This window comes from Sander vitreus, chromosome 3 (assembly GCF_031162955.1).
Source record: "Sander vitreus isolate 19-12246 chromosome 3, sanVit1, whole genome shotgun sequence".
In the NCBI taxonomy this organism is placed as follows: Eukaryota; Metazoa; Chordata; class Actinopteri; order Perciformes; family Percidae; genus Sander; species Sander vitreus.
In genome coordinates, this window is record NC_135857.1 from 18,950,252 (window position 1) to 19,204,331 (window position 254,080).

A 254,080-nucleotide genomic window follows, 5' to 3' on the forward strand; every position below is an offset into this window, starting at 1 on the left:
CCAGAGAGGGAGATAAGAAAGGAAACGGAAGACAAGGAGAGAATGATAAAAAGTGGCATCAAGGGACAGAGAGTCTCACTGAACGTAATTAACATGACAGTGTCAGGATGGCAACAGGGCTAACTGCTGCTCCAATAATGAACAAATCAAACAAAACTCAGCTCTCTCTCTCACACACACACACACACACACACACACACACACACACACTTGTGTCTATGTCTCCCATTCTCTATATCTACTGGCACAATGAAGTTACAAATATGATTCTCCTCTCTTATAATTGCACTCCTAACTCAGGCAAGACACATTCCCACTTATACAAAATAATTTCACCATGTTTCTCTCTCCCCAAGACAAGCCACTGTTTCATTTGCAATCCTGTAACGCATGTGTGCCTCTCTTACACATTCAGTCACATACATGCTGTGTCTCTCTGTCACGCTCCCCCTCTGCGTCGCTCTCAGTGCGTAGGCCAAACTGTAGCTGAAAGGAAAAGAAAAGAAAATCCTCATTCCCTAAACAAACATCTCGCACACGCCATTAGGCATTTATATCTCTAGTTCCAGCTAAACTACACACAAGGGCATTACAAAACCTTCCAAATCAACTTTAACACAGACAACATAGGCAGAGACAAACTGCTCTCTCCCTCTCTACCTTGCTTGAATTCAATAAGCTTCATTAGCTGCTGACACACTGTTTTATGTGGTGAGAAAGCATTTAATTTACTGCACATTAAAACAGAGACAATAACAATTACAATTTACCTAAAAGAATCCCTTGTATGCAAACACATTTATTTTCTCTATCTTGTTCTGTATGACGCACAGGCATTTGCGTTTGTAATTAATGATGGGGCAGAGGGCAGCATCTGGAGTTATTGCTTTTTCATCATCTGAGCAGTTGACTGTAAAAACTTTTATATTTTATAATATATATTTTCATATATTATTTATATTATATATATTTTCACAGATTAAATGAGGGAAAATAAAAGGTAAGACAAATCTACATCAGCCATATACTGACCGCAATTATTCGCCACACACAAGACATGCTAATGGTAAATGCAGGCATCTTGAATGGCCTACAATGATAGGTGTGCATTCACCCACATTATCTTAAGAGTGAGCAGGATCTTTTATCACCCTCTTCTCACAGTGATGTGCTAACAGCAGAAAACGTAGGGATTAATGGAGTACCAGCCTAAGAGTTTGACATGCATAACAGCCATCTTTACATAAAGTATGTCTGTGTCTTTCTGTGAACACATAAGACATACCGCCATCTGGTCAAAGAAGAAAACTCAGGGGCATGAATGTTCAACAGAAAACAGAGCAATACATATCGTAGTAGTTTCTTAAATTATTTGCTGGCAACTAAAATGGGTTTTACTGCTTGTTCTATTGTGTACACAATTTAAGGAGACAGCAATATTTTGAGAAGCTTCAGTTATTCAGGAAAGGCTTTTGCTGAGTGGGCATGTGACAATGTGTCTCCATGTGCCTCTTATTCCCGAGGGGACAGGGGTACTATTTTTTGCACCTGAGCCTCAGGAAACAAGGTGTATCAGTATGTTTTAAAACGTTTAAAAGGTTGGGTTTTTTTATCATCACTAACTGCTGCCTTGTTTCTGGAATGATCTAAGTGCCATTAGTTGCTGTTCCTGGTGCTCAGACTATGGACATCACCAAGGCTAGGAGATGCCAACACTCACAATATTCAGATTTGTATCACTTGTGTATCTTACCTGACTGCTACAGCCAAATATATATTTCTCAGTCAGTATGACCATATGGGGCAATAAAGGTCAGGAAGGTGTAAAATACCATCAGAATCTCTAAACCAAATGCAGTATGTGATAGGCCAATACCTACATCACATAGCCAACAATATGTCACTGTAAACTTACTGTTGAGAACTGTTGACTATAGGCTATCTACCTATGGGAACGTAATAGTCTCAATAATGCATGCATGTATAGGCATCGTCGTCCGGGAGTGCTACCTGCAGCGGCACATCAGATAAGGTGTGACACAGCGGCGCCTTCTCTCCCAAACAAGCTCTGACCTTAAATCACTTCATCCTGCAATGTTTTCAACAGAGACTTGCAGTCTACACTGGTATCCTTCTTATTTGTCGGTTTTCAGTGACCTCATTGTACTTTTCATTTTCTATTAGGTATTGTGGTTTTGTTGATGTTCCATAGCGTGCCTATAAACATTCATTGACTTGTGTTATATTATGTATAGCCTTAATTAATCACTGACATACACGTACAGCGTCTGGTCAAACTGCCTCTCTCCAAGGAGAAATACAATCCAGAGACAACAGCAATGACTGGCGCAGCATCCGTCAACCGCAATGGGAGTCCATCATTTGCACCGAATCACACACACACACGATGTTTGTTTTGTTTTTTTTTACAATCGAATGGTGCAAAGCATGACAGAGACACTGTCTGAAATGAGCATGGTCACAGCATGCACAGATGAAAACCGGGTTTCTGATCCCTCTCTGTCTTATTGGCATGACTGTATCTCCTATACATTATTGCAATTGGCTGCTCTTTTTAACTAGGTTACACGCTTACGGGATAGAACCTTGAATACCTTGAAGACCTATGAATACTGCAAGAATAATAGGTAATAGCAAAGTGCGACAAAATCACTCTGAGCAGAATATTGAGTAGGGTAGACAGGATAAGTCTCTGAAGAAATACGGTGGTCTTTCATAGGGTATGTCTTAATAGTAAACATTACCTTATTGAAATATGTCTCTCTGCCGTCTTCGGCACGGTCCGGCTTGATAGGTTTTAAGTTAGTATCACATAGAAAAGATACTGCCGATAATATGTAGTCCAACGTCTGTGCAGCCTCCGAGCGCTCTCCGTTTTCCAGTCACGCACACCTGAGCCTGTCTCCAAACACCTCTCTCCTTCATCCCACCCCTTTTCCTCTCCTCTGCCCCGCCTCTCCTAAGCCCTCTCCCCGCTTGCCATCCGCTCAGCTCTCTTTACCCTCTTATTTCCCCTCATCCATCCCTATCTCCATATTAATGAATTAATCATCCACTTCTCCCCTTTCCCCCTAATTTCATTCTCTCCGATTTGGGTCATTTAGTTTGGCTTTTGAACATTTGTTTTACCTCATCTATCTTACCTTATCCCCGTTTCATCATCTTATGTATTCCTACTGTGGTAAGAAGTAAGGACAAACTAGAAAACCCTTGCTGAAAAGAATAGACAAGCTAGCAGCTGGAATGCAGACTATAAATTAAAAGAGAACGGGATCTGACGACAGGGCTGTTGCGTGTCAACGTTAGCTAGGTTTAACGTTACGTTATTGGCTTGCCTTTAGCTTAGCATATTTCTTATTTTGTTAATTAAGCATGAATCGACGAAGTTTATCTGTAAACGTATTAACGTTATCAGGTTGTAAATTTCAAAAATAATCCAAAGTGGTTACTAAAGGCTACTCTAGCTATAGTTGATACGCACGTTTGGCAACTAGCATCAATTCTTCCGCAGAAACTAGCATAGCTGGACTGGACGAAAGATTCGTCTCTGCAGTGACTAACTTAAGCGACGCACCGAGCAAAAGTCTTGTTTCCCCATCAATTTGTGGTTCCCCTTCCCCCGAACTCCCACTTTAACAACAACAAGTCGTCTTCTGCTATGTTTACTTCAGCCCACTCTCAGCATTACAACAGCTTGACGACGGCTGAAAGGAAGCAATATTTGACTAGGGTACAGAAATAATACACACACAAAAAACACCTGTGCCGGCCTGGTTCGAGCCAATCAGCCAATCAGAGCTGAGTTCCGGTATCTTGTTCTGCATGGCTCGTGTAGCAACGTTTACATTTTATGTGGTTTATTGGCACGTGAACACAGTACACAGGGAGTAGTAGCCTATACTAGGCTATAGGCTAAAGTCGCGCCACTGTGCCAGCAGAGGGAACAATACAACAGACAGATAGGCTATATAGCACAGAAACAGTGATGGTCAAACTATCAATCTGTTTGTGTGACTAGTGTCTTTTTCTATCTCTCTACACGTGTTTTTATTTTATTTTTCATTCATATTTCATTTTCCGTGTGCATCCCTCTTCTCTGGCTGTATTTCTCTATTGGTCCGTCTTCCCTTTGCACTGAACGCCTTTAACAGACTAGATCAGAAAATGGACGTAGCCTAGGCTATGGCTGCGTGGCGCTGTTCATATATGGCCTAATGTAGAATGAAGGTAGACTGTCTGTATCCCTCTTTCTTCTCTCATCAAATAGACATCTGAGGTAACACTGTGGGTTGGGATAACGACGCAGTGGAGGAGATCGATTACATTTGAAGTTTCATAGCGTCACAGGAGTAAAGAGCCATTGACATATAGGCCTACAGCTTCGCCTTTCCACTTAAAAGACCCACAGAGATCAAATCATTAAAGATAACAAATCAATAGGCTACAAATGTAGGCTAATGGAAACATCCTGTTCCCCTGCAGACGCCTACAACCATAACATTGACTGCCAGCAACGACGGTACATTCAGGTTTTGCACGAAAATAAGGCTTGTAGCCTATTTTTAAGGGCATGGCAACTTTTAATTTAATTGTATTTAATTTAAGTTTTATAATAGTTTTAATTTGACATTAATTAATAATTAAACATAATATTATGGGTAGCCTATGATGGAAACATATCTTTAGGCTACCTTCCTTGCGCTTTCCTCAACTCTGGTGAATTTGTTTGGAAATGTCTATGTTGTATGACAGCGAATGGGCTAAACAATATTCCCTTGCAAAATAAAAATAAACGACTTTAGTGATACAGTATCCTATGATTCCACGAACGTTAGGCTACATAGCCTACATCTTGTAGAAGGAATTATAGGAGATTACAAAATATCATATGTCGCTATCAGCTGTCAGTGAGTAGCCTACAAAAGACACATTTTCTCATGGGAATAGAAGTGATTGTTTATAATGGGTTTACTCATATGCCCCCTTGTTATAGTCACTTTGAGATGCATTCCCATGAATGAACTTGACCTGTTTAGGAAAAATAAATGCATTAGAAATTGTCTTTATTTGGTCATGCCTACGTCAATTTCCCTCCACGAATGGAAAACAAGAGAAGTTAGGCTACATACCTTTGCTTGCAGGACAGGTGACTGCTCCTGGAGAAATACAGCATCCCTCACGCTTCCATCAGCGCATCATGCTGTCGGTGGGTAATCTACTTTTTCACTATGGCAACATATGAACACCCCTGTCCTCGCTCACTCTCCGCCGCGCCACGCGCTCCAATGAGGAGGCTCAGTTCGCGTCACAGGTCATCCTCTCTCTCTCTCTCTCTCTCTCTCTCTCTCTCTCTCTCTCTTTCTCTCTCTCTCTCTCTCTCTCTCTCTCTCACCTACCTCCAAGATACCATCTGGAGATACAGTAGCTACTGATAAAGAGTAGTGGAGGAGAAAAGAATGAGAGATCGAGGGAGAGACAGGGAGAAGGGGATATGGGATAGAAGGGTTTTAGAGCTTGGCTATGACAAGGCTTGGATTAATTTGTCAGCCAAATGCATTTGGGATTAGTAGACCATTAAAAGAGCATAGACATACACATGCACACAACTACACAAATTATTACACTGTCTTTCTCACACACACATGCAGGCTGGGCGCAGCTTTAGCTGATGCAGTGATAGCCCAGACCTTATTAACCCTGACCTCTATCGCTCTCTGTGGGCAACAGGCAAACATACTAGTGCATATATACACACATAAACATCTCTCTCTCTCTCCTTGGCCAGACTGTACCTGCCCTTCCTCTTCAGACTGTTTAATCTCTATAGAGACTAAACCTAATGATGCATTCCAGCAGCTGTCTTGAGATCATGAAGTCATATATTCAATCCAACAGCCAACAAAGAGGTAAATATCAGTTAAATCAGGAAAGTTATAAGGTAATTCCATGACATAGTTCCTGATCTTGCAGTACGAGGTGTAGGCTAATGTTTCAGTTTCCCACAAAATGTAAAACTGGTATGTATCATGTATCATCATGCCTTTGGCATTGGTGAATGTAGCTGTATATCACATCACATTTGGTGTTAAAAATGCAGACTTTGATGGATCCAGCGTCTAATAATCCTCTGTTTATATGTCCCACCTTTAAGCCTCAACAAACACTTGTTATAATCTTAGAGGTTAGATCAGACACTCAATCTCTTATCTGAAAAATAGATAGTTGTTACTGGTAAGTTGTTTGAGTATCCCCCACTTAAATGGATCCTTGCACACACATTCTACACACAGACACCAACAACGCATAGAGACTCCGACACACAGAAGGTTTCTGTCTGCCATCGCATCACATTGTGTCCTTGATTTTCTAAATACAGCTGTTTAGGACGAATGAAATGCCAGAATTTTCTGAGGTCATTTCCATGGCAACCATTTAATGCTGTAGTAAAACAGAAAATCAACAAGCAGCCAATGGATCCGCTCTCACATAACTCATCATTTGCACTTGAAACATAATTGATGCGAATTTGGATCAATGAGCAAATTAATATTGAAACGTGACAGAGCAGTGTGTCGAATCATGGAGAATTGGATTGAAATGTATAATATATGAAAATCATCCAGTTACCACACTGTATGTGCGTAATCTGCCACTGTTAAGTAATAAGCAGAGTGTGTGGGCTACAGTGGAGTGCATCACATAGTGACAGGTCCCCTGGTTAGAAGAAAATAAGATTACAGTGACGTAACAAGGACCCCTATGAAAACTCTGTATGTGTTTGTGTATGACTGGTGTGTAGCTAGTGTGCAGCACACACATCTGAACATGTATAGGGTAAAATTCTCATTTTACCACACTCCTCCGCAAATCACAAGCACAACAGAGTCAGTCTCACAGTCAGCAAATCAATTATTCAATGGCATTTCAAAATAACAGTGGTTGCCATAGACACATGGCTGATATACAGGGTTGTCACTTGTCTGTAATATTCCCACTCTAAGTAGGACAAATAGAGAAAAAAAACTACAACTGTGTAATGTCAACGGAGAAACGAGGACGTCAGTTATGAAACATTCCCTCTCATGTAATGTGATTCCTGCTTCATTAAATAAGTGAAGATTGGGGTTCTAATGGCACTTATTTGTTTTAAGTGAACTAAACAATACAATTGTGTGAATCTCCCTCACAAGAAAAGCCCACCGGAACAGATATGGGTTTAGTATGTAATATAACATAAAACTGTGTTTATTTATTACATTTAAAGAAGAAAAATGCAAATTCAATGTACTTTAAAAAAAGAGAGTATGTCCTCAGATCCTCTGGCAGGCTGTTCCAGAGGCTGGGTGCCTACAAACTAAACGCTAAATGTCAATGTTAACTGTCAGCACAGGTTGATAAGCTGTCGTAGTGTCTCAGACTACCAGTACGCCCTGATAATAGGGACAGCACACAAACTAGGGACGCTGCATGTAGAATGTAAATTTCACTTTGCAGAAATGAAATAACAGAATTTGCAAAGTCCCAGTGAAAAAGGAGCCACTCTTAAAACAGAAAATATCTATCTATCTATCTATCTATCTATCTATCTATCTATCTATCTATCTATCTATCTGTCTGTCTGTCTGTCTGTCTGTCTGTCTACCTACCTACCTATCCATCCATCCATCCATCCATCCATCTATCTAGCTATCTATCTATCTATCTATCTATCTATCTATCTATCTATCTATCTATCTATTTATCTATTTATCTATTTATCTATCTATCTTAGGGCTGCAACTTTTATTGTCATTATTGATTAATCTGGTTATTTATATCTCAGTTGATTAATTAATCATTTTGTCAAAAAATGCTCATCACAATATTTCAAGACCCCATGGTGATGGCTGTTGTTTTGTCTAAACAAAAGATATTCAGTTTACTGTCACAGAATTAGTTTTTTGAGAAGCTGGAACCAGTGAAATTGTGCCATGTTTGTTTAATAAATGAAGGAAATGATGATCCTAAATAGTTGCATATAGATTTTCTGTTAATCGACTAATCCAATAATCTATTTTGTAGATCTATCTATTTGTCTCACTCTCTGTCCAGATGCAGATGAGGAGCATAGGGTCACATGTTAGTAGGTCGTACCTTCTGACCATCTCTGATTCTGAGCCACACACACACACACACACACACACACACACACACACACACACACACACACACACACACACACACACAATGTTCTGATTTTCAATCAGACAAATTCAAATGATCAATTATCTCCTTGAGCAACAATGTGCACATCATCTCCCTTTCCAGTAGTAAAAATCACAAAGTTTGGATTTTCATCTGTGCAGAGCGGCAGGGTGTATTTTAATATGTATAAGCTTAAAATAAATCACATAACCATAACAAACACCACCAGCTGGTCAGATCATCAGTGTATTCCCATCTCTCCTGTCTCATTACAAATGAGGAAACTCATACCATGCTGTGACAGGCAGTCACTCTTGTTTTCCTCTGTTTCAGGAAGCAGGTCATGCTGCCCTCTTGTGTCTGGTTGGGACCAAAAAAGAGATTTATAAGAACTCTTTAGGCTACTTGATGTCACGTGGTTGTTGAAATATTCAGGAGTGAACTGCTGTAACTTATTGTTTTAAAGAAGGTGAAATTCTGAGTAGGCCTAAGTTCTAAGAAAAAGCTCTTTCTCTCTCACACACACACACACACACACACACACACACACACTGTCTGCTTCTCTCTCAGAGCAGCCCTGCGGACAAGTTTATCCTGTGATGGTCATTCATGTGCGCTCCACTGCGTTCCTGCAGCGGGATAAGCTGCACCCCGTGCCTGGCTACAGCAGCATGTGACCGGCTTGTGATCCCCAGGTTTGCGCAGATGACTTTCTGCCGACTGTACTCTAGGCTGCAAAACCAGAGGAGGCAAAGCTCTCGTACATGTAACATAGCCTAGCCTGCATTATTGCCACCATGATCAAGTAGCCTTCTGTGCTTACTGTACAAGTAGCCCACAATTTTTGTACTTTAAACACATTTTGCTGTCGATACGTCTAGGCCTACCTGTTAGTATTTTTACATTGTGGCATTAATGCATTTACTTAAGTAAAACTTCCGTACTTTTTGGCCCACTGATTATGACCATTATATTTTAACCATAACGCAATAAACTGATAATAATGTTGCCACAGTTTGCAGAATACCTTGGTAGCATTGAACACGCGCTGTGATCGTCTACTTTGTGTTTGTGTGTGTTTACAGAAACAGATGCACAAAGGAAAGAGTACCCTGCATACTGTAAACAATGGTAGTGGCATCTTGAAGAAGCAGAACAATTGTTGTAATTTCCACCAGGAAAATCTCTTCTCACTTTCTCACATATTACTGGAAAGTCGAAAGTGAAGAGCAGCAACATTCATCATCATAGAAAAATTACCCCCAAAAAAGCAACTGTGTACTTTTTTCTCTTACAGTGCAAAACTATGACATACAATGTTTGTTTGATGGAGCTATCTGCATGACTTTTTGTTTTTATTCTCAATGATGCATCTATCTTTCCATAGTAGAATAAGAGGAGACTTCCACTGCCTATTTTCATTTATGTGGCATAAATGACTTGTGGCATGAGTTTGAAACTCACTTCAGCAGGTGAGGTCATAAATCAGGTCAGTAATGTGAACATAGGCTGTACACACAAGCTACAATCCTCAACGCTGTGGTGCGCTTGTTATAGACCTACCTAAAGCATGTGATTCTGAAAAACTACCTAGTTAGTTAAAATTGATAGGACCAAATGAACAGTCCATTGAATTGTTTTATGATCGCTCTGATCTCTCAGGTAGTTTCCAATGGTACCAAATCAGGTGCTTTTAAGGTTAGTATGGTGTCCCATAAAGGTCCTCTTTTATACACCATATACATAAACAATATGATGCCACTCAAAATGTGAATCTACATTTTGTTGATACTATTTTATTAAAACAAGTATGCTAATCTCAATGTCACTTCAGTGTATCCAGCCTAAGGTCCCTATTTATAATCTTCAGGCTTCTCAAATTGAAATTGTTGAGTGTTTTAAATACTTTGGAATCTGGCTGGATACTAGACTCACTTTTGAGAATTACTTTTGGAACACCTGACAAGCGAACTGAAGGTCAAAATTGGATTTTGTATAGTAACAGATGCTTCTTTTGTTTGCTCTCTGGTCTCACATAAATACAGTTCTTAGAATGTCAGCTTGCAGGTTATTTTTTACATTAGCTGTACATGTTCTAACTGAGCTCAGAAGAACTGGTTTCAAATAACATGCTTCTCACAAATGCAATGAGCTCCAAAAACATTGAAACAAAAATCTCTAATTGCACTTGTTGAATTTAAAACACTCAGGTGGTTGCAGTTCCACTTGTATTGCTTTTCTCAATGCATCTGTGTGTGAATGTTCTGTGTCCATACTTAAACTGAATTTTAAAAAAAATAGATCATGATCTAAATGAGACTACATGTAAATCTAAATGAGACTACATGTAAATAATATGAAATAAACTGACCTTTCATGATGTTAAGTGAAAAGTTGAGTAGTTTACTTTAGAGACACTTGATCAAACACTTACTATAACAGGCACAGTGCTGGTTTGTGTACACAAAACAATATTAGTATTCCAACTCACCAATACCCTGGCCAACAATGGAGACTGGTCAACTACCGTGTTTCACATGGCCTCACATGGATTAATCCAACTGGAAATGTTGTTTTTGTCTTTATTTTCAAATAAATTGAAAGTGTAGCCTGAATGATGGTTTAAGATAGCAGTAATTTAATATGTTTAACTTGTTGCCCAGAGTAATATTACCTTATTTCTGATGCAACACACTAATAAAGCCAAATGGAGCAAAACCACTGAACACCCTGATCAGCCCTTCTTCAACCAGAGGAGAAACTCACCTAGATTTTGCCGTGTGAAAAACCTGCTCTTTAGGTCACTGTAGCACAAGACCTGATTCTAATTAATATACTCTGGAATATCAAATTTCATTTCAAGTTTCTTTTCCATATCTCACTTTTTTTGTTTCAACAGCACATCAACTGCAGACTTGATCATGCACAAATTCCGGGCCAGGGGGGTGGTACACACACACACACATTCTTTTCTGCCTGAGGTATAGTAGAGCAGAGGTTAGCTGGTCTCAAGACAAAATGTAAGAGGAATCAGGAATATTATCCTGAGCATGTGATAGCGTGTGAGTGCATATGCTTGTGTGTGTGTGTGTGTGTGTGTGTGTGTGTGTGTGTGTGTGTGTGTGTGTGTGTGTGTGTGTGTGTGTGTGTGTGTGTGTGTGTGTGTGTGTGTGTGTGTGTGTGTGTGTGTGTGTCTGACTGAGTGTGTGAGATTACAATGAGATCACACACTTTGTAAGAGGACGGCCCCTAAAACAACTCAATGAGTAGGGAGAGAGTTGGAGAGAGAGCTGTGGCTGGGTTTAGGAGAGAGGTGGAAGGAGGTTTGGTGGAGGGTTCGATGGTAGTATAGAGGGGTACCAACAAGTTTCAAAAACCTGCAAGTCTGTAAAGGCATCAGGTTCTGTTGTGTCCATCTTTTCAGCAGGAGTTTACATTCCCACTGAGGTTAAGACTGGAGCTGCTCTGACTTTTCATCATGAGGAGTTTGTATATATCTGTAGTTCTGCTGCAGCTCATTGGGACTTGTTTATGCCAATTTCCTCGCCCATGTGCCAATTCAGAGGGACTACGGACCAAGGAGTGTTGCCCAGTGTGGGATGGTGACGGCTCAGCCTGCGGTGCCCTGTCAGGCCGTGGTTTTTGCACTGAAGTGGAGGTCTCAGAAGAGCCCCATGGGCCCCAGTACCCACACAGTGGGATTGATGACAGAGAGCGCTGGCCTTTAGCTTTCTTCAACAGGACGTGTCGTTGTGCTGGAAATTATGGAGGTTTTAACTGTGGTGAATGCAGGTTTGGTTACTGGGGTTCAAACTGTGCTGAGTACAGGGAGTCATTGCGCAGGAACATCCTGACCATGTCACTTGCTGAGCAACAGAAGTTTATCTCTTATCTCAACTTGGCAAAGAACTCCATCAGCCGTGACTATGTGATCTCCACAGCAACAAGAGCAGAGATGGGTGAAAATGGTGAGAACCCCATGTTCTCTGACATCAACACCTATGACCTGTTTGTCTGGATGCACTACTTTGTGTCCCGGGATGCCTTCTTGGGTGGGCCAGGGAACGTATGGACAGACATCGACTTTGGCCATGAATCTGCAGCATTTCTGCCCTGGCACCGAGTCTACCTGCTTCACTGGGAGAATGAGATCAGGAAGCTGACGGGAGATTTTAACTTTACCATCCCATACTGGGACTGGAGGGATGCCCAGTCCTGTGAGGTGTGCACCGACGCTCTGATGGGCGGACGCAGTCCCCTCAATCCTAACCTCATCAGCCCTGCTTCAGTCTTCTCCTCATGGAAGGTAGAACATTTGTTTGTCTCTCTCTCTGACTCTGAGTGTGTGTGTGTGTGTGTGTGTGTGTGTGTGTGTGTGTGTGTGTGTGTGTGTGTGTGTGTGTGTGTGTGTGTGTGTGTGTGTGTGCATATGCGTGTGAGTGAGTGAGTGAGTGAGTGAGTCCATTAAGAGACTTAACATTCCTTTCCCCAATGAGAAATCTGTCAGAAATCTTGTAGTAGTTTGCATCTTGTCTGAAGGCATAGTCTCTTTAACGAACGCTCACTAAATGTGTGTGTGTGGTGTGTGTGTGTGTGTGTGTGTGTGTGTGTGTGTGTGTGTGTGTGTGTGTGTGTGTGTGTGTGTGTGTGTGTGTGTGTGTGTGTGTGTATGTGTGTGTGTGTAGGTGATCTGTACCCAGCCAGAGGAGTACAACAGCCGAGAGGCATTGTGTAACGGCACCGGGGAGGGACCACTATTACGCAACCCCGGCAACCATGATCCCAACCGTGTGCCGAGACTCCCCACAACAGCTGATGTAGACTTCACTGTGGGCCTCCCCCAGTACGAGACGGGACCCATGGACCGATTCTCCAATATGAGCTTTAGAAACGTCATAGAGGGTAGGAGTGTTAGACACACACACACACACACACACATACACACAGACACACATGTTAGTACTACTGTACTTCCATGCTTAACCATTGAACCTAATCCTTGATCTAATCTGTCTAATCTAGTGAATGAGTGTTGGCTCATTTAGTTCACGCAAGGGTAGAAATACATCATGTGAGTCTGTCTCTGTGCATACATTCAAAGAGAAGCAAGCACAAATACAGACAAACACACTTATCTAACCCTATTAATGTATTAATAGTGAAGCCGTAAGAAATATATGCAAACAGATGCTTAAAACTTGTGTCCTACTAAAACTGATTAATTCAATTTTCATCCCTTGTCTATCCCTCTCTCTTCTATCATGTACACGTTTTCACTTTTTTCCCCACCTGCAGGTTTCGCCAGTCCAATGTCCGGTATGGCAGTGCCAGGCCAGAGCACAATGCACAACGCCTTGCATGTCTTCATGAACGGCTCCATGTCCTCAGTGCAGGGTTCAGCCAACGACCCCATATTCCTGCTGCACCACGCTTTCATTGACAGGTACAATGATGCACACAAACATGTCTACTAATGACACACAGGAAAAGGATCACTTTGCTTCTATTTAATGGGAAAGAGAGAAGGGATAGAGGGGGGAGTAATACATAGAGAAAAAAAGAAAAAAGTAAAACAAGTAAAAAGGAAACAGTTACAGAGTAAGTGGAATAGTGAGACGGGAGGAAAAAAAGGATCAAAAATAGAAATAGTTGATGTAATGGTATCTTGCACATATTCAGGTAGGTTTATGTATAAATGTCACAGTTATAAAGTAAATAAAGACACCATGCTAAAATGCTTTTCTGAATCTTTGGAAGTTTCAAGAAATATTTCATCAGCCCTGAAAGAAAATATTACTGATTGCTTTTAAGGCCTCTTAATGTTTTCATAGGAAGATAGGCAATACATTCTTACCCAAAAACATTATTTTGAATAGCTTTTTTAAAATTTACAAGTCAAAATGTTGCTTCTCTTATGTGTAAAGTCCCTTTTAGGATATTTAAAGATCTCCACCTTTCTTGTTTAATATATTCTCTTACTCTTTTTTATTTCTATATTCCATTGCCTACCTCCTTGATACTATTATATTTATCCATTCCTTTTTCATCTTTATCACATCCATCTTTATCCATCCTTTCCCTCCTCCCTCTTTTTCCTCTTTTATCCTTCACTCCCATTTATCTCTGTGTTCCTTCCTCTCTTCTCCAGTATCTTTGAGCGCTGGCTCAGAACCCACCAGCCTTCCCGGACCAACTACCCACGTGCCAATGCCCCCATTGGCCACAATGATGGACACTACATGGTGCCCTTCCTGCCTCTCTACAGAAACGGAGACTACTTCCTGACTGATAAGGTTCTAGGATTTGAGTATGCCTACCTGTTGGACCCTGGTCAGTACAGAACAACAAAACAAGTCCAGTAAACAAGTGTTTCTGCAATGTTTCCTTCATGTCAAACTGTCTCATCCTGTGTATCTCCACTACAGGCCAGAGGTTTGTTCAGGAGTTCCTGACGCCCTACCTCCAGCAGGCCCAGGAGATCTGGCTGTGGCTCCTGGGAGCCGGGGTCCTCGGGGCGCTGATCGCTGCGGTCATCGCTGCACTGCTTATTGTTTCAAGAAGGAAGTGGAGGCGTAACCAGAGAAGGAAGAGGGTGCTAAGCTACGAAGAGAGACAGCCATTACTGCACAGCAGCTCAGAGGAAGGTTCATCTTCATATCAGACTACTATGTAGCACACACTGATACTGTACATACGCATATGAATGAACTATTAGGAACACTCAAGCAAATGAACATGATGAATCCTGGTACAAGATTTAATTTTTATTGATTTCCCATAATAACTATTTCCATTTTAAAATAGTATCTAGCAGATAGTTGTGTGTGTTGTCTTTGCATTTGAGATATTTACTGCTGAGACTTTGGCACCTCAATACAATGGAGCTGTGGTGTATTTTATTGTGGTGGTAATAGCATTGAAAAATGTCTTTACACAAACATTGTCACGTTTAAAAAAAGGATTTAAATAATTTTTAATTAACTTGGTTTGCAGAGTTTTCAAATGTTTTACGATCACGTTTTAACGTGTATCTGGTGGTGAAAGAAGACGAAGTGGTAGATATCTCAGTCAAAACAAGTTATAGCTCCTTATCACAAGAAGTGAAGGGGAATTCTTTTTTTGGGATTTATAGGCAAACTGACCCTTTAAGTTTTGACACACACACACACAGCCATTTAAGTGTTCATCAGTAAAACGAAACACGTGTCAGCGTTCAAATAAAAAGTAGATTTATACAGTACACTACAGTCAATGACAGCAAAGGTGGTGTGGTTATTCCTTCCTTTGGCAACTCTTGACTTTCCTCACTGACCTAAAACACAGAACATCCTGTTACATAAATATAATTATTATATATATAATAATTTATTATTTCATTGTATGGTACTCTATTTAACTGTGATTCTTCGTTTACAAGACACATACTGTATGTAAATACTGTAAGTTTATTTACAGGCAGAGTCAAATAAATTGATTTGACTCAAGGAAAAGGTTAGCAGGAAAGGAATTATTTTAGATCATTTCATCAAGTCAGACCAGGTCTGCTGTACTGTAGCTGTAGTGATGGCTCAGGTTGTAAAAATCACGTTATTTGCCCCGTCATACTGAATAAATCAGTGTCAGAACAAAGTAAAGTCTTCTACTTCAACACTACCTCTTTCTCTTCATTAGTTAAATTCATCATAGTAACTGAGAACTAAACTGCTTTTCTAGATGTCTGTTAAAACCTACAGAGTAAGTACCCCTCTGTGGGGAATTTGTTTAGGTCAGAATGGCCAAATAAGCCCATTCACATATTTTCCTCATTTTAAACAGTTAACATATTCTGTAAGTGTCTTTGAGAACCAAACTGTTTTACAGAAGTGAAATCACTGACCAAATCTCCAACGCTGGTGCTAAAGGACCACAGTGGTGCTATTGTGATCTTTCACAAGCAAAGAAAATATAGGTGGTATCATGATAACAAAGATGAGTCATGAGTTTTTACATGCTGCATTCAAATCAAATCCAATTTTGTTTTTGATTTTTTTTGTTATCTGTTGGTTATGCAGGGATGCTCACGTCACACATTTGTATATTGAGTAGCAATTGTTAAATGCATGGCTACTTCACATTATCGCTGATGTAGTGTTGTTGTTTTTTTTAGGTTGTCACATCAAGTTCTTATGGCTAATTTGAATAATAAACAACGCAGTTTCACAAGTGTAGAGATTGCTTAGTTAGCAGATTATAAAGCTACAGTAGGTCTAGTTAATGCTACTACAAAGTCGATGTTGTTTGACAAAATATCATTTCTTAAGTATACGCTTGACTATGAATGATATACAGTATGTTTGTGATAATAACGTAAATTGTGCCAGGATCGGAAATGCGGGAAAATGTTCCCGCTTACTTTGTGCAAGTAATCAAGATATAATAAATAGAAAATCTCTTTTATTTCAGACTTTGCCTTGTTATTTAAAAAAAAAAAGAGGACACTCCTGAAAATAGATATACAATTTTAGATATACAATTTTAATTTAAATATATTGAAATTTCAAATGCTAAATAAATGGTTGCTAATCACAATTTGAGAGAACATGGTTGTTTTAGTGACAAGAGTGAGTGAGAAATATCAAGATGATGATTCTTTGCAGAAACCTGTTGTTTCCAGTTTGGGCATATTAGAAATAGTAGCTGACTCTAAAACATAAGAAACTACTGCCGATGTAGTGTCAAGCTTACAAATACATTGTTATCAATTCCACCAGTATACTCATTTCTTTGTATCAGTAAAAAACAACACTTACTTTGTTGAGAAATTGCCAAAGCCCTGCAGAAGTGTTTCACATAACATAAAATAACTTTAAACAATATAAATAAATTGGAAAAACAACTATCTAAGAATACTGGCTTGAGGTGTAGTGTAGGTTTGCTTTGTATAAAGATAGATCTTTGATATACATACACGAACAGTGAACATGTAGTTTAAACAACAAATGAAAACAAACTGAATCAAGTGTCTATTGTAAGTCCGTTTTGGTTCCACTCTTCTCCTCTGATGAAAGCAAATCACTGCAGTCTCACAGACCAATCAAACATTACTGTCTTTGTATTACAAAAGGTACCAGCTCAGACAAAGGAAATGTTTGTTCTCTGAGGTGGGACTCTAAAGCAACATTTCCCTCTCTCACATTAGGTGCCAGCATGAGAAAACAAATTTACTCCACAGAGGGGTGTGTGTCAGGGAAAAGATGAAATCCAGCAACAACTTTAGATCAATCAAAGTGTTATGACTATAACTTATGTTCCCTGAACTAGAGGAATGAGGTACAACATATGTAGTATGGGATATATCACACCCCACATGACCTAGCTTAAGACACCTCTAAATTAGCCTGTTAAGGCAGATGATCTCTGGTGCCTCACATACTGTGTGTTGTACCTCATTCCTCTCCTTCAGGGAACAAAAGTTATAGTCATAACATTTTGTTCTCTTTCAGTCAATTCACTCGGTACAACACATATAGTATGGGACATATATTCAAGGCCCCACAGTGCAGCCTTCGAACCAGAGTAAAACCTTCAGCAGTTCTGTGCATAAAAGACCCAGCAGAAAGGACAGAATGAGCCACCAAAGGGGCTGTCACATCCTAACTGTAAAACCAAACAAGTGTTCAGTGATGACCAACTGGCTGCAGCACAGATATCACTCACAGATACCCCTTTACAGTTTTTCTCAGTCACTTTGGTGCATTTCTTAGATCAAAAGTGCAATTCTTGATACTACCACAAATTCCAAATCATCTAGTCACTTGTGCACATCATTAAAGCAATTTCTTATTCCTTTGAACAAATTGCAATTGCTTTTGTACATATTGCAATTGATAATGTACAAGTGTCAGCTTTTTTCCACATTTTCAATTGCTCATGTCATGTTGATCAAAATATAGTAGATGGTTCTCTGTTGAATAGTCTTACCCCTCAAAACATCTAGGCATTAGTTCCTTGCATAAGCCATTACATGCAAAATTGTTGAACTATTTGTCATAAACTGTCAAGCATAGTTTTACACATTTCTATTAGACCTTTTGTACAAAACATGAATTGATGAATCGTGCAGGTGAAATTGACCCTCACTCATGAATAGTATAGTATAGTATAGTGTTAGTTCAACCAATAATCAACCAGTTGTCTAAATTGCTCAAAGGTGCATCTCATGAACAATCAATTGGCAAGCATATATAGACAGACCACAACACAGAGTTGCAATTTTCCAATAATGGATGGACCAGGAAACGAACAGGGTCAACAGCCAAGAGGAGGAAGAAGAGGAGCAAGGACGCGTGGTGGAAGCCAAAATAGAGGAAGAGGACATAGGCGCATATCTGATGACATAAGGGCCACTATTGTAGACCATGTTGTCAATCATGGCCTTACAATGGCTGAGGCGGGTCTTAGGGTGCAGCCGAATATTGGGAGATCAACTGTGTCCTCAATAGTTCAAACGTTTCGAAGAGAGAACAGGTATGTCCACCAATGTACAGTGCACTGTTACTGTATAGAAGCAGTATACTGTATACTTCCTACAATGCTTCATATTACAGTAGTCCACTTGTATTTCACAGCATACAGAAATATACTCTATACAGATACATACTGCACCTTACATGCACCCACCTGTATGTTTTACAGTAAAATGTGTGTTCGCATAGTTTTTGTCTATGTGAAATTGTGCGATGCATCACTGCATTTTTCCCCCACATAGGACTGCAAGATTACCTCAAACCGGTGGCAGAGGACGCCTTTTCACACCTCGACAGGAGGAGGCTATTTGCACCATGGTTCGAGCAAAAGACTCAGGGAAATACAAAGGACCATTATAGACGACAACGATGTCTTTGAACGGTTAGCATCTCAACCATCGACAGGGTGCTGCATAGAAACCAGATGAGTATGAAACAGCTGTACCGTGTACCATTCCAAAGGAATGAGGACAGAGTTAAGGAGCTACGGTACCAGTATGTACAGGTAAAACATATATCTATGCAACTACTTTACAGCAACATTTTATAGTGATACATAGTACAGTAAGCATAAACTGCACACATTTCCATTGCTGTGGAAGGAACATGGAATATATGTACATTTTATGTCACTATTCCTTACCAAAACAAATTCAACTGTGTGTTCTGGGATATAGCATATAATGGAGTTGGAATCAAGTGAACCCTCTCACAACTTTTTGTATACGTGGATGAGGCTGGCTTCAACCTGACCAAATGCAGAAGGCGGGGTCGGAATATCATCGGTCACAGAGCTACTGTGGATTTGCCAGGCCAACGGGGAGGAAATATCACCATGTGTGCTGCTATTTCGGAGCATGGCGTCCTAACCCATATCCCCCTTATAGGGCCATGCAACACCCAGCATCTACTCAACTTTTTAGAGACTCTCTACAGGGCTCTCATCCCTGATGATGAAAGGGGTCTGTGTAGAGAGGATTTGCTAAATATGTGGTCATTTGTGATAATGTGAGTTTCCATCGATCAAACATCATAAGGCAATGGTTTGTGACCCACCCGAGGATGCTCATAGAATTCCTCCCACCTTAGTCACCATTCCTTAACCCAATTGAGGAGTTATTTTCAGCATGGAGGTGGAAGGTGTACGATCGTCAGCCACATACACCGATGACCCTGTTGGCTGCAATGGATGCAGCATGTGAGGACATCACAGTAGACGCCTGCAGAGGATGGATAAGGCATTCCAAAAGATTCTTTCCACGTTGCATTGCAAGGGAAAATATCCGGTATGATGTAGGTGAGAATATGTGGGCCGACAGACAGGAACGTCTGGATGTGTAGAGACAGCACTAGACTTTTTTTTTTCCTTTGTGCCCCTTGTCTTTTTCTTACTGTAAATTATTTTGTTTTTTTCATAAAGTAGCACTAGTAAAAGCTGTGAAAAACTAAATCTTTCAATCAATAACCCACATACAGTAATACGTAAATAGTACTGTTGAAATTGAAACATGCCATAGAAGTGCAGCATTTTCAATACAGTAACTGTCATCCAAACTGTAGCCTAAGTTTACATCAGGTAATACTGTCAAAGTACACAGTTACATTGACAACATGCCTAAACATTTTGACGACCTTGTTCGTGAACAATGACTCAATGACTTATCATTCTGATGACACTGACATGATCATTGGCATGAATATTTACTTTTGAGAGAAGTACTGAGGATTTTTAGTGACTGACTAGCTTTAGAAACATATCTATTGTATATTGCAGTTTGTACAAATTGTTCTGAGAAATGCACTTATTATTTTGCACGTTAGGGATGATGTGAAAAATGCACCAAAGCGACTGAGAAACTGTAAACAAAGCCCATGATGTTGCCATGCACCTGGTCAAATGTGCCCTCACACTGTGAGGAAACAGAGGACCTCTGCTGCTGTAAGCCAGAGGTCTATCTAATAAGGCCCTTGGCCTTGTCATGCAAAGAGAAGCCGCAGACAACTTATTTTTCACCTGTTTATGCCTGGTGCTCATCCCGAGACACACCGCATGTCAAAGCGAAATCAAAATCAGCGCTCCATAGGCAAACAGGGACCATTAAACTAACTGTTAGCTGGCGAAACAGAGCTAACTGGCTGCAGCCAACAAGCCTATCTCGGCAGCGGTGTTCTTCGCGAGGTGAAGAGTGTAAGAACTGAAGGATGACCATGCTGATGGATGTGTATATATGTGCAGGCGGGGCCTCACATTCATCACCACACGCCATCTGCCTTTAAAGGCGTGAAGAGAGGTGTCTTCAGGTAGGTCATGCAGGGCATGAATGCCCATACTATAAGTGTTGTCAGAGTTAGTTAGTTTAAGTTTTTCTCAGAGGTTGATTGGATCAAGCTTCAGTTGCTTCAATCAGTTGGGGGTAGGGCTGGTCTGTAGAGAGGAACAGGCCTCATGCTGCATGTTGAGGTCTTGTCCTCCTGGGCCTTTTATGACCATGGGCAGGGATGCATATGAAACAATAATATAGTCTGTGAATATTCAAGTTCTTTTAGCCAGTTTCAAATGGCAAATGGCAAAGTTTATTTTTAGTGAGGTTGAAGTGAAGAACCAGCTCGGATGTTTGATCAGCTGAAGGACTCCTTGTTGAATTCAAAGGTTGTTCCAGAGGATCGGGCTGAGTTACACAGTCTATGGAGGGTCCTGGAGATGCCCTTTGGTCCACAGCAGAAAACCCCAACTCTCTTACTGAAACCACAGACAGAGAGAGAGAGAGAGAGAGAGAGAGAGAGAGAGAGAGAGATAATAGATGTTATAACACTGGGTTCATACTCCACCCCTGGACCTTCCCACTCTACTCACTGCTTATTGGTCTTCCCAATCTCATCGAACAGTAACTTCCACTTGGGTCGACCAACCAGCACCCTCGAGGTGAGTGGGCGGTACTTGTCCTCAGATATGCCCTGGAAAATAAGGTAGATAACAAAAACATCTTTTGTCATTTCAGGGCAGTGGAAACAAGCTGTCAACACAACACTGACATACTATCACTTTTTAAGTTGATAAAGTTTTTTAGCAAGTTGAATATGTAAATCAGTAATGGAGGAACATTATCGATTATAGATTTCCTGCCTTTACTGGACTCGCTTACAAACTAAGATTATTAAAGCTAAATGTCTGTGCAGAGGAAGAGCTGGAGCCATCCCAAATCAGGAACATGAAACATAAACTACACTGAGTGTTTCACAGTCAGTAGTAGTTGTGCTTCCTTTGACAGGCCTCTGATTCATGACAGACTAGTTTTACGGCTCCTGGTAAACTTGGTCAGTGTGCAACGGACTCTGGAAAAGTGTAACTCTCCCCGTCGGGGAATTGAACCCCGGTCTCCCGCGTGACAGGCGGGGATACTCACCACTATACTAACGAGGAGCTGCTGTGAGGCAGTCACATGACCAAACAAATAGGAAGCAACACAGGCCTACACTGGAGGAAATATTAGTAGCTATTTACAGTATGATCAAAATATGTCCAAACTGTTTCTAAATTATATCTCTGTGGCCTTGTATTTCTTTTTACAGAAACTGAGACAAGTAAGCATTTCTATCAACATGATGTCTCTAATTCATGGTCTCTAATGGCTGTTTACAGCAAGAACAGATGAAAAGAGTTTGGGTTTAAAACAAGTGGATTACTATAAAAGTGCTCACGCAGAAACAATTTGAGACAATAAATACTGTGTAGTTCAGAGAGAGAACAGACAGCCAACAATCGAAAGACAGTAAACTCAAAAGAAGACTTTGGACTTTAATGTGCTGTAGCTTCTCTTTCTGTCACATACTGCCTTCTAGTGGCTTAGGTTTTTACGACTGACAAATAATGGATCAATGAAGAGATGAATGAGTGAAAGATGAACATAAAAAGCTAGACAGTATGTGTGTGCGCGCGTGCATGCGTGTGTCACACTTACCTGCAGGTTGTCTGCCTGACTGACATACAGTTTCAGATTAAAGTAGTCCGGTCTGTTTTCCTGCCAAAGCTAAATGACAAACACATACATGGAAATGTGTTTTAGTGATGCTGTGATGCCTTTGGTCTAATTCATCAAAGTGATATTTAGGATAAAATGCAACATTTATTCCTTGAAACAGGAGAGGTAAAATTTCAACAGAGGGCATAGAATACAATAAACCTGAAACTGATGACTAGTGTTTATTCAGGTCCCTGACATTTCATTATTAATATATATTGTAAGAAAAAAAGAATTGCCTTAATTCTCCCTAGGGCATGTATTCTGTTTGTTTGTTTGTTTATTTAGGATCCTCATTAGTTCCTGCATTGCAAGTTCTATTCTTCCTGAGGTCCTTACAACTCACTTGAAAATGTGGCAATGCAATAAAAAATACACATGACAACATCATAATAGGGGTGGTACGGTTCATGAAAAAACATCCGAACCGCTCGGTTCGCATGTCTCGGTTCGGAGCGTATGTTCGTCGGCACACTGTTAATATGCACTAACCACTTACTGCCGTAGTTCCCACTTTCGACACCTATGTTAAAACACTTACTGGAAACGACGAGGGGGATGAGCAACATGAACGCAACACATGGCAGCTGATTGGACGAACGCGTCACGTGGTTCTTGCTGCTCCCGAATTTCAAAACAGACTCTAATGGCGTCTCGTTCTGAATACGATCTCGTATTTTACGAAAATAGTTCACCGAAAAGTGTTTCTGAAAACATTTTAAGCGAGAAATAGGCCCTACAGTTGCTGAATCTGTCCGTTTTTTTGATCGACAAAGGTCAGTTTAAAAGATTTTCGTCAGATTTTGAGAGGCGCCGAGCCGACCGCTCCTCAGGTGGAGTGTGGAGTGCTGCAGGTCACGTCACATGCAGAAATGTCAAGTGGGAGAGATGAGGAAGGCTGCCCGGAGTTGGAGGATGCACCAGCGTCGTATATAGTCTGGTGTGTGGGAACATTTTGGATTTCATGTTACCTATGATGACAGCGGGAATAAAACAATAACTAGAACTGCCACTGTATGCATGTATTGTGCAACATGCATTCAATATGCTAATTTTAGCTATATATCATATGCTGAAGTATATTTCTGGAGTGTTAAAGATTAAAAGAAAAATAACAAGAACCGTACAGAACTGAAAACCGTGACCCTAAAACCGTGATACGAACCGAACCGTGGATTTTGTGAACCGTACCACCCCTACATCATAAACAATAAAAAAATTAAAATTATAAGACAAAAACTAAACATACGCTATCATTTCATGACACAACTCATATAAAATAACAAAATACACACAAGGACAGACACATAGGCAGCACCACCAGTGCAGTCATCGGGCATTCCTTACATTTAGGTTGAACACATTGTTAAGACTGTGCACTGCTGAGTGTTTCAGTATGCCTGTAAAGATGTTCCTTGCAAAAAAAACACACAAAAACAAACTCGAAAAGCTTTCTTTGACCCGACTGAGAGCAAACACACACAGAGATGGAAAGCTAGCCCCCTAATAGGTATAATAGCCTGTGGCAAGTTGATTATCTTTGCTGGTAAACTTGCTTAACTTAGTGTAGAAGGAGGTGCATGCACAGACATTTTGAGGGGCAGTGGCTCAGTTCAAAAATGCAAAATAACTACTTAAGTTATTTCAGAAAGTGAATCTTCTGACCCAATCCTAACATTCAAGCAATCAAAAAACACTGGATGTTGGTCAAACAATTACCACGCTGATTATGAACCAAAGTTCAAGTTCATAAGTCAGACATGTTTAATTAGTATAACATGTAGGCTATAGCATGCAAAATTTGTCCTGACCTTGTGATGAACAGCACACAGCAGCTCAGCAAACCAGTAGAAGGACTGGACCTCCCTGCAGACCCACACAAAGTACAACCTCTGCAACCTGAAACCCGTCCAGCCATCACTGGGTGTACAGCAGGGAGGAGGAAAGATAGAAAGAAACATATGAATACTTGTACAAATTGTTCATTTGTTCCGGATGCGATGTTTGTATGTTTTTTCTTTTCATAACTCACAGCAGAGCATGCAGCACGCAGGCGAACGGTGTGACTCCTATTCCACCCGCGACACAAACACTGACGCTGTAGTTAAACACTTCCTCTGATGGACTTCCAAAGGGACCATCCACGTAAAGCCTGAACATACCGTACAGTATGGACAAAAACACAAAAGACAATTAGCCAAGAAACTGGACAAATATACACAAATATATTTATACTTTCCCCTCAGGGTCAAACACACATAAGCAGATAAACATCCTGCATTTGAATTCCCACAGACTGGGTGCAGCTTGTCTGATCCCCCAAACACACACACACACACAAACAAACCCGTCATCTCTACAACAGCTGCTCAAACACTTGTGTCACCGATAACACACACACACACACACACACACACGCACACATGCACCCACACACAAATCACCAAGCATAGTCACACCAGAGCATTTCTCTGCATTGAGAAAGTACACACAAATATGATCAGACAATAATACCCATGAAACTGAGCCCAGAACATGGTTAGTAATGCTACAGCAGCCTTTACACACCCCAACACCCACCACAGGGCCAAGTTAGGCTTTACTGACACGTAATGACAAGCACTGTGGTCAGTAAAAATATCGGTTTGACAGCTTTGAAGTTATCTGAAAGCCAATTTTTTCAATTGTGATGTAGCTTGGCTAGCAGTTTCCCCCTGTTTACAGCCTTTGTGCTAAGCTAGGCTAAACAATTTGTGGACCTAATTCCTAACAGAGATGAAGCTTGTATCAATTTTGCAGATATTGCATATTTTCCAAAATTTCTGACTGTTCTTCTTGCGTGTTGAGTAATATCACCTGCACTCATTTTACCCACCACTTTATTGGTGACATCTGTAAAAACAAACCCATCGTCATCAATTCAAATGATCTTAAAGTGCCGATTTTATAAAAGATAAGATAAGACAGACTTTATTAATCCCACACTGGGGAAATTCCCTTGTTACAGCAGCTCAAAAGAAAAATTCACACACATCAGAATAACACAAATACACATTAAATAGACAGGAAAAAATATACAAAAAGTATAAGAAATAGAAAAAAATAGGATTAGAGTTATATTTACTTATTGATTACCCTGTTATAAAAAACACTAATTTTGAAAGAAATTAAAATGAATTTAGTATCCACTAGTTGCAGTATATCAGTATATGGAAATGAACCCTAACCCTTCTGACCGTAAGTGGGCATTGTTGTACACCTCGGTCAACTTAACAGAGGGAGGGGGGTTGGTGGTTTTGATGGTTTGTTTAGCTCTGGTTTACTGTCACAAAACAAACTCTCTATCTCTGCCTCTCTCTCTCTCAAACACAAAGCAGGAAGAGCACAGGGTCAGAGGTCAGGAGGTCGGAACCACTGACCCCTCTGTCATTCTAAACCTTCATGAGAAATTATGTCAGCCACATCACTCACACACACACACACACACACACACACACACACACACACACACACACACAAAAACGTACTTGGGGTATCTCCTCTGTTGCACCATAGGAAGGATCTCCAAGTCTATCCTTGGTTCAGGAACTAACAGCTGTGTGAACCGCTCTGAGAGGAGAAGAGGAGAGGTTTTGCATTTCACATTATTTCATCCACTGATCTAACTCTCTAAGAATGGACAGTGTAATAAAGATTTTAATGCAAACAGTACTGTATTTCCATATGTGGATATGTCTACACATTCCAAATCAATGCTTTCCAAGGTCCACTAAAACATGTCGTCATGACAGATTAAGGTGTGTGTGGATAAGTACGGTAGCAAGTGGAAATGAGTGTACATGCTCTTGCATATGTCGCAGTCTCTCAAAGGCTACGACTTTCTTTAGAAGTAAGTCCTTTTTGAGTCTGCTGCATAACAATGCAACTTACAGTCAAAGACGTGCAAAAAAATAATAGTTTTTGTCATTTCCGTTTCTGACATACTGTATATACATGTAAAGTGTGTGTGACTTAAACACAGCAAGTTGGGAGGGTCAAAGTCTGTTGACTGTGTGCAGAGGTGTCAAAAGTATTCACATTCATTACTCAAGTAGAAGAATAGATACTAGGGTTTGAAAAGACTTCTGTAGAAGTTCAGTATCAACTCAAGCTTTTTACTCAAGTAAAAGTGTAAAAGTACTGGTTTCAAAACTACTTGAAGTATAAAAGTAAAAGTAATGTAAGGGGGAAAAAATGCCATTAAGGACAAAAGCTTAGCCCCCACAGAGGCCTATAGCTAGTGCACTACCCCACCTCCACAAAAAAAAAGGAAGCACCTTGTTCAATTGTATTTGTCTGTTCAAAAATATAAAACAATAAAAAGTTGATCTTAAAAAAAAAAAAAAGGAGCACAAGGCGACATTAAAGAACGGCTTGTGTTTTGCTAAGGCCACAGGGTCAAAATTAAATGATTTATTAAAAATGTAATAACAATAACTTATAACAATAACTTATTTCAGGCTGAGTCTGTGTTTTTCAGACAACGGAAGCTACAGTCTGGTGTTACAATCCTCTACAGTGAAATACAGACACGTTTACACTGTTTAGGTGTCAGCATTTTAACCATGTTTAATCCAGCTACTAGCTAGCGGTAGGCTAACGTTACCTGCTGCCAACTGTAGTGTTAGCAAAGAATTTCTAATAAGGGAAGAAGTTCCACTCTCTTGTTACTTCCGGCTTCTGAACTGGTTGCAGTTCCACCAGAGTTCCATATAGGAGGCGCTCACAGGCCAGTGCAGAATGAATGGCGGTCTATGGAGCTATACCCCTCAAAATCCACTTTTCTCAGGATATCATTTTTTTGTCTAGTAATTTGAATGTTGCATTCGAAAGGGGAGGCTAAGAAAATACACACTGCTGGGTGTTAGATTTTTTTTAAAGTCGCTTTTTTGTTCTAAAAAGCCTTTTAAAATGTCAATGACGTCATACACATATACGGCCAGAGATACTGCTTTACGGCAAGCTCTTTTTTCTCTCGAGGCATCGACAACACAGCTGACAGGTTAACCTCTCCCCTTATGTAAGTGGCACCTAATAAGGCACCGAAATCCGCGTTGCTATTCGGTCCGGTAGATAACGGTCGTTGGCACTGGTACCGTATTAGCACCAGGTCTGTGCAGGTGCGATGGATCGCGTACAAACCAATAGGGTGTCGGAATGGTATATGTTTATACTTGTCATCCAACCACAATCAAATTCACTCTATCCGGATGGCGCGATTTATCTGGATAGGGTTTTTTTCGTGTGTTTTTTTGAACGATGACAAGCCGGAATGAAAACAAGCCGAACTGAAATAGGAGTGACGAGGCTATTTTTAAAATGTAAGGAGTAGAAAGTACAGATAATTGCGTGAAAATGTAAGGAGTAGAAGTAAAAAGTCTGCTGTAAAACAATTACTCCAGTAAAGTATACAGTCAGGTCCATAAATATTGGGACATCAACACAATTCTAATCTTTTTGGCTCTATACACCACCACAATGGAGTTGAAATGAAACGAACAAGATGTGCTTTAACTGCAGACTTTCAGCTTTAATTTGAGGGTATTTACATCCAAATCAGGTGAACGGTGTAGGAATTACAACAGTTTGTATATGTGCCTCCCACTTTTTAAGGGACCAAAAGTAATGGGACAATTGGCTGCTCAGCTGTTCCATGGCCAGGTGTGTGTTATTCCCTCATTATCCCATTTACAAGGAGCAGATAAAAGGTCCAGAGTTCATTTCAAGTGTGCTATTTGCATTTGGAATCTGTTGCTGTCAACTCTCAATATGAGATCCAAAGAGCTGTCACTATCAGTGAAGCAAGCCATCATTAGGCTGAAAAATCTAAACAAACCCATCAGAGAGATAGCAAAAACATTAGGTGTGGCCAAATCAACTGTTTGGAACATTCTTAAAAAGAAAGAACGCACCGGTGAGCTCAGCAACACCAAAAGACCCGGAAGACCACGGAAAACAACTGTGGTGGATGACCGAAGAATACTTTCCCTGGTGAAGAAAACACCCTTCACAACAGTTGGAACAAGAACACTCTCCAGGAGGTAGGTGTATGTGTGTCAAAGTCAACAATCAAGAGAAGACTTCACCAGAGTGAATACAGGCGGGTTCACTACAAGATGTAAACCATTGGTGAGCCTCAAAAACAGGAAGGCCAGATAAGAGTTTGCTAAACAACATCTAAAAAAGCCTTCACATTTCTGAAACAACATCCTATGGACAGATGAGACAAAGATCAACTTGTACCAGAGTGATGGGAAGAGAAGAGTATGGAGAAGGAAAGGAACTGCTCATGATCCAAAGCATACCACCTCATCAGTGAAGTATGGTGGTGGTAGTGTCATGGCGTGGGCATGTATGGCTGCCAATGGAACTGGTTCTCTTGTATTTATTGATGATGTGACTGCTGACAAAAGCAGCAGGATGAATTCTGAAGTGTTTCGGGCAATATTATCTGCTCATATTCAGCCAAATGCTTCAGAACTCATTGGACGGCGCTTCACAGTGCAGATGGACAATGACCCGAAGCATACTGCGAAAGCAACCAAAGAGTTTTTTAAGGGAAAGAAGTGGAATGTTATGCAATGACCAAGTCAATCACCTGACCTGAATCCGATTGAGCATGCATTTCACTTGCTGAAGACAAAACTGAAGGGAAAATGCCCCAAGAACAAGCAGGAACTGAAGACAGTTGCATTAGAGGCCTGGCAGAGCATCACCAGGGATGAAACCCAGCGTCTGGTGATGTCTATGCATTCCAGACTTCAGGCTGGAATTGAATGCAAAGGATTTGCAACCAAGTATTAAAAAGTGAAAGTTTGATCTGTCCCATTACTTTTGGTCCCTTAAAAAGTGGGAGGCACATATACAAACTGTTGTAATTCCTACACCGTTCACCTGATTTGGATGTAAATACCCTCAAATTAAAGCTGAAAGTCTGCAGTTAAAGCACATCTTGTTCGTTTCATTTCAACTCCATTGTGGTGGTGTATAGAGCCAAAAAGATTAGAATTGTGTCGATGTCCCAATATTTATGGACCTGACTGTAGATACCCAACATTTCTACTTAAGTAAGGTAACAAAGTATTTGAACTTCGTTACTTGACACCTCTGACTGTGTGTGTGTGTGTGTGTGTGTGTGTGTGTGTGTGTGCGTGTGCACTCATGGAAAATGCAGTTTTCCAAAAAGACAATAAAACTGTGGGAACCATGCATACAGTACATAAACAGTGCAGCATTTGGCATGTAGTTTTCCCGATACGCATCCTCCCCAGAGAGAAAAGACAAAATGACTTGCATCCTGTCAACTCCGATAGGGAACAGAAAATGTGTGCATGTGTCTATTTGTCTGTCCTTTTATCTGTGTGTTTCTGCACATGTAACCGTGAATGCGCACTTACCAGTCCAGTCTCCCACGACTCGGAGATGGATGCCAAAAGTTTTTTTGTTCTCTGTAGGACACTGCAGGGAGTTAGAGAGCAGACAGTGAGTTACAAAGACACACACACACACACACACACACACACACACACACACACACACACACAACCCAATGAATGTCCACAGTACATAGCTACAACTCTTTTCATTAAAAAGTCATGTGCATGGACACACACACACACACACACACGCACGCACACAGCCTTCCTGTTGGCAGACGGCATTACTAGCCTCAGGGGTCTGTCTGCTCTCTGTCAGAGTGATTCCCTGTCCTCCTCCTCAAAGCTCCATTAAACACCAGGCATAGACATGCACAATCTGTGTGTGTGTGTGTGTGTGTGTGTGTGTGTGTGTGTGTGTGTGTGTGTGTGTGTGTGTGTGTGTGTGTGTGTGTGTGTGTGTGTGAGATGAGATGAGCCTATTCCTGTATGCTGACTGAACAGAAAGTTGTCTGTTTGTCTTCTGCTTTTGTCTCATACAATCTGGACTAAATCTGAAAACATCAACAATGTGAAACAGAATACTAACGGACGGCCCAGCTGTCATTCAAGTGCCAGCCAGCAGCAGAGGAGGGCGGGATGTTGAGATAGACAAAGAACTGCATGTTCTTTGCCAGGTGGAAGAAAGTTTAAGAAACTGTAAAAACCTGTGTGTGTGTGTGTGTGTGTGTGTGTGTGTGTGTGTGTGTGTGTGTGTGTGTGTGTGTGTGTGTGTGTGTGTGTGTGTGTGTGTGTGTGTGTTTGTATATGACTGTGTGTGTGTGTGTGTGTGTGTGTGTGTGTGTGTGTGTGTGTGTGTGCATTGTGTCATGAGTGAGGAATGTGTTGCACGAAGTCATACCGTTGTGAGCGTGAACGGATGGTTCTCAAAGGAAGAGACACCTGGACAGTTAAGAACAATATACTGAGAAAGAGAGGGAAGAGATGGAGAGACAGCAGGACAACAGAGAGACAGAGAGAGAGAGAGAGAGAGAGAGAGAGAGAGAGGGGGGGGGAGAATTAGAGAGGGAGCATGTGGAGACAAAAAAGTGAGAGGAACAAAGGTGGAAGCACAGAAGAAAGAAATAAAGTTATAGCAGAGGAATTTATATTCTCCTCAAAAACATTATATGATTTATCAAATAGTAAAGTGATAAAATTCAACTGAGATGCAACAAAAAACTAGACATGTCATGTGTTCTCACCTGTCCAGGACGAGCTTTGAAGTTCTTCTTCAACATGCGCAACTCAATGACATCACATGGGTGCCTGATGACTGTCACTATGGTGACAGGGTCGCAGCTCCGGATGTAGCGGTAGAAACGCTCGGCACAGTAAAGACAAAGAGGACCGGACACCCAAAGCCATGTCTACAAATAGACAAAGAGAAACACAGACTTTCTACATCATGTGAACACTTAATTACCCAAAAAGGTAATGGGAACAGTTGTTAAAAGTACAAAAGAACAAGAACAGTTTGATGTGATGTTTGTTGCCTTGTTTCCACAATTTCTTTGGTGAGTACATTGTTACAGTAGCAATAAAACTGTTGATCATAGCTACAAAAATAAACCATAAGTTGTAGCAAACTGTAGTTTTCCTTTAAGGCTGGAACGTGCTTCTCTGTCTACACATATGGGAACGTTTATCTGGCATTATTCTTCCATACTTCTACAGATTTTAGACTTAACATTAATGTTATAAAGTCTTTTTAGAAAGTTGGACCAACCACCCACTTTGTTTGACACGCAGGGCCGCACAACGTGTTGAGAATTGGTTACCCATAACACCTTTCTCTGCACAGACCTGCAGTAAGGTTCGCATATACGTATATATATATAATAAGTGTAAATTTCCATTCACATGGATCATCTCCTCTGAAGTGAAGATGGATTCTTGCTGTTCTTGTACTGAGCAGCTGAAAGTTGAATATGATGGAGTCATGTTACCTAAATATTTCAGTACATCAGCTTCTGTCGACATGCTTCAGCTAGCACATGCAAGATAGTTACCCCTGTTGCTTGCCTTATAATCACACCAGATAAACTAAAACTAAGCGTATATTAGCTATTTTCTATGTGTGCGAATGTTTATACATATTTGAAAACAGATACAAATAGACAATGCATTAGTAGTCTACTTTAATTAGCTAAATCAATTACCTTAGTGTTAAATTTGGATTTTAAATAGATGTAACTGCAATGTAACTTTGCAGCTATTTTGCCACCAATTTATGCCTACTTCTGTAGTTCTTTTTACCAATTGAACACATCTAATTGTCAGAAATTCCTACTTGAAATTACAACAGGAGGCTGACTTAAACATTTTTTCCCACTAGGCTGCTCATTATTACGATCTGTGTGATATTAAAAGAGTGCAGCGTACAGGAAGTGTTGGGAATCTTATGTTGTATCAATTGCTGTCATTCAAGGCTTTCTCATTCTCCTGTCCCTCCGTCTGAATCAAACTCAGCAAAGAGAATATATTCGTGAGAACAAATGAGAACTCTCTCCACTTTCTAACACAGTGTGTGGTGTTTCTGTTTCATTCTATTGGCAGTTACCTGTGGCAGACTAATTGCTCACAACTCCTGTAAACCCTGCAGAGCACAATGAGGTTTAAGGGGGATTTTATGAAACCAGCCCGTTGCTTAACGACCATGTGCAAACACATAATCACACACGCAGGAAGAAACACACAAACGCAGGCCTTGATGTAGAAAGAGGATACCTGCCCCTCCCTTACAGCACTACACCTCTAATAAACGGGACCAACTCCCTCTAACACCTCCCAAATACTTGTAACACACATGTACAACACTTACACACCCTCTGCAAGACAGACACACACTTACAGGTACGAACACTTCCTTCAACATGCACACAAATAAATATGAATGCAAGGATACACGTAATAGACACACTCACACACACACACACACACACACACACACACACACACACACACACACACACAGACAGACCTGGGGGTAGTGGGGCTGGAAATGAGCCTCCTCTCCGCATCTCCTCTCTTCATCCTCACCCTGCTCCAGCTCCTCGCCCTGCTGCTCTATGCTGCTCTGATTGGCTCTGAGGCAGCCAGGAGGGTGGGCCTCTAAGTTGGTCTGATACTTCAGAGCTCCTCTAATGGAAAGGACAAGAATCAAGGTGATGTTAGTTTGGTTATTTTAGAGTAGCATTTAGGATTTCTGAGGTGTGGTTATTGGTAGTGCAATAGGAACATTTTGATCTCCTCTTTACTGCCATATTCGGACCACATCATATAATAAAACCCATGCATTTTTCTTGTATTATCTGCCTAACAAGTCAATATCCTGATATAGTAATAATATAGTGATTTTAATGACACTGCGCATTTAGTCATTCAAAATGTACAAAGGCATGGAGGGCAGGTGTACTGGAAACTTGCCGGTAAAGTTAGTGTGATTGTGTTTGTGTTTTGTGTGTTCAGCCTGTGACCACAAATGTGACCTAACAAGAAATTGCCATCAAGAAAATATTTAAAACAAATATTGCCATTTGACATAGGCATAGAAGTATAGATACAGGCTGTTAGTTAATACAACTCAACCACACTAAATACAACAACACAACAAACTGCAAAAAGAGAACAGGCATGTACAAACAAACCCTGGTTCTACAGTTAAACAGCTGTCAGTGGAGGCATTCCTGCACCCTGATTTCCCATGAAAAACTTCACCTATATTTTGTCAGAACAAGAATTGAAATGTAATTTCATGTTGAATATGTCAATAACATGAAATTATTTGAATGAAGAAAGTCAGTATTGCATGGTTTCTTGAAAAGCAGTCATTTTGTCAGTGAGTCCAAAGTAGCTGATGGAAATTTAGAGCTGTCTCCAGCTGTCAGCGTGAGTCTCCAATATTTGCCGACATTCGCATGTGAAGCAAACTCTTATCTTGTCTTTTGGACTCAGTGGTTGGGATGGAGACAAACTGTACTAACAGTGCAGAACAACTCCCTGACTCATGCAGAGATAAACCCACATACATGCACACAGATTTAGTGTTAAGCGCTGAGACCTACCCGACCATGTGCACCATGAGGATGATGTAGAAGACAATGAAGAGGTTGTGTGTGTACCAGAAGATCTCATAGTTGGACAACCTGAAAAAAAGCAAAAAGAACAACATATAGGATTATTTTCAAAGAAACTCTTACTTCTAAGTCCTACCAAGGATGTTTTAAAAGCCAAAATAGATGTAAATGAGGAATAATTACATTGTAACATATTAGGAAACAAGAAAACGAGCAGGGACAACAAAAGAAGAAAGCGAGGTCCGTTTGTTCAGGACCAGACGTACAGACTCCTAGCTCAGAGCCTGAGTAAGCAGGACATCAGAGGTCAATATTAAAGGGGTCATTACACACAACGATCCCCCCATAAACACTGCAAGCAATGAACATCATCAAACCCTGTATTCATCCTCTTTTACTGCAACTTCTTTCATGCTTGTTTTCTTGAAGCATACCCTGTTTCTGTACAGGGATACCACAAGAACTGAGCAGCATGGTTCATTTTAAATCACAATATATGTGTTCGCCCCTGTTAGGTGGTCATTGCCTCATAATCCAGACGTCAACCTCAGAAAACTGATAGGGTTGTGCAGAACTTAATTGAAACTGACAAATTTTTAAAGACTGGTGCTCAAATAAACAAACCAATAGATTTAGCTGAAAATCATTTTCCAGAACCCAAAGTTCAATACCAAATATAGAAAATGTTATGACTTGTAACCTGTACAACTACATTTGCAATTAAACTGCCTCTGTTCTCAGTAGTGTGCTACAACAATCTTTTTTAGTTTTTGGCCATACAAGAGACTAATATATTCATATAGTATATGTATTGCATTAGAAAAACTAGATAAAAGCAGCAAAAAACAACTTGAGAAGCATTTTTTCTTTTCTCATTATCTCACTGGATCATTGTGACTCATTATGTAGGTACTCTTAAGCCTCCATCTCACCGCTCCAGCCACTTACCCTAACTCTGGTGGTCTGGAAAAGCCTCTTATAGTACAATTACTGAAGAAAGCAAGGGCAGTGCATGAGCACACACACTTCAAGTCTCACACACCTGCATGGGTTACACACAAATACACACACATACGTACATGCGCACATGCAGAGTGGGTGACCCACTATGACCTGAGTAATGACAGAGCGGTGAGTGGAACACTTAGTGAAGATTTGCTCTGAACAGACCTCTGTTAGCATGTCTCCTTATGGTTTCCATCTTGCATTTCTCTCTCACACACAAGATGAACTCAGTAAGAAAGACAAAGGCAAACAAACATGACACAAAGGATACACATAGAGGCAGAGACACATATACATAAGCACCAACACCGTGGTTGTATTACAGTAAGAGAACTGGATGCAAGGCTCCAATGTGGCTCCCATGTACAGTTGCTCACATGTCAAACAAACCAAAAAGGTTTTCTCTTACACATATACAAAGTGATTTTCTAGGCTTTGGGAAACTTTTACAAATGGTGGTTTGGCAGACCTACCGTACGCAGTAGGAGGAGGATGTGAACATCAGGAAGAGGATGAGAACCAACAGGACGCCTGTGACTCCTGGGACTGAAGACAATCAGCCAATTAGAGAGCAAAGGCAAAGTTAAGTTAACATCCCAGGACACATACACGGGAGACACATGTAAGGGGAGATGCCTGCTCACTATGATATTCCCACAATTTTAAAAAGTAAACAATTTACTAATAAGCAAGGAACCAATTTGTTTTCTACAAAGCCGTATTTCCCCATTAAAACAGCAAACACAGGGAAGAGAAAGAGAGGACGAAACACAGCATGACGTCCTCCTCTCTTCTTGGCATAAAGCCACTCTAATCAGCTACACATTTACCACGTTCATTGCTACACAAGTAAAGACATTCCAGCATTCACATGCATACACACACCTCTGGTCTATATACTGTATAAGAAAGAATAGTTCTTACTTGTGGTCAAAATGATCAGTTTGGGGTCCTGTAAAGACAACACAAAAAATACATAATTTCCCAATTTATGCAGCGTAGAGGTGAGGTGCAGGATTAATACTTCTCCTGCTCTCTTTTTCCAACTACTTCCGTCACTTTTCGTGTGTGCACTAAACACCATGAATGAATGCCTTTGAGGAGATTGTCCACAGTGTTTGGACGACATGTTTTGACCTTACGGTCAAGGTAAGATTTGGGGTTAGACATGTCGTTGTGATGGTTATGGTTAGGGTCTATGAAATGCATCAAGATTAGAGCGTCCTCACAAGTATAAAGTATGAATGTTCAAGCATTTGTGTCTCACCTCTCCTCTGAAGCGAGCCAAATTGAGAGCAGGAAAGTCATCTGAGTAGCTCACACTAAAGTTGACGACATTAACCAGGTGTGCAGACACGTGTACAACTACAGAAGAAGAGAAAGTTTGGCACAATGCTGATTTAAAACACATATTTTGTGTGCATAGATACCAGCAGACATACAGAACAGCTCCTTTGCCTTAAACACACATACACACAATTATAGAGGTCAAAATGAACTGCTAGCGGATACTCAAACAAACATCTCTTTGTCTGTTCAGCAAAAAGTCAGCAAAACATTCTCCTGATTCACTGGCACACATACATACACACACACACACACACACACACACACACACACACACACACACACACACACACACCTCCCTGACATCATAGGCTAACCATGCAGCCGTTCAACAGCTGATGGAATTAGAGGGTGTAATCATGAGACACAAGGGTCCTTTTTTCTCACTCACATCCTTTCTCACTCCCACTGCTTCCCACCCGTCTTTCTCCACCCCCCTCTCTCTTTGTCTTCTCTATGTCTCTCTCCCATCCCTGCTGTCTCTCTGTATTATTTGTCATTTGTTGTCTCAGAACTGTGGAACTCCGCTATTAGAACATGAGAACTTTGCCTAAAGGGAAGAAATCTTGGCCTCTGCTGCTTCAATTTTGACCATGCCTTTTTAAGGCGTACCTTTTGATTCCAATTTTATGGAAATAAATACTGAATCCCTTAAGAATGCTATCTGGTGGAGCAGAAATGCAAGTTGTTAAACATTTTTATTCAGAGGTCCCTGCTCAAATGTAAAGTTCTTAGAAACTGTAAAAACCTGCTTGGTATTTGTAGACAAAATGTTTTGTCTCTACAGAACACAGTGAGTGTTACATCCCAACACTCATCAGCCACTGTCAAGATGTAACTACTGAATGAACAGGACCTATGTACAATGAGTGGATCACTGCGAGGAAAATCACACAGGATATGGTTATATGTACGTAGGTGGCGGGTGGTGAGTGCTGAATTAGGTTGTCTTTTTCCTGAGGAAAAGAGAGTCAGGTGTTACTGTACAGATACAAATCCAGGCTTCTTAGAATAAAAAACATGAATGAATAAGAGGAAGAAGCCTGTAAAGCAGAGACCCAGCGGACCCACATCTGCTTAAAACTCCCATGATGTCATGAGAGGAGACTCACAAGAGCAACAACACACACGCACAAACACACACACAACTAGACAGCAAAACCACACATGACTAGCTGGAGGGACATCCCAGCTGGTACACCAGGAATGCTGAGCTGGCCTGGGTCCATTTATCCACACTTCACACACTTCACACACACACACACACACACACACACACACACACACACACACACACACACACACACACACACACACAGTGATACATGAAGAAATATGAGCTGTGGTGGTAAGTGACAGTTTTTACCAGAGAAGATGCAGATGGCTACTCCACATGCCACATGAAAGGTCTTGCTCTTATCCAGCAGTCTGCGAGTCTCTCGGCTCGATACCTGCATGAGTATGTGTATTGTAACACAGACAATAGTATTATCTTAAAATATTTATATATATATATACACCTTTAACACACCTAACTCATTTCAACTTATCCTCTTACCCTTCCTACATTTAGAATGGATCTTTACCAATAATGCACTAAAATGATAACAGTTTTTATGCATTTTTACATAGAAATCCTACAACTTTGCATCTTTCAAAGTGGCATAAACAAATACTCATGGCATTTCCCTCAACTCAATAAACCTTTTCTTCCCATCCCTCTACCTTTCCTACCTCCCTCTTTCCTCACTCCACACTCCTCAGTCTCTTTCTTACCGTGTGTGTTCCTCGGACAAAGGTGAGCAGGGAGCGACACATGGGCAACAGCACCAAGCTGCAGTTCAGGTTCAGCACAGACGCAGAAGCCCTGCTGATGCACAGCCCTAGCTGGGAAAGACAGACACACACACACACACACACACACACACACACACACGTTAGGCAGGTTTCTGAAATGAGCCCTGATGCAGCAGATGTGAAGTAATAAGGGTCTGCCGGATTAAGATACACACTTTTGAGCCGTTTCTATTCAGATCTGGACTATTTAATGTGCGCACAGAGGGCTTGAGGCATGACTACCCTGCTACACAACATCTTTGTCCTTCTCAGTATGGCGCTTGTAATCATTCTCCTTTAGGTTTCTCTCTGCTGAGGCTTTGCTTTTAAATAGAACACTAATTTAGTTTTTTTAGGATGATGAAACATAAAGGACTGCTTTAGTAATTGTTTAAAAGAAAATTTTGAATATCCTTAAAAAAAATCAAAAAACCAAAATAGTTTTATATTTTAAAAAAATAGTTTATTATTACTACTGCTTCCTACACAAGTAACTCTCTAGTTGCACTATTGAATTCAATGAAACTGTCTGACAAATATATGAATGTCTGAATAATTCTGTGTTTTCCTACTCCAATAAACCAGGGTTTTTTAAAGTCTGACACTGCGGGCCTAGCCTAGCTTTTAAATGTGTTGGTTGTTACATTGTAGTTTGTTGCTTTACAAAGAACAGTGGATGTGGGCTGTTTGACATTTGGCTACCGACACTACAACACAGTGATTAAACAACTAATGTCCAATTTGTTGTCTTCAATGTTTATTGGTGTGCAGACTTGTTTTATATTATGAATGACCCTGACGCTTTCCATACTATTACTGCAACCCACAGTGAGTACAGGATCATCGTCATCAAAGCTGAATGTGGACAACAAATATGTGTCCTCCTTAATTCAGTGGTTGTGTTGTGTTTTATGTGAACTTAATTGCTTGAACCTGCAGTATTAGGTATTTTGGCCAGGAAGTGGAAACCAGTTGTGAACATAACATTGAATGTAACATTGATAACATTGTGAACACAACACGGCTTCTGAAATACAAGAATGGAGCACACAAACAGGTCAAAATGAGAATCTACATATAGCAGGTCAAGGTTAACACCAGCGTACTTTAAAGTCTGATACCTTTACCCTTTAAAACTTCCCACGCATATTCACTCAACACAGCTTCCCAAAGAAAAGCAGCTGATGGCAAAACCACAAGCAGGAGATCTGATATCCTGCATTCAATACACCCCCAACAGCCCGATAAACCAAAGCACATGCGCACAAATACACTCACACACACACATTGAACCATACAGGTGAATGAGATAAGTAGCTTTTTTTAAGTTAAATCTGAATTCCCTTCAACAGCATTAAAGCTTTAAAATGCATCCCTATTTTGCATGTGCACACACATGCAGATGCACATGCGTACACACATAAACTTAAGCCCTCTGGCAAGGCATTCAGTCAGAGCCAGCGGCATGCCCACACTTGCCCCTCTCTCCCTGTGCCTCCCACTGTACATGAATAGCTCACACATGCTGCTTATTTTTCCTTTTATTTAATATGACACACACCTTTCTTTCAATTGATTTACATATTATATTTTCTTCACTGACATAATACAAACACAGGTCTTGAACATTGGGGAGCAAATAGCTGGTGAAGAGCAACAGGCAGTGTGCGAGCTTAGAAAGTCTCAGGTGATTGGAGAGGAATGTCAGTGGCATTTGTATTTTGAGATTTTCACCGAAGACAAGGATTCTCTCACACACACATACACACACACACACACACACACACACACACACACACACACACACACACACACACACACACACACACACACACACACACACACAAACAAACACACACACACACAGACAGAGATACCAACATGAACTTGTGACAACAATTACACTGATGCTCACATGAGTCAACAAGCATCAAAACTCCTGATTCTGTGTGCCTAGGCTCATGTCACTATTGGACTGGCCCGTAGAGTCAGCCAACCTGTGAGCATGCACACACGCACGCACGCACGCACACACACACACACACACACACACACACACACACACACACACACACAGAGCTGGCTAATTGCTATCATAGAGTTCAAAGTCAAAACTCATACTCATTAGACCTGCATGTGACAGTCTACCATCTATCACAATACCAGCTACTGTGATATAAACAGAAGAAGCCAGGAGCAGCTTGTTTCTTCAAAAACAGAGATTCATGAACAGAGAGTCTGATGGTTGTCATCTGGGAAGTCACTTAGAAGTGTAACATGACCAATTTTGGGGCCAATTTAGTGACTATTTATTCTCCATGAGTGTCAGATTTTTCTCCTTAAATGTAGCTTTTACAGAAGCTCTTCATTGATTTCCCTCAATCTGTGCACCCTGCACTGGCTACCAGTGGTGGCTCGAATCCAATTCAAGTCAGATTTCTTACACTTACACCGAATCATCTTAATTTTGTGTCCGCACTAATTGGTGTAGTTTCACACAACTTTGCATCTATAAATTGTGGAATGTTGCATTGTGGGATTGTTTGCCGAAAGTAGTCTACATGCAGATACTCAAATGAAATGGCTGAGGTTAAATATAGTAACTATATAGAAAAAAGGGAGTCATTTTAGACAGAGTAGGTCTTTTTCACAGCAAACATTTTGAATTGTGATTAGTAAGAAATGCACAGGTGTTACATTAATAATAATAAGAAGAAGAAGAAGAAGAAGAAGAAGAAGAAGAAGAAGAAGAAGAAAAAGAAGAAAAAAAGAAGAAGAAATTCACATTTTTCACTCTGCTTGGTATTAATGAGGCTTGACAGTGTGACATTGAGCCAGCATGCACAATACCAGGACCCCAAATTCAGCCATTGTTTATTTTATTGTTTACACATGTGCTTTTCCGACTGTGACATGTAAAAGAAATTCTACCATAAAAACTACATCAGCATAATCTAGTACATATAATAAGGGTTTTGGTGGTAGTGGCAGTTATTACGTTTTACTAACACCGTGTGTGGGATTGCAGGTAGCAATTTGAATTACAGACTATAACCTTTAAAAACATTGAGTATTAAGTATTAAGACACACAAGGAAATTAATAAATGCATTGTGCAGATGTGAATGTGTCAGGGCTTACCCCGAGCATCTTGTAGAGGTAGTGATACTGCTGTCCAGTGTAGTACAGAAGGAATGTCTTTAAGAAGAGCCAAGTGTTCACTCCCAGCCACAGCATCTATACACACACACACACACACACACACACACACACACACACAGCACATGGATGTACAGTGTAGTCTTAGCTACAGGATATTCATTATCAGGACATTGTCAACACATAGAATAACATCTCTAATGTTTTCTGCTGGGCTTGAAACATTCAGGATTTACATTTTATCTTATAACACAATATAAACACATGGCATATAAAGGTTGTAGTAGGCTGTGTGGATACAGCACATAAAGTACAATAACCTCACAATAGAGCACTGACAACCTGACTAACAGTGTGTGCCTCTTCAGGATGGAAGTTGGTACAGAACTTCGTGAGCATAACTTGCTTGTCTTGAGAAAAGAAAGGTGTTGCAACAGCTCACGAGCAGGCAAAACAAACATGTCCATGAACAGCCTACGATATGAGTGGAGTCGAACAGATGAATGTAAAGATAAGATGCTAAATCTCTGACAAAAGTTTCCCTACCAGGACCAAGTGCTTTCCTCCCTCGTTGGCGACCCAGCTCCGCACCGACACAACCATGATGCCTTCACTGATTCTGAAGCTGCCTAAACCTTTTTCACCAAAGCCTCGGTGTGGCTGAGAGGTAAAGTATCGTTCTCACTGCAGCTCTGTACCGGGCACTGTCTGTCTGCCTGTGTGCAGCGTCCACAGACCGGCCGGAGTCTGCTCCGTCCCCCCGGCACTCCTCCGTGACGCCGCTGCTGTCTGCTCAGAGCGCAGTTTGACTTTTCATCCCCCACAAGTCTCAGCGTTGAAGAGCGGCCGTCTGAAACTATCTCCTCATAGCTCGCTTCAGTTTGTTTTACGGTAGACCTGAACGTTAAGTTGGCAGCGTCGTTAAAACATCTTGAATAAAAATGACTTTGGGGCGAATAAAGTTAACCGACAAACAGACAGGAGAACAATAAACCTCGTTCCTCATCTGCTCCTCTTCGTCACTAGAGGGCGCCACAGTCTAACAATGAAGTGCAATTATAACCCTCACCTATGAGTTATGACCTCCATAAAAAAGTTCAAGTGGCACGTGCACCCGTTAAAAAGGGGTTGTTGTTACTAACTGCATTATCACTGATTAATTAACATTAATAATGCTTTATATATTTGTTAAAAGGCATTATTAAGAACAACCTTTGGGTTTTTGAGGTTGTAAAAAAATCCCATTGACAGTGAGTGAACACAGTGAGACAGTGAATATATTCAGATACTTTAGGCTCCAAAAGTAGTCACTGTAAAATAGGCTACTCTTTTACAAGTAAAAGTCCTGGATTGACAAAAAATACTTATGTAAAATTATGTAAGTATCATCAGGAAAATGTACTTAAAGTATTAAAAGTAAAAGTACTCAAGTTTTGTGTGCGAAATCTCAATTTGTAAAGTAACTAGTAACTAAAGGTGTCAGATTATTGTAGTGGAGTAAAAAGTACAATATTTATCTCTGAAATCTAGTGGAGTAGAACTATAAAGTGGCATGAAAAGAACAGACTCAAGTAAAGTACAAGTACCTCAAATTTGTACTTAAGTACAGTACTTGAGTAAATACGTTCCACCACTGGCAGCAATGATGATTAAAATCCTTTGATAATGACGTATGCATAACTGCAGATTGGTCTTATTAAAAAGAGAGAGCATTTATTAGATTACCAACAGTTATATCTGCTTTATTACCAAATTAAAAGGGTAAACACCTGCCAACAGGATTTTTACAACCTGCTGACCCCAAATTAATTCTTATAAATGTCTTATAACTAATCCATGGAGCATTACTAAATTATTTATTAACCATAATAAACCCATTAGTTACAACTTACCAACCCTTTGCTGTACTGCTCTTTCTAGTTTTATTTTGAATACATACTGTGTATATATATTTATACTTATATTGTTTATATTCTAATACTTGATTTTCTTAACCTTTTTTATTTTGAGAATGTGTGACATGCACCTACAACACCAAAACAAATTCCTTGTATGTGTAAAAAACGTACTTGGTAATAAAGCTTTTTCTGATTCTGATTCTGATTTATAAAGATTGCCTTATTAGAAAGTGGCCTCAAAGTGGCAAACCCAGCATAATCAATGCTTTAAAGATGATAAGGCTTATTTTTGACATATGTGTTAATCTCTGAACTTTCTTATTATAGGTTATAGATTTGTAGATTAATAATCTGATTTTTTGAGGGAAATGAGCCACATGACTGTAAGTTATAAATACCTCAGAAGTGCACCAAATTCTAGATACCATCTCTGTGGGTTATTGGCGCCATCCTGTGTCTTTAGTAAGAAATGTAATGAGAGAAGATTTCAATTGGACCAGAGATTTTATTAAATAAAGGACATTACAAACAGATGTGTATGCTGGAGAAAGAAATTTAAAAATGAAAAGACAAATAAAGTAAAGTTGTGTCTACATGACCCCTCAGTCCAAATAAGTCATCTGTTACACTATGACATACCAAAAGTATGTGGACACCTGCATCCACAACAGGCCAAACTTAATGCTACCGCAGTTATATTTTACACAATTATATAGCAGTTTATTCTTAGCAATTGACAAAACAATCTCACTTTAAGGGTCCATTTAGTAGCTGTTTTTGATCATGTGAGATTTATCAGCAAATGAATGAAGCTCCAGATCGGCTTTTAAACATGACCTTTGGGATGAGATTGTTTTGTAGTATGGGAAAGGCCATTTCCTGCTTTAATATTACAATGCCATCATGTCCTGAACCAGGTCTATACAGAAATAGTTTTCTGAGTTTTGTTTAGAAAAATTTGACTGGCCTGCACAGAGTCCTGGCCTCAAACCTATCCTACATTTTTGGGGAATGAAGTGGAACGCCAACTGCAGGCCAGGTCATATCAGTCAACAACAGTGGTGAATACTCTTCAGGCTGAAAGGAAGCCCTGCAGCCATGTTCCTAAATCTTGTAGAGAGTTTTCCCTGAAGACTGGAGGCTGGTATAGCGGCATAATAATGGCAATTGTTTTTAAATTCAGCAATCACATAGGGGTGTAATGTTTTGGCCAGGTAGTGTACAAAGATGACAAAATATGGAGGGAAAAAGTCAGCAATATCAGATCATCATCAAAGTACTTGATCGTTACTAGGTTTCTTTCATACTCATCTGGGTTTTTTATTAGAATTTTTGGATCATAAATATTAATGTTCTTCATCAGAGTAAAACTGTAGTTTGGTTTAAACATGTAGCTATAATATTTAAGGCTTTATAATTATTGTAGATATAAAGTGCACTGGGTTTCTTCACTGGTGATACTTGTTGTGACACATTTCCGACACATTTTTTTGTGTTTTAGATGTGTGATGGTTTATTTCTCAATGGAGTAATACTCCACTTTCCTGGAAAAATGCTAAATAATTCAAGCATAAGAGGTCATCGCACTGTGTTATGCCTAAATACACGCATTCCCTTTTCAGTCACACAGCTGGCATACATGTAAACACCACATAATATTAATCTGCTGTTACATTTTATAATTTAATCATCACCCCAAGTCATGGTCATTTGATTGTGTAAAGTAACAAAATCCAGCATTGGTTTCAGGAGAACTTGGGTACCCAAACAACACAGTTCAAATGAAATCAAAACCGACCTCCCCATACCAGCTCAAGGCTGCTGGTTTAATGAAAGATTTATCTCCAGAACAGCATGTTGAGGATAAGGCAGAGCTGTGGTCTGTGTCCTCCCCACATTCCTGAGGGCAGAGAGCCTCCTCCCCGCTTCACGCTCCAGCCCACCGCATGAAAGAGCCGTCCCCCACCCCACACAGCTGTTCACAGGACCGGGAGGGGTCGAGCACGACCGAGGCCTGCATGTCTCATAGTGTGGGAAAATATGTCTGATTATCTAAAGCAATATACACCGGTGCTGTAACTCGAGTTTCGTCCTGAACTGGAACCGAAGTGAGCCAAACTTTAATAAACTGACTCATTCCATAACACAGTTTCTTCTGTAAGATTCCGAAAAACTGTTTATTGTCTGTTTTGTTGGTTGATTAGTTTTGGTGACTGACTTACTTTATATTTTAACTTTATGTTGACTGAAGCTGCAGTAAACCAGCATAGATGAATCAGGAAGCCGGAAGCCCAGTTCTGCCAGAAAAAAAAAAGAGAAAGAAAGATGAAAAGTTCTGCATGATAGAAATAAATATTCATACTAAGTCCATTTTGACTGGTCAGAAGGTTGACTTTCTAAGTCAAATTACTACATTTTAACTCACTTATGATATACTACTTTAAAATGTTGACTCAGTATCTCATACTTTTTACTTTGTAAGTCCAAATAGTTACTTACTGTGAGTATTTCTATTATATCTTGTCTATTCTGTAAGCATTTCTTATCTTGGGCTCCCACAGATACAGTATGTGATGATGAGGCACATTTGTAAAATAAAGGCTTTTCCCGCCTTTATTTGATAGGACAGCTAGGTGAGAAAGGGGAGAGAGAGTGGGAAGACATGCAGGAAATCGTCACAGGTCGGATTCAAACCCTGGATCACTGCGTCGAGGCATAAACCTCTTAGTATGTGTGCGCCTGCTCTACCAATGAACCTACCCGGGCACCACATTTGTTGTTTTTGGATATGAATAAAAGCATCTGCAGCTGGTGTTAATTATATGATTTTCTATCTACCCCAGAGATGGGGACTCGAGTCTGAGACTTGGACTCGAGTCGCACTTAAGTCGCACAAACAGCTGACTTCAGACTTGACTCGGACTCGAGCTTCGAGACTCGTCGGGGGAACGTATGACGAGCTGTATGTCCCCTGCCCTTTGCCATAATGTGCAACGTAACCCATGCGCCTATGTGCGCGCACTCACATATCAAAAAATGCATTGCCGATGACGACACCAAATCCTCCCGGAGTTGTGCCTTTTCTCATTAGTTTTGCTTTCAATAACTTGGTAAACAGAGGCAGTAAGCTAACAGCTACATGCAAAGTGTGTCGCACCAAGATAAATGATGCCGGATCAACAACGTCGGACTTCATCAGGCATCTCAAAACGCAGATAGGTCAGTCACTCACACACTAATGTGAAAGAGACGTTACATTTAGCATATATATCGTCACAGGTAACAAGCTAGTGTAGCACAAAGTGTTGTGCTAATGCTGGGAACAGGCAAATTGTATCTTATAGTTAGTGGTTGCTGAGGCTAAGAAATCCATGGCGCACGGATCCATCTCCCCAGGAACAAACGCTGTGTTGGGGGGGTAAACTCATGTGATGCGTAATTGATCCCATGGATGATTTGTAGGCTATTAAGTGAACAAGGTGTACCCGGTCCACCAAACACTGGGCCGTCTTGACTGTCCTAATTCTCTGAGTCGGGTCTCCCTCGCGCTGGACTCAGTTTCACTGAGCCTACTAACACTTAGAAAATAAATGGCATTACATCACTGAGTTCATACTGCTTATTGTGCGTAATTTGGACTGACACTGAGATGCATGTTGTTCTGTAACTGGTGTGGCGCTGCCACTTTCCTCTTGATTTCCACTTCGACATTAGACATTTTTTTGAGTGAAAGAGACGTTACATTTAGCATATATAATCACAGGTAACAAGCTAACCATCGCAAAGTGTTGTGCTAATGCTGGGAACAGGCAAATTGTATCTTTATAGTTGTATCCATATAATGTGACAGACTTAGGTTAATATTTCACCAGGTGCGAGGTCTAGAGGGATGTGTTAAATAGACCCCATAAAGTTATCCTACAACTGATTTTGATACTGTACTTTCTGGATGGTAGCTACAGGACATGTTTTGAATTCATAAGATTTAACAATACAGTGTTAGGGACAGATCAGATGGCCAGAGACTTGAGACTTGACTTGGACTTGTGGCAAAAGACTTGAGACTTGACTTGAACTTGCCCCTCAAAGACTTGAGACTTGACTTGGACTTGCAAAAAATGAATTGTGAACATCTCTGATCTACCCACCCATATATCTTAGTGCCAGGTAACCAGCTGAACTTCAATAGACTGTTGAGGAAATTTCAATAAACAGATGGGTCACAAATTAGGATACCCAACATAAAGTGTGTTAATAAGGTGTTAGCAAAGCCCGTCTACGGAAAGCCGTTCCATTCCCTATTCAGCCCCATTGTACCGAATTTGGTTGCAGTTCCACCAGAGTTCCACTGGGGGTGATCGCGGTCCAGTGCTAAATGAATGGGACTCTATGGAGCTAGACGGCTAAATTTGTCTCTTTCGCCTGATTGTCGTTGAGAAATCTCAGATTTGATTGTAGTTTTTGCAAGTTCAACATGGATTATAGGTCAAAAGTTGAATGAACGAGTACTTGTGTCCTTTCGATTTCTTACAGGTTGAGTCGTTGTTGCCCATAACACGCTAGCATTCTGCTAATGAATGCTGATTGGTCAGTGAAGGACTGACTACGATCGGAGATCCCGCTTGACGGCATCCGAATCAGAACCAGAATGTCAGAGTGAATATTTTGGCGTGGTCTTTAAAACATTAGCAAACCTCTTTCTAGCACGTGTATTAACAGGGAGAGGCTAACCTGTCAGCTGTGTTGTCGATGCTTCGAGAGAACAAAGGAAGCGACTCAGTGCTTGCCGTAAAGCAGTATCTCTGGCCGTATATGTGTATGACGTCATTGACATTTTAAAAGGCTTTTTAGAACAAAAAAGCCACTTTCAAAAAATCTAACACCCAGCAGTGTGTATTTTCCTGTGTGTTTAGCCTTTCGAATGCAACATTCAAATTACTAGACAAAAAATGATATCCTGAGAAAAGTGGATTTTGAGGGGTATAGCTCCATAGACCTCCATTCATTCTGCACTGGCCTGTGAGCGCCTCCTATATGGAACTCTGGTGGAACTGCAACCAGTTCAGAAGCCGGAAGTAACGAGAGAGTGGAACTTCTTCCCTTATTAGAAATTCTTTGGTGTTAGTGAGCCTCCTGAAAAGCTTCAGTGCTCTTTGGCGTCAAGTCTCTGAAAGTTTCCTGATAGCATAAACATCATTCTTCCAAAAACATACTCCCTAATTTGGTCTTGGTTGGGAGAGAGCATTGTCCAAAATGTTGGTCCAAAATGTCTCATATGTTCTGCTGACTGTGAAGGCCATATGGTATGACCAAAAAGGATTTGGTCACCATGGATCCTGGATCATATGCATTCCTTTTTGATTCTAGCATATAACTGCAAAACAACGTTTTCACATTGAGCTGACTAGAGGTATGATTCAGTGTTGCTCAGTAAAGAGTCATTCCTGACTCCTTGCTGCACTGATTTGTTAAATACAGCTTATTCTTGGTCATAGTCTGGGGTTGAGTAGGAATACTGAGTCAGCACATGAATGACCAAGGTGCACAAGACATATAACTAGCTCCCTCTTTGTATTGCTCTGCAACTTGTCACCCCCTCCCTCCTCCTTCCTCCCTCTCTCTGTCTCACCCTATCTCGCTGTGCTATACCGTCACTGTGCACTACTTAAACAAATTACTCTCTATCTCTGCGAGTGTGCTCTACAGAGTCAGTGGTGTCGGTGCGTGCAGCCTCTGGGACGTAGGCTACGCTTTAAAATGAGAAAGGAGAACAGGCTAATTCGGTGGATCGGGTGGATTGTGGTTGTGACAGCTTTGGTGTTGCTGGGCTTCATCATAGGTAAGACATGATAACACAACACAAAATTAAACAGGACCGTCATGTAATAAAGCCCAAGTGATATCTAGCCTACTATGCTTTGCGTGTTTGTTGTTGATTAAGAGTGTATAAATGGTAAAGGCAGTTGCTGAAATAAAATATAAGGAGATAACATTTTGTAACTCTGATACGCTATCAAATATACTCGCTGTTTAAGTTGAATCTTGAAGGTGGCGATGTGTGCGTGTGTGTCACTACTCTGACACATTTCACATCTGCCTGCTCACAGCACGTTCACACACGCTGTCCATAACCACAACTCCATTTGAAATATATTTTTTAACATAATAGGAAACTTTTGTTATGATTTAAAACAACTGGGCAGTGAGTGACGTGGATTAAATCATACTTTTTTACTTTTTATACTTTTCATCAAATAATACAGTGGTGACACTGTTGTTGAACTGTCTGGTCTGTACTCTGTGTGTGTGTGTGTGTGTGTGTGTGTGTGTGTGTGTGTGTGTGTGTGTGTGTGTGTGTGTGTGTGTGTGTGTGTGTGTTTGTGTGATCACTGTAGGATGGTTTGCAAAGCCCACTACAAACACTACAAAGCAAATTGCTTCTAGCAAGTATCTGAGGGAGTTTCTGGATGAAATGCAGTCTAACCAGATCAGAGAACATCTCAGGTAGGCTAACACACTAGACCTGTCTAGTCCATCCAACCAACCTGTCCTGTAAACCGAGTCCCTCCCTAGGCTGGACTTCCTTCAGGACGACTCACTAAACCAAGTTCTTTTTCCCAATTTGACACGTCACAGTAAGAAAAGCACATGTTCAAATAATCAAATGAGTGATGGTGGGATCCCATGTAGCTGTTTCAGTTTAAGGTAGCTGGTATTGTGCATGCTGGTTCGCTGTTTCACACTGTTATGACTTACTGGGACACGTGAATAGAACAGAGCCATTGTTAATTAGTAACAACTGTTATATGACAAGTCAAAATGTTTGTTGTAAAAAGGCTTTTTAGACTTATGGATCCATGCTGTGTTCATGTGAATTCAAGGTTACAACAACAGCTTTGCATGCACATAAGTCTACTTTTTTATTTTTTTATTTATGTTTTCTAAAAATACATTTTCATTCAAGTGACTGCTAGTCCTGTGACTGACTGTTTACATCCTCTCCACAGGAAATTTACACGACTCCCCCACCTGGCTGGTACAGAGCAGAATCTGAGATATGCAGAGCAGATCAGGAAAGAGTGGCTGGAGTTTGGACTGGACTCAGTGGAGATGGTGCCCTATGATGTCCTGTTGTCCTATCCCAACAAATCACAGCCAAACTACATCTCAATAGTTGATCAGCTTGGCAGTGAGGTACAGTAGGCCTACGTGGACACATCCAGCCAAATGCACTCATACTTTGCCCACATTTAATTTCAATCTTTCTATAAAAGACAAGTCTTGCAAAAACCTCTGTACTCGTTTCTGGTGCAAAATTGTCATTATTGTTAGCTCCCATCTATTATAGCATTAGGATAGCATTGTTCATCACACCCCCAACCGGCAGCGTCAGACACCGCCTACCAAGAGCCTGGGTCTGTCCGAGGTTTCTTCCTAAAAGGGAGTTTTTCCTGTCGCACTTACGCCTTCATGCATGCTTTTGGGGGAATCACTGGAATTGTTGGGTTGAGTGTGGTCTAGACCTACTCTATCTGTAAAGTGTCCTGAGATAATTCCTGTTATGATTTGACACTATAAATAAAATTGAATTGAAAAATTGAATTGAATTGGATAGCAGTCAGAGCCAGTTTATTCTACAGCTACCACTTAAATGATTTACTATTTGCATGCCTTGTGTTCACAGTGAGAACCTAATTTTAATGGACGCTTTAGATAGCCAAACCTTTTGTCATGCTAACACATTTAATACTCCATTCTCCACACCCAACCCCCCGGTGATTACAACTTCGAAGGAATTGTAATTTTCTCAAGCACATGAACAATAACAGTCCAAACCCGGTGACTACTTCTCAGTCTGTTTGGGGAGATAAAACAGTTGCAGCGTGCACGTGAAGATCATACAGATTCTTTAAAAACACAGCCACATATTGCTCCAGGCCTCCTCTCCACTTCCATACAACACTGCAATACAGCTTATTCAAGGTCAAGGTCCTTTTATATGTAGCCTTGTGGAGATGAACCTCTGTATGTGTCTAATGAGCAGAGATAATGATACCTTTACAGAGGCAAACAAGAGAAAACAGACCAGGGTTTACTGTACGGCCATATTGCAGCATGCTGCTATGCATTAAGGTACTTTAACACAATAAGGTTTTACATTTCAGCTAATTCAGTAACACATTTCAGATGACAACAATTCACTGAACTGCACACACATCTAGTCAGTGCAAAACATGACCCCTGTGACTGTAGCAGCATCTTACTGTTGTAGTTGGCTGAGGTGCAGCTAATTCATTTTTAACTATGTTATTAAGCTAGAGCTGCAAGAAATGATTATATATATTATGGTATAATCGGCTGATTATGTTCTCCAGTCATTGATGGATTGTTTGGTTTGTAAAGAAAATATAAAATAGTGAGGAATGCTGTATAAAATAAAATAACCCAGAGCCCACAGTGACACCTTCACGTTGCTTGTTTTGTCCAACCATTGGACAAGATACGACAAAAAATAAAATAAAATAAATAAAACATTTTAATAATTCATTTGACAACTGGAACCATGAAATGTTTGGCATTAATGCATTAAAAATGACTTTCATTTACAAATTATCAAAATATAAATCAGTTAATTGATTATTCAACTAATAAATAAATAGCATTGGTTTAATCTATGATGAAAATCTTAATTTTTAAAGTAGCTAGTAGCCGTCAGATAAATGTAGTGGAATTGAAGTATGCAATAGCATGAAACTATGATACTCAGGTAAATTACAACTAATTTAAATGTGTATAAGTACAGTATTTGAGTAAATGTAGTTTCATTCCACCTCTGCTTATTTCTCAGAGTTGACAGTGGATACGTTAAAGATTTCCAGGCATTTACCACAGAGAATAAAGGGCTGCTTATCTCATCAATATTTCCTCTAATTTAATCTGTGCTCATCTTTCATTCACAGGTTTTTAACACTTCCTTGGCTGAGCCAGTTCCAGCGGGTTATGAAGATGTTTCTAACATTGTGCCTCCATACAGTGCCTTCTCTGCCAAAGGACAACCTGAGGTACACACATCCACACACATACAAACTTATCTTACTGACAAGAAGACTAATGTTTAAGTACCTTTACACTGCACTAGTAAAAGTAAAGTGAACATGGATTTTAAACATTGACCATCCCAATCCTCCAATCTCTGATAATCTAAGATGTCTCCTCTTACTCTCGCTCTCTCTCTCTCTGCAGGGGGATTTGGTGTATGTTAACTATGGTCGAACAGAAGACTTTTTCCAGTTAGAGAGGGAGATGGGCATCAATGTTACTGGGAAGATTGTCATTGTCAGATATGGAAAAATATTCAGAGGCAATAAGGTAGGAAAGTTCTTGGTCATACATAAAACCCTGTTGAATAATTTGGTTACACTTTACTTGAAGGTATCTACATAAGAGTGACATGACACTGTCATGAACGTGTCATAAACATTATAAACAAGTCATAAACGTTTATGACATAACGCTTCTTTTTTTATGATACATTTTTGGTTATTTTTAGATTTTTTACATACAACATACAGAACAAATAAATGCACTCGAACAAGAACCAAAACCCTCTCCCACCCCCCACCCTCTGCAGCCTCGAGGAAAACAAAACAAACCAATATATAAAAAACAAAAACAAAAATCACACCTTGCCTAGTCACTCTTCTATAATGCTTGTGGTGTTGTGGTCATTAGGACTGATACTTGTGCTGCTGTGTTTTTCCATAGGTCTATAGTCGATGACCTGGCTTTGTTAATCCTTGCTGTAGAGAGCTCAAGCATAACTTTGTCCAGGAAGTACGGCAACCACTGTTTTGTACAAAGCGAGTGGGGGGGAAGCCAGCGCTGAGCTATCATTTTCTTGGTTGCGGTTGAGCTGGCTAGCCAAATTTTCTTCTGTCTCCCAAGCAGGTGTAATTTAGAGTCATCATTAACTAACAAAACAATCGGGTCAGTAGATATCCTATCACATCAGATATGTTATTTTATTCCAAAACTCATGCACCTGTTCACACTCCCAGACCATGTGCAGAAAATTCCAGTTTGTTCAGGTTGACAGAACGTGCAATAGGGAGTAGGAATGACTTTAGTGACGTATCTCTTCTGAGGAGTCCAATATGTCCTATGGCATATGTTGAAGTGGATCTGCTGGTGATTTGTGTTCTTGGAACAGTGGGAAATGTTGTCCCAAACTGTCTCCCAATTAATTATGTTCCCCTCAGGGCTCAGCTCTCGCTCCCATTTCTTTACTATTGGGAGTTCTCAGTGAGGCTTTGCTCTATTTCTCTCCATGGGACTGTAGATGAGGGGTCCATCCACACTCTGAGGGCCCGTAGCTGAAAGGCTCTGTGATATACTTTAAGGTTAGGGAGGGCCAGGCCTCCCGTGTTTGTGGTACGTTGCAGGGTAGAGTATTTTGGCCTAGGATGTTTATTATTCCAAATATACTGCCGAATTACAGTATCAAGTCTCTTCCAAAAATGTATTGGTGGGGGTAAGGGGATCATTGTACTTAAGAAATTCACACAAGGAACTATGTTCATTTTAACAACAGCAATCCTGGACTGTAGCGACCAGTTGGCCAGATCCCTTTGAACACTACTTAGTATAGTTTCATAGTTGTCCTGGACAACTCGCTGTAGCGATGCCTGAATGGTGATGCCCAAGTATGTAATTTTGCTTTGGGTTGGTATTGTATCACGACATAACGCTTCTTTTAGTAAGTGTCATTTGTTTTTTTGTCATGACAAGTTATGGTTAGAGTTAGGGTTAGGATTCATATGTCTATACACTGACTGTGTCATGACAGTGTCATGTCACTCTTATGTAGATACCTTCAAGTAAAGTGTTACCAATAATTTCTGTCAGTCACTGAGTATTGTACAAGTAATTAAAAGGATACCTGAGGTTAAATGTGCTGGAAACTTACATCTCAAACACAGCTGAATACAGTTACATGCAGGCATTTTAAAATATCTTCTCACACATCTTTTAATATTTAATGCAATTCGTCAATGTCAAACCAATCGCTGATATTTTGTTATGCACACAGAAAAAAAAGGACAGCAATAAACAACGCTTTGTACACCATCAAAATTACTAACTTCTCTCTGTCTGTCTTGCTCCACCAGGTGAAAAACGCCATGTTAGCCGGAGCAGAGGGAATCATTATGTTCTCAGATCCAGCAGATTACTGGGCAGCTGGAGTCCAGGTAGAGTAGTCTGCAAAATTTTAACCGGAGTATTTTTGTTATAATTTGTGGATTATGGACTGTGTGTGTGTATGTTTTGGATGATAAGCCTTAAAACAAGCCTTCATCGGTGGCAGAGTCTACCAACAACAACTACAAATTCATGATCTGGATCATAATTCGAAACAGTAGCAGATTCTACAAGAATTATTCAGTGATTCAAGAATGTACAGTACATCATCTCTGTTAATATTTGAATCCTGGATACAAATGCAATCTGTGTATTCAAAAATAAATGTATATGTGTGTGTGTGTGTGTGTGTGTGTGTGTGTGTGTGTAGCCCTACCCTGATGGCTGGAACCTACCCGGTGGAGGAGCTCAGAGAGGGAATGTTCTCAACCTGAATGGAGCAGGAGACCCACTCACACCAGGGTACCCCGCGAAAGGTGTGTATCTCTGTGTGCCTATTTATACACTACATGGTTTACAGCCTGTATGAGTGCATACATGTCTGTGAGTTTATGTCACACAGTCTCCTCTCTTACAGAATACACCTACAGATCCAGCCTTGAGGACGCAGTGGGACTTCCCAAGATTCCTGTGCATCCAATTGGCTTCCATGATGCAATTCACCTGCTCAAGTAAAAATATTTCTGTTTTTACTTTTCCATGATCCAATATGCAATCATTCAGAGCAGAGCTATTTGGAAAAAGTCTACCGTCACGCTAGCGACTCTGTGAAGCTGACGTCAACATGCTAACATGCACACAATGATAATATTAACATGCTGATAATTAGGTAGCGTTCACCTCGATTTAGGGTTAGCTGAAGCTGATGGGAATGCCAAAGGTTTAGAAGGTATGCAGTCATTAAGCAAATTATTGGACAAATTAAAAACACTGACCTGATGGTGGCTATAGGTGAAAGGTCAGGGGATTAACAAAGTTATTAAAATGTAACCTGTGGGGGACATAAATGTATTTGCAAAATTTCATGGCAATCTATCCAATAGTTGTTGAGATATTTCAGTCTGGACCAAACTGGTGGACCAACTGAGAGACAGACAGACAGACGCTATCATGGCTAACAACTACTACTTAATTGGAATCTTGAATTTAGAGCATGAAACATTTTATTGAGCTCTCTAAATGAAATTAGCAGCTGATTTGTATTTTAAGAATATGTAAATTATTAAATAACAGTTACAGTTGTTGTTCAACAGGAACATGGGAGGACCGATTCCACCCAACAACTGGAAAGGAGCGCTGAATGTCTCCTACAAGATTGGTCCAGGCTTTACAGATGACTTCAGGAGCCAGTAAGTGCTTACATTAACCTTTTATGTCCAGTGTCACAGTGATCACTTGAGTCCACTTGACCCTGTGATAATGTGATTCTCCCTTCCACCTACTTTCTTCACAATATAACTCTTTCCTCACCAGTTGATGGTCTCTTTTCTCCGGCTTCACTGCTGTCGTCACTCTTTAGTGGCTTTATTAGAGTTTGGATTGCTTCTCCATGTTGTTGCTTTTTGTCTTGCTCAGTTTTAGTGACCCAGTGGCAAGTAGCCAACACTGACATACAATGGAGGCCTTTGTAACCCCTGTGTGTGAGAGACATACATAACACATCCACACACAAACAAGCTGCACAAATTAAGGATGTACAACAGTAATGAGGTCTTTTTATGCTTTTGAACTGTGGTGAGTGTTTTGTGGATTTCTGGAGCAACAGCCAACATAACAACAAATAGAATCCATTTTCACAAAAGAATCGAAAAACAGTTTTCTATTTCCAAATTCTGCTCAGGTTAGTCATTTCTTGTTCAAAGTAACTCTATTGATCTGTTCCCCTGATCCCCTGTGTTTCTTTCTTTGTTGCTATATCTCCTTCTCCCCTGTGTGTGCATCACCCCTTCCTTAATCTGTCTGTCTCAGGAAGGTGCGTATGAACATCCACACTAACAACCAGCTTACCAGAATCTATAATGTCATTGGCAGGATTAGAGGAGCTCTGGAGCCAGGTACGGTACCACAACCCAACCGTCTCTTATCATTCATTAAAGCTTTTCGCAACATTGTACAAACAACCAACAGATGCGAGTAACACTAATTATGCCAGTATGGATAATACTGATATAATCAAAAGGAGAATGAACTAATTTAAATGCCTTTTGGTCAGGAGCTTTAGTGGCTTTACTCTATTTTAAACACTGAGGCTTCGATCAAAACTGTCAAAAATACAGTCTCTTGAGTAAGTGCCTGTTTTTGGGTTAATAAGGTTCTGTGCTAGAATGAACTATTTGGTTGCATTTGTATATTAGAGAAAACAAATACTGTAAACAATACAAATACAAAAACTGTGTAAACTGTGTTATTAAAGAAATTCTCATAATTTGTCTCTCTTTCTATTTTCCTCCCGTCAATGTGTCTTGTTGTTATTGTTGTTGTTGTTGTCTGTGTGAGTGTAGACAGGTATGTGATTCTGGGAGGGCACCGGGATGCCTGGGTGTTTGGAGGAATTGATCCCATGTCTGGTGCTGCAGTGGTCCACGAAACTGTCAGGAGCGCTGGCAGGCTGCTCAGTAAAGGTACATCTCTGCAAGTGTGTGAGTGAATAATGGTGTCAATGGTCAGAGTACCTAGTGAGTGTGTGTGTGTGTGTGTGTGTGTGTGTGTGTGTGTAGGCTGGAGGCCTAGAAGGACTTTAATATTTGCCAGCTGGGATGCAGAGGAGTTTGGATTGCAGGGATCTACAGAATGGGCAGAGGTACTCCTACACCAACCCATATGCCCTCACACACTTACACTTAACACACACGCACACACACACTGACCACGCTTCGCCCTTCTTAACAGGACAATGCCAAGCTGCTGCAGGAGAGAGCTGTGGCCTACATTAATGCCGACTCTGCCATTGAGGGTGAGTGTGTTTGTGTGGACAGCTCAAAATCCCCAATAATTATAGACATGTTGATGTATGTATGTTGATGAGGCTGTATTAGTTTTGGTGTGTGTGTGTGTGTGTGTGTGTGTGTGTGTGTGTGTGTGTGTCTAATTGAATTCCAGGCATGTACACACTGAGGGTTGACTGCACTCCGTCTCTACACACTTTAGTGTACGACATCACCAAGCAGGTGAGCAGACTACATACTCACAAAAGAAATGGTACATCTGAAATTGATTTGAGTGAATACATATTGCCATTCATGCTCACTTTTACTGCATGCTGTATTCCTGTCTTTCTCTCTGCCTCATCTCTTTCTCTTTTTTTTTCTTCTATGTTTGCATGTAGATAGCCAGTCCAGAAGAAGGAGAGGAAGGTGTTTCTCTGTACGATAGTTGGCATAAGAGGGACAACTGGACAAATGACCGCGATGCACCCCGGTAGAATGTTGCTTGTTCTGGTCAGGGTGTACACAAACTAACAACAAAACCCACAATAAAAAACAACAAGATGATTACTACTTCTTCAATGCAACTGTTGGAGAAATGTGAAATGCAGTTTGGATGCACTATGCAAAGATGTATATGTCTCATGTGTCCGTATGGCCATGTGTTGGGTTTAAAACAAGATCGGAATGTAACATTTGTTAGCTAATCATTAAGACGATCAATACATTAATTAAACAAATCACTAAATCAACCTGTCTGTCCTCCTGTAGGATCAATAAGCTCGGGTCAGGCAGTGATTTTGAGGCCTATTTTATCCGTCTAGGAATTGCTGCAGGCAGAACCAGATACACCAAGAACAAGGTAAGACATGCTGCACCTAACATTACTCACTGTTATTATATTTGAATATATTGCTGTATGTGTTTACTTACATTTACTATTGTAAACTTACAGTATAGTGCATGTCCATTTTGTCTTAAATTAAGGGTTGAGTTAAGATTAGATTATAAGTAGAAAGTGAGGAAAGTATCTTTATGGTAAAGGGTTATTGTGAGCCTCCATGGACTCAGTGAAATATCCTCTGTGCTTTCAGATAACAGAGCGGTACAGCAGCTATCCAGTCTATCACAGTGTGTATGAAACCTTTGAAATAGTGGAGAAGTTTTACGACCCCTCCTTCAAGAGGCTTCGGGCAGTGGCTCAGGTGAGAGGCGGGCTCATCTTCCGATTGGCCGATTCCCTGCTCCTCCCTCTCGATGTCAACCAGTATGCAGATTCACTGAGGAAGTATGTGCAGAGCATCGCACAGCTGGCACAGAGACACCCAGAGGAGATGAAGATGTATGAGGTGTCGTTTGGTTAGTTGATTTTGGTCACTGTGTGCTCTGACTATGCTAATTAAATATTAAGTTTAAGTGTAGTTAAAATGTTTGAACGAGTTGGCCAACCCACTGACTTTTACAAGAATCTCCTTGCATTTAATTTATTTTTTCCTATATTTTCAGATTCCTTGTTTTCTGCTGTTGAGAACTTCACCATTGCAGCCAGGGATTTCCATGAGCGCCTGCAGACTCTCAACAGAGAAGAGTAAGTGTCCAAACAAATGCTGAAATGTGTTGGTGTGAATGCTCTAGTTTATGCTTCGAAATGTACACTCAGTGTACTTTTGTACTTTACTTTGATTCCAATAGATTGTACAGGTGTACAAACAGTTCTTCCATTAATTTTTCCGTTATGAAGTTAATAATGTTCAGTTTGTGTTGACAGTGTCAGAAATGTGTAAATTCAATTATATGTTTATCAGTGAAGTCATAGTTAAAAGTGGTGTTGTACTGGATTACATTATATTGAGAGCTGTTACATTTTTTTTTGCCTTTTCGCATTTTAATACATACATAGAATAATACAAACACCTCTGAATACAATTTAGTCCAGTATTTTTTCATTGGTATATTTAATAGGGATACAAATTGCTGTTGCAATGCACCAGAGTTAGCCAGGAGGTTAATTTTATCTGTAGTTCCTGGATAGATGTTACACACGTCTACCTAAAAAAGGATATAAGATTAAAATTACAAAGAACAACACCGGCACTAACTATAACCTCAATTCTAAAACATATAATGTAATTCAGACCTCTATGACAAAATAAAAAAAACTCATAAAAATAGACTTTAAGGCAGAACAGCTGTATTGGATTGTTTGTGCATGTGTAATAATAAAGTGGACACTAAGTCAGGACCAGTCAAGTGTGTGTGCAAGGCATTTCATGTGCATGTGTGTATCAGTCCTCTGCAGGTACGTGTCATGAATGATCAGCTCATGTACTTGGAGAGAGCCTTCATAGACCCCCTGGGCTTACCTGGCAGACCCTTCTACAGGTTAGTCACACACGCACTCTGTAATGGTCAGTAAGATTTAGGTCAGCATCACTGGTTTCATAATTCAGTTAATCCATCAAATATTTTTTTTACAGCAGACATTTAGTAGGAAATAGTAGGAATAGCACATGTGTTACTAATGACATTAATGCTGGCTCTTGTTGAATGCCCATTATCTCTCCCCCACTCTCCCACCCACTTTTAATTTAAGCATAGTTAAGCTCTGTTTGATCAGCAGATATCAGGTCTTGCGATGTAACAAATTGCTCACAGCACTGCACACATACAGGAATCGGCTAGCTATAAGAACAAGGTAGCGATGGAGTTTTTCACACTATCGTCATGGCTGAGCCGGCAAAAAAAGAAGCAGAAAGCTAGGAAAGCATTGTCGGAGGAAACGGCAGACTGACTGAGCGAGGAGTCAGACACAAGTAAACATAGGAGCTGCCAAATATCTATTCCGAAGCTGTAGGGGGAGTTCTATAGAGAAACCTGCGAGCAAAAAGCAAGAAAACAGTGAAGAAATGGAAAACTGCATAGCGCCCCTTTAAAACTGCATGTGCTGCTGGAAATGTGCCCCCATAGTGGAGAATGTGAATTATACTACAGTGTGTCTGTGCTTTGCTGTGATGGTGAGCGCGGGAAAGAGGACCCAAACGCAGGGAGAGGCAGGCAGGCAGGAGATAGTTGGCGTTGAGGATTTATTGTGAACGAAAAACGGCAGTACAGAGACTGGAAAAAACACTGGGAAAAACTCACAAGAACAAAAGAACGCAGGGAAGATTCCAACAAAGACACATGGCTGAGACACACGGACAGGGAACAAGCAGACAGGGCAAAAACACAAACTGACCGGACGAAGACACAAAACAATCTGACAAGAGACAAGGCAGACACAAGGGCTAAATACACTGGGTAATGAGGGGCAAGTGACACAGCAGGTGAAACACATTAGGAGAGACAGGGTAATCAACAAACGCGGGAAAACACAGGACGTAAAACTGGACAAGACAAGACAGAAAACCAGACTATCAAAATAAAACAGGAAACAGAAATATACACAGAGAACAGAATGCACAAAACAGGATAAATACACACAACGGAACAGAAATATACAGAATAAATATACAAAAACAGGAAACATACAGAAATCATAATACAGTCAACAGAAATGTCCACATCCACCACACTTTGCAGCATTACTCTTGCCAAGTTCACATGTTCTCCTACATTAAAGCCAAGTTTACATTCCTTTATTCAACATATGTTGCATATTCCACAATGAAAAAAGGAATGGCACTAAATTCCTTCTGTTGTCGTTATCTGACACATTTTTAGTTGCATTTTTAAACCCTTTTGGTTTCCCTACTTCTCAGTGACATAGTTTCTTTGCTACAGACTTCTCTCACCCTGTATAAATATTTGCTATTATATCATAAGTAGTGATTATTACTAGCTGCAGTGTCCCTAATGGTAACAGACGTTTGACTGTATATCCCCTTCTCTGTTTCAGGCATGTGATTTTTGCTCCCAGCAGCCATAATAAATATGCAGGGGAGTCTTTCCCTGGGATCTATGATGCATTGTTTGACATCGAGAACTCAGCTGATCCAGAGAAGGCCTGGGAGGAAGTCAAGCGCCAAATCAGCATCGCAGCATTTACCGTTCATTCTGCTGCCATGACACTAACACCACCTGCATGAAGCACGCAAGCCGTCTAAAGCTACGTGATTGAGCTATCTATTGACAATTATGTTAAAACACCAGAATGTGAAGAGAGGGAACATGCTACCTGCGACACACACAGAGATGGACAATCCCTGTCATGTTCCAGGAACATCCAGAGCTCAGTAATACAGTGAATCTCTGAGTGCCATTACCAGATTACATCTTATTGATTTGTTATGAAGCTACAGTGAAGTAATAATTTATGTTTTACATTTTTTGTTCTTGTTTTGTAATAATAGTCTCTGTCTGCAAGTGAGCCCAATAAAATCAATCCATCCTTGACAGTTAAACAACGGATATCCTGTCCATGTTGGTCTGACGTCCCTGCTGATATTTTTTAATAAATTACTTTCCTTAAAGGCACAAATTACTTTTGCGCACACCAAGAAAATGTAAATGTAAAACAAAATGTAATGATAAAGCTGCATTAAACCAGATTTCAGCAGATGTGTTAAATCTGTCGTCTGAGCAGCTCTGTCTTGTACTTTCTTATGTTGATTTTTGAATTCCAGGATTAAAACATTAACTATTTACAGGTCACTAAAGAGAGGCAAGGAAAGCCCAGGAATAAGAGAGTTATGTATGACATGCACAAAGCTCACAGGCCATACTTTAAAATGGACTGCATTGCTGTCTGCAACAGTGTTTTTATTTTAATACTACCAGAGGAGGGCGTCAGTCATAACTTTTCAAATTCTACACGTGTCTTTAAATCTCCTCTTAAATTATACTTTTATCTGAGAACTTGGTTTTACTATTACTATAAAGGAAGATGTTCCCTTACCCCGTTAACTGATCTTTGATCTCCCTCAAACACCACACTGAGCACTTAGTTATACGAATATACTGTATGAGTGAGTGTATGTGAGAGTAACATTGCTGTAAGATTGAGCAGGACACAACACACTTCACAAACGGACATTATTGCGCGTGCAACACACAGGAAGTGAGCTAGAGTGAACTTCTCTTGCAGGTGTTGACCATAACAAAAATGTCTGCCCGACATTCTTGCACTTGGATCTAATACTTCCTATCTGACCTGGTTATTTGTCCACCAGAAATGACTTCCTGTAGTGCAGCCCTGCTATGACAGAAAGGAGGTGAAGTCTGATGTGTTCTTCCTGCTGCAGCTCCAGTACTTCATGCTTCGCACACACACACACACACACACACACACACACACACACACACACACACACACACACGTTTGAGGAAGCACATTCAACGCAAGTTCTACAACAAGTAGGGTACACACTAAACACTTCTCTACAGCTATTTAGACAGTGTGTTGTGTGCTCTCATCCCTCATTAAAAACAAGAACTACCAGATGCTGTTTGCAGACTTCCTTGTCTCTCGCTGGTCCAGAGTAAGACTTAAGAGTACAAACTAACCATTCTTACAGGAAAAGCCAATCTTCACCTCATCACCCTGTTCCTCTGTGCAGAAACAGAACCACAGTGTACTTGAATTTTTATCTGTACTCATGCTTCTCTGTAGCACAAATCCATGTGTGTACCTGTGTTGCCAGTATGTTTACTGCCATTTAGGTCAAGATTTTCAAGAGCCTGTCTCAGCGATGACGCCTTTTGTTGCAATCTGACCAGGGGCACCTCACTGCTAAAACGAACACACACACACACACACACACACACACACACACACACACACAGCCCTCATTTTGATAGGAAAGCATAAGACATGAAAGGGGAGAGAGAGGGGGGAATGACATGCAGCAAAGGGCCACAGGTTGGAGTCAACGCCCGCTGCATCGAGGAGTACACCTCTATATACGGGCGCCCACTCTACCAACTGAGCTATCCGGGCGCCCAGTGCTCTCATATTTTATAGGACAGCAATACTGCATGTCGGCTGTACATTTTCTATCTTAAAATGTATCTTAGTTAGGCCTACATGCCTGTGAATGATGTAAATATGACTGATATTAATGAATATTTAAATTGTTGCTAATAATAACCGACAAAAAATACAAAATAAAAATCATTTTGAATGAGATTGGAGCATTCTGCAAAATCATAATTAATAATTTCCACTGCCCAATGGGCAAACAAAGTCAAATGGTCTCAAATTATATTATAATATACCATATATATACACACAGTCAAAGTATTAGTATGCATAAGTAGCCTACTATTACTGACCTGTAGTGTTCGAAGTAATCAGAAAAAGTTGGTAGTTGAAATGATGATGATGTTAAGATGTTTTCATGGAGACTGTGGGGTGTTTGAATACAGTAGTCTTAATTGCAGTTTGTTTTCTTTTATATCATTGAAATCAGATGTACTATACTATACTATAAACTATAGTCCATCACACTGAAGATTTGACTTTACACTAGGTACATGGAAATGGTAGACACTGCTAAATAAAGGGGGTTGCCACCATCTTGTGGCCACTAACAGTAGTGCAGCTTTTGTTTGTCATATCAGTAATATCAGTAAGGCATCTCTATTCTAGGGCTGGAGAAAATCAGATATCACGATATTCTTGACCAAATACCTCAATATAGATATTGCAGCGACCTTTTAGGGTTGACAATTGGTGCTTTAACAAAATATCTTCACACTTAGAGTGAGACTTAGTCTGGTAAGTTCAGAAAAGTACATCACTTTACTGTAATGTAGGCTTTAAAACCAGGAAAAGACAACACTTATGTCATATCACAATATTACGATATCCAAAATCTAAGATGATATCTAGTTTCATAACACGATATCGATAAAATATCGATATATTGCTCAGCCCTACTATATTCTCATTATGTTACACACCAATTCTAGTCTATACTATTCTAGACTGTTTCTTTCATTTTATTTTTGATATTTATTAAAGAGTTTACTGCTTGTTTTTTTAATCCTACAGAATGTAAAGTGTCTTTGAGAACTCTGAAAAGCGCTATGTAAGTATGAGGTATTAAGATTATCAGGTAATTAACATCAGACTACTATTAATATTTGGGATAGCAATGTAGTCTACATGGGTGATCTATGGCGGCCCAATATTCTTTCATGGGGTGCAAAATCTCTGGCGGCACCCCTTATTTTTGACATTCTCACCTCTTCCTTTTTTTGAATGAAGATGCAGGTCTCCAGTTCTACCAGGAAGCCAAAAGCTGGATACGTGCCCTGATGTACTGCCGGGAATAGAAGTCCTTCTGGGTTCAAATCACCAACAGCACAGTACAGGACGCAGTGAACAGTCTCCTGCTAAATGAGACAGGCTTGGAGAATGGGGTGTGGATCGGCCTGGAGCGGTCCATCTTTGGCAGCAACGTCCCCTGGAAGTGGATTTTAGGGAAACTAGACAAAGAAACTGAGTGGAGCATTAGTTCAACCCCTCAAACCACCACTGTGGAAAGATCATCCGCGTTAAAGAATTCAAATAGCTGGACGGCGGCTGCCATGACAAACTACCTTTCATCTGCCAAGCTAAACTGTTGTTTTGTTTGAAGACCATTCTCGCGTAAGATTGTTATAAAGTTCTATCTTTTTATTTTCCGTTCCAGGTTTAAATATAAGGCCTAGCCATAATTATGTCACTACTGGAAACCAAAGTATATCACCTGAAAACGGTTTGTATTTCAGGTTGACAGCAGAAATTTATTTTTCACTGTACGTCTCTTTTATGTCCTGCAGATCCTACATAAAGACTGCATTGGGTTCTGGAAAAAACATAATTCCATTATTTCTTTTGGTATTCATTAAATATTGATGTCTGTGCTATTGATCTTTTGCATTTACTTTTTATTGCACTTGTATTCCCTTTCTAATAACTGACTGATTTGCTTTCCTTCCTTGTAAAACCAACATTGTAAGTAATGTAATGCAGGTTCTTGTCCATTATTATTCATCCAATAAAAGAAAATTAAAACGTACTATCACCCCCATTTCAGTACTATTTTATTCATGTTTAATAATATTGGTGCCAACAACTTAACCACCCAATTAAAATCCAGCATGTGACACGTCTTCAGGTTACAGTTCACAGAGAAAGTTCATTGCTGGAATTCACCCCTTAATCGGTCTTATTACCCTGTGTTAGGTGGTAACATGAAAAGTGAAAAACAAATGCACACACAAATCCTAAATGATCCAGTATCAAAAAAATCTATTGCTTGTCGCAGAAAAGACAGACGGAATTTCTGTTTTGGCCTGTGTGTTGTTATCAACTACCCAGTTTGACAGCCAGGCCGGGTTGCCAGATATACCTGTAAAAACGTAAACCCAGCGTGAACAGGATCAACGGAGATAGATTCTACCTCACCTAAATATTTCAGTTGCGTGACCAGAGACGTAACAAACCCCGGGTAAATATTGAAGATGTATTTGAAAAATGGAAACAGCTTAGAGCCCAAAAGGACGCCGATTTGGCTAATATCCTACTGAACAGGTAAGCATTAGCTTAAGGTTAATGTATCACGACTTCAAGGGACGGGCATTTTATGTCATTTCAACATTTGTGTACTCACATTGAATTATATAGCTAGAGTACCCGAGTTGGTTACTCGCAAAAACAATTGAGACACAGCCAGTAAAGTGATCCCGACTGGTCCTGGCTGCCATGCTAACCCAGTAACTATTTAAAACACATACAGGGGTTATTAACAGATGTGTACCCACTCTGTCGCTCTCTGGGACATGTTTTTCATGCTAATCGAATGTGTTTGTAGCTTGAAAGAAGCTAGCGTGGACCGCTGATTAGCTTACAACGCTAGTATTCGGGGCACAGGGAAAGTAAAAACAAATCACTATTTATACCACTAAAAAGGCTCAAAATATCACCAAACTTCAATGGTAGCATAATGAGGGTCCCTAAATGTTAACCGAAGCATTGAGAACATTGTAAGTGTACAGACAGTTTATTGAACGAAGAGCTGCGGGAGCTCCGTGAAAGGGCTACGAGAGAGAGAGAGCTACCAGTAGTCAATGCCGCAACACAGCCACGTACTTCAGGAAACTGGTGGGGTACCTGCGGACATTGTGAAGCTATGGCCACCGAACAGGAGTGTCTGTGTTGCACGGAGTGGGACCTGTTGCGTCGCGACACCCATGAGGCGCATTGTTTTGTTCAGTCTGAAGATTTCCCCTCTCTGATAAACAGGGCTGTACTTGAAACTTTTTTCCATGTCCCAAAAATAAATTGGAGACGGCGACCCAGACCGGAGGGACCAGATGGACAGTTATCTACTGAGTAAGTACACTAGACAAGTTATGTAGAGTGCGATTATTTCAAATATATTGAGCAAATTGCTTTTGATTTTAGTTTGCATCGCCAGCACTAAGTCATGACTGGTTTTCAAGACGGCGGCGGCATGTAAACATACAACTCTTTATAATGTATCTTTTCAATAAACTGTCTGTACACTTACAAAGTTCTCAATTCTTCGGTTAACATTTAGGGACCCTCATTATGCTACCGTTGAAGTGTGGTGATATTTTGAGCCTTTTTAGTGGTACAAAATAGTGATTTGTTTTTACTTTCCCTGTGCCCTGAATACTAGCGTTGTAAGCTAATCAGCGAATCAGGATTTTTTGAGTTACTATTTTACTATCTTCTTAATTGGTGCCTTTTCAGTTCACTTTTTTATTCAACAAGCAGTATACTGTAAGCAGCAGACAGGCAGAACAGAGTATACTTTAATGCAAGTAAGTCGCAAGTCGTAATATTGTTATATGTTAACGTTATCGCATATTGCATATTTTCCTCATATCGCAGCCTTTGTGCTCAATGTAACACATGACAGGCATAATGTAGTATCGCATAAACTCCACTGTACCGGAATGCATAAAAAAAACAATTTTTGTCTTGTGCACATTACTGACACAGACTCAACTAACGCCTATGGTAAGAAATGTAATGTTATCAAAGCTAAAATAACAAAGATTTAAACAAGTCACTTTGAGTTCTGTTGTGTTTTCAGTGTTTTGAGCATCATACTTTGATCACTCGTGAATTCTATGAAGACATAACAGAGCATCCTCGTCTCTTTTATCCATCATAGCCATATAAAGTGATGCAACCAACTCATCTAACCCCACCTCACTCATCTTCCTGGGTCATTTCTCTAAGGCACTCCTTTAAGTTTTCCACCCGGTCTCTATTTTTTTCTTCAGCAGTCTGTATTGTCTGCTCCAGCAGCCGCTGCACCTCATCCAGTCCACCCACCTTTGGCGCGTTGTGGGGGTAGAGACACCCACGCAGCTGACTTCCATGGCAGTCCGGGTTAAGCAAGCCACATAGCAAGCGCAGGAACATGTCGTAGTGGCCCAGCGGGGAGCCGAGGGTTCGCCCTAGGGCACACTGGACCAGGCCTAGTGCTGATTTGGTCTGATCCTTGAATGTGAAGAGCTTGGGCTTCTGCAACAACGCAGAGTCTAGAACGTTCTTGGACTCTATGCGAAACATCGTGAAGACGTAGAGAGCGGCCATGAACTCCTGGAGGAGAGAAGACATGGGGTGATTTTTAGGATGAATCCTTTGTGGGTATATAGCCTAAGGACACATCTCTGCTAGGTGGACCTCGAGCAGCAGCAGCACGGTTTATTTAGTGTTAATAAAGACCCAGTGACATTTATTTTCTTTCTTTTTTAGTTCTAATCCTGTGTCCCTGTGTTAATTGTTCGGGTATCTCTTGGTATTTCAAAATGTACCGTTTCCTTTTCTTGTTCAAAGGTTAAAATATTTGTTATAACTCATCTTGGTGTATACATCCATTTATCTAATCCAAACCTGATTTGGGACAACTAGCTAACATCATGCAAAACCTCTCTCAATGTTTGAGCTTGTGAGTTAACAACCTTGAAAAAACAAAATGTTAACTGCAAAAAGTTTTGAAATATTGAGACATAGGTAGGTGAGATGAAAAGAGTTTTACCTGTAAGCTGTAGTGCACAAAGCAGAACCTCTTCATCCCATCCGGGGCCGCAGCGGGGAGCTCAGTGCACATGCCGGAATACACCGCCACTTCCTTCAACTTCAGACTGCACTCCTTCACGTCCTCTTCAAAGAACACACTGGTATTCCTCTCCAGCATCTTGAAGGCCATCTTACCCAGCCTCGTCAGCAATTGCTTGTCGTCACTGGACCATTTCTGAGTGGAAAGGGGACATTGAAATGAAAATGATGAAGTTAAAGTTAAGCATGTTAATAAGCTTTTCTTGACAAAATCTCTTTTTGAACAAGCTCCATCTTTGATTTTTTGTTGTTGAATATTATAAACTCCATAAAGACATTCATTTCAAATCAACTGTAAAAGACTGCATCAGGTGGTTCAGGCATTCATTACATGGTATCCCCCAAATCAAATGTTAACTCTTGATTTGTAAATATCTGCTAGTAAAAAATAAATTACAAAATTTCAATTGCATTCTAGTACCAAATAAAAAACGACTAATGGGTAATGAAAAGTTTAAACAGAACATATGTGGCCCCATAGCATTTTATTTACGTACTTAAAAGTGAATGGCCAAAATGAATTAAGTCACTAGGAACTATGACATAACGCAGACAATAAAAGACAACGCATGTTACCAGGTCATTGTCCGGCATATCATAGTAGAACTGCAGCCTGCGATTGGTCTGGACAGTCATAATGTTGACAAAGAACGGCGTCAGCCTGGGGGGGTGCACCCCATAGCCCCGATAACGGAAGCAGCGCTCGAACACTGTGGCCACCATCCAGCATACAAAGGGTTGTCGAGCGAGCATAGAGAGTGTCGGTTGGCGTTTGTAATGTGCCACGATCTGGGCTGCTCGCTCTGCGTTGCAAAAGCGCATGGTCAGGAATTCATCTTTCATCTCATCACTGGAGAAAAGAGGGGGGGGGGGGGAAAGGATAAAAACTGGGCTGAAACAGAGAAGTTAAAAATAATATAACTTATATTCTGCTGCTGAACCATTTCAGCCGTTTTACTATACATAATCAAACATATTTACAGGATGGCATACACGCCAAATAGACACACAATGCTTAAAAACAGCAGCAAATACAATAATAAAATAAGCAACAAAAAAATAAATACTGATGCACACACACACACACACACACACACACACACCTGAAGCCCTGTATTTCTGTGACGACGTCTATGAATTGCGACGGTATCTCTGAGACAGCCGCTCGTCTCCCCAGGATCCAGACGCGGGCACCACGAAGCACAGTACCTCGGATGATATTCACAATCAAGACATCAGGATCTGCCTTGGTGTGATTGTCATTTATCACTGGAGCATTCTGAAGAGAGTAAACAAAAATGGAGAAAAAAAGACAAATATATCAGTTTTCGGTCATCCATTCTGATAAGCCTTTCAATCATGCCTCATAAATGTATATTGTTGGTTATCTTTGGTAATTTTTTTACAGTTACAAATGTGAATGGTTCTCAGGTATATGTGTGCAGATGGGATACCTCCCAGTCCAGAGGAGCTAGGTAACAATCAAGTGAGTCCATTATGATGAGGAATTTGCAGTCCTCTTCCTCCAGGAATTTCATGTCTTTGCAGTCAGGATAAAAATATTCTATCACTTCCATGATGGACATCTTCTCCGAGAGAGGTTTTTTGTTCCGCAGGTACATGAAAGTTCGGAATGAGAGCTTGATGACAAACTGCAGATCCTGAGCAAACATGAACAGGAACATGGTGTCAGTTACAAAAAAAAAAGTTTGTTGATTCACCTTATTGGCGCGCAGTTCTGCCCAATCCAGGCAGAATTTCCCCACAGATACAGACATGCCAATTCCTGGAATCCCAGTGGTCAGCACCGTCCTCACCGGCTTGCCATCTTCCTTCTGTAGTCGGAACAGGTTGTTCACGCCCACAAAGGTGTCGGCACTGGGGACCTGAACAGGAGACGGAGGGTGGGGTAGGAGCTCATGGAAGGGGTCAATTCCTCCATAACCACAGGTGGAAATATTGGGCTGAACGTAGATGTTATCTAGAAGATTCTGCTTTCCGGCTTGAACGATCCCCTCACGGATGACTTGGTGTTTACCGATCAAATACTGTTTCAGGTGAAAGCGGACCAAAGCTGGTGGTGGAGAAACATAAAGAGGAAAGTGAGAACACTTCAGTACACGTGGTTTGGAATCTGGATCTCACATTGTGAGGAATAATCTTTCTGCTACACCACCTCTGTGCCCAAGTTAAGGTAGTCTCTCGTTGCTGCACACATTCTCACCAGAAAAGACATGCCACGATCGACCCTAAATCCGGGATCCTGTTCTTACTTTGTTTTTTTTAAAGTAAAGTAAGGTTTTAAATCACACGGCAGACTTTTTTTTTTTTCTTTTTTTTTTCTCTTTGAAACTGGTATCGAGAAGCATTTAATACTTCATTAATTACACCTTTCCTTCTGGAAAATAATCGTATATTTTGTGTAACTTTAGACCTGTAATACACCCACACAAATTCATAGAAAAAGCACTCTATGCTCGGTTAAATAAGCTTTTTGAAAATAGTATGTGAAGCAAATATAAGTCAAGTCATCAACAGTTATCAAAATGCAGCCTCAACATTCAGATGTTCTTAAAATACCTCAGAAAAAACACATTTTACCAGTATTAGCGCATGTGTTGGGATAGAACCCATTTACTTGCCTCTCCGGCACTTATTCCGTAGTTCGTCTGCCTCTGGTTTCTTGTTGACATTTTGTAGTGTACTTATTGTATGCAACAGGGCACGATCCTGGCCTGCAAAACAGAATTTTAATAAAAAAAACAGTAAGCAAACACTGACAGTATATCAGCCCCTGTGTTCTCCCCAAGGCTGTATCTGTATATTTTCTTACCAAGTGTCTCCAGGATCCTGTCCACAAAATCAAGAAGGTCTCCCTCATTCATCTGTTTCAGGGTTATTTTTGTTTCCCACTGGTAAAACCATGTCTTAAATTTCAATAGGTCTTCCCTGTTGAGGCTTGTCAAAGTATTCTGGATACTCTGCATACAGAGAGAAAGGTATAAAACACAAGTTAACATGTTGCCCTCGCAGATATGATGTAGGCAGCCTTTGGGTCATATTAAGGTGAAACAATTACATTTTCTATCATATATTAACAAATTTGAGAAAATTGGTTAAAAACAACATAAAATTATTTGTCCATCCATCCATTCATCAACTATCCGGGGTCAGGTCGCGGGGGCAGCAGCTCCAGCAGGGGACCCCAGACTTCCCTTTCCCAAGCCACATTAACCAGCTCTGACTGGGGGATCGCGAGGCATTCCCAGGCCAGGTTAGAGATAAAAGGACGTGCCATGTTCGAGGAAAAATGTGTTTTATAGTCTGCCTAACAGAGTTTAAAAAAAAACCCAACCCTGTTTTTTTATTCATGCAGATGACAAAAAATGCACCTGATACAGACTGAATGAATGAATGAGGAAATGAAAGCGCGCTGTGTGTGGGAGGAAAACCTGCTCCCGACCAGGTTAGGTTCACAGGGTCAGTTACCATAGTAACTGACTCTGAGGTTAAGTTACGTCTCTTTCTGAAACGGGCTGGAGTTACCCCCCCCTCTCTCAGGTTTGATTAACCTCCCTTTCTGAAACAGACAACCCAGAGTTTCCCTCATCTCAGGGTTAACCATCTCAGAGTTTTCACTAAACCTGCTTTCTGAAACGGACCCCAGGTCAAACAAAGTCCTGAGACCAAAACAACAACTTCTGTTAAGAAAGGAAAATATCAGGCATTGCAGACCAACTGTGATGCACCAACCTTGAATAAATGGGGCAGGTCCTGCTCTGGGTGTAGTTTGCCTGGCTGGCTGTTCCCATCAATCTCGTCATCTGGTTCAACAGGCTCAGGTGGTTCTGGGGAATCAGCCACCAAAACTTCATCTGGATCCTCTTCATCAACTTCTGAAAAATCCCCCAAATCAGAAGACCTGAGAGACAGGAAGAAAGGTGAGAAAGAGCTCTGCAAATATTGTCCAAGGATCACCGTTTTGTCACATTTTGACTCATGTCAAAAACAAAAATTGCACATATCATATTGGCTAAAGTATAAGACAACACCCATTTTTGATAGAGATCTTTAAAGATATTTGGTAGGATTACAGGAGCTCTGGAGCCAGGTACAGTACCACAACCCATGGGAGTAACACTCATAATGCCAATATGGACAATAATACTGATAAAATCATAATAGAATAAGGAGTTTAAATGCCTTTTGGTCAGAAACTTTAGTGGCTTTACTCTATTTTAAACACTGAGGCTTTCATGTCATGTAAGTGCCTGTTTTTGGTGCAAAGGTTCTGTGCTAGAATGAACTATTTGGTTGCATTTGTACAGTGACACTAATAAGTTTATGAACCCATGCTAAAGTTGACTAAAAAGAGGAATAAAAAAATCATCTTTTGGAAATTGATCTTAATGCCTTAATTAAAAAAAAGAGGAAAAATCCAACCTTTAAGGGCACCAATTTTCTTTTTTTCTCAATGCAAATCAAACCAGCTATTAGGCTAACTGAAATAAAACCATGCCAATCTCTAGGTATGATGAAGGGTATGTGATGATGGGGGGCTATTTTAATTCCAAAGGCCAAGGGAACTTTATCAGGATGCATAGTATCCTGGATCCATGAAATAACTGGCCTTTAAAAATAAAAATCTGCCTGCCTCTATGGGAATTTAACATAGGGGTTTACTTACTTATGCCCCCTGTATTTTAAGGAAGAACATTTATTTATTTATGATACATTATTCATTCACAAAGAAAATTGGCGTCCTTAAAGGTTGGATTTTTCCTCTTTTTTTTTATTAAGGCATTAAGATCAATTTCCAAAAGATGATTTTTTTTATTCCTCTTTTTAGTCAACTTTAGCATGGGTTCATAAACTTATGAGTGCCACTGTATATTAGAGAGAAAAGATACTGTAAACAATACAAATACAAAAACTCTGTAAAATTAGTAAAGAAATTCTCTCTCTTTCTAATTTCCTCCCGTTAATGTGTCTTGTTGTTATTGTTGTTGTTGTTGTTGTCTGTGTGAGTGTAGACAGGTATGTGATTCTGGGAGGGCACCGGGATGCCTGGGTGTTTGGAGGAATTGATCCCATGTCTGGTGCTGCAGTGGTCCACAAAACTGTCAGGAGCGCTGGCAGGCTGCTCAGTAAAGGTCTGACTCTGCAAGTCACCATGGTCAGAGTAATGTGTGTGTGTGTGTATGTGTATGTGTGTGTGTGTATGTGTGTGTGTGTGTGTGTGTGTGTGTGTGTTCCACCTGGTGTCAATGACAATAGCTCCCGGTGGTTTGGTCTGCTGCGTGGTCATGGTGTAGAGGGTCTCTGGAGACTCTGAGCGAATCATCTGCAACCTGGCAAAACATTAGCGACATATCTATAAGCAATTTCTAAGTCCCTAAAAGCAACCTCGCCCTTCGAAATATTACGCAGTGGACTCAGATGTTTGGAGCAATAGAAAGCCAAACATTCTGGCTTCAAGAAATGCGTAAGTGTCTGAACTACCAGCTAACTGAACCAATAAGCATCAGGTGAGGACGGTCCGGACGGCTTCTCAAATGGTTACACCCTTAAACTAAGTTTCATGGAAATTGCCGGCAAGTAGTCTTTCTGTAATCCTGCTAAACAAACCGACAAACAAACCGAACCAAAAATATAACCTCTTTGGCAGAGGTAATTAACTGATACCAAGGGCAGCATAGAAGGTAGGAAACCAAACTTGCGCATAGGAATTTTGTGAAAGGTTTCTACTGCCAGCTAGAGCCTGGAAAGGCACTTAGATTAAACTGGCCAGAGTACAGATCACAGCAACAGTAAATTAGGCAGTTATGTGAAGCCTTACGCCTTCTGTGGTAAAATGGCCAAAACACAGAAACATTGGGATAACGCATAAATATCCAACGAAGACACAGTACCCTGTCGCTTCATGAGTAGTTGATTCAGGTAGTAGCACAGGGAACGTGGGAGGGAAAGCATCTGCAACCTCTTCATCACTTCCCTTCTCATCCTCCATCGCATCACTTTCACTCTTCATTGAACCATAGCTGGAGGGTGGCCTCTCACACTGTTTCTTCTCCTCCTCATCTTCCTCCTCATTCTCCTGTCTAAAGATGCTGAGGGGACGAAAAGGGGGTGTTAGTATGCAAGTGGGTGTGTGCCGACACGGTTATAAATTAGTCCAATGAATGATAAGTAATATTTTACTAGGATACAATACAAGTAGAGCAGGGATGTAATCAAAGTCTGGCCAAGTAACGTTTGTTTGACAAGATGTGAAATATTTGGCCCATAAGTGAGTTGAACTAACTCTTTCCGTAAGTGATTGTGATAAAGCAGTATAACTACTTGAATATCCTTACATAAGTAGTCAATAACCTACTGAGTGAATATAATACAGTGTTAGGTAAATAATCAAACAACTTAAGAGAGCTAAGCATTAAGGAAGTAGCTACAGTAACTTCGCTTGTGTGAAATGTCTTCCTAAAGTGACAGAGGATTAAAGATGGCAGGTGAACTCAATGCTGTGCGACAACACCCACCTTTCAACTTCGGTGTCTGGGTCCATGTTTCTGGTAACAACAGACTCACATACCGCAGCTGTAGAACGGATATAGCTAACTTATGTAAACGAAATCCTACTTATCGCAATCATTTCATATCCAAAAAAAGGAATCCACCGTGCTGACGTTGTTGTAATGTTAATATATAGCTAGGATATCGCTGTCCGCCGTTACGGTTATGCTATCATTAGTACTAAACATAACATGGTGTGTTTATGAATATATAGACGCGTTAGAAATGAATGTTTCCCAGCAAATAATCAAAGCGAACACAATAAACTATAAACTGTAAGGTAATATCAGAGGCCTTCCAGTTTAACTTATTTCCTCTTCGCTTTCTCAGTCAGTTCTAACTTTCGGCTTCTGCCAACAGCAACAGTACTATTTCCGGACAACTTCAGAATAAAAGCATACTCTCAAATATGTAAACATCCATAAGCAGTCGGCACAAGAATGCGCAAATTATATAATACTCATCCTGACGCACACTTTACTCCAACTTCATCAACTTTGTACACGTGTATAAAACACTACATATACTTACAATTAGCTATACTGTATGAAGAAAACATGTTTGAGCCTTTTTTATCAATTGTAAAAAAAACAAAAAATAAATTAAAAAAAAAACACGTTGAACTACTCCCAAATTAGCCTTTACTTTATCCTCATGTTATTTATCTGTAGTTGCGCAAGATAAAATAAAAAACTTCAGGCCCTCAAAGTCAGCCAAATTGTGGTGGCATGACCAGTTTAAATTTAATGCACAAATCAGATATCGTATTACACTAATGTTACCACTGTAGACCCACTACATTTAAAGTTACATCATTCTATCTGGCCAACTCTGTCAGTACATTATTTAGCCTCCACTTGAAATGTACAGAATATCGAATATAAATTATTTACAACAGTCAGTAGTGTTTTCATTCAATAGGTAGGCCTATGACGATGAAATGGATATACTATAAAATTACAAAAACAAAAACTCTAATTATATACATATATATATATATATATATAGTTTTTATTCTGAAGGTTTTGAGGCGCACACCGGAAATCGTAGAACTGACCTCTTTTCATGTGCTGAAAGAGCGTGGGTGTATAATAAAAGAGAAACATACGGCACTTTTCTATAAACCAAGTTTATACAACTGTATGAATTATTGATACATCTAGATTTTTCAATTTATAACATTTAAATCACCAAATAGTTTGTAGTCTTTGGACGGAATTATTTTTGGATTAATTTAATAACACTTTTCACAGCATTTTTCACATCAGCCTTTATCACATGTAGCAAAAATGTCCCTGTTAAAAAGGTTTAACTACTATTTACCTGATGAAGGTCTGAGACCGAAACGTATTTTTCTAAATAAATTATTGCTTACATAATGTGCGGGACTCTTCTCTAAAAGGTTAAACTAAAAAGGAAACAATTAACATTATTCCTCAGAAATTAGTTGTTGAAATTGGTGTTTTGACCATTTTAACCGCTTGACCAGTGGAACCAAGTAATTTATAATCTGAGCTTGTCCGTAAACATTAGGTGAAGCTCTTTCATAATTACCTGGACCATCCATGAGCATTACATTTCACTTAATCTTTTTTTTTTTTTTTTATTATTATTTCACATGATAAATAAACAACTTGATTGAGCTCAACCAGCAGACTTTCCCAGCATCACTTAAATCTTTATTGAGAAAAATCTAATAGAGAAAATAAAAAAAAGGTACAGTAGATTTTAAAAGACAAGAGTGTAAAAACAATAAAAAGACGATAGTAAAAAGAAACTGTGGGGAAAAGAAAGTAAAAACAAATTGTGAGGAAAAGAAAATATCAAGTTGACACGATCATGACTCCAGTTTGGGAATGTGTCGTCACACCTTCATCCTGCTCATCATCTGTGGGAAAAACATTTCAATACAATATGAACATTACATTGAGTAAAAGTTGAAGTCACATGTGGTTAGTGTTTAGTGTAGTGTGCTAGATACATGTGGACACCCCTGTTGATACATGGAATAAACACACCGTGAGTTATTATGGCAAAACCTGAAACCCAACAACCAGCCGGTGTAAAGAAACAACCCACATTAACTAAATTAACTTTAGTATTGACCTTTTAGGAAATCCAGCAAGATGTTCTCCATTTACAGACCCACGCTTCTGAAAACAGTTACTAAGATGTAAAGACTGAACACATTCAAGAAAGTTCTCTTTCACAATAATGTAGTTTTGATTTATTAGTAAGAACACACAATCCGCGTAGGGAGGTTTGTGGTGGTGGTGGATGGGTAAAACACAGGACTTTCACCCAGGAGACTGGGGATCATGTCCCGCGTGTCACGTTTCCTTCGTGTCCCGCGTGTCACATTTCCTAAACTCAACCGTCGCTTTCTTCTTTTGCTAAACCCAAACGGTGCTTCTTTTCCTAAACCCAACCTGTCCGCTGTATACGACGCTCAAAAATGCGTACAGATAACACGCCACTTGGCTTAAGAAAATGGGCATGTATGTTTACGCAAAGTCATGTCATGTTGCTCATATGCCGCCTGCACTCCATTTAAGCCGATTTGCCCACCCTTGCCACTACACAACAAGCAGCATGCTGGCATGGGCAATTTTAGTCTCCACAGGGTACCTTAAAAAATATTATTTAAGTGTGCTCTGTAAAAGCCTGAATGGATTTGTCTGTGTGCGTTTACCTTGCGAGCACTAGCCGTCAGTCCAGGAGACTTTGCAGACCTGCTGGTGGCTTTCTGTCCTTTAGTTGTCACCTGGGGTGACTTGGAGCTGCCAACTCTGCCTGCCCGGACCACAGCAGCACCTGAAGGGACAGATGTCTGAGCGGGCAACTTCTTTACACTTTTGCCGGGGGATTTCCGGGCGGAGCCGCGTAGTTTGTTCAGCCCTTTCTTTAAGTAGTTGCTGTTTTTAGGGGTGTTGTCAATAGTGAACATCATAGACTGCCTCCGATCAGCCTGAGAGAAAAATTAAATAAAGTGAAACTGTTAGAGAGGCATGCAAAACATATGTACGATTGTGTTCCATGACAACATGTCATTGTGTGTGTGTGTGTGTGTGTGTGTGTGTGTGTGTATACTTATTTCACTCACTGGACTGAGGGCTCTGCCCTGAAGCTGAGAGCTGGAAGGTCCACTGATCACGTTCCTGTTCTTGGGAGTGAGTGGACGGGGGAAGCAGCTGGCCCTCATTTTTTTCTGTCAGATGGAGACAAGGAAAGACAAGTAAGTAAAAAGACAAAGAAAAGTTCAATTTCAGGTCATGGTTTATTACATTTATGTAAAGAGTAAGCTTTCAGATTACCAATGAAATAAACCACTATCATTGACCACTATTACTGGAGAATGATGCTAAAAAACATGTGATGATGTCATGCTGTAACAAACATTTTTAACAAGAATCACTCAAATTTGGTATGTAGGGTAGTGGCAAAGACATGAACTATGACAGGATAATTTACAGTTGATTGTCAAAGATGGTAGTAACTGTAAGTATTGCAAAATAGTACATTTAAAAAAAACTTCAAGTAATTACATTATAAATGCTAAATAGGAATTCAAGAAATCTAAGGAAAACATTAAAGTTGGGAAAAAAAAAAAAAGCCTATGAAAACATTTATCAGCTGCTAGTGACAACTATTGATGAGCATACTGATGCAAACCAACCTCAGGCGAAGTTTGATGTACAGACAACGATGATGAAGATCGCTTTGTGCCTTTCGGGCTTCTCAGCTGAGAGGAGCCAACCGTTTTTGATGGCAGCTGGCCTGGCATCAAGGACAGACGATGAGAATGAGTACTGGCAGCAGCACCTGTCTGCCCCACCATGAGGGAGTGCCGATGGGAGGCCAGAGAGTCTTGCATCTGGCCAGGCATCATGGACGCTCGACGTATTGTGTCAGATGGATCACCCATACGGAGTTCTTCGTCAGTGAAAAGGAATGTACTGCCACGGCCAGTCTAGGAGAACAGACAGAGAGAGAGATTTCATTAAACTAGTGGGAAAAGAATGAAGTGCAGAAAAGTGCAACAAATTCTAACACTCAAAACATCTTTTAAGGCCGGAGTCATACGATTTCAGCATTGGGCAAGATTTGGGCAAGACACTAAACCCGATTGTTAGGCCAGCACCTTGTGTGGTACCTTGCTGCCATTGGTGTGCGCGTGTGTGTGTGTGTGTGTGTGTGTGTGGATGGGTGAATAAGAGACAAATTGTTAAGTACTTTGGATAAAACATTAATGCAGTCCATTTGCCATGTTCAAACTACTCACCTAATCAAGCGGTCAACTACTAGTTGGTGCTCTAGTCAACCATATGGTTTTAAGTCAGTATCATCAGATTTTACAGTTGTGATTAATGTGTAAATCACTGTATACATTTTTGGTGTGGTGCAACAACCCCCTGTGCATTATACCTCCATATTTGTCACTGTTTTGACTACTAATTAGGTATCTTTAATGTGTACGTGCGACTCTATGTCTGTCATGTTTAGTGTGCGTGCATGTGTCCCTCTTTACTAACGTCAGACTCCACAGGATAGCTGCTCTTCAGGTGAGGAAGGCAGGCCTTGTTTCTGGCCTGCAGCTCTGCAATCCTCATCCAATCCTCAGGTGCCCCATCTGGCTCATTCTCTTCCCCCGCACATAATGTACTAGTGGCTGAAGGCAACACATGTACAAAAAAAATAAAATAAAAGATAAGCGTTACATATACACCTTATAGTCTCGGTTTTTGACTACTGCAACTGTAATACCCATATGCAATCAATTACCATTAATCAATAACTAATTAGTAGGGCTGCCCCTGGAGATTGGAATCATCAGCCGAGAAGCCCCAAAGTCAAATCTCATTTTTCCTCAATGTCACTATCCATCTATCCATCTTTTTTTTGTATAGCTGCATATTGTACACAGCGAAACAGAACATGTAGAGCTGCAATGATTTGTCAATACAAAAAATAATAAGTTAATCAACAACTGCACAATAATTTTGTAAAAAAAGGCAAACATTTGATGGTTCCTTTACTTTTCGTGGTGGGAATTCTTCGTGGGACTACACAAGACATTTGATGATGTCACCTTGTGTTGTAGGACAATGTGATGACACCTTTTCCCGGTTTTCTAATGTTATAGTCCAAAGGATTAATATATTAATTGAAAAAAAAAGTTGACTGATTAATCAAAAGCTAGTTAGTTGCAGCCCTAGGGCCACGTCTTTGGCATTGAAAAAAAAAAAAAAGAACAAAAAGAAAAAGTACTTTGTTTGCCCAGCTCTGCAGGTTGTTTCCTTTTCTTTCCAGCCTGACCTCTCACTTAATTTCTCACCCTCCAGTACAACCTCCTGAGAGTAAGCCAGGGATCTACTCACTCTGTGAACGGACTGTGCTCCGTCTGTAGCCTGGAAGACTGATGAACTGGTCACTGGCAGTGATTCTGGCAGGTGTGTCAAACAGCCCAATAGACATGGGTTGTGCAGAGTTGGCACTGGAGAGGTTTGGTTGGGAGCGAGCTGAGGCCAGACTGTAGAAAGTGTCATCATGTTCACTGCCGCCTGGGGTTTTCTACAGATCAGAGTTCAACAATCAATTATGGCTACAATAACAATGCAGTGGGAGTGTGTGGCTGTTTGGAAAGGGAAAGTCAAAACATTTGGGTTCAGCCATTTGAATGCATTTTTACACTGCCAGAGTGTAAGAGCCTGAAAGGTGCACACAGAGCTCTATAGTTAAAATGTCTTCTATTATGATAGTTTAAAATTAGCACGTCAATATTAAAGATAACAAGTAGTATTGAACAAATTAGGAATTGAAATAAAGAACCAGCTGAACCCTCAAAATGCACAAATAACCCAATTTCGTCACCATGACTTTTTGAGAAATAGTGAGACAGAAACCATTGTGATTATTAAACTGCACAGTGATTATTCAAATGTAGCATGTGTTATTGTGACCATGCAATACATGCAAGTGAGTTTCCTCCACCTGGGTCATGGTGATGTTAATAACCTGTGTGGTCCTCCGTCGTTTGACTGATGAAGTTGGATTTTTACGGGCTGAATCCAGTTCCATTTTGTGCTCCATACTAGTCCTAGATGATGAAAAAGAAAAAGATCCCAATAGCAGACGTTTAAGAGGAGCTCTGCAACACCCACCACTCTTTCACTCATAGTAAACAGAAAAAAACTCCTAAAAAAGGTGGCTATTTTGAGAAAACACAAAGATTGCCACAGCAGTACTGTATGACATACCTGTTGATCTGTCTGGTATTTATAGGTGTAAAGTATAGGGTTTCCAGGGACTCCGTCTGAAGACCGCACCGTTTTGCTGCCAAGTGCTCTGAACTGCGAACAAGCGGTGTGCTTGATTCATCGGGCCCTGTAAGTTTCCTGCAAAGGTAAACACAAAGTATTATGCGAGATTACAATCAAAATAGTATCCCACTATTCCTCTAATGTAAGATTTTATAGCTTTTCTTAAGTTTGATGTCTTCATTGTGTACTTTGTTGGAGCACGGAAAAAGGCAGGATAAAAGGCCAACTTTCAGGGATGTCTTTAGGACAATGGGAACTTGGTTGGGAAAACAAAGTCAAGTCATTTTTATTTATATAGTCCAAAACCACAAACCAAAACGGGTGAAAAGGAGTTGGTTTGGCTGAAAATCTTGTTTTTCTGAATTCAATATATTATAAGTTTGTAATTGGACCAATTGTGGGTAAAAACCAAAAGACATCTTGAGCAGTTGAAAACCTCAAACTACACTTTTAGAGGCAAATTGGACTTGTAACAGTTCCCTTGCTCACAACAATGTGTAGAATTTTTTGACAGCTGACATACCCAAAGAAGTACAATCAAATGATCAGTAAATCAGCTAAAACATTATCTTTTTTTTTTTTAAATACAAAAATGTAAATGGCAGGGTTTTATAACACTGTACAGACATTTTTTGTCATTTAGTTACATTATGAAATAGCTGCTCATAATGAGATATCGGCAGGCCTAAAAAAAATGGCACACTACATACTGTCTATAAAAGTGTATTACCTTGTGGTGGTCAGAGAGTCTTCCAGAGAGCTATGGTCCAGACTGTCAACACTCATGCTTCTCTTCACCTGTGCTCTTGTGTGAACACTTGAGTATGCACTGCGAACATCCAAGTAACCCGACTCAGTTGCACTTCCTTCATTACTATGAATCTTATTCTGTATCCGCAGGTTACGGTCAGCAAAGGCCAGCTACAAGGTAAACAGATACAGAAATGAGCAGAAAAAATTTGCAATCAACATCCTTGAACTCTAAAATTGTTTAACAGTAATTTAAGAGACAGTGCCTTAGTTCTACTCATGCTTCAAAAATACCAACCTGTGCCTCCAAACTGGCCACCCTGTTCAAAAGTGCCTTCTCATTGGTTTGGGCCTTGTCCAAATCCAGTTTCAGCAGCCTGATTTCCATGGTAGTAGCCTTTACTTCACGCTCTTTAACCTCCAAGGAATGCTTGAGTTCAACCGTCTCCTCTTGGCTTTCCTGGAGAAGCTGTTTCTTGCCATTATAATGATTCACTGCCTTCTCCATCTGTGGCATTTTGATAATAAAACAAATATCTTAGCATGAATCACTTTCACACACCAAACAGATAAGCCAACCAAGTATGCACATGAAACTGTCGAGCGATCAATAAGTAACAAGCAGAAAGGAAATATCAATTAAAAATTACTGTAAAAGTAGTGAAACTGAATGGTGTCATGTTGTGTGGGGATAGTTTGCGGTCACACCAACCTGTGCCTTGTAGTGTTCTGCAGCCTCTGATTTAGCTGAGAGCTGTTGCTGCACCTCAGCCTTTTCTTTCAAGAGTTTCTCTTTCTCCATTCTAATGATTTCCAGCTCCTGCTGTAGCACAGACTCCAATTTATGGGAAACCACATTCTCTTTCTGCTTGGCTTGAGCAAGTCTCTCCTTCTCAAGCACCACGGATTCAAGTTGTTTCTCCAGAGCTTTCTGATTCTTTTCTGCCTGGAGTATCCTGGCCATGAGTACTTCTTTTTCCTGAACAAGAGCCTCCTTTTCGCTTAAAGTGGCAACCTGTACAGCCTCTTTCAGTCTGAGGTCTGCAGCTTGTGTCTCTTTGTAGTGGTTCAGCTCTGCATTTACTGAGACAAGCTGCAGCTGGAAGAGGTCTTTATTTTCTTGCTGTTGTTGAGCAAACATATGTTCCTTGGATTGCATATCCTCCTCAGCCTTCCTCAGTGACGAGCCAAGAGTCTCCACCAGTTTCTTTAAACTTTGGATCTCTTGATGTCGCAGATCTGACTGCTCTGAGCTCTCAGTCTTCAGCAGCATCATCTGTTCCTCTTTAGCTTGGATCTCATCTTTCATCTTCCTCACCTCTTCTACAGAGGCTGACAGTTGCTGCTGCAGCATCTCCTTCTGATGAGCACTCTCCTGCTCCCGTTTGGTGAGCGTGGCTACCTGAGTTTGAACCTCCTCCTCTGCCTTTGTGAGAGAGTCACCCATATTAGCGAGTTGGTTTTTAAGACATTGGATCTCTTGCTGTAGCATTTCAGAATGTTTTGAGCCTTCTTTTTCTATCGTGACCAGCTGTTCCTCTTTAGACTGGATCTGCTCCTTAAGAGCTTTTATCTCCTCTTCAGAGGTTGTCATCATGTTTTGAAATGTATCTTTTGCCTGAGTCAGAAGGTATTCTTTGGCCTGAACCTGCTCTATTGTAGTCTTGAGGGATTCATTCAAACTTTGGACTTGCTCCCTCAGAGTGTGGATCTCTTTCTGTAGCACTTCTGACTCCTTGCAGCTCTCAACCTTTAACAGGTCGACCTCGCCCTCTTTAGTTCGGATATCCTCCCTCAGCAGATTAACCTCCTCCTCAAGAACAGCACTGTGCTTTCCAAGTGCCTCGATCTGCAAAGTGCTCTGCTGCTCCTGCTTGGCCATCAAATCTTCTTTGGCCTGAACCTGGTCCTTAGCGATCTCAAGAGAATTGCTCAAAGTATTTATTTGTTTATTCAGACTTTCAATCTCTTGATGTAGCAATTCAGAGTGTGTAGAGGTCTCAGTCTTTAGCTGAATTAATTGCTCCTCCTTCACCTGAATCTCTGCATTAAGCAGTTTCACCTCATCATGAGATGCTACCATCTGCACTTGGAGTGCCTCCATATCCTGAGTGCTGTGTAGTTGCTGTTCAGCAAACATATGTTCCTTGGATTTCAAATTCTCCTCAGCATTCTTCAGTGAGGAACCAAGACACTCAACCCGTTTCTTTAAATCTTGGATCTCTTGATGTCGCAGATCTGACTGCTCTGAGCTCTCAGTCTTCAGCAGCATCATCTGTTCCTCTTTAGCTTGGATCTCATCTTTCATCTTCCTCACCTCTTCTACAGAGGCTGACAGTTGCTGCTGCAGCATCTCCTTCTGATGAGCACTCTCCTGCTCCCGTTTGGTGAGCGTGGCTACCTGAGTTTGAACCTCCTCCTCTGCCTTTGTGAGAGAGTCACCCATATTAGCGAGTTGGTTTTTAAGACATTGGATCTCTTGCTGTAGCATTTCAGAATGTTTTGAGCCTTCTTTTTCTATCGTGACCAGCTGTTCCTCTTTAGACTGAATCTGCTCCTTGAGAGCTTTTATCTCCTCTTCAGAGGTTGTCATCATGTTTTGAAATGTATCTTTTGCCTGAGAAATCTCCATTTCCTTCCGAGTCAGAAGGTATTCTTTGGCCTGAACCTGCTCTATTGTAGTCTTGAGGGGTTCATTCAAACTTTGGACTTGCTCCCTCAGAGTGTGGATCTCTTTCTGTAGCACTTCTGACTCCTTGCAGCTCTCAACCTTTAACAGGTCGACCTCGCCCTCTTTAGTTCGGATATCCTCCCTCAGCTGACTAACCTCCTCCTCAAGAACAGCACTGTGCTTTCCAAGTGCCTCGATCTGCAAAGTGCTCTGCTGCTCCTGCTTGGCCATCAAATCTTCTTTGGCCTGAACCTGGTCCTTGGCGATCTCAAGAGAATTGCTCAAAGTATTTATTTGTTTATTCAGACTTTCAATCTCTTGATGTAGCAATTCAGAGTGTGTAGAGGTCTCAGTCTTTAGCTGAATTAATTGCTCCTCCTTCACCTGAATCTCTGCATTAAGCAGTTTCACCTCATCATGAGATGCTACCATCTGCACTTGGAGTGCCTCCATATCCTGAGTGCTGTGTAGTTGCTGTTCAGCAAACATATGTTCCTTGGATTGCAAATTCTCCTCAGCATTCTTCAGCGACAAACCAAGACACTCAACCCGTTCCTTTAAACTTTGGATCTCTTGATGTCGCAGATCTGACTGCTCTGAGCTTTCAGTCTTCAGCAGCATCATCTGTTCCTCTTTAGCTTGGATCTCATCTTTCATCTTCCTCACCTCTTCTACAGAGGCTGACAGTTGCTGCTGCAGCATCTCCTTCTGATGAGCACTCTCCTGCTCCCGTTTGGTGAGCGTGGCTACCTGAGTTTGAACCTCCTCCTCTGCCTTTGTGAGAGAGTCACCCATATTAGCGAGTTGGTTTTTAAGACATTGGATCTCTTGCTGTAGCATTTCAGAATGTTTTGAGCCTTCTTTTTCTATCGTGACCAGCTGTTCCTCTTTAGACTGGATCTGCTCCTTAAGAGCTTTTATCTCCTCTTCAGAGGTTGTCGTCATGTTTTGATATTTATCTTTTTCCTGAGTCAGAAGGTATTCTTTGGCCTGAACCTGCTCTATTGTAGTCTTGAGGGATTCATTCAAACTTTGGACTTGCTCCCTCAGAGTGTGGATCTCTTTCTGTAGCACTTCTGACTCCTTGCAGCTCTCAACCTTTAACAGGTCGACCTCGCCCTCTTTAGTTCGGATATCCTCCCTCAGCCGATTAACCTCCTCCTCAAGAACGGCACTGTGCTTTCCAAGTGCCTCGATCTGCAAAGTGCTCTGCTGCTCCTGCTTGGATTTTTCTGCCAACAGATTTTCCTTGAATTTCAAATTCTCCTCAGCATTCTTCAGTGAGGAACAAATACACGCAACCTGTTTCTTTAAATCTTGGATTTCTTGATGTAGTAGTTCCGACTGCTCCAAACTTTGATTTTTCAACATGTTCATCTGTTCCTCTTTAATCCGAATCTCCTCGTTCATGGTCCTTACCCTCTCTTCAGAAGCAGACAGCTGTTGCTGCAGGACCATTGTCTGATGAGAACTTTGCTCCTCCTGCTTTGTAAGCATTCCCTTCTGAGCCTGAACTTGTTCCTCAGCCTGTCTGAGAGAGTCATTAAGATTTTCTAGTTGAGCCTTCAGGCCTGTAATCTCTTGCTCCAGCGATTCAGACTGTCGAGAAGAGTCATTCTTTAGAATAACAAGCTGCTCGTTCTTTTCCTGCATCTCTTTGTTCAACTTCTGAACCTCCTCTTCACAGGTTACAATCTGTTGTTGGAGTACCTCCCTTTGTTGGACATTCTCTTGTTGGGTTTTAGCCAGTAGGTCTTGCTTAAGTTGAATTTCCTGCTCAGCCTGTTTGAGAGACGAGCTAAGCTCTTTCACTTGGACTGATAAGGTCTGGATTTTATTGCGAAAAATGTCTTGCTCATTAGACTTTTCCAGAAGTAATTTGGCAAGCATTTCCTCTTTGGCTTGAATTTCATTTTTGTTGTTTTTGGTTTCATCTGTTAGAATGTCAACTTCTTCTCTGAGACTGATAATTTGTTGGTCTTTATCAGCCAAGAGACAAGTGGCAGCAGATAACTTTGTCTCGAGATCTTTCACATTTTCATCAGTCTGGCGGAGAAGGCGTTCCTTTTCTTTCTTTATTTCCTTTAGATTTTCAATTTCTTGTTCACAAGCATCAATATGCTGTTGTAGTCTGGTGATCTGCTCAGTTTTCTGCTGCGTAACTTGCTCAAGTTGAATCTTGAGCTCCAGGATCTCTTGCTGAAGGACTGCTCTCTGCTCAGTGATCTCCTTTTGTAATTTGTCTAAAATTCCATCCTTAGCTTGAATGATTTCTTCAGTTTGGGACTCCTGTTGCTGCATGAGCTCTTTCTGTTGATTTAATTCTTGTTGATACTCGGCCAGCTGCTGTGTTTTGGCCCGAATCTCCACCTCAGCCTTTTTCAGGGAGCAAGATGTGCTCTCCAGCTCATCCTTCAAACCTTTGATTTCAGTGTCCAACATGTCTCTCTGGAAATGTAAGTGAAGACAATAGTAACCATCTCATCCAAAATAGATTTTAAAAGATTGCGAAAAAGCAGACTTTACATTTGATTAACAACCATTTCTAAATTCAGATTTTTCATATATTAATGGACTTTACCTCCATTACAGGCCCCATATTCTCTCCAACTTCTTCCTTAGCGGCCCTGCTAATTACATCCTCCAGATAGGAAATCTTTCCCTGCAGGATCTGAATTTGTTCAGTCAGTAACTCCTGAGAAAACAAAGAGGAGCATATTACATTGAACCCATTTGCGTAGAACCCGATATGTAATCAGAGGAATGGAAAAGTTTAATGATCGACTTGAATCAACAAGAAACTAATAGGATTGCTTTTTTTCTCCTTCTGAGGGTGTAACTACCTTTTGAGCAGTGGCTTGGTTAAGTTCCGACTGGAGGTGGCCCGTTTTGCTCCTCCAATCCTCCTCAGAAAAAGCTTGGGTCTCTGTCAGCCTGCCAACTTCTGCTTCAAAGATGGCCAGTTGTGAACAAACTGCTCTCATCTGCAAAGCATTAAAAGAATACCTTAACGATCTGTATGAAGTGAAAGATTTAGTTTCAACATTTACGCATGCGACTAGTGCCAACCCCACTGAGACTCGCTTATCCACCAGTATGTTTGCATCACTTAGTTTCAGGAGAAGTCTGCTCATGTTGAATCTTAAGGATGTACAAATTGCACATGACTGTTATTGCCAATCCCCTCATAAGTGAAAAAACAAAGAGATGCAATTTAACATAACTTCGCACGTGTGCCATTACCTGGGATGAAAGAACACCGTTTTCGTCTGAAAGCTCATCCACTTTGCGCTCCATAAGTGTGGAGTTACTCTTGAGGTCTTTATTGTGCTTTAACATCTCATTAAGACGCATTTGTAACCTAAGACAACAACAAAACAGTTAGCAAAGCAGTTTCTTTAACCCTTTTACATTAAATTCTTAACGTTTGGGATGGGTTTTGTTAATAAATACACATTTCTCACATAAATGGGTTATAGCTGTGGCTAGGCTGAAGAAAATAACATTTTGTAATTTATAGGCTACTAGCTCTGCCTGTTTTGTTTCAATTTAAAATGGACAAGGGAATGCTCAGGACAAAATTAGCAGGGGTGGTGTGCCACGGCATGTAGAAGTATATTATTCACAAACTCAAGTTGAACACATATCTTTGATATAAAAAGGTGTTAATAGCGGCGTCATGCATTAATAAATGCAAAGAAATATCTGTCCTGGTACTTACGTGCTGTTCTTGCTCTCAAGCTCACTGATTTGATCCTTGATGAAATTCTCCTGTTCATGTTGCTCTTTTTTCAGCTTATCCAGGCAGTACTGCAACTGGTCGCAATGGGACTCTAAAGAAAACAAAGTAAATATTGACCAGGGTTTTGAAGAAAAGAGACAAAAAGATAAAGAAAAATCAAATAAAAAGTTGTACTTATTAATCTTATCAACTTAACTAACAATGTTTTTATACAAACACTGAAATGTGGTACCTCTCTGTGCAAGGAGTGCAATCTTGCTGGCCAACTCGCTCTCCAACCCATCTCTGTGGTCTCTCTCCCTGATCATCTGTCGTTCCATCTTCCTCAACTGAAATTTTGGCGTGTTCATGATATTCTGCAGAGGAGAGTTGCTGTGGAAATAAAAGAAGACCAGGCACGCTAAAGAATTATAACCAAATCATGAAAACATTCACAGATTTACAAATAACTTATTATTTATGAATGGATACATATAGCATGTATATTAGGCAAAGTTTTAATGTTTTGATGATATGCAACCCTACGATATTGCTTTTCCTCTGAGAGAAACTATGAGCAGCGGCTCTTGGATACTTATAAATCACAGGGCTACATGTTTTGTAGACATAGTAGGCTACTGCCATATTTCAAAATTTTCTGCGTGAGCGTGGCCTACCAATAGCTCAAGCCTGTCCTAAAAGTGTCTGGAAACATGGTACTTCGCTAAAGCTAATTAGCAGCAAGATGCCTCCCTTCTCCATGGATGACTACTACAAACTCCTTCAGAAGACTGCAGTTCTGGAAACCAAAATTCACCAGTTAGAAGTAAACGTGGAAGTGAACGGATCATGTGGGAATGACACCACTTTACCATGGACCCAAAACAATGGACAAAAGTATGCTAACACACGGCTAATTAGCACCAACAAGACTACAAAGAAACAGGAGGGCTGTGGAACGGGTAATAAATCAACAAGTGGTAGTCCTCCCTGGAACACTATTGGTGCAAAGCCTAAGAGTAAATAACTTTCCTGGGAAATGGAAGGACGACTAACGGGCGTGATATGAATTTTGTGATATGAACGGATGGCCTGCATTATCATCCAGGCAGAGCGCCTCTTCAACCCCTGTTCTCAGTAGAACACAGCCGGGGACAGCTGCAAAAGGGGAAATTAGCAACAAGTATGTATCCGAGTATGCAAGTGCATAACAGATTTGCTCCACTGCAGCAGGACCCTGGACCTCCATCTGATGACCTGGATTGCGTCTCATCGTCACACAGCAGGGTAAGGACTGAGAGCAATTTAAAAAGTAAAAAGCTACAGGGAAAGCTAACGACTGGGCCTCAAACGCTGATTGTGGGTGACTCTGCTGTAAAAGATGTAAAAAGCAGTAAAAACACCAAAATACTGTTTTCCCAAAGACATGTTGTCTGACTTGGCCCAAAGAATCCCAGATATCATGGCAGCACACCCAACTGTGAAAAACATACTGCATATAGGGTCACATGATGTTGTAAAGCAACAGTCTGAAGTGCTGAATCGTGACTTTATGGATCCTTTGAACACAGTTAGCTCTCTAAACGCAGAGGTGTTTATCAGTGGCCCTATACCACCAGTCAGAAGAGGGACTGTTGGCACTGAACAAATGGCTTTCATCTGCATGTACCGTCCATTCTCTGCAGTTCATTGACAATTTTAACATCTTCTGGGACCGCAGATGGACTTTTCCTTAACAAGCCAGGAGTAAAGCTGTTCACCTCTAGCCTACTTTACTTTCTGCGCCACACATCTGCTCCCTCGGCCAAGGACACGGTGAATCAAAACAAGAGGAAGAGACAACAAAGTGCGGCAGTGATCCACCACAGCTCCCACCTGAGCAAAGATTTGACCATGGGAGACCAAAGAGCAGAGACGAGAAATCTCAACCCCCCCCCCCTTTCACCCGTCCAACACGCCTCAAACCCCCTTACCAACCCCGACACCTTTGAGGATCCATCGCTCTCCCCACTCACCCTTTCCCCTCTTTCCCCCTGCCACATGTTGGGGTTCACAGACCGGATGGAGCAGTTGGTAGATGCTGGAATCAAGTTTGCCCCACTTCCTTCTCCCATCATTTGCCCCCAGAATCAAACTGACCCTGTTTTGACTCAAACACTGAAAGGAAAACGCCAGGCACCTCTGCCCCCTCAGGGACGGCAGCTAACTCCTTCTCCCCAGACTGATAAGTATGCTTGTGTACAAAATGCAACAAGCTTTAACTGATATGTGCTGGGTCCAGGCTGCACGCCTAGTGGCACTCATGAATCTTTCCAGGAGAAGCCTGGGCCCTGTGTATTAAATTCTTCTTCAATCTATGTTGCGATAGGTAATAGAAAAATAATGGTGAATTGTCAGGTCGTGATGTTAAGTAAAGCTAGTGTTATGCATTACAATAATTATGTCTCGTTTTTTGAACAGGCTGTGGCTGATGAGGAATGGATGCTAAATTTGGTAAGTTTGCAGTTAAGTGCTTCTTTTTATTATTAAGCACAATCTTGATTTTATGTTTTAACTGAAACCTGGTTGGACCATAACAGTGCTGCTGTTCTCATTGAGTCAGCTCCTCCTAACTTCAGTTTTATGAGTGAGAACAGAGTCAATAAGAAAGGCGGTAGAGGCGCCATTTTGTTTAATGACTCATTCCAATGTATTCATATCTTATGGAAACTTTGCTTATTTTGACTATGTGGCTCTTCAGCTAAGGTCCTCCCCTCGAGTTATATTTCCAAATATCTACAGGCCACCTAAATACTGTGCATCCTTCTTTGACGACTTTACTTAACTGCTGTCTACAGGTGCTGGTCATATAATTACAATATCATGAAAAAGTTGATTTATTTCAGTAATTCCATTCAAAAAGTGAAACTTGTATAATGTATACATTCATTCCACACAGACTGATATTTCAAGTGTTTGTCTTTTAATTTTGATGATTAGAACTGACAACTAATGAAAACCCCAAATTCAGTATCTCAGAAAATTAAAATATTACTTCAGACCAATACAAAAAAAAAGGATTTTTAGAAATGTTTGCCAACTGAAAAGTATGAACATGAAAAGTATGAACATGTACAGCACTCAATACTTAGTTGGGGCTCCTTTTGCCTGAATTACTGCAGCAATGCAGCGTGGCATGGAGTCTATCAGTCTGTGGCACTGCTCAGGTGTTATGAGAGCCCAGGTTGTTCTGATAGTGGCCTTCAGCTCTTCTGCATTGTTGGGTCTGGCGTATTGCATCTTCCTCTTCACAATACCCCATAGATTTTCTATAGGGTTAAGGTCAGGCGAGTTTACTGGCCAATTAAGAACAGGGATACCATGGTCCTTAAACCAGGTACAGGTAGCTTTGGCACTGTGTGCAGGTGCCAAGTTCTGTTGGAAAATGAAATCTGCATTTCCATAAAGTTGGTCAGCAGCAGGAAGCATGAAGTGCTCTAAAACTTCCTGGTTGACGGCTGCGTTGACCCTGGACCTCAGAAAACACAGTGGACCAACACCAGCAGATGACATGGCACCCCAAACCATCACCGACTGTGGAAACTTTACACTAGACTTCAAGCAACGTGGATTCTGTGCCTCTCCTCTCTTCCTCGAGACTCTGGGACCTTGATTTCCAAAGGAAATGCAAAATGTACTTTCATCAGAGAACATAACTTTGGACCACTCAGCAGCAGTCCAGTCCTTTTTGCATTTAGCCCAGGCGAGACGCTTCCGACGCGGTGTCTTGTTCAGGAGTGACACAAGGAATGCGAAACCCATGTCTTGCATAGGTCTGTGCGTGGTGGTTCTTGAAGCACTGACTCCAGCTGCAGTCCACTCTTTGTAAATCTCCCCCACATTTTTGAATGGGTTTTGTTTCACAATCCTCTCCAGGGTGCCGTTATCCTTATTGCTTGTACACTTTTTTTTCCACCACATCTTTTCCTTCCCTTTCCCCCTCTATTAATGTGCTTGGACACAAAGCTCTGTGAACAGCCAGCCTCTTTAGCAATGACCTTTTGTGTCTTGCCCTCCTTGTACAAGGTGTCAATGGTCGTCTTTTGAACAGCTGTCAAGTCAGCAGTCTTCCCCATGATTGTGTAGCCTACAGAACTAGACTGAGGGACCATTTAAAGGCCTTTGCAGGTGTTTTGAGTTAATTAGCTGATTAGAGTGTGACACCAGGTGTCTTCAATATTGAACCTTTTCACAATATTCAAATTTTCTGGAGATACTGAATTTGGGGTTTTCATTAGTTGTCAGTTCTAATCATCAAAAGTAAAAGAAATAAACACTTGAAATATATCAGTCTGTGTGGAATGAATGTATACATTATACAAGTATCACTTTTTGAATGGAATTACTGAAATAAATCAACTTTTTCATGATATTGTAATTATATGACCAGCACCTGTATAATCTGTATTAACTTTGACTGTGTAGTTATTGCTGGTGATTTCAACAGTCATGTTGACAACCCCCAGGATAGAGGGACCAAAGAATTGTGTTGTATTTTTGAGAACTATGGACTGACTCAGCATGTGACGGAGCCCACACACAATAAGGGGCACACTCTGGACTTGATTATCTCCAAGGGTCTGAACATTTCCAAGGTTGTGGTGACTGATGCTGCTCTCTCAGATCATTCCTGTGTTTTCTTTAATGGCACTCTCTCTGTGCAAAAGTGTCCAAACAAAGTTAATAAGAAAACAGTATCACTGAAAACATCAGTGAAACATTCATTCAGCTTTTCTCCTCCACACCTGCCCTCTCAGGGGTCTCAGTCACTGAGCTTGTAGACAATTTCAATTGTAAAATTACAAATGTTATTGATGCAATTGCTCCCACTAAAGTCAAAGCTGTCTCTGGTAAGAAAAGATCTCCATGGAGAAATGTCATACTGGTAAGAACATACATTTTTTTTTAAATAAATAAATAAATAAAAAGTGTCGAAAAGCAAAACGCAGGTGGCGAAAAACTAATCTCCAGGTCCATTATAACACCTATAAAGAGAGACTTCGCATTTATAATTTCGAACTAAGGAATGCAAGGCGGTCCTTCTCGGACATTATTGCCAAAAACAATAATAATTCACGTGCTTTGTTTGCTACTGTCAATAGGTTAACAAACCCTCCAGTACCAGTAGCATCTGAACTTTTATCCACCAAGGCCTGCAATGATTTTGCCACCTTCTTCAAAGACAAAATTCAGAAAATTAGACAAACAGTCAGTGCCTCCATCTCAAGTACAGGGTACGTGCTGTCAGTGTTCAGGCAAAACAAATTCCAATATGACACAATTCCATAGGATTAACCATAAAAACCTGGAGGACATTATACAACATCTGAAAACCTCCTGTTGCCTTGATATTCTACCAACGGGCCTTTTCAAAAATGTTTCGAATTGTTTGGCTACAGATCTTCTACAGATTGTAAACACATCTCTTCTCTCAGGTATCTTCCCACAGGCCCTGAAAACTGCAGTCATTAAGCCACTCTTAAAAAAAATCACTAATGAGCAACTATAGGCCAATATCAAACCTTCCATTTAAGTAAAATCATTGAAAAAAACGGTTTCTCAACAACTCAACCTTTTCTTGTCACTAAACAACAGTTTTGATGCCTTACAGTGGGGTTTTCGACCACACCACTGAGACGGCTCTTGTTAAAGTCTTTAATGACATCCACTTAAACGCAGATAGTGGCATAACTACAGTCTTATTACTTGATCTCAGTGCTGCATTTGACACGGTCGACCATGACATTACTAGACCGATTGGAAAACTGGGTTGGCATTTTTCCGTACTAAACTGGTTTGAATCCTACTTAAGGAATAGGGACTACTTTGTGTCTATAGGTAATTATGCATCTGAGCATACAAATATGACGTGTGGAGTTCCCCAAGGCTCCGTTATGGGGCCTCTTCTGTTTAACATCTACATGCTTCCATTGGCTCAGATTATGGAAAAATAACAAAATAAGTTACCATAGTTATGCGGACGACACAAATGTACATAACCTTATCGCCAGGGGACTATAATAAAATACAAAAACTGACTAAGTGCATTGAACAAATTAACGACTGGATATGCCAGAACTTTCTTAAATTAAATGAAAAAACTGAGGTGGTTGTTTTTGGAGCAAAAAAGGAATGATTAGGCCTAAAAGTCAGCGCTCAGCTTCAAACGACAATGTTAAAAACAGACAAAGCCAGAAATCTTGGTGTAGTCATGGACTCAGACCTGAATTTTAACAGCCACACCAGCCTATCATCACCTTAAGAATATATCAAGGGTTAAATGACTTATGTCTCAGCAAGATTTGGAAAAACCTGTCCATGCTTTTATCTTCAGTAGACTTGACCACTGTAACGGTGTCTTTACAGGTCTCCCTTTTATAAAAAAAAAATAAAATAAAAAAAATCAAACAGCTGCAGCTGATTCAGAACGCTGCTGAACGAGTCCTCACTTACACCAAGAAAGTGGATCACATCACTCCAGTTCTGAAGTCTTACACTGGCTTCCACTGCCCCAAAGAATAGATTTCAAAATACTTCTGCTGGTTTATAAATCACTAAACGGTTTAGGGCCAAAATACATTTCTGATCTGCTACTACACTATGAACCACCCAGACCTCTCAGGTCGTCTGGGACAGGTCTGCTTGTTGTCCCCAGAGTCAGAACTAAACAGGGGGAAGCAGCGTTCAGTTTTTATGCTCCACATATCTGGAACAAACTCCCAGAAAACTGCAGGTCTGCCGCAACTCTGTTCTTTCAAATTAAGGCTGAAGACCTCTCTTTTTGATGTTGCCTCTCTTTAAATAATTGTTAATTTTTATACTGCACTGTCAATTTTATTCTCGTCTTTTTTCTAGTGGTATTTTTTAAACAGACATATTTCTGAAAATGTCTCCAAGTGGGTGTGACAGATTTTATGATACAATCTAAAAGGAAAACAGTTTAGGATTTTGCAAAGTTTGCCTGGTCCTGTCTGTCTTTTTTTTTTTTTTTTTTTTTTAACTGCTCTTTAATGTTTTATGTAAAGCACTTTGAATTGCCCTGTTGCTGAAATGTGCTATACAAATAAAGCTGCCTTGCCTTACAAAGTTAAGCCATTTTGTTATGGTGTGAAAACAAAGATCTTAGTTAATGGAAGTTTAGCAAAGCATGGTAGATTAAACTGCTTTTATGTTTATATAAAACCCAACTACAACTTATCATTACAAAGAATACAAACAAAGCTGATTTCACTTATTCTCTCAGGCTGAAAAAAGGTTAAAGGTTTATTTATTTTCATTTCTCAGCACTTGATGAAATGTGTCCTCTACATTTAACCCATCCTAAACATTGAAGCAGTGGGCAACCTCAGCAACCAGAGACCATCTCCACTTATTTTGCCAGTGCCGTTTGGACAGGGGCACTAAGCCAACATACATGTTTTTTGTGGTGGGAAACCAGAGCCATTTTATACCACTAACAAGGCTCAAAATAGCACCACACTTAACGGTAGCATAATGAGGGTCCCTACATGTAAACCGAAGCATTGAGAACTTTGTAAGTGTACAGACAGTTTATTAAAAAGATAGATTATAAAGACAGTAGCGTTCACAGTCGGGCGCCATCTTGGAAACGGTCATGAGCAGTCGAATCAGGAATGCTGCGTTTGAGCTATATTACTGGTTGCATGGCGTTCGCCGTTCTACTGGTCATGACTGTTTTCCAAGATGGCGCCCGCATGTAAACATGAACACTATTGTCTTTATAATCTCTTTTTAATAAACTGTCTGTACACTTACAAAGTTCCCAATGCTTCGGTTTACATGTTGGGACCCTCATTATCAGTCCCTCCAGAAAAACGCGATTATGCGATCTCATAATCAGCCAAAGTCCGCATATTTATGCGGGGGCCGCATTTTTTCAAATACGCCGCACTTTCGCCGCATAAATTGCCGATTTCCGTGCAAAAATATGCGGGGCTTGCATGATTTCATAATCCCCGCATTTTCGTTGCAAAAAAGTCATATCTTAGCAGAAAGTTGAAAAATGTTGCGTTTACTTCACACAAGAGCAGCCATTTTCCCGTTGCCACGGGAACGTTATGAAGTGACGTAATTACGCGACGTGAACATCGAAAAGCTGCAAACCCCGCAATGAAGCCATGATGAAACCAGTTTTTGCAAGTTCCCGCAATTTCATTGCATAAAATTGCATAAATATCCCGCATAGTCCATCGCATTTTTTAAGAAAACGTGCCGCATAATCAAGGACTTTTTCCCCGCAACAATCACAAAAAACTCTGTAGCATAAAGACTGCATTATGCTACTGTTGTGTGGTGCCATTTTGAGCCTTGTTAGGTGGTATAAAAATAGAGATTTATCCTCTTCCCCGAAAGCTAGCGTTAGCAGCTAACCACTGGTTTGACGCATTCGATTAACATGAAAACACATCCCAGAGAACGATCGACTTGGTACATGTTATTAACCCCTAGGTTAATTTTGCGCCGGAATTGTCCTTTAAATAAAAAAGGACTAGTAAAGAGGTTTGATAGATCATTACCCAAACCAAAGTTTGGATTAATGTTGCCTGCAAAATTGCCTTATTCACATTTAATGAATGATAGGCACTTGGTTGGACAAATTTAAATCCACACTGATACCTGACTGAGGAGGAAGCCACAGTTTGCATGTCAACAAATGTGACTCTCTGTCTGCGGTCGAAAACGGGGGACTCGTCATCTGTTAACGAGGAGATAGTCGACACATTGGAGGCAGAGGTGGTTGCTGATCGCTCAAATATTTCACGGCTGACCGATATACCTGAAATTAAATGAGAAATACATTGACAAATTGTACAGCTTGCATGCAAGTCCAAACAAGAAAGCTAGTGTTCTACAGCAGCATTGCATGTGTGACACTTGTCTCAATTAGTATGACATATGAGGAAATGAAAGATTTAACAAATTTGTGACTTACGTCTCCTTGCCAAATAGGCATCGAGTCTTTTGCTCAAAAACACGCAGCCGTCGCTTTCCATAACAAAGGACTCCGTAAGGTGTGCTATCTCTTGCTAACAGATAAAAGTGGGGATATATATAAAAACAGCACATATTTAAAACACATGATGAATGAAATGTGATGTATCTAAGTGGTGAAGACATAACATTTAGTAGCAATTCAGAAAAACGACTTTCTGCTTACCTCCACATGACATTCCAATGAGTTCACAGTGCAGCGCTCATTCATCATGTCGTGGTATATGAGCAACAAAAGCACCTGGTGGTATCAAAAACTGAGTCAGAATGTGCCTTTGCCTATGTTTGTCTTTATTTATTTTTTTCTTTGTCTTATACCTTGGCAATTTCAACTGTTAGGTTGATTTCATGTCTTATGTTGTCCCAAGATACAGAAGTGCCTTTGGTTGCAGTAAATCTGCAATCCCCTAATAAAAAAACATATTGATAGGTTCATTCTCAAAGGACAGCAATATTCAATATGCATGCAAAAGCATGTCTGCCTGTAAAACGTAAAGAGTAACTTTACATAAAATAAAAAGTGATCCTCAGGGTGTGTTCTTTACACCCTGACAACACTGTCTGGTTGGCATGTTTACAGGTGCAACAGGGCACACTTTAGCCCACACCCAACAGTGATGCAGGGTGTGGTCAACTCAAAGGTGGAACAGATTTGAAGAAAACAGTGCACATTTGCTGTCTTAAGCACTGTTTGATGACATTTCATCTACATGCAGTCATGGTAAGCCTTTTGTACCATAAAAACTGTAAGCAGTCACACTTCAACAATATGAGGATGTTTTTGGTAGAAACACTTACTTTCCACAAAGTCTGCAATGAGCTTAAATCGTTCCTCAGTGGAATTAATGAAATGGCAGTTGTGTTCCCTTTTCCTGAGATGAAACAAAGGTGAAACTAGATTAAAAATTGAGGTGTACGCCAAGGAATGAGCATCTGTATACTTTCAAGAACCCGAAGCAATTAAAATGTAGTTCAACACATTGCTCCTACTTACAGCATACAAACAACTTTCAGTAAGACTGTCCCATCTTGTAAATCGTCTATAGTTATTTCTCGGTCCGACAGTTTTAACGTGTTGACCTGCAAAAAGATAGTTTGACAAGTTGGTCAAATAATAACTGCATCCATCTAATAAGCTTTGAATCAACGTATTATTACATTAAATTATGTTGTATTACTATAAACTTACCCAGCAGAGAAGAGCCTTAACACCCACGTTAATCGCCATCTTGGCTGACCATTAACGTGGTAACGCTAAGAATTTTAACCTGGAACTGGAAAAAACAAAAACAATACAGGCGTATCAGCTAACGTGAGCTAGCTAGCACATAACTTAGCTAGTCTTAACAAAGTTAACATTACCGTTACGATAGTGTTAACCCAAACAACATGACTCACCTTACAATACTTTGGCCACTTCTTTCTGTATCGTATTTAACGTTAGTCGTGCTCTGAAAATAGATGAAGCCGCTTCGTGTCTTCGTATCTGCTACGAAATAAACAGTCCCACGTCAAACAAACCAGACAAATTTCAAAAAGGGTTGTTGAAGATTGAACCAGCCAATCCGTTTTCATATATCGACGCATCTGCAAATAGGCCAAGTGGATTGGTTTAAAAGCCGGAAGTCATCTAAACGTTGCGCTCGTTAAAGATTTACGTCAGGCCAGCGTCAGGCACGCTTGGTTTTAATGTGGGCGGGGACAAATAAAGTTAAAATAATTGTTAAACATTACAATTATTTGCTTTGCTTTATGAGTTTTCGCCTCGGCATTGTCAGCATTATTTAGCTAGGTTGCAGCACGTCAAACACGTTTTAAAATGAATGATCATTGCTGAATCCGCCAACCCGGATGGGATGAACTAGCTAGCTAGCTACGTGTACAATTAGCTAAAAGATGTTTCTAGCAAGTGAGAGAAGAAACCACACAAACACACACACACAAACACATTTGTTTTAATTCAGAAATAGTTGTTTATATGAAACCAAATGTTCATATTATACTGGAAATATGTAGGCAAGTGCAATCTGATTGTTACTGCAATTCCCATAATGTACCTGGTTGTTTCCTTGGAAACGCGTTGTTGTCTTTCAGTTAACATAACGTTAGCGCTTATAATCTAGTTAACGTTAGTTCTCTAACATTTCGTCGAAACACGGGTTACTAGCTACATAACCTGGGCTAAATAGCTAGCTAGCTAGCTAGTGGTGCTCTCATAATTTGCTTTAGTTTGTTGGTAAGTATACGGTGTTCTATCATGATATTTGTGATGGATTAACAATTTGAGGTAACGTTAGGTCAGTAACTAAACAATTGGGCCGGTCAGTTTGTGCTTGTGTGTAGCTACGTGGATTGAAATGTATGAGCCGCTGCTGTATAATAATAAGATAGCCATAAAGTGTGTTTGCAAATGTATTCAATTTCAATTCAAGGGGCTTTATTGGAAGTTTCAATAACAATGTTGCAAAGGCATAACACGTTACATATAAGTAAAGCTCTTATTTTTTTGTGTTTGATTCAATTAATGGCGATTGATGATCACTGGGTGAGTTGACTCGCCAGTAATTCACCATGAAGTCTCTGTCCTCCCACAGGTAAGTGAAGGTGCGAATATGTGTGGAGCTCCAGTTGATTTATCGTTTAAACACATAAGCAGTTTGGCAGGTAATCATATTCCTCTCCGGTTTTCCACCGCTCCTTATGGTACTTTACACTATTGTTTTTTACTATTATGACTATGACTATTTCCTGTAATGTTATTACAGCTCGCTTTGTAAATAACTGAACATTTTTCTTAAATGGCTGCACATTACAGTGTACTGCAGAAATGTCATAGGATTAGTACACCTCAGAAATAAATGTTCAGTATATCTATTTATATAGTTATGATAAACTTGCATGTGCAGGCTGTGTTATTCTTCTTTAAAATAAAATTAGAGGCATTTGAGCTACCAAATGAATGTATAACCAACCAGCTCAAGATGATTCCATGTTAAGTTGAATGGACATGTGATGCATGATCTTTTTTAAACTGATCAATACATTTAGATGCCTTTGAAACAATGTGCACCATAAATAAAATGTTATACAAAATCAAACAAATCAACAAGTACTTATTCACCATTTCTTTTATTTGCGGCCTCAGACGCATGGACAGAGGAACACAGCAGCGGTCTGCGGCCTTTAAAGAGAAATTCGGAGAAGAAGTACCTAAGCTGCTCTCTGCGTCTCAATAACAACAACATCAGTGACCTTCATGATCTCCAAAAGACTGTAAGCCACTTCCTGGCTGAGCCATCACAGCTTGCCTGGCTGGACCTTTCCTTCAACAAAATCTCACACATAGATCAGGTAAGCTTCCTCTCTCCATGGCTTGTTCGCATGTTTGCTTGCACAGTGGCTTGGCTGTCTTCTTTCTCTCACAGTACATGCACTATGTGTGCCCATGTTCCAGGTTTTGTGCGAGCTGCGTGACCTGCGTGTGTTGTATCTACACGGCAACAGCATTTATATTCTGTCAGAGGTGGACAGGCTGGGAGTGCTACCACATCTACACACCATTACTCTGCATGGAAATGTCATAGAAACCAACAAGGCTTACAGGTGGAAACTATCTTTCAAATCTACCCCAAACACAATCACAAACACACATCCTGCTTAGCTGTGCAATGTTTGGATGTGAGATACTTTTACTTTGCAGCCATTGTTGTGTGGTTCTTAATAAAAACTGAACGTAAATGTGCAAAGCGACCATAAGCACCCAGCATTAATGCACAACTGCTGGTAGTTTGCTGAGTACAGAACAGAACCAAATGCTGACTAATTCAGCACTTCATATTGTCAGACACTTCAGAGGTGCAGAGTGAGGGTTTACGTACTTACAAGAGTGCAATTACATTGTTTGTGAGTGTGTGTGTGTATCTACTGTATGTGAGATACAAATTATTGGCAAGCATGTAGGTGCATAACATTGTAACAGGTGCTTAAATGCAGATCAAGCTCATGTTACAGTAAATATCCTAGTCTGCGTAGCAACACCTGTTACACACACACACACACACACACACACACACACAGTTAAAGGTCTGTTCCAATGAACTGGTTTCTTATGAATTAATGCAGCTTTTTGATTAAATTGAATCTCAATGTGTAGTATACTGTATGTGTACCACCAGTAAAGTGAATTTAAGGTCTTACACATACAAAATGTATCTAAACTATTTAGTGCACACGCATTCATGTTTTTGTGCATTTAGGAATCGTGTGATTTCTGCTTTGCCTCGGTTAAAGACGATGGACTTCAGTGCTGTGACGCGCCAGGAGCGAGTCATGGCAAAGATTTGGCATCACAGCAACAACCGCAGCAGAAGCAGCAAGGAGAACCTCCAGTGATTGCTTTCTCGTTTCCATCTTGGTGTGTTGAAATCAAAGTTTCACCGAAATGTTCTGATCTCCACATCCACGACTGACAAACCTCTAAAATATTATGTTTCTCTGTATATCTGTGGTGAAATCAGCACTGTTTTAATGTTTCTTTTGTCTATTTCTATCTGCTGAAATGAACAGTTTATTATTGGGTAGTCCAAAGAGAAGTCAACGCTTTATTACTTGATATAAAGTGATAGGGAGGTAAATGTCACTGAACAATCCTGAGATATTAGCTCTGACATTGTGTAGATGCATGTCAATTCTCTGGAATTGTTGCAAACATGGGTGTGGTTTGTGTAATATTTGAATAATATTATGGATTATTCTTCTATTACAGTGGCATACCAGTTATTAATGACTCTGTAGCATTACTGAACTAACCGCTTCCCAGATATAAGCATGTAGATGTTAAGATGTATAAGACACAAGTGATTATGTTGAAAATCTTTAATGAATTAAACCAAAAAAACAAACCAACAAAAAAATCTTAAAACTTTTTGGTACTAGCCTAAAGATATTTCAAACATATTTCAGGTAGTATAACACATTTGAGTAACAAACAAAACAGAAAGAACCCATTGCAAAAAGCTCAAATCAATTGCGTGGTTTAAATAAATCACAGCCTTGCAGATCATCCCTTTAGAGACTCCAGACCAGCTCATCATGCTCCCTGCACACGCATACAGTTGTGCCCTCTCTTCCGAAGAGCAAATAAACATTTAAAAAGACAAATAAATAATCACAAAAAGGTCTTGGATAATTGTATCTGCTGTGGTACATAGATTGTTAGCGTGCTCCCACACTGCTGCAATGGTTAGTTTCTGATTAATATGAATAACTCAATCATAATACAATCTGCAGCAAAAAGCTTTGTTTAAAAGCTAACTAATGCAGGCCTTAAAAGTGTTCTTGTGTTTCATAAAAACATTTGTTATCACCACAAGATCTTAGCCAATCCTGAACAATGAACTCTCTACAAAAAGAGGAACTTCATACAATCCATCATCTGTTTTTATATTCAATCAGAAAATTATGTACAAAGGCGGCATGAATACATGTCTGGCCCTGCACCCTCCACAAACCTACCCCTTTCATCTCTGTAATGCCTCTGCTATTAAATATGTGAAGTTCTGGGATTTGATTTAAACAGTCTGTCTGCTCTTTTTTTAGTGCTAGAAAACTGCAAAGGACACATTACTGTCTGTAAACTTGATAACTTGTGTCCCAGAAAGGTCTACCTGCCCCCCCCCCCCCAACCCACCAGAGGACACTAGCCATGGACAGGTCAATCATGATTTAACCTCAACTGGAATAACAGATTACACACTGGACAACCAATAACCAACCTGTTTCACTGTCAGTTTTTAAACATTATTACAGTGAAATGTCAATGGAATTTCAGTCAAGTTGGTTTACTGGTTCATGTTTAGTAAGTGAGACATGGTTCTTGGTGTGTTTTTTTGGCTCGTTTTGCTAACAGCTTTTCCCGTGGGTAAACAGAACAGAGTTACAGACATATGAAGTGCAAACATTATGCCATGTTGGAAGTTTTTTATCCTGGTAAATGGCTAAAATACTCAACCATTGCACTTGCACTTATGGTACCGAGTACACAGGCTAGGGAAACTAACCAAATAAAGATACTAAGACGGCCCTGAAACCGTTTAAAAAATATAAAGCGACCACCAAGCAGGATGAATGATTATTCCACAGCTGGTTCTGACAAAGTCTGTGATCCACGCATTAAGTACAGAGGAGACCTTCTTGTTGTAAATATGAGAGCACACCCCAAAGGCTATGTACAGTAGACCATCTTTCATTGCCCATGCGGACAATATGTCACAGCCCTACAATTAAGGACAGCCATGGGGGCAATCCTACATCGTCTCTGTCTTTATAGCAGTTAGAGGCATAGCTAAGAAGCACAAGGACCATGATGCTTTAATAAAGGGCGGGCTGGAGGGTGAGGATGCAGAAGTGACACAGAGAGAGCGGGATGGGAGGAACAATATGCGGGCTAGGGTCGCAGAATCAGGGAATGGCAAACTGGACCACCAGTTCCTCTTTAGCATCCACTTTGATTTGAGAAATTGCACTGTAAGCGTAAGCTGCTATCTTGGACACCTGCAAAGAATGAGGAAGACAGAGTTTATGTGGAGATTTGTGTGCAAAATAAATAAAATTCACAATTAACAGTGAGTAAAACAGGAAGACTAGTCTGCTGTGCATGACTACTGAATTTAGTTTTATTAGGTGGACAAAAACGGTAACAACAGATAAGTATCAGATATCTTTAATCAATCTATTTTAAGCCACACATTAATTCACACCCCAACACACTGAAATACCACACAGCTACACATGTTGCATACTGTTTCCAAGTATCTCTGATGTTAAATGTATAGGAAACAACACATGACAAGAAGCAATGTGGGTGCTGGAAACGCATGGCAACATATCTTCCATGTGTGTTAGTGTATGATTACCTGCTGAACATCTGAGTATGGCACCAGGTCACTCGCAAGCACTTGGTGGGGCTGGCTGGTGAGGGAGGGGAGAGCGAGGGCTTTCTTCTGGGGCAGACTGTTGCTCAACACAGCCAACTTTGTACTGAAATAAAACACAAGCTTACTGGGGCTGTTGCTCTATCATTACCTAAACCGCAGTTTAGAGTTAAAGTTTAAAACACAGTTTGTCACCTTGACTGTTAAACCTGATTGCTGTGTCCTGACAACCTGCAGTTTAATCTGCACCTGTATTTTAGACTAAACATAGCTGCTGTGTTTGGTAGAAATCTAGCCACTAGATGTCATTATATTGTGAGGGTTAAGGTAAAGTTTGAGGTAATAGGCCTATGCTGTTGCAATTCATTTTGTTGAATCACTTCCCCCATCACCTTGTCGAGTCGGGTCAGGAATTTCTAAACATTGTTTACAGTTTTATTCTTACCACATTCATCTAAGCCAACCAAACCACAGTCCCAACCAAACAGTACATGCCTTTAGATAAAGCTGGCTCACGATAGTAAGTAAGTAATCTGAACATCTCTTTCCCATAAGCTATACTTTAGTGAGATTCAGTACAACCAGACAGCACTGCAAAGCTCCATACAGTGTACATTACAGTATATACAGCACAAAGGTAAACTCAACATCTTATAAACTAAAAATGTGATCATTATATGGCTCTCAGAACTGAAATACCCATGCTACCTTTATGTGTTATAGGCTACCTACATGTATGATTCAGCAGGTTAATGTCAACCATCTTCAGATACAGACCCACACCCATACACAGAAAACTGCTGAAAAGCAACAGCCTTCGACGACAACTGCTCACCCACATACCTGTATTGCCGAGCTTTGTCCATGTATTCATGCTGCTCCATCATGACAGAGTCAGCTGCCGAGACATCAATAATGTTCCTGACAGAGAGGAAATAATGGCAGGTTTATTAACGGAGCACGTGAATTACTGCTTTTTCATCCCGAAGCACATGCTGAATCTGGCTCGTCTATTGTTATAAAGGAGTGTCTTACTGTGCCGTCTTGGTGAGGATGGATGTAAGGAGGGCCTGTTCATCTGTCCTCGCTGAGGGGACACTGGTAGTGATCCAGTCTGTCCCATTTGGGGGCTTGCTGACGGGGTTTGGGTGGGGGATCAGCGGCTTACGTTCATCAGGGTCCTAGAACAGGTGATAGATAAGGTGTTCAGCTCATGACATTTTAACAAATTATGTCACAGTCAATGCAGCAGAAACACGTGACAAAGAATGTGCCTTTATTCAGCATGACATTAAACAGAAATTAAATTATTAAGTACTCTGTGACCCATTAAAAAAATTTTTTAAACAAAAGACACAATTTACATTTTCAGACTAAAACACAGTAGTTGGGTATATCAGACAGAAAGGTTCGATAAGTATTTCTACTGTACTCTTGTTTCCGTAAACTAAAAATAGCTAGGGTCATAGGACATAAAACACATCAAGACAATAGTGTCCAGAACATCAATCGCTTCTGTTGTTGATGGGCCCTTTTGGAATATTTGGTAATTTACTACTTAGGCTAATTCGGTAATTTACAGATTACTTTAAAACATTATGGTTTCAGGAAATAACATTAATGTAACTAGCTAAGCTAATATGTCCTGCTAATCGTAAAAATTACTGTAAATAAGTTGCCATATATACGGTTTCCTTAGAAACATGTTTCTTTGCCTGAGATCTGTCCAGCTCTTCTTATCTATGGTCGTTTTTCCATCTATGTGCCAACTTCATAGCCTGCCTTGGGTCAGGCCTTTCCCGAAGGCTTTAACTAGCAAGCTAAAGCTACTTCCCAGGTGTCATATAACTTAAACTATTTAAAAAAAAAAAAAAAACGACCACTTCGTAAGCTCGTCACATGTTTAACTCAAATGCATTTCATGTATGAAAACACATCAGTAAATATAATAATATCAGGTTCTTGGTTTCTTAATAAAATTATAATATGAATCGGGACAGTTTAGCCAGCTAGCAGCTAACGTTAACTACCTGCTCTGTGGTCTCGTTCTCGCTGCTGTAACAGCAACCCATTTCAGCGTCCGAGGGGCGAAATTACACAACCCCGGCTTCTTGTTCTCCGTCAGAAACAAGCCGTGTTTTTCTTCTTACAACAAACATAAAACTTTTCTCCTGCTTGGTTTTACTTTAGCTTCATCTAAAGGTAGGAAGCTACTGTCAACAGCAGCTCCTCGGACGAGCTATCACATGACAATATCACTGGTGCAACAACACAACGACCACTTCCGGTATATGAGAAGCAGCTGTGGCCTCCGCAACGTGACGAGGGAATTTTCAAACGTGAGTTATGTAAAAAATAAAAAATAAAAAATAAATAAATAAAAAATAATTGAAAATAATAATAATAACAAATGTTTAGCAGTGGGACAAACATATAAAAATACACACTTAAACTAAATCATACATTACATTTTAAAAAAAACATGCCAATGGTGTTGCTAGTTAGAGATTTTATTTAAAAATAAGAGAGCAAATTTAGTGAAATACAAACATTGCAAATATTTAATCAAGTTAGAGCTGTCTAGATTCATAATAGGCTACCAAAAGCAAAATCAAATAGACAGCAGCTGGAGAAGGGAGCAGGACGAGGCATGTTGGTGCACATGTGGAAGTCTCTGGAAAAAAGATGAAAGGGTTTCTCACAGCCTCTGGCTGAGTATGACAGAGTACCACACACAGTGCTTCTACACAACAACTACATTTTATTTCTAGTAACTAATTTCACAATACTGTCAGTAAATCTTTTCAAAGCTCTTCATCAAAACAGCTTTCAATTCTCACAGCTTTTACAAAAAAAGAGGGGATAAACAATGCCCGTACTTTTGCTGCAGAACTTCTGTTTTGTAACATGGCTTTTATAGGCTACTGTGTAAAATGAAATGAATTAGACCGGATTATAAAAACAAAAGAAATGTATCACATGACCTTGATCTGATCTTAGTCACCGCTTCAACTTCATTTTCAAGCCAATAAAAGAGTATCAAAACAAATTCTAAAAGATGTCATGGACTTGGCATCCTCTGATCCTGATCTGAATCTTCACCAAAACACCTAGGCCTATGTTATTTCCTCGATATTGTACAAACAGCATTAAGAACAAATGTGCAATGTGTGTATTTGAAATTATGTGCGGTAAGAAATACTTTTGAAAACATTAATTTTAAAGTCTAGAATCTGGCTTTAGGCCTACCCATAGCCTAAATCATACAAGGAAAAATGGGCTACTTCAGTGTATCGATTACTTTCTGCTAAGTGTGTCAAACACAGTTTGCAGTTCAGCCTATACAACAATAACGCCAATTGCCAAACTAAAGAAACAGACATGCAATGTGACTGTTAAATGTGGAGGCAGGCACCAGTCTGATGGGGTGGGATGATGACTGGGAGGCGCCTGCCCTCTCATTAACCCCCCGTTTCCTCCACACCTCTTTGTTTACACCTAGGCCTACATGCCGGTCAAGTCCAGGCAGAAGAGCAGCAGCTTTGCAGACTTCACTTTGTTCTTGATGAAACAAAAACAATGTTTGTTTCTGTGCTCAGCTTTATTTTGCTGTTTGGAGTTTCTCGTGCTTTTGACACCGAGGCTCCTGCCCAGCTCGGGCCGCTGTCGCTCGGGTTCAGCTCCTCGGTCCGCTCGGTGTGTAAACCCATCCCGAGCACGCTGTCTCTGTGCCACGGGATCGGCTACAGGCACATGAGGATACCCAACTTGCTCGGCCATGATACACTAAGAGAGGCCCAACAGCAGTCGGCAGCCTGGCTGCCCCTCATCTCCAAGCTGTGCCACCGGGACACCAAGAAGTTCTTGTGCTCGCTGTTTGCTCCGGTGTGTTTGCCGGAGCTCAGCGGGCCGATCAGCCCCTGCAGGAGCCTGTGCGAGGTCGTGCGGGACGGCTGCGTGCCCGTTATGAGCGCGTTCGGGTTCCCCTGGCCGGAGATGTTCAACTGCACCCGGTTCCCGCGCGGGACCGAGCTCTGTATCCCGGCAACCTTAGAGCAGGAGGGGCGAACGGCAGAGGAGGTCAGGCATGAGGAAGTGTTGAAAGGTCAGTGGACGGATCTGTTTCTGTTTGGCAGGTTTTACACAAAACAAACAGCTGATGATGTATCATCACACTACTAAAATAACGTAGGCTAATGCCTACAGGTACTGTTAACTACTTTAAATAAACAACATTGTCACCTCCAAATCATTTTGATATGAGTGACACTCAAGCATCCTATTATTATAGTCCTATGTTACACTATAGAGTCCTATCCCTGCTGCAGTATGCCCTATAGGCTAGGCTCTGCAAGTGCACTAGCCTACACCACAAGCATAATTATCTCTGCAAGCATATTTTTGTACAATGCACTAGAAACAAGAAATGCCCATTAATGTTTGAGTTTATTTGGAAAGTGCCATTATATAATTTGTCCAGTCTTTTAACGTAAAATGTCCCGCTCAGTACAGGGGCATAGCACAGAATTCTGGACAATGTACATTGGCATTCTTTTTGGGCCCCTCCCCGCAACCAGAGCTATTAATTCTAGTAGGCCTATCTTTGTGGGCCCTCCTCATTAGGGCCCTGTAGCCTATCAGTCCCCCTTTACCCCCAGTCGGTCACCCCTGACTACATATCTTGGTTACATTTCTTTAATAACCACATTTTAGGGATACTCATACTACATATCAAACATGTTTGGCTATATAACACATTTCTGTTAAAAGACAAATCTGTTTGTTCATTGGATCTTTTTAACTCTACTATTACTATCAGTGTCTGCCTCAGCAGTTCACAATTAATCGGTCTGTAGTGCAAATCTGTATTTGAAAGTAATTACTTTATTTTTATTGAAAACAGTTCACCTGTTTCCTGCCTCTTTGGTTTGTTTCTTGTGCTGCTGCATCAACTGAAATGTCCCCTCTTGGAGATCAATAACATTTTATTTTATCCAATCTTATCTTGTCAAAGTAGTTTGTGTGCCTCAATCCCAGAGTTTTGACTCAAAGACAATCTGACCACCTTTTATATGTTTTTACATCCCCACTGCTCCCAGTCATCTAATCCGCTCTCTCTTTTCCACCTCCCAGGGAGTGTTATCTGTGATGCCTGTAGCCTGGTTGCTGAAGGCGAAACTGACATCCAGGAAAACTTCTGTCACAGTCCATATGGTGAGAACAAACTGATGTAAGATAATGTAAGCTACAAAATACATCCCTTTTTTCTTTTGAGAATGGAGCAGAACACAGCATAACCCTCTGTATTATGAATCCAATTAAAAACAGGCCACAGAAAAGATGATCTAATCCAAGAGATAGAGAGGTTGTTTTACAATGTGTCTGAAATAGCACCTGTTACCTCGCCATTAGTTCATTGACGTTGGGTTGTTAGGGCCTTTGAATAGCATTCTCTCTGTCTCTGTTTCAGCGTTTAAGATGCGTCTGGGCAGTGTGTCGATGGTGGGAGGGGACCGTCAGTTGGTGCCTACGGCCCGCAGCCGCATCCTGCGGTGGGCAGGGGGAGGTGCAGAGAGGGCAGAAGGGGTTGGAGGCGCAATGGCCCACAGTGCTTTGTGGCTGCAAGAAGGAGGCACATGTACTTGTCCTGGCTTAGACTCTGCAGAGACAAATGAAGACAAGGGGTTAGAGGAGGAGCACATGGATAAGAGACAAGCAAAAGAAGGAGGAAAGGAGGGGAAATGGGCCCAGAGTGGATGGTACCTGGCCCTTGCTCAGGCCGAAGAGGGACAACTGGTGCTGACTCGACTGGTGAGGTGGACTAGAGGGGACAAAGAGCTGAAGAAGTTCATCAGAATGCTCCTTAAATCGTCCTGTCCAGAGCTGTAGACAGGGATTGCAGTCCTGCCCAATGGATGCTGCTCTGTAGTCGTATGCAGTCTGTAACTGTGTGCTGCTAATTGCAACATCATTAAATACTGAACAGCTAACAAATAGTTCCCAAATAACACTGAATAAATCACTTGAGTACCGATTGTTAGATACAACGTCAATTAACCTTAGTTCATAGATATCTGTGAATCTGCATACACTGGTTCCTGATTAACTCTGAAAAAAAGGTGCTAAATCCCATACACTCAATAACCAATAAAAAACTATGTATGTATTTTATTTTGTATCCCATCAAGTAAAGCAGTGCGTCATATTGACTTTTTACCAAATGCATCGTTATATCACTATTACTTTACCATTGAGGTAAAATAGAGCATCATTTTCCTAAACTGACAAAGTGAATGATTATTAGACAGAGAGCTGGTGTTTGTGTACCTTATTGTAATTAACAATTACCCCATTATTCTGGAAATCTCACACAGTCAGTGATGGTAAGGCATTGCTACAAAAGTTACTACTACACATGGCATGCAAAGGTTGATATAATTCCAATTGGGGCAATATTTGTGTATTTTCTTTGTATTTTTCTGTACATTTGTGTATATAGGAGAGCAAAATATAACCCTTTAATCAAAGTCAAAGTGTTTGGTAACAATTGCAGGGTTTCGGCTGATCTCATCACACATTTTCTATTGATACATATTTGGGTTGAAGCAATTGTTATACTTGTAATGATAAATACATGTTTTGTTATACTACCTATCCTATCACAGTGTCGTTTTATACACATTACGCATACACCATAAAAATAATAGACCTGCAAGTTTTTTATTGCCTCATATTTTACTATTTTGTTTCACAGCAGCTTAAGTCTCAGTAGTTTTATGAGTGAAATGTTAGGAAGTCACATCAAAAGAGAAACAATGAAAAGAAAGAAAGGAAATTATAATTTAGATTTAATTTTGGTTTGGTCTTTATGTTTGCATTTTATTACATTCATATGTTCCTAATGTGACTCTACTGTAGGTTTTTACTTTTTAACAACAAACTTTAATAATAAAAAAATGGAATTCATATCATGTTGAGTTACATTTAATGGTTACCCATTAATTAGCTTTTTTGGGTGTGTTTGTTTTTCTTGACCTTTCTATCATGACTCAGTAAATAAAGAAATTTGATTCCACACAGACACACCCACCTGTTGCTATTAACTTGATATATCAAATGTCTCATACTGCCTCTCTCCGTCTCACTGTCTCTGCTCCTATCCACTGTATCACTCCTATTCTAAATATCTAAATATAGAAGCTGTGTGTCTGATCAAAAATTAAAAAAAATGGTGTTTAACAGCTATAGAGTTATGTTACTGTCAACTGTGTTAATTGGAAATAATTACAGCTCATATACATATACTGTCATGCACGTGATACATAAATTATTCACACCTCCAGGTCTCTTACCTTCTCTTACATACACACACACCTCTGTCTTTCTGTGGCTGAAGAGCCACTTTCATCTTTATCATCCGCACTGCTGCTCTGCTTTCGCCAACCTTTTTAGAAAACAGGTGAGTATGTCTGTTTTCATGGCACAGTAAGAGAGACTTTATTTAGATTCAAACATAGTTTGTTATAACATCTGTTTTGTGTGGCTCAGAAAGCCTGCAGTCTACGGTTACCTGATGCAGTAGAAACATCCCGAGAGGCACAGCACTTTCTCTGACATCTACCACAGGACTAAACCATGAAAGATTGTTGTGTAGATCTCATCTTGCATAAACTAATGTGTTTAATCTATTTGAAATTGTGTTAGGAAAAGATTGATTAATAAAATTGTCACTATAGTTTCATTATCATAATGGTCTTATAATAGCCATCTTTAGTAGTCCCAAAAGTACCTTACAATGCTGTATACCTTTTCTTTTCTCTTTGTATTAATTAGAGATCCTTTGTTAGTTGTGATTGATCTTTCAGTAGTTTTGTTGTAATCAATTCATGGATTTAAACATTTACATCCATGCATTATTACAAAAGCACCAGGGTTTGGGAGTAAATACTCAGGATCTTACTGCACTTGAACATCAATATCAGAAGGCAACATGTCAGTGTGATAATGAGCATAAATGTTGTACTTGTACATGCCATTTCAGTCCATGAATGTAAAAACAGAGTAGGGAGACAGAAGCACAAAAGTCCTTCAGTGAATTGCTGGTACAACGCTCATGTAAAGGTTCATTTAAAGGGGCACACAAAGACATGGAATCTACCTCATTCAAACAAAGTATAAATACTGCTTAGTTGACCATCAAGTTGACATGAACAACATAACATGGTTCAACATAACTGAGTATAAGTATCTATTGAATCTACTTTTGTGGGTTTTTCTTTATACAAGCTAGGATGGTGTCGCCTGCTATCGCTCTGGCCTTCATTCCCCTCCTGCTGACAATTATTATCCGGTGCCGCTACTACTTTGTGCTGTTCTATCGGGCGGTCCTGGTCAGGATATGGAAGGACTGTGTTACTGGCCTGAGTCGCGAGGACCGGGCCTACCAGTATGTTCTCACTCATGCCACCCCTGGAGACCCCGACAGCATCCTGGATGCCTTCGATGTCTGGTGCAGCAAGGTGGAGTTCATCAGCAACATTGGGCCAAAAAAAGGTTGAGAAGATAATTTACATTACACAACAATTTATCATCTGTTTACAAGTATGCATTTACATGATGTGTTTGGTGTGTAGGGAAGATCCTGGACCGACTGCTGATGGAGCAGAGCCCTCTGACAGTGCTGGAGCTGGGTGCCCACTGCGGGTACAGCACTGTGCGGATCGCCCGGTCTCTGCCCTTGGGTGCCAGGCTCTACAGCGTCGAGATGGACGCGAGGAATGCTGCTATCGCTGAGAAAATCATCCGCCTGGCAGGTTTTGACGATGACACGGTGAGAGAACAGAAACATGGAAACACTGTATATCCACGATGTACTTTAGGCCTTTTGATAAAATCCCAACTGACCTGCTTACAGGCCATCATTATTAGTTTTTACATAAATATGGGACATTTTTATTTCATGTGTTGAATATGGAAAGTATTATACCTTCGAGACATTCACATGGTATGTTCTCCAGGTGGAGCTCATCGTAAATCCATCTGATGAGGTGATCCCTCTGCTTCGGTCTGACTATGGTTTGGAAAGGCTGGATTTTGTCTTCATGGACCACTGGAAGAAATGCTACCTCCCTGATCTGCAGGTGACTGAAGTCATTAGAAGTATGATGAATATTTACTTTGAGTTTTCAGAAGCCTGTTTCTTTAAAAAAAAAAATACTATGAAGGTACTATGGTAATAAACATGCACCTGAAATTGTATTTAAATAAATAATATATTATAGTTATGATCCTTCTCATTGTTACCTGGTCGACTCCCTCAGTTAAGTGATACCACCTCTGTGTGAGTTGCAGATGCTGGAAGGCTCTGGTCTGCTGGGAAAAGGGTCTATGATCGTGGCTGACAACGTGCTGTTCCCCGGGGCTCCAAAGTTCCTCAGATACATTCGCAAGAGCGGCCTGTATGAGTGGAAGGTCCATCGGGCCACACTAGAGTACAGCAAAGGCATCCGGGATGGGATGGCTGAGCTGGTGTACCAGGGAATCAAGTAGATCATGCAGACTGGGATATCACACACTACTAGTCAGATATAGATTTTTATAGCAGCAAGGGATGAATTGATGATGTTATACCCTGTTAAATAAGTTGTTAAAGATAACTGTAAATTCTTACCTTAAAAAAGAAAGAATACTAAACTAACAAAAAATGTTTATTTGAATATAACTGCCAATTTTGAAAAAAACAAAAGACAAAATTCATTAAGTATGCAAATTAAACCGTGTGATGTCATTTTTGGTTAAATATCCTTTACGTACAAGTTGTATACTGAAGAAATTGTTGGTCGGCCCTTCAGGTGGGAAATGTAACCATTACCTGGAAATATTATATATATATATATTTTTTTTTTTTTTTTTCTCCCAGATATGAAATATTGAATGACATAAAGTGAATTATAGACATCGGCACCATCCAAATCATACATTTAAACACCAAATTCACAAACACCTTTCTCAGTACTGCACTTATCCATTCTACTCCTACTTCCCTTACTACCATGTAACATTTTATGTTCAATGTTAATAAGAAATGAAAATGTAGACCACAGGAAAACATGGTTTCATAAAAAGTATTTAATTTAATACAAAAAAGCAAGACTTTTGTCATTTTAGTACAAATAATCAAAGCCTTGGTAAGCAATCCTTTAAGGAAAACATGACAGTATTTGAATGAACATTGTGTATTCATATTTTAAAGTAATGGCTGCTCTTACCTTTAACATAGTTACAAAAAATATCAAAATGTATTTCAATAACAACTGATGCATTGTCCGAACATAATACTATTTCACTCATAGTATTCATTATTTAAGCTTTTATGAAGTTTTAACTGGTAGTATTATATCTGTAACAAAGGATTAGCAGCATACACAACACTATGAAACAGAATCTTAATATGTAATAAAATATCTGTCAGTCTCCTTTATAGGTAACAAATTATTTAGCTGACTTAACTGTTCGTGCTCAGTCAGCTGAGAAGTGGCACATGACTGAAGATATGACAATGTCAAAGTGTAAATGAGGATCACGTGACCGATGCCTACTACTGCCACTGTGTGTGTGTGCGCGTGCACGCCAGGTAGCAACACTCACAGTGATGTCCAACAACGTCAAGGGCCTTCAAAGGCCAACTGCAGCCTGAAATGAGACACTTTGTGCTGGATATATCCAAACTCCCTCTGAAGGACATCATGATACAAGCTTTGATTCACCTATATTCTTTTCCTGTTTACACAAATATAAAAACATATCTGTGTCACAGACTGAAGGGGCAGCAGTCGTGTTTTAAGTGGGGAGTAAAAATCCAGTGCCAGACAGCTTGATGGAGACTAAAATTGTCTTTTGTCTTAAATCATCCATTGGTCTTGGTCTTGGTCTGGTCCCTCCATGTCCACCTGAAAGAAGGAAACAGTCAGATTAAAGACTTACAATTCTCAGTTTGGGGAGAGGAAGGCAGCTAAAAAGGAAACAACACTTATTGTAATTAAGATTAATATCAGTGTATTTTAACTAGTACCTATTGCCTTCAGTCAAGTTTTTTTTTTTAAAGATTTTTGTTGGGCTTTTCCGCCTTTAATTGACAGGACAGCTTAGGTGAGAAAGGGGAGAGAGAGGGGGAAGACATGCAGGAAATCGTCTCAGGTCGGATTCGAACCCTGGACCACTGCGCCGAGGCATAAACCTCTAAGTATATGTGCGCCTGCTCTACCCACTGAACCAATCCGGGCACCAGTCAAGGTTTTTAAAAGAATTCCTTCAACTTTTTTAAAGTATCAAGCCATATGCAAATCTTACACTCTAGTCGGCCTCAGTCATTTACTGTACTGCTGTATTGACTGCAGGGCAGAACAAATACTTTCTAGAAATCATAAATTAAAGCACCTCATTGATCTCGCCGTCATCGGGTGACTCATTGTAGTCATTCATCTCATCCATGTCCTGCATGTCTTCTTCATCTTCAGAGTCTTCCTCGCTGTCCTCTTCATCCTCATCATCCTCTTCTTCTTCTTCATCATATCCCGCCTGCGCCACAGTAAAGCCAGATGACTTAAATGGAGGGAACCATGTTACCAGTGTATGTTTCATACTGTAGCATGGTGAAACTCAAGAGCAGCATTTTCAGTTAAAATGCATCTGTCGATTATATCTTAATGGCAACACATTACCTCATAAATAGGTTTCCCAATCGGCATCAGGTTGTTGTCTTTCTCAGCAATGCTCTGCAGCTGAGATAGAGACAGAGTGCACATATTAAAATGTGAGCATGAAGAGAGTGAAAAAGAGGCTGTGCTTCAGTAGAGGTGTTTACCCAGGTTTGGTGCTGCTGCTCCTGCTGGTGCAGCTCGGTCTCGTCCACACATGGTCGGTCAAGGTTGAACCACAGGGACTCCGTTATCCGGGGGAAGAGAGAGGGGAACAGCGTGGACATGTCTGTCGCACGGGGACAACAACAAACACGGTGTCAACCAGCAAGCCTGTGTGTAGCCTGGGTTGGGGCATATGTGCCGCTTTTACACACAAAAACAAAGCGTTAAAACCAGTCTATGGTTAAAACCCCTGTCTACCAGTGAGAAACTGAGCCATAAAGTATGTATCGGACAAACACACAACAGGAGCGGTGGAGGGATAACGTTACAGTAAGTTAACGTAACACGTCTTCCAGTTTTATGACATACAAACTCTAAAATATAATTGCAACCCCGCGAATCTTCTAGGTAAAAAATAATGTCGTATAAGCTATGCTATTTTACCCGTATTTAATAGCGAAATTACAAATAGTGTAAGTACCTGCCAATCTCTCGCTCCAGCTTTCAAAATTTTCAAAAACAAATTTAACCGGAAACCGCTGGTGTTCACCTGTCAATATTTCCGGAATCGTCTAGTCTAGTGTCATTTCACAATGGTTCCGCCTGGGTGGCAGCAGTCGAGCCAGAAAAGTGAAGCAAAGAAAGGTAGCCTTCTTTAGTATGTTACCGTTTTTTTTTTTTTTTTTTACAACTGCTTACACACAAAATGTTTACATGTCACACGATTTTTGAAACCTCTCATTCAAAGAGCAAAACTACACACCAAATCTCCAAAACCATAAGCTATTTCTCCGCCTTTCACTCAGTTTTCATGCATAAAACACTTTTGTTTCAAAACAGTATGCACAATTCTCTACCTAAAACACGAAAATCAATCAAAGGTCAGATTTCCTGTTTTGAACAATGGGTGCCAACAATGGACAGAGAACAAGGGGAGTAGGAGGGAGAGGCAGGGGACGACAAGGAGGAAGAGTTGGAACTAGAGGAGGAGGAGGAGAAGGAGGAGGAGGAGGACAAAGAAGAGAAGGAAGGAGAGCCATCTCTGATGAAATTAGCGCCACACTCAGTGATCATGTGATCAATTGTTTTCTTGTATGCTACTGTATAGGCTACAACACTGTGCTACTTTTACAACAGTAATGTTTTGCGAAATAAATATTTTCTGTTTCAACATTGCATTGGTGTTTACAGTGTACTTTTTAACCACTGTCAGCGGATTATTTTCACTGTAGAACATTGTATGGAAATGTAAATTAGCCTATGAAAGACAAATGAGCTTTAGATTTAGAGAAACAGTGTGTACATTGCATATCCAAAAATGTACTACTATGAAAAAAGTGTTTGCCATTTGATGGAAATGCTTCATTTTGAGAGGTGTTCATGGCATTTTGAATGCAGCGTTTCATTTTGAAGGAGATATGAGGCATTTTGCATTTTGTGTGTGCAGTTTTGGGAATTGTGTGTAGAGTCTTTCAAAAAGGAGACAGAAAAACTGTAATATGGATGATAATAATCTGCATAATAGTGATACAAATATTTCCTGATTTATTTTGTTGCATAAATACTGATACACATTTCAATCGATAGTGAGGGACATCTGAGAACCAGAGTAAATGTTATAAGGACATGCTGTCTTTTTTTTTTTTTTTTACCCATCCACGTCAACATGCTTGTAATGTTTAACCAACACAGATGCAGAAGAAATTTATCTTAAATGCTAGTTTATTACATTCCCGGGTCACACTGACACGTGTGTGTGTGTGTGTGTGTGTGTGTGTGTGTGTGTGTGTGTGTGTGTGCGTGCGTGCGTGCGTGTGCGTGTGTGTGTGTGTGTGTGTGAAAAACAACAGGGTAGACCTTGAGATAAGACAAACCTTCCTCACAGTACTAAGATGTAATAAACGCCTCAAATTATTACATACGCTCTTCTCGTTCCTTCTCTCTATCTCAAACACTCACACATACACACTACACATACCAGGCACACATGACGCACTGACATACTGGCACAGACTTTGGACTTTGGAAACATATCATTCACAAGTGTGTTTTCTAAGTTTAGTTTGGTCTTGAGAAGTCGGTAAGAGGTGACTGGAGACACTAATTTGTCAGATCATCCCTTCAGGAAGGAATCATCACAGAATCTAACAAGGTAACATTATTCTGGTCATAATTGCTTGTAAAAAATCTTCTCATTGGTCTCTGAATGAGGTGCCACATTTAGTTGTTACAAAAACATGTATTTAGGTTGTAGGGTGAGGGTTTCAATTTCTTTTTAATGAAGGAAGAATACTTAAACAATTCTTCCTTCTTTTACATTTACAGTGTCTTTAGTTGCTTTCCATTGTTCCATTCCAAACTGAATGAAGAATTGCTAGAGAGGGGAAACAAAAAAATCAGCAGACGGTGTTAACTTTACAGTAACAAGTCTAATGCTGATTTTTTTAAATATAGGCCTAGTTGTTATTTTTTTGTACGTTACATAGCGGTTACTGAGTAATGTATCAGTGTGTATCATGTCATAACATGAATAAAAGATGTTACAGTGGGCTCAGTGGGTACATTTATGTGAAGACTGTCATCAGTTTGAGTTGTTGTTAACTTGAACTTTCTGCCAGATTGTTTGTTCAGTTTTGAGGTGTTGTACTTCAGACTGTATTTGTGTGTACATTTCTACTCATTGTTCCTATACAGAACTTTCCATCCCTGAGCGATACACTTTCTACAACTCTCTGTTAATATATTTGATAAGAAATGTCTCTCAAGGTCTAGGTTGTTTTGTTCAAAGAGGCCTTGTAAGTATGGTAGAGATTGTGGTAAAAAAAACAAAACAGAAAGAAAACATAGATAATCTTAAGAAACTTGTATTTAACCAATTGTCTAAGGATGTTTGAAAGGTGGGGCCAAAAAGGGGGTCTTTAAGCAGCGACCTACTTCAGAAAATAACAATTAGCAAATGAATTGATTAAAAGTAGTGATTTATCTTTTACTCAATAGATAAATATTGTATGTAAACGGTAATGACACATTTCTTAATATGTTAAAATGTTGAAAAAACTGCACAAAATTTGCATTTCCTCCCAAAACACATCACATCCCCCCTCGAACAATACCACACTTGGCGCATTACCCCAGAAACTTGACCATAGACGGAGTCCAAATTGATTGGGATTGGTTGGGGAATTCCTGTTCTAAACCAGGGGCTGACTTAGCTGTTCAGAAGAGAGGTGAGAACCACAACTAGAGTGATTAAATAAAGATATAAAAAATATGATGTGTGTGACCACCTCTGCTGTGTCTGTGTGATTCATCTGTCTCTCTGACTCTGCATGTGAATCGTTAGGGTAACCTTGAACACCTGAGTGTCCCCAGGCCTGTACTACGAAGCGAGATTTGGCGTTAACGAGCTAACCTCAGGTTCAACCCAGGGTTTTCTGTACTACGAGGTGGATCACTTGTGATCGGGTTCAATCGCCGTGGTAACTTGTGCTGAACGCCTAACCTGATCGGGAGCAGGTTATGTTGGAGATCAGAGATCAACTGATGTAAAAGCACCGCCTACTGACCAATCAATGCTCGATTGATAACGGCGTCACTGTTCTTAGAAGATCAGGTGGAGCTCAGTGCGCGGAGAGAGAGAGAGAGGTGCACTCATAAAAGTTAAAACATTTAGAGACCGACAACCCCGTTAACATTAACACTAACCCTAACCCTGATGGGTATCTTTATGAAATATAGCCTATTGATTTTCAGCGCAGAGAATTACGTAGCCTATAGGCTATTTGTCGGCTTCTTGAGCCGTGTGTTGCCAATGCGCACATCGGTTTGAATTATGTTTTTATATTTTTTATTTGCTCCCAAACGGCACCCCATATCCCACTGTCAGGGTTACAACTGAAATAATAACCTAAAGCAACGACAGTTTATGGAATGCAAGATCTTGGTCCTGACTGATGGGGAAGTGATATCGATAAGCCTTGTGATTTATGCATTTACAGCGTCGGCTTTTTTTTGCCAGCTTTCCTTCCTGTTTTAGGAAGCAGCGACTGTATTTCGTTTTGCCTGCAAACCCGTGTCTGTGTTCTTCATATTGATGTAGAATTATAGTTTGCTCTTCTTATGTAAAATATGTGGCTCGGGTAGATGTTTGCGATTGGTCACGATGTGCAAACACCGCCTCTTTGATGTGAACGCGCGCGTCTCTAGATTGGAAAACCCTGGGTTGATTGAACTAGTTGATAACCACCGTCGTGACACAGGTTATGCGGGACCGTGGATGTTAGGGCATGTTGATCTTGATTCGTAGTAGCCTACAGGCCTTGGTTATTTAAGCCAGCTCCGTCCTCTCCATGTCTGCCGGTTGCTGCTGTTCCAGCGTTCCCTGTGTCTCCTTTGTTTTGGTTATGTTGTTTTAGTTTATCTTTATGTGTTGTTTTCACTTTATATATATATACACACACACACACACACACACACACACACACACACACACACACACACACACACACACACGTTTGTTTCACTATCTTTGTGGGGACCCGTCACTGACATAATGCATTCCCTAGCCCCTTACCCTAACCTTAACCATCACAACTAAATGCCTAACCTTAACCCTTACCCTCACTCTAACCATAACCTAATTCTAACCCTAACCCTAAAACCAAGTCTTAACCCTCAAACTGCCCTTTAACCTTGTGGGGTCCAGCATTTTGGGCCCCACAAGGCTGTGCAGACCACACAAGTATACTGTATTCCCCGGTTTTTGGACCCCACGAATATAGTAAAAGAAGCACAGACACACACACACACACACACACACACACACACACACACACACACACACACACACACACACACACACACACACACACACATGGAGAGGTGCCAGTTCACCTCCAGGGCGCCTGTTCAGCAGTCGCAGCCCACTCACTCTGACATCTCTCCATTAGTGCATGTAAAAGGACCTGTGTGTGTGTGTATTTCAGGCCTGTGTGTAATAACAACAGAGTGTAAATTGTAATTTCCCCATTGGGGATCAATAAAGAGTATAAATAATGTCACTGATGCACACTTAGATCACTGACTATACTGGCAACCACACCCCACACCTTGATAATCATCTCAAATGTTTTCAATCAGTAGGCCAATTTTTACCAAAAAACCCAGAGACCTGCTGGTCAGGTGTGTGTGTGTGTGTGTGTGTGTGTGTGTGTGTGTGTGTGTGTGTGTGTGTGTGTGTGTGTTATTCAGATTAGAGGTTACAGGACATGCCTGTAAAACTGTAAAACTTTTGACTGGTACTGTATGTTGGCTGTCATCCCATTATTTTTCCTACCCATTGATGTACAGTATATTAATCTCTCCCTGCTGCAGAGCCATGTGGGTTGTCCTGGCCTTGCTGCTAGCCCTCTCCAGTGGCGCTCTGTCATTAGACAAACTCAACATGTGTATGGACGCCAAACACCACAAAGTAGAACCTGGCCCTGAGGGAGAGCTTTACCTTCAGGTGATGAACACAAATGTCCCACTAATGTCCCACTAATGTCCCCAGCCATCAAACATAAAACAAATAAATAGTGACCCCTCTTTCCTTTTTCTCTTTTCAGTGTAGTCCCTGGCGTGACAATGCATGTTGTACTGCCAACACCAGCACAGAAGCCCACAACGATAACTCCTACTTGTACAACTTCAACTGGAATCACTGTGGTATCCTGAGCCAGCAGTGCAAGAAACATTTCACCCAGGACACTTGCTTCTATGAGTGCTCACCACACCTGGGACCCTGGATACAAAAAGTGTGTATTGAGCTCTCAGTCTCTCTTGTATGTGTGTACTGGGAACACTAGATGGCAGCAAAAGAAGTTGAAAGGATTGAAAGGGCTTGTCAGGGCAGTTAAATCTACATACAGTATGTTGCCAATATTCTATGTAATCGTAGTATTACATTCTTTAAAGAGAGACTTTGTAATGTGCCCTAGTTTAGTTTGTGGACACCTTTTTATAACTCACCTGACCATTTGTTTTTTATTCCCCCAAGTACTTCTTAAGATCATGGCATTGCAACTGTGAGGGCAAGGATGAACTAAGAATTTCATTCTAGAAATATATCACCTGTGTTCTTATATTATGGATCATATACACTAATCAATTATATTTGTGTAGGTGGATCAGACCTGGCGTAAGGAGCGCATCTTGGATGTGCCTCTGTGTAAGGAGGACTGCCACCATTGGTGGGAAGACTGCAAGAATGATTACACCTGCAAGACTGACTGGCACAAGGGATGGGACTGGAGCTCAGGTGAGTACACACACACACACACACACACACACACACACACACACACACACACACACACACACACACACACACACACACACACACACACACACACACAGATCAGTGAAGCACAGACTTGCTTACAGTGTAACCACAGAAAAAAAATTCACACCTTTGCATGCACATTTACATTTTCTCTCTCTCTCTCCCTCCCTCCCCAGGGGTTAACAAATGCCCTGTAAGTAGCAAGTGCAGAAAGTGGACCGAAATTTACCCCACACCCAAGTCAATGTGTGAACAAATCTGGTCCAATTCCTACCTTTATACCACCTACTCAAAGACCTCAGGCCGCTGCATGCAGCTCTGGTTCAGTGGGACAAACCCCAACAGGAAGGTAGCTGAGTACTACCTTAGCAAAGCACAGCAACACCCAAGCTTTGCCTTGACAACGCTACTTCTCATGGCTTTTGCATCTTTCTCTGTAATGATGTACTAAAATGATATCCTTGACCTATATCCTCTCAGAAGTACCAATTAAACTGCTTTCAAAAGCTCTCCTGTCTCTGTTGCTTTCTTGTGTCCTTTTAGGTCAATGAGCCTCCTAACTGATTGTAAGAAGACGTCTTTGGTTTGCATCTGAGTGAACAGGCCCCCTAGTAACAATGATTATACAAGGAATTTATAGTAGTATATCTTAGGGATTTTAATGTCCGTGGATTCCAGTAAAGCTATGCATTTGATTTTTTCTCAAGTATGTGTAACTTTCAATTTAATGTAGTGTCTGAAAGACCGAGGTCATTGTTGCTTCCATAAAATTCAGTGTATACACACAAAAAAAACAAGATTGTTGTTTCACGACCAAAATGGGTAAGTAGTCAAAATCAAGGCAGCACAGCAGTTTTGTGTATAAAAGTAATGGAAAAAGTATGGTAGATCTGAAATTCTGTGTGGATAAAGAAAATAAACGTGTGTCTGGACGAGGTATGAAGGGACATGCCACATAATGTGTTACTGCACAAGTTTAGGAGGATATTTCTGTGAGTGCAAACTATGGATGAGTTTAATAACCTCTTCATAACCTCAACGACTTGTGAGGAAATAGTAAAAATGACCAAGGATCTGCATTGAGGGGAAAATATTTCTCTACACTGGGCCCCAGTGATCACACCGTCACATGAGCACTCTGGGCCAGCTGGTGGTTAGTGGGCTCCACTGCTTGGTAATTATGGAGTTCCAGTCCCTTGAGTGTGTGTGTGTGTGTGTGTGTGTGTCTGTGTGTGTGTTTGTGTGTGAGGGGCTTGAGTTTACATATGTGTGCGTCAGTGCCACGTCTGAATGTGCTCTATCAGGTCTCTGAATAAGTCTTGTGATTGGTTAGCTGGTATGTGTACAATATGTGACCAGAGAGGACCTTGGCTGATCAAAGATAAGTCTGAGAAATATATTTAGCAACTTTTGTGCACATTTATAGGCAAGGTCTGAGATAATTAATCTTGTAAATTTATAAAGACATAACAGATGAATTCAACTTTATATTGAATATGGTCTTACTTTCTGACAGTGATCAGACTAGCAAAGTGCTTCTCTATTTCTAAGGCTGATAAAAACATCCTTCCTGATGATAACACTGTATAATTTAACATTGCAAGGTCAGCTGTGAACCGCAGGCCAGTCTTTCCTGTCTCTTTTCTCTGCACAAACTGTATGCGTAAAGCTCCTATAAGAGAGGTGTGGCCTTGCATGGGGCTCATTTCTCATCTCATTGCAGAAGTTTGTTAAATGCTGGAGCCAAAATTGATCCAATGATTTTATTCAAACATGAGCATAACAATGCTCCAATGTTTACATGACCAGAACATACTGAAATAATAATAATAAATAAAATAATAACAACAATCACCATCAATTTGTCATAATCCCTTCAAATTACATAGTTTACATCACCTTACACATTTTCCCGCTTTGAAGAACTGCAGACACGTAAAGATGCTGACTGCAAGTGTCACTCATATAACAAGAGTAATAGACACTACACATTACATGAACAGCAAAATGATGTTGAGCTAGGGTTGTGTGATTTGGTCATGGAAGGTGGTACTTAATATTATATAGTTTTATAGCTTTCTATATCTTGGATGATGGACGTTAGCTGATGTGAGGTATCCATGCTAGTTTGCTTTTTTTTTGCTTTTAGATACTTACACAATATTTAGCGCATATAAAATATTTTAATATGTCAGATATCAGGTTAGGAACAATACTTAACTTCTATGTGACATAATATGCCGACTCGCGGGCCTTTGCTGCATGTTATCCCACTCTCTCTGCAACTTTCCTGTCTTCAGCTGTCCTATCCAATAAATGCCCAAAAAAAAATAACCTTTAAAAGTCATGCTACCATTTTGACTTTAGAATACTTTGCTTATAGCTGAGTCTAAGAATGTAAAGCTGAGCCTGAAAAGCTGACTCTGAGATGTCCACACAAAATTGTGAGGCCCCAGTAAAGTGGCCACTGTTGGGGAAAAGCATATACTGTAGATAGGTAACAACACTGCCTGTTTTCTGGCCTGACCCTGAGACACAACTTTGCTAAAGTTGTCTATCCAACTATTCATTTTTTGAGTTTGTAATGAGCACTACAGCCTCACCGTGCACTTAGCATGCATACACTTTAACTTGTGTTAATTATGATAACATGCAAAAGAAACAAAATGTGCAAAATATTTAGTTTTAAGATGAATTGCTATTAAAGTAGTTTTATTACGATGTGACATCTTGCAACACACTTTTACAATCCCTGTATGCAGACATATTGTTTAGCCACATACTTTTTCTCTTTTACAGTCAACTCCCACACAAGCAGACACACACAGGCATACACAGTGTGATGCCATGGTCAGAAATAGAATTGGGATTGCTGCTGTCCCTGTGGCTATTAATAAGCAACTTTTCTGAGGTCACACACACACACACACACACACACACACACACACACACACACACACACACATGCACACCACCCTAGCCAACTCTCACCCTCTCTCCTCGCTTTAACTCTAACTCTCTCTTGCTGTGTGTGTGTGTGTGTGTGTGTGTGTATTTTCAGAGTTGGAAGAAGTAGGCCCTACTTGCATCCTTTACTTAAGTAAAACTAGCAATACCACTTTGCACTCAGTTACAAGTAAAAGTCCTGCATTTATTTTTTGCGATCAACTTTTTATTAGCACCTTCAGACATACAAAACAAATTCCACAATGTGTGACAGGCAATGTCAGATGGCGCACATAACAGAGAAACTCAAATTGAACAAGAACAAAAACCGTCTCCCACCCCACCCTCTGTGGTCTCGAGGAAAACTAAACAAAACAAACAAACAGAAACCATACCTTGCCTAATTACTCTCCTCTAGTTCTTGTGGGGCTGAAGTCATTAAGTCTGATATTTGTGTTGCTGCGCTTTTCCATAGGCTGATAGTTGATGATTTGGCTTTGGTAATCCTTGCTGTAGAGAGCTCAAGCATAACTATGTCCAGAAAATATACCAACCACTGTTTTATACAAAGCGAGTGAGGAGGGAGCCAGCCCCGAGCTATCATTTTCTTGGTTGCAATTGAGCCGGCTAGCCAAATTTGCCTCTGTTTCCCAAGTAGGTGTAGTTTAGAGTCGTCATTAAGTAACAAAACAATTGGGTCAGTAGGAATTAGATATCCTATGACATCAGATATTGTTGATGTTGTTTTATTCCAAAACTTGTGCACCTGTTCGTTTCCGTTTGTTCAGGTTGGCAGAACATACAATAGGGAGTGGGAATGACTTTAGAGACGTATCTCTTCTGAAGAGTCCAATATGTCCTATAACATATGTTGAAGTGGATATACTGGTGATTTGGGTTCTTGGAACAGTGGAAAATGTTGTCCCAAACTGTCTCCCAATTAATTGCGTTCCCCTCAGGGCTCAGCTCTCGCTCCCATGTCCCCACTATTGGGAGTTCTCCTATGATACTAGATAGATACTTGCATCAATTTAGCATAAATCTTGGACACTAATCCTCTCACAGGAAAATCAACAAACCATTTAATGACTGGGTGCACCTCAAGACTGTTTCCCCATGGCACTCCATAACATGTTAGGGCTGATCTTAAGCGAAGATAAAAGTAGAAGGATGTCCTTGGGACCTCAAAGCTAGCTCTCAGGTCTTCAAAACTCAACATACCTTTCTCATTGAATAGCTGGTCTAAAGTATAAATACCTCTGTCACTCCACTGCTTACAAGCAAAGGGTTTGTTACCAGACATTAAGTGTGCATTGTGCCATAATGGGGTATTCAAATGCCACTTATTGGTGTAGCGTAGTTGCTCCTCTACCTGTTTAAAGTTGGTCAATGTGTTGGTGATAATAGGGCCAAAAGTCCTGCATTTATAAAGTAGGCTACCTAAGTATTATGAGAAAAATGTACTTAAAGTACTAAGTAATGTCCCCTTTCAGAGTGTTATACAATATAATATATAATCATATATAATATAATATAATAATATGATCATATTATTGGATTATTATAGATGCATTAATGTGTATGAAGCATTTTAATGTTGTAGGTGGTGAAGGTGCCTCTATTTTTAAACCTCCTTACCCTTATCACTAGGGACATTTGTGTCCTCTCAGGACATCGAGGGGATGCACAATGGTTAAATTATTTACTACTGGGTAATTAAATCTATAACAATGCATTATATTTTATTTGTTGATCATATCTTTGTAAAATCTAAATCTGCAAAGCAACTAGTAGGCTAGGCCAAACTAAAGCTGGCAGATAAATGTAGTGGAGTAAAAGTATAAAGCTGCATAAAAGTACCTTATAACTGCACAGTAGACACTTTTCACCACTGACCCTCTTCTTTATTAGTCAATTCCTTTACTTCTATTTCTCTCCATCCCTCCTTTCAATTCAGTCCAATTTATTTATGGTGTCAAATCACAACAGAAATTATCTTATGATACTTTACAGATAGAGTAAGATAACATAAGATAGACATTATTACTCCCATACTGGGGAAATTCCTGTGCTACAGCAGCTCAAAAGAAAAAAAGAAAAGAAAAAATGTACACACATCAGAATAACACAAATACACATTAAATAGACATAGAGGGAAAATATACAGAAAGTATTATAAGAAATAGAAAAAATAGAATTAGTTATAATAATAATAATAATAATAATAATAATAACACAAACATATAGAGTCTATAAGAGACCCGACAATAGTAGTTACACATACTATCTTCTCACACAGTATAATATCATAAAATGACAATAACCCGACAATTCCCCCAAGATCATCCATGTGGTGCATTTCCTCCTCTCTTTCTCTATTTATCCATCCCAGTCTCTTTATCCCTTCATCCCTCCTTTCCAGGGAGCTCTGTCAAGCTGGCTGAAGATACACAACAGGAAACAAACTGTGGGTGACTTTGCCTATGAAATAAAGTGTCTCAAAGTAATTTCCTCAACAAGATGTTTTATTTTGAAGATTCTAACAGGAAGTGTTTTTATTGACAATATTTCGTTGTGACGCGTGTCGTCCCCGCTGTTGCTCCCCAGTCTCCAGTGTGGCTGTGGATTGATTTACATACCCTGATTTCCGTGGGACTGGGAAGCGAAAGAGGATTCTTTCAGGAACGGAGGAATCAACCACAAATAGCGTAATTTAACAAATTTACAATTTGTAGCCCCTTCGTCGGTTGTCTCACGCCTTCTAACCTCCGTCGGAATAAAGTTTATGCTACTTTCTCTGCGCTTCTCTCACTGGATTATTTTTCTAGTCTGGAGGAAGGCTGGGAGGTTCTCGGAGAAGTCTGGAAGCAGTTTGAGTTGAACCCGGTTTGAAGGGCTGTGGCCATGGCCGGGGGTGGTGGTGGTGGTGGTGTTTGTCCGTTGGGGCCCGCACCGCCGATGTGGTATCACCGAGACCTGAGTCGAGCGGCGGCCGAGGAGCAGCTAGCCCGGGCCGGGAGAGACGGCAGCTTCCTGGTGCGGGACAGTGAGAGTGTCAACGGGGCTTACGCTTTGTGTGTACTGTAAGTAACTTAGTCTTAGAAAAGAGAAGCTTGTATGAACTGTTAACTTGTGTGTGCGGCTTCGTTTGGCTTCGTTTACAAGGAAAAGTTAGCAGCTTTGCCAACGTTTTAGTTAAAGTGGTATTTTAAGGTAGTATTTCAGCTAGCACATGTCTTATATATTGGGTTTTGTGTTAGAGTCACTGCCTAGCTACACAAGCTTTTCTAAGTTGTACACAAACTTTCCTGCATCGTTTGATCAAATTGTAACGTTAGTTGACGCCTGCGTTAGCCAGTGTTTAACAAGGTTTCAGCCAAACACATTTGTTTACTTTCTCCTGGAAGTCAGTGAGTGGCAGAGAGAGACTGTCTGTCTGCCCAGCAGTGAAACTCCAGCATGGCACACAACTTTAGGGCTGTCCCTGTCTGTCTTGTGTCTGATGTGGTTGCCTGCAGCGTCGTTTTTACAGGGCGCTGAAACTGAATGGTGGTGGAGGCAACTACAGGGCTTCATCAGTGGTAAAGCCTTGCTGGTGTTTTAATTTAAGGTTTCATATAAGATCAGTGCAGTGGTGAAGCAGCTGGCTTAGCTGAGTAGTTACACAAACTATCTTCTCACACAGTATAATATCATAACATGACAATAACCTGTATGTCAGGGCTTCAGAGTTTAGGGCCTGGCATAGTCTTTACTAAACGAAGTGATGAAACACCCACCCTCATTTACACAAGGGAGATTTTGCCACCAATCACCCCCATGTTAAGCAAGCAACATAAACAACTTCACCACCTACTGACTTGAGTAAAAGAACATGTATCCATACTGTACCCCAGAGCAGATGATCAAGCTTCAATACACAGACCACCAATGCCGCTAGCATTGTGTACACTCGACAATGACTCAGGCAAGACCCAGGAAAAGGGATGTTAAACTTACAAATGACCACAATGACTAACAAGCCCCCCAGCTCCCACACAAAGGTAAACAGATGCAGGAAATAAGGCCTATGCCATGTGACATGGTACTCTGACATTGACTCGACCTACATCCCCTATCTGATAGTTTACCCCATGCTGAGTTACCTGTTTAAAGGCTTTGTGTTAAGACCAGGGTGGGAAATACATTTTTTATAATGTGAACATCTACCAGCTGCTGACAAATAATGTTTAAATTCACCAGACTCAATAGTAATTCATTATTTTGTTAGACAGGCTTGTTCTCATGTTAATGGATAAAATAAGCCTGCAACCTATTTTGGCTCCTGGCTTAATAAAATAAATACTGGAGACAAAAATGAACACTAATTCATGCACTAATTCAGTAGGTCACTCTATGACCAACAACATTCCTCACATCCATGCATCATCCGTTTCCCGATATATTACCGCCTTCACCTCTCCCTTCCTCTCCCCTTTCACCTTTCACATCATGGACTTTGTTTAATCTCAGAAAGTTTCCTTAATGATAACTTAAGTTTGTTATAGAGACCGGCTTTAGTCAAACTTTGCTGACAAACAATGTTACTTCTTTTTACCAAGGCGTTTTGCCGCCACATAAAGTTATTAAAAAAGTAACCGTAGCATAACATGGCAAAAGTATTGCCCCATCTAAATACCCAGTCACAGATCATGTAGACCAGTGTTGTTCGATCAATATGACAGAAACAAGCTGTCTGTCTTTATAAATGATATCTTTGAGAACAGGAATGAATCAGTATTTCGCAACAACCCCTGAAGATGTAGAAGAAAAGATGCAAGCATTTGAATATTATTCTTGTCAACTTGTGCTAATATTACTGAGTAAAAAAAGGAAGTTAAATCTGAATCAGATGTGTTAAAAATTCCTCACTGCTGAATGGCACACATATTTTAGTCGTGCCCTTAGTTTGTAGGGCTGGGACGATTTGATTCTTTTATGATCCATGGGTGCCCATTCTATTGCAATTTTCATTTATTGCGATTCTAGAAGTATTGCGATTCGATAGTATTTAGTATTGCGATTTTCTTTTCCCTCTTTAAGAAAAACAAAAGTTTATTAATACACTTTTAGAGACAATATATCTACATCAACGATTTCTCTTTTTTTTTTTTCCGAAAAAGAATGCACATCACATGTCAGTCAATCAGTCTGACACTTATTTCATTTGTAAAGCAGTACATAACATGTATTTTCTGCATTTTCTGCTTTCTGTTTTGCTGGAAACAGATATGATGTAGTTTCCGTCAGCGGTACCGTATAAACAGAAAATATTTAGGTGAATCGTTGGTAATATTGATCCTTCTTTTAAAAAGAATCGATTTAAAAAATATATATATATATATATATATATATATTAGTTTGGCATACTGGATGCTCAGGGCTGATGTCTATACCAGGTACTCTAGTCTACTAAAACAAACAAAGTCATACTAGCTGGTTTTAATTCACCATAGCTGATCCTGTAGACATGTATTAGTAAATACATATGTCATATTTTTTAAGAGATACAATATCTTCCTCAAGCTGAAATAATCATTGTATTGTAACCTCTTGTAAGGTTTTAGGCACTTTTCTACAATTCTGTGAAACTTGCTCATTTTAACTGCTTTTAAACAGGTGACCTCTTTTAGGTCCCTGCACAAGAAACATGTACATGACTAAATGTTTCTTTTTACCTGAACATTGCTACTAGACATGGCTTTTGTTAAGCTTTCCCTCGTGACTTACCTACACAGACATGTGTACTTCCTTTTTGAGAGATTTGGAGAGATCAGTGTGTTTAGGAAGTGTTTCCACTCTGCTGTTGTCTGAGAATAGACTGGTGGAAAGAGTGTTTGTGCTTGTGACTTTACAGAAGCTACTCCTGGGCCAGTTTGTCTTTCGGCCTTTGCCTTTCACTTCCTTAGTTTACATTTCATTTAGCAGAATTTGAGTTTTTGTGTGTCTGCATGCAGACTTTTTTTTAGGAAGTGACCACTTTGACCTGCTTACTGAGTGTGTTTAGTATTTGTGTGCAAGGAGGGTTTGGTATTTATGTGCTACAGATGATGCAGACAAAGTAAGCCTATCTTATATGTGTGTAGTTAGCTCAGTTGGTAGAGCAGGCGCACATGTATATAGTTTTACTTCTCGGCGCAGCGGGCGCGGGTTCGACTCTGACCTGCGGCCCTTTGCTGCACGTCATTCCCCCCTTTCTCTCCCCTTTCAAGTCTAAGCTGTCCTATACAAATAAAGGCCTAAAATGCCCAACAAAATAACTAAATAAATATTGAAATATTTGAAAAAACAGCTTTCTAGCTAAGGAATTTCTCTAATGTTTCCAGCTGCAGTGCCACATTTTTAGATTCCGACAAGAGAGATGCCGACCATCAGGTGAGGCCATATGTTTAATTTAATCATGTGTGTATGCATCACTGTGACAGTTTTTTTTCGTGTCTGGAAGATGTTTTTTATTCTTAGTGCAGCGCGTCTAAACATGTCAGGATCTCTGTGTTTCTATATGTGTTTGAAACCTAGATGTTTCTGAGAAAACATTCCTCACCAGAAAGGCGTGTGACTATGTGTACATATTATTGCCTTGTGGAGTTAGTGGGTTTGGGAATTTTTTAAATGTATACTTTTTCTTTAAATAGCCAGTTTCCAGGTTTGTGTATATATTTATAGCATTTTGTATAGCTAACAGTCCTTCATTGCATTGTTTTGTGATCACATATTAAATGTGGTGAAGATTTGCGATATTGTAGAAATGTGTTGTGATACAGATGTGAAGTCTCTCTCCTTTGTGATTGATTTAATATAAATAAGGGTCATCTTATTTTCAGCCAGTCAGTGGAGTGTGTTGATACAGTTTACAGTGCGGAGACTAAACTGACCTGCTGCACTTGAGGTTGAGGTTGGATGAGGAGGTGGCACTCTAAGCCAAGCCAACAGGACAGAGGGAGTCAGTGGGGCAGTCATTACAAGACAGACTGTTGTTGAACACACACACACACGAACACACACACACACACACACACACACACACACACACACACACACACACACTGTATGCTTTGGGTCCCATAGATTTCTCAGTCTCCCTCCCCCTGTTATAACTTTGCTGCTACTGAAACAATAGTATTTACTCCACAGACCTGCAGAGAATCTCATCAGCTGCCAACAGGAAGACAAACACACACACACACACACACACACACACACACACACTACTGTACACTGCAGTGACTCCTGCGTATGGAATCTGTGCTACGAGACCTAAAATGCATTGTGTGTATAATATGACAGGATTAAATGTGGATATGGTTTCAGAGGCCACACAGACAAAATGAACAGTTCATCCCACTGACTGTGTTTACTGCTTGGCCTTGAAAGGCAGGAGCAAATATTTATCAACTTTATACTGTTTAGTGTGACCAACTGCTGAAGTCGTGACATATGAAGCTATTATTGGCAACAATCTGATAAATGAGCTGTATATAAATCAATTTAACATGGGAACTTATGTTCTCAGTGTCCTGGTGGTGGTTTATCTGGCTAAGTCCCATATTATTTAACTCTGACAATGTTGGTTCAGATCTTGGTTGCATGTCTTCCCCCCTCTTCTCTGTGTGCTGTCAGATAAAAGCAAGAATACCTAAAAAACACAAAAATGAATGTATTTATTGCTATCCGAGCCACTACAGCAGGAATTGGTGATAAGCAGCCTGTAAAAACATAATTGCCCTCAGTAAGGAAATAGTCCAAAGGTTACAACACAGTGAGAGCAACTCGAAAAATGTGTCATAATTTATTTCCAGAAATAGTTTTAAATTGCCAGCCTGACACTCCCCAAAAATGTTGATTTGATTTTCTAATGCTGCCAACCCATTGTGCTACTGATGATATTGAGAACTCATCTAATCGTCAGACCCATGTTGAGCCCTGGTTGGTATGTGAAACCAGGTTTGATGATCTGTGTTGACCCATTAAGACAGAAACAAATGCAGGTTTATTCCATGTCGCTATGTCCTTCTAAGAAGGGTATGAATAACGTCACTAATTAAATAAGCTAACTTAAATGTGACACTTATGCTCAAGTCTAACAAAAACTGGCTTCGCTTCTTATAAAGTTACTTCAGTACTATATTTTAATCCAGTCCATGCTGTAGTTGTGTGTTTACTGTTTAGCTGTGGGACACTGACCTGGAAAGACCGGAAAAGCAGCTGAGGGGTCAGGGCAGGATGAATGCCCAACATGGATGTATCCCTCCCTCAGTTTATAAAGTGTATACACACATACTGTAAATAATAAACACAGTGTGAGCAGCACTAAAAGCATTACTTATGTGTTAGGCGTAAGCTGCTGGGCTTACACCCACACATCTAAACAGACGAACAACCATAACACACGCATACAGTATACACACCAACAGACATAAGCCACAACATTTGCTTGGCAAATTGAACATTTTGTGTCCGGTCCACTGAGCAGACATAAAGTGCGGACATGAAAATCATTCAACTCCAGCTTGTGGCTGCAGGCGTGTAGTCACGGCTGTGCAGTCACAATGTCAGAGCGTTGATCTGCAATTTGTTGAGCAAAAAAAAAGCTTGTGGTTCAATCATAAGTGCAATTCAGACTCTGAAGTTTGATACATAGTTGTTGACTGAAAGAAACAGCACAAATTATGTGAGCGATTGAAGAAAAGACTAGATCATTTTCTTTTAATCTGTATCCTATCTCACAATTTTTAGTTTTTTTGTTCTTTAGTTTACAGTACTATCACTGTTACTTTACAATGTATAAACACTAGCTTCAACTCTGTTAGCTCTCTACTGTATCATGCTACTGTAAGGATAAAGCCCGCTCACAACTGTGACAGACAGCAACAGGTTGAAGCTCTCTACAGCGTTTAAACCCCCCCTCGCTCTCATACATGCACACGCCCCTATCCACTGAGGTTAGGTACAAGAGAATAGTAGTAGTAGTAGTAGTGTGCATGTCTGCCTTGAAATGGTGTTTTTTGTTGAATCAAACAATAGTAGTATAATAGTTTTTCACTCCATTTGCTCCAACTTTCTGACCGTCCTCTCTTCCTCTTTGGTGTTTCTTTCTCCGTAGGTTTCAGAAGCATGTCCACACATACAGAATCCTCCCAGATGAGGACGGATTTCTGGCTGTACAGGTAGAGAGAACACACACACACACACACACACACACACACACACACACACTCCGCTGAGGTCAAGTGTGTGTGTGCACCAAAAATGTATTTGCTTCAGTAGCAGCTGGCAGGCAGAGATGCTTTTGTTGGCTCTAAGCTCTCTCTCTCTCTCACACACACACACACACGCACACTAACAGCAGCCTCTTTGTGCGTTGTGCCCAACAGCTGTGAAGTCCCCACCATCCACACACGCGCTCTCTCTCTCTCTCTCACACACACACACACACACACACACACACACACACACACACACACACACACACACACACACACACAACATGGTGCTTTAGACTATCTGTGTGGCCACATAACAGACATCTGCAATGTTTACCAAAACAGTTCTTCCTGGTTTAAATTATATTTAGACCACTGGGTCATATTTGCTTACACAACATTACATGTGGAACAATAGGGGCCACCAGGGATTTTAATAACATGACTACTTCTAGCTGAAGTGTTTGGGTGTTATTGTTATGTGCATAACTTTCCCTCTCTCCCTCTTTCCCTCTCTCCCTGTCTCCTTGAATATCCTCCTGCCTCTTCCTTTCAGACATCTCAGGGCGTGCAGCCTAAGCGGTTTAAGACATTACCAGAGTTGGTGCTGTTGTATCTGCAGCCCAGCCAGGGTCTGGTCACCACCCTGCTCTATGCTGTGGACAGAGAGGAAATGGCTGTCAGCGATGACAGGGACTATTCAGGTATCCCCAGAGCCCATACAAGCACACTTGCACACTCTGTGATTGGCTTCCTTTTGTCACATGTTAACGCTCCTGATCTGTGATTGGTAGATGGGGAGGATGAGAAGCCACCCCTCCCCCCTCGCTCTGCCTCCACTTCCACCCCCCCTGGAGCAGACACACCCACAGACAGGTACAAAGTCTCCGAGGACTTTCTTTATTGTGTCCAGTTGACAATAATAATACTATGTGTAAGAGCCATTTTCATTTGTTTTGGGTGTAGGACTAGGGTTGCACAATATCGATTATGAATATTGCGATATGGACGTCAGAGTACGGGCTTATCTAGCTACCGACTTATGTAAGCTACCGACCGTTACCTTGAAACCATCCAGAAAATAGACGGTACCGTAGGGTAATTTAACGTCACCGCTCATTTTACACACAGTTTAACAACAAAACAAAACACTGAGTGAACATTACTAGCTACATTTTTCATGTTGGTTTTGAGCGGTATACACCCCCACTAACCTGGAAAACTGTTTTAAATCAGTAACGTTACTACAGCGTGTCGGAGGAATACACACAGACTCCTGCAGCGGCGAGTCAGAGGCAGAGGGGCCGTCACAGTAGCGTGGCTAACGTTAGCTTGTTGTCTCATCTGGGGTCTGATTAAATTGGGGTCTGGGACAGTAAATTCATCACAATGCTATTTTCCAATAAACTGTAGCTGTCACGTTTCACGGGTGTGAGGGCGGATTTCACGTCTCGGCTTTCGTCGCTGTTAATCACTTATGGAGTGAAGTAGTACTCGCCCTGTTGTTTATTTGGTTTCCATAACTTCGCGAGTGATGACGTCCTGTCACTGTTCCAGTTGCTCTGCTCACCATAGGGGGGGGAGAGAGAGCGGATGACAGTTGGTTGAGTTCAGTAGAGCAGACGGCGCTACGAGTTTATGACTTTTCATAAACCGCTGAAGGAGCGGTGGTGCGCGGTGTACATAGCGGAAACCCTGTTGTGCGTCTGCCCTATTTCTGATGCCGTGGCGCTGGAAATTTTACCGTGGCGGTCCGCCACTATGCTATCAACATAGAGGAAACACTGACATAAGGTTTATTTCAACTGACTGTCATATTGGACTGGCACAACATGAATGAATAAGTAAATAAATAACGACCATGTCTACAGAACAGGATATGTTTTACTGGTTGTACAGTATAAAATATATAAAGAGAACAGGACACAACTTTTCTTTCTCTTCTCTGATTCGTTCCGTTTAGTTGTCTCTATCTATTTCTTCACTTACACTGTCACTCTGTTGAAATATGCACACACGTCACATGGTACGATCCATAGGGTTTGTCACGTAGTGGCCCCTTGCGCTGACGTGCACCAAAGAATTTCTAATAAGGGAAAAAATTCCACTCTCTCGTTACTTCCGGCTTCTGAACTGGTTGCAGTTCCACCAGAGTTCCATATAGGAGGCGCTCACAGGCCAGTGCAGAATGAATGGAGGTCTATGGAGCTATACCCCTCAAAATCCACTTTTCTCAGGATATCATTTTTTGTCTAGTAATTTGAATGTTGCATTCGAAAGGCTATACACACAGGAAAATACACACTGCTGGGTGTTAGATTTTTTGAAAGTGGCTTTTTTGTTCTAAAAAGCCTTTTAAAATGTCAATGACGTCATACACATATACGGCCAGAGATGCTGCTTTACGGCAAGCACTTGATTCGCTTCCTTTGTTCTCTCGAAGCATCGACAACACAGCTGACAGTTAGCCTCTCCTGTTAATACACGTGCTAGAAAGGAGTTTGCTAATGTTTAAAGACCACGCCAATATTCACTCTGACATTCTGGTCTGATTCGGATGCCGTCAGCGGGATCTCGATCGTCGTCAGTCCTTCACTGACCAATCAGCATTCATTAGCAGAATGCTAGCGTGTTATGGGCAACAACGACTCAGCCTGTAAGAAATCGAAAGGACACAAGTACTCGTTCATTCAACTTTTGACCTGCAATCATGTTGACTTCCAGCTACAATCAAATCTGAGATTTCTCAACGACAATCAGGCGAAAGACAGAATTGCCGTCTAGCTCCATGAGTCCCATTCATTTAGCACTGGACGTCACCTTTGATGGAACTCTGGTGGAACTGCAACCAAATTCGGTACAATGGGGCTGAATAGGGAATGGAACGGCTTTCCGTAGACGGGCTTTGCGTGCACTAACATGTTCAAGTGGCACGGTAACTGGCCAATGAAACATGATCATTATAGTGTTTCAAACGGGCTCTAAATCAAACACAACTAAGCCACACAGCCAACGGAGGGGACGCAGCGCTCCACAAAATAAAATAAAAATTGCATACTTATTGCGAACACTTTCGATATATTGCGATAACGATATTGAGTCGATATATCTTGCACCCCTCGATATAATATTGCGCAACGTGATATTGCGATAACGATATTGAGTCGATATAGTCCCTATGTAGGACACAAATTGTCCACTGGTGTCACTAGTGTGCTTTTGAGTGATATCTATTTAGGTAGGAACCTTTCAATAGTTAACAGGGTTACGCTACACACCGCAACGCTCATGTGGATGTGTAAATGTTTGTAGATGGAGCGCTTAATGGACACATGGATTCTTGCACGTTCATTTGAAGAACATTGTGATCAATAAATGTCCATCAAAACGCAACAATGACTATTGGAGTCTAGTGTGTGAGTGTCTAGGCTACGGAGCGGTGTAAGGTAGAATAGAGTGCGTCAGCTAGTTTACTAACCATAGACTGTTTGTTTGTTTCAAGTCCGTATAGCAGCCCTTCAGTGGCTTTAAGTTTTTAGGCTTAGCCATTATACTATGTAAGCGCTGAGAAGCAAATCACAAACTACTCGCAGGGATTCTTAACCAACGTGTTAACCATGTAGTACTCACACACAACCATCTTTTAAAAACGCACACACACAACCGCAAAACACACACAGAGGAAGGATGTTGCTTCGCTGTTAAAGCAATTATTTCAGCTCTGCTCACAAAAATAGTATCAGAAGTATCAGTGATTATATGAACAAACAAGCACATTTACAGAACACACTGTTCCCCCCCCATTCACTTTCACTGTTTTCTGCCACATGGCATGCACACATCCTGCAGTAAATATGGTTACATATTAATATCAAACTTAACAAACACTCTCACACACATGTTCATTAGCAAACAAACACACACACACACACACACACACACACACACACACACACACACACACACATATATTAATAATCTCCACTCTGCCTGTGTGCTCACATGGGTCAGAGATTATGCACGGCTGTGATTGTGTGTGTGTGTGTGTGTGTGTGTGTGTGTGTGTGTGTGTGTGTGTGTGTGTGTGTGTGTGTGTGTGTGTGTGTGTGTGTGTGTGTGTGTGTGTGTGTGTTGCTCAGATCTGTGTATATTAATGAACAAAGATTACCGCCTTCCCTCAGACTATTGTGAAGTTAGTTAGGTGGCTGAATTCATCATTCTAATATTTCTGGATGCAACTAACTAACTACAGGTAGAATTTTCCCAAAGAGATGAAATAAGTACCAAAAATATATGTGTTGCAGTAAACATTATCACAGTTTGAACTGTAGATGAAATCAGTGAAGCTACATCCTGTTTTCTGTCACAGCGGTCCTCATCAGTTGTCATGGAAATGAAGCGTAAAATCGGCCATGGAAATCAGCTGTGATACTTTCCACATATGATTAATTAAATGATCCTAAATGAGTGCAAAATACATCATGGTCGGAAACAGTAAAGGCATAAGACATCATCTTTTCATTTACACTCAACACTTTTAACAGTCTGCTGGTTTACAGACTTTGCATGTTAAAGATAAGGCTTGGTACAGGAACATGTACTTAAAGTTTTACTTGCAGAGGTTACACCAAAAGGAGGTTTTATTTAGCCTTACTAAAAGTTAAATGAGAAAATAAATCTCACAGGAGGTATTGTACAGTATTTCTGTAAAACCAAAAAGGGAACTGTGTGTGTGTGTGTGTGTGTGTGTGTGTGTGTGTGTGTGTGTGTGTGTGTGTGCGCGCGTGCGTGTGCGTGCGTGCGTGTCTGGCAGGTTAGACATAAGTCAGCTCTCTATCTTAGAGGAAGTAGAGGTTGCAATTTATCTGCAATATTGATACTCACTGTTTTAAGTATCAGTGATTTTTTAGTAGTAGTTTAGCTGAACATTTAAAGATATATGACAGTAATAGAATAAAAGTAGCATAAAAGTAATAGAAACACAGCAGGCAAATTATGTGCATGTGGTGAAGATGGTTATACATACTCATTGGACTTTATTTTAATTTGTTTTAGTGCTCCAGCAGCTAATGGTCTGAGCACAATCTCCCATGAGTACCTGAAAGGCAGCTATGCTCTGGACCTAGAGGCAGTCAAACAGGGAGCCTGCGCCCTGCCTCACCTCAACAAGACACTAGTGGCCTCTTGTAAACGCCTTAATGGGTAAGAAGGACACACCAGCACATCTCTAGACACACATATTCCATATTGGTCACAATGGCACATGTTACACATTAAAACATACAAACAAAAATATAAACACAAAATAAACTTGATGAAGAAATGTAACAAATATAACTGAATCACGTGATTATTAGTCCTGTGTAATTCATTGTGCAACCCCAAGATGCACAGATATAATAAATGTAGTAAGTTGTGGATCTCTCTCTCTCTGTTTCCCCAAATAGCGAGGTAGATAAGGTTCTGTCTGGTCTGGAGATCCTGTCTAAAGTCTTTGATCAGCAGAGTGCTTTCATGGTCTCCAAGATGATCCAACAGGTACGCATCTTTGTCTCTTCGTATGTTTATGTGTCTAAGTTAGAATGGAAGCAAGGGGAGGCGTTCCGAGAAAATATACATTTTTTCACAGATGATGGAATATGTTACATAATGTCCTTAAGACAATACTTTTGTTTAAGCCTGGCTAACTAGTAAAGCTTGTACACAGAGCAGCCAGTCAGAATAGGCGACAGAGAGGCAAGTTCATGAAAAATGGCTATTTATTTGCTTTAACACATAGTGGGACCTATACATACTTATGTCCCATTCTTCTTTTCAAACCACACATGGGTTATAAATGTTATTGTTTTTTATCCATCAGTCGGTAAATCATGGTGGAGACCAAGAGTTGGAGAACCTTGTGACCAAGCTGGCAATTCTCAAAGACCTGCTGTCCTCCATAGAGAAGAAGGTACACACACACACACACACACACACACACTCACACACATTTTTGGACAGAGCAAACTTTGTTTAAAAAGTATTTGCATAATGTGTAATACTAAGAAAGTCAAATCAGAAGGTGTGCCATGTAGGTCATAACTGGAAAGTAATTAAAGCTCATCATGCCCAACAAGATTCTAGCACAGTGTACCTCACCAATTACCCTTTTTGCTTTTATCCCTGATTTGGAAGTTCAGTTTGACCTGCTCTGCCATGTTAATAAGTGACACTATTTTTACTCTGACTTCATTTGTAAGAAGAGGCTTTAGCTGCCTGGGAAGGAAATGGCCTCAATGCAATCAGTCTGCATGTCTTAACTCATGTGATGTCACTGGCTCCACCTTCCCTGCTCCTGTTAGATCACATTTAGGAAATGGGGAAACTGTTTGAAACCAACACTGAAGCTGAAAACAATACTGTGTGTGTGTCTGTGTGTCCTCATTTCTTTTTCCCTCTTTAATTTTTTTCTTGTTCTTTCTTTCTTTTAATTGTGGTTGCTCTTCCCTCTCTCTTTGTCACCTCAGGCTCTGAAAGCTCTCCAGGACATGAGTTTGTCCTCGCCATGCTCCCTTCCTCCTCTCTCCATGCGTCACAGCAAAGCCATCCCTGTGCAGGCCTTCGAGGTGCAGCTACACACACACACACACACACACACACACACACACACACACACACACACACACACACACACACACACACACACACACACACACACACACACACACACACACACACACACACACACACACTCACACTCACACTCATAAAGACACACTCTGCAGGGTGATATGAGTTCCATATTAAGGCAGTTGTGTTGATGATATCATCTGTTCCTAGCTTTGGACCTTTATTGGAAGTGCCAAAAGCTGAAACTGAAACTATTTTTTTACACCCTTTAATTAATCAGGGAAGGGTAATGTGAGAAATACCTGTAATTGTAGCAGTTATTTAAGTGAACCCATACTTATTTAAGACACTCAATGATCTCAAAGCCAAATTGCCCCTATGGGACATTTAAGCTTGACTCCACTCTATTGTCAATTTAGGTACGCACGTTTTAAATCAAAATCTTAAATCTTTCATATTGCCTGTTTTATAACAGGAAAAGGAAGCACGGCAAAAGATTATTTTATTATGTGTTGATTTAGTCTGGAGGCAAACCTGACATCTGTTGTAGAATGCTGAAATGCCTGCATATTTTATTAATGAAATGCTACTATCAAGAGATGTTGGTTTTGTTTCACAGAGGACAGACTGAGCCTGAATTACAGTAAAACAGTGTGTGAGGTCATATATTCCTCAACACACTGCCAGAACTTCGTCAGCAGAACTGATGTGAGCCAACAGAAATGTTTGTAATGCACTTCCTGTGGCATCCACAGTGGCTTTGGTATTTGTCACTTTTGGTTTCATACTCCCACTCACAATGATTATGCATGTAAATGTGCATAACTAAAATGTTGTCTATTGCGCATAAGATTATAGTTGTTTTATTTTGAAAGTATGCCAACAACATAACTTATAGACTTAAAGAGAAAAACACAGGAAAAGTCAGAATAATATGAAAGATTCATAGTAGGGGTGAAGAGGTAAAATGAAATAACTGGATAATTACCATTAGGAATAGGTGGGGAAAAGGGGGAGACAGAGAAGAAAGAAGAGGTGAATATTTTAAAATACTAGCTGTCAGCCAAGTGTGCATCCTCTGTTGTGACCGCCTTCCAACAGCTTCCTGTTGCACAGGAACAGGTGTTGTTATGATGTGGAGATAGGTTTAAGACGTGGCACCTGATTCGCCACTAACACACAAACCCCATCACTCTCGCTATGACTCAAAATCAGAAAACATTTCTGTCTATATGTGTACGTATGTATGTATATGTGAGTAGTATGTGATGAACAGAACAGAAAAAGAACAGAAATTTGCAAACCGTTTACGAAAACTACAATTGAGAGACTCAGGATATTGTGTGTGATCATCAAAATTCCTTTTAGTTTTTAGTTCTCCAATCGTGCTATATAGATTTAACACTGTTAATGCCATAGAAGCAGCAAGCTTGTTTTGTATGTGATAACAGTAGAGGGACAGAGTGCAGACGAGTCCACTACTTTCATTTTGGAGACCCCTGGTGGTGTGAGGATTTGCTATGATTTGAAAGTTCTGTGCACACATCCACTTTTATAAATGCACTACAAGCACCTCTAGTTTCTGTGAGTTTGTGTGTGTTTTAATCCTCCTCCCCTGATACACTTCAGGTAAAGCTGGATGTTTACCTGGCAGAGCTGACAAAGATAGGAAAGAGCCAGAAGTACACTCTGTCGGTGGACGTGGAGGGAGGACGACTGGTAGTGATGAAGAAGGTGAAGGACAGCCAAGAGGACTGGACCACCTTCACACATGACAAAAGTGAGAATTACACTCCATTTAAAATGACCCCTGTATGTTCTGAAACTGTGAGATGAGTAATCAGTGTTTCCCCCAGGAAATGAGTCAGCAGAAATCTGTTTAACAGAGTAAGTTAGCCAGATCAATTTAGTTTGTAGACAGCCTAAACAATAGCCACATTCATTAAATGCGTGGGAAATCCTCGACTCGCACCTCTACTCTTTTACCTGATAGATAATGTTTTATGTCATAAAGTATATTCATTAGTTTATGATGGTATTGGAGGTGGTCTGTATTTTGATCGCGGTGGCCATCCTCTGCTACAAAACACTGTGGGAAACCCTGAGTAATGTGTCGGTTTTAGCTGCATCCCACCATGGAAACTGTTTAAATGTCTCTAGACTCCAGGGCAAGAGATGAAGTGTATTTTTATATCCAAGCCAGTAATAACATAATATTCTTGTTGGTATCTGTCAACACGGTCTCACGGCAGTTCGTGTAATTGTCACGTTATTTTTAATCTATTGATTCGTGTACAACAACACGTTTATCTCGTTTGAGTTAAAGACATGAAACAATATATGAGGATTTAATGGCTTTTCATCGTTCTCCTTCCTTCAATTTAACCAACTTTAACCCGCTCAATCTATTGCTTGACCTTGTTTTTTTCCCGGCATTTCTCTCTCTCTCTCTCTCTCTCTCTCTCTCTCTCTCTCTCTCTCTCTCTCTCTCTCTCTCTCTCTCTTCCTCTTTCTCTCTCTCCCTTCCTATCTCTGACCTTCTGTCTCCCGTCTGTCTGTCTGTCTCAGTCCGTCAGCTGATCAAGTCTCAGCGGGTGCAGAATAAACTGGGCATTGTTTTTGAGAAGGAGAAGGACAAGAGCCAGAGGAAAGACTTCATCTTTGCTAGTGCCAAGGTCTGCATACACACTCAAACATTGCCTCAATCATACACTTGTAGATGTAAAGCAAAGTCATTTACAGTTACTCAACCATTCACACTTACAGACACATTCATATTCAAACTGACAAGGAAATACTCTCACATATCTCTTTTATTTGTATATTCATAATCAGATGAAGGACACTAACATATCCAAGATTTGTGGCAGGGACCCACACACAAATCTCATCTATGAATTCAGCTTCCACTGACACCCGTGCTGTAATGTGATTCTCAACTCTGCATTGCTATTAGAAATTTCTCTTTTAATGAAGAAAACATGATGGAAAATACCAAAGAGTTGTCTGCCCACAGTGCTGTAAAAGAGAGAGCTGTTAAGTAATAAACTCATATACATTTCAAATGCTTAAAGGTTTAATGGAAGCCCACAGATTGTTAGTCAGCTTGTAAGTGTTGCTACTTAAAAACAAGGTGCCTTTTTGAGGCAACTTCCACTCACAGGTGTGTGTGTGTGTGTGTGTGCGTGCGTACGTGCGTGCGTGCGTGCGTGTTTCAGAAGCGGGAGGCATTTTGCCAGCTGCTGCAGCTGATGAAGAACAAACATTCCAACCAAGACGAGCCAGACATGATTTCCATCTTCATAGGCAGCTGGAATATGGGTTAGACACACACACACACTATTTGTGTGTTCAGATTAATTTTTACAACATAACATAAACATATATAAATAGCACACACTGACTTAGGTATATATGTTCATATGTTGCATTAAAAACAAAAACACATTATGCATTTCCAGAACATGACGTTAGTATTTTTGAAGAGAATGTAACATTTTGGTCCGTGTCGGTAGGCTCAGTGCCTGCGCCAAAGTCTCAGGCCTCATGGGTGTTGTGTCGTGGCCTCGGGAAAACTCTAGATGAGATGACGGTCACCATCCCTCATGACCTTTATGTGTTTGGAAGCCAAGAAAACTCTGTGTGTGATCGCGAGTGGGTGGAGTCACTACGTGCCATGTTGAAAGAACAGACCGAACTGGATTATAAACCGGTGAGAAAACTAAGATCACATTCTTTGATTAAAGTAGTGTTATTTGTGCCTGCTCACACCTGACTAATTTAAGTCATGAGGGGGGTTTGAAGAAAAAGTGGAGATGTTACGTTTAAGAAGGTTGAGGCAAAACTGAAACTGAAAGAAACAATGCCTATAGGTTCATCACTGTCTGTTGTTTGTTGTCATTGGTTGTAGATCGCAGTGCAAACTCTGTGGAACATAAAAATTGCTGTGTTAGTGAAACCTGAACACGAGAACCGGATCAGCCACGTGGGAATGTCCAGTGTCAAGACCGGCATCGCCAACACACTGGGTAACAACAGAACTCAGTGTTCAGATTTCATTTTTCCTCCACATGCTTTACTTCATGGTCAAAATCTAGAGGAAAATATGAACAATGGAATAACCGCACAATTAAACACTGACTTTTCTGTTAACAAAGGGGAAATTAAAGGGGTCATTATGGATTTTATTACTGCAACTCTTGTGGTCACATGAAAGAAATCTGACTTGAATTAGGAAGAAAACTTCTGGTATCTGTATGTTTAAAATGCCATGACATTCATTTAAACTCTGTAAACTTTAAAAGTAAGAGAATGAAACTAGATTTTTCTTTTATCCCAAACTAAATATTTTCATAGCAGTGTGCCTTGACATTTTAGTGCGATTCATTTTCACAACTGGATCAAAATTATTCAATGTTCTTGGTTTTTATTTTCAATAAAGTAATACTTCTTATACTGTCAATTACTTGTTAATCATATATTTAGTTTGTAAGTTACTTTTGACGTTTGTTTTAGGCAACAAAGGAGCTGTGGGTGTGTCCTTTATGTTCAACGGGACATCTTTCGGCTTTGTGAACTGTCACTTGACATCAGGGAATGAGAAGATTGCCAGGTACCTACCACAGTTCAACACGCACATTATTTATGGCTTTATGGCTTGTACCTTCTAACCCTTTGTGGTGGATATACTGTTACCGTACCTGTGACACATATGACCTTTGACACCTACAGGAGGAACCAAAACTACCTAGATATCCTCCGCCTGCTGTCACTAGGAGACAAACAACTGAGCTCTTTCGACATCTCGCTGCGCTTCACACACCTCTTCTGGCTGGGAGACCTCAACTACAGACTGGACATGGACATACAGGTGAAGCAGAACACAAACACAGGCGCACATGCACAGAATGATGAAATGCAGCAGATCTGGGTGACACCTCATTTTGTGGTGCTGTCTCTTCTGTGTCTGTGTGCAGGAGATTTTGAACTACATTAACAGGAAGGAGTTTGATCCCCTGCTGAAGGTGGACCAGCTCAACCTGGAGAGGGAGAAGAACAAAGTATTTCTACGCTTTGGTTCGTATGCCTGCGTTTCTCCCAGACTTCTGTCTTACAGTACTGTTTACCTCCTCTCTCTGTGCGTAATGGAATATATATCGGTTTTACGTCTTATGAGATTAACTTTAAATGCAGCGTGCTGACTGGGAAACATTGCTCTCTGTATCACTGTATCACACATACTGTAAATGTGTCAACACAAGCAGCAATCAGCAGTCTGTGATGAATATGTATGTTCATGTTTTAATACAGCCAATCAGTCAGCTCTTGCAAAAAGCAGAGTAACGGAGAGAGGCTTTCTTTTGTCTCGGCAATCGTCCATTCGTTTTAGAATTATAATAACATCTTAAATCCTACACGTTGCGCCTTTCCACTCACCTGCTATGAGTTCTAAAAAGTGAATGTGTGTCTGCTTGCTTGCAGCGGAGGAAGAGATCTCATTCCCACCCACCTACCGTTATGAACGTGGCTCAAGGGACACATATGTCTGGCAGAAGCAGAAGGCCACAGGGGTATGTTTACTAAGGGCGTTTTCACACCTATAGTTTGTTTACTTTGGTCCGAATCAGTTGATGAGTTTGTAAACTTGGAGCGGTTTCCCCTTGGTTCAGTTTCGTTTCACACCTGGAAAAATCCAAGCGTACCGAAATGTGTCATTACAAATCACGCAGGAATGTTCACCCCCCTTATTGGTCAGAATAGGGGGATATGGGGGAGTGGTGGCCTAGAGGTTAAAGAAGCGAGCTTGTGACCGGGAGGACCGACAGGATAAAATCTGGGTGGGGAAAGTGAAAGAACAGTGCTTGTCCCTCCCTCATTACCACCACTGAGGTGCCCTTGAGCAAGGCTCTTAACCCCAACCGCTCCAGTGGAGCTGCTCAGTGGCCAGCAGATCAGACTGTGGTTGTACTGGGCAGCTTCCGGGTGTGAATGTGTAACTGTGTGAATGCAAATGAGAATTTGTTCTCAATCGACTTACCTGGATAAATAAAGGTTGAATAAAAATAAATACAGGAAGAAGGTCTTGTGTTCTGGACTAGTGAATATTTCTTGCATCTCCATGGTAAAACCAGATCATTTCATTTAAATCGGACATTGTCACCGAGACTTCGCTCTGCTGTGCCGCTGTCTGTCTCCAACTTTAGCGCAGGCTGGTTTCACCATGGAAATGCGAGTGGCGACGAGCTTGACCGCAGTCTGTTTCTGTGAGAGAAACACTGCAAGCTGCTACCGTTGCATGTTCTGCCAAGGATACTCTATAGTTCTAAACCGTCTCTGTTTCTGCCGCATCGGAGATTGCAAAAGCACACCTGACTACAGGAGTTGTTTAGCTCAGAGTTGCGGAGCACACAGTTGGTGCGGTTTGAGGTCGGACCAAGTTCTCACCACAAACGAACCGCTCCAGATTTCAATCAAAAGCGTACCGAGACCACCTCATCAGGAAGTTCTCAGCTTGTTTGGTCCTCTCTTGGTACGCATTTGAGTGCGATTGCTGCATTCTCACCTGCCCAAACGAACCGCAACAAGGGGGAAAAGGAACTCCTAGTGCAATTCAACCGAACTAAATGAGGCGGGTGTGAAAGCCCCCTAACACAAAACAACATCACAGATATACTTCCTTCCAGCCATTTCTGTCAACTGATAACTCTGCTGTGTCTTCCGCTTTTCTGTCGGTCCCAGATGAGGACTAATGTTCCGTCCTGGTGTGACAGGATCCTGTGGAAGTCATACCCAGAAACACACATTGTCTGCAACTCCTATGGTGAGACCATCAGCAGAAAATCACCCAACACACATTTGTTGGAATTCAGTGTAACAGAGGCTCTTTTTAGCAATTATAGCAACTGGGTAAAGTGGGTCATTTCACCCAAACATCATAAACCTCTATATATGGATTTTACAGCAATTAATATGATATATCAACAAGGAGACTTAAGTATATGCTCTTTTGATTGCCAGGCTGTACAGATGATATCGTGACCAGTGATCATTCCCCTGTGTTTGGTACCTTCGAGGTGGGGGTGACCTCCCAGTTTGTCTCCAAGAAAGGTACGAGTGGATATAGTTAAATTCTTCCGAAAATACTTCCTCTAATTTCCTCTTCCTGTCGATTGCTCCCCCTCCTGGTCTGACTATGTCACTCTTTTTTTCCCGGTTCTTAATCTTTTAAGGCAGCGGATAGAGTACATGATTTGGCAATAATGGCTGATTTTCAAAATAGAGCGGACTTTGTGCATGTTTTAGAAACTTGCAATGATGGTTTGTTTGTTTGTTTTTTCAGCTCAAATCTGTTCTGTATCTGTTTGTAGTCTGTTAAATGACTCGAAGCCGAATAGAAAGCAGAAATAGGACAGTGAGAAAATGATACAGCACCCTGTTACTTATTCTCTTTGTTCAAGTAGCATCACAGCTAATGTTTTAAAGTTAATGTACTGTAACTGAATACCAGTTATTAAGTGCAAAATGATTCATCTCTTCACATTCACGATCTGGGATATTTTTTTTGGCTCAATTTTTCTGCGTTTTTCTCTCATTAAGCAAAATTTCACATTTACAAGTAAATGTCTACGTTGATTCCTGTCCCTTGTATATGCTATTATGCTTCACCTACTCAGATCTTCCTTGTCTACCCCACCCACACACACACACACACACACACACACACACACACACACACACCCCACCCTATCCCTCCTGGCCACCTGTTTCTGTGCTGTGTAGGTCTGCCAAAGTCTTCAGAGCAGGCCTACATTGAGTTTGAGAGCATTGAAGCCATAGTGAAGACAGCGAGCAGAACCAAGTTCTTCATCGAATTCTACTCCACTTGTCTGGAAGGTGAGAAGAACTCATTCACACGTACAGACCTCCAGCAGGAGATACAGCACATACAGGGTTTCTGTAAGACCGAGTGGATGTAGTAAAAAATGTATATGTTTCTTCTCTTGGTATCTTGCTCCCTCCCTCCCTCCCTATCTCAGGCAGTCAGTAAACCTTTAAACTCAAATCCATTTTTGACCTGTGCTGCATCCCCGCCTCCTGCCCACCATGCACTTTTGAATGAAACGCAATAGAAACATCTACCTTCTCTCCTTCCCACCTCTCCTCCCCACCGTGTTCCCTTTGTCCTCTCTCCCATCCACTCTGCCCTGCATTTCTCTCTCTCTCTCTGTCTCTCATCTGCAGAGTTTAAGAAGAGTTATGAGAACGACAGTCAGAGCAGTGACAACGTCAACTTCCTGCGCGTGGGCTGGTCCAACAAGCAGCTAACGACGCTCAAACCTCTTCTCTCAGAGATTGAGTACCTGCAGGACCAACATCTGCTGCTGACTGTGAAATCACTGGATGGATACGAGTCCTACGGTATAAAGAGAGTGTTTGTGGCTGTGGAATTCTTTGATGTTGTTTTAGTCTGTCAAGCAAGCAATGTGTGTGTGTGTGTGTGTGTGTGTTGTTCCCTGCTAGGAGAGTGTGTGTTGGCTCTGAAGTCTATGATTGGCAGCACAGCACAGCAGTTCCACACCTACCTGTCCCACCGTGGCGAGGAAACAGGAAATATCAGGGGGTCCATGAGGGTCAGAGTCCCCTCCGAAAGGATGGGAACCAGGGAGAGACTCTACGGTAATGCTCTGTATCTGTAACTGTGTGGTGATAGTCTGGTGTGCTGTGCAGACCCACAGGGAACTTGAACTTTAAGAGAGTTAAACAGACATCAATTAAAAGTAAAGATGTTCCGATACCAGTATCGGTATCGGCTCCGATACTGCCTAAAACGCTGGTATCGGTTTCGGGAAGTACTGGAGTTTATGCACCGATCCGATACCACGTAAGAAAGCCCTAAAGAAAAAAATACGTTAAAGTAGTTTATTTATGTTCTTTTTCCGTTATAACTGACTGTCAAACTGGATAATAGAAGAACGTTCTGTGGCATTCATGTTTCACAAAGAGTTTAACCTGAGCCAGACTGACAACAAAGATATAAATCATATCACATCCATACAGGGATAGTATACAGTTCTTAAAACATAATAAAATATATGACACACTAGTATCGGATAGGTACTCGGTATCGGCCGATACGCAAATTCAGGTATCGGAATCAGGAAGCAAAAAATGGTATCGGACCATCTCTAATTAAAAGGAATCAGCATTTCTAGCCAGAGAGGAGAGAAGATGTAAATGACGCAGTTGAGACAAAAGAAAGGACTTTTAAGCTTCAAGAATTTGTAGTCGTAATTCTCCAAATGATGCAGTTTGATGTTTGACTTGTGTTAAATTCTACAGCTATTTTAAATTGTATTTCAGAGTGGATCAGTGTGGACAAGGATGAGACGGGTGGACCTAAAGGGAAATCCACTTTGGTATCCAGAGTGGGACATGAATACGTCAAGTCAGTACACTCTACTCTTTTAATTTTGCACTTAATGTAGTTTTATAGTAAAAAGCTGAATGTTTTATTAAAATTTGCACACATCCTTCAGAGGAGATTATTCTACACACCACCTTTTTTGTTCTGTAATGTAGATATTTACATTTGATGTCCTCATAATCAAAGATAAAATGGGAAAAAAAATGCCATTGTTGACCAATTTAGAGATTGATGTTTTGCTTGAGTAGCATTTAACAGTAGTATTTTTTTTTTTTTAAACAGTTATTCCTTTTCTTTCTCCTTTATACAGTTTAATACACAGACATACCATCAGCATGTTGTATTTAAAAAATAATCATAATATTGTAATGAAAAAACTATTCATATCATGTTGGGCATTTGCCTGATGAAGAATGGTTGAAATGTTAACCTTTTGGGAGCTTTAATCTAGGTACTCTACACTTTTACCTTTTGTTGAATCTGATATCTTGCACCTTTCACCAGGGATGTGCACACAAACACCTTTCTGAATCCTCTGTTTTGTCCCACGTGCTGATGTTGTTGTTATGATGCAGGCCATCTGTGGTTCGTAAACAGCTTGGAGAGCTGGGAAAAGTCAGTGAGGAGGGAGAAAGGAGCAGCAAAGAGGAAACTGCTGCAAGGTACTGACACATTTATGTAGTTTATACCCACTGACCAGCAAATACACAAATTGAAGTAAACTACACAAAAGATACAACCTTGGACAATTTTTTGTTTTGGAAAGATCAACAAAGCATTTTTTCTAACCCTAACAAAAAGTGAAAACCATGAAACATAAAAAGTTAAGCCAGCAAGCCCTGTGTGTGTGTGTGTGTGTGTGTGTGTGTGTGTGTGTGTGTGTGTGTGTGTGTGTGTGTGTGTGTGTGTGTGTGTGTGTGTGTGTGTGTGTGTGTGTGTGTGTGTGTGTGTTGTGAAGGCCTAAACAAGATGTACCAGACGGTGATCCATCTATCTGCAAGAACAGCTACAATAATCCTGCCTACTACATCCTGGAGGGCGTTCCCAACCAGTCGGCAGCTGCTCTTTCGCCAGAGCTACTCCCATCTCCTACCTCCGCAAACCCCCAGCTAGCTAAAGCCCCTCCTCCCTCAGCTGGAGCTCGAACCAAACCCCCCTTTGTGGCCTCAGGGCCCTCTCACCCACGCAGACCCATGGCGGGGCACCCGGTCCGCGCTATTAGCGAGGAGGGCTCCTCAGAGGACGATGGAGGCGCCTGTGGAACAGGAGCGCAGGGGGTTGGTGTGGGAACGACAGTTGGAAGCACACTGAATCGACCCCCTCCTGACTTCCCCCCTCCTCCTCTCCCTAAGGGAGCCCTGGAGATGGTTGCAGAGGCCCCGTTCTCCAAACCTCGCCCTCTTTACCCAGACCTAGCCGAGGTCAGGATCCCAGCAGCCAGTCCTGCTGCCCCGCTGGCCCTCGGAGAGGGTTTTAGACGAGGAGGAGGAGTCGGACCAGGGGCATTGGACGACCAGTCGTGTTCTGTGCTCCAGATGGCAAAGACACTGAGTGAGAGTGAGTTTCCTGGGCAGCCTCCACGCGCTCCGTCTGCGCCGCCACCTGTTAGAGGGCAGCCGATGGGTTTAGGTCTGGACCCCTGCCGCACCTTCCCACCCAGAAATGCCATCACAGAGAGTATCGCAGAGGACATGCCTGAGGAGGTGAGCAGTTCATTTAAATTCTCATTCAGTGGCTCTTTCAAGGTTTTTTCTTTTACATATAATGCAATTATTAATGGTTTGGCAGGTGCAACGAGTGTAGCTGTGACTTGTTTGGGTTGTTATGGGTAGTGTCTCCATCCCAGTTTGTGTAGTATAGTTTTCTCACAAACCCAGAAGCTCTCTTCAACTAGGCTGTTACCCAGCTACGTAGCGATTTCATAGCATTTTACGTATGTTCATACAGTCATCTGTACGATTTCACCAAACCATCTTGATCCCTTTTCATCAAGGTTTTAGCGCTTCCTTTTTGGTGTGAAGAAAAATAGAGCCCATCCCAAGATGGCACTTTGTATCTTTGTCTAGTGACATTGTTGGCGTGCGTTCTGTGGGAGGTGTGACAAGCTGCGATGCTCCTTCATCCGTTTTTAGCTGATTCTGTGTTTCGTTTCCCCTGCACAGGCACTTTGGGGAAGCAGTAGCTCGTCTTTGTCTGTTGGGGAATCCTCAGTGGGGGAGTGGTTGCAGAGGCTGGGGCTGGAGAGGTATGAGCAGGGTCTTCTACACAACGGCTGGGACGACCTGGAGTTCCTCAGGTGCATACACTCACACTCAGAAATGTTGACAGTCACGCTCTAGTGGTGGGATTAATAATACATCTCTACTGTTAATATTTTGAGTAAACCATTACTGTTAATGAATAATTAATTAGTAAGGCTTGTTTTTCCAGTGACATCACTGAGGAGGACCTGGAGGAGGCGGGAGTGCTCGACCCCGCCCACAAGCGAATCCTGCTGGAGAGCCTCAGGCAGCAGCAGCAGCAGCAGCAGAAATAAACTGTTTCAAACTGGTCTATGACTGGTCCAAACCGGCCTGGTACCAGAACCGGGTCCCAAGAGGCCAGATTTCAGCTGAACTGAACTGAGCTGAGCTGGAATGTGCCAATTAATGCCAGACTGTGCCTTCTGAGAGAAATTGCACTCTATTTGTACTTTAAAAAAAACCTTGTAGAACCACCATGGTTTTTCACATGTAATGTATGTGCGTTGTCGTTGTCGTAGAGGTGGCCTTATTTAATGAGAATCATGTCAGTCCTTTAAGCGTCACTACATAACCCTCGGCTTGAAACCTAGTGAGAAGATGCAGGATGAGATAATATTATTCTGGACAGATAGAATTGAAGATATAGAGCAGCAGATGCCTTGATGTTGTACCATCACTTCTGACATGTAGCTTCAAGCTAGCGTTAAAGCTTGTTTGTCTTGCTTTGTCCTGAGAAACTTTAACTGAGGAGTGACTGAAGACTCTGCAGCTATGGGGAATGCAGACTTTCAAGTATAAAAAAAGGGTAATGTCAGCCCACAGCTCGGGCACAGGAACATCCTCGCTTCTGTGACGGAGGCAGACAGGAAGTGGTGACAGGAGAGGAGCTAGCCCTGACTCATGTCAGACTGAAGCCAGCTCCACTTGCATTTTCTCAAATTTGTACTTTTGTGATGATGTTTGTGCCACTGTTGTTTAAATGGTGACATTTATTGTCTGTGTCTCTGCATGTGTTTGTTTTTATGTTCTATTTTTTTATGATAAAGGGAATATGGAGCAAACCAACCAAACTGGTCCTGTTGGAGCTAAGAATGCATATTTCATAACATAGCATAAAAGGACTGTGTTAGCCATCAGCACCCCCCTGGTGTGTGATTTGTTCAATCAACACTCAACACTTACATTTCAGCTTTTCTTTTTAGTAGATTATGTTATAAGAAGTTGAGACATTTTTTTTTCTTCAAAAATCTGTAAGTGTCCTTAAACATTGACAAATGACCCATGCAGCATACAGATTCTGTATTTGGTTAATTGGCCAAAAAAAATCAAGTAGATAAGGTTATACAATCACAAGTATACATGAGGTGATGAATGCCGTACCAAAGGAAAATATTTCTCTGGTTTTACCCAGCACATTTCTCATGTTCCCGATTTCATTGTCTCTGAGGACATTTCATTTCAATTTACAGAAAACAGCAAATCTTATTTTAGTATTATATATGACCCAGGTTTGATGGGCTTTATGTCACATCTTTCACTCATTTCATTTTAAATTGTGTAAATTGAGTGTTCAGGGAATTGGTTAACATAGCCAAATAGATTTACTAATGATTATTATACATGAGATTTACTAAGCCATTTTATTGTCATTTGTAAATTTTGTCAAAAAAAACATTTTCCGTATAATACAGTCCAGATTTTTTTTTTTTTTTTTTTAAGACATATTTTGTACAGGTGGTAGAAGATGTCTCCTCTAATGATACACTAAAAACACAAAAGTCATGTTTCTGCAGGGCACAGATGGTTTGAGGGCTGTTGTTGATCCCTGATGTAACCAGCAGGTGGTGCTGCTACTTCAAAAACCTCATCAGTAGATGCTGACTGGAAACTGGGAAAATAAGACACAACCAAGTCATGTTCAGTGAAAGGATTTGGTTTGTTTATATATTGTTCTTGAATAGTTAAATATCAGAGAGTTAACTTACCTGCGAGTGTTGAAAATGCCTTCATTTGTTCTTAATTTAATTCCTGCCGTCTCTTCTGCCCGTGAGACTAAGCCAAACCGATAAACCAGTTTATAATTGTTTTAGGAGAGGCTGACGTGGCCTCAAAAGTAGAACTCTGTACTCTCAATTAATGTGTTTTTGCATAATTGGGACTAAATATGCAATGGTAGCAGTTTCATTCATGTCTGTTTCACCTGCTAATTTTGCTTGTGACCCAAAACACATCCTTGAATTCTGTTTCCCGCATACAACCTTTGACTTAGCAACTTGCCTGTTATGTGTCGTACACTTTGTCTAATTTTCTAACAGCTAAACAACCTGTGTGTGTGTGTGTGTGTGTGTGTGTGTGTGTGTATGTAAAAGAGATGTGCCATTGTTGTTTTCTCTGACACACTAAATGTTACCTTGTTCCTTTATGTAGTCACCTCTTTTGGTTATGTTAAGTTAATGTAAGTTGTTTGCCCATGTCATTTTTTTTTTTTCAATTAAAATCTAATATCTTTCCTTATTTACTCATTCTCTTCTTTTTGTTGTGGTCTGCAGGGAAAGCTGAGAGGATTAAATAGTTATGGTCCGTGAGCTCTAGACCTGCCTCACTAAAGAAAAGGGAAAAAGTGTACGGTAAAATAAAAATAAGTGACAGTCATTTCAGTTTTTATTGAACCATAATTTCAGGAGCACGTACCTCTAGTGTTCATGAAAACAGCTTTGTTAGTTTCTGAGGTCTGCACATAACACACAACACTCTGATCACTCTGTTACACACAAGAAACCAGATCATTAAACGCATCACGTAGTGCTTCCATAATGTAGATTTATTAGAATATTCAGAGTAGTGCTATAACTTCTCATTCACTAGAGCTTCTGTCGATTCATAGTTTTCATGGACGTGTTGGTCTGTGAGACACAGGTGCTCCGCAATGAAATAAATCTGTAAAGCAACATGAAATTAATAAACAAAAGGCTACCTAATATTTATATTACTAATTACGGAATTTACAGTCACAAAATTTCATGGAACAGTCCAAAGAAATGTGTGGGTTTCCTCACTGACATAATAAAGAATATTAATAAATACACTTTTTTTGTTTGTTTTTTTTTCCTTTTCGAGTAGAGTAAACCAAGTCAGTTCTTGTTACAGTGATTTGCTACAAAATGAAATAGAGATGTTACACAAGCAACTTCGCAAGCAAAAAAAAGATAGAGATCAACAGAAACTAAATGATGGTATTAATGGACACACAGTATAAAACTCCAGTAACTGTCTCCATCTCTCTATATTGCCAACATTTGACCAGCTTGCGTTGCAACTCTCAGAAAGATGGTCCCATATTTCTTCGGCTGTGGGAGAGTTAATGAAAACAACTGATGAAAGATTCAGAGTGGGTGATGAGTTGTTGGTCTGTTAGAGTTCATACCACAGACTGAAGCAACAAACTCATTTGTTCCCATCAGTCCAGCGGGAGAATCATAAAAAAAACTCTTCAGTCAGTGATGAAAGTGAGAAACCAGTTGTAGTACTGTACGATGATACCCACAGTACAAGTCTGTTATAATTAGATTGACACAGTTGTAGGTCACACTCTGCCTTGTGTAGAGCTACATCTTTTCACCTCTCTCTACCCAAAGAACAGACCAGGAAACTGCAGGAGCCTCAAGATCTCTGTCCCTCTTTCCCTTGCTGAATTTTAACAAAGTACCCACTGTTTGAAAGAGAAAGGCATATTGGGACAGAGAGAGTGAAGGGATAGGACCTAAAAGCCTGGGGGGGTGTCACATTGAGGATGAGAATGTGGGAGTCAGGACTTGATACAGTAAAGAAGGAAAAAGGGATGAACTGGGGAGGTGTCTGGTCTTGGCCCGGCTGCTCTAATTGGATTTTGGGGTGCTCTGCTCTGCTCTGCAAAGAGGTTTAGGGGGGACTCTGTTCCTTTCTGGTGAGAGTATGTGTGTCAGGGGAGCTTAGAAGAAGTTGTGCTTGAGGGTAAAAGTTTGTTTTGTTTCCACAGCAGAGACTTGAGCGTGATGTTTAGATTTCTGCTTTAAACTTGTACCTGATCGCCATGCTCATCAGAGCTGCCGCTATGGCTGGCCAAGAGTCTGCAATGCAGCGAGTGTGGGAATGTGAGTTTATAAGAGGCAAGAAAGACTGAAAAGACAAAGTGAAAAAGACTGTGTATGCGTGTGTTTATCAGTCAAAGCAGTTCTGATTGGGCGACACACAATCATCCTTTTGACGCTCTGAAGTTCAAGGGCCTGTACATGAAGAGTGTCGCATCAATAAATAGAGTGTGTCTTAGTTTTATCTGAGGAAATCTGATTTCTTGTCAATCTGTATGAACACATCTGAGAGTGAAAGTGAAGAGTCATTGCAGGAAGAAGACTGACCATGTCCAGAGTTTTGCAGGTGCAGTTGCATATTTTTTTTAGGGTGAGAGATGGTGTCCAAACCTTTGACTTTATTATCTTTGAATCAGTTTGACACAGGATACTTTTTTTTTAGAGAAGAACCGAAGGCCTCACTGAACTACAGCAGACTACACCAGTGAATTCAGTGTTATAATGGGTATGTCTGACTCTCAACAAAAGCTGGAAATTCCTCACTGTTCCAGTAGACAGCATAATGTTTGTCTCTCATTTCCTCTTCCTCTGTGCTTCAGAACAGGTTCGTCTTGATGGTGGGGTTGGGTTTTCTGTGGAAGGAGGACAGGACTCCAGCAAAGGGCCCGGTCATACTGTCCGCCGGCTGCCAGGCCTTCAGAATCTCCTGAGTCTGGGTAGCAGGTTGGGCAACGGCTGGGTTGGACGGCCCCAGACTGGACCAGCTGGGCGGCTTCAGCCCCTGGAGAACCGGAGAGCTGGAGGTGTTAACGTAGCCGCTGTTTACAGGAGCCGGGCTGGGGCTCAGGCTGGCGGGGCTGCCCAAGTTTCCATTGGCCGAGCCCGGCAGGGAGGCCGTGCTGTCAGGTGTAGGGCTGCAGGTGGATTCTTTGGACTCATCATCATCGGATGAAGATCTCAGCTCTCCGCCCTTCTTCCCTCCAGAGCTGCTGCTGGAGCTGCTGCCCGTGGTGCCACCAGAGCTGTTGGCTTTGGCGTTGGCCGCACGCTCCTGCTTGCGAAACTTTGCACGTCTGTTCTGAAACCACACCTGTTAACGCAGACAGAGGTAACATTAATAGATAGATAGATAGATAGATAGATAGATAGATAGATAGATAGATAGATAGATAGATAGATAACATGAACATGTCAGACAGAAGTAAATTCTAAGTAAAAGGTTTTCCTTTGCTGAAGTTGTGTATAATGTGTTCTACCTGAAACTTTCTTCAGGTATAAGAAAGCAGAAGAACAAACGCCTGTTCCTCTCACCTGTACCCTCGCCTCGGTCAGGTCTATCTTCAGCGCCAGCTCCTCTCGGGTGTAGATGTCCGGATAGTGTGTCTCGGCGAAGACCCGCTCCAGCTCCTTCAGCTGGGAGCTGGTGAAGGTGGTCCTGATGCGCCGCTGCTTCCTCTTCTCGTTCAGGCCGGAGGGGTCCGAGAAAAACTTGTAAGGGACTGTGAGGGGAAATTTTATATCCGATTAGTGGTCGAAAAACAACATTTGAAAAGGTCTGACCGGCACTTTAATATCGCAGAGGCCGTGGATCACAGTAACGCGGAATGGCCCTGCGTAAATGAAACAGGACCCGTCTTAACTCGTTTAACGGCTTTATGAAGAAATCTTTCATAATCAACTGTTTTCGTCAGTCAACTACCTACTGTATGTGTAGGCCTACGGTAGCCTAGTTAGTGGTTGAAGGCGGATTAGTTTATTGATAATAATTTATTGCATTTTGTTCATTAGAATCATTAGAATAGGCGGAAGGCCAAATTTATAACAAAACGCTAAAAAGGAAATATCGGCTTCACGAAGCTGGTTCATTCATACGTTTTACATTTTTATTCTATTTAGCCTAAACAGGTATTTTTGTTTTATAATGTCAACTGGGAGTTTTGTGCCTTTTACATTGAAGAAGAAGAATTTAGCCCGATTTAGCCTCAAATTAGTTAGGCCTGTAGGCGTTTTATTTAGGCTATCGAATTTATAAAATACAATAAAAAAATACCATTTTTGATTCAGCTGCATGAACAGAATGTCACTTTGCAACTACAATTTATTTTGGAGTTAGGTCTCGGCTTAATGTCACAACCGGTCACAACACATAAAGCGAGCATTTCAGTTTCTAAGCCTGTCCAAAAAAAAAAATGGATATTGGGTTTAAATCGTAAATGTAATTTAAATTTAAGAATTTGACACAATTATGGTTGGGAAATGAATAATTGCACAGCACATTATGGGCCAACAGGTGTGCGTGTCATTCGTCAAGGTTGATTTCGATTTTATTTAGACGATTTATTATTATTATTATTATTATTATTAGGCCTAGCAAAGTCTTCTGATTTTTTGTAGATTGACGCGTGCATATAGGCTATACTGTCAAAATTAGTATAGATAATTAGTATAGTTTTATCTTTAAAAATCTCTGCGCTTTTTAAAGTCATCATTAAAAAATTTAATACCATTAACATGTGAATTATAACATTGCTTTAGCATGCAGCTGTCTCTCTCTCCATAAATTCATGTTTTGCAGTGCAAGAATGAAGTCTATATTGAGATAAAAATCCATTTAAACCATTTAGGCCTTAAACTGTATGGTTAGTTCATCAATAAAGAAAAAATGACAGTTGACAATTAGATGTCGTCCCCCCCCCTGTTTTTTTATGTGATAGAAGCAGTTCGTCGCCGTTCAAGCCAGAGAAAACGATAAGGACGACAAAATGTAGCCTACTGCTTCTATTCTTTTCTCGCTTGATAATTATAAGCCTAATGAGCATCATCCCATAACCTTTCTCTATATCCCTGCAGACCTTCAGACCTGTAGGCCTACCTGAGGAGTAAGGTGTGGGCTGGTGCTCTCGCAGGGCTCCCAGGGTGCAGCTGGCCGTGCTGAGCGGAGTGCAGCCTGGGTTGGAGAAGGGTCCGCTCCGGATCGGGTTGTACTGGAAGGAGCTGGCCTGGCTGCAAGAGCTGAAGTCCGCGTAAGCCGACGCTTCCATGGCCGCCATGCAGGAGTCATAGGAGTTCAGATAGGAGTAATCCATCTTATACATGGAGATGAGCCGGTGCAAACACCGGTCTGCAAACTAAAAACGACGAGGGGAACTCTGAGCAGAGAGGTTTGGGTGTGTCTCTAGCCGCCTTTTATTTTAGCAGATAGAGTGATATTGTTCAAACCAGTTGGAGTTGGTCTGTCTCTCCAGTATCTCTCCAGTAGCCTATCTCTTGGTTCGTCTCTTCAAAACTCCTGTCAGCTTTGTGGTGTAGGCCTATATCTCACTGTCACAGGGCTGTTGTTCGTGTTTCTTGGTAAATAATCCAGATGTTTTCGCTTTTCTCTCTACAGCTCTTCACTCTCCTGTTTTCACTTTCTCCTGCTCCTGCTTTTCTCTCTGCGGTTTTCCTCCCTGGACTGCAGTTCGCTCTGCTCTCGCGCTCCGTTTGACAGCGCGCTGCTGCTCGCGCAGTGTTTATAATAAACTTGGCAGAGCGCGAGACAATAGCGAGGCGGTGGTCTAGTTTCCATGACAATGCCACCAGTGAGTGAGCGTGGACACGGACGGCCCCCCTCCCACCACTGCTCGCTGCACCGCCCACGCGCTCCAGAGCATCGCGAGCTCGCAGGTGTCAGCAGAGTTTAATCCTCAGTCTAAAAACCAACGGCTTCTTCATTTAAAACAACATAAAAACGTTATAATGTGTAATAATGTTATAATGCTTGCTTTATCGGACGTTTCCAATTCTGGTGAGTCAAGTCGTTTCCAATTCTGGTGAGTCTGAAGTTATATCAGCGATATGACCAAAAGCAAGCCTCAATCTCTTTCAATTGCCATTTATTTTACATCTAAAGCTAAAAACTGCGTTTATAATGCGTTTAATCAGCTCACAAACCCTCCATGTCTAAATAAGGACCATTTTCAGCCAAGACAGGCACTTCTGTGCTTATCGTCTCCCCCTACGTTAGGCCTATTTCCCCTCTTTTTCTACAATAGCCTAGTGAAAAGATAAATGTTATTCCTTTTGAAAAGCCATCCTGGAAGAAGGCTGCACTAAATGGGACTTTTGGGGTTTGAACTCCAGAATATGAATGTAGGCTATAGCCTACTGTTTGGTCTATGTCTATAAGCCTGTAGAGATTTAAAACAATGAATATAAAGGAGCAATATTCGCTCGGTTTGGCACTGTAATTTGCCCGATGGGCCTTTTGGACGCATCCTCAAGAAAACACACTTAGAAAATATATAGCCTACTTTCGCTGTTCTGGGATAGTCTGATTATTTTATAGGCCTACAATTAGTTTATGCTGAAACAGTAGGCTATAATTAATAGCCTATATTAACATGTGACTAAAATGCATCATATGAGCAGGTGCAGTTTGAGCCCCAAATAATGCTCCGTAGCCGGTCAATATAGTTTTACTGCCCCTCAAACGGCTCGTGGAAACAACTGCAGCTCAGCCACAGAAGTCTTTATGTGGGGGAAAATGTCCAGATGTGACGGTGATTGGTGAGATTAAAAGCTTGATTTGATTCCGATCACTTTTACGGAAATGTCACCAGAGTGAGCGTCGCTTTGATGTATAGGACTAGAGAGGGAATTGGCTGCGGAGACAACTGAGCAACCACGACAGGCTAACCATAAACGCATTGACGCTTCATAAATTGGTTTAAGTTTATTGTTCGGTGTCATACAATGTGATAAGTCATATCCCACACGGCCCCCATATCTCTCTCTCTCTCTCTCTCTCTCTCTCTCTCACACACACACACACACACACACACACACACACACACACACACACACACACACACACACACACAAACAGAAGCTTGAAACCTGTAGTCGCGCGCTCCATGCAGTTTCCAAATCTGGTGCTATTTAAAAAACATGACGGCTGCATTTCAGGCTCTGTTCAGGAAATTAACAGGCGTTTTATTAGTGGATACACTTCACAAATATAACCCACAAACAAAAATTCCGTTTCACGAGAAATTAATTAGGTTTGGCTTGTGTACGAGCGCTCAGTTGTGCGCACTCGTATCTCTGCTTGACCAGTGACTGCATGATGATGCTCCTTAATGTCATTAACCCACCAAACGCGCGCGCATGCGTGCATTTGCCGCGCTGTGCACTTCAACCACAAATAAGTATAAATAATAAGATTTGTTAAAGGGTTTATTGTGTGGTTGGTGAGAGCTGGTGGATGTTTGGGGCGGGGCGGCACGCGGTGCTCCTGTTGATACAGTTGTTCGTCTTTTGCTGATGTTGGCTTGCAGTTCTGGTTGAACATCACTCATGTCTGTCGCTGTGCCCGAGTCTCACGAAGGCCAGACACAAGAGCTCTCTGAGCACCCTTACTGGAATAGTATGCCTAGGTCTACGGTGTTGGGCTATATCAAAATATCGATGTTTTAGACCCAGAACTGGGCTAATGGGCTTATAGGCTACTGTAAGTAAGTAGCCTAAGTAGGTTATAGGTCTCGGTAAATTGACTATGCTACCGCAGACTCGACTCATAAGACACCATGCCGTTGGATTAGCGTAGTGAAAAAAAAGGGTTCTCATAAGCTACTGCAACGCCAACATAGCCCATTGTTCTGTGTGATTCCTGATCCATATAGCCTATTTTTAAAGCCACATAAAATAAATATAGCCTAGGCTACATTTTATAAGCCTGGTGGTTTTTTTGTCTCGCACATTAACCAGTCAGCTCCCAGGCCAACGCCGTCTGTTGTGTGTCCTCGTCCCGTCTGGTGGGTTCAGAGGTGAGTTTACCGAGAAACTTAAACTGTTTCAAAAGTTAAACTCTCCAGGCCGTTTCTGCCTCTCAAAAAAAAGAGCAGCCAGGAGCGACCCTAGCTCTCCCGCTTTTAAGAATATAAACTTTAATCCCTTCAAAGAGGGGACCGGTCTCTTCCAGGCCACTAATCCGCCCTATAGTGCTCCAGCGCAGGGGGAGACTTCTCCTCTGCGGAGGCTTTAACTTTGGACTTTTACATTCATGGGCGATTTGACGGAAACAGTAACGGGGATCTTTGGCATTCATGACGTCTGAGTCAACAGAGGGGGACACAATGGTCCCCTAGAGGCTCCTGAGGGCCCCTGAGAGAGGAACCCCGACTATAGGGATTATAGGCCCATGGAGGACTGGGTTATTAGGGGGAAATCTTATGGACACACTTAACATAGGCTGTCCGTTTCTAATCGGAGTTATGATTGATTTAACATCAAAGGATCAATTCACTTTAAATCAACGACACAGTGTGTCGTTGATTTAAAAGCGAGAGCAACATTATTACATGTTAAAACATTAGGTTGTAATGGCTATAAGCGATTAAAACCATTAAGCAATTAACCACAAGTTCCTATATGGGAATAATGAAGGAAAACATATAGCCTACTGTAAACCCAGATTTAGTAATTATACTTCTTATTCTTTCATGTTTTGTTAAAAACCATATTCATTACTAAATCAATTAGATGTTCGTAATAATCTTCTTAAGTATGCAGTGCACAGATCATATTAAGCCGAGATAACTAAGGACGTTATGGTTCTGTAGGGGAGAGGCGGGGTCACTTAAAGTATTTTTTAATAATGTTATGTTAATGTTTTGGGTGTGAATTTATGTTATCTGGGTTTTAGTTATGTATGGCTGATTTAGTGTTCATGTATATGTACATTTATTGTTGCACCACGACCGAGACCCGGGTGGGGACTGATGGCGTCTGGGCAGTGATATGTTCAGTGGCTCAATTACAGATTGGAAATCAGTAACTCTGGCTCCCGAGTGAAACTTTCCACACAGTATCTAATATTGGAAAGTTACATTGTTTGTGTATAGTGTTCTCATCTGTTTTATTGGAATACATTTATTGAATACATAATTCTTAAAGTCGTACTCACATAAAGGAAAATAAAAATATTTATATAAACAAATAATTTCTCTAGTAATGATGTGTAGCCTAATGTTTTATATTTGTTGTGTTTCTTGGAATTTTTAAAGCTATAGTGCGTAGTTTCTGCCTCCCCCATGAGACATTCTAAGTAATGACAACAAAATGGTCAGCGTGTACACATGATACACGCCTTCCGTGATCGCGCACCACCCCCACCCGTCCTCCACTAGTTGCTAGTAGCCAAGGAGGACACGGAGGATCAAAAAACATGATGGACTCTTCAGAAGAGGTAATTATCTTCACTCGATTTTCTGCGCGCAAGAGTCGCCTGACCACACCAGTTTCTGAACATAGCCATACTGAGAAATAGAGAGAGAGTTGTGTGGAGCTGATAGTCTTAATTAGCTTTGTATCAACTCATTTGGCAATGGCTTGGATGTTCATTAATATAAAAAAGTTCTGCATGCTTATTTTAAACAACAAAATAATTTGTTTACTAATGATTTTTAGTAATGACTACTAATGTACACTTGATTTGTGTACTGCATCAACTTACTGCTCTGTGTTAATACAACTTGACCTGGTAAGTTTCACCTTAGACGGTTTAAGGCAACGGGTTTCCCTGCAAATTTCTAGTAAAGTCAACTAATTCGGGATAACAAGGCCTACCACAGCATGAAGAATACTTCAAAATATAAGTATAATTACTTAGTCGTTATATAATCGGAAGATCTGTGTTTTGTCGTTATATTTTCCCTTGATTAATGAATTTAATTTCTCTGTTTCAACGTCAATCTTCCTTATTTAATTTTCTGATGAATCATAAATAACTATGCCTATTAACCAGGGTGTAAAGCCTGACCTAAACATTTTTCTGCGCTGTGATCGTAAAATGTAGCCTATTATTCCGAAAAAAATACAAATAAATAAAAACAGCAGTAGGCCTTATATTAATCGTCCTGTATGTCCTAGGGCATATTAAACACGAAAGGGGCGTGATCTGTAGAGAAATCCTAATTAAATTTCTAACATTTGTTCCCCCTCTGCTCCCATCTTTTCTGCCACTGTAATTGTTAATGATGGTCTTCAACCCCAAAGACACCGACTGGAGATCTGAGGGGCTGGAGGCAGATTGGCTTTAACGACGCAAGCAGTAGGATAACTTGTGTTTGTCAGAGTGGTGTGGGTGTAGAGACTGGCCTCTATGATTGATGTCTGATGGCCCTGATGGAGAGATGAAGAGGTGTATGGATAGAGACAGGGCATAAGAGATGAGTGAAAGATGGGACAGCGGCGACACTGGTTTAAAGAAAAGCCACGCGGGAGGCCCCAGCCCGGTATCTGTCCAGTGACACGCGGTGGTGGTCTGAAAACCAAGTGAAGCTGTCAGTCACAGAGAGAGCCTGCCAGCTCCATCCATCATGAAAGCTCAAAGAAGAACATGTCCCGTATGCCGAAAGCCGTTGTCCTGCTTTAGACCGAGGCAGCTATTGATCCTCATCTGGATAAGGCCTACTCTTTGTCGAGCTTTGTAAAACTTGCAGTTAAATGCGCACATTAGCTACTGTTAATAGGCTATATATTTATATTGTATTAAGAGTTAATTTAAGTCAGTGCCACTGCTCGATCATGTAGAAATAGAGTCAAACTGATTTTACATTGCAAGATGTGAGCATAATGGTTGCTGTACAGCTGCTGCAATAAAATGCAACCAGGGGGACAAAAAAGAAAGAACTGGGCACATAGACCTCATGTTGAAAATTTAAATAGATATTTTTTAATTTATTTAATGTAGAATATCCTGTTAACTATTTTTGATGATATGACCCTGATAACTTAATTATTAACAATTGTAATAGGTCAAATTGATTTAATAGGCCAATTGAAATGATTTGCCTATAGCCCAGGTTTCATACATTCTTGAATTTAGCTGTTGTGCAAATTGAATTATTCGCTGAATTATTAGACCTATAGCCAACCATGATAGATAGGATGTGGATAGCATGAACAGTGAAGTGTGTTTTCCTTGCACTGTATCACGTTATAAATGAGTCCCCTAATGCTAATTTAATTGCCACCTGTGCGTAGTTTGCGCACAAGCAAAATACTCTCTCACTCTCTCTCTCTCTCTCTCTCTCTCTCTCTCTCTCTCTCTCTCTCTCTCTCTCTCTAACACACACACACACACACACACACACGGTTTCATCGTCGTTATAACAGATAGTCTTGATATTTGTAAAAACTTTGTAAAGACTAACCATATTATTTAATTAATAGGACCCATAGCCTACTTCTTTTTCATTTGCTACAACTTCATCCAAGGCAAGTGTTATCTACACAGCCGAGCAGCCAGCTTTCCGCCTGCAGTGTCACTAAAATGTGTCGTGTCATCGCCCCTCTTAAGATCCTCGTCCCTCGGCGGTGAATTTGATTGCGCATAAAATATAATCAAAAATCACAGATCCTGCCGTTAACATCGGCCTGCGTCTTTAAGGCAGCGAAGGTTGGCGGTGCATTTGATTTGCCCGGTGATGGATGAGAGACGGTGCAGGAGGGAGGAGGGTGGTGGGACAGGGGCCGGGGGTCCCGTCGGTGCGCCTGTCCCCGCATTTCAATCCACAATTACCGGAATGTACCGTGACGCTTCGGCTCAAGACGACGGCGTGCATCTAACCGGGTTAGAGCAACAGCACCCAGTGTAGTAACATTCAACTCTTCACTCAGGTAGTGTTGATACGTGGGGCCGTAGTCTATATTACAGGAGGAAATAAAATAAAACATTGATATAAATTTAAGCTACAAATATATATTTTTTAAATCCCTTAATAAAATGATTTTTCAGTCGAGGCTATTTTGACCTTTATGTGGTCAGCTGTGATCTATGCCAAAGTGCATCACCTAAGAGAAGTTAAAGGCGTTAATGTAATGCATAATGATAATGAAATAGCACAGAGGCAAACATCCCCAAATCATCAGAACATATAGATTAAAATTGCACTTGTATGCTTATAGGACATGTACAATCTCATCATATTGCACCAATTTGTCATGTTTAAAATATTATCATTGGGACGTGCCTGCTAGAGAAACCACTGGGCTCACTGAAGAGCATCATATTGGATCTAATGACGTCAATGAAGTTTAGTCAAAAATCCACAAATGTTATCAGATTGGATACATATTATCAGATTGGATTAAAAACTTGAAGTACGACACAGTCCAATATGACCAAAATAATTGTCCAGCACAAAGGTTCATCGAGCTGAAATTTCGTCAATTGCCCAAAAATGTGGCCATTAATTTTAACCCATCAAATTACACTCACGCTAATTTAAGTCCACTCTAATATCAATTCAACATACATTTATCAGCCGGAATATGACGCAGACCAGCTGCGGTTATTCACATGCTGCGTACATCTCTCCACTGCGGCACCAGACCTGTATTATCCTAATGGATAACGGCATGTTACTTAAAAAAGAAGCTTTTTAGGATAAAAACCAGGTCCCGGGAGACCACAGTACACACACACACACGCACACCACAGCTGGAGCAGCGAGGGATGGCCGCGCGCAGGAGAGCTTCTCCAAACACGCTAATTAGATCTCGAGCTCTGGCCCCGCGCTCTGAAAGCAGCCCAGCGGCGGGGTTCGCGGAGCTGTGGAAAGTTAATTGAATTAAATTCCCTCTAAACTAATTAGGCTGCAATCTGCCACGCGAGCTGTCCCTGAGCAAGGTTCGAATTAGGCGGAATGGATTCTTTCCTTTTCTTTAAAAGAAAGGAAGGCAGACTGGCGTGTTTTTGGTGGGGTCCTTTATTTGTCTTTTATGCTAATTCTCCCAGGGGACTGTCACGTGATTGCCTTGCGGTAACCGGACTGCATCCGGTCGGTGTGTGCCACCCTTGTCCACAGGTCCATCCCCGAACCACAACAAAGACACCATGCTGTAAGCCCATACGTTAACACAAGAGCCAAGAGTATCATTTGAGCAAACATGTAAAACCTAAATAAAAAGGTTTGATAAAGGTGCTGCTTTACTGCTGCATGAACGAGAAGCATCTTTAAAGCTGAGATGTCCGAGGTAATGGAAGTGAAATCGATCGCTTTCCTGGGGGAGCACAATGAGAACGAGAGGGAGGGAGATATGAGCGGAGTGCGGAGGGACACGGATGAAAATCCCCCGTTAAGAGCAGGGACAGATATGATAATTGGAGAGCCTCTAGTAGTCGTTCATCATTCACCACCTCCACCTGGCTGCTGCAGCTCTCTGAGCCCACCACTGCACAGCAGCTGTACTGAAATGTAACACACCTAAACTTCATTACCCATCAGAACAGAGATGAGTATTCATAAGCAGTAGAGCACATTCACTCAGCATTGTCCATTTGTGCAGTGTGCATGTAACACACCAAACTGGAAACCATATCACAACAGTTAGACTGAATAAACAGTACCGTCTTAAATCTGGACGGACTGATGTAAAAAGAGCTGTTTGACTCTGAAGAGTTACTCAATAAACCCTCTACTTCTGACCAACTGGACAAAGTGTGCAACTGCTGCAGGGCCCCTGACCCCCCAGAGGGAGTAAAATGTTTGTTTGTTTTATTATTATTTTGGGCATTTTTGGGTATGCATTTACTAGTCACCAGTCACTATACTGACAGTATAGAGATGAGAGGGAGATGGGGAATGACATGCAGTCCGGACAAAGAAGCAGGGACGTTGTGGTTCACGGTCAGCACCTTGAACCCCGGGCCGAGGCCTAGCAGGGTGCCAAATGTTTTTTTGTATTTTGGTTAATTAAAGTTTGTGTGTAGAATTTGCACCACTAAAGTGCAAAATGAACTAAGGCCATATCTCATTACTTAATCTTGTGGCTGTTTGGGCCCTGGTATTTGAGAAAGCAAAGAAATTCATAGTAAGGTAACAAAAAAATACTGGTCTTCAATTTAATACAGATGTTTTTGTACTGACAAGTGTCTAATTTCTCTCATCTTTCTGGTTTCCCATTTCCCTCATCCTCCCATGTTTGACCTTTTACCTTTACTCGCTCACTGTTTTGTTTTGCTTCTCTCTTGCCTTGAGCTCTCCTCCATTTGTATAAGCAGCAGAAGGTGGAGGAGACACACCAGGACACAGAGGGACAGCAGAAGAAGAGGGAAGGACTGAGAGAAAAAGGTGGAGGAGAGTGGGAAGCTGAGCATGGGGTGGAGGGAAAATGGGTGGAGGGGAGTGAGCAAAATGTAGCGAGATAGAGTGAGAGGGAGGTTAGGACGATGGAGGGCCAGGTTTCTGTTTCTCCATAATCTAATCAGAGAAATGGCAGCAGTCAGAAATAGCCTGACGGACAGACTAAGAGCCTCTTCTCTCTTGCCTCCTCCTCTTATTCTTGTCTTCCTCCTCAGGGAGGGTAAATGGATACACACATGTGCAGACACACACGCCAGCTTGACTTCCTAAAACCATAAAGTGTAGATGTGTTTGAGGGTTATAAGCGATTGGAAAAAAGCCTTGAGGTATCATAGCAAAACCTGATCTACTGTCCAGATGCAGCCACTTCAAGAGTCCCACTTGTGAAATTGTCTGCTGTACTGTTGCTCTTTTGACCATCTCCACAACATGAAGATAACATTTTTTAAGTAGGCCTATATGACAATTTGTTTACGGTGCAAACTATAATCATACAACCACAGAGTAAGCTTAGATTCATAAGTTGTTGGTAGACAAATAAAAGAAATCTGTACTTCCTTTCCCTTCTTTTCAGTTCCCTGGAAGTACAACAAATGATCATACAACCTTCTGAGGACCAAACAGTGGGCGTTATGAATGCACAAAATATAATGCACTGTTCTGCTGAGGTACGCTGATGACGTGGGTCTAGGTAAAAGCCACCATCCTTTTATTGATTTCCATTATTTAAACTATACCAATCATAAAGGAGATGGATAATTAATGAAGCAGGATTTCAGTTTATTTAATTTTTTTTTTTAGCTTTGAGACAATTGAGATGTTACTAAAAAAAGTGTTATTGGAAGAAAAATGGGGCTGCAATTAATGATTATTTTCATTATTTTTAAGTTGCGGGAACCCAAAATGACATCTTCAAATACAAACACAAAGATATTTAATTTACAATTATATAAAAACAGAGTAAAGAAGCTGGAAAATTGACGATTAATCGATCATTGAAATAGTTGGCAATGAATTTTGCCCAATCATGTCAGCCCTACAGAAAATGACTCTGGTGTTATGCTGTAAATCAACAGGGAATGACAGCTGTGATTCTGTAGATGTGAGTAAAACAAGCTACACGTGTTTGTTGTTGGGGGGTCCAGGAGGAGCACAGAAAGAGTGAATGTGTCTTTTTTTCTGCATGCTAATTCCTCCCTATAGGAAAAGCATTCCTGCAGGGTGTGTGTGTGATGTCTTCTACATTTCTGTAGCATTAACCGCGCTGCATTCCCTCCCAGCGTCCGACACAGACCCCCACACACAGCAGAATTCCAAGGAAATTCCTCTGTCATGTTGTTTCACAAGGTGGACAAGCTTTATTGTTGCAGAATTCCCACCCAGGCACTAGTCTCACACACACACACACACACACACACACACACACACACACACACACACACACACCCATCCATCCATCAATCAGGAGTGTCAGTGCAACACAAACAGAACAAAAAACAGAGGAATTCCCGTTTTGTTGTGATAACTTTATTTACACGGTGGAGGTTGGGATACAAGAATGAAAAATGTCGCTCGATTACATTTGGCGCCTTGTCAACATGCTGTTGAAACATTTATGAAACAACACTTTGAATATTATTTCTTTATGACTCTAAATTTCTCTTAATATCAGATAGACTTGCCTGCGCAGACACACACTGTACAGCGCCAGAGCACGCTGTCGTGACAAACGAGACTTCTTTACATCAACATGCATCAACAGAAACAATTCACAAGGCAGTTATATTACCCATCATTCAAATGGGCTGCTTTACATTTCTGCTTAGTATTTCTCCACAAACCCATTCTTTGCTAAAATAAAATTAATAAGCAGATTGTGTTTACAAACATTTATCAGTGAAGCTCTGCTGGTGAGTAAAATGTACATTAAAGTGAACAACAATCTGAGGCAATGCCAAACTATCTTTGGTCATTAATACTTTCCTTTTCTTTACAGCGACCGGACAAACTCAAAGTGGATGTTATTTATCCAACTTTGGAAAAAACTGCCCGTCATCCTACCAGTGTCAGATGCTCATTGCCATTAACTTATATTTTTATATCTTTAAAAAATATTATTTATTTTGGCTGTTTTCAGTGATCTACACTACAAAGTGGACATTAAATGATCACTATGTCACAGCTACCTTGATGCAAAGCTTTTGTTTTGACTAATGAGATGGCTTCAATCCACTGATGAGATGTTTGATGTTCATGAAGCTGCACATGCATGCTGAAGCCTCTCTGCTACGTTTACAACGTACAACATATTTACTTTTATTTATTGGTTTTATATCTTATGAGTCTGTGTGCACAGCTCTTGCTATCAGCACCCAGCTGATATGAAAGTCTGTAACAAGTAACAAACTTTAATGGTCAAGTAAGTTGACTTAATATCCTGCTTACAGCACACATTGTTTGCAGATATTGTACTGCAATATTGCGGAAAAGTTGGCATGTAATTACTGCATGTGTGCACTGAAACAGAGAGGCAGTGATGCGTTCATCAGAGGTACTTTTATTGGTAACATCCATCAGGAAGCATCTATCCTGCTGACACTATGATGATGATGATGATAATGATGATGAGGATATGTGTGTGTGGGAAAGTGTACATGTGTGCATAAATATCTGGATATATCCTCTGCGTTTCTTTGTTAGTGTTCAGGGCTGAGCGGTGGACGTATGTCCAGTGTTCTGGATTTGCTGTCCTCTCCTACCACCTCAAGGCGCAGACTGGCCGTGCTCCGCTCCTCCAGGTCCTCTGGTTGGACGGACAGACGCAGGGTGCAGCCTTTGGGCAGCAGCTCCTGCTCGTATGCTGCCGCTAACTGGTTGACGACCCGCCGCTCAACCTGAGGAATCGGGGACGAGGTTAGTGGTGAAGCAGAGTTTAGAAAATTGTATTTAAATCAGTATCCTGACTGGTTTGCTTAGTGTGATGTCTCCTATTTGTGAGTTTTCCTATTTTGCATTTTGACATTTGAACTTTGTCATTGTTCTCAGCTGATAGGAGGCTCTTCTTTGATTGATTCAGCTGATCGTTTAGTCTATAAAATGTCAGAAAAAAAGTGAAAAATTACCATCACACTTTCTTAAAGCTCAAGGTGAGGGCCAGCAAGTTACATAACATTTTACTTACCAATGTCATTGCTAAGATCGAGGGATGTGCTCTGCCAATCACACACATGATCAGACAGGCTTTACACTAAACTATAGTTTGAGCACATTATCTTAACCGCTTATCTGGACGTGAAAATCAACGCAAACATTAAATTAATTAAACAAACTACAATATGCATCTGTAAACGTCACTCCCTGCTTGCTCTACTGGTCTGCTGCAAAGCTCGTCTAGCAGGGTTGCTGTGTCCCCAGATCTCAGTAATGAAACTGGTGAGTAAAATGTCACAACAGATAAGAATGATACTACAAAACAAGAATAATAAGAGATTTCCCTGTAGACCCATTAAGGCCTTGACAAGAGATAATATAATGTAATGCCTTTTAAGACTTTCAAACAACCTGGTTTGGCTGGTCTGTGTATTACAGTTACCTGCATACCTCATGTTTGATTGAGCGTGCTCCGTAATGCATGTTATACCCTCCCGCCAACAGTTCCAGAACCGGGCGCTCCCACTGAAGAGTGATGTCATGGCGCTGCTTCGCCTAATGACATGGAACAGAAGAGGTTAATTGGGTGTGCCGATGTTTAAAAAAAACAAACTGTGAGGCCTTCAGTAGATATCATAAACAGTCAAATCAGATAGAGAGGATGGTGAATGCTGGAGAAGGAGACAAATGCAGAGGCAGAGAGGAAATACTGTCGAGCAGCATGTCTGCCGGTGCTAATCAACAGGCCCTTAATGCATTTTAATCAAACACCAGTCAATACTAGCGATCAGAACTGCTCATTTGCTACTGATGTTAACACTCCATTCAATAAATACGATGCCATGTTTTACTCCAGAGATATAAACGCTAATATTATGACATCACAAATACCATATTAAAAGGCAATAATGATAGCACTCAACATTTAATGTATTTAATAAAAGTGAGTGACAAACAAATGGCTCATGAGGATTCTGTAATTATGAGATTTCTGCTGTGAGCACCGCTGCCACACACAGACAGAGACAAGTAACTACGAGTCTTAAAACACTGAAGATAGAAGGAAACACTAAGAAATAGAAGCAAAAGATTCACTCACACACACACACACACACACACACACACACACACACACACACACACACACACACACACACACACACAAACATTTAAAAGACAAATGCACAGAGTGAGACTTGAGTCAGGTTCCTATCAGTTGCCTGCAGGCTGGCAGGACACCAGCTGTAATATTAATAATTAAATATTGATGAAGGCTCCACATGTTAAACACTGTAATCACATTATAGTGAGTAGTAGTGGCACGTAATATTGATCTGTGTGTGTTCCTGCACAGCTCAGCGGCTGCAGGACAAAGTGGGTAGGGCTTTCCAGCCCCACTGAAGGACACCCATGTTATAAATGTAGGGTGCTGGGGCGCCTGGCTAGCTCACCTGGTAGAGCGCGTGCCCATATACAGAGGCTCAGTCCTCGACGCAGCGGGCAAGGGTTTGATTCCGACCTGCGGCCCTTTGCTGCATGTCATTCCCCCTCTCTCTCCCCTTTCATGTCTAAGCTGTCCTGTCACAAATAAAGGCCTAAAATGCCAAAAAAAATGAAAATAAACGTAGGGTGCCGTGAAGACGCACAGTGTTACATACCTTCTTAGCCCAGAAGTGGAGCTCTTTGCTGACCAGCTGGAGCAGCTCTGAGTGACAGAACGGCAGGAAGTATACAATTTCATTGATCCGACCCAGAAACTCGTCCCTCCGGTAATGAGCCTGGGGAGGAACCGAAAAATTAACAACCAAAGCATCTCGCTGCTACAGTACACTACTGTAGAGAAGCAGATAGTTCAACTGCAACATTTCTCTGTCAATACACCGAAACAAGGTGCGTTTAATCTGTGTGCATTTGTGAGACTGAGTTACCTTCAGGATTGGTCGAATCACAGATTCTTTAAACTGTCGGGAGATTTTGATGTCATCGCTTTTCTGAACATCCTCTGGGGAACAACATCAACATTCAGTTCACGTTTGATTTCATTCACCTGACCTTTTGGTTACCTGATGGCTCTACATCTTTACAGTGGTGCAGCAAATCACTACAGTTTGTGTGAATGTGTTTGCAATTTCTCAAATGTTGATTCCAAATAAAATAAAAACTATATAAATGATTCTTTAAGACACTGTGATAATTCCAGACTACAAATTTAGACGATCTGACAAACAAAATGATTTCACCACACTTCACATCATTTCATCATGCTGATTTTAAACCACAGCAACTGATGAAAATGAAAAGTAATGTCAAAATGGGTTTTAATACAAACGTGGGGACTAATAAAATCTCGATGTACAATTCATTTTGCAGCTGTAGCGTATGATGTACGAAACAAATGCAAGTCAGTGTGATGTCTGCTGTGCCTCATCGTATTTGTGTCTGCACTTTTACATACATACAGTATGTGTTAGTGTGTTTCGCTCACCCAGGTTGTCGGCCAGCTTTCTGCGGCTTATCGCCTCAGCTTCCTCACGAAGCTGCAGTGCATGCTGGGCGATTTCATCACTTGCAATGTTAGATGTCATGATAAAGATGGCGTCTTTACATTCGATGGTCTTCCCCTTACCGTCTGTGAGGCGACCCTGAGAGAAGGAACAGCGGCAACGACAGGGTTCATCACATTAAAGTTCCGTTTGCAAATGTTTTATCGAACAGAAACACAGGATGAATGTAACTTCACGAAGGTATAATATCTGCACTTATCTCTGTGTGTTTGTGTACACACCTCATCAAAGAGCTGCAGCATGATAGTAAGAACATCGGGGTGGGCCTTGTCTACTTCGTCAAACAGGACAACAGCGTTGGGACACGCCTTCAACAGCTTTGTCAGCTGACCCCCTTCCTCGTGTCCCACGTATCCCGGCGGGGAGCCAATGAACTTTGCCACCTGTAAGACGAGGGAGAGAGGGTGCACAAAATAAGATTAACAATGTAACACAAAAAAGTATTTTGCCAGGATAACACTTAACCTATAATGCCGAAATCCACAGACAGTTAACACTGGATAAAAATACTGAGGTGGAAGGATTCGATGTGGTTCCTGAACGTCCTAGCATAACGCAACTCTGATTCACTGATTAAATGTATTCATCACCAAAGCTTCACAAAGAAGGCAAAATAGGGCAAAAACAACATAACATTTTGGTTTATGAGTCCATTATGGGTACATAAACAGAATTAATCCGACGTGTCAGTGCCATGCATCTGCAGGAGAGAGATGCAACTGTAACACTCTTTCTTGAAATGAACAAACCTCTGTTAGAGCAACGCAGTATGTGAAATTACGTCATTAGAAACAATCAAACACTTTGGTTACCTCCTGACTTCACACTAATGTATTTAGAAAAGTGTAAAATGTATCTTACCTCGTGTTTTTCCTGGAACTCGGACATGTCCATACGGATGAAACCCTGCAATCACACAGTGGGTTAACCTGTGTGTGTGTATCTTCGTGTTGAACATGTGCTACCAAGAGTCACCATGGAAACCAACACAAATTGAATTTCTTCAAGGAGAGAGGAGCCGCTAAATTAAATGTCTGTTTTCCACCTATTGACTGAATGTTAAAACACTGGGGTGTGTGTGTGTGTGTGTGTGTGTGTGTGTGTGTGTGTTTGTGCATGGCTACATAAAATACCTTTTTGATGTCTTTGTGCATGTAGCGAGCCACCTGTTTGGCCAACTCCGTCTTTCCTGTGACACCCGCCATCAACCGGTCAGACAGAACAGAGACATTGGTTAATTATTCAGCTTCACACAGCCCCTGAAAAAACAATCCTTGCCTTTTTGGAATACATTAGTATGCAGAGATTTCGGGAAACAAGCTTACTTATTTCAGACAGAAAGACAATCTCTCTCCTTCTCTAAGTGCTGGCCTAAATCCCAGTTCCTCCCTCTACAAAGCTTTCAATCATCTCCTGCTCTCCAGAAGCACACATTATGTTTGTCGCTAAAATATTCTGCATATAAATGCTCATATATGATATTGATGTCTTGTGTTTGGTATGCGTATGGGTATGATGATTGTGTGTGTGTGTGTGTGTGTGTGTGTCTGAAAGGCTCTGTGTCTTGTTGCTGTGTTTAATATTGATGTCTCATGGCCACAGTCGCTGAAGGCAACAGAGAATATGAACACTGTCTCGCCTTCATCTATCTCTCTGGCCTGTCATCTCACCATCTCCCTCTTTTTTAGCCATCTATCTGGCCCTTAATATCCCTCTGTCTCACTCTTTTCTTGACTCCAACACACATACATTCACACTTCTTCATCTTGCTGCTGTTTGAGAACATTTCAACTTTTCTTTGGAAGTTTTGTGCTTTAATATTAAATCTCTGTTGATATTGAGTTGATCCAAAACTTAGATTTTTCTAAACAATACAGCTCCCTAGTAGCACATTTAGCCTAAAGAAGGCCACCTTTAAAACAACTAAAACCAATTCATGTTTGATATTTTTGGCAGCTCAATAAAAAAAAAATACACCCTGAATCACAGCCCTCCTTTAATTGTTTCCTACACTGTTTTTGTTTGTGTGCCATCTTTGCCTTTATTTGACAATTAAGTGTGAGAGACAGATGCATGGACAGAGGAGTGTCAGTGTGGGTCTGGTTTAGCAGAAAAGTCCAGACAGAATTTAGACAGTCGCAATTCATCGCTACTCTCCCCAGCGGATATCTTTAATTGAAACCGCTGTAGTGTCGGTCTGAGATTTGTTCACTCTCACCGCTGTGTGACAGAAAGAGATTCCTCCAGTGTTTTAAAGTGCAATCAGAGCTCAATGGGCTGCAATAAACAAATGATTTAGATCTTTAGAAATGGGTGGCACTTTATAAAACCAATACTGATATTTAAAAAAATTGCGTGATTGGTCCTGAATCATACCTCCCAGCTCTAAACCTTTATCCATAAGGATTGTATTGATTTAAGTTGACTTGACATGCTGTACACCAACTGTCCGTCTACAAACACCTTTGTACATTATGTGTCAAGTATTACTGTGTGATAATATGCACATGGACACCAGACACTAGCCTGGTTCAAGACCTCAGAATCAACGGCCACATCTCAAATTTTGATTCAAGATCGTCTGAGTCAAGTCAAGTAGTAGTTTATTTGTCCCCAGAGGTTGTGCAGCAGTGACAACAGTAATCACACAAGATTATTTGAATACAACATATAATAATAAATAGTAAAAAAAAAAAAACATAAGTAAAAAGCTGTATTTAAGTGTGGTTGGGTGGTCAAGCTGGTATTACCTTCTTCTATTTGAGTTCAGCAGTGAGATGGCTGAGGGTGTGAAGTTGTTTCTATCTGTTGGTTTTGACTAGTGGGTATTTGAAGCGGGAACCAGAAGGCAAGGTCTGAAACTCTGGGTGCAGGGGGGTGGGTGCTGTCAGACAAGGTGGATTCTGCTTTCTTTAACAACTGTTTGACTTTTCTGTTGAGTACCTGTGATACTGCAGCGGACCTTGATCACCTTTGTTAATGCATTTTTCTGTTTTAGATTTGAGAGAAACATACCAACAGATAAAGAAAAAGTAACAATCAACTCAATAAAGGATCTATGAAACAAGTTCATCAGGGACCTGTCAACTTCGAACATAGCCAGCTTCCTCAGACAAAAAAGGCGCTGCTGGCCTTTTTTTTTTTTTTTTTAAAAACACACCATATTGGTGTTACATTTGGTAGTTTGGTACCTGTCCCGTCATTGTTTATTATCTTTAATGCACCTGCAGTTGTGGCACTCACAATTTCGTTGTATGAGTCTCTGTGCAAGGACAATAAAGGTTTATCTTATCTTTTATTGGTAGTTTCCCCAGTTGGAAATTGATTGTTGATTAACTTTATTATCCCTTAAGGAAAACTGTTTTAAAAACAAGCTAGTTGATCAGAGCCTTTGTGGGCGAGCTAAATCTGGTGACACTACCAAGCTGTTCCTGAGTCAGACAGGTCTTTGAAGAAAGTATTATCTCAGTTTTTTGTCGTTTTTATATATATATATATATATATATATATATACACACACACACAATATCTCACAAAAGTGAGTACACCCCTCACATTTTAGTAAATATTTCATTATATCTTTTAATGGGACAACACTGAAGAAATTACGCTTTGCTACAATGTAAAGCATTAAGTGTACAGCTTGTATAACAGTGTAAATGTGCTTTCCCCTCAAAATAACTCAACACATAGCCATTAATGTCTAAACCGCTGGCAACAAAAGTAAGTACATCCCTATGTTAAATTCCCATAGAGGCAGGCAGATTTTTATTTTTAAAGGCTAGTTATTTCATGGATCCAGGATACTATGCATCCTGATAAAGTTCCCTTGGCCTTTGGAATTAAAATAGCCCCACATCATTACATCCCCTTCATCATACCTAGAGATTGGCATGGGGTACTTTCCATAAAATCATCTCTCAATGCAAATCAAACCAGCTATTAGGCTAACTGAAATAAAACCATGCTAATCTCTAGGTATGGTGAAGGGTATGTGATGATGTGGGAGATATATATATATATATATATATAAAGATATTTGCAGTTCATTAATTAAATAGGCAGATGAAAGAAACAGTCAAAAATGCTAAATGTATTTACTTTGACATCACACAGTAAATTATGACACCTTGGAGAGAAACTCATTCACTGAATACGTGGTAGAGTTTCTCCAGTTTGTTTTTACATCTTACAGTGTGACATCATCGCTTTTGTCCTCTTGTGTATTTTGTTCGTTTTGAAATCAGCAGACTGGCAGGAGGAAAATACACTCTGCATGCATTCAACAAACTTCAGAAACTTAACACACTCAAGTGTTCTGTTTATTTTGGCAGCTCCTTTCGAGAAACTAAAGAAGTTTTTTTTTTTTTTGTTGCTGTCGCTTCTTGAGTGTAAAAAGATGAGTGATTTACCAATTCCTGATGAGCCGAGGAAGAGGAATACGAGAGGATGCTCTTCGTCGTACCAACCATTCTCCTTTCTCCTGATGGCTACAGAGTGCAGAGACAGATATAGGGAGAAAGAAAAGGAGGACTATTATTTTAGTCATTTGCATTTGTTGACTTTGCTTTTGCACTACGTATTCTGAGTTTCACTAGACTGAACCGAGTTGACCCAAGGGCGACGGGTATCCCAAAAACTATGATAAAAGAGCCAGAGAGCAGGGATGAGAAAAGGGTCAAGACATTTGGTGGAGAGAAAAAAAAAAGAGACAGAAGAGAGAAAACAGAAAAAGAGAGCAAGATGAGAGACCTCCAGAAAGCTACCCACGCTGCCTCTCTCCCCCCCTCAGTCAGTGGGGCCATTAGCCAGCAGTAATTGTGTTAGCCTCCCTGGCGCGGCCATGGCGAAATCAGTTTAGCATGGATCGCAGCCACACACACACACACACACACACACACACACACACACACACACACGCTTAAAGAGGAGTGCCTACCCAACCCTGCCATCACCCCAGCAACCACACTCACACACATAGACAAGATGATGAGGTGGATCGGAGGGGAGTGAAGAGTGTATTTGGCTCGTGGTTTCAGCCACTCGACGAAGAAGCAGACACTAGCACAAACTCATCCAAATCTGAAGCTGTTGAGAGGCCGGGGCCAAAACCAGAGCCATAGACGAGCAGGGCTTTGCCAATGGGATCAAAGCAAGTTAGAAGATAGTTTATTGGTTACCTTGAGCAAAAAGGCCTTGGGTTTGAATCCACTGGCAGGCTGTAGCCCTAATGTGTGGGATTCTGGCGGTTTCTGTGTGGCTCTCTTCCGGCTGTTTTCCAGTGTCCTCCCACAGTCCAAAATACATACATTTTAGAATAACTGGACACTCTAAATTGCTCATAGGTATGAATGTGATTGTCTGTCTTTGTGTTAGTCTTGAGATAGACTGGCAATCTGTTCACAGTGTCACACCTTTAGGAGCCGAGTCTTCAGCCCCCAAATCAATGTGTGGATCTATCCTGATTGTGTCATTCAGGTAAGTTAGCATTTACATCTTTAAAGAGCTCACACAAAAATGACCATAGTCATCCATATGGGGTGTGGGAGTCCCCAGGATCCTGTGTAACAATACATTTAGCTTTGCTTCATTTTTAGGTAATGCACGACGGATGTTACCTCTCACCTTGTTGCTTGAGGTTAATTAGTTAGTATCTTAACATTTTTACACATAAACCTGCATCAGCTTCACTGTAGACACAACATAAATGCTCTGTGTTTTTTTGTCTTTAGAGATTTGAAATATTTTAAAACAAAATATTCAACATAATGATGCCAATCTATCAAACCAATGTTCATTTTATTTTTTTAAGATCATTTTTTTGGCCATTTTAGGACTTTATTTCTATAGGACACCTTAGACTTGAAAGGGGAGAGAGGGGAAATGACATGCAACTAAGGGCCATAGGTCGGAGTAGAACCCGTGGCCGCTATGTCAAGGAGTAAACCTCTATATACGGGCGCCCACTCCACCAGGTGAGCTACCAAGGCACCCACCGATGTTCATTTTTAATGAAAAAATAAACACTAGGAGCTAGTAAAACTATAGTATGGTTATTTTAAAAATATAAGTTTGTAATTGTTTATTACAATTTTCTGTGTTCAGTGTTCCTCAGGCCAACTTTTCTTAGCTGAATAGAGCCACAAAACATGCAACCATGCACACTAGGTCTGTCTGTGGCTTCTACTTACCAACATTACCTCTGGATTGTAAATTAAAACCGTTAAAACATAGGTCCTGCACATCTTTCAGATCATGAATCCTGATCTGTTTGAATCTGACAAGTGAGAACAGAACCTTGTAAAAGTCTCGACTTAAAAACACTGGTTTCAGTTCTGCCCACTGACCGGTTTACATCCACCCGCCATTTATTCTTCTCAACTTGTCGTTGCCTTTAAAAATTCTGGCCAACTGTCCCCGAACACGCGCAAGTTCTCAGCATATCTCTAGTTAGCGACACTTTTCGAGAGAACAGGCTTAAATAGTGCATCTGAGAGGTGTCAATTTCTTTCAGGTTATTGAGTGCAGCCATAAGAAGATAAGTGGCAGGAGAACACTGTGGCGAAGTTGCTAAAAAGAACACAGAGGAACCAAAACTTGAATTCAACTTCCTGCAACAGTCAAAGAGTGTCCAACAAGAGCTACAGTATGTATCCTGTCAAGGCATCTTTTACACAGACGACGAGACCTTTCCTGCTCACTTATTGTGATCCAATAGCCTCTGTGTGTGATACAGTGAAGCTGAAATACTTCATGACAGCCAGCAGATTTGAGTGTTAAACCAGCTACTAATAGCTGATAATCATAGAGAACAGATGCTCAGCAGGAAAACAGGAGGAGAGGCAGATTGAGGGAGGTAAAGAGATGACATGGTAGAGAGGGAAGTAGCAGGAGGAGAGAAGATAAGGGGAGGAAAGAGGAGTAAGGATGTAGAAGGAGATAAAGAGGGAAAAGAGAGGAGTGATGGAGATAACGAGACAGAGAAACAAACGAGTGTGTCAGAGATGGACACAGAGATGAATAGTGACAAGAGGGGCTCCAAAGCTCCGTCTGCTTTATCAATGGCTGTGTGAATGACAGTGTAACCTTCTGTGTGTTTGTGTGTTTTAGCTGATTGAGACCGACTTTGACAGAAGGGCACATTGACATTTCTCAGAGGACCCTGACGACAACAAGGAAAGGAAAGAGACACAAAACAAATGAAAGCCTGATATCTCTCTCTCTCTCTCTCTCTCTCTCACACACACACACACACACACACACACACACACACACACACACACACACACACACACACACACACACACACAGCAGTGTGTTGGGCAGGTCTGGTTGGCTCTAACATGATTACAGAGGGATGATTCTCCTCAATAACTCTTAGCCCTGAGAGCTAACCCTGGATCAATCTAACCTCCTTCCTGTGTGTATGTGTGTGTGTGTGTGTGTGTGTGTGTGTGTGTGTGTGTGTGAGAGAGTGAATGTATCTTGCTGCAGGCCAGCTGTTCATCACAAGGAGTTCAGGGGGAAACAGCCATTTTGGAGACATGACAAAACACCAAATTGTCTGCAAAACTGCAAAAGAGGTAACTATATATATATATTTTTATTTCTTTGTATATGTTTCTCTTTTTAATGTATGTTGTATGTCATGTCTGTGTCTTCTGAATGGATATATATATATATATATATATATATATATATATATATATATATATCTATATAAACCATATAAATAATAATAATAATGATAACTAATGTTGAAACGATTAGTTTATTAATCAATGGTGACAGATGTTAATTGATAATCAACATTTTTGAAAACGATTAATAACAAGTAATTTATCAATAAAAAAAAAACTACATTTTGCTAGTTCCTGCTTCTCAAATGTGAGGATTTGCTTTTCCTCCGATTTATATAATTGTAAAATGAATATTTTCTCACTCAAATAACTCATGACATACAGTAAAATATATTGTTGCATGTGCAGCTCCCTCTTCGCTCTTTATCTGTACATCCCTTTCTCATTGGTTGAATCCTTATCTCCAGTATATCCTTTCCGCTCTTTCCTGGTCCATCTCCTCATCCATCCCTACTTCCCCTCTCTGACTCTGCCACAGTTTGGCTAATTCCTGCTCGGCTCATCTGTGATAAAACTTACAAAATAGCACACACCACAACAAGTTTAAATGCACAGTAGATATCGTATGTTTTTGTAAATATCTTTGCAATATCTTTGCCTCTTTTAGGCATTGCACATGTTATCTTGCTTGCTTTCTGTGTCTGTGTGTGTGTGTGTGTGTGTGTGTGTGTGTGTGTGTGTGTGTGTGTGTGTGTGTGTAATATATTCACTGTAATACTTCTCAGAGATCAATAAGCTGTTCCTTTATCAATGTGGCGACGTCTTCTATGGCTTTCAGGACAATTTGCAATGATAACAACAATCATGTATCACCTTGCCAAAAACTACAAATCCCACGATTCCCTTTTCCTTCATTGACTCCCAGCAGAACCTACTGTACGCTGACACTTAACGCAATTATTGCTCAAATAGCATCACTGTTTGTATTTTGTTTTGTGGACATCTATAGTTTGTATTTTCATTGTTTCCTTATATATTTTTTTTTTTTTATGAAGTCAATCCAACTTGTTCTCCTGTTGGTTATAAACTCTGCAGCATTTGCCCTCACGGAAACATCACAGATTATAATATCCGCTTCTGGCTTTGGGAGTGAGTTGATTATTTTCACAAATCTGTCCAAGATCATAAAAATAACACACAACCTCTTCCTTCGCTGCATAACCCTGAAAACACACACACACACACACACACACACACACACACACACACACACACACACACACACCTGCGGATCAATACATGGCCTCCATGGATGGCTGGTGTAATATCAGCTCTTTACTGTCTGCTGTGTTATTGTGCTCTAACTCATCCTCCCTCCTCTTCTCTATGCATTACACTTGCTCTCTTTGTCTTTCTGTCATTTGCTACAAGCTTTCTGGTTTTCAGACACTTCTCTGCTATCTCCTCCCATCAGCGTTCCTCTCCTTTTTTGTCTCCCATTGCCTCCATTTCTTTTACCCCCGTCTCATCTGTTTTTCTCTTCCTGTCTTCATCACTTTGCCTGTCCATCCCTGATCCGTGTGTTTCGAGGAAGGGAGAGATGGACGGCATAGCATGAAGGAGCAATGATGGAAAGATGCAGAAGGTGGAGGCCACAAAATGGAAGTAGGAGCGGACAGAAGGGTGAAGGATAAAGAGTGGGTGTGATGATGATCAAGGGGGTAAAGAGAGAGAGAGAGAGAGAGAGAGAGAGAGAGAGAGAGAGAGAGAGAGAGAGAGAGAGCTATGGAGGGATATACTGAAGAGAAAAGGGAAGAGAGAGAGAGAAGGGGGTGGGGGGGGTAGGTGGGGGTCTGTAGTATGTCTCCTCTCTCTGTAATCGTGTTAACTGGCGGCTCCAAGCCTGGCCTCTTCAGCTGTCACACACACAAACACACGCACATGCACACAGCACCTGTGTATGCCTGACAGACAGCTCATTCATCACAATTAACCAATTACAGCCTCCACCGGTCTGTCTGAACCCGCCTACTGCAGGAGGAAAGGGAGGACAGCAAGAGAGAGGAAAAGGAGGGGAGTGCAAAACAAAAATATAAAAAGGAAAAAAAAAAAAAAGCAATGTGGAAACAAGGTTGTGGCTTGGAAGCATGTATTTATGTGCACTTCTTATTTTTGTGGTGGATGTCATTGTGTTCAGCTGCATGTATCATGTTCCATGTGTGCGTTTACCTAATATCTTTGCCTCTTTTAGGCATCCCACATGTTCTCTTGCTCACTTTCAGTACGTGTGTGTGTGTGTGTGTGTGTGTGTGTGTGTGTGTGTGTGTGTGTGTGTTTACCTGAGGCCACAGTATTGATGGCCCCCTCCTGTCCGATGATATGCTCCTTCAGCCTCCTCTCCAGGGGGAACCGCCGTCTCTCCTCTGCCTCCCGCCGAGCCTGCGCCTCCTGGAACTAGATGGAGGCAAAGAAGACGAACATACAGAAATCATATGAGACAGTCAATGAATCGTGGAAGTGAAAGAAGATGTAAGAAAGTCAACTCTCCAGGGGAAAACCATGAGGACATTGCAGAGTCCGCAAGTCTGCCCCTAATTACTGCTATTTCTTAATCATGTTTTCTTCTATACCACCCTTGCTTCAGAGCTCATCCCCACTACAAAGACACTGAAACAAGAAAAGAGTGAGTGGCCAAACACGCCTGACAATAAAGCGGTTTCTCCCCCTTTTTCCTATTAAAGGGTTGTGTCGTTTTTCAGTCTCTTTACTACTCCCTTCACGCCCTCCCTCCGACTTCCTCCTCTTTAACACACTAGCTCTCTATCTGCCTTTGCCTTCATTTCTCTAACACATTTTCTGCCGATTTGATCTCTTTTTCCACCTATCGTATCTTCCTCTGCCCAAATTTTTTCTTTCCCTTCATTTTTTACATATTCTTCCCCCTCAGTTTCTGCCCCTCTTTCTTTCTTTCTTTCTTTCTTTCTCATAGCCACCCCATGACTCATTCATCCTCCCCGCTTTGTCTTCTCAGACTCCAGGTTTTCACCCTGCAGAGGAGGCAGGCTGTTTATTCTCTCTCTCCATCTTGCTTAGCTCTGTCCTGCTGGTAGATAACTACCATAGGGTAACTCAAGCTTTATTTAAGAAAACAGCTGACCCCACCTCTACTAATATACACCTGTGAAATACCAAGAGAGTCCCTGCAGTCAGCTGATTCTATAGCATTGTTCAGTTAAAGCTTAACCAAGCCTTAAGATCACCCTCAGTTCCCAATTGAAATCACATTTTACCAATACCAACTATCCGAGAAAATATTACACGAACAAGAACTGATTTTATTTTTGATTAAATCTTCTTACAATAACCTGCTAGTATTCTAAGTGTATTGGTAAAGTTTTGAGTTTTTTGCCTTTATTTGACAGATAGAGAGAGAGAGGTATGACATGCTCATGATGTTAATGCCCTTACATATATATTATTTTATTAATATAGTTTAGACCAGATATGTTGATATCACTATTAGTGACAATATTTTGGAGATGACTGTTGGTGCTTTCAGAAAATATTCATATGATATTTTAAGACCATAGACAGCTGCACGTTTGTGCGTTGAATTCCAGGTGATAGCTAGTTCAATATAATATCTATAGAAACGCTGATATAATCCAACTTTACTCTTCATGTTTTAACCCCAGTTAACCTCAACCAGCTTTCACAACTCTAATACTCAATATCACTTGTCACTCAGCCAACAGACCTCCCGAGGAGTGTGTGTCTGTGTGCATGAAGGCAAGTAAATGACACAGATGTCTGCTGAGTCAATAGTCCCAAGTCATTCAGACACAGGCCACAGGAAAACGACTACGGCAATAAAACATTTGCGTGCACGGAAACTAATATTGTTTTAATTGCTTGCATATTCTGCACAGCTTGTACGGAAGAACAAAATGAGAGTTTGTGTCTGTGTGAGTGTGTCATACCTTGCCCTCAAACTCCTGCAGTACTGTGCTCACTTCTCCCTCTTTAGCATAGGCCCGTGCTGTGTGTCCCAAACCATTGGTCTGCAGGGGGTTGGCACCTGTATGCAAGCATGCAACACACACACACACACACACACACACACACAAAAGTCAAAACGTCGATGGAGAGAGGGTTGGGGGTGAGAGGTTACTTGGGTTCAGAGGTCATTGAGACTAACTGCAGTGAAGCAGGAAGACGATGCAATCACCCTGTAGGGGGTTTCATATCTGCAACGCGTGCCAATAACACACGCTTTGACCCCAACACCCTGGATTATTATACAATCTATACACACTGCAGGTTGTTGCAGGTTGGGGGCCATTGAGGCACACAAGCACACACACACTTCACACAGCAGGAGGGGTCAAACGGAAGAAACATTTTGTTAGACGGATCTTTAAGGGGTCGGAGTATAAATGAGAAAGAACCATAATGTCACAAGTGTGCGTGTGAAGTGTGCCAGGACTTGTCAGTAAAAGGTGGTTAGTAGTGCCTTCTGCCCTGACCTGTGCCACCACACTCAACCCAACACAGAGTCACCAACACAACACGTGCCTCCACATGAACAAGGGAATGTTTCCATTGTATAAAGACAAAGACAATTTTGTCAGAACTAGTATGTAGTATGAAAATGTCAAACACTACTCACAAACACTTAAGCTTAATGTTCTGAATTCATAAAAGGTGATTTGTTTAAGCGTACAGAGTGCTTACTGACGCAGGGGTGAGACGGGAGAGACAGGCAGACAGAGCTTTGGATGCACCATCCATCATAAACATAAACAAGACATTAATATTAGATATGTGTGTGCGTTTGTGTGTTTTGATTAAAAACGTATCAGCCTAAAAAGCAACAACTACAAATGTCCCCCCATGTTAAGATTCAAAAATATATCAAAAGGATAAAAGCATGCATGAATACATGAATATTTTAAATTAAAGAAATGGAGACTTGAGTGCAAAAGCACACACATGCACTCACAAAGACATGTACATATACATACATACATATATATATATATATATATATATATATATATATATATATATATATATATATACACACACTCACAAAGACACACGCATCCTGTGATTGTGGAGTTACCCCAAGGGCATGTTCTGTGGAGAGGTCACAGTTCAACTAGGCCTAGCTTGTTTAAGAGCTGCACACCAGAAGACTGAGGGGGATATTCTGCCCTGAGGCTCTGTGAGTGTGTGTGTGTGTGTGTGTGTGTGTGTGTGTGTGTGTGTGTGTGTGTGTGTGTGTGTGTGTGTGTGTGTGAGTGTGTGTCGGTGGAGCTGAGTCAACGACAGGTGCGAGTGTAATGGGGGTGAATGGAGAGGGGGTATGAACAAGTGATCAATTTCAAATGAGCTTTGTAATACTGTTTATATTACTCGGGGGTGGAAGCGTTAAGATGATGATACATAGAAAGCTTTTTAAAGCTGATGGAGACGATACTGCCTTCAGCTCTGAGGGCAGAATGAGAAACATTTAGTTTGGATAGCAAAGATTACGGGGAAAGGAGCCGAGCATGTGTCGTGATAAAACGGGTACCCTTGAATTAGTCATTTGTTTCCCTAAATTAATAAATCGCACCCTAGAATAAGTCATTCTTGGACTATAATTAACAATACAGAAACAATCTCATCCAATACAAGCAGGGTGTAGAAAACACAAACTTGTGTATATCCATGTGTCTCTGTATGCAAAATCAAAATCATTCCATATTAACCCAAGTGGTCATTATGTCAGAGGAATACTAATAGAGAAGTGTTTTCCCAGATATTCAAAATGCTACAAAAGGTAGCAATGTTTAGGTCTTGGATTTTACTTCTACATGTAACAGTTACAATTACTGAGTGGAAATGTAAAAGGGTCTCTATATGGCACAAAAAAAATCAAACATGTTCTTGGCCTATGGCCTTGCAGTAACAAACATACATACATACATACATACAGGACTGAAAACATAACCACCTTGGTATTAAACGAGCAAAGTAATCGTCAATTAATTGTCAATTATTGAGCATTATCCAGCCTAACAACAGATAGATATTCTGTTAAACCACTGGGACATTTCCCTTCCAGTGGACAATATAATGGAGTTCTGTCAGTTTGTTTCAGCTGACATTGACAGAGTTCAGGTGCACTTGTTGCAGTTTTCCCTCATAAGGGCCGGACTTGGTTCATCTAAGCAGTGGGTGCAAAGATGCTCCATCCTCTTCCTCCCTTTCTCTGAGGATGGAGCACCTCAATAGTCAATACTATACAATCAAATGAGAAACATGAATGTTAATCATAGCAAAGTCAAGAACAATGAACCTACTTTCACTCGGCTAAAGATTTAGGTGGTGAGGTGATTTTTGGTCTAAATGTTAGCGAACACACTCGTACCATCATGATGTAAAACCGCAGACTATGTTTAGATATCTAGACCCTCAGAGGTCCCTCATGGACTCTAAAGTGGGGTTAGGGATGGTCGGGTGGGCTGTAACGTACCAGCCTCCAGCAGCATGCGGACAGTGCGTGGATCATCAGCCAGTGTGGCGTAGTGAAGCGCTGTGCAACCACGGAAGCCAGCCCTGCTGCTGAGCCTGCTGCTGAATTCATCCTCTCTGGACACGAGAACTGTAGGGAGGGACAGAGAGCGATACATGGAGAGACAAGAACGATTAGCGCAAAAGACTGCTTTTTCTTTTGCAAAACATGCTCTAGTTGACAGAACAAAGACAGACAAAAAGCCTTCTGGGAACATTTGTAAGAAGTTTTACAAAATTTCTGATTCGAGAATGAGTTTAGACTCAAAATGGATTTGACAAAACACACTAGTTCCCCAAAGATGGAAATAGTGTAGGCACAACTCCAATCCATGATGCAACCAGTGAACTTTGTGGAGCTGAAAAGATGAGTATGATGAATTAACAAACAACCTTAACTGGACATGTTTGAGCCTTTAATATCTTTCTTTAATCTATTCACAGTCAATTGCGAGGCTCCAGAAAGTGTGACAATGATAACACTGCAGACTACAAAATTGTCTTTCCTGTTTCCAGATTTGGAAGAGTTGTTCATTTTCACAGATTTAAGCTCAACTGCTCGACATGATAGGAATAATGCCAGTTGTGTTTTAGGGTCTCCTTTGCTGTGCTCCTCCCTACTAATAACAGAGATAGTCTATCATTCTCTCCTTACTTCTCTTTTTCATAAGAGGTCTAATCTCGTGCCACTCTTCCATCATCCATTTTTATTTTTTCCACCTCCTTCCTCTCCTCGTCGGTATTCATCAATTCCTTTCATCACTTGCACCCTCTTCCTCCCTCCCCACTTTCTCTATCCCAATAACTTTGTCTCATCCGTTTCCTGACTTCCTCGCCTCTCCCTCCCTCATCATCCCACCCATTTCCTTTAATCCCTCCCTCCCTCTATAACCCCTCCAAACATCCACATCTTCTTCCTTCTCCTCCATCTTTAACCTCTCCTTCCTTCCCTCCATCGCTGCTTCTTACATACCTCCTTCCCTTATCCCCCCCTTCTTTCACTGCTTTCCTCCTGATTTTTACTTCCTTCATCAGTCTTTCCCTTCCTCCATCCATCCCACTCTTTTTCTCCATCTCTCCGACAGTCTCGTTTTGCAGTGTGTGTGTGTGTGTGTGAGAGAGAGAGAGAGAGAGAGAGAGAGAGAGAGAGAGAGAGAGAGAGAGAGGGCGGGATAATCATAGCTAACCCAATAAAGCGTCGCACAGGCCCCCCTAGCCCATCCATCAGCGCGCGTCGGGGAAACGCTTCCCCACGCTACGCCGGCCCCACGTGGACCTAAACCTGACAGCCATATAAATGTCTGCAATATACATATCCCATATAAATATGTCTGCAGAACCCAAACACAGACTGGTGTGTGTGTGTGTGTGTGTGTGTGTGTGTGTGTGTGTGCCAGTGCCATCTTGTCTTTGTGTGTGCAGCTCAGAAGACATACAAATAAAACACACACTACTTGTCATGAGAACATACAAGAAATGAAACATGTACATAAATGCAAATCTTTATGCAAATTATAATATCTGGTTTACCACTTTGGATTCATATGTGTAATATGGCAACACACACAAACGCGTGCATGACGGATGCACACACAGTAGCAAAGTGTTTTTTTGTTTTTTTTTTCTCTTTCACCTTCCAGTGAGTGGATGCCTTTCTCCCGTGAGGTGTCGTAAACGTTGTTGAAGTGATCTCCGCTGTTTGGGTCGGCACCAGCTTCTAACAGAACCTTCACCACACTGGAAAACACAGACACACATTTAAATATGTGTAATAATCCTGCCTAGAACTAGTATTCTATAAATGCACAAGTGCACACAAACCAAGCCTTTCCACAGTAATAAGTCTGTGTTTACAGCCAACACTGCTTAAAGATGTAATCACGTCTACTGGTCGGCGACGGATAAAATCACAAAATATGTACATTTACATTTGTTATATCAACATATAGCATTTTTTTTTCTGGAAATTCAATTAAGAAACGGTTTATAGATGAAGTATCAGAAAGTATCTCGTTTTTGGTTAATCCAGTGGATTAAAAACAAATAAAAGTCAAATCACATTTATGTAAAAATATTTTAAATACAATATTGTGATAAAGCAGCTTTCTCATTTACAACAGTGCCTGCCCACAATGGCCTCATACAACCAAAGATATTAAGGGATAGCTACCTCGGTTTAATCATCTCACAGTATGTCTTGTCAAATTGCCAAATCTAATTAAGCCATACTATTTTCTAAAAACACAGGCAAGCATGTGTCACAGCACCTACATATGTAGTCAGGTTACAGGAAGTAGACTGGTGCAGACTAAATTTAAGACTGGGACACCTTCATGTCATCAAACATAACCTTGACCCTTTAACAAAGTTTCTACCATCCTCAAAGCTTGAAAAACAGCCCGCTGTAAGCAGATATAAATATTTAATTCCTCAATTGACCACGACCCTTCCACCTGATTTACTTCCATCTCTAGTCTGTCCCGTCATGTTGGATACACTTCAATTGCTGCTTCTCCTCCTTCTCGCCTTCACTACTCATTGGTCTGCTTTGTAACATGTACATATGTGTACATCGAAGGGGCAAGGGTCGGGCCTGTTTCCGGCGCTGGGAGGGGGGGGAGACTGTGTGTTTGTGTGTAGTCCTTCATTGGAGCGTACCGCCTTATAGAACAAACACGAGTACCTCGGCAACACCACTGACTGTGACTCAACGGACATTCCAGGTACCGTCTCTCCGTCTACAGAACACACTTGCACACACGCTTTACATTTACAACCATGAACGGGTGCAATGGCTTTGACATTGAGACACAGACATGCACATAAATGCACACAAAAGCTAGTCAGCTAGTCTGTGCCCACTGTGAGCGAGAACGAGGGCGATGGCCGAAACATGAACCCTGCCAATACGCTGCTGGCTGCCATTAAACCTCTCTTACATGACTATGTAATGCAGCCTGGGAGGGAGCGATGGATCATTTGCAGCTAAATGGTTATGGCAGGAGGCCTGGTTTAAATGGAGCAAAACGATAATTCATAGGAGGATGAGGTGGACTCCTTTTTTAAAGCAACCAGACTTGACTACGTAACAGGCTACAGGTTCCCTTTAGGAGAACCTGTGCTCTTAATGAGTATTGACAGAAGATATGACCTCAGGAAAAACTGATACTACGCCACAGTCAAGTTAAAGGTAAGGAGTGAAATTAAAGTAATAGTAACACACAGTAAAGACTTGGTTTTAAAGGAATATCTGAAACAGGACTAAAAAAAAAAAGTAAAACATAAAAGGTTTTGTAACAGACTGAAACAGTAAAATATTTGAAGCATGTATCAAAACATGGAATTAGGGATGCAACCAACGTTTTTATTTTCACCGAAGATGAATCTGCACATTTTTTCTGAGATTCATTTCTCTATAAAATTTTTATCAAAAGATAGTGAACAATGCCTATTATAATTTCGCAGAGCTTGGGGTGTTGTATTCAAATCGCTGGTTTCATCTGACCATCAGTCTAAACTATTAGACAGGATAAAGAAAAGCATCAAATCTTCACATTTGAGATACTGGAATCCTGTCTGGCATGTTCGCTTAAAAATGACTGAAAGTACAGCTGGTAAAAAGTGTATTTTGCAGAATTGGAAAGCAGAATTTCCTCCATCGCAGAGACAATGGTTAAGTGAATTAACATCCTACAGCACACCTGAAAAAATCTTATTCAGCGTGAGGAGGAACCCAGAGAAGTACGAAAAGATATGGAGTTCTTTCTTGGCCTTACTACCATCATTACATAAGTTTAACTAGTACATCTGTATGTAACTTGCTCCCCTTCAATATTTTGTCTACCAAACTTCTATGATTTTATGATTATTTGGGACCTCATACAGCACTTGATTGTATTTTATTTTGCTTTTCAGATGTAACCAAACCAGAACATGTGTGTTTTCTGTGGGAGAGCGAGGCTGAGAACAGCCTGGCCAGGTCTTTGTGTCTGACCTTGCTGAGGGGGTATAAAGGACTATCGGGGGGTCCCCTTTGTTACTGTATCACTGTGGCCGGGGGCAGCAGGGGGGCCGTGACCCACAGGGGGCTCTCCTCTCACCCTTGCAAGCACTTCTACAAACACATGGACGCACCCTCCGAGACACATACAGACGCACACAAACTCAAACTGTGGCTGGTCACACGAGGCTGGGCAGGTCTGTGTGAAGAAATTAGATGGTCTGAAAAGGGTTAATGGCATCAGAGAGGTAAACACGAAAGGGCTAAAGAGAGGAAAACTGCCGAGAGGAGGAGGAGGAGTGGATGAAAGGAGGGAAGTGTAGCTAAAAAGATGAAAGAAGGAGATTTAATTATACAGGATAGTGCTAAAAACTAATGAGCTTTTGAAAACAGTTGATAGTTTTACTAATCAACTGATGATCAAGTGGCTAACTTTATTTGGGACATTTAGGGGGAGAGTTGCCGCACTAATTTGAGGCCAAACTAAAGGCATGCAGAGGTTAATTAGGTTAAACTCCCATTTTAAAAGGTGTGGGCCCTACAGGCTCCCTAATACAATCTTATAAGTACAGAAACAATATAATCTGTAAATTACAACATCATTTTACTTTCATAGTTAAATTGAGACAAAATGAGGAGGGGGTTATTAGCTGCTGACTTAACACCATCGTCTCGCACTTTTTTGCCAGTGTTGCGTCGATTACCTTGACACTCCGTGGCTGTCTGAGTGGCACAAAACATAACACGAAATATAGTCTGCTTTTTTCCTCAAGTCATCTCTTTCCCTCCACCCATGCTGCGTTTGTTTTATTTTTTGCAAGTTTTTCCTTCATTTCTTTTGCCAAATTACATTCATGTAATAATGTGATCAGGGCATCACCCATGGAAATGAGGGGGAGTCAGCATCTGGCCTGAGAACCCTTCAACAGATGCTTAAAACTTGGACCAGTTAAAGGATATTCTCCCTGCTATACCACCATCCAGCGCTTGTATCAAAAGCTTGAAATAATGACCACTGTTCACTTAACAAGCCGGTGCCGGGGCTGGTAGATTTAACCCTTCAGGTCGGGCCGAGGTTTGCCAGCAGGTGACTGGTGTTACTGCTGGGGGCTGGTGTTAGTTTCCCATCCTGCCCTGGAGGGAAGACAGGAAATGAACACTTCCGTCTGTCCTGTGCCACAATAGACACCCGAGCCGAACTGACCATCCATGTCTCGGACCACCTGGCCCAGACGCTGGACCTCACTTGACCTTATCTCACCTGCTGCACACCTGGGGTCAGATAGATGCCACGAAGAGAGGTTCACTGCACTTTTATTTTTCAGTTAAATTACCTGATTGGTCAAAATGTAATTTATTTAAGCTGCGTTTATTTCCAAGTATTTTCTTTATATATTTATTTACTTCCAAGGGATCTCTCCTCTGTTGCTCTTTTTGGTTTCTTCCGTTTTTTCCTTGTTAAAGTTTTGTTTTTCTTTCCTCCCTCGAGGGTCGGAAGGACAGTGGGTGTCATATGTTGTACAGGTTGTAAAGCCCCCTGAGGCATATTTTTGATATTAGGCTATATAAATAAAATGGACTTGACCTTGCCCTGCTGATGACTTGAATGGTTCCAATTGCTCAGAGCTCAGTGTGTTTTTTACCATCACCATCAATGAAAGCCATTTGGTGTATATAAGGTGCCCATCATGGGTGCATGGTCATCAGGTAGTCCATACAACATAAAGTGCATTTCTTTGTCCAGAAGAGCTCAAAGTGTGAAATGTAGCCAACAGTACAACAGCTTATACAATATAGCTAGAATTTTTCAAAGACCGATCCCATTTGAAGCATTTAAGAAGCCTAATTATTAAATTGGACCCACTTAAGCCCTGTCAATATTCCTCTGTTAAATGGTGAAGTTCATGTCCAACTTTCAACAGTTATTACTCTCTTAATTACTGCATGATTGCCATAGCTGACGAATAAAAAAAAAAAAGGAAAAAGTCCAGCATTGTATTCTTTTGAAAATTACTAGTGTACACGTTGAAAATCATTACATGAAAAGCCATGTATGTGGTTTTAATGTGGCACAGAGTACAATTCCCTTGTAGTTTATTGTTTATATTATCAGTGCCCACTTGCGGGAAACATTTTTTAGTGTACTAAGAAGAGCACATGTAAGAAACAAATATATGGAAACCGATTCCGTCACTGAACCAGGCTGCTTACCATCACAATCATGTTGTATCGTGACCAAATTACGTAATATTTTACTGAAAGCTCTCGGGTGATTTTCACCACTATTCAATCAAGCTAATCCCAGTCCCAAAACCATAATCCCACTCCACATCTAAACTATTCTCTTCTCTCTTTCCCAACGAGCCACTCATCCTCCTCGTTCCATCATCCCACCGCTTTCCCTCGTTTTGTCCCCCTCCCTCCCTCCCTCCCATCGAGTCACTCGGCCGACAGGTCGGAACGGTCAACAGGCGTTACACTCGGCTGAGCGCTCATTGTGCACGTGAATGCGGCGAGGGAGGGATGGAGGGAGAGAAAGAGAGATAGAGATGAGTATTGTGTGTTAAAGAGTGCAAATAGTGGGCCAGGCCCTGCGCCTCCCTGATTTAGCCCCACATCAAAGCTAAGCAAACACACGCCCCCCGATGTCTCACCCTTAAGTCTTACACACACCCCTCTACTCCACCCCTGATTCTCTCACACAGGCGCACCTCGACCCCTGAACGCCAAAGAGGCTGTCTGGTGGACGCTACACCTAGAAACAGTCAGAGGACTCCACAGCTTCCTCTGAAATAGCACTGTGGTGAAATCTTCCGTCTGTTGAAAGCCAGTTATCACTTCTGGTCCAGGAAAATATAAATACAGTGAGTGTGTGTGAGTGTGTGAGAGAGAGGGGTTATTCAACAATAAGAGCCATGCTGACATTCTAGCTACAGGCTAGACCTTGTTCATGAGTAATGTTCCCTGTGTTTTCACTTAACGGCTGCAAATAAAGTTGTGTGTGACTGAGTAATAGGCAGTTGGCCTGTAAGATATTTGGTATAAACTCCCCTTGTCTGTCTGTCTGTGTATTTTTGTGCATGCAACCACACATGCATCCTCACTTGTGCGTGTGGATATGAGAGTGTGCGTGTGTGTGTGTGTGTGTGTGTGTGTGTGTGTGTGAGAGACATGTGTGACTGATGTGTGTGAACCGATGTTCTGGCTTCCCTGCAGCAGTGACGGCTCACTGGGGGGTTGGAAGACGGGATTAAACACAGAGGAGTGTCACTGCTTCGCTGAGTTATAGCACTCATAACACACACACAAACACACAAGGCAGTGACACACACACACAAAAAGCAGTGCATACAGACACAAACATACAACCAAATTTGTATCAAAAAACACATTACATACATCAATGTTACAGCACACATCATGTAAATATATAGATGTACTGTAGCTTAAACATCACCACAGACTGAAATAATCGAAGCATATGATCATATTTGTCTCTGAGGATGAGTTACAGACCACATTGTGAGTAGAAGAGTATGCAACGATCAATTATTATCAACAATCATTGATTGATTATTGTCTATAAAATGATCATCGTGATCATGTCTGAGTGCCCAATGTGACGTCTACAAATCACTTATTTTGTTTAAGAATTCAAAAGATATCTAATTTACAATCATGTAGAAGCAGCAAATTATCACATTTGAAGGAGCTGGAACCAGCGATTGTCTGGCTTTTTTCTTGATAAATGACTTTCACTGAAACTATTAACCGAAAATTGTCAATTAAATTTTCATAAAGAAAGCGCTTCATCACTTCAACAACTTTATAGAAACATTTTATTAGAACACATTACTATAAAATAAAGAATCTTAACTTTGAAATGAACACAAATGATACGCTTCAATGCAGAAACACTACACACAGTTAAAAAATAAAATAAAAATAAGACAAACTTTAACTTGGCCCACATTTGCGACATTAATTCAAACTATCTTACGAACCTGAGGAGGGAGCAACTGTAACCCTAAGATTTAAAAGGGAGCAATAAGTAAGTATTTTAAGCTATTTTCATATTCAAATTTTACATTATGCTTCTCACGGGCACATGAGGCCCTTAAACAAAAAAAGTGACGACACAGTGGAGAGAAAAAAGAAAAAGAAAAAAAAAAGCCTTGTAAATTGGATTTGGCCCGGCCTTAACCTCGGCCCCTCTCTGTGCTGTGTGTGTTCTGGGGGCCAGGAGGCTAATTTAATTTGTTGGACGGAGAGATGGGGGAACGGGTAAAGACCGTCTGTCGGTCTGAAAGTCACACTTTGCACTTCTGAAGACCTACTGTAACAACTAGAGCGGGGACATGGATGACATATGCTCACATACTAACTCATGCAGACAGATGCGTGCTACCAAAAAACTACATCACTGTTACATACAGTATGCTCACCAGGGGAGGGCATCCCAGAACGGTAAAACACATCACTTGTTCAGTTGGATAAAACACACACACAGACCTGTGCTGTCGGTTGATGGCAGCCACCATGAGAGCGGTCCAACCCAGACGGTGGCGGTGGTTTGGGTCGACCCCCTCTTTAACCAGCCTGATGTTGGAAAAAAAAAAAAGTGGTTATAATTTGACATCAACATATAGTAGAGGGTGTCTGAATGTGTCCATATGGTCTTGGTATAAATACACACATACACATATGGAGATATAATGATGCTAGAATAAAGCTGCCTGTTTGACACACCAGCATGAAACCAGCTCATGATATCTTTGTCTTTATCTGAAGCCACACACAGTTGCTCCTTGACCAGTTAATGTGTCTGTGTAAGCCAGGTGTGTGTTGAGTTTTTTGCTGGAGGGTATGACACCAGGTACTGGAGTGGCACAGTGTGTGTGTGTGTGTGTGTGTGTGTGTGTGCGCGCGTGTAAGTGATCCGTCTGTCGTCTCATGTGCTGAGCAGACAGACAGTGTGTGTGTTTACAGTCAACACCGTGGCCTCTTGTCTGGTCTGCACTCAGCTCCAACGCTCTCTGGCTCCGTTTTCACTGCCTGGTCTGCATGCAGCATCAGGGTTTGGGCAGAGAGAAAGGCTCAGCACTTCAGCTACATCTGAGCTTGTCAGGGTGCAGTACTAATTTAGTCTGCGAAGCTCTTAGTACCTTAATTTTACCAGAAGGTAAAGTTAAAGAAGGGACATTGTGGGAAGTCAGAGCTTATGCGTTTCACAAATGCATAAGCTGTGCACTGTGCTCCATGAGAAGGGTTTCAGTCAAGTAAGTCAAACATCTAAATGAGGCGGCTCACAGAGCTGTCACCTCTATACACAGAGGTGACACTATGCTTAGAGTAACATTTAAGTCATTTTTGGTTATTTGCTGTAGGGCTTCACGATATGAGGAAAATATATAATTGCAATTGCGATAGGATTCACGATTTAGGAGGCAATAATCATTTTTGTATCATTATTCTCATTTTTGTTGAAAAATATAGAAAAAAAAACAAAAAAAAACAAACAAACAAAGACTTTTCTTTAGTCTGTAGGATATCATTTTTAGGCCGGGATGTGTCTGCAGCACCACAATACTTAATTCAGAATGGTTTGACACATATTTTGCCTTTAACAAATATCGCCCCTCCCTTGTATTTGGATATTGCACTAGTTCATAGTCCAATTTTAATAACATTGTGATTAATTGTGCAGCCCTAATTTGCTGTATAGGTGTTTGACTGATGTATCTGGCAAACCTGCCCTTTAATGAAACTTGGATATTGTCCAGCCAAAGTTGTCATACCAATGTGGCAAAGAAAGACAACAGAGCATCAAGAATATGGGTAAATCCTGAAATGAAACGGGTATACCAACCTAAGAAAAATCTTTAATGTGGGTTTTACTGTGAGCTATGGGATCACAGAGGCAGCATGCTGTTTCACAAGCTAGGCTGCAATTAAACTGGAATGAGGATGCTAACTATTTTTACAAAATTACATTTTCAAATCTAAAAATACTGAATGCATACAAGCACAATATATGAACTAGCAGCAGCATCCATCCCTACATTTTCAGCATCGTTATCAGCCTACTTAAACCCTTCTCAGTGGAACCTGCTTTTTAATGATCAAGGCTGGGTCACATGACAGCACATCAACTTTATACGCACCTTTCAATGTTAAAATGCTATCTCAAGATCATTAAGATCATCATGATTCACCACAGTTGTAGCACCACTGCTTTTATGAAGTCTGTGTGAAAACGAGACCTCCATCCACTCCACCGCCTCTCAGCAGAAACACCCCAACACTCTACCACTTCTATAAACTAAACCAAAGCACTTAACGCATCTGTGATCTGCTGACGGTCTCACTGCACTTTCACCTACACCATCTGCCACATGGGCACACAGGTAACCCAAGCCAGCAAATGGGAGACATACATGGATAAACACATGCGCTCATATACACTGATACAAATACCCATCCACACACTGTACACACACAAGCACTGATTTAACACACATTAACACGATTATTGCACAGAGGTGAGCAGCATGACTGAAAGCAGGGAATCCAACCATCTACCAATATAAGGCACCATGTGTTTTACTGTACTTACTGTATGTAACCAAAAGGCACTAATATATTACTTTGCCGGCTCTTTGGTATTGTGTCCCAACCAAAACTCCTACACCAAATTTTAGGATCATGTCCCTGTGACTAGTTCACTTGTGTCCGTTTTCATAGTTACTCAACATTTGTAATGCAATATTATCAGCAGAAGAGATGGGACGTTGAAGTACTATAAGACCTGACATGCTCCTTTTTGGTTGGCAGAGTAATTGTAAGAGACTCAAAGAAAGTTGTTTTTTTTTTAAATCACAGTTAGAAAAGATAAATAAAAAGGTAATGCAAAGTGAGAGGAACAAATCTTTAACAAGCTTCATATCAGAGAAAAGAGAACAAATCGAGGCACACTGTTGGAATGGAGCTCTGAGTGGAACACACAAACACACACACACACACACACACACACACACACACACACACACACACACACACACACACACACACACACACACACACACACACACACACACACACACACACACACACACACACACACACACACACACACACACGGGATTTCTTTTCATACAGAACCTCCTTAAGCTTGCACACACACACACCTCTTCTTCCACCTGGTGGTTATTGGTGGTACAACAACCTCCAGTGATATAACTGTTTTCAAAACTGCAGATGATCCTAATCCTAAATTGTATAATTGAACTATTACATATTACAATAACCAAATCCTACGATATCTAAGTCATGACATTAGTGATGTTATATCAATATCACAAAGCTCTACTGATTCCCAACAATTTTTTACTTAAAAAAATAGAGATAACAGGAAATGCTGTATCTTTCCAAATTTGAGCTAAGAAGAACAAATACACCCAGGTAGTTTCTCCGTTCCTTTTAAACCACGAATACTATGGCTTCACCTCAGCCATCAATTTCAACCGATATTCATCTAGCCTAATGGATGTGTCCAGAAATTGAGCTTTGTCCAAAGCATCCTAAATGACAGGTTCAGCTCAAAACCTTTTGCCAGTATTTTTATCCTCATACAGTCCACTACCATCATGACAAATTAAAAAGGTATTATTTGCTGTTCTCTTGCATGATGAATAAGACTATTTAAATGCAAAAAATGGCCATGTCACATAAATGTAACATCTACAACACCATTACTATACTTAGTAGCCTCCTTGAATCATGTGGTGTGTGTATGTTACCTGGCCACATCTTCAGAGTTATTGGTCCTTGCTGCCTCCAGAAGTGCATCACCTTGTTATTGCAATAACAGAAACAGAAAACATTACACAAGAAGAATAAACTCGAGTACGGATTAGCAAATTAGGGATGTGCCTGTACTGTTTGTTTGTTTTTGTTTTTTTTTAAAGTCAAAGCCAACTTAATTGACAACTATGAAACTTGTGTGCATTTTGTGAAAATGTGCAAAGGTTGCTGACCCTCAACACTATCCATTTACAATATTTTCTATACAAAGTGCCTCATTACTAATAGACACAAAATATATACTAAGTCAGACAACACAATGACTGATGGCTGATAACGTCTACCTTTGTTATCAGAATCTTTCTTCAGGCAGAAGGCCACGGCTGCAGCAGACAGCACACCGGCAGAAGCCACTCCTGCCCGGCTGGCTCCTCCACCTGTCCTCCGGCCATCACCTCCGTCCCACTGGCCGCTCTCCTCCCAGTACTGATTATTATTCCGCCCTCTGCTGGCCAAAGCCGCCCATGAGCCGCGGCGGTTCTCCAGGTTGGACAGCCATCTAGGGACGAGATGGTGGTACTGCACCAACTGTTTCACACTGGTACCAGCGGTCTCCTCGGCTAAAATCCCCCTTCTGGAGACCCGGGAGGTGGACACGATGGGGTTGCGGTTGATCTCTGCCGGTGTCTCGCGGATGCCCTGGCATGCTGCACCGCTTGCGCTGGTCTGGAGCACGCGGCTGCACGGTGACAGGCTGCGCGACCTTCGGGCAATTAGCCTGGTGGGAACGGATGATAACATGGCGATGAACTCACCAAAAACAAAACGGGGGATGAAACCTTAAGTCTGGCAGTAATTCCAGAGGGAAACGGATACCCTACAAGCCGGGGACACCGCGTTGTTTCCGATGTAACAGCCGTTATACCTCAATTTCCAGGCAGCTTCTTACAACCATCGGGACGAAAACAACCGCTTCACCTCACCGTAGCGTGGATGTCACCAGAACGGGCGATGCATTTTGGGAAATGTTGTTTTACTGGAAACTTCTGTGTCATGTGCTTTATAGCGAGATGTGTATCTGTTACATACTTCCGTGTTCGCTTAAACTTAGTTAACACAGAGACGTTTTAGTTATATTTAGTTATATAGAATAGTTGGTCAAACTCAAACTGCATTGAGGTACACAAGACATAAAAAAAAAGGTTAAGCGCTAACAATCTATTTTTGAAGTTCCTTGTCTAAAATACCCGCTTGATTTACAGGATAGCTGTCCTGCATTCGAGTAATCCGTACAATATAAAACAGTTGTTGAATATTATTACGCTGTTTGGCAAATATATTAGGAGATGATGCCACAGTTGGTCTTCGGTTTCACATCCTTTCGTACCTGAGAACAGAACAGGGAACTCACAGCGACACAAATTTTGATGAAACAAGCAGTTTTTTTGTCAGTGTACTTTCCTTTGATGGTTCATCATGGCCGCCAGATGTCGCCAAAGCACAGTGCTGTTGTAGCCTACACAGCTATTGCAGGCAAATGTCATCATCTTCATCAAATCTTCAATTTCAGACAGTTTAGTAAGAGAATGGCTAGATAAATTAGTTATTCTCATGTGATGAGGCAAATGAAAACAATTCTAGATTTGGCTAGAGAGTATTCTCTGATACACTGATAAACACAGCTTTCAAAGTTTTGAGTGTCGACATACATACATACAACATATATGCTGTAATCACATGCTAATTTACCTATAGGTCTTGTTCTCAATGGGGCACAGTGGTGAACTGTAATGTTAAGGCTTAATCCCATCAGAAATACTGGGCTTTTTATGTAATATGAAACTATCTTATCATTCTTTAATCCATTCTACTTTTTATTAGTGTGAGTCCCTTTATCTCATATAAATAAGCATGTCTTTCTCAATATCCTCCTCTGTCATCTGTTCATTTTGGTTTTGACTCAAAAGTGTAAATTAATTAATGTATTACTTCCTGCACAAGACACCTAGCTTGATTTACCTGATATAACTGCTTGTCTTTAAAATTGAAAAGAAACTGCATTTTGAGATTAGGTTTCTGTACAATTCCCTGTTGAAATGCAGCAGACGTTAATGCAGAAATGTACAGTTCAACATTTTAAAGCAATGATATATATCAGTTAATGAAAGAAAGAGCCTTTCACTTAGTAGTAGCAGGAATGGAGAGGATGAATTGTTGAGCAATATGATGGTTTAACTGGATGACGTTTCCATTTACACCTACTTGCATACGAAGAGGTTACCACTAAAGATACAGTGTATTCCAGGAAAAAAGTAACAATGTTGAAAATGCCCTTTACTTGTGAATGAAATACAATCCAAGCCAAACCATTCAGACATATACAAGAGTGGGCTTCAATTTGTTAGATGGGTATGTTAGTGCTGGGCCAGCAGTTAGCACTGCTGGCAATAGGCTTACTGTGTCTCACTAGACATGAATCATAGAGGACATTCTGATCTGCCAACATAAATGCACTGGCACCGTTAGCAGCAATGCCATCTAAATGTCAGTGTGGGTTTGCTATTGTAGACACCTGACAACACATCCATTCGCTCTGACAAATAAAGCTTAAGTTCCCCACGCTAACCTGTCGATATGTTTCTAAAGCATTTTTTAAAAACTCACCATCACTATTGATCTCAACAACAATGGGATTATGTGATGGCTGATATATGTGTCTTGAGAAAGTCAGCTGCCCAGCTGCACGGACCAGAATGGATTGGCAAACACAGGGGAAACTAATTTTGTTAACAATGGCTGGGTTCTAGTTAATTCCCCTGGAGAACCATTTTTATCAACCTGTACAACTAAACTAGTCAAAAAGCAACTAACTTTAATTGTATTGAAATAACATCACAAAAGCACTGTATTGACAGCTCATTTGAAAACAAGATGGGCTTCTTCATATTTTAGGGGGTTGACTGACAGTTTACTTGATGAGCACCACCAGTCTTTCTTTTCTTCCCCGTCATAAATCTGCCCATTGTGCACTTTACATATTTTTTTGCTTTGTGAATAAATATTACTAACCTGAATCATTAAAGCACTCCTGTTTATGTTTTGTTTCCCCCAAATAAATCACATTCACTAAGTTTTATAAAGCAGACATTTCGACTTGTCTAGCATTAACCATGGCTCTGTTCTAGGGAATTGTAATGTAATGCAGCAATTAATTATGTTTTTGATTACACCTGTTATGTTTTAAAAAGGACAATGTAATGCTCTATTCCTCCTGGTGAGAAAAGTCTCTCACTCACCGGTCTAAGGTTGTCAGAGGTCAGGGTCAGCAATGGAAAAGTTGGTGCTATTACAGGTTTTTATTCACCCTGTTCATTCAAAAGACAGTTTCAATAATGAAAATGCTGTATTGCACATGTGCAAAGAAAGAGAGTAAAAGTCCATGCCTGCAGAAAGGGATCGCAACTAATGGCAAGGTTAGTCTGTGGGTGTAGCACTTTGGCTACACTACAGTATCTGTCAACCATCGCAAAATGTCATCATTTCAGCGCATTTAAAAAAATGGCAATGCCTACCCTTGTTTTATATTTACACAAACATACATGTGTGATTCTCAGAAGGAAATGTCAGGTGCACTCCAAAATATTGGGCCTCAACGTGTCGTGAGAACACCCACAGATCAAACTGAGTGAAGGAGGTTGATAATGGGTTTACACACTCCAAGTTGAAAGGAGGGAGAGCGATGGAACAGAATGACACGAGAGACTGAGTGAAAAATAGATGGATACAGACAAGCATGTAGATGGTTGGCCCTATATAACAGAACCACAGTGACACTTACAAACAGGCTACAGGGAATTTAAATATAGGGCTATATTGTTCTCAGTATGCGAGCTTGTAACAACTCCAGCAATGAACAGTTCATAAGGAAGCATGACCGATAGACAGGTGAAGACTTCCTAATACTTTAACCATAGACTGTAAGGCTGTGTAAATATACATAACAGTCTATGACTTTAACACGTCAGCCAACAAGAGCCAGGCGCGCCCCCGCTGCTGCAACTAACAAAAAGGTTCGCGTGTAAACGTTAGCGCGAGTTGCGTTCAAATACTGTCGGCAATATGGAAACTATAAACAAATAGAGTAACCATACAGGAGCTGCTTGCATATTTAAACTGTAAAAAACAATATAGTCTACAGCTTCTTATCCCTTGCAAAAAAAGTGCAGGAACCCTGTAGGAAATCCCATGCAGGAGTCATGCATGAAATAATTCTGAATCCCGCAGGATTATGGCCAAAAAATCCTGTAGATTTTTGCAGGAAATGTAATGCAGGATTTCAGCAAGGAATATTTGTATATCTACAATATTCATAAAAGTGTGCTGGAAAATAGAGTTTGGGGGACCAGTCAGTGTTGTTCACAAACTGGGCTATTTGACATGAAAATAAACGTGGGCCTCTTTTCCCTCCACGGCTGACCTGCAATTCCTGGATCAACAGGTAGGCCATTTTTTGACATTCAAAAATGTATCAAATGTGAGCCTGTTCTTGAACTTTCGATACAGATCTGCTTCCAAAGTTTGTGCTAATTCACCTAGCTAGCTGTTGGCAGGGTTATCTTTCCTCAAGCTCTAACGGTAAGCTCTAGCCTAACGTTACCATAAGCGCTAGCCTACAGGAAGAATTGTGTTTGAAAAAAGCTGTATTTAACGTTAACTGGATGGATTTCATACACCATATTTTGTTCCCATTAACAAAATAGGCTTAGCAAATTTAGCATAAACTGGATTAGGTTAGGTTCCCAAAATATCGATTAAAGTAAACCATGCAGTTAGCCTAGCTTTAAGTTTTATTCACATTCTGTGGTTTCACATAGCTACATGGTAGCTAACTGGTGTGTGAACTATATTGGAAAAATGTTAACAATCACTTTTTTGATTAATATTAATTAGCAGCGTTAAAGCTAAAACAAAATATCGCTCCATAGACCTTTTGGTGGTTAAAAACTCAATTGAGTACCTTTTTAAAGTGGCTAGTCATGAAACAAAGTGATTCAAAACAGCCAGGACCAACAATGTGAAGCAGTAACAGACCGTATGTAAACCAGTTTTGGAATATTATAGCCAAGCCAGTTAATAGTTAAGTTAGTTAATAGCCCCATACAGATTTGTTGTAAAGTCAGTTTTCGGCTGTTGTCTTTTTTTTTTTTTTTAAATAGGTTAAACTTATTCAGGCCTACATCATTTAAAATAGGCATAACAGGCCCATGTATAGCAGCATATCGTTTTAAAGCAGGATGTCTGAAGTTAGCGAAAGCGTAACTAGCAAAAGAAGAAGAAAACAAATTAAATTCCTTAAAAGTCACCTTGCTTTATTTCCAATGAAAAGACGATACAATAAACAAAATGTCTTTAAGTCAGAGGCAAATAGGCTGAGAGCTTTACGAGGAGCACCTAAAGGCAGCACAGGGAGGCGTTTCCATTGTAGCCGTCCCTGCGTCGCCTGCCTGTACAGCTCAGCCTGATTTCCCCCCCCCCACACACACCTCCTCATCTTCCTCTTATTTCTCACCGCATCTCCTCCACCACCTGCGACGCAGAGATGGAGAGCCGCTGCAAATGATTATAAGCTCACGGAAGATCACGCTTGATAGAGAGAAAGACACACAGAGGGGAAGCCAGATAACGTTAATGAGGGAGCTAGACGAGCGGAAACAGAAACATATGGCTTGTCTGAAGAGCGGCTGTTTCTGAGGACTGCTGAACCCGGGCTGAAACTTATTCAACCACCGTGATCAACTAAAAGGCACATTTGATTCATCCATCTCATTGTTTGACACTTCTTTGCCTTATTATTGTGTGCTATCACCTGTGTGAGGCTGTGCTTATACGTCTGTTTGATTATAGTTTGTGCGGGGTATATTGCGGTTGTTTTTACCTCCCTGAACGCGCACATACACGCACACTGATCATCACAAGACGCGGCGCAGAATACAAAAGCCTTCTTGGGAAATTTAATTAGACAAGTTATTTCCACAGAAGAGTAGGACAAGAGTGGCTGGCTCTCTGCTTCCCTTCATTTCCCCTGCTCATCGTGTCTCCTCTGGGCCCAACAGGAGTCTCTAAGACCCCTCTCTTCTCCCACATCCCCCACCCTGCGGTAAAAAGCCATGTCTGGACAGACTGTGACCATCCCGGACGACCGGGCGTTCGCTAGCTTCAAGGCGGAGTGTCTGTGCGATGAAGGCTGGAGTATGAGCCACAATAAGGGGGGCATCACGGTGTGGACCCAGGGTCTGGAAGAGGGGAAGCCCATCCACAAAATGAAGGTGAGACTGTTAACCTCCGCAGGTATGAAATAGAAGATAGCGAAAGCCCCTGGAATATGTTCAAATACAACAAAGTATACATTTGATTTGTAGCCTATACTCACTTTCTATGGGAGGAGGAAAAAAAGACACTGCTGTATAATCCAATTGGCAGGGAAGTGCTTTTTCTAAATTCCCATATGATTGAAACTGCTGACATGCTTTAACTGCTGCTTTTTGCTGCATGCTAGTTGCAGATGCTTCTCCAACCCACTAACATCACATTGCTTTTCAAACAAATGTATTTAGATGACACAGCATACTATATGTTGTCCCTTTGTAAGCACGCAAACAAATGTGGAACTGTAAATCCTGCAGTGTGTAACTTTTTTTTTCTTTTCTTTTTTTTTTTTAAACATCCTGTGTTAGATTCACTTATCTTTTTAAAAGTGTGTACAATGGTGAGGTTGTGAATGTATGCCTGATACACACTATAAGAAATCCCCAGGACTAAAGTGAAGTGAGAGCCTCTGGAGGCAGGTTTAATTCTCTGGAGATGTCATTATCCTCTGCCAGTGAAACTATTTTCAAGTCTCATATAAGGTAGTGTTGAGTATATTATGTTGGGTTACTTAGTTGACTTCTGTGGAGTTGGTTTATTATGGTTTATTCATACAGTTTGTCATTTAACACAGCACAGGGAAGTAAACAAAAACTGAAATAATACAACAGACAAACGAACTGATTATGGCTGAAAAGGATATTCAACTAGCTACATTATTTTGGGCTCTGATAACTGATGGTTAATCGTCATTATTTGTAGTTATTTATTAACAAAACTATTAACCAGTTTTGGAACTGCCTACAGTTTAACATTAATACAGTAACACAAGGTGCAGTAGGTAGTAGGGCTGTGCAATTAATACATTTTTAATCGTGATTACGATTTCTGCTCCTAACGATCCCAAAAACGAGTATCGAGGAAAAACGATAATTTTGCACATTAAGTTTTGCAAGTCAACTCTTATTTCGTCCTGTGTTCTGAATGGAGAGGAAAAAAGGCTCAAATGAGAAAAGTATTAGAGGGAAATTTCACAGTTCAAGGTGTTTTCACTGTTGATTTGTTTGTTTCACTGTTGTTGTTTTTTTTACTTTCAATAATTATGTCTTTCCAAAAGTCAATGAGTAATCGTGTAAAATAATTGTGCGTTCAATATTGTCCAAAAATAATCGTGATTATGATTCTTTCCATAATCGAGCAGCCCTAGTAGGTAGGGAACAAATGCAGTAGTTCCTGATCATTGTTTAGGTAAGGTAAATAATGTGACAGGCATGTGAAAGTACTTGATGAGCAAACTTTGTTATCTAGTCAAATAGCAGTCGTGGCAGTTTGACTCGAATGTGAATGTTTGTCTTGGGAGTCGATGTGGAGGCGTCATCAGGAGAGGGATGCCACTTTAAGCTATGAAAAAACAGCACAGCACATTATATTTGACCACAGTCATTAATAATGCTTTGTTCAGTTCCGGGGACAAAAAACTAATTCAACACATTTGTGGCCAAAACATACACGAATAAGAATAGATCATTTAAGAATTAGTTTGCACACACATGTTAAGATACAAAGTGACAGTTTAATGCAACTTCCAGCTTCTTTTCTAATGGTAGTTAAGAACATCATTAAGATCATCAATTATTTGAAGAAAATTAAGTGTAAGTTATGATGTAGTTTGTTGGCTCAGGTGATCTGTCTCACCTTTCAACTGGTGGAAGTTTCCCATTAATATATTAAAGGTATAAATACCTACTGACAGTACATTCATACTTAGGTCATATAAATACTTACATATCCTGGTGAAAGGACAGTGTGACTTATTCTGCATCCAGCCACCAAATCTAGCAGCAATTGGGACCTACAGCCCCCTGGACATTGTTAAAATTGATCATGAAAGAAGAAAAAAAAAGATAATTATATCACTGTTATACTTACAGTTCCCTTTGCCAGTGGACACTACAGTCTCCACTTAGCCTTAAACCTGACTGACTGGCACTTTAGTGCTTAGCTGGCTCAAATGTCTTTCAGTGTTGTCACAGTCACTTTAAAACACATTTTGGTTCACAGCTGACAGTTTTTGTGTGTGTGTGTGTGTGTGTGTGTGTGTGTGTGTGTGTGTGTGTGTGTGTGTGTGTGTGTGTGTGTGTGTGTCTTTCTTTCTGCTGGTGTATCCGGGTCCGAGGAGCGTAAGCCACCAGGTGTTTACTTTGTTAAATAAAGAGGTGTGTTTCTGTGTAGGTACAGTAGGTGTGCCCAGGGGCCACAACAGTAGAGGGATTTTCCCAGCCTATCTAGTTGTACCCTATACCCTTGTACCTGTATGTGTGTAGAGGGTAAGGGCAGGTGTGTTTCCTCCGGACAGCTCTGCAAACAGACACACACATTTGGAGTTTCAGTGGGGTTCCTATCTATACTTTATCTTTATGTAAATACGACAGTTACAGGAGCTTTATTTTGCATGGTACATCATTCTCTATCTCTTGTTTTCAACTTAGTAACTCATTTCATCCAAACTCTGACATGGCACAAGTTTATTTATCCCTTTTCACAAAATGATTACATTAATTGTAGTTGTGTGTAAATACAACTACAATTAATGTGGTGGTGTGTATGGATCATGCTCATAGATAGGTGTGTGTGTGTGTGTGTGTAAGAGTAGGGGCATTAGAAATGCCACAGATACAGCTCTTCTATTTATAGACAAAATGAAAGCATGCATCTTTGCTGATGCATGTCGAATGATTGTGTGTGATGTGTTGATAATCGTCTCTCTTCCTGTTTCCCTCTTCACGATAGTAACAATAGCACTAAAGAAAAAGTGATATATCCAAATCAGAGCGAGAGGGAGAACTCTGGCAATCATCATCATTAGCGATCTACTGTAATTATCATCAGCCCCATTATCGTCATAATCATTGCCACTGCCATATTCATCAATAATGTATGCACGTTTTGTATCACAGCTGTAACCACCACCATCATCATCATGTATTTTGTCAGCACGACTCTACGCACACTGCACAATGCGTGGGTGTCTGTTAGTGTGTGGTCAGACTGCGTCTCTGCCATGCACACACCTGGGTTTACTTTCCCCCCTGCTGACACACAGGGAAGCCCAGCTCTGAATCACACCCGCACTCCTCCATTTTTTTTCTTCATAATTGTCTTCCTCAATCATGTACAGTGGTGTGAAAAAGTGTTTGCCCCCTTCCTCATTTCCTGTTCCTTTGCATGTTTGTCACACTTAAGTGTTTCGGAACATCAAACCAATTTAAACAAAAGTCAAGGACAACACAAGTAAACACAAAATGCAATTTGTAAATGAAGGTGTTTATTATTAAAGGAGAAAAAAAATCCAAACCATCATGGCCCTGTGTGAAAAAAGTGATTGCCCCCTTGTTAAAACATACTATAACTGTGGTTGTCCACACCTGAGTTCAATTTCTCTAGCCACACCCAGGCCTGATTATTGCCACACCTGTTCACAATCAAGGCATCACTTAAATAGGAGCTGCTTGACACAGTAAGGTCCACCAGAAGATCCTTAAAAGCTACACATCATGCCGAGACCCAAAGAAATTCAGGAACAATTGAGAAAGAAAGTAATTGAGATCTATCAGTCTGGAAAGGGTTATAAAGCCATTTCCAAAGCTTTGGGAATCCAGCGAACCACAGTGAGAGCCATTATCCACAAATGGCGAAGACATGGAACAGTGGTGAACCTTCCCAGGAGTGGCCGGCCGCCCAAAATTACCCCCAAGAGCGCAGCGACGACTCATCCAAGAGGTCACAAAAGACCCCACAACAACGTCCAAAGAACTGCAGGCCTCACTTGCCTCAGTTAAGGTCAGCGTTCATGCCTCCACCATCAGGAAAAGACTGGGCAAAAATGGCCTGCATGGCAGAGTTCCAAGGAGAAAACCACTGCTGAGCAAAAAGAACATCAAAGCTTGTCTCACTTCTCCAGAACACATCTTGATGATCCCCAAGACTTTTGGGACAACATTCTGTGGACCGATGAGACAAAAGTGGAACTCTTTGGAAGGTGTGTGTCCAAGTATATCTGGCGTAGAAGGAACACTGCATTTCATAAAAAGAACATTATACCAACTGTAAAATATGGTGGTGGTAGTGTGATGGTCTGGGGTTGTTTTGCTGCTTCAGGACCTGGAAGACTTGCCGTGATAAAAGGAACTATGAATTCTGCTGTCTACCAAGAGATCCTGAAGGAGAATGTCCGACCATCTGTTCGTGTACTCAAGCTGAAACGAACTTGGGTTCTGCAGCAGGACAATGATCCTAAACACACCAGCAAGTCCACCACCGAATGGCTGAAGAAAAACTAAATGAAGACTTTGGAGTGGCCTAGCCAAAGTCCTGACCTGAATCCTATTGAGATGTTGTGGTATGACCTTAAAAAGGCCGCTCATGCTCGAAAACCCTCTAATGTAACTGAATTAGGACAATTCTGCAAAGATGAGTGGGCCAAAATTCCTCCAGGACGCTGTAAAAGCCTCATTGCACGTTATCGCAAACGCTTGGTTGCAGTTGTTGCTGCTAAGGGTGGCCCAACCAGTTATTAGGTTTAGGGGGCAATCACTTTTTCACACAGGGCCATGATGGTTTGGATTTTTTTTTCACCTTTAATAATTAACACCTTCATTTACAAATTGCATTTTGTGTTTACTTGTGTTGTCCTTGACTATTGTTTAAATTGGTTTGATGTTCAAACACTTAAGTGTGACAAACATGCAAAGGAACAGGAAATGAGGAAGGGGGGCAAACACTTTTTCACACCACTGTATCAGCACCCAGAGGAGCAAACTATGAGACTTGACAGGTTGGAGGGACCGACCGAGCGAGGAAAGGAAGAGAGTGGCAGGGAGAGAAGAAGTCGGGTGAGACAGGGAATATGGGAGAGAATGAGTAGTGGGTGGAGTGGGTTTGATGTGCAGGGGTCAGAGTTAATTGGGTGTTCTGAGTGCAGTGGGCGCAGTGTGGACTCAGACCAGGCATGAAGAAAAGACTCACCAAACCACACGCACACACATTGTTTGTGTACCTACTTGTCTGGCTTTTTGTCTCCCTCCGCCTCTGCTTTATCTCTCTGAACTCTCTTTCACCTGCCTCTCTCTATCTCCATCTCCTTGCTTCATCTGTTGACTTCACTGAATTAGTGTGTAATAGAATTATTCACATGTGTACTTAGCTGGCTGTATGTCTTCATTCTGCACTGGATGTCTTTTGCTCCCTATACAGTTCTCGTATGTCTCCTTTTCATTTGGTTTTCCTTCTTCCTCCTACTCCTGTTTCAGTCTGCCTGTGAATACAAAACCAACCAAATCCATTATTCTCCCTGGTCTTTTCTGACCTCCAAGTCCTCTGCCAATCTGTCTACACACGCACACACACGGATATCAAATATGAGACCTTACTGATACTGCTGTACTGTCATTATTTACTTATGGTTGCCTTCTGTAGATATAACACATTTAACATTTGCAGTATCTGTTTTTTCTGCTGAGGTACATCAACAAACATGGCTTTGGCACAGTTATTGTACATTTTATTTTCAAAATCCCATCATACTGTATCCTGTATGTGTTTTTTGTAGTTCCAGTATGGAGAGTTCATGTTAAAGAGTCAGAAACAAGTCTTTAATTCCATAATAAGCAGAGCGGTCAGCAGTAATCATCATGCATTCTCTGTTCTAGGCGTTGTTGTTTTCCTGTAATGTCAATCTGCAGCCATACCCCCGTTCTGCCCCTCACAAACTTTCTCTTATCGCTCACAGAATAATAATTCTGGCTAATAACAGAATATTTGTGAAAGTGTTAACTGTTGTCTTTAATAGACTGGCATTGCATTAGTTTAGGCACAGCAGTATCAGATTACTTTACGATCAGTAATCGCAGAATTTCTAATACTCTGATCCCCTCGTGTATTAAAATGCCAAGGACAAAAAAATAGAAACACCTCCCGATATAATGCAGTACAACACCACCTTTAACTGGGACCTCAGTATAATAACATATAATTGAATTTACACATTTCTGACAATGTCAACAAAAACTGAACAGTCTAGGCGTCATAAAAATAGACTATGGCAGAAACTGTATTTACAGGTGTATATTTGTAGTCTGGATCAACGGAAGTACATTTCCAGGATAAAGCCTGACATCTGGCGCGTGACTTGCACACCGCATGTCCCTCACCTTCCGCTCTCTGTGTGTTGCCGTTCTCAAAATCCCTTCGCCTTGGGAAACAACAACAAACTTCGAGCTAGCAAATTGCAAGCTGAAATAGGCAAGTTTTGAAGACAATTTGGCTCGTCCAATAAGGCAGGCCTGCTTGTTTCTTTCGGGGAATGATTGTAAAGACTTACAAAGAATATGTTTACAGCATTTACTGTCTAACTGGGATGTTTTGGGACCGATTGGTGAAGTACACACGGCGATACAATGTTAAGAGCAAATCATGTTTAACCATGTATCCAGCTAATTTAAAGCTACATTATGTAAGAATTTCTCCCATCTAGCGGTGAAATTGTATATGACAACCAACTGAATATTACCGAACCTGAAATGAGCTCTTAGTATCTCCATCGTTTACACGCAGCTGTTCTAGCCACTTCAATATTAACTTTGGTCTTGTTGCTTTGCCTCTCGCGTTGTCGTTTTAATTCTCTTTTTCTCTTCTCTGGCGCGTAATCTCCCGCTGGCATTAGTCACGTTGCCACTGAGTGTAAGAGGGTGAAAGGCGGAGGTATGTTTCTCTTTGGCTAATGTATTTTAAAGATGGAGGCGCAACATGGCGGCCGTCATTCGAGCGAGTCGCTCGTATGTATTCTGAATGATTCTAAATGGCAGTTTCTACGCGTACGAGAATACTTTGATTAGTTGGTGGAAGTAATTACACATGAATGAGCACATATTTGTGAAAGAACAAAGTTTTTTTTGCTAAGAATCAACAAAAAAAATTACACAATGTAGGTTTAAATATCTCACGTTACTGTATTGTGGGAACAGTTATTTTAATATTTTATGTGGTGTTTTCTTTTACGGTGTGCAAATGTTCCCACAAAACAGGCTGCTTCCCGAGACTATTTTGCAGAGCCACCATCGCTGCGTCCAGAGTTCAGCACCACCCAAGACGACTGCGATTGGATTAAAGAAATGTAAACAACCCAGAGCATTTTTTTCTCCTATCCTAGAGTGGATGTGTGGTGTAGCCAGACCTTACTCCACAGCGCTGTGGAAATAGGTCTGGTAATTGAAGACTGAGGTCTACCTATTGAAGTGGCCACTGAGTGTATACTGTAAATATAATGTATATATGTTGATCACATGCAGCTTTAGCTGTCCGATAACTTGAGTAGAAGTATAAAGATGCATAAAATGGAAATACTCAAGTAAAGTAAGTAGTCTATCAGGACTTTTTTCAGTTTCCTGTTCATATTATGAGTATTAGTATCTGACCAGTGTACCTCCTAAACAGAACCATAACATCGCTCCTATGATGTCCTTGATTAAAATAATGAAGAGGTTAGACCAGGTGATGCCCTGCACCACATTCAGACATTCACATGTTGAACATGGTATTTTGTGTTTAGTCTGCATTTAAAATATTTCTAGAACAAGTAGTTGGAAGCCAAAATGGGACATTGAGAGTTATAATAATATCTGGTCCCAGGACATTTAATTTCACTTAAAGGAACACGCCAACTTATTGGGACTTTAGCTTATTCACCGTAACCTCCAGAGTTAGATAAGTCCATACATACCCTTCTCCTCTCCGTGCATGTTGTAACTCTGTCTGATGGCTCCACCGATAGCTTAGCCTAGCACGGATCCTGAAGGTAATCGGTTCCAACTAGCCTACTGCTCCCAATAAGTGACAAAATAACACCAACATGTTCCAATTTACATGTTGTGATTTGTATAGTCACAGCGTGTACAAATAACAAGGTCATATGAGACACAGCCATCTTCTAACCATATATAAACTGGGAACTATATTCTCAGAAAGGTGAAGCATTGCTACTCTGCTCGGGGCTTCTCAGGTGCTGCAAGCATATCACTACGCCCAAGTAGCAGAAGTAGCACTGTTGTGTTCTGAATGAACACTTTGGATAACAAATTTGTGGTGCATATTTTGTGCTGTTACACCAAAGAGAGCTGTACAGCCAAATGTAGTGTAAAGTTGGTGATCATTCTCTTGAATGAAGCCCTCAAGGAACAATGGAAAGAAGATCCAGGAGGGTTGGAGAGTTTCAACCCTCCTGGACTGACTTCTAATTGGAGTTAAAATCAGCCACCCTCGGTCCATTTCTTCTCTCACTCTGCTTTTCTCTCGGTCCCTCTTGACCTCTCATTTGCTCTTCTTGTTTCTTTGTGTCTCTCATCCTCCATTGCCCTGTCCTTCTTTGTTTTTGTTGTTATTATTAAGCCTATTTACTCTTGGCAATTGTAACTGTAGTAACAGCTTTACTCCAGGGTCCACAGACATCTTTTTACACGGGATGTATGTACATTGCCATCTACTCCTGTGAAGCTGACACAGGCAGGGTTTCATTAATACACCGTAACACACTATATCTTAAATCAACAAGTATGGCTGTATAAACAATTAAGTCCTCCTAGATTTATAGAAATGTATACCTATAATTTATCTGAAGTTTTATCTGAAGTGTGCGTGCGTGCATCCTTGTCCTGTATTATTGTATTGTTTTCCATTTTATGTCTAGTAATGACTCATCTGTGGTCAATAGCATGCCTCTTGATTCTGTCCAAACATTCTCTCACACACACACACACACACACACACACACACACACACACACACTCACTCACACTGTCTCAGCTTTCTAATGCTCTCTGACCAACTGATGTTGAATTGTTTACACGTCGGTTGCCAGTCGTGTGTGTACGTGTGTGTTTCTTTCAAACTCATGAGTGTGTGTGTGCAGGATCCCTCAACACTTGCATTGGATAGAGCTCTGGAAAGTTTTGCAACATCAGTGCAATAGCAGGAGCTACGTGTGGTAAACTCAATAAATCTGGTTTAGTCTATGATCCAGTTATGTTAGCTGTGTACGTTTTCTTTATTGTCTAAACATGAACACTCTTTCTGTCTCTCTTTTTCACAGTGTCGGATGGTGTGTAAGGACGTGTCGGCTGAGACCATGTACGACGTTCTCCATGACATTGAATACAGGAAGAAATGGGACACAAACGTCATTGAGACCTTCGATATCGGGAAACTTACCGTCAATGCAGATGTTGGTTACTACTCATGTATGTTACACACTTAAGTGTAAACAAGCGTTCATTTGTCACTAATATGATTTGGGGCTGTAAAGGGAAGCAGAGACACATACAAAGTGCACGTTGATCGACAGGACAATGTTTTGTTGATCAGATTTATCTTGTGTGTCAACAGGGAAGTGTCCAAGTCCTCTTCGGAACCGCGACGTCATCACTCTTCGCTCCTGGCTTGCAATGGGGAAAGATTACATCATCATGAACTACTCTGTCAAACATGCCGTGAGTACACACACACACACACACAATCGGGGCTTATACGTGCTCAGCTGGGGCCCTGCTCATTCACCCTTAATATAACTCTGTGCACATGTGCTCAAAGGTGCATTGTAAAACAAATGGCCCGTTTTGAAATGAGTGCACATTGGTTGAGCCAACATGAACGTTGATCCAGTTAAGCAAGCTTAAGGAGGTTCTGTATGAAAAGAAATCCCAATTGCGTGTGTGTGTGTGTTTGTGTTTGTGTGTGTGTGTGTGTGTGTGTGTGTGTTAAAACAACCACTGCATCCAGAAACTAAAGCGAGTTTGGCAACCCCATACCTCCAGCCCTTTTTGCTTTTACCTTGGAAAATGATAGACGTACTGTGGTGGCTCTTCTTCAGTTTAAGTGTAGTTAATTTGATTCAGTTGAATACATTGTGTTTTAAGTTCAGCTTCCAGTCGTGCTTTTTAGGAACCTGAGTAATTTGAATGCCAAAGGCCAGTAAAACAAACTGATTAGAGAATGCTGAGACCACGCGAGTGGGTTTCGGTTTGGAATCGGGCCCAAAACCTCAGCCTTTACTTTGGCTGTATTTCTGTGTTTCTTGTTCAACAGGAAGAAGAGGAAGAAAAACGATCATGTGTAAAAGCCTGGACCTCTCTCTAGGGCTATAACAACCGATCAGTTTTCATATTCGATTAATAATAAAATAGTTAAAAATGCCTTTTCCCAACAGCTTGTTTTGTCTGACTAACTGTCTCAAATCAAAAGATATTCAGTTTACTATAACAATTATAGTGAAAGCGGAAAATCCTCTCAATTGAGGAGCTGGAACCAGATAATGTTTGGCAGAAAAATGACTTATTTGGTAAATTTATTATCAAAATAGTTGCAGATTCATTTTCTGACAATCAACTACTCAATTTACCGAGTAGTTGTTTAACTTGTACCTCTCGCGATCTGTCTTCCTGTCTTGTTTATTTGTCTTCTCTGTCTATCTTGCGTTTCTGTCTGTCCCTCGGTCTCTCTTTCTCTCTGTTTCTGTTTCTCAGTTTCACCTCACTAATATAATGTTTACAAAAGGATAAGACGTTTCATGTGACACGTAACTGTTGACTTCCACCTCCTTTTCCGCATTCCTGCATTAATAAGTGGTTACGAACATAATAGACGTGTGTGTGTGTGCGTGTGTGCGTGTGTGTGTGGCCAAGGTCACTCTTTATAGTCAGAGTTTGAGAGCTTGGCTTGTTGAGTGCAGTTTAAGGGGATCCTTAGTGGAGTGCTGAGTTCACACGTCCACCGTTAGTCCACTTATACTGTATTTGACACTACACTCATCTGCTCTCTTTCCCATGATTAATAATAACTGCTTTTTCACTAATTTATTTGAAACTGCCCTGTAGTAACTGTCAAAGTATAAAGTTCTTGCAAGAGAGGCCTATATATTTATATTAGGGTTACAGATAATGACTACTAATGACTATCAGTTGATCTGTTGAGCACTATTTTAGCCACAATGGCAGCCTGGCTCCAGGGATAGCAGTGCTATTATTGGATGGATGACATTTTGTGCATTTTGTACAGTTAGCATTGTCATTGTTAGCATGCTGACGTTAGCATTTAGCTCAAAGCACCGCTCTGCCTACAGTAAGTATGTAAGTAGCATGGCTGTAGACGCTTATGTCTTGTTGATTAATCGTTGAATATATAAAATGTTTAAAAAGCCCATTGTGAGCTACCAGAGGCCAAAGTAATGACTTAAAATGGCTATTTTTTTTTAATCACGTTAAGTAAATGTTCTATCGATCAAGTAGTTGACTGATTATTAGGTCAGATGTGGAGTTTCCGGGTATGGGGGATGTGTCAAGAATGTAGAGAGACATCTAATGTGTGACTAATAGTTCAAATCCTATAGTGTCTCTACATTACGTCAGAACATTATAATGTTGGCCCAGATTTCCCTGAAACCTGCAGGGAAGTGTGTTTCACGAAAGCTGTCATTGTACTGCTGGCAGAAATTCCTACATTGTAGTCTGCTAGAGAGGTGTAGAGAGGTGCAGGCAGCATAAATATGAGTGAAATAGTAGGGAAATGATAAAGCAGTTATCTGAAGGTCTCCTCTGATAAAGGTTCTTTAGCTGGCTGCGGCTCTGTGTGCTTTTTAAGTGGTCCGCAGTGTGCCTGTCCCAATTAGCACAGGCTAACCAGTGCTGTACTTTATCATCATGAATAATAATCTTGACATAATCAGAGGAGCCAGCAGTGGAATAGTGGGCCTTTGCTGCCATTTCCATAATAAATTAATTAAATCTGGAGCTACCAAAAATTAATGAAGATTTCACGGGGCTCCTTGTCCTGTTCAAGGTTGGTATATGCACTGAATAAGGATGTTATTTCCAATAAGAATCTGTGTGTGTGTGTGTGTATGTATGTATGTGTATTGTCTCTACAGAAATACCCTCCTAAAAAGGACAAGGTGCGAGCTGTGTCCATTCAGACTGGTTACATGATCCAGGACCAGGGACCAACCAACCACTGTACTCTCACTTACTTGGCCCAGGTAGATCCACGAGGTAACTAACACACACACACACACACACACACACACACACACACACACACACGTGCTTAACGCAGGCTCAAAGTTCACATGAATCATTCATTCCCCTGCCTTTATGTCAGAATGAGTCGCCATAGTAACCATATGAAGGACTATTTCACTGCCACCTCGCTCTATCCCTCTTCTCTCTCCCTTCTCTCTTTTTCTGTTCATTGATCTAATTCTCCCTTTAATTCACTTCTTTACTGTCACAGTCTTGCATGCAAGTGCTAATTGTGTAAATGTCTTTAATCACTGATTTGTAATGTGTTGCAGTGAGTAGCAAGTTACAAAGCTCTACTTTGATCCTGGATGACATGACATGTAATAGAGCAAGCTTTAATTTATTCCTCTGTTCACTCTGTTTCTCTTTGCAGGTTCGTTACCCAAGTGGGTTGTCAACAAGTCTTCCCACTTCCTTGCTCCTCATGTAAGTCATTTGCAGATTAACAGATATTCTTTATTATTGGCATATCTAATACTGGCAGTGCATTTAAGTACAATAATTTCCTTTTCTGAAGTTTTTGATAATCAACACAGAACTATGAAAATAAATTGATATGTTGTCTTACTTGTGTTTTCTTAATCTATTTTGTTCTTTTTAGGCAATGAAGAAGATAAACAAAGCCTGTTTGAAGTATCCAGAGTGGAAGCAGAGACACAACCCTGGTTTCAAGCCCTGGCTCTACCCCGAACAGACTACATTACCCAGCATCCCGCTCTCTGAGCTCAGCATCCAGCATGCCGAGAGCCTGGAGAATATTGATGAGAGCTCCCTGGCTGAGACCCAGGAGAGAGAAGATAGCGACTAACACACCCACACTCGCACATACAGTCATGTATTCATACACACACAAACAGTAATGCAGGGTGACATGCATGCCTGATACACATCCATAATTACCCTTATGTTTATGTGATTCTATATGTAAGTATGTGTCTATGCACATGCAGTTGCATATGCAGGCATACTAACAGGCACATGTATGTAAGCATTCATGCACACAGACAAACTCATACTTGACCAAATCCATCTCATACTTACATACATAATGTATGAACACATAACATAGATGCAGTCACAGATACACACCCACCCACTCACAAGGGGCACTGAAAAACAACTTATTTTTTACAACTCATATTCATTGTAATCAGAGAAGTGGCTGTTAATGTGATTTTTCATGCCCCTTCAAGGGATATCAAAGTATGCAGATTACTGAAAATATATTTTGCTACAATAATTTACTGTTGAAATGTTATCTGAGTAACCTGACAGTGGACATCCCGCTCTCATTCAAAATATGAACAATGGATTTCAAAATTATACTCCTTTTATGTGCACGTTATGAATACAATCAATCTAGTTGGAAAACACCTCAGTGTAACCCCTAATAGTCACGTATACAGCAAGTACATAACTGTGTACACATATGGACACACTATTCATTTATACTACATTTGTGTACTCAGACATGTATACACACTCAGTTTGTCTCTCTGCCCATGTTGTTTCTCTATCACTCATTATGTGTCTCCGTCACATTTTGTAAGCACATGATAAATATGCAGGTGTGCAGAAGGCAGCTGGAACCCCCAACCTGCAACCCTCTCATACACACACACACACACACACACACACACACACACACACACATACAGATTTTACACACTTACTGTCTTCTCCTCTAATTGAGAGATGTATGAATGTATGTAGAGTTTAAAAATTAAATACATATTCCTACAAAGGTTTTCAAATTTCACCTGTGAGCGGAGTCATTTTTGTCTGTGTGTATTTTACATGTGTGAGGTGCCTTTGCTCGGGTTGATGTCTGATGCTGCAGGTTTGCATGATGCTAAAATAGGCAGGCCTAGATAGTTGATCTGCTATCCTTCTTTCAGTGCTTCATGCTAAAATAGGTTTATGAGTGATCTGCTATCATTTAGACATTCTTTCAGTGACACACACACACACAAAAAAACATTGAGTTTAAAACTGCACTGCCATGATTGGAACAGGGAACCACCATGACATAAATCCTAATGATAAACAGGTTTTAACTCACTGGAAAGTGTGCATGCATGTTTGTTTGCCTGATTGCATGCACCCATACACTCACATGTATGTGTGCGCAGTGGCCTAGATCAAAAAATTAAGAATCCCCAAATCGATTGGCATGGCAACTCTGTGATCGACTCAGCACCAAAGGGTGACATGAAGAGATGACAGCTTGCCTGTCACAAAGGAAGTGACTTATTTTAGGTTGTCTGCCCTCTGTTTCCTATGTAGGATGTAGACTAAGTGCACCACATGTACAATGGCTACATACCTGTTGTACATATTGGATACACGTAAGATGAGAACATTATTTGAAAGTCCATGAAACTGTCTGTGTGAGTCAATAAATATATTTATTGCGTGTCATCCTCTCTCACTTCCCCCTTTACAACATCTCTCTGTGCATATGCACCACATAATAAATTATGAATGATGAAGGAAAGAGTATGTGAGAGATGCAGAATAGGCATGAAGTGTACCCAGCTCTGGTGTTCTTTCCTACAGCTGCATTGAATGTTGATGCATCCGTCTGCCCTTGTATATGTAACCACCCATCCATCCATCCTCAGAGTCTTAATGAGGATCTCTCACTCAGCCATCATTATGTGCATGTGTGTGTGTGTCAGAGAAAAAGGGCTGCATGTGCACAAGTGTGTAAACTGTGTGTCCCAGTGGCATCCCTGTAATGTCTTCCACCCGCCTCCACAGCAGCAGGAGACGTATAAGCAGCACAATGGCCGGTATCCCTCTGTGTGTGTGTTTTTGCATGTGTGTCACACTGCCACCCCCACAGTAACCCAGCCCACCAGGGCTGTAAGCCTGCTGATGACTCATCACCACCCCACCTCCTCCTCCTCCTCCTCCTCCTATTCTCCAGCTCCCTCTCCCTCCACCTCTTCTATTCTCCCCCTACTCTGTTCCTCAATTCCCTCCTTCTCTGTTTCTTTTCTATGTCTTCTCCCCAACTCTTTATCATCTCATCAATCCTTTCATCCACTTCTCATCTCAACTTTTCTCCTCTCATGTTCTCGTTTCTATTCTCTTAATCTAAAGCATTTGTTCTCCTCCATTTATTCCCATCATGTCTCCTCTACAGTCCCTAGCTTGTTCATTTATTTATTTGCTTTCCCTTTTTTGTTGTTGCTCTTTTCACCTCCCTCTCATTCATCTTCAACTTTTACTCCGCGTTGTCTCCCTGCCACTTCTCACCTTCTATCACCTGTTTCTTCCATCTGTCACCTTTCATCTCCTCTCATTATCCCTTTTTCCATCTCCTTTAGCCAAGCTAATCTTTCTGGCACAGTCCCCTGATCTTTACCCCAGGTCAGAAGTAAAATGAGTAACACACTGCCGAGTCACTGACTTGTCACAGAGTCAGTGTATTGTTCATCCAGGCTCCTAAAGGCTAAAATATTTTATCCTTTTACTCAGGTCTTTAGATTGACACTGTCACATGAGGGAACACAACACATTGAATCACATGTGTGACACACACAGAAACACAAAGTCCAAAATAATAGGCACATTTCCCCTTCAGCTCTCTATGTTTGACAGAGCATATGATAAATGAGGCTTTTTTTTATTCACGTAAACCTACAAGTGGGATAAATTTAATTCATAAATGTTTTATGTTTGGATGGTGCATTATGATGTACAGTGTGACTGTAAAGTTATGGGTTCCAATTTGGTCTAGCTTATGACTTTTATGGCATGCCAGCCTCCCTCGCTCTCAGTTGCTTACCTCTTGCTGGCTCCTTTCAGTCAGGCTGAAATGCCATCAAAGGAATCCTCTTTAAAAATGTAAGGTCTATTTACATGCAATATTCTCTTTCTACTATAAATACATAAAAACGCAACCTAATACAGGGGGAAACTGCCCCCTTTATTAGTTTGTGTGTGTTTTTTTTTTTAACATGATGCTTTTTGAAATTCTCTCCAGCTACAAGGCTCAATATCTTGATGGTGAGTGGTTGCCCTCTTCTGGTTCCTATGGGAGCTTACAAGTAACAAATCAGCAGCCTGTCTGATTTAACACTGATCTGAATGCTACATCACCACCACCTCCATATAAATATCTTTTTAGAATTATATTTATTCAGGGTCACAGTGCTGGCTAGATTATACCTGTTTATACCACCTGTTAGGCTCATGAACTGGACTGGAACCTATGCAATTAAATAGCCATCTGACCTCGCATGTGGCTTATATGCTACAGTAACTATTTGTTGTTGTATTTTGTAAATCATTAATGATGAATTCACCCAACAAAAACATTTTTATATACATTTTTCTACTTTTATATAAAATCAATAGCTAACACTATGTTGCTCCCCAAGGAAAATTATAGTGTATTGTATACAGTATACTGTTTGTTTTGTCATGTAGTGTGTGTCTCCTAGTCAATATTGATGTTCTGTATTATTATTTTCTATGAACGTCCTTTAATATTATTGTGTAATAGAGGGAATTATAATCTGCAATAGGTATATGTTATTTACAAATGCAGCCCTGTGTGAGCTGTAATTCTTTTTTAAATGGGATAATAGAAAAGGACATTTGCATTGCATGGACAAAAAAACTGGGCTGTCTAGTCTTTTTTTAGTGGTCACATGACGGCCGTGCGGAAGTTTTTGCAATTTTACTGCATGAAGTTGCAACAATTAACCAGAGAGACGCCGGAAAATCCACATTTTCTAGCCTTAAAAATAAAACGCTACATCTTGAACGTCAATGTGTGTTTTTTTTATTTTGAAACGCCTAACCGGAAATGGCTTACTTTTCTTTATTTTAGCTTAACACTGGCTGTCGGTAAATTGTTGCTGATACTGTTTTCACTCGTGTGAAAAATGTTATCGGTGATTTGGCGTCGCAGTTGTGGCCGCTCATTTCACCTCAAAAACAAAACGCCAGTATATTTCAGTGGAGTGGAAAACTTGCGAATACCTGAAAAGGTAAGTGAATGACAATAATTTAAAACTTATTTTAAGAGAAACTTTCCTAAAAGAGCTTATAAGAATATGCATACACATTTAACAGCATAAAACCCCACAAACACTGGAGTTGTTAAAACAGAAAATGTGTTGTCTAGCAAACGTTAGCTAGGTTACTCGTGCACTGACCATAGCTTAACGGCTGCGGTGACAATAACGTTAACAAGCGAGCTAAGCTGAAGAAAGTCACCAACATTTTTGCGAATAGACTGTCAACTGTCGAGTCCAGTTCTGCTTTTAGCAACTTACTAATAAGTCTCGGCCTTCAGTTGGTTAATATTTACTTAGCTCTGTTTGGTTGTTTTTCTCAGCTGGCACAGGCTGTTCTATTCTTTCTGTGGTAAAAGCGGAGAGGAAATGGGACTGCCTACGTCGTGGTTGATTGTCCCCAGTGGAATGCTTTGCATGGATGGATTGACTATTAAATCGTGGTATTGACTAGGCTATTTTCCTCGCCTGTTTGAATAAAGTGTATCATATATATATATATATATATATATATATATATATATAATTTTTCCATCACATCATGATTTGTGAATTTTGCAGGTGGACTTGTGACTAGGGTGACCAGATAAGAATGGGTATAATTCGGTGGGGGGGGGACATGAATTTCAAAACTCCGCACCAAAATGATTTATTATTTTTATTCAGGAATTCAACTGTCTGTCATGTAAACCCGAAAATACGCATGCAAAATCATTAAAATCATGAACTCAAGTGGAATTATGTTAAAACAAACACAAAGTGTTACAGTTGTGCTGTTATAGATATGTAGTTTTGCTGATAGTATGCAGCCTGACGTCTGACTGTGTGACCAGTGTGAAATACCAAACTCCTTCCTACATACATTGCAAAACGCTTTGTTTGCATCACGTAAAACTGCAGTAATCCAGGGGTATTTCCCTACACAGTCCTCCCGGTACCTGCAGAGACTCATTTGCTTTTTAGCTACGTGTTCGTCGGGTCCCGGGACACCAATTCGCGCCTAATGTTCTATCAGACTATAACTACTCGAGAGTCTGCTCTTGAGACTTTGCTCTAATTTTCGGGACAATTAGGGCAGGATTCGGGATAACTGCTTAGATTTCGGGACTGTCCCGAATTTTTCGGGACGTCTGGTCACCCTACTTGTGACAGGTGGTCGTCTAGGCCTAGCATTTTTCGATTTAGAGCAGGGATTTTAACACTTTTTCTAATGTAGGACAAAAGACTGTATAGGGAAGGACCATAGGACGTATCCCACACCACTATAGCTACAGTAGATTACACAAACCCACTTAGCTGCTCAAGGTTGTTTTCAGACTTTTTTTTTTTGGAGTGTAGGGCAGTGCTCCTGTATGTTTAGGTGTGATAAGATGTGATCAATAGTGAAACTGTTTGAATATGCTATCAGGTAACTGATTAAGTTAGGATGGAAACTATGATATAGTATTTCCTTTTCAGTGCTATGTAAGCTGTGGTAAGTAACTCTGCAGGTGAATGCTTTTTTACATGTGGGCTAAACGCCTTAGAGTACAGTTTGCATGACTGGCTGGCTTGCTCAATAGACCATTATAATGGTGAATACAATTATTTGTGCACAGTTCCGTATTTTCACAGAAGCGGACCTTCTGAAGCATGATTATGATGTCCGTTGAGGATAAACAAATGTTATTCTGGAAATGTGTAATTAAATGCATTTAAAGCACGGATCAAATTATCTGTGTATCTTTAAAAAAAACAACTACCACCAATTCATAACTTCAAAGGGGAGCACAAAAGATGACCCACATCATGTTTTTTTGGGAGACTGGAAAAAGTAGCTATAAAAACAGCATTATGGCCCTACTGACCCTGTTTTGTCCTGTAGTAAAAACTGGTAATGAGTGAGTCTGTTACTGTCTGTCTGTTTTTGGCAAGTGCACACTGAGAGCCACATAATGTAGTGTTACAGGATGTTGTTTATCAGGGTGCAGATATAAATATCTCTCTAGTCCTCAACATGTGAATTTTGTGTCTACCAGTATGAGAGGCACGCCATGCAAACTTGAGCCAATTCACAATCTCGATTTAGAATGATTGTACTATTCATTGTACTACTACAGAGGATGTAAGCTCTGAATTACTGATTGGTCATTGACATCAAGTTGCAGCTGAAAGCTTTGTCTGTCTGTCCCTGTCTTTCTTTATCCCTCTTGTGTCTACAACTTTTTCTGTCTTTTTTTCTCTCTGTTTCCCTCTCCATCTGTCTCATACACTCACACGATTACTCACTACTGAATCACTCTATAATGAGGTGAGAGGAGGAGTATCTCACTGGTCAAGTGGACACGTTAAGCAGTCTGGCTGTAAAATTACACAGGCTAAATGAAGAGCCCAGCTGTGCAAGAAGTGATAACTGGAGGCTAAATTTCCGAAGCACCTCTTTGTATGTCTCACTGTAGTTCGTCAGGATTTCTTGGTACAATTTTTTTTAGTCAAAGAGATGTTACTGTAAGGCGCTGTTTTTAAAGATCGAACATCTGGGATTTGAGAGTTGGCTCAACTCTTTGCTGATATGCTTTCAGACTGAGAGCTAACATTTAGGTCAAGCTACAAGCAAAAATGGACTTCATGAAAAGGATTATGTGAATTTTAAGTCAGTGGGCTAAAAAACGCAAGACATCAATTATTATCCTTTACATATGTTGCTGCAGTGAGTTAGGGAATGGACAGTAGAGAGAAAACATAGCATGGATGGATAGTCCAAATCTTGTGCTTGTGGTAATATCAGCTGACCTCCACCATGGGAGGAAAACATCATGACTCCCAGCACTTCATACTCACTAAAGTCCAAGGATTGTTTTTGTCATAGGCTTATGACTTAGTTCCCAATAAGGGACTCAGTCAGTAAGGGAGTCGGTAGTTTTGGGTTACCATGGGAAATATATTCCTGTGAAATGTTTCACCCTGAAGAGTTAGAGGCAAGTGTGTGTGTATACACACACACACACAAACAGGCTTGTTCACTAGAGGACATTGTTCCGATGCATTTCTTTACTGGCAGGACTGAGTCACTATTCAGTTTTAATTGAAAGTGGGCTGAAAGAAGCAGTGTGTCTAGTGGTGGGTATATGAGTCATGTCCTGCATGCACACACATGCATGTGTTTTTTAAGTAATCCTTATAAGGTCAACGCCTTGATAGAAATCTGAGGGTCTGAGGAAAGCTACTCTATAGCGGCCACCCAACTATTACTACTAAACATACATTGAAGTAAATGAAAATGTTGTGGGAATTCCAATTTCAGAAATCTGGCGTTTACAGCAGCAACAGAGTTTTTTTCAGCAACAAAAACTCACTGTGTGCAACCTGTTTAGTGAAGTTAGCGTTTGGCTGTTGAACATGGTGAAGATTGAATTTTGGACTTTACATTTTTCAGGTGGCCAGAAACCTGACTCAAAATGAATGCTAATTTTCTCCAATTTTATTTTTTCAATTTTTAATTTGAACATGAAACATACAATTTGCAACATGAACATATCCCACCCCCACCCCCCTTTCGTCATCACCACCCACCCAGACATAAACCAAGAAAAGATTACACAGCAACCACTCAAAACCATACAACAAAACAATAACAAAATAGACAATAAACCATAAACCAAATGAACATATGCACAAGTGACAACACCACAAGCCCATCATACATGCCTCTCCACAGCAAAAAGCCTCTCAGAAGCCCTCCAGACAGCTCAGATACTCTTCCCATTTTCTAGTGTAGACATCCAATCTGGCAAACCGTTTGTATGACATCTTTTCAAACGCTGCCACCCTAGCCTTCTCACAAGCCCACTCCTGGAGTGACGGCACCTCTTCATTCCTCCATCCTCTTAAAAGAATCTGTCGGCTATCATTAGTTAGCTAGTTTGGAGCCAACTTCTTATGTGCTCATCCATCCCGCTTGGGATTGATCCTTCTCCTAGAACAAATAATATGGGCTCGATGGAACCTGGGTCCCTGCAATCCGACATAGGTTATCATGTATCCCAGTCCAAAGTTTAGCTGGAGTTTTATGAATGTAGCTTGCGGTATATTTTTAGAATTTTGGATAGTAATGATAAATTGTGTATATTTCCCCCCCACATAATGTCAGTATAATCTGAATTAAATGCAGTGCAAGGTTCTGAAGTAATATTCCCTCTTCTGTCTTAATGTTTTTGTCATTTCAGTATCAGTAGACAGATCACTGTGGCAGTTGAAGCACAGTTGAAACAGAGTTTTATACACGGCGAAAGTGAAAAACTCATCTCATCGCAGAGCTGACATCGTGTTTTGTGTATCTATGGTGTTCTAAGAAATTATGCTGTTCCCTCCACTTTTTCAACAGTACACATCTATATATTTACTCTAAGAAGGATACTCCTTTGCCTTAGTAACACATCATGGTACTGGTATATTGATTGTTTGTTCTACCCCTACCTGTTGTTTTGGCACATGAATGGATGTATTGTGCTCCAGCCTTAAATTAACTCTCACACAATAGCCTTGCTACTTTTTTTTTTTTTACTTTTATTTGAGAGAATTGATATTTTGTTGTTGAAATAAATAGGACAACGTTATAACACTAATTTGTAAACGTCACAGAGAAGGACTTTCTCTGTCCTTGTTTTACAATGGTATTTTTGTTGAAATTTCAGAACAGAGGTTTTGAATTCTCCACATTCATGGTCTGTTGACGTATTTTACATCATGATGATAACCAAAACACATTTTCTTTCACTTGACCCTCATGAGAAATGAGTTTAAAGGAAATTGTAACTTGTTTTGGAGTATTTCCCAAGACAACACAGTAGAGGGTCAGTGTAGAGGAGACAGCTGAACATAAATGTATCATATAGACAAACTAAAGTAGGTTGCATATGATATCCCGTCATCATCATTCAGCACACTTTGCAAATTAAAACAGTGTTAAGTGTTAATAAGACTAAATTGTCTAGAATATCCGCATGAAGTATAAGTCTGAATTCCGTGCCAAAATATTAGTCTTGATCGTACAATGTGTGTACGTATCAACATGATACTAGTGGTCAGTGTGTTTGTTATACACTGAGTGGATATAACATGAGAAAAGTTGTGGGTATTATTGTATTTCACTGTTGTTTGTGCAATTCAACCAAAGTTGGGCACACTGCAATTTCCATTTACACCATAATGTATTTCTGCCATTTAAGAAGTCAGTATTTGTTTAAGTAGCATTTAGGCTAAAATTGCGCGACTATACCCAGTTAATGTTATTATATGTTATTGTACGTGCACATCGTAGCTCTCTTCAGCTATATCAGAATTTAAGTGGTGTAGCATGCACATGCTCTGGCAGTGGAATTAGAATAGAGTTTACAGTCATAACTCGCCTAGTAAAAAATATGTGAAAGGCTTTTTTTTTTTTTTTTTAGCCTTGTGACATTCTTCATGGTGTTAGATACAATGTGTTGCGTATGCAAAGAAAGCAGGAGACAAGGCTGGTCATGTGTTTTTGGTGTCCGTAATGTGCTAAAGTTGTTGCTAAAGTCTTGTTGTTGGTAGACCATTTACATTTTGTTATATTGTCTTAGAAATCATTAGTCAAGAGATAATGTACTTCAAAACTAAGGACACTGGCAGTAAGCAGAGTTTAACCTGACATCGGCCAGAACTGATCAGTGCGAACGGAGAATATGGAACATTCTGGCTGTTTGTTTGTGTGTCAGATTGAAAGGGGATATGAGGCCTGAAACACAATTTCTGAGGGGCCCCCCCCCCACCTTTACACACACAGTGTTATTAGGTAAGCATTTGTTGTAGAGAGTGTGACTAGATTCAACCAGTGGGCCCCCACTGTTTGTGTGTGTGTGTGTGTGTGTGTGTGTCTAGGCAACAGAATGCCCCATTGTGGAGGCAGCACAGAGACCCTGTTATTGGCAGCTTTCTGAGTGGGAGAGAGGGAGACATGAACAGAGAGGGAGAGAGTGGAGAGATGGATGAATTGAAATGTGCAGAGAGCAAAATGTTGGTTGGAAACCGCAGAAAAATAAATAAAAGCCCAGGAAAAAGGAAGTTAGCAGTTGATGAACAGATACGCTGACTATATCTTACAAAGCACCTATAGTTTTCTGAGTTCAGGTGAAAACTCTTTGTGGATTTCAGCAGTTAAAGGAATACGTTGACATTTTTGAAAAAGTGCTTGCTTGCCGTCTTACCGACAGCCAGATGAAAAGACCAATATCAATTTTATCTCTTTGCATTTGGTAGAGAGAGGTCCAGGTCATGTTTAGCCTAGCGAAGCACAATCACAGGAAGCAGGTCTATCGAGTGAAAAATAGTCTTTGCAACATCTCCAAAAATGTTGTACATTATGTAGCAAACTAATCATTAGTACATTAAAGAGTAAGGAGGATGTTGTTCAGAGTTAGGACAGTTTAAAAACATATCACCAAAGTCCTCATATGAAACAATAAGACTACAGACATGCTAGCAACTCTGTCAGGTGTGTGTCTTCTGTGTTCTTGAAGGCGCGGACCTCTCCAGTCGCCTCTCTCCGTCAGCTCTGCTGAATATTTTACAAATGTTAGTTGTGCTTTATGTGGTTGATGTTGGACGGTGAAGGGATGTGGCTATGAGTCCCATATCAGGATCGGGAAATCAACTTGTCAGTCTTACTGTACGTACACACCGCCGCCGACTTGAGCTGCAAAAGAAGCTCTGGCCGCCCTGTCAAGGACGCTTGTCAAAAAGTATGGGGAAGCTGTTGGCGCTTTGGCCGCTCTGACGTGGCAGCATTCTATGTTCGATCATGTTCAATCTTTACTTTACTAACACCCCTCACAGTGTTGTCAGCTGCACCACGCTCCTCTCAGCCCAAAGGCAGCCTCACAGCACTTCCTGTGTGAATGATACTGTGTGTGCGCACATGCATGTGCGGGAGAGAGGGGGCAGCTGACTGCACTCCGAGGGTAACAAGCTTACTAACACCCCTCACAGTGTTATCAGTGTTGTCATATCATAAATTATAGGGAACCCACCAACAGCGATGATGAGCTTTTCCTCTGTTTTCTCGGAACTAATGTTTTAGTAGGAACGAAAGTTCGTACGTTTCTCTGGAATCAGCCAGCGCGAAGGACGTCTATATTCCGATTGGTTGCTGGTAATTTGCCGCTGAACCACGTCATGGCTCGTTACCATAAAGTTGACCAAACTTCAACTTTCTGCTTGACGTGCTGGTCGCTAAACACGCCCAAAAGGCGACGCCGATGGATTTGCTCCTTCTTGCAGCTGAGAGAAGCCGGCTTCCATTGAAAATGAATGACTTCCTGTAACTTTGAAGCTCAAGTCGGCGGCGGTGTGCCGACTCTGCTAACCTCCTGCCGAATCTGCTATTCTGGGCATCGACTGCTACTGCCTGCTGGCGCTGACGAGCCGTGGGCCCGCCATTTTGGATAGGTCACCCGCTCCACTCAGTGTAATCTGTTTGGCAGGTGCAATGAGCTGTCAGCGCATTTAATTAATCATACCTCACTGAATACTGAACTGATTTTCATGTGGGTTTTTTTTGCTGCAAAGGTCCTACATGTAGCTATGATACAGGACACATGGTTCGGCGTATTTTAATATTCATAGTGGGCTTAACAGTAATAGAATATTCTAATATATGATATAAAGTGACCAGACGTCCGAGATTATGATATGATGTTTAAAGTAGAAATATTCACATCATTAGGCCGAGGTTGTGGGTGTGAGGTTGCCGTTTCTTGGGACTCCTGAGAGGCCACGGACAGGCTTTCTTCAGCTCTTCTGGAGGTAGACGTAGCCCTGCCCTTTTCCAACTAAAATGAAGAAGCATAATACATAATACAATATATATAAAGGGATAAGTATCTCGGATAAGTAACTTGTGTAAAATTCGCTGGCCAATGTTATACCAGTAATATTTTTTTTTTATTTCTACAATAGCATTCTTGTGTCAGTTGTAATCTAAGTCAGTGTTATGGAATATGACTTCTCAAGTCTCAGTTCATAGCCGGGTGAACACCGGCCGGTGCAGTAAACATAGCCTAGCTAGCTGGCTATGATTTCAGTACAGTAATATCAAAGATCCTTGCTCCTTCTCAACTCTCTGGTAATATTCTATTCACAAAATACAACAAATAGTATGGTAATGTTAAATCTTACTTGTGAAAAGTAATCCCCCGAGCCCTGTTTGCGATGGCCCACCGATCTCAGCAGGAATATGCTGCACCGTGCTCTGGCATCTTGTTTCTTCTACTGCTACGCAACTAGGAGTATGACTGGTCCAAGATGGCAGGGCCCCATTTTACCTCGCACAATTTCATGTGACAAATGAAATTGGATGGATAAACCGAAGGATGTGGGCCATGAACGTGGGTCCTTTTTTGGAGGTGTACAGCATGTACAATGCCTTATTTATACACATGATGGATGACTGGCAAACAGTTCACCAATAGTAAATAAATGTCCACATAGCATGCCCATTAAGCCTTTCATCCAGTTTTCACTACATACCGTAGTTTAGTTTTGAACAAACCAGAATAATTTTAAGGGCACTATAATAAAAAATAATTCAGCACAAAGGCACTTTAAATACAAAGAATTCAATGTGTAAAGTCAGGTTTGTCTTGGAAGGTGTTTTGTTTCCATTTTGATAAAGGCTAGATGTTTGTTTTGTACTGTGCTGCTACAGAAAAGTTCAATGAGAGGACAAAAAAACGAAGGTTCCTCCTGCTTCCAGTCTTTAAGCTAAGCTAGATGAAACGGGTTCTGGATATGTCGAGGTCCTTCATACCTCTGTCCTGGATGCTCAAAGATAAAATTGCCATCAATCTTCTCATCTGACTTTGGGTATGATGACAGATAAACATGGTGTTGTCCAAATTGAGCATTCCTTCAATTTAACCTAAACTGGGGGGTAGGCATGGATGAAAAAGAAAAATATTTACTACTGCTAAAGATTATTTGGAGATTCCTGCCCACCAATATAACCCCAGATTTTAGAGAATGTTGGTCAGGTTACTGCAGCCTCTCCTTGTGCCTCTGCCGAAAGTGATGCTGACTGTGAAAACCCAGAGGTGGAGTCAATAAGACTTACTATTACCCACAATGCTACATTCTATTAATGTTCATTATTAGGGTTGAAACCCGGTTCCACTATGGATCCGGTTCCTGTGCAAAAGGTAGTATTGGAACGCAAATTTCGGTTCCTCATTTCGGTCCGACTGAAATATTTTCCCTCTGTCGCTCCGAACAGCGGCAGACTCTTTTTTTCTTTCACCCTTTTCTGCCGAGTGGTGCACGTGCCCGCTCGCGGTATGAAGCGCGTGTCCGCGCTATTCTCCGACATGCACTCTACAATCACTGCTGATAGACGGCTTTTTGTACACGCTCCGAAACGGACGTACAAATATCACACTTTCTCTGTAGTCTACCGTTAGCTAGCTATCATAAATGTAGGCTACTTTTAAAATGCCATATTTTCCCTCTGGGCTCACCAAAACGGACGTAAAAGCATATTAACCATTCATTGCACGTGATCACTAGTAAACATATTACACTTGCTCTGCCGACCCTGTAGCCTGGTGGTGGGGGAAGCGGGACAGCCTCCCCAAATTGTCTGCCCTTTCAAACTCATACCTGTGTGTACAGGCCTCTTGGACACCATCTGAGAGAGTTTTCTCCTGTGCAGGACATGCCATAAGTCAGGAGAGGTGTCGTATCTTGCCGGAGAAGGCAAATATTTTTAATTTTTCTGCAAAAGAACTGCTAAAGTTTGAAGCTGGTTGGCATACCAACTCAACATTTATTTTGTTGTTACTTGGTCAGCGGATGGCTAACATTAGACCCAACGGCAGCGGGTCAGTGGACGGCTAACATTAGACCCAATGGCAGCGGGTGTTAGCTTGCTAACTCCGCCTTAACATTACCCCGTCGCCACATCGTTCACAGAAAACGAGCCGAATACAGATGTCACTCGTGGCGATAGCAATGTGCTTTGTGTGGATGAAGCATGAAGTTAATTTGACTAATTTAGCGACTGGCTCTCTGCCTTGTAACGTTACTACTACACTGCTCGTTTGTCTGTCAGTTATGGACCTTTTTCACAGCAGACATTTTGACTTGTCGGAAAAGCACAGCTGAAATTGATAACCTTAACAATGGTTCAATTCCATCAAGTGTCCCAGTAAACTATTTCAGTTAGTCAGCATGCACAATGCCAGGGCCTCTCCTAAGTGGAATGTAGCCATCATTAATGGTTTTGAATACACCTGTGCTTTTCCTACTATGACATGTCAACATGTCAAAAAGGTCTATAGTAAAACTTCAACTCTGCGACTTGCCAGATTAAATATCAGCTAATAATCAACTGTAAAGTAGCTAAACCTTTTTAAAGGATCCCTTGGTAAATCAGCCTCTGCCAGGTAGAAAGTGAAATTGTATAAAAAAAGTACAATAAAGTTAACACGAACATTTAGTGGCAAAATCCATTGTTATGTCTACAAAATTATTTTAGATATAGTATAAGTTCAAGTTCAAGTCACCACTACCTCTGGTGATACACTGCACACCGGCGTATAAGTATTACTTTGTATTATGGAGTCTGGAGATCCTTTTTTCTTGTTGAAGGGGAAATCTATTCTTGGGACCCGTTTGTTTCTACTGTTTCAACTGAATTGTATTAATGTTAATAGTGTTTGGATGCTTTCAACGGTTTGTTCGAATAAAAAAAAAAAACACTAAAAAAATATGATAAAATGATAAATCTTTACCCGGACAAGTGACTTTTGTGCATGGACAAGTGAAACGTAAATGTACTTCAAGTAAGTGAAGTGTAAGTGCCTCAAAAAGTTCATGTCATTAACTTGCCTAAACCAGTGTGTCTTAAATAGTTTTGCCACATCCTGTAGGAAATTCGTTTTTACAACTATTTCTCCTGACCATGGCCATTAACATGGCATCTCTTTTAACTGTTATGTTACATTACATTAACTACACGTGTACCCTCCAGATAAACCCACTGAGCTTGGTTTGCTGGGTTCTTTATAGGATTGCTTGTTTGAATGCCTGTTGCAACAAAATCACAATGTTCTCAATGTTTTTATCACCTTAAAAAAAATTATAGGTAAGACTTGGACATTATCTGACATGCTTTTATCTTGTCATGCCTTGATTATTGCAACAGCCTCTTCACCTTTTATAATTACAAAAAATACTCACTTTATTTATTTATATAGCACATTTAACTTAAGGGGCTACTGACTGCAGAACTCAGCTGCCCTTTTTATTTTATTTTTTATTTCACCTTTATTTTTACAGGCAAGTCATTAAGAACAGGTTCTTATTTACAATGGCAGCCTGCTTAAAACCACTACTTAAGAGGTGGAACTGTGTGTTATTCAAACAGAACTGTCTAAACTTCCTTAAAAACAGTAACAAGTCCTTAGAAAAACGGTTCTGTTTGGATAACAGACAGTTCCATCTCTCACCCTCTATATTAGCATTTTAACACTTGTGCCTCTTGATGTTCATTAAGGAGACACACACAGTGTTCAAATGTAATTTTTTGACTGTGCGTATTTAGTTTATGAGTAACCCTCCAATGACGGCTAAAAACAAATAATACTGTAATTCATCGTGTTTCTGAGTGAACAGTTCCTCAATTCAAAAATAGGAACTGCGTTTCATCAGAGAGCAAGATTCACCCTGTCCCTGTGTTCTGTGGTCTCTGCCCTGTTAGAGGAAACATTTAACAGGAAATGAAATGCTGTCATTTCAACATACTCACACACTGGTGAATTGCGTGTCTCAGACTGGATAGTGTTGTTTACTCTGTGCTCGCTCATTTAATCTTTTGAATTTAAAGTTAACCATCAAAGTTAGGCAAATAAAAAGTTGCATTCATAATAACATTGGTTGTTTTACAAGACGTGTTTTAAAAATAATCAGCATGTTTCCAGTTGACTTTAGACAGTGTAGGTTTTTGTAAAAGGTAGATGCTAAAGCAGATGCTAAGTGTAAACTAACTACTAGGTAAATATTGCCTGTGCAGATACGCCTTTTATATTTAATAAGAGTATAGAGTACCTACCTTTCCTGGAATATTTGAATGTAATCTTATCTGATATGCTTCCTTCATGAAGAAAAAATATTACAGAAATATTATAAAGGCTAATTCAAGCAAATGTCCTATTTTATTTTGTCATAATGTGTGTAAAAGAAATTGCACTCTTTCTAATTTGGTGAGTATAATTCTCAGGAGCTAAAAAATAAGTAGTTCTCCAGTTGGGTGATTAGGGGTATCAGTGGACCTTGTATTGAGCTGAACTGAAAAGAAATTGCAATAAAATGTACATGTGCTGATGGCTGTCGATGCACATACTGTATAAGGTGCCTTAATACAAGCAGTATTCAGTATAGAGGCTCCCACATTGAGTTGTGTGTTTATGTTTAGGAAACCAGCAGCCACTGTGTATGCCACAAGTATGAGGCAGAGAGATAAAATGTGGTGAATGCAGTAGGTGTTTGATTAATGATTTTGACAGCAACAACATAGCATTTGGAGGTATGGCCCAAAGTTATTGTCAGTATTAATTTTTGCTGATGTTTTTGTCGTAGCTTTTATGCATCACAACAACAACAACAACAACAGTTCTTACTGAGTTATTTCTTACAGTCAGGCAGGTTTGCATCATGTGAATGCAGGCAGCAAGCACTGCCTACGGTTTGCTAATCATGGCCTGGCTTTGTGACTCATCTGCATGTGAAATAAAAAGAAATCCTTCTATTTGGACATTTTAAACACTGTCCTGATGTACATTATTCATATCCTAAGACGTACTCTATTAGAAAAGCAAAACCTTGAGTGGATGATACGTTAAGAGGGTGCTAATAGAAAGAGATACCTTGTGGGAAGCTGATCTTGAATCCACTTACGCGGCATTCAAGTGTGTGTTCGAGAGATGTAGAGAGAATTGAGTGAGTCCATGTGAACGTGCTGTGTGTGCCAATACTTTTTGTGTCAGTTCCTCTCAGAGTGGTCTGTTCTGTGACAGTGCTACAGTACTGGCTGTGTGTTGGGTGCTTAAAAGGAATAATCTTTAGGCTAAGTAATTCTTAAGATTTATGCTAATACAGCACTGAGACATGTGTTACACATTGGACCTTAGACTTTATTGTCCCCAAAGGGAAATTCTTATTTACAACACTGTACATTATGGACCGCACGCTTACAGAAAAATGAAAGTACAAACATAACAGAACGACGTCAATGACACAAAATAACACAGACGGATAACACAGAGAAAATAGCACTGATGTGTTTTATCTGGGTGTTTTGTTTAGGGCTGCAGGCACAAGGCTTTTGCCATAGTGAGCTCTCATGCACCTTAAGGACCTGTACCTACATCCAGAGGATGAGAGAATGGTGGTTGATTGGGTGTGTGTTGTCCTATGCTATTGTGGTTGTGATGCGTGTGATGGCAACTCTCATGTGTAACACATAAGAGAGGGAATACAGATCTAACAGCAGTTTCCTTTTAAGTCATTGAAATCAAATACGATCATCTGACTGACCTGAGCAATTTCAATACACAATCCACAGTGTGTTTTTATCTGGTCAAGCTGTATACATGGACTAATGTGAGCAGAAATGCTGTTGAAAATGACTGCTTATAAAAATGACTAAACTAATAGGGGATCTTACTGTTGAGGGATTAACACAATTTCCTCTTTTCACAGAGGTGACAACAGTTTATCACACACAACCTTGACTCTACAGTCTACATATGGGCAACTCTTGGATGTATACTATTGTCATCCTCATTATCATTATTTGTCTTTCAGGAAATGATTTCATGTATTTATACATTAACACATTTGCCAATGCCGGATTTCTCAAAATAGTGTAGTATGCAGGAAGTATTATCATATTCTGGTCTATAATAATAGACTGTGACACACAAGGATTCATTTTTAGGAACTAAAACTAAGTTTTCAGTTTAAATCAGGAAAAAATATTTTTGTTTAGCGCTGATGTGTGCTTTTCTTTAATTGTTCCTCCTAAAAAAAAAAAAAAAAACAGTTATTTCCTTGAATGGATGCAGTGCTTTTTTCTATACTGTTTTTTTTCTCTTCCACAGGTTGTGTAAGCCATGATCTGAGGTGTCTGCATTTTCTCTGTGGAAGTAGGCCTGCCCTCCCACATGCTGCACTCACACACATCAATCATGTCTCAGACTGATTCCTGTTTGACTGTGTGGGACTGGTTATGCGTTCTTCGTCTGGAGCAGTATTCCGAGGCATTTCGGAGTGAAGGGCTGGCAACGTTACGACAATGTCGCAACCTCACACCAGATCAGCTGGAGCGGATGGGCATCACCCTGCCGGGTCACCAGAGACGCATCCTCGCTAGCCTGAACAAAACACTTGGTAACAGTGACACACAATCTGACACACACTCTCACCTTCTACAGTCTGAGAGAGATCAGAGATTGGAGGAAATAGGACATGCCAAGGTGTTGCAGAGAGAGAGACCTGTGCCTATACCAGTGGAAGAAAAACCTGTCCCTAAGGAAAGGGAGGAAGGAGATGGAGAGACATTGAGACCTACACCCAGGGAAAGAGAGAAACCAGTCCCCAGGGAGAGACACATGGCCAAGATGAAAGAGGAAAGTGGAGAAGGGGGAGAGAAGAAACCAGTTCCTGGACAAAGAAAAACAGCAGACAGGGGAGGAAAAGAGGAAGAGAGGGATGGAGGAATAGATGGAGAGAAGGAGAGGCCTGTGCCTAAAGAAAGAACTAGGTTTCGCTCTAGTGCTCCAGTGGACTGTGACCTCAGCTCACTTGTCTCTCCAACTTCAGACACCTCTTTACCCCCTGTCCCTCCACGAAGCACCCCCAACTGCCCTCCACAGCGCTTCACCTCTCCCCTGAGCCCCTCACCTCCTGCTCGTACCCCTGCCTCCCCCAAACTGGACAGACATGCGGTTAAAGCCCCAGCTGTACATAGCAGAGCTATATCGCAGAGTTCCACCCATAGCCCCACACATGTACCTCTCCACCCTCCCAACGTCCCCTCTGCTCTAACTCGGCCTCAGACTTTAGCCATTCAGCTACCTGCCAAACTTTTGGGTAGTGATGGAGGAAGAAAAATCTCACCTGTTTCCCCCACTGCTTCCCACAGCGATGACATAAATGTTCCACCTCTCCCTCCAAAAGCAGGGGCGGTACCTAAAGGCCCTCCACCAATCCCACAACGGTTTCCGTCACAGTCTCCCATAACAAACAGGTAAGACTATTATTTTTAATAGATCTTTATGCAACTTTTAATGCAGTTTGCTATTTGGCTGTGGTTTTTAAAGATTTTTTGTTTAAGAAAACGGTTAAATTGCCTCACTGAGTTTATTACAGATACAACCTTTGCACCGTGTGACATGTATGAGTGGAGTTAAGGGGTGTGACCATCCCTGTCCTTTTTGTGGATCTAAAACTACTCTTCTTTTTTTATTATCTCATATTGCCTGTATCTGTCATTTATCAAAGTATACAACTTAAAAAAAAGTTAAAACACAACAGAATCTGGTTAGTCACTCCCCCTTCTTCTCTGTTTTAAATGGGGCCCCTCCCTGGGTCTCTCTGCTCCTACAAGACAAGGTTACCTGTCTTTCCCACTGTGTACTGTATGTGTATTAACTTTGAGTGAGATTTAGTAATATGCTGTTCCTCTGAGTGTGTGAGGATGCTGTATTGAAGGCAAAATTACAGAATAATGTAAATGATTGTCAGTGTGTCAGATGTGTTTTTGTGTATTTTTGTGTGTTGAAAGATACATCTAATTGAGAAATGAAGAAAAATCTCACCTCTGTTAAACATTTATTAGTTCTGAGGACTGTGCTGCCACCTATTGGACAAGATGGAAAACTGCATCTCTTGTCAATTTTTTTTGCCATTTAGATGCCAAAAATGTTATTGGCTTTTTAAACACTTCCTGAAATTCAAATCGTACACTTCATAAAACTGAAAGACAGAAGCACATTGACTGATTGAATGGACCTAAAGCTCAATGGCCTTTTAAATACAGAAACACGTGAACAAGACCTGTGTGTGTGTGTGTGTGTGTGTGTGTGTGTGTTTTGTTCTTTGTACACGTGTATGCAAAATTGTGGGTCTGTAAAAGACACTTGGTGTTTTAAAGGAGAATTCCGGTCAATTTTGACATTAATCTTGATTGCTATAGATATGCGAGTACCTGACATGGATCGGTCCTAGCAAACTGGAGTTGCTGCAGCTACCTCTATGAGCGTCCACTGACATCGTTTATCCCGTTTCCATGTAGTTACATAGTCACTGATATGGTCATAACCACTACAGTGCTCAATTACCTATTTTTGAGGGGGAAATAGGCTACAATTTTCGCCGTGAAGGCATGATCTGTTCTCTGGAGGACATCCACCAGACCACCGGGCGCTCTGGGGATTTTTGTCCGCTGCCGGAGGCGAGGAAGCGGGGACAAAGGCTGCTTGCCCGACAAAGGGAACTACCATCCAGATCGACACTGACAAGCCTCCTATTCACCAACACCAGATCGATCACATACAAAATGGATGAGCTACAAATACACACAGAACTGCTGCGTGATGATTTTCACAAAAGCCTGGCTGAACACACTTATCATGGACGGTATTTACCAGCTAACAGCTAACAGGCCAAGCTACCCACCGGCAGGATCGAGACAGTGTAGGTGAATTTAAACAATCACCGTGTAGGGGTTACCCCAGGCCTTCATTTAAGCCAGTGGTAGCATTGGTCCTAGCATGCTAAGCTAACCCTAGCATGAGCGTTAGCATAGGACTGTTAGCATTAGCATTACCAGTAGCATGTGGGCTAGCATCAATGGACACATGACTTGTCAATTCATGTTATTTCCTTTCAGTGTATTTAAGTACTAGTCGAAAGAGTAGAAATCATGATTTGATAAATACGACACATACACAGTTAATTTCAAGTTATTTATTTTAGGTTATTGGATTTACCCAAGGTCATCCAAATGTTTGCATGTCTCATTCACCTGTTCTCATCTTCAAGCAGGGATCTGGGTCGAAGCGGCAAACAGGAAGTGACAGAGTTTGGAGTAATTTCTAGGGGGGAAGACCTGGAACGGTCCAAGTGTAAGCCAGTACAGAGGGGGGTACTGGAGTGCCTAAAGTTTTCTGTTTTGAGAAGCTTGTTCAGCATGTAACATTTAATTTCTGGTTTTATAGTTGGTATATTGTGTATTAATGTAGCCAGACATGTTTTGGAATCCAATTAACTTTGGTTTGTCTTGTAGGAGGGGCTTCAGGTATAAAGGAAGGAGACAGAGGCTCCTTGGGGCAGAAAAGTTTTGGCCTGGAAGGGTGCAGGTGCTATAGCCCAATAGCCCAATAGCCCAATAGCCCGGGCCTGAGTTAGGCTTTTGTATTATTTAATATTTGTTTGGTATGATAATTTAAATAGTTAGTACTTAGTTTCCTTGTTTTGTTTTTGTTATTTTTTATATATTTTTGTAATAATTCATCCTTGCACCACTGCACTTTCCCTGTGATTGGGGAAGAAATAAATCGAAGCACCAGGTGAAGAATTTCTGAGTCCATGTCTCCTCCTTCCACCATGGGGCTAAACCTTACAGTCCGAGTTGAAAACGCATCTTGTTGTCACGTGGCACAGACATATTAATTGCATTTTGTGTCTGTTAAGAGGCACAAAGGCACTCTAAAACTTGCCCCGACAACTGCCGTTTTAGCTCAGTGGACGCTCATAGAGGTAGCTGCAGCAACTCCAGTTTGCTAGGACCGATCCATGTCAGGTTTTTTTTTTAATAGAAAGTACTCGCATAGCTATAACGATCAAGATTAACGTCAAAATTGGCCGGAATTCTCCTTTTAAGAGTGTTATGAAACAATCCGATCACCATCATCTGATTGTTTTGTGGTTCGTATCCTATCATCTACTGGCTTGACCTCTGTGAGTTGACTCTGAAAGCAGTTGCGAGCGCTCGGAAAACAAAGTGACACAAAGCAGGGTACACTTCACAATGTTCTAAAGGTTTAACAAGACACACAAGGATATACATTTTCTAACAATCGCTCCATTCACTTTGATGACGTGAGAGTAGATAGATAAGGGGGGAGAGGCACCAGAGGAGGATTGATTTAAGGTAGGTTCACGCAGATAAATCTTCAGGAAGGAAAACAGTGTAACAATTTATCATACAAATTTATGATACCAATTAAAACAGATGCGAGAAGCTTCGTTCAGAGTTTTTACAGAAAGGAATGCAACACAACAGAGGCTGCACGTTTTCCCTTTAACGGCAGACTATTAATATTCTACTTGTTTCACTGATGAGTCTGTCGCAGGCGTTTATCACATGTCTGTGTACTTCCTGATAACAGCAAATTAGGAACTCTTTCTTTTTTCTGTCTAGTCACCAGTAAAGGAAAATAAACTTAAACCTTGCCTCATGGAGTACTTCTATTATGAGCGACATATGCATATTCTCTCTCTCTCTGTTTTAAAGGGAAACTGGGTGCAGAGAGAGGGAGGAAGTTACAATGGAGAACAACATGGAGCGGTTAAAAACTCTTTCTTATTAGCCTGTGTGAGTGACACAGGGAGAAAGAGAGTGAGAAATAAAGATAGAGATAAAGGCAAAAGTGATTTGTTACCAGGAAATGCCTACGGACTTTTTGTAGCCTCGAATAGCACGTATTCACACTCTCTAGTTTCCTTGTCCGTATGCTTCGTTGCATCCCCCCCATCTTCTGGTTAACTGGTCATTTCCTCCTTTTTTGCCCTCTCCGATGTGTGTGTGTTTTAAGATTTGTTTAATCGTCATGGAAGAGGACTCCCTTTGAACATTTCGGGACAGGTAACATTGATACTAATCATTTCTCTAAATGTGTCTTGTCAGTCGGTAGTTGTTTTTAGCATGCACTCTTACCTTCTAATCCCCCTACTCACTCTGTTCTGTGCTAGCCTTTCGAACAAAGAAGCCTTTCTTTAGTGCTGTGTTCGTGTTTTTTTTTTTTGTGGTTAAAACCTATTTTCAGTAAATAGAAAACAAGGTGCTGTTGGAATGTTATCATGTTATCAACAGTGAAAATTGTGTTTACTTGAGTTTGTTTCACCTTGACCAGAGTAAGGTAGTTTTTGTTTTAATCTGGTCTCCTGTGTGAGACCAGATATCCTGCCCTGTCCTGGGGCTGTGCACGTTTAGGGAACTGACACTGGTATTGGTGTATTACCTTTTTATGTCTGTAAAGAATTCAAAACCAGTAAAATGGGATTTTGCAAAGGCATCCCTGGCGTGTTTCGCTGCTATGGAAAGCAGGTGTTTTCTAAGAGAAAAACTGTGCTCTTTAGCTTCACTGTTAGCACTCCCTATCAGCAATGACATACTAACGGTTTTTAAACAGAGGTTATAAATAATATATATTGGCTGTTTGCCACAGCATAGAATAACTTGTTGCTGGTCTTGACTGCCAAACTGCTACATTGTGTGTGTATTTAAGATAAACATGGGGAGGTTCTACAATAAACACATTAGCACAAGTTAGCTAGAAAGTTATCATCTGTCAACACCAACCAACAACTAAAGGGTCCATTAGCTATTATTATTATTCTATCCGCTGATCTAAGAATAAAGTGTACAAATTTGCCCAGAGTAAGTTCACATGAACACAGTATGGGAGGAGAAATGAGTGGCCATTGTTTCTCCAGCCTATAGTCATCTCTTAACTAGCAGAGAGCCGGTTAAAAATAGCATCTAGCTAAAACCCCTCTCTCAGCACTCTTCTGAGAAAAAGAAGGAACTGTGTCAATAGGTCAGTTTCCTGTCATTGTGTATCATTTTCTGGTTTATTATTAAACTAAGAACTCATAAATAAACTACATATTTAGAGCTTCTAGTTTAATATGGTTTGCTACTTCATTAATTAGTCTCTCGTGCTGGAACCAAAGTGCATGAAAATGCAATCTGTCCACAGGGGTCTGTGGTCTGCCTCCTAATAACTGACTATATACATATATTATATAAGTGGATAGGTATTTGGCAACATGGTTTTACCACCTTAAATGGACACTTAAAAAACACAACAGAGCAGTTTATTTCTGTTAGACAGAGAATTTGACTGAACCATTTTAGAATTTTTGACTTGAGCCGACACAGCTCACTGTAACAACTACAGTAGGTTGTCTCTAAAGTACATTTAACTGATGTTTCCTGTTTTGACGTAAAAGAAACCGTAAGAAAGTAACCGTTTTCTTGTAGTATTTCACTCGGGCATAATTACTGAACTTCTAAACTGAAGATTTGTTTGGAAACAAAGTGACGTGTTCTTTATGTTTTTGTCTCGAGCTGTTCACTGTAATGTGTAACTAATATCTTTTATGTCATTGCAAGGGAAAAAGAGAAGGAAATGTACAAAGGAGGGAGGAATAAGAGAGGAACTTTCACAATACTGGATGGATAGAAAACCAGGCCAGTGTGCCTCTTGACTTTCTATTTAATTATCATGGAAAAAAGTGCATATGAGTCGTTGGACGTGTATGAATAAATTCATTTCACAATTTTGAGTTGAGTCTATTAATGACTAATCCTACTACTAACCTAAAGATTATTATTAATGCCACAAAGAGATATTTTAGGATAACCAAATAATAATATATGTAAATCAACGACAGTAATCTTAGCGCATTGTATTCACATTCAAAACCACAATAGTAAGGTTGCTGTTTTTGGTTTGCTCATCTGTCCTTGCAAACCTGAGCTTTGTAATGTTTGATGAACAATGTAATTTCCTTGTAACATCAGGAGAGGCTGGGTATCATTTAAAAATGTAGGATTCAGAGGGCCACCTTTAGCTCACCCAGTAGAGTGTGCGGCCCTTGTAGGCTGAGTCCTTGCCAGCGGCCTGGGTTTTAGATCGACCCTTGGCCCTTTGCTGCATGTCATCCTCTTTCCTGTCTTCTATCTATCCTATCCAAAAAGACAAAGACAAAAACTAAAAAACATTACAATATAATCAGTCCCCTTAAGTGATATTGATACCAATAGAGTACTTAATTTGAAATAATCTTTCAGCATTTTATGAATTTATTTTTATCAGGCCTACAGGCATGTAGTATAGCCATACCAATGTTTTGGTGGCATCTCGCTGCTGAACTGCCAACCCCGTCAAATACATTAAAATCCACTTCACCACACCACAGACTGGGTGTAGCTGCTGCTATAGTGGGCCAGTCGCATTAAATCAAAGAACGCTTGCACACATGGGAGCATATTGTATTTGTCATGATAAATGGTATTACCACAATATTCAGCAAACTTTCCTGAAATGCTGCTATTAGTGCTAAAATATAGCAAAATTACTTCAAATCAGGATTTAATCAAAACTAACAAACTATCAACTGTATTCTGCAGCTTTGTTGTATTCCACAAAAGCCACATTCGAACCGGGGTTCATGGTCAGCATTATAATCCCTCAGCCACTGAGTGTTATGGATTTTATTGAACCTACATTTCTGTATGTACAGTAGAGATAGGAAAAACATTTTAATGGTTCTGAAATATATTGTAAACCATCAACAGTATTTTTAATTTTTTGTTTCTTCAATTACACTAAAAACACCATAAACAAAAGCAGGTTGGCACTTCATTTCGATCTTCAGATTTTCACGGTAAAATTAATTATTTCAGTTTTAGTGTGCAGCATTTTTGGTTAATCTTTGATCCGGCATAGGAAACAAATAGATTCACAAACCAAATAAGTCCCCGTTAGAAAGATTTTAAAGCTTTTGTGTGTAACTTTTTGATATTAACATTACATTCAAGCCATTGCCAAATGAGTTGCTACAAAGCTAATTAAGACTATCGGCTCCACAAAACTCTCTCTGTATTTCTAAGTATGGCTATGTTCAGAAGATTGTGGCGTCCGGTGACTTTCCCGCGCAGAAACTCGAGTGTCCTCCTTTGCTACTAGCAACTGCGTGGAGGAGGAGGGAGGGGGTGCGTGGTCACAGAAGGCTTGTATCATGTGGACGCGCTGACAGTTTTGTTGTCATTGCTTAGAATTTCTTATGGGGGTGGCAGAAACTACGCACTATAGCTTTAATGCTGCTTAGTAATAACTAGTTTTTGATCCTGCCCACCGGTGCCCTTAAAAAAAATAAAACCGCTAATTAAAGACAGGAGAACTGTGCTATGTTCACTGTGCCCTATAAATAGCGTTAATCATGGTAATGACAGTAAGAAATTGTTGCCGGTATGGTTACCCTTGGAATGTTTCACCATGGTATATTGTACAACTGGTGTATCAGCATGTGGCACATTGTTTTTGTGAATGTTTCCAGCAAAGCCAGAGGCATGTCATGTTTACATGGGGATAGGATCTTACAGAGTGAGGCAGGTTCAGACTTCCTGCTTAAAACAGAAGTAAAGAGAAAAAACAGTAACAAGGAGAGCAGAGGGACACCGGTTTGCCTCAGCTCTGGTAACAATTCTTGTTCAGTGAAGAAGAGAGAGCAGCAGTCAATAATTTGGACTGAAACAGTTTACCAGAGTGATTCATTTTTTTTCTCCTTGTTTTTTGATTATGCAGTTTTTAGAGGAGTGTATCTTCTGACCATTTTTGTAGTTGGTGCCTCGAGTAAAATCTCCATTGCTGCTATCTCTGAGGTTTTTACTATGGAATGAGAAAAAGACAAGAAATTAAGAGGATGTCAAAGGGAGGAAGGCTTTCTTTCCTAAAGAGGATGTATCGACTCAATTTCAGCCGATCTTCAATTACCGTGGTGTCCGAGGACTCCTGTCATGCACTCTGTTGACCTGTCCTGTACCCCTTTATCTCCCAGCCCCTCTCCCACCAAGACGGTCGCTGATGAGATGCAGAAAGACCAAACTCCACAGGTCCCACTTCGCATCAGGACACCCCAAACTCTAGAAGACACACATCAGTCAACTCAACCTGACGCTCAGCCGGCTCTGCCTGCAAGGAGAGTCACCCAACCTCCCTATGAGTCCAGTAAGTAGTATAATCAGCATATAATATTTTGTATTGCTTAATTTTATAGCGATAGTTAAGAAATAGCACGGAACAAGGGAGCGAGGTGGGGAACAACATGCCACAATGGTCCCTAGCCAGATTCTAACCAGTGTTCATAGTTCACTGTGTGAATTATGAATTATATTGAACCTACATATCTGTATATAAACAGTAGAGGAAAGGAATACCATGACTTTCATCACTTCCTGTTGAAATTGTGCTGAAATATTGTTTAACTAAAATCAAAATCTGCACATTATTTCTCTCAACATCAGCCTATGTGCTTACAAATATTATCTTCTTTCTTTAGGTGACTTTTACCTGAGTACCAGTATTAAAAGTACTGTTAAAAGTAAATAGATAATGTAGACCCATGGCTGTAGCCTCACAATGAAAGTAGCATTTTCACTCTCACCGTAAATGAAATGTATAGAAATGAAACAGGCCACTTGTGTAAAAACTAAGTAGTTTAATACAACTAAAAGAGAGCCTTGAAAATGCTGATTAACTTTCTAAAAATAAATACTGAAGCCATTAAAACTGCAGCTTTCTCTTTACATCCCTGCCTTATTCATTGTGAGTTGACGAGATCTATGCTCTATGATCTATGTCTCAGATTTCTGTTTTGAGGTCATGAAAGTGTTTAAATTAGTTTGATTACATCAGCTCTGAGTTGGCATTATGGAACAGATGGTAGAGTTTTTAGGCTTACTTAGTCTCAATATAGTTGAACACCAGTAGTATCACCAGGACAGTTTGTTAAAAAGTTTTTTTTTTAACAAACTGTCCTTCACCTGGAAGACAAATGCATTTCCTTCTTGTAGTTCTACTGATATTGTTCATGCTATCGACCTCTGTATTCGTTCAACCGTTTGCAAGAGTGCACAGATTCCAGTGCTTTATAGAAACCGCCTCTGTAGTGTCTCCGCTAAAAATGACTGTTTCAACTTAATGTTGTTTATTTAACCTATTCGGAATGCCGAGGGAACATGACTCTCCTTAATATGTATTACTTAGTCGCTCAGCCTGAAAAGCTAGTTCTTAAGACAGCGTCTTACCACACTGACAAAACCAGTATTAGCCTAGTAACACTCTCTGCTGACCTTCCCAGACCACTTAGTTTCTCAGTTCACAAACATCTAGAGCTAACACTCTAATTCAGAATCAGGTAACTTGAGTAACTACTATAATCAGAATTAAAAGTAAATAAGAGTATTTACTTTTAATTCTATCCGAATTTCCCTACTCTTGCTCTATCAGTGTTTTTCTGCATTTTTGGGAATTACTTCTTGTAACCCTCAGAGAAAGAATGTAAACAAATGTTGAATTTATCTATGGGTTGTTGTGTGAGCCAGGTAAAGGTAGCTTCAAAATGTTCAATATTCATTCTTTGGATCTATTTTTTCTGTGCATCCGTCCTGCCAGATGCCTTCTTCAGTATAGTTTTGATTATTTGTTTCCCAACTGAAAATGGAAAAACTACAATCCCCAAGGTCTCCAAAATCCAATACTTATTATATACTGTTCTTTGTGTTTTACACATACAGTTTATTTTGTACAGTATTGCTCTGATGCATTATAGTTAATTGAGGGTTGTTCAAATCCTATTGAGTGTCAGTACAGAATGTTACTGTTCAATTTTTGAAAAACAGTATGTATAACATTTTTTCCCTTTTCTTGATAGGACATCATATTGTGTATGTTCTTTTTGTAAATAATGTCAGTGCCTTAAGCTTTTCCTGCAAACCCTGGAAGACTAATTTAAGCAGTACAACTCCATTTGTTCTAATCTTCTACCCCCTCCCTTAGGGCTGGAGTCACTCGATTATAATTCAGATGAATACGAGGATCCAGACTTGTTTTTCCCCAGTGTTCATCGAATGAACGCACCAGACAGGGTAAGTGAGAATGTTGCCTTCTTTTACACTCTTCTTCCTCTTCTGCTCCTGCACCTTGTGAATGATGCCTGTCTTCTCATTTAGGATATGTCCCAGCAAGTGCCCGCCAAGAAAAAGGAACGGTCCACTTCTTTGTACAGCGATGACGAGCAGTTGGATGAGGATGAGTGAGTCATGCATTAAAACAAACAAACCAGTACCACAAACCCAGAAACTCACAATTATGCTGTACAATAGAAATATAGCCAACAAGCAACTGCAGAGACAGGTTTGACCTTTATCACCAGTACATCACTGTGGTAATCATACATAGCTTCTATGTAAGGTTGTGGTTTTGAATTCTGACCGGTTAATCTTCATTTACCCACCAGAATTGCTCTCAGGCCTTTTTTGCTCTTTGAATATTTACTTTGTGTTTTGTTTTACTAAATTAATTTTAGTACACTACTTATATTTGAGTTGTCTGTGCCATAAAGTAATCTGTAAATGTAATCACGTCTTCCTAGTATAGTTTAGTGTAGAGGCCTGACTCGTAGACTGAACTGTCTTAGACTTTTCAGGAGTGTTTTTAATTTTTCAGTGTTCATTCACTCATTTCAAGTTTCTTTCTGTTAATATCATTTACTGAGTGTTTTGTGTGCTTACTTCTGTGCATCCAAAGTCCTAGCCCATGGCAGGACGAGGGCATCGACAATCAGCAAGGAAGTTTCTACCTGCCAAACACTGGCAGACTGGCTCCAGCCCCTAAAGACGACAGCTCTCAGCTGGTCGCTGTCATCAAGATGGGCTGGCTGGACAAGAATCCACCTCAGGGGTATGAATGACAACACATACACACACAAGCTAAGGTAGAGGGCATCAACCAAAACACACAGGTACCTGCTGTGTACATGACCGCACTATCTCAATCACACTTTGAACATGACATCAAAAAGATCAAGGTATGGTTTCACTGTTAGCGCTGTTTTTATACCTGAACAAATACAACTAAGCGTTTTTTGTGCCTTTTTTCATTCTATTATTCACAAAATGACCTTTAACATTGTACAGTTGATTTGATATGCTTTGCATGGAGTATTAATAGTTGCAATGAAACCGTAATAAAACTTTTTGCTGAAGCGTTTCAAATTACTGTCCAGTTGAACTATGCAAAACGTCTATCCTAGTTCCTCTTGTATTACAGTAAAAGGAGTAGGTACTTTACACGTTTGACTACATGTTTGTGTTTGTGTGTTCTCGTACACAGGGCCCTTTATTATCAGAGACGATGGGTAAAGCTGGATGTGGACTACCTGAGATACTTTGACAATGACAAGGTGACAACAAACATGAGCGGTAACCTTATCGCATGATCACAGTAGTCACTCTTACTGGAAATCTCGCATGCACTACTGAAGCATTCCATCCACACCCAAGGCTGACCCATGTTACATCACTGTCGCCATAACCAAGCATTAATCTCCAGTGCTGAAAAAAAGGCAATCCGGAAAACTCAAAAACTGCATTTTATCGAGTGGCCACGTCAGGCTGGCTCCAAAAGGGAGTCATGGTGCGTTCTATTTGTACTTTGAAATTCTAAGTTGGAAACATGCCCCCTTAAGTCAGATATCCGACTTGGGAAGTCGGAGCGCCTCACAGTACCCCGAGCAAGCCGACCGCGAAATCCAACATTGCTGCTCCATGCATCAACAGGAGTGAAAGCTGTAGTAATATACAGTTTATTTAGCACTTCTGTATTATTTGTGTATCATTAAACCAGTCTTAAACACAGTACTGTCCAATTTTTATCTGTGGACATGTTGCTACACTGTTTGTATCCACAAAAAACAGTGTAATGCGTTGTTATCAACTGGTATTGCTAACAATGGCTAACTGGATAAAGCTAACCCCACAGTGAAATCCGGCTTGTTTTAATGGAACACGGTCAACTCGGGTGTGACGTTATTCCCAGCTCTGGCTTCTGACTTCCGAGGTAAATGTAATGCATTATTAATCCCCATAGACACACATGTTAAAATGCACAACTTTACAGCAGAATTCATGCTTACAGCCTGGTACAAAAATCGGTTTTGGTCTCTATAGCTAAGTTTACCCCTTCATGACAACTCACCCGTTTAATCATATTCAGGTTTAAAGTTAGTCGAGCATAGACTGTAGGCTTCATTCAGCCCGCCTCAGCTTCCTCCACGCTCCACCTCTTTGCCTATTTTTGGATTAGCCAATGTCAGGCACTGCCAAGATGGCGATAGCCAGAGCCAGTGGGAAGCTGACCACTTTGAGCTTAATTTTGGCTTTTCAGAAACCGAAGGGTGACGTCATTGAGACTACATCCACATTTTATACAGGCCATGGTCAGAACCAGCTGTCAGCACCACAGCTCTTGAGGAGCTGAAAGGACAGCAGCCTGCCAAACTGTCACCATGCTGACTGACAGCAGAAATCTTTAGACCAAATAGTTTTCAAGTGGACTCCATGTATACATATTTTATTGATTTTCTCTCCCCACCCTACTCCCTGTAGCGAGTAGGGGAAGTATGCCTATAACGTTAGTGAAACCGTAAAGCTCATAGCAAAACTGGGGGCCATGATGAATCATTAGAGATAGAGATAAGTTTCAACATATAAGCTCACTGGGAGATTTGTATGATATCAACAGCTGCCTGTGCATGAAACACTTTACGAAGCACACCAGATAAGCAAAAAGTGGGGAGTGCTGTGGTGACGTGCTTCACACATAGGTGTGTGGTGTGTCTCGCAGTCAGTGTGGATTGATGTATTTGATAAGAAGAAAGTGTATCTGTTCTGTGAGAGGATCAAGAGGCCTTCAAAAAGGCTTTTTGTTAGGATTGCACATTAGATACACTGATGCATCAAGACTGCCTTTCCCACACAAGCATGAAAACACACACACACACACACACACACACACACACACACACACACACACAAACACACATACACACACACTTCCTGCATGCTGTATGTTTGATATGTAGCGGTTTAACAGAGTAGTTGACTCTGTGTGTGTGGTGTGTTGTAGGAGGTATATTCTAAGGGGATCATCTCTACTGCCTTCATCACTAATGTGACCAGTGTGGGGGAGCTGAAGTTTGAGGTTGTCACAAACAACCGAACATTTATCTTCAGGGCTGAAAGTGAAGGTATGTCTTGAGTGTATCTGTCTGTCTGTAGACATTCAAATAATGTATGTTACTCTTTGTAAGATGTCATGTGCAGTTGGCTTGTGCATGCATATTTTACTAAACATGTTTATTCATACATGTGTTTACACATCCATCCAGGCGAGAGAAACGACTGGGTGACTGTACTGAAGGACTGCAGCAGGGGGCGCTATTGGCGCAGCACCATGAACCCCGGCTCACCGTTGACTCCGGATTATCAGGGCTATCTGGAGCTCAGAGGGTTACGCTCCAAACTTTATACTGTTGTCGCCTCAGATAAAGTCTTCCTCTACAAAACCATGGAGGTAAGGGCCCTCTGCGTGTGACTGCAGAGATGAGCAGAGGGTTCAAATCACATAGTAGTAGTCCACTGCAGTCTTTATTTTACAAACTAATATTACATTAATCTGCTAAATCCCTTATTGACACAATTCCAGTTTTGCAAAGAGCAACGATAAAATGATGACAGGGCTCACATAGGCGTTCTCATTTCTGTTTAGCTTTCCCTTCACACAATACATTTTAAATTTCACAGTGTTATCCAAGTTTAATAAATACAGATAATTTAATCAATCTAACATTAACTTACATCATCATCTAACTTTAAGGTTACATTTGTAGATAAACTAGTGGAGATTTATTCAGCTTACTCCACATAAAAAAAACGTAAGATTAATGTAAAATAGCAATTTCAGTTAATATTTAAACAAAAAGTTGAGCAACTCACGCAGAAAAAAATTAATATTTTTTTTCTTCCAGGACTATCGTCTAGGAGTGGGTATCACATCCATTGAGATGAATGTAGGAAATGTTAAAGACACAGATCGCCGTGGCTTTGATCTCACCACACCTTACCGCATATTCAGGTACTGCATCTACACAAAAATGCAACACAGACTCTCTGTCAAGTGTATACAGTAACGCTTGACCTGGATGTTTGCTTTGTGTATGTGTCTTCTGTAAATATCTTGTGCATACACATAATTGTATGTACTTTACATAGTCTGTCTGATTATTACTTCTTTCATCTCAATTTATGTTTTTCCCATAAGGATTCAAGTGCAAAGTTAATTATTCATCCTTGTTTGTCAAATGGCTGTGTTGGTCTTGGTGCTTGGATACTTCATGGAAATTAAATCATGTTATT

General features: G+C 40.7%; 16 protein-coding genes, 2 long non-coding RNA genes and 1 other non-coding gene across 31 annotated transcripts in view; 10 read left to right on the plus strand and 9 right to left on the minus strand.

The window, feature by feature from the left end:
- Nucleotides 1-6,124: 6,124 nt before the first annotated feature.
- tyr (tyrosinase) lies at nucleotides 6,125-15,193 on the plus strand. 2 transcript variants are annotated; one of them, XM_078246355.1, is made up of 6 exons: nucleotides 6,125-6,158; nucleotides 11,709-12,511; nucleotides 12,891-13,107; nucleotides 13,501-13,648; nucleotides 14,354-14,535; nucleotides 14,631-15,193. In XM_078246355.1, the coding sequence occupies exons 1-6, from the start codon at nucleotides 6,125-6,127 to the stop codon at nucleotides 14,876-14,878; spliced, it is 1,632 nt and encodes a 543-aa protein (XP_078102481.1). In that variant the 3' UTR covers nucleotides 14,879-15,193. The 2 variants fall into 2 exon arrangements, with proteins under 2 accessions (XP_078102481.1, XP_078102482.1); XM_078246356.1 differs by lacking the exon at nucleotides 6,125-6,158 and having other exon boundaries at nucleotides 11,684-12,511.
- Nucleotides 15,194-18,349: 3,156 nt separating this feature from the next.
- On the minus strand, nucleotides 18,350-42,613 carry nox4 (NADPH oxidase 4). The gene is made up of 18 exons (XM_078246357.1): nucleotides 42,155-42,613; nucleotides 41,591-41,686; nucleotides 38,391-38,501; nucleotides 37,981-38,065; nucleotides 36,535-36,632; nucleotides 36,192-36,219; nucleotides 35,741-35,813; nucleotides 34,251-34,331; nucleotides 33,167-33,326; nucleotides 31,389-31,553; nucleotides 31,046-31,108; nucleotides 30,166-30,226; nucleotides 26,257-26,338; nucleotides 24,762-24,881; nucleotides 24,541-24,649; nucleotides 22,670-22,738; nucleotides 21,565-21,665; nucleotides 18,350-21,450 (listed from the first exon to the last, which is right to left on the minus strand). Exons 1-18 carry the CDS (start codon nucleotides 42,209-42,211, stop codon nucleotides 21,330-21,332), a joined length of 1,680 nt encoding a protein of 559 aa, XP_078102483.1. The 5' UTR covers nucleotides 42,212-42,613; the 3' UTR covers nucleotides 18,350-21,329.
- On the minus strand, nucleotides 22,060-22,131 carry trnad-guc (transfer RNA aspartic acid (anticodon GUC)). The gene has a single exon. It is a non-coding gene; the product is annotated as a tRNA-Asp (tRNA).
- Nucleotides 42,614-46,437: 3,824 nt separating the features above from the next.
- naalad2 (N-acetylated alpha-linked acidic dipeptidase 2) lies at nucleotides 46,438-62,207 on the plus strand. Its single transcript, XM_078246359.1, has 21 exons — nucleotides 46,438-46,725; nucleotides 49,213-49,345; nucleotides 49,902-50,010; nucleotides 50,514-50,700; nucleotides 52,467-52,568; nucleotides 52,750-52,875; nucleotides 54,675-54,755; nucleotides 55,076-55,181; nucleotides 55,283-55,376; nucleotides 55,959-56,054; nucleotides 56,674-56,759; nucleotides 57,207-57,326; nucleotides 57,423-57,505; nucleotides 57,595-57,658; nucleotides 57,805-57,872; nucleotides 58,031-58,122; nucleotides 58,401-58,491; nucleotides 58,724-58,988; nucleotides 59,136-59,217; nucleotides 59,919-60,011; nucleotides 61,525-62,207. The coding sequence occupies exons 2-21, from the start codon at nucleotides 49,264-49,266 to the stop codon at nucleotides 61,712-61,714; spliced, it is 2,217 nt and encodes a 738-aa protein (XP_078102485.1). The 5' UTR covers nucleotides 46,438-46,725; nucleotides 49,213-49,263; the 3' UTR covers nucleotides 61,715-62,207.
- Nucleotides 62,208-67,321: 5,114 nt separating this feature from the next.
- nlrc3l (NLR family, CARD domain containing 3-like) lies at nucleotides 67,322-75,656 on the minus strand. Its single transcript, XM_078246360.1, has 12 exons — nucleotides 75,249-75,656; nucleotides 74,625-74,822; nucleotides 73,971-74,063; nucleotides 72,466-72,634; nucleotides 71,546-71,693; nucleotides 71,355-71,447; nucleotides 70,434-70,786; nucleotides 70,167-70,373; nucleotides 69,816-69,991; nucleotides 69,289-69,562; nucleotides 68,633-68,848; nucleotides 67,322-68,193 (listed from the first exon to the last, which is right to left on the minus strand). Exons 1-12 carry the CDS (start codon nucleotides 75,272-75,274, stop codon nucleotides 67,798-67,800), a joined length of 2,349 nt encoding a protein of 782 aa, XP_078102486.1. The 5' UTR covers nucleotides 75,275-75,656; the 3' UTR covers nucleotides 67,322-67,797.
- Nucleotides 75,657-76,948: 1,292 nt separating this feature from the next.
- LOC144515483 (uncharacterized) lies at nucleotides 76,949-99,324 on the minus strand. The gene is made up of 24 exons (XM_078246361.1): nucleotides 99,194-99,324; nucleotides 98,985-99,069; nucleotides 98,790-98,875; nucleotides 98,594-98,667; nucleotides 98,114-98,202; nucleotides 97,962-98,036; nucleotides 97,737-97,830; nucleotides 97,421-97,580; nucleotides 88,998-89,137; nucleotides 88,745-88,856; nucleotides 88,267-88,384; nucleotides 87,867-88,007; nucleotides 87,605-87,718; nucleotides 83,065-87,471; nucleotides 82,651-82,860; nucleotides 82,333-82,523; nucleotides 81,540-81,677; nucleotides 81,274-81,379; nucleotides 80,661-80,853; nucleotides 79,815-79,951; nucleotides 78,959-79,252; nucleotides 78,386-78,490; nucleotides 77,975-78,250; nucleotides 76,949-77,170 (listed from the first exon to the last, which is right to left on the minus strand). The coding sequence occupies exons 2-24, from the start codon at nucleotides 99,021-99,023 to the stop codon at nucleotides 77,147-77,149; spliced, it is 7,323 nt and encodes a 2,440-aa protein (XP_078102487.1). The 5' UTR covers nucleotides 99,024-99,069; nucleotides 99,194-99,324; the 3' UTR covers nucleotides 76,949-77,146.
- On the plus strand, nucleotides 98,447-103,364 carry lrrc51 (leucine rich repeat containing 51). 8 transcript variants are annotated; one of them, XM_078246362.1, is made up of 5 exons: nucleotides 98,447-98,516; nucleotides 100,390-100,498; nucleotides 100,941-101,146; nucleotides 101,250-101,398; nucleotides 102,052-103,364. In XM_078246362.1, exons 1-5 carry the CDS (start codon nucleotides 98,490-98,492, stop codon nucleotides 102,185-102,187), a joined length of 627 nt encoding a protein of 208 aa, XP_078102488.1. In that variant the 5' UTR covers nucleotides 98,447-98,489; the 3' UTR covers nucleotides 102,188-103,364. The 8 variants fall into 8 exon arrangements, with proteins under 8 accessions (XP_078102488.1, XP_078102495.1, XP_078102489.1 ...); XM_078246369.1 differs by having other exon boundaries at nucleotides 102,086-103,364; XM_078246363.1 differs by having other exon boundaries at nucleotides 98,449-98,516; nucleotides 100,390-100,459.
- On the minus strand, nucleotides 102,656-106,998 carry lamtor1 (late endosomal/lysosomal adaptor, MAPK and MTOR activator 1). Its single transcript, XM_078246371.1, has 5 exons — nucleotides 106,758-106,998; nucleotides 105,763-105,908; nucleotides 105,571-105,648; nucleotides 104,710-104,833; nucleotides 102,656-104,347 (listed from the first exon to the last, which is right to left on the minus strand). The coding sequence occupies exons 1-5, from the start codon at nucleotides 106,797-106,799 to the stop codon at nucleotides 104,255-104,257; spliced, it is 483 nt and encodes a 160-aa protein (XP_078102497.1). The 5' UTR covers nucleotides 106,800-106,998; the 3' UTR covers nucleotides 102,656-104,254.
- Nucleotides 106,999-108,078: 1,080 nt separating this feature from the next.
- Nucleotides 108,079-111,808, plus strand: sfrp2l (secreted frizzled-related protein 2 like). The gene is made up of 3 exons (XM_078246372.1): nucleotides 108,079-108,832; nucleotides 109,861-109,941; nucleotides 110,198-111,808. The coding sequence occupies exons 1-3, from the start codon at nucleotides 108,307-108,309 to the stop codon at nucleotides 110,614-110,616; spliced, it is 1,026 nt and encodes a 341-aa protein (XP_078102498.1). The 5' UTR covers nucleotides 108,079-108,306; the 3' UTR covers nucleotides 110,617-111,808.
- Nucleotides 111,809-113,018: 1,210 nt separating this feature from the next.
- tomt (transmembrane O-methyltransferase) lies at nucleotides 113,019-114,585 on the plus strand. Its single transcript, XM_078244038.1, has 4 exons — nucleotides 113,019-113,280; nucleotides 113,361-113,557; nucleotides 113,745-113,867; nucleotides 114,079-114,585. The coding sequence occupies exons 1-4, from the start codon at nucleotides 113,019-113,021 to the stop codon at nucleotides 114,274-114,276; spliced, it is 780 nt and encodes a 259-aa protein (XP_078100164.1). The 3' UTR covers nucleotides 114,277-114,585.
- Nucleotides 114,586-114,835: 250 nt separating this feature from the next.
- Nucleotides 114,836-117,163, minus strand: anapc15 (anaphase promoting complex subunit 15). 2 transcript variants are annotated; one of them, XM_078246374.1, is made up of 5 exons: nucleotides 117,070-117,163; nucleotides 116,591-116,712; nucleotides 116,448-116,507; nucleotides 116,164-116,304; nucleotides 114,836-115,676 (listed from the first exon to the last, which is right to left on the minus strand). In XM_078246374.1, the coding sequence occupies exons 2-5, from the start codon at nucleotides 116,708-116,710 to the stop codon at nucleotides 115,629-115,631; spliced, it is 369 nt and encodes a 122-aa protein (XP_078102500.1). In that variant the 5' UTR covers nucleotides 116,711-116,712; nucleotides 117,070-117,163; the 3' UTR covers nucleotides 114,836-115,628. The 2 variants fall into 2 exon arrangements, with proteins under 2 accessions (XP_078102500.1, XP_078102499.1); XM_078246373.1 differs by having other exon boundaries at nucleotides 116,164-116,328.
- Nucleotides 117,164-121,965: 4,802 nt separating this feature from the next.
- Nucleotides 121,966-123,361, plus strand: folr (folate receptor). The gene is made up of 4 exons (XM_078244048.1): nucleotides 121,966-122,094; nucleotides 122,195-122,383; nucleotides 122,751-122,886; nucleotides 123,087-123,361. The coding sequence occupies exons 1-4, from the start codon at nucleotides 121,966-121,968 to the stop codon at nucleotides 123,359-123,361; spliced, it is 729 nt and encodes a 242-aa protein (XP_078100174.1).
- A 4,377-nt stretch (nucleotides 123,362-127,738) lies between these two features.
- Nucleotides 127,739-129,885, minus strand: LOC144515491 (uncharacterized). The gene is made up of 2 exons (XR_013501747.1): nucleotides 129,748-129,885; nucleotides 127,739-128,889 (listed from the first exon to the last, which is right to left on the minus strand). It is a non-coding gene; the product is annotated as an uncharacterized LOC144515491 (long non-coding RNA).
- On the plus strand, nucleotides 128,761-155,888 carry inppl1a (inositol polyphosphate phosphatase-like 1a). Its single transcript, XM_078246375.1, has 27 exons — nucleotides 128,761-128,939; nucleotides 134,999-135,062; nucleotides 135,655-135,802; nucleotides 135,893-135,974; nucleotides 140,154-140,300; nucleotides 140,546-140,636; nucleotides 140,959-141,048; nucleotides 141,605-141,703; nucleotides 143,337-143,487; nucleotides 144,276-144,382; nucleotides 144,926-145,028; nucleotides 145,223-145,419; nucleotides 145,618-145,735; nucleotides 146,223-146,319; nucleotides 146,439-146,577; nucleotides 146,684-146,783; nucleotides 147,189-147,277; nucleotides 148,446-148,527; nucleotides 148,725-148,814; nucleotides 149,487-149,600; nucleotides 149,949-150,125; nucleotides 150,228-150,383; nucleotides 151,068-151,152; nucleotides 151,707-151,793; nucleotides 152,090-152,834; nucleotides 153,294-153,427; nucleotides 153,562-155,888. Exons 1-27 carry the CDS (start codon nucleotides 128,761-128,763, stop codon nucleotides 153,665-153,667), a joined length of 3,777 nt encoding a protein of 1,258 aa, XP_078102501.1. The 3' UTR covers nucleotides 153,668-155,888.
- A 2,060-nt stretch (nucleotides 155,889-157,948) lies between these two features.
- On the plus strand, nucleotides 157,949-162,310 carry LOC144515493 (uncharacterized). Its single transcript, XR_013501748.1, has 3 exons — nucleotides 157,949-158,549; nucleotides 158,714-158,932; nucleotides 160,292-162,310. It is a non-coding gene; the product is annotated as an uncharacterized LOC144515493 (long non-coding RNA).
- Nucleotides 157,958-160,704, minus strand: phox2a (paired like homeobox 2A). Its single transcript, XM_078246376.1, has 3 exons — nucleotides 160,314-160,704; nucleotides 158,705-158,940; nucleotides 157,958-158,531 (listed from the first exon to the last, which is right to left on the minus strand). The coding sequence occupies exons 1-3, from the start codon at nucleotides 160,534-160,536 to the stop codon at nucleotides 158,037-158,039; spliced, it is 954 nt and encodes a 317-aa protein (XP_078102502.1). The 5' UTR covers nucleotides 160,537-160,704; the 3' UTR covers nucleotides 157,958-158,036.
- An 8,775-nt stretch (nucleotides 162,311-171,085) lies between the features above and the next one.
- On the minus strand, nucleotides 171,086-202,383 carry clpb (ClpB family mitochondrial disaggregase). The gene is made up of 16 exons (XM_078246377.1): nucleotides 201,575-202,383; nucleotides 201,227-201,278; nucleotides 197,940-198,026; nucleotides 191,061-191,164; nucleotides 189,390-189,518; nucleotides 186,847-186,944; nucleotides 185,206-185,320; nucleotides 179,699-179,776; nucleotides 176,420-176,475; nucleotides 176,148-176,192; nucleotides 175,508-175,669; nucleotides 175,208-175,364; nucleotides 174,651-174,724; nucleotides 174,381-174,500; nucleotides 173,173-173,277; nucleotides 171,086-172,466 (listed from the first exon to the last, which is right to left on the minus strand). Exons 1-16 carry the CDS (start codon nucleotides 202,029-202,031, stop codon nucleotides 172,269-172,271), a joined length of 2,037 nt encoding a protein of 678 aa, XP_078102503.1. The 5' UTR covers nucleotides 202,032-202,383; the 3' UTR covers nucleotides 171,086-172,268.
- A 4,378-nt stretch (nucleotides 202,384-206,761) lies between these two features.
- On the plus strand, nucleotides 206,762-221,477 carry stard10 (StAR related lipid transfer domain containing 10). Of its 2 annotated transcripts, XM_078246380.1 has the most exons (7): nucleotides 206,762-207,033; nucleotides 207,344-207,556; nucleotides 216,739-216,886; nucleotides 217,032-217,135; nucleotides 219,568-219,688; nucleotides 220,092-220,144; nucleotides 220,320-221,477. In XM_078246380.1, exons 2-7 carry the CDS (start codon nucleotides 207,398-207,400, stop codon nucleotides 220,524-220,526), a joined length of 792 nt encoding a protein of 263 aa, XP_078102506.1. In that variant the 5' UTR covers nucleotides 206,762-207,033; nucleotides 207,344-207,397; the 3' UTR covers nucleotides 220,527-221,477. The 2 variants fall into 2 exon arrangements, with proteins under 2 accessions (XP_078102506.1, XP_078102505.1); XM_078246379.1 differs by having other exon boundaries at nucleotides 206,762-207,556.
- Nucleotides 221,478-224,601: 3,124 nt separating this feature from the next.
- Nucleotides 224,602-254,080, plus strand: part of arap1 (ArfGAP with RhoGAP domain, ankyrin repeat and PH domain 1) — a 56,522-nt gene continuing 27,043 nt past the window's right edge. For 2 of the 3 annotated variants that reach the window (XM_078246381.1, XM_078246382.1), the window contains exons 1-10: nucleotides 224,602-224,724; nucleotides 238,911-240,058; nucleotides 247,663-247,832; nucleotides 249,663-249,751; nucleotides 249,836-249,918; nucleotides 250,413-250,565; nucleotides 250,998-251,067; nucleotides 252,792-252,912; nucleotides 253,054-253,238; nucleotides 253,693-253,799. In XM_078246381.1, the coding sequence (XP_078102507.1) occupies nucleotides 238,974-240,058; nucleotides 247,663-247,832; nucleotides 249,663-249,751; nucleotides 249,836-249,918; nucleotides 250,413-250,565; nucleotides 250,998-251,067; nucleotides 252,792-252,912; nucleotides 253,054-253,238; nucleotides 253,693-253,799 (2,063 nt within the window). In that variant the 5' untranslated portion in view covers nucleotides 224,602-224,724; nucleotides 238,911-238,973. Of the gene's footprint in view, nucleotides 224,725-238,910; nucleotides 240,059-243,466; nucleotides 243,680-247,662; nucleotides 247,833-249,662; nucleotides 249,752-249,835; nucleotides 249,919-250,412; nucleotides 250,566-250,997; nucleotides 251,068-252,791; nucleotides 252,913-253,053; nucleotides 253,239-253,692; nucleotides 253,800-254,080 lie in introns of those variants that run through there. The other variant, XM_078246383.1, reaches the window with a different exon arrangement.

Excerpts from the sequence above, each read along its gene's own strand:
- tyr (XM_078246355.1), top strand. The coding sequence starts at position 6,125 with ATGGATCCAGCGTCTAATAATCCTCTGTTTATAT. Across the intron at positions 6,159-11,708 it reads TAATAATCCTCTGTTTATAT|TTCTGCTGCAGCTCATTGGG; the intron begins GTCCCACCTTTA and ends ATATATCTGTAG. Across the intron at positions 13,108-13,500 it reads CTTTAGAAACGTCATAGAGG|GTTTCGCCAGTCCAATGTCC; the intron begins GTAGGAGTGTTA and ends CCCCACCTGCAG.
- nox4 (XM_078246357.1), bottom strand. The coding sequence starts at position 42,211 with ATGGTTGTGTCGGTGCGGAGCTGGGTCGCCAACGAGGGAGGAAAGCAC. Across the intron at positions 34,332-35,740 it reads TCCTCCTCCTACTGCGTACG|GTTGTCCAACTATGAGATCT; the intron begins GTAGGTCTGCCA and ends GCTTTTTTTCAG. Across the intron at positions 21,451-21,564 it reads ATTGGGAAGACCAATAAGCA|TAAGAGAGTTGGGGTTTTCT; the intron begins GTGAGTAGAGTG and ends CTGTGGTTTCAG.
- naalad2 (XM_078246359.1), top strand. The coding sequence starts at position 49,264 with ATGAGAAAGGAGAACAGGCTAATTCGGTGGATCGGGTGGATTGTGGTT. Across the intron at positions 52,569-52,749 it reads CTGCCAAAGGACAACCTGAG|GGGGATTTGGTGTATGTTAA; the intron begins GTACACACATCC and ends CTCTCTCTGCAG. Across the intron at positions 52,876-54,674 it reads AAATATTCAGAGGCAATAAG|GTGAAAAACGCCATGTTAGC; the intron begins GTAGGAAAGTTC and ends TTGCTCCACCAG.
- nlrc3l (XM_078246360.1), bottom strand. The coding sequence starts at position 75,274 with ATGGACCCAGACACCGAAGTTGAAAG. Across the intron at positions 74,823-75,248 it reads CCAGACACCGAAGTTGAAAG|CATCTTTAGACAGGAGAATG; the intron begins GTGGGTGTTGTC and ends TCGTCCCCTCAG. Across the intron at positions 70,787-71,354 it reads ACGGAATAAGTGCCGGAGAG|CTTTGGTCCGCTTTCACCTG; the intron begins GCAAGTAAATGG and ends CTCCACCACCAG.
- lrrc51 (XM_078246362.1), top strand. The coding sequence starts at position 98,490 with ATGACATTTCATCTACATGCAGTCATG. Across the intron at positions 100,499-100,940 it reads GTTTTCCACCGCTCCTTATG|ACGCATGGACAGAGGAACAC; the intron begins GTACTTTACACT and ends TTGCGGCCTCAG. Across the intron at positions 101,399-102,051 it reads GAAACCAACAAGGCTTACAG|GAATCGTGTGATTTCTGCTT; the intron begins GTGGAAACTATC and ends TTGTGCATTTAG.
- LOC144515483 (XM_078246361.1), bottom strand. The coding sequence starts at position 99,023 with ATGGCGATTAACGTGGGTGTTAAGGCTCTTCTCTGCTGG. Across the intron at positions 98,668-98,789 it reads CTGAAAGTTGTTTGTATGCT|GAAAAGGGAACACAACTGCC; the intron begins GTAAGTAGGAGC and ends GTTTCATCTCAG. Across the intron at positions 80,854-81,273 it reads TTAACATCACCATGACCCAG|AAAACCCCAGGCGGCAGTGA; the intron begins GTGGAGGAAACT and ends TCTGATCTGTAG.
- lamtor1 (XM_078246371.1), bottom strand. The coding sequence starts at position 106,799 with ATGGGTTGCTGTTACAGCAGCGAGAACGAGACCACAGAGCAG. Across the intron at positions 105,909-106,757 it reads AGAACGAGACCACAGAGCAG|GACCCTGATGAACGTAAGCC; the intron begins GTAGTTAACGTT and ends CACCTGTTCTAG. Across the intron at positions 104,348-104,709 it reads CATACTCAGATGTTCAGCAG|GTGTCCAAGATAGCAGCTTA; the intron begins GTAATCATACAC and ends CATTCTTTGCAG.
- sfrp2l (XM_078246372.1), top strand. The coding sequence starts at position 108,307 with ATGTTTGTTTCTGTGCTCAGCTTTATTTTGCTGTTTGGAGTTTCTCGT. Across the intron at positions 108,833-109,860 it reads GCATGAGGAAGTGTTGAAAG|GGAGTGTTATCTGTGATGCC; the intron begins GTCAGTGGACGG and ends TCCACCTCCCAG. Across the intron at positions 109,942-110,197 it reads CTTCTGTCACAGTCCATATG|CGTTTAAGATGCGTCTGGGC; the intron begins GTGAGAACAAAC and ends TCTCTGTTTCAG.
- tomt (XM_078244038.1), top strand. The coding sequence starts at position 113,019 with ATGGTGTCGCCTGCTATCGCTCTGGCCTTCATTCCCCTCCTGCTGACA. Across the intron at positions 113,558-113,744 it reads CAGGTTTTGACGATGACACG|GTGGAGCTCATCGTAAATCC; the intron begins GTGAGAGAACAG and ends TATGTTCTCCAG. Across the intron at positions 113,868-114,078 it reads GCTACCTCCCTGATCTGCAG|ATGCTGGAAGGCTCTGGTCT; the intron begins GTGACTGAAGTC and ends TGTGAGTTGCAG.
- anapc15 (XM_078246373.1), bottom strand. The coding sequence starts at position 116,710 with ATGTCCACGCTGTTCCCCTCTCTCTTCCCCCGGATAACGGAGTCCCTG. Across the intron at positions 116,329-116,447 it reads TTGGGAAACCTATTTATGAG|TCATCTGGCTTTACTGTGGC; the intron begins GTAATGTGTTGC and ends CCTCCATTTAAG. Across the intron at positions 115,677-116,163 it reads ATGACGGCGAGATCAATGAG|GTGGACATGGAGGGACCAGA; the intron begins GTGCTTTAATTT and ends TCCTTCTTTCAG.
- folr (XM_078244048.1), top strand. The coding sequence starts at position 121,966 with ATGTGGGTTGTCCTGGCCTTGCTGCTAGCCCTCTCCAGTGGCGCTCTG. Across the intron at positions 122,095-122,194 it reads AGGGAGAGCTTTACCTTCAG|TGTAGTCCCTGGCGTGACAA; the intron begins GTGATGAACACA and ends TTCTCTTTTCAG. Across the intron at positions 122,887-123,086 it reads GGGATGGGACTGGAGCTCAG|GGGTTAACAAATGCCCTGTA; the intron begins GTGAGTACACAC and ends CTCCCTCCCCAG.
- inppl1a (XM_078246375.1), top strand. The coding sequence starts at position 128,761 with ATGGCCGGGGGTGGTGGTGGTGGTGGTGTTTGTCCGTTGGGGCCCGCA. Across the intron at positions 140,301-140,545 it reads TCTTGTAAACGCCTTAATGG|CGAGGTAGATAAGGTTCTGT; the intron begins GTAAGAAGGACA and ends TTCCCCAAATAG. Across the intron at positions 140,637-140,958 it reads TCTCCAAGATGATCCAACAG|TCGGTAAATCATGGTGGAGA; the intron begins GTACGCATCTTT and ends TTTATCCATCAG.
- phox2a (XM_078246376.1), bottom strand. The coding sequence starts at position 160,536 with ATGTATAAGATGGATTACTCCTATCTGAACTCCTATGACTCCTGCATG. Across the intron at positions 158,941-160,313 it reads GCCCACACCTTACTCCTCAG|TCCCTTACAAGTTTTTCTCG; the intron begins GTAGGCCTACAG and ends TTCCCCTCACAG. Across the intron at positions 158,532-158,704 it reads CTTTCTTATACCTGAAGAAA|GTGTGGTTTCAGAACAGACG; the intron begins GTTTCAGGTAGA and ends CTGCGTTAACAG.
- clpb (XM_078246377.1), bottom strand. The coding sequence starts at position 202,031 with ATGTTATCATCCGTTCCCACCAGGCTAATTGCCCGAAGGTCGCGCAGC. Across the intron at positions 179,777-185,205 it reads CATCAATACTGTGGCCTCAG|CCATCAGGAGAAAGGAGAAT; the intron begins GTAAACACACAC and ends TGCACTCTGTAG. Across the intron at positions 175,365-175,507 it reads TGCTGCAGCTCTTTGATGAG|GGTCGCCTCACAGACGGTAA; the intron begins GTGTGTACACAA and ends TCCTTCTCTCAG.
- stard10 (XM_078246379.1), top strand. The coding sequence starts at position 207,398 with ATGTCTGGACAGACTGTGACCATCCCGGACGACCGGGCGTTCGCTAGC. Across the intron at positions 219,689-220,091 it reads GGCCCAGGTAGATCCACGAG|GTTCGTTACCCAAGTGGGTT; the intron begins GTAACTAACACA and ends TTCTCTTTGCAG. Across the intron at positions 220,145-220,319 it reads CCCACTTCCTTGCTCCTCAT|GCAATGAAGAAGATAAACAA; the intron begins GTAAGTCATTTG and ends TGTTCTTTTTAG.